At 38.4% G+C, this 288,358-nt stretch overlaps 1 protein-coding gene across 2 annotated transcripts; it reads right to left on the reverse strand.

The window, feature by feature from the left end:
* Positions 1-11,614: 11,614 nt before the first annotated feature.
* On the reverse strand, positions 11,615-156,469 carry TUSC3 (tumor suppressor candidate 3). 2 transcript variants are annotated; one of them, XM_040966221.1, is made up of 10 exons: positions 156,116-156,469; positions 107,678-107,847; positions 80,465-80,582; positions 77,940-78,080; positions 74,474-74,614; positions 64,607-64,696; positions 35,289-35,352; positions 30,124-30,198; positions 27,507-27,597; positions 11,615-11,885 (listed from the first exon to the last, which is right to left on the reverse strand). In XM_040966221.1, the coding sequence occupies exons 1-10, from the start codon at positions 156,251-156,253 to the stop codon at positions 11,870-11,872; spliced, it is 1,044 nt and encodes a 347-aa protein (XP_040822155.1). In that variant the 5' UTR covers positions 156,254-156,469; the 3' UTR covers positions 11,615-11,869. The 2 variants fall into 2 exon arrangements, with proteins under 2 accessions (XP_040822155.1, XP_040822154.1); XM_040966220.1 differs by lacking the exon at positions 11,615-11,885 and adding an exon at positions 19,489-19,507.
* Positions 156,470-288,358: the final 131,889 nt, after the last annotated feature.

A 288,358-nucleotide genomic window follows, 5' to 3' on the forward strand; every position in this document is an offset into this window, starting at 1 on the left:
TGGGTTCCCGGGGGCCCAAGAACTTGAAGGATCCTCTGCTGCTTAACAGACTACTGAGCAATGAGTTAGATCAGTAGAAAAACAGCCACAACTTAAAGCAATACTCTAACAGGCCATGAGGCTGTCATGTGAGAGGTACCTTAAGCCACTGTGAAACAGTAACATCCCCTGGATTATTACTACACTGTTTTTTTTAATAAAGCACAAAATATAACTTAAAATGTTTATAGAAAGACAGGTGCATCCATAAGACATACTTTCAGTTTACATTTTAATGATAGCATTCAGTAACTTACTACCTCATTGAGATATTGTCACATGATCTGAGTCATTGTTTGCAACTTCTATCAAAGCACAGATTACATGTTATGAAGATGTGAGCTTTAAAAAAAATTTTTTTTATTAGAAAAAAGATTTATAGCTAAGGAGAGAAAGATCGTGAATCTACTGATTCACTCACCAAATGTCCACAATGATGAAAGCTGAGCTGCTGCCAAGTCAGCAGCCGGAGTATCCTTTAGGTCTTCGATGAGGGTGCAGGGCGTCCAAAGACTTGGGCCATTCTCTGCCGCTTTCCCAGGCCATAAGCAGGGAGCTGGATGGGAAGTTGATCATCCAGGGATAGAACCAGTGACCACATAGACTGCCAGTGGTTTAGGGTAGAGGATTAGCTTGGTAAGCCACCAGGTCTAACAGAGATTTAATTTTCTTTTAATATATAAAACTATAAAATTTAATCAGTTTATTGTGAATAAAGTTAGATTTGGTGTCCTATGCACACATAAAAATAACCTATTGATTTATTATAAATAGCAAGTGTAATTATATCAATAATTCTATATTAGCATATACATAACATGTAGATGATTTTATAACTATATTAAAGTGCTTTATATACAAATTCATGTACAATTAACATAATTTTCATACATTGAAGATCTGTATTTATTTATTTATTGGAAAGTCAGATATACAGAGAGGAGGAGAGACAGAGAGGAACATCTTCCGTCCGATGATTCACTCCCCGAGTGACCACAACGGCCAGTGCTATGCCGATCCGAAGCCAGGATCCAGGAACCTCTTCCGGATCTCCCACACAGGTGCAGGGTCTCAAGGCTTTGGGCCGTCCTCGACTGCTTTCCCAGGACACAAGCAGGGAGCTGGATGGGAAGTGGAGCTGCTGGGATTAGAACCGGCACCCATATGGGATCCCGGTGCGTTCAAGGTGAGAACTTTAGCCGCTAGGCCAATCTACCCCGCCCTATAAGTTATAAAATTTTAAGACCTCTCAAAATGTAGAAAGTTAAGCCAGATTACATACCTGTGTGGCAAATTTAAATATTTATATCTAACAACTAATAACTTATAAAATCATTCTTTTTGAAGATTTATTTACTTCTACTTGAAAGCCAAAATTACATATAGAAAGATTTTCAATCAAACGGTTCCTTCCCCAAATAACTGTATGAGCCCAATTCGAGCCAATCCAAAGCCAGGAGGCAGGAGCATCTTATGTTCTCCCACATCAATGGAAGGTGCCCAAGCATCTTAGTCATTTTCTGTTGCTTTTCCCCAGGCCGTTTACAGGGAGCTGGAAAGGAAGTGGAGCAGCCAGGATATGAGTAAATGCCCAACGGGATGTTGGCATCACGATCAGCTTAAACCAATATGTCACAACACAGGCCCCACAAAATAATTTTTTAAAAGATTTGTTTTTATAGAAAGGCAGATTTACAAAGAGAGGAGGAGATACAGAGAGAAAGATCTTCTGTTTGCTGGTTCGCTTCTGAAATGGCCACAATGGCTCAAGCTGAGCAGATCTGAAGCCAGGAGCCAGGAGCTTCTTCTAGGTCTCCTGTGCAGGGCCATCTTCCACTGCTTTCCCAGGCCACAAGCAGGAAACTGGATGGGAAGTGGAGCAAGTGAGACATAACGGAAAGCCCACTGGGATCCCTGGCACGCAAAAAATAATTCTTAAAAGGGTAATATAGTATTAATCCATTATATTTTTAAAATTTAATTCTAAGTGACACATTTGCAATTGTATATAATGTACTTATGTGGATTTATTAATTAAGGCTATTTTATCACCTCACATCTTATTTATGGTGATGACATTTAAAATCTACTCTTTGAGCAGATTTTTGAAATATGCAGTTTCTTATTGCATAGCACAGTTTCTAGTGTTAATAATAGATAACCAGAACTTAATCCTCCTAACCAAAACTTGAAACCCTTCTCACCTTCCGTCACCGCCATCTGCCTGCCCCTTGACCTTCATCAATCAAATCATGTTATCTGTGTTCAACTTTTTCCACATAAGTTAGACTCAAAGGTAGATCTGCATGCAGGGGTAATCGCACAGTAATTTTTCTGTGACTGGCTTATTCACTATGATGTCTTATGGGTTTATCCATGTTGTCACAAAGGGATTTTTTTAGACTGAATGGGATTCTCTTTTGCATATGTGGCACATATTCCTGATCCACTCAGTCCTTGATGGGCATTTCAGCTGTTTCTGTATTTTGGTTACTGTGACTCATGCTGCTATGAAGGCTGCAAAGCAGGTACTTCTGTAACATCTATTTGACTTCCTTTGTATATGGATGAGGAAAGCTGCTAGATTATTACAATAATTCTGCTTCCTCACACTTGACTAAAATGGCTGTACTGATTGCTACTCCAGTAACTGAATGAAGCTTTATTTTCTCAACATCCTCATGAAAACTTATCTTTCAGCTTCTATGGCAATAGCCATTTTACCAGGTGTGTGCTGCTCTCTCAATGTGGTTTTATTTATTTATTTTTTTATTTCCCTGCAGGTTGATTAGTAATGGTAAGCATTTTTTTTTCATGAATCTGTTGACCTTTAATGTGCATTATTTTGAGATCCAGCTGTTCTATCCAAGTGCTCTTATTTGGAAACAGGAGGAGTTCCTTGTGGTTAGGTATCTGTGACATGTGTTTTGAGTATTAACCCAGTATATGGTGGGTGATTAGGAGGCTTGGCCACTGCTGTAACTTGCTCCCTCGCTCTGTTGATCGTTTCCTTTGTTGTGCTGGGCCATGTCAGTCCAAGGCCATCGGACTGTCTGCTGCTGTTTTCGTTGCCTGCTTCTGGAGTTCTGTCCAAGAAATCACTGCCCCTGGCAGTGCCAGAGACGCTCTGTCAATACTACCCACTTTTTCTGTTTCATTTAAAGTCTTAACCCAACTTGTGTTGATTCTTGTACTGGGGGTGAAATAAAGATTACACTTCATTCCTTAGTATGTGGATGGACAATTTTTCCAACATTAATTGAAGGAACTGTCCTTTTCTCAGTTGTGCATTCCTGGCACATTTATTGGAAACTGACATTAGGGTGACCTATGGGCTCCTTATCCTCTATTGCTTATCAATATGACTGCTATTTTGTTTTTTAAAAAATGTATTTGGTTTATTTGAAAGGCTAAGAGAGAGAAGGAGAGAGGCTCATTCCTCAGCTGCTGGCGGTATCTAAGGCGGGGCAGGAATGCGGAACCCAGTCTGAGCCTCCCAACCTTTGGAGCCGCTGCGTACTGCCCCTCAAGTGTGCAATAGCAGGAAGCCGCAGCTGGGAGTGGAGTTAGGACTTAAACTCAGGTACTCCAATTTGACATATAGGTGTCCCAGTTGGCCTTGTAACTGCCAGGCCAATGTCCACCTTGGATATCTGTTTGTACCAGTACCATGCTCCTCTGGTGTGGAGTGTCGAAAACGCTGTCCGTCCACAAGCTATGGAATGAAGTATAATCTGTATTTCATCTCCAATACCAGATCAACACAAATTGGGTTAAGACTTTAAATGAAACAGAGAAATCTGATACTATAGCTTTGCAATGTATTTTGTCATCAGTATGGTGTCCCCAGGTTTGCTCCATGCACATTCAATGTTTGTTGGCTATTTGATGTCTTCTGTGGGCTCCATAATTTTTCTATTTATGGGAAAGTGATAGTTTATTTTCTTCTTTTTAAAAATATTTGTTTTTATTGGAAAGTCAGATATACAAAGAGGAAAAAAGACAGAGAGGATGATCTTCCATCCAATGATTCACTCCCAAAGTGGCTGCAATAGCCAGAGCTGAGCCAATTCAAAGCCAGGAACCAGGAGCCTCTTCCGGGTCTCCCACAGGGGTGCAGGGTCCCAAAGCTTTGGGTTGTCTTTGACTGCTTTCCCAGGCCACAAGCAGGAAGTGGATGGGAAGTGGGGCTGCTGGGACATGAACCCATGCGCATATGAGATCCCTGTGCGTTCAAGGAGATGACTTTAACCACTAGGCTACTGCGCTGGGCCCCAAAATATCTGATTTTCAAAGGGATTGATTTGGATATGTATATCAGATTATTTGGGTTGTATAGGTGTTTTAATAAATTTCCAGTCCATGAATACGAGTGATCTTTCCATTTGTGTCATATTTAATTTTGCTGCAATATTTAATAGTTTCAGTATCATTTCTTGTTGATTCCGAAGTGTTATGCTTTCATGATAACAGCAAATTATTTTCTTTTTAAAATATTAGTTACTAGAAAGGCATGGCAAAGAGAAATATAGCTTCTGTCGTTTTCCCTGCCACAGCTAAGGCTGGGCCTGATTAATCGAGTACCAAGGAATTGCATTTGGATTGCCGAGGAGGTGGTAGGCTCCGAAGCACTAAAGCTTTCATCTGCTGCTTCCAGGAGCATCAACCTGAAGCTAGAATGGAGACAGAGCAGCAAGGACTACAGTGTGGCCCAACTCACACCCAAAGGACTGTTTTCTTTTCAAATTGCTCATTGTAACTGTAGAAAGAGGCTCCTGGTTTTTCTTTTCATGTGTTGATTTTTGTACTGTACAACTTTACTGAATTATTTTTGTTAGCACCCACAGTTGGTTTGATAGGTCTGAAGGCTTTCTATCTCTAAGATCAAACCCCAGCGGAAGCATCTTCATCCTTGCCTTCCTGTTTGATGCCTTTGGCTCTTCTTACCTAATAGCTGTAGCTGTACCTCGCAGTGCTGTTCTGAGTAGAGGTTGTGAAAATAGGCACCGCATCTCCTTTCTGGATTTACAGCTGAAATATTCAGCTTTCACTACTGGCTACGATGTTACCTCTGTGGATGCTATCTATGGTTTTTTTTTTTTTTTAAAGATTTATTTATTTTTATTTGGAAAATCAGATACAGAGTGGAGGAGAGACAGAGAGGAAGATCTTCCATCTGATGGTTCACTCCCCAAGCAGCCACAGTGGCTGGAGCTGAGCCTTCCAAAACCAGGAGCCAGGAGTTTCTTCAGGGTGCAGGGTCCCAAAGCTTTGGGCCATTCTCGACTGCTTTCCCAGGCCACAAGCAGGGAGCTGGATGGGAAGCAGGGTGGCCGGGATTGGAACCGGTGACCATATGGAATCCCAGTGCATTCAAGGCAGGGACTTTAACCACTATGCTGTCGCACTGGGCCCAATATCTTGAGAAGAAACCAAACTAAAATGACCAAGTACAAAGCTGGGGAAATCAGGTGGATGGTGTCTGAAATTGTCTCCATTTTTTCCCTGCCTCCTGTCCCTGCAGCCCCTCAAGGCAGGCTAAGGGCCACAGATCTGCAGTACCAGACTGGTGTCAGCACACATGTGCATATACTTATTTAAAGAGCTCAAAAAGCCCCATGCAGTCAGAAATTGTCTGCTTGTCCAGGACCACCAACACCAAGTTCCTGTCCTTGGAAGCAATGGTTCCGGGTCACTGTCTGTTGACTTCTTATGTCTATAGGCAGGTGTGTGTGTGTGTGTGTGTGTACTTAAAAAAACTTTCTGGAAGATAAACTCCTATACATTGAGTTTATGTGATATACACTGAGTTTATGCATAGATTCCTAAAGAGCAAGATCAACATACGTTAAGGTTGAATGCAGTGACTCTATAGGAAGAACAGTTGGCCCGTACACCTGGGCCACAGGGGTTTCCTGTAACATTAGACTTCCACTGTTGGAAGAATCCATGGTAGCTGGAGGTGAATCTGGATATTTGGTCACACGGACAGGAGGAGGACAGAAGAGTTAGCCCATGAATGACCAGTAACCAAGGCAGCACTCTCCAGCATGTGCCTGGCCGGTTCCTATCCCTTTTTTTTAATTATTATTAATTACATTGTATTATGTGATACAGTTTTATAGGCACTGGGATTCCTTCCCCAAACCCTCCCCCCATGGTGGATTCCTCCACCTTGTTGCATTACCAGAGTTCAAGTTCAGTTGAGATTCTTTCCTTGCAAGCATCTACCAAGCATAGAGTCCAGCATCTTATTGTCCAGATAAATTCAACAGCTTCTTGGGGAGACCATCTCTGGTCTGAAGGTAGAGCTGGCAGAGTATCATCCCGATCAATTAAAAGCTCCAACATAACATCATATGCTATTTTTTTTTTAACATTAAGGAATGTTTTATCAATATTGGAGTTTTAAAATGTTTTTTCTGTGTTAATGGAGATGATCGACTGGTGTTTGTCTTTCATCCCGTTAATGTCAGTTACATTTTTTTCAGTCAAATGTATGCAGAGGTGATACTTTGGTAAACCGACGAGCATTTGAGTGTAATTCTGAAATAGAATGAATCTAACTGAGGCTAGCAAACTTCCAAATGGTACATTTGTATTCCTCAATCTATATGTGACAACTCAAGTGGAATGACTTAGACACAGAATTTCTTGGTATAAGTTTTGTTCCAAGATAACATATTATCCTAACAATGTTTATTACTGTTGATGCTTTTTGTCACCAAACATATGGTCTATCCTGCAGAATGTTTCATGTGAGGATGAAAAGGATGTGTCTCATGCACCATTAGATGAAATGTTCCAAAAGTGATTTTTATTCCATTTTGCCCGTGGTATAAATTCTGATGTTGCAACCTTTTTCAGATATAAAATTCGCTACATACAAGTAGTAGTTCAGTATGTATGAGTCTTCAACTGCTATTTCTTCAATTCTCTCCTTACCACATAATGGACCTCACCCCCTTTTTACAGTTTTTCAAATAAAATTCAAGATAGGAGTAAAGCCATTCCTGTTTGTTTTTGATTGCTAGTTGTGTAATACACTATTTCCTTCCCTTCAACTCCTGCCTATGTGTGTATTCACTAGTGAAGTAAGTTTGTTCTAAAGCATATTGTAGGACCTTAGTTTTCATGTTTGATCAGTACATACAGGCGATCTGGAAATGAAATCCATTTATGTTCAAGTTAACAACTGAAGAATAAATCATAAGCCTGTCATTTCACTCCTTTTTTTGTGTATTCCTTCTGCATATCATTCATTAGTTTGTGGTCTGGTGGTTTTGTGCTTAAAGTTTTCATGTTATTTCCTGTGTGGTCCCACAGAAGTTTGTAGTTTTTCAATTTCATGCCATGAGTTACCGTTTTGCTTCTGATGTAGGACTCCCTCAAACATCTCCTACATGGCTAACATGGTAATTAGTTGCCTTAATGTTTCTTGTCATAGAAAGTCTTTTATTTGTCCTTTATTGTTGCAGATAATTAAATGTGTATAGTATTCTTAGTTGCCACTTTTACTTTCATTTCAGAATTTGCCATCATCCCATTCTCTTTTAGCCTGAAAGGTTCTACTGGGAAGTCTGCTGTGAATAAGAGATTCTTACATGTGGATTGATACTCCTGTCTTGAGTTTTGCAGTTCCTTTTGTCTCGTGTTTTGACATTCTTAATAGAACATGAGTAGAGTAAGGTCTCTGGCTGATGAGATCCAGAGCTCTTCGCACTTCCTAGACCAGCTTATCCCTATTTTTCCTAAAATTGGGGAACTTATTCAGTAATTTTTTTTTTGAGTTGTACTTGCTGTTTCACTTCTTTTCTCCTGAAAAGCCATAAAATGGTTTGCTTATTTGGTGCTTTATATATTCCAAAAGGTTTATTGTTTCTCCTTTTGTTTTCTTGTCTGATGAGGTATTTGAATTCAGAATTTGTTCTTATAGTTAGTCTGTTTTATTTAGAGGCTTTCTACTATATGTTTTGTTCAGTTTTTTAGTTCATCAGCTCCTTGGTTTTCTTTTTATTTGTAGTGGGTGATCTTCCCTGAATTTCTTATTCAAACCATAATTTACCTTAATTTCATTAAGCTTTTTCGTTTTTTCATGTTTTTCAAAGTTGAGATTTTGCATTCTTTGACAAATCGACAGATTTCTTTTGGGGTCTATTATTTATTTCAGATGTAAAATGGCTCTTGTATCCAATACTGGTTTTGTTCACCTGGCAGGTCAGTTGCCTTTACCAATCTCATGTTGGCTGCAAAAAGAACTCTGCTGATGCCTTCAAGTGGGCGCTTTCATGCCATCTGTGTAGCTGCTTTATCTGAAATCAGCAATGATTTGTGCAGAAAGTCTATGGTGCAGAATTAGTGGGATTATGTAACTAGGATATAGCTGTCTTAAGTGACTCACTCACTTACTGGTGTAGAGTACTTACTGGTGTTAGTATGGTTAGGGCGGCTGTGGTGGCCTGAGGTGCCTGGTAGAAGTACACTGTGCCTTTCCGTGTGAGAGTATTTCGTGGTGGCAGAGTCACACCTCTAGGAAAGATGAGGCACCTGCAGTTAGCAGAAACCAGAGTGACCTCCCAGGGTTTCATGAAGATAATCTATTCTCAGGGGGCAGTATGTCAATGGGCTTCTTAGAGCCTCAGCAGACCAAACTTCTGAGAATAGACTACTCAATTGAGTGCCTCTTGGATGCTGGATGCTGGATAGTGTCATTAGGCAACTTCCTGGGGGCTACAGCAGGCTGAGCCCATCTAGGAAGGTGGCTTGGCTGCTTCCCAAGATTATTAATAATGTAAAAGTCCACTTGTTCAGTTCTCAAGATCCCCATGGGATGAACTGCTCTGCCCAGGTACTACTGGGAGTTGGGTGGGTGGAGCCCCCCGCTGCAGTGTTGAACCTTTCCCCCTGTACTAGAAAAAATCAAGATTTGACCTCACATAGATTTTCATTGAAGCATAAGAGATACTGCTTCAAGTTTTTAAAATTAATGAGATTTTGGACTCTGAGAAACACTGCTAACAGCCCAATGAATATTTTTCTACGAGGTGTGACAGTTAATGCATATGTCACAAGTAATTCTTACAACATAATGTTATTTATCTCTGAACAGTGTTATGTTATGCCCTGTTTAGAACAGAATAGCTGTTAGCTCGAGGGAGGTTCATCTAGCACAAGGAAGGTTCTCATAATAACAAAGAACGAAATAATTGTCAAACCCTAAAGTTATAGCAAGTTCAAATCTCCCCAAATGATTATGCTTGGGCTGTAATGACAAGTGAGGGATATAAATGTGTATGATACAGTTAGAGTACCTAACACTTTTCTTGTTGTGAATAGCTAACAGGTTATTCAATCTACATTATATTGAAGAATATATTAAAATTCATTTGGATCAAATTTTAAAGTTAGGGTTTTAACTCTTCAAGTGAGTAGAGAACTTTGAGTGTTAAACTAATTCTCATCAATTTTGAATACAATGGAGACCCATCAGCAAGTGAAATTGTAAGAACTGAACAATTGATACTGTCACAAAGTTGAAGAGATCATATTGTGTAAACCTTTTGGGTTTTTTTTTTTTTGCAAGATTAGAATCCATAAGGAAATGATATTTGAGTTACATTTCTTAGGTTTATCTGTGAAATGTACAAGTTCTACTTACCTTGAAAGTTATGTCCCTAAACTGAAGAAGTGTCTGCAGAGAAGCTGCTGGCTTTTAGGTCCTGAAATTCTGGAAGAAATGTGACTATTGAAATTATTTCAGGGTGCAGAGGAAATGACTGAATGTAGACCAGAGAACTTTTCCTCATGTGGGATGCAGAGTATTCTCTGTTGCAGTTTTCAGTGTCTTGAGGATCACCAGGCACTTGTAATCATTAAGTACTATTACATCTTAAAGAGACCAGATATCTTACCAGTGGAATTTCATCAACTGCCTACCTACATTCTAGGGTGTAAAACATAGTTAACAGTGTTATTAACTGTACAATTTGGCTTCAAACTCCATTTGGATTTCCAGAAATAAACATTTTTTTTTTAAACTGAATGAGCAAGTGAGTGAACAAACTTCCTCCACAGATTCATTCCCTACATGGCTGTCACAACCAGGGCTGGGCGCCAGGAGTCAGGAATTTCATCCTTGCCACTGGCATGAGCTCAATCACTTGGGCTGTCCTTTCCTGCCTTCGCAAGTGCATCAACAGGACTGGATTGGAAGCGAGGTACCCAGATTCTGAACTGGCACTCCCATATGAAATACCAGCGTTTCAAGCAGCAGATTAACCTGTGCCAAAATGCCAGGCCCTGTCACTTTCCAATTCCTGAGTAAACCTTAGGGAATGTGAAAATACTTGACAAGTAGAGTGATAATTGGGAATTTTTCTTTAAATGTGGTTTATTGTGACAAATTATTGCGAGATACTGACAGGGCATATGGGATGGAAGGTGCCTGGGAACTTGGATAATCACATTTATAGTTATGTAAATTTAAAACAAAAAATCTAAAGTGACAGGCATTAAAACAAATGGTTGTGCTCACCTACCTAAGGACAAGAATTAGGAAAATTAATGTTATTTTGAATAGACTCAGTTGCAAAGATGGCGTTCAACTTGCTAGCACAGCCGTTACTCTGGAAACTTGATCAACATGCTCCAGCAGGGTTTCCGATTTTCCACTCTGGAGGCTCAGCTTAAGGAAATCCATTGATGGTCACCTGGTTCTTGGTAGAGACTCTACAGGTAGACTTCCCAGTGGGCATAATGCCTGATGATATGTTACTCGGTTCTCAATGAAAACTAAATAGTAACCCTTTGAACAATGTGTTGAACTAAAGCCTTCTGAACGCACTTTTTTGTAGCACTATAAAATACCAGTCTGCAGAGTTTGAAAGCCAAGTTAACCTATGTAGTTTCCCTTTTTGTTATACAGCTACCATTATTTCTACAAACGAGATGAAATTACATGTAAATTCATAGGGTTGTGAGATACATGATCATCATGTGTGTGAGAGTGCTTTTTATGCTGAAACAGTAGTCCAATATTTTGGTGGTTTTCAAGAAAGTCTGAATTGTTCATTCAAGGATGACTAATCTTTGGTCTGGATTATGAGAATGAGGCTTTGAATTTAATTTCTTCCATAAAACTTAACGTGTCCATTATGTGTTGGTTGGTTTTAGTAACATGGATGCCTGGGGTCACACTGCTATGCATGAGAGGATTTGAATTTGCTTTTGTTTCCACTCCCTACTTTCTTCATCAATAAATCTCATGGATATCTTACAATCTGAGGAAAAAAGCTCCCAGGCATAGGTTCAGAAACTAAGCTGCAGATACTATTCATTCAGATTCTTGTCCTATACAGCTTCATGTAATTCTGATGAATAATAACAAAACACTATTTTGTAACAGTGCACGTCCTTTATAACTGAAACCGCAATAAGTATAATTTTCAACAGCACATCTCATGCAGAGGCTTTATCCGCTCACAATACTCAAAATTCTTAAACACATATTGCATAAGTTTCCTTTAACAGTGTGGTTCCTTTACTAATGAGTGAGCAGTTCTAAAACATGAATTCGTAGTTACATTGTCATTTATTTCCATCTGTGGCATACACTGAATTTAGTATGCTAAAAAACACTTAAAAATGTTGCTATTCATTACTATAAATTAAACATACCAAAAAAACCCCACAGTTTAAAAAAAACAATATACAAGAATAAGCTAACTTATCACAATCAACAATACATGAAATCATGAATTCAAAATAGTATAAGGTCAGGAACAGTTTATCTTCATGGTAAACATTCACTTTACTCAAATCCCACTTGGTTTCACTTAATTAAAAAGCTGAAAAAGAAAGAAAGAAAATCTGCTAAACATGAAGAAATGCAAAGTGCTTTTGTAATTCCATTCTAAATACATGTAAACATAAAAGTTTCATTAATTCATACAATTCTAGTTTAGATTTCAGGGCAATACATCTAACGTGTTTCCAAGAATAAGGAAAGGCTAAGTGAGAACAGGGTGCAGGGGGAGAAAAGTTTATAAGGTGAATCTGTGGTGTTTAAATGTACAGAAATGCCTTTTCCTTTGTGGGCTACCAAGAACAACATTTCAATCGGCATTTAAAATAATGCAGTAGATATAAAGGAAAATGAATGATGAATATTAAAGCTGAGTCACTTGAACATCACAAAATTTTTCTGAATAGTGAATCTCTAATTGACCTATTTATATAAAAGTGTCAAACACTTGGTCTAAGATTCTATAATTTGTTTCTTAAATAACCAAAAGAAGCAGATGTATGACTCCTAAGAAAATCTGTATTAAATTCTGATTAAACACTACAGATGGTTCTATAAACAGAAACATGAAAGGTGTTAAAATAGTTTATGGAAAATGCATATTGTGAAAATCTACCTGTTTTTCGAATGTGGCACCAAATAAAATTCACATTTAGATTTTCTTACAATTTAAGTCCACCTAAAAGAACATTTAACTTTTTAAAACTTTCTGACAGACTAAATTTGTAAGTTTATCTTCGAAAAGCACTATTTTTAATGCTTGCTGGGCTTTTAATAACTGTAGCTTTCAGTTAATATGTTGTAAGTGTTTGTGATTCCTGATTGCATATGGGAGATGAACTATATTTTTTTGAAATATTGCAACAAACATGGCATTAGTGGTTAAGTACAGATGAAAAAATCATGTTGTGGAAAAATTGTTCAAAATAGCAGATTTACTATTTTGTTTATAATAGCATGAACACTTAGTGCTTTGTTATTCTGCACTGTGGTTTAATCACCAGGGAACAATAAGACTAGATTTGAATGATCTCCAAAGTTCTCTCCAGTGTTACTACTGCATTCTCAGGATTCTATGTTTTAAGTAAATAATTGCTGAAATGTTTTAGTAAACTTTTAACATAAACTTCAATTAGTAAAATTGCGAGTTTGAAACTGAGGGTTCATATATATATTTTTTATGTCAAGTGGATGCTTGGCAAATTCCCAAATTTTAGTTTTAGTGGTTTAGAGTGATAAAGGTTATCTAATTGTAAAAAAAAAAAACCCCTCATGAAAATATATTATTCTACCCCTAGAAGATAATTTTATATTCCTATCTATATTTTGTTAAATTTCCTAGGAATAAAAAGCTCTTAAATATTTTCTGAATTAAAAAAAACTAATTTTGCTTTTTATTAACTCTAGGGCTTTTCTAAATGGAGGCAGTTAATTACTTTAAAATGTGTAATAGCAGTCACGTTATATCATTATATATACATATCATGAACTGAATAAATCAACTACATGAAATGATGAATAGGTGCATTTATTATCCTGTTCTTTTATGTTTAAAATGATTTTTCATGTATTTAACATGTATTGGACAGGAGAAAAGTATAAAAGTGTAGTTGTGCCAGTTAAAAGATTTGTAGAAAATTATGGATGGTTATTCTCTAGGTAATCATTCAGTATATCAACTTGACTTTTACTGATTATATAAATAACAAATGCTCCAAGTATGTTTCAATATGAATGTTTCATGTTGGTATCATAACTCAAGGGATTAGTGATTTATTTTTATAATTCAAGATGTGACATATATATTTTTACATCTCCTTATCTAATACTGTTGTATTACAATCTACCAGTGTTACAGATTCGAGTTTCTAAAAGTTCCTGGATATTATTTTTCCTAATAATGATCCAAAGGAATTCATAAATGTTCTAAATCACACTCAAACAATAAAACCCGTCACATATTAAAAGCTGAATCTATTCCCCTAATCTGTGCTTTCAGTGTAATTCTGTTTCCTTAGTAAGATGCTGTCCTGGGTTTTGTCATCAGCTTATGTTTGGACAATATTAGTCTGTACAGTGAAAATCAGACTGTAGTTGATAGTAATCTGTGCTTAACACTTCATAGTCTGAGCAGCTTATTCTGAACTGAATACATACATGCTTCAATGTAGGAAGCAGTGTAAGATGCAATCGGCTGGGCAAGGCTGGTGAAGTGCATACAAAGAGCTCAGAGAGTCCAGCAGAAACACCACAAATACGCCCAGAAGCTCCCCTCTGTAGTCAAACAATGACTTCGTTATAGTATCTAACTTAATCACTGCTTGGAGTATAGCAGGGATGCATATATGAGGGGTTCTTTATACAAAGAGGCAAAAAAAGACTGACTGTGTTTATTTTTCTCATTAAGGCCAAATTCTTCTACTAACTCCATCATCTTAGTAAATGGGTAGGGATTAGATTTTTTTTTTTTTAATTTAAGGTGAAAAAATTTCATGTATTTCACAATACAGAATTAGGAGCATAATGATACTTGGCACTCCACTCTCTTCTGTTTCCACCTGCTCTTAGACTACTTAGGTTTGACTGTAAAATGAAAGATCCATTAAGATTTCTGAATGACTGCTATTCTAACTGGAGTGAGGTGAACCTCAATATAGTTGTTACTTGCATTTCCAATCATAACTGGAATTTTTCATGTGCCTGTTGGCCATTTGAATTTCATCCTTTGAACAACGCATGTTCATGGCTTTGACTCCTTTTTAACTGGGTTGTTTTCTTGTTGAGCCTCTGGAGCTCTTCACAGAATCTGGATAGTAACCCTTTATCATTTCCTTAGCCTGCAAATATTTTCCCCATTCTGCTGGTTGCCTCTCAGTGTGTTGAGGGTTTCCTTTGTAGTGCAGAATCTTCTTAGCTTCATGTAATCCCATTTGTTTTCGCCGTAGGTACCCGTGTCCCGGGTGTATATGCCGTTATATTACAGACTTTCCCCGTGCTGCTTTCTTCTAGTGCTAGGTTACGAGGTTGGAGACTAGGGTTCCTCACAGACTTTCAGTTGATTTTTGGATAGGGTGTAAGTTAGGCATCTTGTTTTACATTTCTGCATGTGGAGATCTAAATTTCACAGGACCATTTCCTGACTGTCCTCCCTCCAGAGACCAGGGCTGGCTGTGTTGGTTATTTCTGCGCTCAGTCATGTCCTAAAAGTAGGAATTGTGATCTCTATAGCTTTAATCACACTTTTTTGCTTTAACTTTTACTGCTGTTACCCTATGGATCATGGCATTTTTTTTTAAAGCTCTGAAGATTGTTGATATTTTGATTGGGATCACACTGAATATGTACACTGTGAATAGTTTCCCTCCTAACGCTGCATTCTCTGTATCAGATTTTGCTATGCTGTACTGTCATCTTTGTCATTCGCAAGAATGCTTTTATTACATTTATTCACGCTTCATTTTTTCCACTTAGTCTCCATGAACTCCATCCAGTTGACATTTTCTAGTTTCTTATTAATTTGCAGGCTCATTCCAGTTGTGGTCAGGCATAATACATGGTAAGGTTTCAATTTTTCTGAATCTGAACAAATTTGCTTAATGCTCTAGCATATGGTATATCCTAGAAATAGCTTCACTCCAGACACTCAAGACAATGAGGTGTATTCTGCATCTGAGGGATAAAATGTTCTGTAGATGTGATGGTCAGTTGGTCCATAGTATAGATTAGCTCTGTTGTTTCTATCTTGATTTTTTTGTTTATTTGCTAACGAGACTCAGATGTTTAAGTGCTACCTTTATCATTATACTGGAGTGTAGTCTCCCTAGATCAATTACTATCTGTTTAAAATAGCCAGTTAGGTGCCCTGGGCTTAGATGTATATAAATTTACTAAGTCTTCCTATCAAATTAATCTCTTAATCATTATGTAATGCCCTAATATCATTTGACAGTTTGTGTTGAATTCTATTTTGTCTGACTAGGATAGTTTGGACTATCTTCATTCTGTAACTTTCACTGTAAATATATGGGTTCTATTTTTGATCCATTCTGACAATCCTGTAATGAAATATTTTAGATCATTTACCATCATTTATTGCGTTGATAAGAAAACCAAGCCTGCCATTTCTTTCCATAGATGATCGTATCATTTGCTTTTCTTCAGGGTTGCACCAGGGGATTATCTCCATAGTCATTCTTTTGTAATGAAAACTATCACTCAATCTCTGTGTAGCACATCCTTAAACATCACTTAAATTTTTTTTTGGGGGGGGTGTATCTATTTCATCTTCATTTATAAATGAGAGCTTGGCAGGATGCAGTCTTTTAGAATACAGGGTTTATCCTTCCACTCTTATAGTATGCAGGGATTCTCAGGAGAAATCAGCTGTCAGTCTAACTGGGGTTCCTCTGAAGGTAATGTGCAGTTTTTCTTGTGCACAATTTAGATTTGGTGATAAGTTGGATTATTATGCATCATGGTGGAGATCCTTTGTGGTATGTCTGTTAGGATGTCTGTGTTTCCTGTACTTGGATATCCCTTTTTCTCCACATTCGTGAAGTTTACTATTATTTCACTGAACAGGCATTCTACTATTTCTGTGCCTTCCGGAAATCCTAGGACAAGCAATGTTATGTCCTTTGATAGTATGCCTTTGATCTCAAATACTGTTTTTTCTTGTTTCTCTTTTATTTCTAAAATATTTCTGAAGATTTGTCTAACAGCTCAGAGATTATTTCTTCTGTCTCACCAAGTCTGTTGTTAGGCTTTCCACTCTATTACAGTTTGTTTGGAAACCTGAATTTTCCAACATTGCAGTGTGATTTCTATTCAATTTCTCAGGCTCAAGGGAAAATTCTTATCTATTTATAGGTTTTCTGAATCCATACTTTTGCTTCTCATGGTTTTTGAGTAATGTTAGAATCAGGTGTTTCATCAGTCTCTTCATGTTTGCGTTCTAATATTCTAATGACTTCGTATCCCTCTGGTCAGGTAAGTGTTGTCACTGTTTTACTATCTGTGCTTACTTTCAGGCATTTGTGGAACCACTTGTTGGTTTTCATTTCTGACAGCTTTTATTTTTGAAAGATGTCTCTGTGGCTTAATGATGTGCAGCAAAATCCTGAGGTAGTAAAATGGGTAGCATCTTAAGTGCTTTCTTTGATTCAGTTCTTTAGTTTTAGAATGAATATTTCTCAAATGCTGCATTAAGTGTGGCTAAACTAGGAGCCAGCCTCCTGTCTGGGGAAGACCCAGCAGTCACATACTTTGATTCTGTGGACCTAAGACATTGGTTTGCAGCGACTCAAATGAATTACTGCCACGCAAAAGCAGGCCTGACAAGACATTTTAAAAATCTGGTTGTGCTTCAATGAAGAAGTTATACCATAATTTCAATTTTACATAATATTGATATTTCTATATTTGAAAAAATCTGATTATTTAAATGATATAAAACTGGAAACAGGGCCACATTTCTTTTATACATCAAAAACACCTCCTAACAACATATAATTCTTACCTAGACTCACAATAAACAGGCTATCCTATTGGTATTTGATAATCTATGCATTAGGATAAGCAGTTTTATTTTGCCTATATGTGTTGTCAAAGGGACAAGTATTAACGTTTGGCTCCTCTTTATTGCCCACTAATGAAATCTGATAAACATGCAGTATAATTAGTGCATGTCTTAAAATGGTAATGCTGGCATGATTCTAGACTAAGTGATAAATTATAGAGAATAGCAAAGAGATATTCTGAGATAAATTAGGAGGATGAGTAACTGTCTGAAAGACAGATTAATGTGTCAGAGTGACAAAGGCCAAATCAAATAACAAACACAGGATGAGGACGTAAAACACTAAATGACTGCACGGATTTCATCCTGTATGGCTCTGAGAATATTCTCAGGAAAAATGGGTATAAGAGGAGTAAAAACAGGCCTGGAAGCAGGGATGATGTTAAGTTCTGGTTTTCAGTCTCAGGAGAAGTTAATAAGGATGTGATTCGGACATCAAGGGACACAGAAGTACTCCCAAGAAGGACAGATAATGCGAGGAAATATCTGGAATTTGACATTAGAGCCCCAGGATTGATCAACAACATGATTGCTCTTTTTCCTGTCTGAAATAATCTGAATTAGCATCAAGTACTGGTTTGCTGTTTGACTTTATTTGTTCAGAAAATCTAGACTGTATACAGACTTCCCCAAATAATGCATTCTAATACTGACTTGGTTCAATTATTCCTATACAGCTGGACAACATTTTGCATGCTACTCTTACACTGTTTGCAAATTAAGGAGAAGGCAGGGGAGGTTCTATTAATGGTTCTATGCTGGTACTCTATTCCATGAAATCACCAAATTTAAATCCAAATTTAATTTGGGGATCCAGAAATTGTGTAGAAGAAAATAAGGAATTTGCCTCTTTACTAAATAAAGACAGGCCACAGGTTAAACTTCTACCTCTGTTCCATTGGATTATTCATGCATTGCAACTCATTATTTTTTCCTTAGGAATATAAAGGTTTTAAGAAACCATAAATGCTAAATGGAAAATGGTAGAGTGAAGAATGTTACATTTGTTAGCTTGGCATCTTTAGCCAAAAACCTTGCAGCTTTTGTCTTATTAACAGAAGACTACTGAACCTAGAAAAATCTTCAAGGCTGAAATAAACGATCTGTTAAAAGTGCCTAAGGAAATTTAGGTCTTTATGTATGTAGAGTTGGTATAGCAGTTTGAGAGAAAAGAAATCCCTTTGTATTCACACTCAAGCTGCGTAATAGGAATTATGTCTATCTACTTAGTTTCTTACCTGCTGTCTACACACCTCCTGCAGAGAAGCCCAGAAATTTGATGACACAGCTAGTACTTAGTAATGGGCAGAAACGGAGCTACTAGGGCTGAGGAGAGGAGAATAATATAGCTACTGAGTGAGGAAAGGGGTAATACTGGGAAAGGCTGAACAACCCTGGGCAGACCACTGAAGCTTCCGTTTCTCCCTTGTTCTCCAGAGCTGTTCCATGTTGTGGTGTTTCTGTTGAAGTGGGAAAGGATAATTTCCTTTTGACAGGTTGAGAATTCTAGTATGTAATTAAACTGGAATCTATATTTCCTATGAGGAATTACTTTGAATTTGTATAAAATTACCTTATTTATCTTTGATAAAATCTTAAAAATTTTAGGGTGGTAACAGTTGGAAATAATCATTTTGTCAAATCTTGAATCTTAAGATTTATGTTGCTTGTTAACAGCATAAAAAAATTGAACGCACATGCTTCCTAGGCACAAAATATTTCTGCCTATTTTAGTTTGGCTATTCTCCTCTGGAGTTGCAAACAAAAAAATAAAGGTAATATGTATTTGTGTGAAAATTATTGGTAAAAATGTTATGTCATAGGGATAATTCCACATAATTCTAATTGGTAGACATATTCAGCAGAGAACCTGTCTCTGCACCAACTAAAATATAAAAGCGTTAGAATATGGGATCTCAACTATGTGTAACACAGTAATGTACCACAACTCATGTTACATGATAAAAGGTCTTTTATTTGAAAGATGGGCAAACTGAGGTACAGAAAAGGTTAAAGACTTGCCTGAGGTTATAGAGTTTTTAAGTGCCATGGTCCAAATCTCATCTTCTCACTCAAAGTCCAGATCACTTTCCAATACACCACAATGAAATACAATAATATGGAGAAAAGAATCCTTAAGATTGAATTTCTATATGTACAATGTTACAAAATTTAGTACTATATTCTTTATCCAGATAAGACAGGCTATAGACTGGAGTGCCTTTATAATGCTTTCCTTTGAACATTCTTCAAAACCAGGACTGAGTATGAGAAAATCAGAACAAGGCACATTTTTCTTACCAGTAACATACCTGTTTATTAACACATGTATTGCTTACTGTCCTTATTGTTTGTACTATATTTGGCAGCACAAAGTTTGTTTCCAGTAGCACAAATATGAGCAGTGAACTGCAATATGGTATTTTTTTAAAATATATTTTTATTATATATTTTTATTTTGAATTTTGTGGTATAATTTCATATAGGCTGGGATTCCCTCCAGATTCCCCCCATTTTATTACAATGGTGTGGTCCTTCATGAGCAATAATAATTCTACTAGTCTCTTACTTAAGTGTACCCCAACACTGCTGACAATGGGACATTCTTTTCAATGGAGTATATTTTTGGATGCACCCCTGGCATACCTGTGTTGCCTTCCAATTTGTACAGCTCAATACTGTGTTATTTTCTCTACAGATGGAGAACACTGGTTTACATACTGGCATGTTTTTACTTGCTCACTGTCACACCATTCTCCAAACGGGTAAGGGTGCCTATCCTTTCTAGCTGACCTTCCCATATTGAATGTTATTCCAGCATTTGTGTTTCTGCATTTGTACATCATTAATATTATCTTTGTAACATAAATGAAAAACACCTTGAGTCCACTTTTAGCTTACATTTTATTTTTTTGATATGTATGCTAGCCAGTTCAGAATTTGTTTAGGTCTATAGCAACTAGCTGCAGAGTTCAAGTTTCTGTAATAACTGACAACTGTGGAGGTTGTCGTTCTTTGTAAACTGCAGTTTCTATGGCAAAGCAGCATTTTTAACTTGACTGCATTCTATTTTTAATGCCTGCTGTTGGATTTAGAGGGAGGAGTTAGTCAACAAAATATCCAAATAGAAATTCAGTTAATAATTGTGTAATGAGCACCTACTATGTGTACAGCATTTGAGATATAAAATAGGCATTTGCCAAGGACCCTTCCTCAAATACCTTAAAGTCTTCTTGAGAGAAAGGGGCTTAACAGGTAGAATAGCCATACATTAATATGTAATGAAAAGGTAAAGCGGCATAGCACTTCTGAACAATCAGGTACTACCGTGGCTGGGACAACTGAAGAAAGGTAAGTACAGTGACTTTTACTGGGATCTCTCCACATTTATGTGGTCGTAAATTAATTTTATGGACATTGCTTAAATATAATCTTCTAAGGTTGGTATTATGTAGTGGCAAAAATACAAAACAATGAGACTAGCAGCTAAACGTGTACGATTCCCTAACAAAACTATTTCAGAACAGAAAAAGCAATGTAAAAGAAGCTAACTGCAAACTGATAAGTTAGTAAAGAAGAGTGAAGATGATTCAAGATTTATATGCTGAATTTTCTACCTGCAGAGCCAGACATCTGAGCTTACTAAAATCAAAACCTGGACTCAGAACTTTGTCTGTTTAGCGATTTTGCCATCGTTTAACTATGCCAGCTAAAGAGCTTTTAGGACAATTAGAAATTCAATGACAGAATTTTGAATATTCTTTCATTACTACAGCAAAATATGAAATAAGATAGCTACTCCCCAATCTAGTAAAGGCTGTTATGTATTCTTGCTACCCCTTTCCTTTTCTAGGAAATTATGGTTTCTACCGTAGTTTATTTAACAGAAAATAAGTTGAATGCTAAAATGGATGCAATTTCTTCCTCTGAACTCAGATTTTGGTGATAATTAGATGAAACTCGTAACTCTAGCATTCCATGGGACCCTGGAGTCCAATTAAGTTCATGAAAATCTTAGTGAAAATCTGTTTTTCCCTCAACTGAATCACACCACTACAAAACAAAGTAATTTAATAATCAGCGGGAAAAACCTGTATAGAAATGTAGATTAAATCTAAATTTAATAGATTTATCTCAGTTATTGGAAAGCAGTAATTCCTTATTTATTAATTACCTAAACAATGCCATCATGAAGTATTAACACTTATCATGCATTCTCACATAAACAGAATGAGGAATGTAAAATCATTTCTGATTATGAATAAACTCAAGATTTAGCAAAGCTAACAGCCTAAACACACACAACTAGTGACATGCAAAATGGTGATGCAAGTCAAGTAAGTTTGCTAATTTAACATTTAAAGGTTATGTTGGAGAATATAATGTTAATAAATCATGTACATTATTGTTGCAATCAATGTGGGGAAGATAAAGGAAATTAGCCAATCATTTAAGGCAGATTTTTACCTGACTGGGCAGAAATACACATCAACACAGAAAGTACCTATTTTCAAGCTAGTGCTACGTATTGAGCAAATGAAAAGTATTTATGTTTGTAGTTGACTTAAGGTAAAAATGAAATAGCTTTTTATAGTGATTTTTGTGTTTCCTCTAATTATTCAGAGTGAACAGAATGAAAAATCAAGGGAAGAATGAAGAACACAATTATGGACATAGTTCTGTGTATAAAGGTAAGTATGAATGTAGCCAATTTGGGCACAAAAGTTATCATTTAAACAGCAAAGGCTACAAAAATCAGAGATACAGCATCTAAGAACGTACTCTGTGATAGCGGCCCAAGGCAACAAGAGAGTTGTGGAGTGCTCTGCTTAAAACACCTTCTCACTAAGGGGTATAGTCATGTATGGCCTAAAACAGGTAGATATGGGAGAACTCAACAGCCACAATGAAGAAGGGCTTCCAGAACCAATTCATGGAAAACTTATATTATGGAACAGCCAAAGATGGATGTAAGTCAAATTTTCTTGTGCCAAAATAAACTTAGGTATTCACTCCATTTTGCATTAACTTCACAAAGTACCCTCGTATGTACCACCAGCAAAAGCTATGACATTTAAGATTATATAGCTGTGCTTATATCCATAAATGCACATTGCAAGTATTAAATATAATGTTGAAGCTTTTGTGTTAGTTATGCAAATGAAAACTGGCTATCACTTTACGCAATATCCATGTTGTCTAAGGTAACACAACTTAACCACTACTTAAAAGTTTGAGATGTTCTTATTTTTCTTTGCGTAGAATGCCTGCAATAATAATGTTGTATGTGTGTAATTTTCTGCCTCAGTGCTACTACAGAATTTTAAGTCTTTCAGAAAAATTGACTGGGGCAAAAATGCATGTGTGCATATAATATTGCATTAATATGGATAGAATTTTAAGGAAAACAATTCCTGGAGAAATAAAAGGAAATTGCTTAATTTTTATAAATTTTAGGTCCTGTTTTGATTCCTGTAAGATTAATAAACTAGTGTGTTCTCTGAACTTACAAGCTGTATAATTCTGCTACTGAATGAAATTCTTAAAAATATATTCCAATATTCCAGTAATGAAGTAGACATTTTTGTGACCAAAATATTTTTCTTGTTCTATAATTAGTTTGAGCTTGCTCTTAATCACTGTCTTCCATTTGTTCAACATACACAGGAGTACATGAAAAAAGCACCTCGGGAATTGAAATTACAAACATTTTTGGCACAAATACTACATGCATACAATGGATCTTTCAAGGTTCATTGAAAATGAATATTATGAAAAGGAATGCATGAATTTCAACTTCGATTTTCTATCAATTTGCTACAGCATCTTAGATAACCTTCATGCAAGAATCCTGTGACCACTAGGTGAACAAGAAAGTCATCTTGGTCTGCCCCCCGGTAAGTTCAGATTGAGCGGAGGTAACAACTTTTACTAGATACGTAGTAGGAAAGGCAAAATTTGTTATGGCAAAATTAAAGCAAGTATATGTTCATGTTTGCTCCGTAAAGGTTTTGCTTTCATTTAAATGCTTCTCTTTTCATTTAAGTGAGTTATAAAATTGCAGCAAATTTACAGAATGAGTTTCATTAGGTAAACATAGTAGACTAAAAAATCTTTAAAAATATCTGAAAATGCTTTTCCATAAACAAAACAAAAGCAGGAACAATGTCTTCTTAGAATAATCACTTCAGATCTTAAAGTGCGTAAGTTACCTTCTGGTCCCGCGGACAACTGACTGCCAGGAGGCATTTGTTTGCAAAAATGGTAAGAACCAATCTCCTCACAGAGGTCAATTTAAGACAGATAACATAAGCTGTTTATTAAGGAGCCTACAGTATCTAACAAACAGAAATAAGAATTATCAGGCCTGATTCCTCCAATGAGTTAGTATATCATCTCACCTAAAGTTAAAGCTCATCATGCTCTGGGAGATCCCATGAGGGCCATCCCCTCCTGCACTGTGACCTCACAGACTTCATCTTTTTATTTAAGCCTTTGTTCACTCTGTTCTGCAAACAGCTGCCCCCTGTTTCTCAGTCACAACCCTCCTCCTCCTGAGTGTTCTCACCTGCGGCTCTCAGCGCCTACAACATTCATTCTCCAAACAGCTCCATGACTCATCATAGCAACTTTCTTTAGATCTTTACTAAAATGTCTTCTTACCAGTGAATATCTCCCTAGAGATATTATCTACATATTAATCTGTATTTACATTGTTTGTTTTCTGACCATACCCTCTGTTTTACACACTCAGCAGGGAGTGTTAGGAGAAGAGTGGTTTTGGTCTGTTTCATGGTGCTATCCCTATATTCCAGAAATACAGTAACAAGTTGGTCAGTACTGACAAAATAAATGAATAATCTATTTCACATGACCCCAGTTTCATATTTGTTTTCTTAGTTTTAGAATTCAAACTACATAAGATACTAGTTGGCACACTGCAAATAATAGACTTTTCAATGTGTTAATTGTCCTCTGATCAATTTTCATATGTAATCACTAAACCTAAAATACTCATTTCAAGCACTGTTGTTGCTAACAATTTTATGCAAACTAAAAGCATTATTTGGAAACCCTAAGGGTTATAAAACAGACCTTTTCCCCCAAACATGAGTTGAATCACTAAAGCCCTGTTATCTTACGTGGTGCTTTTTTTTTCCCTTAGTATTTTGTAGGTCTCTGTCAACGTCCTGCCTTCCCTTGGATGAGCATTCAGATGAAGTCCCTTTCTTACATTCCGTGAGCGCTCTGAAGATCACTAGCAGCACTGTGTACTTCACACATGTGAACGACACTGGTGAAAAGGAAAAGCACCTGCTGGGAGGAGCAGCTGCCTGTGAGGACCCCCTCCCGAGGCTGGCCCCAAGAAGCAGACTGACACGGCAGTTCTACTTCACTCAGATGCCCTAGAGAAGCCCGGACAAACTGCATCCAAATGAGGCCCCTCTCAGAAAGGTAAGTTCACAAACTACACTGAGAATGAAGTTACTAGCAAGGGTCCAAGCTAAGAAAGAAAAGAGAATAAACAAAACAGCACTAGAAGATTGCACCTTGTCCAACATTCAACATGCAGCTAGGGGCGCAACTAGGTTTTCAGTTGTCCTGCTCCTCCAATCTTTAACAAACTTCTTATTAGCTAAAAGGCCTTCATTTTATCCTGGACATTTAATTGTAAAGTTACCTGAAAGGGTAGTAACAAGCTACTCTGTGTAAATAAATTGGGTAAACAGAAAACAAGTAATAGAGCCCTCTGAAAAGTCCCTGCAGCAGGCACAAGGTGACCTGTCATTTAATACACTGCACTGGCCGCCTCAGCTTCTTTGTTAGGCTCTCTCTGATTGTTTGACCTGTCTTTGAAATACTAAAAGAAAAAAGGAGCTGTCATTTGGGGGAGTTAGGGAAGGAGAGGGCAGACAGCAGCAGAGGGGGGGATGTCCAGAAAGAGAAAAAACCAAAAAGATGGACTTGCAGGGAGACAGGAGGATGCAGAGAGAGGGACAGGAGGATGAAGTGAGCACACTACCAAGGGAATTACAGAGCATGAGGGAGGAAGGAAGGGTAGAGAGAGACATAACATGAGGCAAAACGGTGAGAGGAACAGAGTGAGGTCCAAGACAGAGAAAAGAGAGCTGGGGGGGGGTACAGTGAAGGAGAGAGGAAGGACAAACAGGTTTCACAGAGAAAAAAACAAAGGTGTAGCAGAATGAGCACTAAGGGGAGAGAAACCGAGAGAAAGTGAGAGCCAGAGCAAAAATAAGGAATGGTGGAGTGAGCAAGGAAGGGCAGGCAGAGAGCAAGAGTGAAGTGTGTGTGAGAGAGCGAGCCTGCAGAGAGCGAGAGAGAGATGGGGGCGGGAGGGAGGGCTAAGAGATAGACTGCAGAGACAGGAGGGGCAAATAAAGAGAGGAAAAGAACCAAGAAGGTGAGACCACTAGGGGACAGAGAAAGGCTGTGCAGAGGACACAGGTGCAGAGAGCTGGTCTGGAATGGCTGAAAGAGTTAGGGTTATCAAGACAGTGAGTCGGGAAGAACAGAAACACAGTACTGGCAGTGAGGGAGACAAAGTGCAGAAAGAGGGGGAGAGAGGCGCATCATCCATAGTTTCCTTCACTCCCCAGATGACCAAAAAAGTCAGTGCTGGGCCCAGCACTAGGCAGGAGCTTCATCAGTTCTGCTTTTCCCAGGGGGCTGAGCAGAGCTGAACCTCAAGTGGAACAGTCAGGACTGGAAGCAGTGCCCCAAGGCTGGGCCCCTATAAGCACCTTTAATGAGTTTTTTCCTGAACTTTGCCAAATTTCAACACCACCAACTATTATTGTTTACTACTGTTTCTCTTTAAAATTTAAAACATGTCAAAGCATGTTTTCATAAAGATAGAAATGAACTAAGTATTTTCTTACCCAGTAATATTAAATACTATTTTTTATTTAGTTATGGAATGCACTAATAGAATGTTGTAGCATGGTTTACATGAAAACTGTAGAGTACTGTTACTGTCAATATTGAGGGTGGAATTATCCGAAAATAACCTCACTTCTGTTCGTATTAATTAATCTTACAGTATTATTTAATCTTGCATTTTTAAATTATTTTTCATTTTTGAAACTGGATGCTTTGGCCTGTAGAATACTTGTTCAAAACATAAGCAGAGTTTAGGCAGATTATCCAAAACATCAGCCTATAGTGCATTTCTTCCACCTCCCTCGTACAGCTACTCTCAATGAGAGCGGCACACTCTACCTTGGCGTGGCTCTGAAACGGGCACTGGCACACTTAGGGTCTCTTTAATTCTGTACTCGGACTTCCTTTCACAAGACTATCCTTGTCCCTTGTTCATCTGTGGAAGCCTACTCTCATGCAGGATGCATTTTATATTTTCTACTATAACATTCCTAGCCTTACCACCTCAGGACAAATTCTCCAAAACATGTGCAAGGAAATATATACTTTCCATTTCTTTAACAGGAAGATGGATCACCCTACAAGAAGGACTCTCTGGTACTAAAGACCAAAATATCTAAGTAAGAAAACCTGAGGGATTAATATACTCAGCAAGTGAACATGTGTCTAATTCATAGATTAAACAACTACGATCAGATCCACAAAATGTACTTTGGTGAATTTGCAGCTTCAACAATGGCAGTTTAGCCTGGGAACCCCTTTTCACATCCTCCCGCCACGAGAAAGTGTGACTTCTAATGCCCAGAGCTCCTTTCAACATTTGATGTTTCCTAATTTAAGCCAGCTTTTATTTACAGGATTCAGAATACGCGTTTTATTAGATAAAATACTTTGTGATTGTTCTCATACTAAATATAAATAAATTATATGAATTAGACACATCAAGGGAAGGAGAAAATGATGAAAAATTCAGCTACATACACACATGTATTCTGCCTGAAGGTGACTGCTCTGCCTTCTGCTTTGTATAGTCCATGTTCAACACATGGTAAGTGCTCAAACATTTGCTTAATGGAATTGCAAATCAGTACCTGGGTTAGCTACTTTACAATAATCATTTAATTGATCATTAATTGTACTTGTTTATATTTTAAGAAGATGAAGATACAAGTTTAAAGATATTACCTGTAAGGATAGCCATGGTACTTGGAGCGAAATATTGATAGTAGAAAACTGAAGAAGAAGACAACCAGGCCTAGGCCCACGAGGCAAATTACTAGAAACACAGAGAAGCCATCAGTGCCTGAAACCATGCAAATGACAACCCAAACACATTTCTAGTCCATGGCACATACAGGAATAATAATCCACAATTCTCCATCTTCTCCTCAATGTAAATGTATTAACAAGGGTATGAAAACAATAAAATTGACCGTTTTAACTCTTTTCACAATTTTCCAAAAGCAGCCCAACAACTATTAAAAAGCTCCAGGGGGATAAAAATAAACCATGAACAATATTATCAGCCCCTGAGTAAAAAGTATGTACTCTAGCAGTAATATTTGTAATACATTTGTATTATTAGAATGCTAATTATAATTTTATTCTATTTCAGGTATCTTGGAACACAAAGAAAAATGTAAGTTATACGATAGATTATTGCCTGTCTCAATGCATGTTACCTAGAAACAATATAGTATGTTGGGAATAAAAGATTGGAGAGTAAGAAAATAATCTCAATGAGGGATGACAGGGGGTAAAAACCTTAGCAGCAGATAATAGTCCCAAAGTATCACTCCTGTTTGCTTTGCAAGGAAATAGCATTCTTTGTTTCACAGAATTCTCACATTGGAAGAATAACTCATCAAAGAAATATTCCAATGTTAATGCAGATAAAAAATGTTAAGGCAAAAGTAATCTATATGCTTCCAAAAGGAAAATTTTCACATTTTCCTAGCATATAAATAAAAGTACATTCCACTCTAACTCTAGACATTAATGAACAAATTAAGAATAGCCGCTGGGCCAGTGCGAAAGTTTTCACCCTGAACGTGCCAGGATCCCATATGGGCGCCGGTTCTAATTCCAGCAGCTCCACTTCCCATCCAGCTCCCTGATTGTGGCCTGGAAAAGCAGCTGAGGACAGCCCAAAGCTTTGGCATCCTGCATCCACGTGGGAGACCTGGAGGAAATTCCAGGTTCCTGGCTCCGGATTGGAACAGCACCAGCCGCCGTTGCAGTCACTGGGGAGTGAACCATTGGACAGAAGATCTTCCTCTCTGTCTCTCCTCCTCTGTGTATATCTTTGTAACAAAAATAAATAAATCTTTATATTTTGACAGTGCAATTTTTTTTAGTCTAAATGTTTAATTTCTATCACACAGTTCCAAAAGCTGATTTTTTTTCCCTCTCTCCTACACTGATTTCCTCTATTATAATAGGACAGCCCTTCCAAAAACATTTGTAAATTCATTGTTTTGCTATTTAAGTGTATTCTGACATTGTAAGTAATGGGAAATGGTAGAGTCCAGCATCCTACTGTCAATTCATATTTAACATGTTCAGTGAAATAAGTCAATCTCAAAAGGGCAAATATCATATTCTCTGATACCAGGCCACCTTCATGCAGAAGACAACATCAGTAGATATACAGGTAAGCATGCATGTACATATAGCCATTTACAGGAACTGTCTGAGATTATCATAACGAGATGTGAGAACAGAATATAAATTCCAAATCAAAGATGAATTCCCAATGAAACCATTAGACTTCCAGAGTTGAATGCAACATTTGTACTTAATTCATTCTCAAAACTTAAGAGACGGAAAATACCAGAAGTGTTCATCACTATCCAACTGCAGCCTCTGCAGCTTTTGACTTAGACAACACCCGTGCAATTGAATTTCAAATATTGGTAGATAGAAAGCAAAACTGGATTTCCTAATGTCATGTAATAAAAAAATCCTTTAAAAAATTGTGGAATATACAAGGTTGATCGACACCAGTCACTAGATACATCATATCAACAATTATTTTTGGCTAAATTACTAAAGCATTAATTACATAAATCTGTGTATCTCAATGGAAAAAGAATATACCATCATGCAGACCTGCTGCCTATAGTGCCAGAATACCACATATCAAGTCCCAGCTGCACCACTTCCCATGCAGCTCCCTGTTTAAATGTCAGGGAAGGCAGTGGAAGATGGCCCGAGTGCTTGGGTCCCTACCAGCCACGTGGCAGACCCACATGGAGGTTTTGGCTCTGGCTTACACCTGGCCTGATTTGGATTCTCCAGCCTTCTGGGGAGTCAAACAGCAGATCAAGGTCCTTTTCTGCCTGTCTTCCCTCTCTGTCCTTCTGACTTTCAAGAAAAAAAAAAGTTTAGAGGTAACTGGAAGGTAGTATTTTATTTTAGTATATAAGAATTTTACAAAATCTTTTCTGCCTTAGGCTCTGCATCTATATCTGATACTTTGGTGTAAGAAACACAGTATGTGTCAACAAATTCTCTGAAGAATTGCCCTTCACAAACTCCATCCTGTTAGGCAACATGCACGATGGAATAAAGATTATGGGTTCAACAGAGATGTAGAACTGCACCTGACAGAAAACAATTTCATTTTTAAATACATGTTCAAGTAGATGCATACGTTCAAGACAGTAAGTAAACACAAAACAACCAGGAAATCCCTTCATATGCTTATGTTTACAAAAGGCTTTAATATATTTCTAATTTTATCTGAATAAACATTAAGACTAAAACCAATTATACCAAATATACCATCACAAAGACTTACTCCGCCTCTTTCCCACATCTCCCTTGGAAGTTGCTGCTTCATTTAGCAGAACCATCCCCATGGTAATAGCAGCATCTGCAACAGTTGTTAAGGAAGCAATAGAAAAAGATGCAAAGAAAACCTGATTTATCAGTGTGTGAATACAATATTTGAGAAGAGTTAAGTCACAAATGCATGAAGGATAATGGAAGTGTGATTATATAAGACAAAATTATAATTCTTTGGGTATGTAAATATGCCTTGAATCCTTAAAGTTTCAATTTTAACATTCTAATTCTAAATGCTCTCAAATCCATGACTTTCTCAATGCATATAAATTATGGACCTCCAAAAGATACACAATTTCACATACTGATAAACTATTATTTACAGTCACAGAGGCATATTTCATCAGCATTAAAATAGAGATTTCAGCATTTTTCCATTTACACAGCATGCATATATATACGTGTGTGTGTTATCCTAGGCTCCTAAGTGTGTTATTTCATTGTTCATTATTTTGGAAAAAAATCTTTGTGGAGTTGAATTATGATGTCACTTGGAAATACTTGGGTAATCACAAGCATTACAAAAGTGCAGTATAACACAATTTAATGAGTTAGACAGCTAGCCAGTTTAAGACCGGTTAAATATTCTAAAGACAATGAAATTATTTCTGTGCCTATTATCTGCCTGTAACAGTAAGAATATAGTCATGCTACACTGAGAGATGCCTGTGATTAAGAAATATCGGATCATTGTTTGGTATGAAACTTAAATATTTTCCTTGGGAAGGTTTCAGAACTCACCAATTCCGGCAATGTATGAGGGGGCTTCAGAAGGTTATTAAAAATTTGGATGCTTTAATAGCATTTTCCATGAGCTTTTTGAAGTCACATTTATTATGAATTCTGTCCACATGACTAATGAGCTGCAAAAATCGAAAAGTATAGGCCAGAATTTTTAAAAGTTTGTTTTGAAAATAATTTCCTCATTTTTGCCTTCATCAGACAGCAGGAGATTCCCAAGCGCCTCCTACTCCTAATAGCAAAAGAGGAAAGGGTATTTGGAGGCTTGTCTATAAAATTAAATGGACGTCAGAGACATTGTTCTGAGTAAATATTTCCTTTCTAGACTCTTTTCATTACCATAGCATCACACTGCTTAATATACACAACCTCTGTTTCAGTGTCTTCATGATAAGATTATCCAATTTTATCAATTAGAAAATGTCTGTTTTTGCAGACTTAAATACAAATACCTGTGAAAACTCATGTATAACAAATTGTAACTTTACCTTGGCTGGAAGCTTAATATCTACAAGAGAAAAAGACCTACCCTGGTACAGACACATACTGATACACAGTTTGAAGACCCAGTGAAGCTCCATCACTGAATTCTTGGGTTCAAGTGTGCAGCAATGACCTGAATATTTTTAGGGAGCAACTGTTACTAGTACCAATGTGATAATTCTGTGGACTTGAAAAATTTCCACCTTATCAAACACCTGGGAGAATCTCTGCATATTACTTACCCCACCCCAGTTCATAGTCACAAGACATTGCTAATAAAATGATGGAAACAGAAGTAGAAACCCAAACCACTAAAACTGTTTTCTCAAACAACAGATAATCTACCACAAATAAACGAACACATTACTGTATACACGTAAATACATATATGCTTCACTGACAATTTATAGAGAAGTCTAAATTATTTAGGACAAAACATTTGTATAAATATTCAGAGTATGAGTGGCATTTAAAAACACATGTTGAGGCAGATATGCAAAACAAAACAAAACCTGTTCATTTCATTATTCCATACTGCAGTTTATCCCACTAAGTCATGGTAAAAGTGGTCCTATTTATATTGCTAGGGAAATTAAAGTTTAAAAACTGAAATGTCTAAAAATTGCAAGTTGTATTAAAACATCAATTTTATATAAACTTATAGTATAAAAATATGTAAGCAATTAAAAACATTTACATAGACATGATCTCAGCAAAAAGTGTTACTAGTGGCTTCAGTGTAGCATACCCGTTATTGTACTGTCCATTTTTAATACTTTCTAAATCATTAAACGTTGCAAACTACATGAGCAACTATGTACTTCTCAAACACACAACAAATTCACTTTTTGATGACATTTTGTGACTCTGTATTATGATATTTGCTTCCAAATGTTTTTGCCAATTACAAAAATCCCTGCAAAGATGAAGGTTTTGTATGACTCCCTATGATATGAGCTGTATTTTCTACATGCAGAGGTAGAATCTTTGATACGAGGTATGTGTATTCCTAGTCCATTACTTACAGTCACGTGGATCTCTAAAATGGCCAATGGAAGAGTTTCCGTGTGTCCTGAATTCTACTGACGGAGTACTGCAAACCTGATTTTGTCAAACTGACATGGGGGAGGGAATTGTACACACAGGAACAAATGAAGACAAACAAGATAGCTTGAATATACATGCCAAAATGTTTTAGGTTGAATTAAAATAAAAAAAAATGCCTGTGCCACTTTTGTTTCAAATTTGTTTTGTCCAATCTTAAAGATCTGTCAGGTGGCTAATAATAATATATTTCTGTGGTTTTAATGATTTTGTGACTATTCCTAGAAATATTTCACTCATATAAAACCGGGTGCTTTCTACTGAAAAGGGATCCAAAGCCAAGTGTAAAGAAGCCTCTCAGGGTTAACAATTTCAAATGTACAGAATCGGCCCATCAGCTGCAATGCACCTATGACATTTATGAAGGGCAAGCCTCTTGGCGAGGATTTCATTATCCGGCCTATGGAACTCCCAAGAGTCTGCTCCCAATTTATATGCTTGCCTCTTTTTCTCCACTAAACGACATTTCTTCTCTATTTATTCCTTTATACCAATTATACCTTCCACAGGAAGACCCTTGTCCCCTCAACACTCGTGCCTCTGTGAAACCATTGTAAAACAGCTGAAGAGTTTCCTTGGTCACTGAGCGGCTGCGGGTGCTTCCTCTGCATGAAATCATCACAGTATCCGCCAACTGGGTTATACATATTTTCACTTCTTACAAACACTGAATACTCATGGCGCATCAGGTGTGAATGGACATACACCTGAATAAAAAATGGAAATAAAATCTTACTAGGACAAACACCAAGCATTCCATGTTACTATATAGTATACAGATATGCCATATTTAAATGAAAACTGTAACATTTCTTAGTCCTTACTCAAGATATTTTTCTCCTGTGGGAATTGGAGGGAGGGGAATCCCAGACTGTACCGAATTGTAACATAAAATTCAAAATTTTAAATAAAAATTAAAAAGATTTTTCCCTGAATACGATAATAAAATTCAGACACAGAGAAAACCCTTACCCTTTGTAAATATAAATCTATAACCTGTGACATGAAAAGATTCCATCTGTTTTCTCATAGGTATGCTTTATTGATATATACCAACTGCAACTAATGATCTTACTAAAACAGGACAGGAAAACTAAAAGGAAGCGATATTCTCTAGAGACAAACAACAAATAACCATTTGGTGCTTACTTTTTTGCATTAAAGTAAATAATACACAAGTGAGTTAACCAAAACAAGTGCAGTAAGTCAAAATTATCAGTAGGCACTGTCAAGTGAAAGTAAAATTAGAAATTATAAATTAGTTCCCTTTAAGCTTTTACTGATAATACTCATGATGGTACCACTTAAATTTTTTTCTTTCTCATAGCTTGAGGTATTTCTAAAATTAGAAAAATACTGAAGAAATGAAGCAACATATGATTTCTTCTCATAAATAGAACAAGGACTTTTAATCCTTTATGGATTACTACTGGGATCTGTGTCAAAGGCTCCCTAATGCTTGCAAAATTTCTTTGCATGCTAAATCTCAGCTTGACGTCAACGATCCATGAAATGACACCTTGGAGAATTCCTGCCCTGCAATGGAATGATGGTCTCCTAACAGCTTTCAGTCCTTCTGCAAGGCATTCCTGATATGTTTTAACAGTTTTGTCAACTCAGATAATGTAAAAGCCTGTATTCTACAATATGTATGTGAGAGCTAAAAACTCACCTGCAACAACGTGTTTCTTCCCATTTGACTTCATATTATTATATTTTACAGCATAAATACATTTAAACAAATCTAAAAACAGTAAACATTGTTTTGTCCTTACATTTTAGTAAGAAGATACTCCTCTAAATATATTCACAATGATTTACGCTCCTTACTGTGCGGTATAAACTGGTGACTTTTATTAGAGTCAGCATTCTATAGAACATGTAAATGCTTTTACAATCAACAGACCATGGATGTGAAAACCAAATTAAAATCCCTTTTCCCACTAACTTAAAGCAAGTCAACAAACTTGTCAACTCAAACTTTTCAACCATAATGAGGTTTTGTTGCCTTACCTGAGTTCTGCAAAACGTGAGTTATAAACTACTGGGAAATGTGGTCTAGTTTGCCTCATAATATGATTCTTAACCAGCGTCAGTAAATTTTACAGGCAATACTATCGGCACCCTTTAAATTCCAATACTAATTTGATATGTTCAAGCAACACACTATAAATTTAACTTTCATTTCACAACACACATATACCCACTTACACATTCTCTAAATGTTTTCTGAAACATTAACTTTGCTTATGAATATTCACACTTAGACACTGAAACCTCCTCCCGTTCCTACTCCACTCTCGTTTGCTCTCTTAACTCCAAATTATAATCTTAACCAGAAGATCTGACTCACAATACTAAGTTAGGTCCATTTCATGTTTGGCTCTCTATCCTGAACACTCAATTTTCTGACTTACATATTCAAGAGTAAAATAATTTCATTTTTATGTTTCTATTGATAACTTGGATTTTTTTTTAAGATGCTAGAGAGGAAAAACATATAAATACCACCAAAAATCCAGCCAGACAAGCAAGGCAAGAAAAAAGCAATACTCTGAAATTCAATAGTGAATAGCAAAAAGAAAAATGTACTTTTGTTAATGATTCAAAATAATACACGTGTCTAGTATACTTGGTAAAATTAGCATAGGTATGAGAAAATTAGCAATATGGTGAAGTTTGGATTTTACAATCTTGCAAAATTCTTGACATTTACTGCCAGGGGAAAAATCAATTTGATGGAATGCTCTTTGGTCTGCCCTTTGAAATTCACCAATGTTTAAAGGATACTCAGCACCAGAATGATGTGGGATTCTGCCACAAACTGCGCCTGGCTGCTCCCATGAATGTAACTCTAGAACAGAAGAAAAAGAAACAGAAATTAAAGTCTGGGAAAAAGTCACAATTATTTCACAGCTTTATGTCACGAAGTTACCTAATAGATGTTTTTCATTGTGTTCCAACTTACGATTTTTGAATAATTAGCTCATGGGAAATACATAAAAATATTGGTTGATGGTATTACTGTAAACTATAGACAACAGTTTAATACTAGAAGTAATTACATAACTTGCTAAAAGCAATTACTACACAAAATACATATGCATAACCCTTCTAGGGTTACGACAAAAATATACTGAACAACATATGGTATATCAACATGAGCAAATAATTTTTCCAAATCTTTAGTTTTCAAAATCAAACATGATGAGATATCAAACCAATTTTCAATTTCCTAGTTTCAAAATTATAAGTTAGCTTCATATGTAGTTCCTCAAATCAGTGATTTTATTTTCGAAATAAAGGCACTGAATCTTTTTTATACTGATAAATTTTTCTCTACACTTGGGAAGAGTTGTATGTTCAGGTGACCTTAGTTGATAACAAATTTACACAAATACTCATCTGGAATAGTGTGCTTCTAAATTAATTCCCAAAAATATTTTTCTTCTGTTAATAATGCTTATGAAAATTAGGTGCAATACAGTGTTTTTAAAACAACACTCCCCGTCATACTTTCCATTTATTAAAATTTTTAAAACCTGGATAAATATAATAACAGCTCACAATATTAAATACTGGCTTAAACTCTGGCAGCTCGTGTGGTGCATAATTCTATCATGCATAAGGACTAAAATTCTCTGAATGGTTCTCCTTGTTTTCATTACTGATGAAAGAAATCTTATGGTCAACATTCTCTTTTGTTTCTATTTTTGAAATGTGTATTTCAAAATTGAAAAATTAAGAGTTTTAATGGATAAGAGTACCTAACTAGAAGCAAGAAAATTAGTCCTTTCTGGCTTTCATGTTCCTCCTGTTCAGACATGCCAGCAACTCTTTCATTAGTTCGGTATTTTCACATACGTAAAATTGGAAACTGAGATACATCATTCCTAAGGTCATACTGAGGGGGGAAAAAGTGTGTTTTGCTATCAACCCTGTCTCAGAATTCTTGGTTTGTTGGACTGTCTAATTTCACTGTCAGCCAAAGTATAGTGTTTCATCTGATCATATGTTCACATTCATTCACTAAACAAACTTTTAGAAAACCTAGATAAAACTGTCATTTCTGGTGTATTCACATTATAACTTCTATCTGTCTCCATATAAACAAGCCTAACAACAAATATGCTAATCTAATTGCTATAAAAAAAATCCTAAGAGTTTCTACATTGCTAATGGATGACAATATGAAATCAATGAAAAAAATATGCAGCAAAACAAATGTGGATGTTATAAATTACACTTGACATTGATTCTGATGAGAAAGTAACTGACTAGCTAAGGCTGTATCCTTTGCATAGTTACACTAGCAAGGAGAAAGACAAACACAGCCATAAAAGATGAGCAGCAACCTGAGTAGCTACCAATTATTGAGCACTCGTTTTGTGTAAGGCATTCAAGGTTTCCACTCAGTATCTAATTTATTTCTTAAAATTCTAGTACACATGTATTGATAACTATCATTTCACAGAAACAGTAGGCTTGAGAAGGGAAGCTTGCTGATCAACATTCTCACCTTTCTTCTGTATAAACCCTGGGATTGAACTTGGGTCGATTTGACTTAAATACTGACTTCTTTTTCACTCTCTGTATTTGCAGACCATATGATCAGGAATTCCATCCCTGCTGTCTTCTTGTGTTTGTTTACATGAGGAAAATATTTCATGTATTTCATAGATAAAATGTTAACAAAACAGTACTGCACTCTCCCATTCCTCCATTTTTCCCTTAAGTTTTGCATTAAAATATTTTCAATGTACTTTTTAGCTACAAACTTAATCCTCCACTAAATAAAGAAGAAGTGGAAAGACCACAGTCCCAGAATAGTACAGTCAGGGGCTACTTACAATAATCAAATCTCAAGATGTCTACTTAACTAAACTATGGACTCTATACACGTTAGCTCCAGGCACATATCAGAAAACACACATTTGCCTTTTGTGGATTGGTTTCTTTCACTAAATTTATAAGCAAACAATGTTCCTTTGTGTATATACAAATATTCTTTATAATGTTGCCAGTGGGGAGCCAGGACTAGATGCAATCCTGCCGGGAAGGCTCCAGGAATAGTTGATATGAAAATTTACAGGGAAAGAACTCCCCAGTCCTCAGGTTTGACTAACAGATCAAAAAGAGGTGCTTTCTCCCCCAGGCAGGGGAACAAGAACTAACAGACCTAAGAAAGGCATCTGCTAGAGGAACAAACTGTTTATTGGTATACTCCCTCTTATTGTTGAATCCTTAAGTGACCATCTGGTTGTGGTGTCATCAGTCATACTGGCTAGGCCCCTAGGTCTAAAAAGTACAAGAGTGTGTAAAATCCTACAGGTGGTATCCCAGTGCTAAACACAGATACTTTATTTTCTAGGGTTCTAGCAGACCTATTATACCCATTAAAGCTAAAGTTTAATTCTAAACTATACATATAGTTTATTCAGATTACTAAGAGCAATATGTGATTCTAAACAATTGGTAGCTTTAACACACTTAAGAGAATTCTCAAGTAGCTGTTAAAAGTTGTTTTATTTGTGTTACCTGATATGCATGTACATATCCATAAATGAGAATTGCTAAGCTAAATCCTTTTTGAAAATAACGTATAGATCTCACCAGCCTGCTTGCCGCCAGCATTATTAAGGTCAATGAGACCCGGGTGCCCCCCATGTCAGGGGAAGTTATTCTAAATGGCATTAAACTAGCAGCTCGCATTCAAGGAAGAAAGCTGCGTTATGGCCTTAGGAACCTTGTCGGTCACTGCACTAGTAATTGTGGTGCTTTTCCCGTACCGCAAGCCAAACAGCAGGCCTGGGAGCAAGTCATCATTCGACAAGCCATAATAGCTCTGACTGTGCAAAACCCTAGCGCTCAGGTTTGGCTGAGCATGATGTGTTAATAGGTGACCAGAGATGGGTAAGATCTGAAGGACTGGCGACCAACCTGACAGGGATCCCGCATGGCCAGGGCAGGACTCCCCATGACGGGTAAGGTGCAAGTCGGCTGTCGAACAACCTAAGACAGGTGCCTATTAAAGAATAAAAAAGGGGGAGATGCAGCTCCCGGATCCCCAAGGGTTAACCTCACCAGATACGCCTGTTGCACTAATCTTGCTTTTTCTCATACTGGTTGCGCTTGAGAAACTGCGGGCCAATCAACAGGGCACAACGTCCCCCCGCATGACTGATGGGTTCATGTTGACCTAACTGCAACTCCCTGATACATGCTAGACATACAATGGCCAAGGAGCTGGGAAAAACTCCCCAAGAGGAACTAGGCGGGGAATATTAAGGTAGCCTGAGTTCCCAATAAACAGCATTCTTACACGAATGATCCACTCTGTGAGTGTGATTTTTCTTTCTTTCTTTCTTTATTTTTATTTTAACCCTAGTCCCTCCGCTCGGCTCAGGGTATACCACGATGCAGGTGTTGCCAGCATCATGTCACCAATTGATGGTCATTAGTATTTATTCCATACCTTAAGTTTTTTTAGTTGGGTTGTTAGAGGCATAAGGATACGTATAACTCATCTGCTGATTTCATATTTTTTATGTAAATTCTCTGGAGTGGAATGGTTGATTTTCAGATTTCTGTGGAATCTCCATACTATCTTCCATTCTAACTGGGATGAGATAAAACCATGTGTGTGTGTGTGTGTGTGTATGTTCTGTTAGTCTGTTTTGGATTTTCAGGCAGCTAGTGAACTGAACAAGTTTTAATGCATTTTCGGTCACTTGTATTTTCATTATTTGAAAAAATACTTGTCAGTATCCTTAGTCAATTTCTTAACTGGGTTGCTTATTTTGTTATTGTGGAATGTGTCCAGATACTAATACGTCCTGGATATTAATCTTCATCAGATGTATTTTCTCCCATTGTGTTGGTTGCCTATTCACTCTGTTGAATTTCCTTTGCTGTTCAGTCAGGTTTCTCAGCTTGATTCTTATTTGTATTACTACCTTTGCTTCTAACGTCTCAGAAGCCTCACATTTAGATCCTTGATCACTGGTAGTTAAATTTTAGAAGGTATTAGGAGTATTGCATACCTCTGCATGCACAGAGCTAATTATTCCAACATCAATTATTGAAAGGTCTGTCCTTCCTCCAAGGAGTGATTTCAGCTTGTTCGTCAAACATAAGCTGGTTGTTGATTCATTGATTAATTTCTGGAATGGCTAAATTGTTCCATTGGTCCACATGTCTATTTTTGTTCTATTAATAGTCTGTTTTGATTATAAGTGTTCCCTAATGTGTCTTGAAACCTGGTGTTATGATGCTTTCTGCTTTGTTTTTATTGTTTAAGATCACTTTAGATATTTGGGGTTTCTTATTTTTCCATATAAATGTTAGGGTCTTTTTTCAGATCTGAGAAGAATGTAATTTTATGTTGATTAGGATCTCATTGAGATTAGTAAAATACATTGGGTAGTATGGCATTTTGGTGATATTAAATCTATTTCAGGAAGATGGAAAAATTTACAACTTGGGGTTATTTCTTATTTCTTTTCTCAGTTTTTGTTTGTTTTCACTGCAGAGATCTTTCACATGGTGGGCTAAATTTGTCTCAGAACATTAAAATTTACTTTATTATGAATGGGTATAACAGGCTATGTTCCAGCCATGGATTGTTTTCATATGCAGGTGCTATTATTCCTTGTGTGCTGCTTTTGTATCCTACAACTCTGCCAAAATCTTATGAGTTCCAATGATCTCTAGTGAAGATTATACCCACTTAAACCCAGTGTGCTAACATTAACACTACTTGGCAGCCATACAACTTCTTACTAATAAGGTTATTTTCAAGAATGCTAACACTTTTACATGAAGAAACCCACCAAAGCCTATTCTCACATATAATGGAGTAAATGCATTTTACATATTTCTGCTTGAAAACCCATAGCAAACTGAAATGAAACACAATGGATAAATGTCAACATTCTCCACGCAAACTAATATATCTTTGTCAAACTTCATGCTTCTGTCAATAACACAACCTTTCATCTAATGAGCTATGCCTCATTGTGGAGCTATCTGCCCGCCATCTATCATGAAGCCAGCGTGTACAGCCCGATCTGTGTCTGCTGCCATCCTGGTACTTTGACACAACTCATTCTGTATAAATGTGTATCGCATCAGGCTTGGATTATGGGTCATGAAATCTCTCACTTCCAGTCAAATCTTTAAAACACCATTTCCAGTCACCTCACAGACCTTAAACTGTGCAGAAATAATCTCAAACACCTAAACTCAATCAACAGATGCAATTTCAGTGATTTGATAATGTACTTCGTAAAATCAGAAAATATAAAACATGGCATATATGCCCAGATGAACATGACAAGAGTATATCTGATCACATAAGGCAAAAGAGAATTCACATTTGATGTTAACATTAAAACATGCTAGGAGTTAGCAGACCGAAATCTGAATTTGCAGCTCCTTTATAAGTAGAAATAATAACAATATTCATATTGAAGAATGTTACATAAGTAAAACAATCATATACTACTAAATTTAGCTAATAAATTACTTGGAATTTAATACAGACTATAGTTTTGGCCACAGATTTATAAATGTGTATGTCCAAATGAGTTCAACAACAAAACAATGGAACTAATGTAGGATATATGCAAAGAGAGATGATTTCGGAGATAGTTAATAAACAGCGTAATTAAAGGAAGATTATATTAATATAAAGGAGGGATATTAGAATAGGATTTCCAAAAGATAAATAGTAACAAGGACTTGACTAGAGTGGGGATGGAAAACAATACTTTTTGATTCTTATCAGGAAAGAGTTTGAAGGTATAAGTGACTGAAATTCCAAATTAAGAAGATTGTTTCATGCTTTACTTTTCCTTAGTCATTTTTCCTCAGGATAACTATTTTGCTCTTAAACTATTAGTTTAATCCTGGTTATACCATTTAACTTGTATCTCATCATATGAAGATTTATAATTTATAGCATTATTTGCAGGAATCTCAAATAGGTAAAAAATTATTCCTGTCTTAAGAAAAATGACATATGGTATACACAATAAAGCAGAAAATCTTCATTACTTTAAATATAAACATCAAACATGTAGTTCAATTTGGCATAAAGAATTTTAAAGATAAAACAGTATGCTCAAGCAAAATAAAAACAAAGATTACACTGGCCTTCATATAATATTTAAGTGATTTTTCATTTAATTTGAAGCATCCACTTGCAGCTCCATAGCAATGTTTAACTTCTCAAATAAAACTAATATTGACAAGAAGAATCAGTTAAACCACATTATATAAATCTTAGAAAAGGTGATACTTTATATAACTGATGAATATTTTATGAAATTGGTAAAAAAGATTTTACTCCTCTGAGTAAACAATGGGAATGTTAGAAAGTGATTTTATTTTCAGAGGAAGATTTTTAATTTTGTTGAAATTTCCATTTTTGAACCGACTAGTTCACTGAAACTATTATGCAATCTTCTAAAGTTAGAAGAATAAAGCACATGGCTTCTCCTAGTTTTAATTCAAATTTCTACATTATAATAGACTCTAAACTTTATACAGTAGCTATTCTTAAAACTTAGCAGATCTAAATGAAAACATAGTTGTACTGAACAGTTTCATTAGGAGCCCATCTTTGATTTGGAAGTGGAGATACATACTGTATTGTTTCTTCACATCTCAATATGATAGTCCTATAGATGACTATATGTACACGCATGTTTACCTACGCATCTATTGATCCTGTATTTTGCACAAAGGTTGCCTTGCATCAGAGCATGTGATATTTGTCCTTTGGGGATTGGTTTATTTCATTGAAGATAATGGTCTTTAATTGAGACAATTTTGTTGCAAATGGTAGAATTTCATCCTGCTTTTGACTGCCTAGTAGGATCATTAGGATTGGTCCTATTCCATTATGATGGGAATCTTTCAGAAAATCAGGGCATACACATGCACAGATCACGACCATGTGCAGACACTGGGAGCAGGTGGCCATCTGCAGTTCAAGATAAGGGGCCACTGAAGAAACCAACATTGCTGGCACTGTGATCTAAAACTTCCAGGCTTTTATGAAGAGCTATGCTACAGTCATAACATAGGGGAATTCGGTGGGGAGGTGGACTTGGAGCGGGGGCAAGGGAAATCCCAGGGCCTGTGGAATTGTATCATAAAATGAAGTACAAATAAAATAAAAATAAAACAAAAAAAAAATAAAGAGAGAGAGAGAAAAGAAAAAAAAAAAAACTTCCAGGCTTGAGAAGGGAAAAAAAAAATGTTTACTATTGAAATTACCAAATCAGTAATATTTTAGTATGACAGCACTAAACTAACAAACTAATACACAGTCCGACTAATGTAGATCACCACAATTCTGCTGAATTCTTTGAGCATCAGGATTGATGTCCTTGTTAGCTTCCTTTTGAACATCTAAGCAGCATGATATTTAGACACTCCTTTTACATGTGAAACTAATTTTACATGTGAAAAAATATGCAAAATAATTTGGGAAGATACATAATAAAGCATCATATTGTCTTAATCTGATAAACTGGGAGACTATTCAAAGTAAAGTGTTAAACTCAATCTTTACATCTGAAATGGATGCAGATTACATGTCAATAAACAAGATTTGAAAATATTAAAAACACCCTACCATTGTCATCAACGATTCTAAAATACTCTAGAAAAGTAAGTTTCTTGAAAATGCCAAATTTCCTAATGACCAAATTTTCCTAATGACTAAAAAATATCCACCTGATTAACACAGAGAAACTTGCTGTCCTATAGTGACTGAATTTCAATGTTGGGTGTTGGCAGCCAGGCTGAAGTGCACTGAAGAATACACTGGCAACAATGAAAGTCAAAAGCACAAACCTTATTTACTAGCTTACTTAGGAAATAAGATTAGCTGAAGCTACATTTGGTGCGAAGTACAAAAGTTAGGATGGCTGGATGCTTGTGATAAACTTCAGGAAAACACATTGTGAAGTAGGATGAATCAATGCCTTGTTTCACATTTTTCACAATATTTTCTTAGTAATAGTCTGTTGAGCCTAATAATAATGGGGATCCACGAGGAAGAGACAGTTTAAAAGAATGAGGGTGGAGGTTCTGGAGAAAGAAGAGATTGGTGTCCTTGAGAAATCACGTAAATCCCTTACAAACAGTGACTAGACAGAAAAACAGATGCAAGCAAATGGATAGGAAAATGGTAATCAGAATGATTGAAGACACCCAGGCTGAACATAATGATGTGTTTTTCCAGGTCTGAGATGTCGGTGTTACAGTAAGTTGAAAGTGTTTTGAGTTCTGAAGCAGTCACAAGTGAGAGGATGAGGTGGCATGCATTGGGAGGTGACAGGACTGGAAGATCAAAAGCAATGATGTGAAGTCAGTGTACTACAGGCATCTGTTAGCCAAAGACACACATGCAGGACACCCTCATTTTTCTCAGAACCACACTTCTAATCCTATGAGTGCACTAGACTAGATGGCTATTTGTCAGACACTGTCTGAACTGATAAAGACAAACAGATGCAGACAAAGTATTTAATAAATTCAACACACAACCACTGCGCACCATTGTAAAGACTAGAGGTGACAATCATACAGCTGATACTCTATTGAATGGGGAAAAGTTCAAGTATTTTCCTCTTAGAGCTGGAACAAAACAAGGATGTTCACTTTTGCCACTTACTCAATACAGTATTGGAAGTTTTAGCAAGAACATGGGAGGAAAGAAAAGGACCTTAAAAATAAAAAGAAGTCAAATTATCTACGTTTGCAGATGACATAATGCTGTACATGGAAAAATCTAAAGATTGCACCAGAAAGCTGCTATTGTTGATAAACTGATTCAGTAACATTTCAAGCTACAAAACAAATGTGCAAAGAATGGATTTTCATATGCTAGTGATACATTCATAGAAACAGAGATCCCATTCACAATAGCCCCCCACTCACATATTTAGGAATAAATTCAACCAAAAAAAACCCCCAAATTTTTATCCAGAACACCTGTTAAAGCTATAATAATTAAAACAGCATGATACTGGCCTAATAACAAACATACAAATCAAACAAGCAGAATGTAGAGCCTAGAAATTAATGCACATACATAGAGCCAGCTGATTTTTGATAAAAGTACTCAAAGCATACAGTGGAGAAAGTATAATCACTTCAACAAATGTGTTGGAAAAACTGGTTATGCAGAAGAATGAAATTAGATTCCTACCTCTCACCATATATAAAAGTCAACTCAGGTTGGATCAAATGCCTACATTGAATACCTGATTCTTCATTCAGAAATTCAAGTAACTGGAATAAATATCCTTTTCATTTCACATTTTCTGATAGGAAAAAATAAATCGCCGAATAAAACAACTTTGCTCATTTAATGTCTTAAAGTGTTACAAATCTGTTAAAGGGGTAGGCAGGGACAGAGACAGAGGAGGGGAGGGAAGGAAGGAGAGCAGGGTAGGACAGGGAAATAGGGAGGAAAAGAGAACAAAGATGGATGCAAATTCAGGAGTGATGGAGTTTTCCAAATGCTTTTTTTCAACATTACTTATATAATAATACTGATTTCAAAATCAACAGCTCAATTTCAAGAAAGACACAGTAAAACTGATGGAGAATAACTTAGTTAAAATAGTCCAGAAAAATTATTGGAGTAAAAGAGTTGGAAGGTATAATATGTTTTACCTCTACATAACATTACTAATGAGGCTCAAGTCTCTTGCAGTTAATGGCCATAACTCGCCCCTTGCTATTTCGTCCACAGCACCCGGAATAGGATATCACAAAGGAAGACAGCGACTCATAACTGAAATCAGTAAAGCTATCAGCAGGTCCTCAGCACTGCAGTCTACATTAAACCAAGTGTCACACATTTGTTTTCAGCTTCAAAACCAGTGATCGAGTCAAAGGTCCTTCTCCCCATCTATGAGTTAGTTACTAAAGGAAAAAGCTGGTTAAATAAGAAATCTAAAAGTTGTCTATTCATCCGGAATTCTGCTAATCTCTTTTCTGAAACCCCTACCTCTTGAAGAAGGCTTTCATTCGAGAATAAAACAAGCAGTTTAAATCTGCATAAAAGTAATTCTTCGGACCCGGCGGCATGGCCTAGCAGCTTAAGTCCTCACCTTGAACACGCTCCGGGATCCCACATGGGTGCCAGTTCTAATCCTGGCAGCTCCACTTCCCATCCAGCTCCCTGCTTGTAGCCTGGGAAAGCAGTCGAGGACGGCCCAAAGCCTTGGGACCCTGCACCCGTGTGGGAGACCTGGAAGAAGTTCCTGGATCCTGGCTTCGGACCGGCATAGCACTGGCCGTTGCGCTCACTTGGGGAGTGAATCATAGGATGGAAGATCTTTCTCTCTGTCTTTCCTCCTCTCTGTATATCTGACTTTCCAATAAATAAATAAATCTTTAAAAAAAAGGAATTCTTCACTCCCACATATTCACTACAAAACATTCTTAAGCCTTTTAGACACGAAAGTTAAAGAGTGAACTATTTTTCCAAATTAACGAATGTGAACAATTATCTTCTCAGAATCATAAGCACAAAAAATTTCAACATCACTGCTCTGGAACTGCTACCTCCGCCTCCAACTATGCCTATTACTGGTTAACCACACACGGTGAAGTACTTATCAGAAAAGAAAAAGTTCATTTTGTTTCTCATTTTGTTTTAAATTTGAAATAAGTAAGTCTGGCACCCAGAAAGAAAAAGGAAAGTAGGAAGTCAAGATCATTTCTATTCTGAGCATATCCAAAGAATAGTATTTGCTTTGAACACTACAGTTGCTAAGAAAAACAGTGACAAAAAGAAAGGGAACACAGTTACAGGATGGTGAGGTCTGAAAAGCTATGGGCCTTGAAAACACTTGTAGGTCTGGAATGAAGTGTCTAGAATAAAGAGGACAGTGTCACAATCCACCTCAAGCACTTATTTAGCTGAAATATGAGCCATAAAAGGTTTTTCTTCCGTGAAATGTCCAGGAAAGGGAGAAATTACTAGAAACCATCTAAAAAGTTTTTAACTTAATAGCTTCCCAACAAACAGGTTTCTACAGCTAAAATTGACATTATTACAAGAAGGCAAATCCCTACTTCCCCCAAATTCTTTTTTGTTAAAGATTTACTTATTTTTATTGGAAAGACAGGTTTACAGAGAACAGGAATAAAAGACAGTGAGAAAGATCTTCCATCCACTGGTTCACTTCTTAGCCAGAGCTAGGCTGATTCAAAGCCAGGAGTCAAGTGCCAGGAGCCTCCTCCAGGTCTCCCTCATGGGCGCAGGGTCCCAAAGCTTTGGCCCAGTCTCTTCTGCTTCGCAGGCCACAAGCAGGAAGCTGGATGGGATCCCGGCCCATGCAAGGTAAAGATTTAACCAGTAGGCTCTTGTGCCGGCGCCCATTTCTAAATTCTTTAGGAAAAGCTCAATTACTCTTATGTAACATGGATGTTGTGAAAGTATAGACTATGGTAATTTATAGAGAATTTGCCAACTGTAAGATCAATGCACACTGTAGAAGAATAAATGCCAACATTAAAAAGTCTACAAAAATAAGCACCGACTGCCTTTGAAATCAGAGTAACTTTACCCTTGCACACTAGATTGGTTCCTTACATAATTTTTCTTCCATTCTGATCACATTGCCATTATCTTGGTAGCAGCCTTAATAACCTGAAATTCATCAACAACCTCTTAACTTATCTGTGAGAACTAAGACCAACTGTGTCAACATGACTTAGCACTCTGCCCAAGGAAATCTGCCTGGCAGAGATAAGATTATATGCCAAAGAAACAACCTCATTGTTTACTTCACCAAATGGCTATCTATCAATTTATCAGAGACAACAGTCCAGTCTTCTGGACAAACAGCTTACTTTTAAATTTGTGCTTTGCACTCTCCAGTGAACCTAAAATATTCTGCCACTTGCTCTGCCTCATCCATATCAACTGCCTGCCGTGGAAAGCCTACTTTAAACCGTCTGAGCTCAGATCCCAAAGCTTTGCAAACATTTAAAATCTATTTGTCCCCTGAAAAACAATGCTGATTCTTTTTACGGTAATAGATTCTAAGGCATTTTGTTTTGCTTCACTGGCAGCCTGTCTGAAGACTCTGTGAGGAGTTCAACATCTCTACGCACATAACCATCAGCGATCCCCTCATCTATGAAGGACTGACCGTATCCACTACAGTATTAACTTCCTTTGTAAAGCAATATTTTCAATATATCATGCTATGGTGTACAATTCTGAGTGTGAAAATGCACACTAACAAGACGCCTTCCTCTGTTTTGTGCTGCTGCAATAGGATATATGCAGCTGGGTAACTTCAAAGGAAGTAAACCATTGCCTGTTTGCTTCGCAGTAGTTCTATGAAATAGTATTTATTAATCTTTACTTTTGGTGGATCTGATACCAAAATTCTTTGGCCTTACCAATGTCTTGAAGTGCCTCTTATTCTTTTCATAGCAGTTTCAAAGTTTCAGGTCTTTCATGTAAGTCTTCCATCTCTTTTGGGTCACTCTTTGCACATGCTAAGAGATGGCTTTCTAGTCTTTCTGAATGTGGATATCCAATTTTCCCCAAAACACTGTATTGAAGACCTTCCTATTCCCAATGCATGTTCTTGGGATCCTGTCAAATGTGAGATGACTGTACATACATAAATTATAACCAGGGACTCTACTGCATTTCCGTGCTATTTCTGTTGTACTTATGTTTTTGTGCCGATGCTGTCATTTAACCACATAGTTCTGTAGTATAAAGTCTGCAACTCCTCTGTGCGTCTCTCAAATAAACAAGTAATTGTTTTACGAGGTTGTGTTTATCCTCTCAGATAAGTTCCCAGATGGGACATCCACATTCCACTCAGAGTACCTGAGTTCAATGACTGACCCAGTACATCAATTTAAGTTTGTTCTCACTCTAAGGGTTTGTGGTCATGTCTCAAGGAATTCAGCCCATGTCACCTTTATGGGATTCCTAAACTGAGTACCCAAATGCTGGCCCTGCAAGCAGTTGGGAGCTGAATTAATCAGTGGATGGGCACTCAGTATCTTTCTGAAATAAAAATAATTAAGATACATTTTTAAGTACCATAATAGTGCTTTTAAAAGTTCATGTAGAGTTAGTGGTTGATTTTATTTTGGTACAGAATAATCTTGAAAGCAATGTATGTAAGGGCTTTTAAAAAAATCTCCTGAAATGTAGATAACAACATCTACAAAAATTATTCATTTAAAAATAAATAAAACAGACGTAAAATCTTGTTTATCAAAGTTTGGAAGGACCCTCCTATTGTACTGTTAATTTGTACTGACCCTCCTATTGTAGTGTTAATTTCTACTACACTGAATTAGGTTTTATCAGTGCTTGTATTACTGCCTATCAGAAACTCTATAGTCCTGTAAATTGCAATACCAAGCCACAAGTTATTGCAATGGCTTTACATTCTTATAATACAATTTCCCTATTTTTCCCAATACTTCAAAGAAAAACTGTCATATTCTATGAAGGTCCAAAACTCATTAGAGCTATGAACCATTACTTGAGGAAGCAAGCTGAATTTCTGCATTTTCCTTCTCCTAGAACAAGAATTTTTTAATTCACATAAATCATCTCAGACCACATTACCAGTATTAATATTACATTTTGTAATGAGTTTTGATTTTGATTGCTAACACATAGAGTTTACAAGCATCACTGATTAGTACAATGAGAGAGAAGTATGGAGATTTGCAAGATTCTAGAACAGGAAACAGAAGCAGAAAAAATGAGAAAAAAAAATTACAAAATGAGAATTACTTAGTAATGATGTAATAAGAAATTAAGTATATATGACAACTTACTGAAATTATTATAAATTATTGCCACATTATTTTAATAAGCTTATTATTTAAAATATGTTGCAGATGATTCATACTTTCAGAACATATTGATAACAACTGTTGATAAATAGACTATAGTTATCAGAATTCAAAATATGAAAGACAGAAAACCTTAGGGAGAAAGAATCATCAAAAGAGTAAAATTATTTCCTCTTCATGTAATAATGAGAACTGGAGAACTAACACTCACAATATTAACTATTATAATTGTGAAATATAAATTATTATTCTGAGAGGCAACTATTTCAAACATTTTAGATGTTGCAGAACTTAATGTGCAAATATTTCAGGCCTGGCACAATGGTCTAGTGGTTAAATCCTTGCCTTACACTTACTGGGATCCCATTTGGCTGCCTGTTTATGTCCCAGCTACTCTATTTCCCATCCACCTCCTTGACTGTGGCCTAGGAAAGCAATGGAGGCTGGCCCAAACCCTCAGGACCCTGCACCTGTGCAGGAGACCAGAATGAAGCTCCTGGCTTTGGATTGGCTCCAGCCCTGGCCTTTGCAGCCACTAGGGTAGTGAACCATCTCCTCTTATTTTTATTTATTTATTTATTTATTTATTTATTTATTTATTTATTTATTATAGAGATGGATGAAGTATTTTAAGTCGGAAAACATAAGAAACATACAGAAAGAAGGAGAGACACAGAGAAAAACCTTTCATCCACCGGTTCACTCCTCAAGTGGCTACAATGATCAGAACTGAGCCCATCTGTAACCAGGAGACAGGAGCTTCCAGGTCTCTCACGTAGGTGCATGGGTAATCCCGGGCTGCTTTCCCAGGTCTCATTATTACATGAAGAGGAAATAAATTCCCAGGTGAATGGAAAGTAGAGCAACTGGTCATGTACGATTGTCTAAATGGGGATTCCAGAGCTTGAAGGTGGAGGATTAACCAATTCAGCCATAGCACTGTGTGCAAAATTCAATACTTTTTAAAGTAACAAGTTCATGGATGAAATATTTAAAATTAGAAAACCTAAGTAATATTTAAATTGGGTTTCAACATCTTATGTATAAATCACCTGCCTCAATATACACTTTGTGGTAATCCCAAATTAAGTATTTTGCATAAATTCATAACTTGAAACATTAAATCTCAGCATGTATAGAAATAAAAAAACTTGTAAATCTAAAAATCACAATGTAGATTAAGTAATAATAACTATAAATAACTTTAGTACCAACCTTCACATTGCACTTAGTATTTCCAAAGCTAGTAACTAAAAATAAATCTATAACATTTATGTTTTCAGACTATTCCAAAAATAAAAAACAAGAACTTAATATTTGAGAAATACCTAGGGAAACACCAGCAGCAGTATCAACTGAAAAAATATATATACACTCCATTAAATTGTCAATTCTGTGTGCACTCTCCTTGGCTTAATCATTCAATAAATTTGTACAGCATTATAAATAGGATTTTTAAAATGAGCAAGCTCTGATTTCATGGTCACTACAGTTTCAATTTGCTGGTAAATATGACTATGGTAAACATATACACACCACACATGCACACACATGATAAATGACACATGACCATCCAGAATGGAATTGTATTTACCCAAGGAGATCAAGAAAAGCTTAGTCAAAAAGTGATACCTGGAATAGGGCAAAGGAAAAGCATCTGGAAAGAATAAGGAAAAGTTGGATGTGATACAAGATTATATTTAGAGAGGCTGGTGCAATGGCTCAACAGGCTAATCCTCCACCGCAAATGTCAGCACTCCATATGGGTGCCAATTCATGTCCAGATACTCCACTTCCAATCCAGCTCTCAGCTTATGGCCTTGGAAAATAGTAGAGGATGGCCAAAAGCCTTGGGACTATGCACCTGCTCGAGCCTGGAAGAAGGTCCTGGCTTCAGATTCACTCAGTTCCAGTTATTGTGGGCAATTAGCAAGCCATAGCTTAATGGGTGTCTGTGTCTATATATCCATATATATCTCTTTATAGACACACACACATATATGTTTAAGATTTATTTCTTTTTATTGCAACGTGAGATATACAGAGGAAGAGAGACAGAGAGCAAGATCTTCTGTCTGCTGATTCACCACCCCCCGCCCCAGTGGCACAACAGCTAGAGCTGAATCAATCAAAAGCCAGGAGCCTGATGTCTCTTCCGGGTCTCCCACATGGGTGCAGGGTCGCAAGGCCTTGAGCCGTCTTTGACTGACTTTTCTTATTTTTCATGATACAGTTCCATAGGATCAGAAATATCCCCTTCCATGGTCTCCACTTATTCTCCCTCCAACATCATTTTCCCTTGTTATTACAGCAACAGTCACAAATTCACCATTCTATTTAATGTTTTTCTCCAAAACCTCAAGGCATATAATTAATACATTAACTTTGCTATAATTATTTTAAATTTTAACAGGAGGAGGAGAACAATTATCTGGTTTATAAACACCATCGGGTTCTATTTATTACATTCTTCCAAATATACCAGAAATTTATTTTCCATAATTAGAAAAACTTAACAATGTAAACAGTATGGAGGGTAATTCTTTTCTTCACTTCTGAGTTTTTATATTCTACTCTGAAATCAAATTTATTCTGGTTTCTCCTGACATATTTAACTGAATCTCAAGAACTCTGTCAAACTGAATTATATTATCTTTTGTAGTTCCCTGGTCCTCTATGCTTGTACATTCACAGTTTTAAGCATTTAAAAACTGTAGGATAAAACAATTTTTTTTTCACCATGCAGTCTCTAACAGTCTTAAAACACTGAAAACATAATTTCATGTTCTATACACAAAAATCTACTCATCTATTCAGCTTTTACTTCAGTTATCTATCATGGTGATGCACTTCGTTGGAAGTAAGAATGTAACTCAGTTCATAGTTCCCTTTCATTTGACTGCCAGGTGGCAGATGATGAAAGGGGGTAGTTAGGAGCAGTGTGGACTGCCTTTAAAAGTTGGCAATCAAAACGTAGTCAGGCTTTCGGCCTGCTCATATAGTGGGAGTTGGGCCGGGGAGTACCAGCAGGGACCTGGCTTGCCTGACCTGGGTCCTTTGGCCTGCTTGAGGTGTTGGGCCGGTGAGCTCTAGCAGCACTCTCATGGGGGCTTGAGGGTGCCGGATTGCAAGATATCCGGGGAATGGCACAGGTGGGGGTGTATGGGGACCTGAGGGCTCATGTCCAGGTGAGGGATGACCTCTGAGGAACTTGCATTGGCAAGGCTACTGTTCTTACAGATCTGAGCCTCCTCAGTGGCTTAGAGCAGTGGATGGAATACCCAGACGCACATAGAAGATATAGTAGTCCAATGGGGCCCGCAGAGGACAGATTGCCCAGGGAAGCAGGTGAGAAGATGTGTGGGAGAGAAGACTACTGAGGGAGTATGTTGCAAGTAAGGAATGACTACTAAGGGACTTCCATCAACAAGGCCACTGAACTTGCAGGTACGCAAGGAGGCTGAGGGTTTGGAGGGGTAAATGGAAGACCTTTATGTGTCAGACCGATGTACCCGCCCACGTGGGAGACCTGAGCTTGGCTAGTTAGCATTAACCACCACCGACCACCACTCACTTGGACGTTCTAAAGCTAGGGCTGTAGTCCTACCTGGCAGGGTTAGATCACAGTCAGAGTTGGAACAGGGGATGGATAATGTTAGGCTGGGCCCTGACACTAACCAATACTTGAGAAAATTGTGTTTAGGGGCACATTCCTTGGGAGATAATGTGGATCTATCCCTTTGGAACTGCAATTTCTACTGTTTTACTTAAGATTTAGGTGTGGTGACAGGCTGAGCTAGCCATAACCATGGTCTCCTCCAACACTCATGGGTACTGCAATTGAATGCAGGCTGGGGTGGTCCAGGCTGCAGCACCCACAGGCACTCAAAAGAATAAAGAACTTGGGAAAATCCCCAGGTGGGCCATAGTTACCTCTTATGAGGATTTGATTCATGCCTGGGTGTAGTCAAGCAGGGCAAAGTAGTTGGAAGTGTGTGGGCTGGTTTTGAAAGGGGGCAAATTGGGCAGGATTGGCTTAAACCTTACCACAATGGCATGTGCAGGAGCCAGGCTGGAGTGCAGACCATGATGAGCTAGGCCCTACACCCACCATAGGGGTGGGCTGACACAGTCCATGCCAACAGCAAAGGTCAAAATGGGGAATGGGCTATGCCGAGGTGGGTCAGAGCAACCACTGGCTTAAGATTTGGGACTAGGAACAGGCATGGTTAGGAAGCTAAGGGGGAAGCTCTGACTGGGTTGGGTTTCCTACTGGTGAGAGCCAGGATGCGGGCATCGATCTGGGTGGGACATGGCTGCAGTGTCCTTCAGCATGCCTGTGGACTGGCTTTGGGGTGAGCCAGACTGGACTAGACTCCAGTACCTACTGGTTCTCATGAAAGTAAAAGTAGGTGTAGGATGGGGGTGGACTAGGTCTCGTCTCCCACTGGATCACCCAAGAGTTGTGTCCAGGTGTCAACCAGGTGTAGCTGGGGTGTAACACCCAAGAGTAAAAACCAGAATGAGTGTGGGCCAGTTGGGCAAGGACACCATTCCTACCAGGACAAGAGGTAGATAAAGTTAGCCCAGGCCAAGGACCCACCAATGTGCATGAGATTTGCCACTGGGAAGAGACCTGATAGAGGAGCTTGGATAACTCCTCTGTCATGATGCAGTCCCTACAGGTGAATGCAAGAACCAAGGCAAGGAGCAGCCCAGACTAGGTGAGGTTACAGTACCCACTGGCATATGTGTGGGTCAGGTCTGCAGGCAGGCCAGGCTAGGCCAATTCATAACATCCACTGGCAGATCTGAGAGCCAAGACAGTACAGGACAGTCAGTCCACATTAGGGCCAGGACTGAGGGCTAGCTGGGCCAGGTTAGGCTGTAACACTCACCAACATGAGCTGGAATTAGGTGCAGGCTACAGCACCTGCCAAAAAACGCCTAATGGAGTCAGGCCATGCCAGAGTAGGCTGCAGTACCCACATGTGAGACCTGGGAGGAGCACAAGCCTGGTAGGCGGGGCCATTGCTCTGAATAGTGAATGTGAGAGTTAGGAATGGGAGAATACCAGGGCTGCAACACCTATTGCCCTGAATGTGAATTGGGTTAGCGAGAGAGAGATCCACTGAAACCATTAGTGCATGCATGAGCCAGAGTTAAGTGCCAGCATTAGCTGGCAAGTGCTGGGACCAGGGGCAAATCCTGTCAAGCTAGACTGCAGAACCACCTGCAGAGTACAATATTCAGAATTGGGAACAGGTCCAGTAGGGAAACTGTGGGCACCTCTTTGATGGCCCTAAATCTCACTGGTGAGCATGAGAGCAAGAGCTGAGGAGGGCCTGGCTAGACAGGCTGTGGCACCTTCAGTGACATCAGTGTGAGCTGGATAGTGAGGTTGGTTAGGTTGAATTAGGCTCCAGTGGCCACTGACATGTACAAGAGCTGAGTGGGATATGGGACAGACTGGACCATTCTGTTGCATATACTGTCATGTGTAGGAACTACGGCTAGGGAAGGGCTGTGTGTGGGTTATTGAGGATCACTCCAACTAGGCTGCAGTTTCTCCTGGAGTACAAGAGGGCCAAGTGTGTAGTGGGCTGGGTTTGGCTGGGCCGCTGCATCCATTGGTTTGCATAAGAGGTGGGACTGGAGACAGAACTGACCCAGGAATGGCAATTACCAGTGTGTGCATAGGCTGATGTGGGGGGACAGACTGAGCTGGACACTATACTGGCAAGCACACACAAGGCTCGATTCTGGGATCACCTCAGATGAGCTCTTTTTGGGCATCCCCCATGACTGAAGCACTAGACTCAGAACTCCATCAATGGGAAGGATCACAGGAACAGCAGACTGACTGTAGAGTGCATGTATCAGAACTGGACCACCTCAGTGGCTAACAAAGAATAGTGAACGGCATGTCAGATGCACATGAGGGATATGAAAACCCAGTGGGTCCTCCAGAGGACATCTGGTACCATAGCAGAGGATGCAGGGAAGAACAAATGGGACATCACCACCAGCCAAGGACAGACGCAAATATCTGGGTGAATGGAGAATCTAAAGTGGACTATGTTGACCAGTGGATCTTGGAAGCATTTCTTCATCTTTGGAATGGCAAGTGCCAGAGCATTTCAGAATTATCGAAACCACCTGAGCAGAACCACTGGAACATGCTCTACATCAGGGACCCTGGAATGATAGTTGGGTGGTCATTCCCCACCTCTGGGTGCTGAGCCAGTGGGAGGCTGGTTGCAGCTCCTCCCCTTATCTCTCTCTTTTCTCCCAGATACCGGAGGAAGAATTGGAAAATTTAGAAACAACGGTCTCACCCACTTTCCCCTAATCCTTGATCTTTCCCATCCTAATCAACTACGGAAACATGATAAAACTTTTTTTTTTAGTGCAGTGAGAATATAAGACCAAGAATGAACACAATGTTGACAACAGAAATCATTATCAAGTAAAAAAAAGAGGGAAGAGTAACAGCAAGAAATGACAGGAACACGAAGAGCTTAACCTAACCCAACAAACTCATTAGGAAACAAACAAAAAACAAATGCAATGATAAGGCAAAGTTTCCAAGAAATCAGTGAAAGGTGATCCTAATATGGAGGCAAAAACATTAAAACAACTCCAGTTGCTAAAACCATACACTTCAATGTGGATCCTTAGGTTTTAAAATGAGACTCTGGATGAACTCATATCATACTATCTATCCTTAACAGGCTATGAGCTCCATGATGTTTCTGTACTACAGGGCAAGTATGGTATCCCTACATCTAATAAGCTCCCAAGAAATATTTATTGAATGGAGAAATAAAGAAGAAAATAAATGATAGACTCTAGAATCCCAATTACAAATTCTATCACAAGTTTCCTGGCTGTCATTAGTACGTCAATGACTTTTAATTTTCTCTTTCAAAATCTTCTAGATAATGCTGCATGCATTCTTTTTGATGAGACCATGAGAATACTTAACAACCTCTATAAACATTTCTATTCAAAATTTAATAATTCTATTTAGCTTGAGTAAGTCTACACAATTTTCAACTTGTGACAAACAATGGGATGAAAGAATACTAACAAGTTTTCAAAGATCTAGAATGTGCAAAATCCCTGAGGCATCCATGTTTGGCACACTAGAGACAGGTGTAAGATTACAGATCTTTAGAACACAAAGTTCTTCTTAAAGCTAAGTTCTTGATTAAAGCAGCAGCGTGTCATTTTGAAATAAAATCCCTGGGTAAGTGCATGTTAAACATGGGCACTTAATTTTACTTACAACTGAAATATAATGCAGCCAAGATTTTTGGGTAATACATGGCAAGCTCATAAACCTCCTCAGGCAGCAGCAAATCTCCAAAGCTTGGACAGAAAGGGTAAAAGAATAGTAATTTATGGTAGGAATTACAAGCTAAGTAGAAGCTTTATATCACTGAATGTACTTTGTAAGAGATGATTGTTGCTTTTAACAACACAAAATAGTTTTATGTCCCATGTAACCATATGGTTTTATGGTTCCCCTTAAGCCACACAGTAATGAATGGCATTGTGATGATTTTCATGCTGTTAAGTGGACCATTAGTACTTGACTTGTGCCATTACACAGAATCTTAACAGTAACAAGTAAATAAACTTGCAAATCAGCACAGCATCATGTTCCTTGCACTATTGATTTTCTTGGCTTTCTCTGCATTCATTCACATTTAAGCTCAATTAAATGCAATGTTAATATTTTCAGGTTTTTCTGGACATGCCTTATTTCATAATTCATATAAATGTGAACAGAGACATTAGGCTTAGAAACAAATTTAACCGTTAAAAATAAAAACTGATGATCCAAACATATAAACTAGGTCTTATATTATTTCATTTATTCAGAAATTTTTGTACAAAATAATTTTAAATACCCAAAAGAAAAACTGAAGTAGTTTAAAGAATTCCTATATTTGCCAAACTCTGGCTTCCACATTAACATCTCATATTACTATACTTGTCACCATTAATGAACCGCACCTACGTTCCCCTAGTATTTTATCCAAACTACTTCTTTCTTCTTGACTTCTTCAAGTCTCTAGTAATCAACATTTTGTATTCAGATTGAGGTGTGTGTTAGTGCATTATTTCATATGAGGAAGAATATTTAACATATGTTTGCCTTATTTCACTTAATATGACTGGCACTAGTTGAATTCATACTGTTGCAAATGGCAGAATTCCATTTTTAGTGTTAAATAGCATTCCATCATATGTATGCACCACATTTTCTTTATCCATTCATCTGATGACAGACGTGTTGGTTGATTCTACATCTTCGCAATTTCCATGTTTAAATAATTAAGTGCATTTCACATAAGCTGTCAAAATTGTTGACTGAGTGCACATGACTGAATAAAAATATGAAGAAAATTAAAATTACACCAAAATGTTGAGAGCTACGCGTGCATTTATATTTGTGGCAGCAATACGGACAATACCCACCATGTGGGAATAGCCTATTGTGCCTCAATAGATAAATGGATAAAGACAAATGATACAGGTACAAAATGCAATACAACGTTGGCCATACAAAGGCTGAACCCTATCAGTTGCAATAATGAGTAAAACACACTAGTCATATAAAGAAAGTGCTACCACCTCACTTGCACGTAGATTCTAAAATTTTAATTTCCTAGAAGTTGCCTGAGGAAGTGGCAGCAAACAAGGTCAAATGAAAGAAGGGGGACTAGGCAATACATAGAATACACTTAAGAGGAAACAGTCCTGAAATTCTACGGTACAGCAGAGCGACTGTAAGTAACCGTAATTTATCATGCATTTCAGAACAGCTGGGCTAAGATTTCTAATGTCTCACCACAAAGAAATGACATATACTTGAGGTGATGAATGTGAGAATTACTGTAATTAGGTCAATACAAAATGTATGGATGTGTACTACTGTATTAAAATTTCACAGAATACACAAGTACAATTAAAAACTCCCTAAACATCAAGTCTTTAAAAACAGGGAATAACTCAAATAAATGGATTGTTTAAATGTGAAAAGGAGTTGGCTAAGCAGTTTTCCCAAGTCTTAAAATTGGCTAATGCACATATAAAAGATGCTCAAAATATTGTAGCAGCAACTTTCATCATCTCCTTCACTCGCACAATATAAATATATACTGGTTGATAAGAATGTGGAGAAAAGTAAATCCTTGCACCCATTGGTGAGAATGTAAAACAACCTAAGACAACTAAAACATAAAGCAGAATGAGGACAGCTACAATAACAAATGAAGCTGGTAAAATTGGATAATTATGACACAAGATTCCTACCTTGTACCTTTCACAAAAAATCAACATAAAATGGATCAAGGATCTAAATCTATGACCCAATATCACTAAATTACTAAAGGAAAAACTGAGTAAACTATATGATAATGGCATTAGATGGAAATTTCTCAGAAAACACAAAAGAAGCACAGGAATAAAACCAAATATAGACCAATTTGCTTTCACCAAGCTAAGAAGCTGCTGTACTACAAAGGAAGCATTTAGGAAAGTGAAGGGGAAACTGACAGAATGAGAGAAAGTAATTACAAAATATAAAATGAAAAACAATATCCACAAGGAATAAAGAGTTCCAGGAACTCAACAACAAAACAATCCTGTTAAGAAGCTGGCAAAGGATGTGGGCAGGGTGGAAAATATCACTATGTTCTTTTTCTTTTTAAATATTTATTTCTTTTCATTGGAAAGAGATTTACAGAGGGGAGAGACAGAAAAGATCTCCTATTTGCTAGTGCACTCACACAAATGATTGCAACAGCTGGTGCTGAGCCGATCTGAAGCAAGGAACCAGAAGCCTCTTGAGGGTAAACCACATAGTTGTAGGGTTGCAAGGCTTTGAAGCACCCTCCACTGCTTTCCCAGGCCACAAGCTGGATGCAAGTGGAGCATCCAGGACATGAACCAGTGCCCATATGTGATGCTACTGATTAGCTAACTGATTCTCTGCACTGGCCCCTGACTATGTTCTTACATAGTTGAATACCTGAAATGTGCACACCATATATAAATAAAAACAGCAGGAAGACTCTCAAAAAATTAAAAATAGCAATACCACAAAAATGAAGCAATTGCACTTCTGGGCATCCACCTGAAGTTATAAAGTAAAAGAGACTGGTGGGATAGCCTGGTTGTGAAAGTCCTTGCCATACATGTACCAGGATCCCATGTGGGCACTGGTTTGTGTCCAGCTGCTCCATTTCTATCTGGGCTCTCTGCTTGTGGCCTGGGAAAGCAGCAGAGAATGGCCTACTGCCCTGGAACTGAACACCCGCACGAGAGACCTGGAAGAAACTCCCTGCTGCAGATCGGCTCAGCTCCGGCCATTTCAGTCACTTGGGGAGTGAAGCAGCTGACAGAAGAGCTTTGTCTCTCCTCTCTGCAAATTTAAAAAATTTAAAAAAAATTGCAAATCGAAGAGACACTTAGCAGTTCTATTTACTGCAGCAATATTTAGAATAGATGCAAAAAGCAGAAAAAATATCTACCAATAAGAGCACGGGGAAAATGAAGCGTATATATGAATATGTATGTATATATATATTCAAGTCTTGAAGTCTGCTGTACAATATCCTGCCCAGTGAACACTGAATTGCACAATTAAAAATAGTTAAGATGGCATATCTCACGCCAAAAGTCCTTATTTCATTAAATAAAACAAAAATACAGGAAAATTGGCAATCAATTTCAGTATTAAAAATCTGGCATAAAATTATCCATCACCCTCCAGGATGCTGTTTAGAAACAGACACTCCTACTTTAGATGAAGAAAATAAAAAACTGCTTCTAGGAATCAGACACTTACAGCACCAATGCAAAGTGTTTACAAAGTTTGTTCATTTCAACACTGCAATTATAACTCAATATTGGAATTATTTTTAAATAATGATTTACAAATAATTTTTAAATAATAATAAGCAATAATTATTTAAAACAAGCATTAGATTTCATTCAAGGGCTCAGTGCAACAGTCTAGTGGCTAAAGTCCTCTCCTTGCAAGTGCCAGGATCCCATATTACGCCGGTTCTAATCCTAGTGGCCCAGCTTCCCATTCAGCCTCCTCCTGCTTGTGGCCTGAAAAAGCAGTTGGGGTTTGACCAAAGCCTAGGGACCCTGCACCTTCGTGGGAGACTCAGAAGAGGCTCCAGACTCCTGGCTTTGGATCAGCTCAGCTCCGACCAGTGTGGCTGCTTGGGGGGTGAATCAGCAGATGGAAGCTCTTCCTCTCTGTCTCTCCTCCTCTCTATATATAGCTGACTCAGCAATAAAAATAAACAAGTCTTTTTAAAAAAAAACCCTAATTCAAAACTGGACATAAAATAAATGTATAAAGTTTTTTTTTAATGGAACTAAAATTAGGTTTAATCAGCTGGTATTTGTGTATAAGGTTTTGCTGTAAACACAAGAATGTCAGGCAAGCACAGTGGCACGGTGGATAAAGCAACCACCCGTGTCACTGGCACCCTATACAGGCTGTTAGCAGTCCGGAATGCTCCACATGTCACCCAGATCCCTGCTGATGCGGGAGAGGACAGAGCATTTAAGCACCAGCATCCAAATCAAGCAGGAGGGACTCAATCCACTCTCTGCATCTATGCCAGACACCCTGCTTTTCAAATTATATTTTTGAAACAGAATATTCTATTTTCTTAAATATTTTCTCTGTGCCAATACAGCATCTTTGCCCAAGATTTACGCAGTTTCATCTTGTAAAATATTAATTCCTTCATGCAAAATATCAAGTAGCCAACAGTTAAGTAGGTGAACAAGTATGAACATATGTTCTCATAAACGAATATAATGGAGCCTACATGCTGGGAACTGAAGATATGCTGCACTACCGATCTCTATTACAGCAAAGGCTCCCAATGTAACAGCTAAATACACTATGACAAGATGATACTAATTCACTATCTTGGTTCATACCTACAATGCTATGATGCACTTCAATAGCAGAATGTTAAACCTGTAACTGTTACTAAAAGACTACGCTACTATAATAATAGAGGGGGGTTTGGGAGAGGAAAATGGATGAAAAGAGAGAATCCCCATAGCTACAAAGGCATATAATGGAAAATAATAACAAAAAATTTTAAAAAGTTAAAGATAGTAATATAGAAACATGGAGGAGAATTTCTTTTACATTTTTAAAATCCCAAATATCTCTAAGTCAATAAAAAAATTGTTTCTAATGTGTAACTTAAAAATAAGTATTTGGGCCCAGCGTCGTGATCTAGTGGCTTAAGTCCTCACCTTGAACATGCCGGGATCCCATATGGTTGCCGGTTCTAATCCTGGCAGCTCCACTTCCCATCCAGCTCCCTACTTGTGTCCTGGGAAAACAGTCGAGGACGGCCCAAAGCCTTGGGACCCTGCACCCGTGTGGGAGACCTGGAAGAAGTTCCTGGATCCTGGTTCGGACCGGCATAGCACTGGCAGTTGCGCTCACTTGGGGATGGAAGATCTTCCTCTTTGTCTCTCCTCCTCTCTGTATATCTGACTTTCCAATAAATAAATAAATCTTTAAAAATAAATATTCAAGGGTGGGAGCAGGTTAAGCTGTCTATAGTGCCGAATCCACTACGGGGAACTTCAAATCCCGCTGGTTCCACTTCAGAGCCAGCTTCCTGCTAATGTAATGGCCCAAGTAAAAGGCCAACGCACCGAACATGACCCAAGTGCTTGGGTCCCTGCTACCCACATATTGATTGGATCTTGCCTGTACCAGCTCATGCCAATGAGAACAAAGGTGAGTGAACCAGCAGATGGAAGAACTTTCTGTTTCTTCCTTTTTTTTTTTTTTCCTGCTGAGCAACTATATACAAGCTGTACAAATGAAAAAAAAATTAACAGAAATTTCTTATGTTTAAGAACTCGACTTGGCTCTGGCATGGTAACCTAGTGGCTAAAGTCCTCACCTTACATGCATCATGTTCCCATATGCGCACAGGTTCATATTCCAGCTGCTCCACTTCCCATCCAGCTACCGGATTGTGGCCTGGGAAAACAGTAGAGGACAGCCCAAAGTCTTGGGACCCTACAATGCGTGGGAGACCTGGAAGAAGTTCCTGGATCCTGATCAATTCAGCTCCAGCTGTTGCAGCCACTTGGGGAGTGAACCAGCAAATGGAAGACTTTTGTCTCTGTCTCTCCTCTTTGTAATTCTGACTTTCCAATAAAAGTAAATGAATTTGACACATATAGGAAATAAAGAACACTTAAAAAACCAATACAATGAAAAATCTGTGATACATACATGGATTGATATCATATATTCATAAATATATAAAGAGGATGGAATTCCAGGGCTATTGCAGAGGGATGAATTTCAGCGGGATAGTAGATCACCTGAGTTGAAGTATGGATATGCTTTGACAGAAGTAGATGATATTACAAGAAAGGAGGTAGCAAAATAAAGCTTAGCTATAAGGAATAAGATGGACTACAAACAACCTTAAATCAAGTTTCTTTGTACAGTACCCAACATAGAACATGGAAAACAAATCATTTTGGATTTAAATCTTAACTGGTAATTCAATTCCACATATATTCATATTGTAATACCATATAATCATGGTATCATTTAGAATAAATTTAGTCTCCATAGCGTGATGCCTGACATATTCTCAATGACTGATGGATAGCACTGGTTGTTATTAATAAGACAAAGTCCTTTAGGATTATTCCAATAAAACATGTGCCAGAGGCCAAGATATCATGAATTAGCAAATTGGTGGATGATAGTCAAGAAGTTGGAGATCACAACAATATACTGATCAATTTTTCATGTACTTTAGCAAGCTGCAAATAATGTGAATACAAATATAAGTAATATGTTTTCATATTAATTTTTATATTTTTACATTAACTCAAGAAAACTACTTTGGAAGAAAACATCAGTAATAAAAATAATGTAAAATTTCCTAAACTAACATTTACTAACAGATAGGAGTTTAAATATTAATATTAAATATTACTGGGTTCATGGCAAAAGGGAGACCAAAAAATAGTATCAAATAAGTAAATATACAATAAGCTACAAAGTACTAAGTATTATGGGAGAAATTACAATAGGAAAAAGTATGGGGGGACAGGAAGATGAGTGAGAAGGGCTGCACGTTTCAACAGGACCCTCTAGGGAGTCTCACACAGAAGACTGGATTAGCGTGAGGAGTCCAAGGTAAGGGAACAGAGCATTCCTCTGGAGTAAATTCCAAATCTTTCTGACTGTAAAGTTCCATTTTAAAAAATTGAAGAAAATAGTTTGGAGAATCTATTCTCTCTGGAAACCAAGAGACTTCAGAAACATACAAGCACAGTAAGAAAATGTCAACTGAGTATCCAAAGAGCCTATTGACTCTGTACCTTTTGCATCTATAGAAATCTGAAAATGTTCACAAAACTATGAGAATGAATTTATTAATGAACTAACGAATGTATTAATGAATATAATTGAAAATTTACAATTAGCTCTTCTTATTAGCTTCTTAGTATCTACATATTTTTCAAAACAAAAGGCAAAAACAAAAAAAAGAAACCTTGAAATGTTATTAATCTTCATTAATATCATATAAAGATACAGGGAGCTTTTTCTTATGTCGACCTATCACAATATCCCAGATCCACCAAAATTTTGGAAAGGGAAGATGGGAAACTAAATTAAATGAATTTGGTAGCAATTACTAACATGACCTCAACTACTAATTCAACAATACATCAATTTCATTTTTAATCCTGTGACAAAAACTTGCTAACATTCTAATGTAGTAAAAGCCAGGATTTTTTTTTTAAATCAGGTTTTAATTAATTTCCTCAGAAAACAAATTTACTGCTGGCAGGAGGCTGGCTCTGGATCCAGTGCCTATCTCCTCTAGTCCTATTACATATTGATTGCTAACACAGCCCATAAAGCTAAAGAGTAGTTTATGTAAGTACACTGTACATCACCAACACAGTGAATGAATTTTGTAAAGCTCAACAATAAAGCAACCACAGGCATGCACAGGTTTATGTGCATGTATGTACATGTGTATATGCGTGTTTCCCTTTGTATGTGTGTGTGTGTGCATATGACAGAAGCAGCAAATAACACCAAACACTAAACATAATGTTTGATATATAAATCTCTCATGACCAAAGTTCAGCATATTAATACTGAGAAAGTGCACACTTACCACCTGACCATTGTGCGGGTTCTTATGCGCATATGGAGGACCACGGATATGATTCCACATCTGGCCAGAAGTCATAGCAAAAACTATACACTGAAAAACAAGGTTCAATTTTCAACATATAAGTGAAAGAATACCAGACTTTTACACTTTTAACAGTGTCATCATGAAACTAGAATTAAGAATCATTTATCAGATGATCCACAAGACTTTTCTTTGGCATACTAACTTGGGCTGCACATGTCGCTGATTTTCCCTGAATCTCAGCTTACAATTATATAAAAGCTGGTTACTAATTCAGAAGAAGAGGTACGTTAGCGATGGAAACTGGCTAACTTCCAGTATCTGCATGAGACAGATTAGGTGATACTGTGTTCTACCCTGATCCAGCCAGAAGCAGAGAGGAAAGGCCTGATGTCTTAGTGGAAGTTAGAATCCAAGGGAATTTACTTTCTAGATCCACCTAACTTTGTTCGTGTGTAAGACTGGATCACCAAGAATCAATAGTCACGGTGCATATAGCACTTAGATCTATAGAAGTAGTCAAAGTTTTTCAACAAAGTACATGGCATAATACATTCACAAATTGGAGATGAAAGAAATCACATAAAAACAAGCCAAGCATATTCCAGAGATATTATTTATACTTCTGCTATGCTGCAGCTGTTACAGGGGGAATCCTATATTTGGAAAACTAATTTCTAAGATCTAAGGCATTACAAGGAAGTTAAGGGAGAAAAATGCATGAGACAGAAGTTAGAGTTCAATCATGAGAATATACAAGTAAGCAAGCTTTTCTCCGACAACGTTAATGTTTTCATTTAATGCTTAAAATTCACAATTCCACGTCTTTTGTAAATATAGTTCACAGGTGAGAGATGAAATGCACTTATTCTCATATGAATCTCTACCATTCTTTAAAAAGAATTATTTCTTTTCATTGAAAAGTCAGGTTTAGAGAGGAGGAGGAACAGAAAGATCTTCCACCCTCCAGTTCTCTCTCCAAATGGCTGCAATGGACATAGCTGAGGTGCGCAGGAGTCAGGAGCTTCTTCCTGGTCTCCCACATGGAAGCAGGCTCTTAGATACTTGAGCCATCCTGCATGCAAGCAGGGAGCTGGATGGGAGGTGGAATAGAAGAGACAGAAACTAGCACCCAAATGGGATGCTGGCACTTGGAAATGGAGAATTAGTCACATAAGCCATAGCACTGGACCTTCCATCATTTTTTTTAACACCATGATTACCCCTTAAATCACCTCACTTGACCCAGTTGAACTTACAAGCCTGAGTCTGTCTTAATACAGGTTAATACAATCGCATCATGGGGTTCTTCATGATATTAACACCATGCAGTAATATTTACTTACATTGTAAGAAATATTTGTGCAAGTTCTTCAGCACTGTTCTTCTTCAATGACTGTCCTATTTCCTACCCTTTCACTTTCATTAAAATTTGCTCGTTGACAGCTTCCACTAACCATCAAACAAACTAAAATAGGGGGAGTTTCTAAGAATCTGCCTGGGGTAGAATGAACATTACATTGTTGAATTCCAACTTATTAAATTTGTTACACTCAATATTGTTTAGGCTTTAAAAATGTAATATTTGAGTTTCTGGCACAGGAGTTTTGCATATCTTTTATTAGACTGATTCAGGAGGGCTTTTGATATTCTGACAATGCATGAATGAAATTTCAGTATTTTTTTATTAAAGATTTACTGGTCTATTGGAATAGACACTGATTCACTCCCCAAATGGCCAGAGATCAATGCCAGATCGGAGGTAAGTCAGGAACAACTTCTACTGGGGTGTAGGGGCCCACAGCCTTGGTCCATCTCCCACTGTTTTCCCAAGGAACTTAGCAGGGAGTGGGTCAGAAGTGGAGTAGCTGGGACTTGATACGACTTTCATCACAGACGCAAGAATGCAGGTAGCAATTCAACCTGATTTGCCACAAGACTGACCCCTCAGCTTCTTTCCCATGGTACAGATAAAGAAAATTCATTTGCATAAACATGTTGTTCATTAGCCCTGCTGAATTTGACATTAAATATTTTTTTCATTTACAAAACTAGATCGCCACCTAATGAAAATTTTCATTTTTATAGTGCATTGCCCATAGACTTTACTAAAATGCATCATTTGTAATTTATTTATTTATTTATTTATTTTTATTGCAAAGTCAGATATACAGGAAGGAGGATAGACAGAGAGGAAGATCTTCCATCTGATGATTCACTCCCCAACGGACCACAATGGACAGTCCCGCACTGATCCAAAGCCAGGAGCCAGGAACCTGCTCTTCCAGGTCTCCCACATGGGTGCAGGGTCCCAAGGCTTTGGGCCATGCTTGACTACTTTCCCAGACCACAAGCAGGGAGCTGAATGGGGAGTGGAGCTGCCAGGATTAGAACTGGTGCTCATATGGGATCCCAAGGCATTCAAGGTGAGGACTTTAGCCGCCAGGCCACCGCGCTGCGCCCTCTTTATCTCAAGGATTCCCATTTGGTAACAAATCCAATGTGCAATCAATGCTTATTAAGGAAGCTTCCCATTATTTTTAATTGCCTAGCAGACTCTTAACCTATAAAATACCACATGCATGCATTATGAGATACATCATGAGTGTGAGATATTTTTAGTCCTCTTAACATAGAAACTCTCACATAGAAAAAAATTTTCACATAGAAGATCTTTATTGAAACAAACAGCTAATGTTACCATTTTATTTATCATGAATTTTTACTATATTGGTTATTATAATTCCATCCATAATCATGACAAGGGCTGGCCCATCATGTATCCATTTTCAAATATCCCTGTCAGATTTTTAAAATTATTCATTTATTTGAAAAGCAGACAAAAAAACAGAGTGGATAAACAGAGAAACAGGTACCATCCATTTGCCAGCACACCCCTACTGCCTGAAACTGTTGAGGCAGTGCTGTGCTGAGTCCTAAAGTGAAGAACTTCAGGTCTTCCAGCATGGTGGCACTGACCCCCTGACTAACGCTCACATAGTATGCATTAGCTGGAATCAGAAACAGAGCCACAAGGACACAAACTGAGGACTCTGACATCAATGAGGACATCCCAGGAGGTATATAACTGCCATATCAAATGCTCAACCCTGTCCCTGTTACATTATCAACTGAAAACTAATTTCTCTTCAGAACGTTCACAGCCTTTCTCCTTTTTCCCATTCATGAAGGAGTTTAGATAAAATGAATTGTTCTTCTTTTTATGTTTAGAAGAATCAGTTATTTTCCTACTTTAATACTTAGTAGAATAAGCAGATTTTCTCATTCTTCTGTTAGTTTGGTCAAACAGTGTAGATCTGCCCAATTTCCTTAATGCTAATCACTGCATTAGTGTGAGACCACCTTAATCCAGCAGAAGAATGCACTGTTTCCAGGGCTGCCTTACGACCCCGTCAACCTTCAGTCCACATCTGACTCACCTCAGCCACCGAAGCTTACCAAGGAAAAGCCTGATGGCTATTAAGTTATAACTTTTTTCAAAATGTATTTATTTAGCTCATCAGCTGAAAAGCAGAGTAGAGTGTTGAAGAGGGAAAGAGAGAGGAGTGAGAGAGGAGAGGGAGAAGAGAGAAAGAGGCAGGAGAGAGAGAAGGGAGAGATGAGGGGAGTTTTTCGATATTCTGGTTTTACTGTCCCGGATGGTTACAACGGCCAGGTCTGGGCCAATGAAAAACTAGGAACCAGATACACACAGGTCTCCGATGTAGGTACCACGGCCCTAAGCACTGCCTACCTAGGTATATTAGCACTAACCTGGCACTAAATTGAGATGGTGACATGGCAGGCTGATTTACTAACCAGCAGCATTTGGCCCCCTAAGTTGTAATGCTGAATTCACAAGGTTATAAAACTACTCCATATTGTTTCAGAGCAGCTTTCTAGATAAAGCTATTACCCATTCTTCACCAGCAAAAAGTCTAAATCTCAAGATTAGTAAAGTTTCTAAATCATAAATAACTGCACATACTTCTCTGTTCTGACAAAGAATTTAACATTGTAAGTTCAGATTTTCATATTCTATTAGAAACTGTTTTGTTTTGTTTTTGTTTGCTTTCTTTCTTTTTTTTCTTAAGCATTGGCTTTAGGGCAAAAATGAGACCAAACAGTAGGATGGAGAAAGCCAAGTAAAAATGCCACCAAGACATTGCTGCAATTAAGTCAAAGCATACCTCCAGACAATCTGTTTGGAAAGTATTGGTTCTCACCTGTAGGCAATTCTTTTAAAGTTCTAAAAACAACAAATTTTGCAAATACAGCAGTTTGGATGTATTTTGATCAGACCTTCCTCAGGAGGAAAGTAAGGTCCCCGAGGACAGGATTAACGTCTGAAGTGTTTGCTTGTTCGCTTTTTGTCCTAGTTTTGTAATCTACATGGATCTTCACGGTTCTGAATACACAAGAGGTGTTCACACTCTAAGTGAATGATTAATAAGCATGTGAGTAAAGAAAAACATGAATATACTGAAAAGATGAATAGGCCCAGCCCTGGACTACCCACAACTGATATAACTACCAACCAGTGTTCAAAACATCCTTAAACCTCACATTATTTACAATTTTCACTTGTTCAACAGGTATATATCAAGTGGTTTCTACATTCCAGGAACAATTCTAAACAGTAGGGACTATATGCAAAAGCCAAAACCAAAAACAAATCCAGGGGCCCGGCACAGTGGCCTAGCAGCTAAAGCCTTGAACGCACCAGGATTCCATAGGGGCACCAGTTCTAATCCTGGCAGCTCCACTCCCCATCCAGCTCCCTGCTTGTGGCCTAGGAAAGCAGTTGAGGATGGCCAAAAACCTTGGGACCCTGCACCCATGTGGGAGACCTGGAGGAAAGTTCCTGGCTCCTGGCTTTGGATCAGTGCAGGACTGTCCATTGCGGTCCCTTGGGGAGTGAATCATCAGATGGAAGATCTTCCTCTCTGTCCCTCCTCCACTCTGTATACCTGACTTTGCATTAAAAATAAAGCTTTTTTTAAAAAAAAATCCAGGTTTAAATTCCTACCTCACTGTAGTGTTTTCTACTACATTATCTTTTACAGAAGGAGGTGCTTCAACAATGAACTGAACATAGCAACCTGACTCCAGCTACATGTTTCTATAGTTTCTTGATGAATTAAGAACACCATTGGCCCAAAGTTGTCTTTCTTTCAGGCATCAACTGTCCCTGCTTTTCCGAACTAATCAACAACCCACACTTGGCTTCATGAACAATCAACATACACAAGTAGTGACGAGACTTTTTCTCCTTAGTAAGCAAGTGACCAGGAGGATCTATTTATTAGCTTCCCCCTCAATGCTTTTTGGTTTTTTTTTAAAGGAAAAAAAAAAAAAAACAGAACCAGGAAACTACACAGACCAGTTTTCTATGCTTTATATGCTGCAGATGTTCCCCTTCCCTGTTCTAAAGCAGTATGAGTAACTTTTTATCCAGTCTACACTTTATCATTTTTGTCTTGCCTATGAGTCATATACAACCTAAAGGAACACAACAAGGAAAAACAGAACAATGATCAGCCTTCTTATATTATCTGCATAGAAGTAGATACTTAAAAACCCAGTATTCCTAGGAGAGCACTTTTCAACAGATTCAATGGTAAGGATACAGTTGATAACTACACCTAGATCTTGTTTTTTCACTAAGAAATTAGCATGGAGATAATGCTTCATCAAAAGGCTTATTTTTTCATCAACTACTGTCTCTTCCATATATCTTTTTAGCTTATTTACTTATTTACTTATTACTAAAGAGGTTTGTCTCTATATATAATCCATTACTGTTTTAACTTCTGGGATTTCCTTTTACTGTGCAAAGTCAATGCTTTGAGAGTTTCTGCAAAGCAGATCACAGCATTTTGGCAAATTTATAAACGGATTTTCATTTCTAGAAGAAATATGGTATCAGTTATACTGAAAATATGAGGATCTGAATAACCAGAATAAATTAGAAATGAATAAACCCAGATTTCCAGGTTGTAAACACAGAATCAGTTTTGATGGTGGTAATGGTATTAACGATCATGATGACTTTTTCAGAAAATTCTGAAAAAAATTATTACATATTTGACCTTCATTCCTAAATGACTTAAAGATATCTGTGGGCCATCAACAGACAAGTAAAAGTCACCAGACAATTGTATTTATGTTATTGATGGAAGCTGAGAGCTTAAAATAAAAGTACTTTAATATTTTTTTACTTCAAAGTTTTATCATCACTGCAGAGTTTCAAACACATTGTTTCAAAACATGTCTGCTCTCTGCAGCCTGTTACCAATTCCTAAAAGGCTGCCACTGGGGAGCACTACAGCTGCCAAAATTCCTTTCTCAAGTATATGTTTGAAAATGCTAGAGTATACTGTGCCAGGCCAAGTTAATTAGCTTTCAAGGATTAAAAACAAAGCAAAACAAGAAATCTGCATGATGTAACCATCCAGGTCACAAAACTGATCTTTAAACAGATCTATTTTACTTAATATTTATGCATCCTATTTTCCACTGCATGGATCGGTTACCACAGTGGCTCACTATATCTGGTGGGTTAAACGTCTAACACATCTGATAGATGCCTAGACATAGAAAAGCCTAGTTTTGTGGAAAGATATATAGAAATTGCAGTCGGACAAATGGGATCAAATCCTAGTTCATCATCTGCATCTCCTGAGAAGATCATATTGATTTTACTTTTAAATCTTTTGGTGTTGTGCATCACGTTTATTGACTGGCGAATGTGAAACTATCACTGGTATGCCAGGGATAAATCCCACCTAGTCTGGGTGAATAATCTGCCTGATGTGCTGCTGGATCCTGTTGGCTAGTACTTTCTTGAGGACCTTTGCATCTCTTATCAAGCATATCAGTCTGTAGTATTCTTTTCCTATTGCATCTCTATTTGTCTTTGGTATTAAGGTGATATTAGTTTCATAAAAAGATTCTGGAAGGACTGCCTCCTTTTCTATTGTTTGAAAACACCTTGTGGGCAATTGGGGTAAGATTTTGCAATATTTGGTAGAATTCAGCAGTGAGCCATGTGTTATAAGGCTTACTACAGTTGGGAAAGCTTTAATTACAGATTCAAACTCAGTCCTTAACATATAGGTCTAGTTAGATGATTAACTGCCTCATCATTCAGTTTTGGTAGATTGTATGTGCACGAAAATCTATCCATTTCTTTCAGGTCTTCTGATTTGTGGGCATGTAGTTGCTTGTAATAATTACTAATAATTCTATGTACTTCCAAGGTATCTGCTGTCGTATTTCCCTTTTCCATCACTGATCCTATTGATTCTTATATTCTCCCTCCTTTTTTATATTAGCAGGGCTATTGGGGAATCTATTTTGTTTATTTTCTCAAAGAACCACCTCTTTGATTCATTGATCTTCATGTTGTTCTTTTGGTCTCTATTTGATTTATTTCCTCCTTATTTCAGTTATTTCTTCTTTTCCTCTAATCTTGGAATGCTTTCATGTTGTTTTTCTAGCTCCTTTAAATGTACGATTAGCTCATTTACTTGGTGCTTTTCCAATTTCTTGGTATAAGCACTGACTGAGATGAACTTTCCTATTAACATTGCCTTGATCATGTCCCATAAGTTTTGATATGTTGTGTTGATGCCTTCATTTGTTTCATTTTAATCTTTTTAAACTCTTTTTTATTAGTTTAGACATTTACATAGTTGATCAGAGTGGAAAAGATTTAGGGCTAGGAAAAAGTGGGTGTGATCATTATTTCCAAATTTTTTATTTCTTCTTCCCATTTCTGTATGAGGGGAGAGAAAGGGAGAGGCCATACTCAGCCTCTCAACTATCCCAGTACCCGATGATGGGGAATGACTAGCCAACATTCTCACAGTACCCGTTCCCTTTTCTGACACTCACTGGTGGCTTCCATATACTAGCACATCTAGTAGAGTGGTCTTACCTTGTAAGTTCCTCAGAAGCCATTCCTTACCTGGAAATGAACCTTCAGGTCTCTGCTCATGCCCAACCCCTTCATGCCATCTCCCAGACTCCCAGTAATCCCACATCCCCAAGTCCTCAGATGGTGTGAGAGCTTTGCCTGGCACCATTGACACCTGGGTCAGTCAGACCGTATTTTCAATGCTTCATGGCTGTAGTTGGGGAGTAAAGCACCCAAGCTACTAGTCCAGACTCACCTGAGATCCACCCATAAAATGGGAGATGTAGGTAGAGCAAAAATCTTCAGTCTGAAGCCCAGACCTGCTCAGAATCCACCCACAACATGGTCCAGACTAGCTCACGATCTACTCACCACAGATGTAACTGATGTATTGCTGTCTGCATATACTTTATGCAATGCTTAAATTTCAATTTTATTAACTGCTTTAAACAGTTTAGCATGATAACAATAATAAAAAGAAAATATACTTTTGCATCAACTGAAATAGTATCTGTGTACCAGGGAGATAGATCACACCCACTTTATCTCATAGTCATACTTCCACATTACACATTTCAATTAATTTCCCAGACTAAACAGAATAAACATGTCATTCATCATCCCATGGCTTCCCTGTGCCCAGGCAGAAAACCCATATTCACCAGCATTATGGATGAGACTGCTCCATTCTTTTCACTCCAACTTCATTACTTAATCACTCCTGTCTGGACATCATCATGCTAGCTAGCCATACAGAATTCTAATTCTCACAAAAGCCTAAGCTTTGCAAATTCTGATATGATCCGATTACTGTAGAATTTCATTTACTTTTTTAAAAAAAAGATTTTTTAATTGGAAAGAAAGATATACAGAGAGAAGGAGATACAGAGAAAGATCTTCCTTCCACTGGTTCGCTCCACAAGTGGCTGCAATGGTCAGAGCCAAGCCAATCTGAAGCCAGGAGTTTCCTCTAGGTCTCACATTTAAGTGGAGGTTCCTATGGTTTTGGGCTGTCCTCTCCTGCTTTCCCAGGCCACAAGCAGGAAGCTGGATGGGAAATGGAGCTGCTGGAATACAAACTAACATCAACATGGGACCCTGCTGGTTGCAAGACGAAGATTTTCCCACGAGGCTATTGTACCAGGCCTATAATTTTACTTACTCTTACATATGGTCCAGGAAACATGTAATGATTCCTTTTACATTAGGTCAGGTACCTTTTTTTTTTTTTTTGGTATTCCTCTGGCAATAACTGCTTATTTCCATCATAGCACACTTTACACTTTATGTCTTGATTAATTTGCATCCCTATAAGAAATTCCTTACAGCAAAGTCTAGTGGTGTTCTTATATCTCTACTAGCTATCAAGGTAAAGCATGCTGACCAGAGGTACACAAAATCACCTGATCTGGCTCTGACAAGGCAAGTACAGGTGGACTCAAATTTCAAGAAACTCCAAATCAGTTTAATTTTTAAGTTCATACTTTTGTATGATGTGTAATTATTTTATAATTTTTCATGAGCTATAAATACCCAATCTGAGAAAGAAAAGATGTTCTCCCACTCACAAGGTAAACAAAATCCAAGAAAGTTACAACGGGAAAAAATAAATAAATGAGAATATTTCCAAACCTTTTTAGTTGGAAATTATTCTAATTAACCCCACATATTTCAATACATTCAAAAAATGTCTATGTAGTACTTGTAAATGCCAAATATATCAAGACATTACATTTTAACACTAAAAAGGAGGATAGCATAATTTAGACAAAGTGAACTGAAACTGAATCACCCAAGTCCTACAACATTAATTCTCACTGAAATTTGATTTTCATGAGAGTAATAATATGCTGCATGCTGTTAACACTGGACAAGTTATACTATCTTTCAAAAACATAGGAAATACGTAAAATATGATACTGTACCAGAGATACCATGGCCCAACCAGTCTTGTTATAGATGAACTCCAAGTTGTTCCTTCTCAAATAAAGTAAACCACCAACAAGTGACACCAACAAGGCCAAAGCAATAGTACCAGAGTAGTTGGGTGGTCTAAAAACCCGAATCTGCAAAAAATGCAATGAGAAATTTTAAAGGAAAAGAAAAATACTAATTTTTCCTGTTACACATATTGTCGTTCTGCCAGTCTTCAACAATAACAGCAAAAAACTCAGAAAGTTACATCCTAAAATTACACCTCGCACTAACACGATATTTACACCTTTAAGGAGTCAAAAAACCGTGCTTTAAGATAATGTGACTACGTGAAAAAGATCACTCTCAATTTTATGTGAATACATTCAAGAACATGAAATGTATTTACATAATCTAACCCAATGCTGTTCAGGTTCACCCACAGAACATGCAATCAAACAGCAAACAGAAAGGGTAAGAAGGAATGTAAGATTTATACTATATCAAATGGGAACTTTTAAGAAGCTATTTTCGTGACTTTAATGAGTTAAATCATAACTACTTATAATTTCCCCACTGAAAATACATTGTTTAGTAAACCCAAATATGCCTCCATCATTACTGTCTTAAGAACATTTTAATAACCACAATAGCTCACTTATCCCTCCCAACTTCCATACTTAAGTAACTAGTAACCCATTTTCCCTCTTTAAAGTTACTCCTATTCTGAACTTTAACATAATGTGAGGTGTAGAGCCACTATTTTCTTTCACATAGCTAATATCTTCCACATTCATTCACATAGTAACATATATGGGTAATGCATTCCTTCCGAATAATATTCCCTTTTGTGATCATACCACATTTTATTTATTCATTCTTCAATTGACAAACATTTAAGTTGTTTCCTCTCAATGGTCATTATTGACAATCCTGCTCTTGACATTCTGGTACAAATTATTACACAAATACTTTCACTTCTCTTGTGTAGATACCTAGTAATGGAATGAGGAATTACCAAATTGTACCTAGAATAACTGTGCCATTACACACTCTACTAGCATTGTATGAAGCTTCCAATTCCTCTATTTCCTCAAAATTGTGATATGACTTATAGGGTGTAAACACGATAACAGGTATACTGTGGTCTTACTGTGGTCTCACTGTGGTTTTCATTTAGATTTCATTGATACCTAGCAAGGCTTAGCATTTTCCCATATTTTTATATTTTCCCTGAAGAAGTTTATTCAGCTTCTTTGCCCATTTTATCTTTTTACTATTTAATTGTTAAGGTACTATACACTTCATTAGAATAAATATTTGTGTCTATCATTTGTGTAGGTAAGAAGCTAGGATATCATTAATAAACAGAAACTTTAAAAATATACATGATACAAAACAGCATCTAAGTCCAAGCAATGATAAAGACACAGATATACACGTGGGTGGACAGATATAGATACATACATAGAAAAAGAGAGGGGGAGAAAGAATGTGTGAGCTGACTGTGTTAAGCATCAGTCAGAAATACAAAGAGACAACTATAGCTAAAAATCATCATTTTGCAACAATCATGATCAAAGCTGGAACTGCAAAACAAGATATTTGTCTTGATTTTAGGGCAGCTCCACACAGACCAATTAATTACAAAGAAATGAAAGAAAAAAGTAATTATACAGTGGGACAACAGGAAAAACTTTGGTCAAATGTTCAAAACTAGCATGAGCAACGAAGTACATAAGGACATTATAGAACCACAGACATTAAAAAAAAAAAAAACTGGTAGAAAATACAAAAGCAGAATTCTATCATGAACAAACACCAGGCAGATCAAAGGAATATCACTCCACTAACAAGTAAGTGAGCCAGACTAGAACTACTGGATGGTAGCTCAAGGCTCTTCCTGCAGTGCTGGGATCGCATAGGGCTGTAAGCTGGAGTCCTGCCTGCTCCACTTCTGATCCAGCTCTCTCATAATGTGCCTGGAAGAGCAGGACAAGATGGCCAAAGTGCCTGGGACCCTGCATCCACGTGAGAAGGCAAGAACAAGATCCTAGTTCAAAACCTCTGACTGGCTGAGCTTTGGCTGTTTCAACCACTTGGGAAGTTAAACAGTAGGTGTACTCTCTCTCCCGTCTCTCCTTGTTACACTGTAATCTGACCTTTTATATAAAAACAATTAAAAAAAAAAGGAAGAGGGAAAAGGGATGATCCCATATGCACGTACAGGATCATATTAATGGAAGAAAACACATAATTGTTGCACATAATTATTTTAAAATAATTTAAAAATATACATACTCATTCAATACACTAAAACAAGAGTACACACTACATTCTTCAGGAAAAAGACAGGCTATAAAATATTTCCAATTTTAAAAAGACTTATGAAAGACATGATAACTAAGTGAAATGCCTAACTGTATACTGGATCTCATTCTAAAGATGGGAACGTGTTATAAAAGATACTAAGTCAACAGACAAAACTGCTAAACTGATAATGTAGTATTATCATTAGCACAATGATGCTAAGAAACTACACCATGAGATTCTAGGAAAGCTATTCTCCCTTTTTAGAAGAAAGAATTAAAACCCAGTGAAGGGCACACACAGGTCTACTTGCACTATTTTTATTTTCTAAAAACTTATGTTTAAGTAATTTCTATAAATTTATAAATTTCTATAAAAATTTCTATAAATTTATAAATTTCTATAAATAATCTATTAACATAAATGAGGCACCCAGACAAGTCACAACAACTTATATGCAAATTCACTATTTTTTTTTTATAAATAGTTAAATAGTCCTTGAAATCACCTTTCATGGCTGGTATCAACTACATCAAGTATTGCATAGCAACACAATACTTCAAAAGAAGCAGGAAATGAGCTTGTATTACAAGAACACTATTAAAATCTACATAATTTTATAATGTATTCAAATACATGCTTAAACAGGATTTGGAAGCATACTGGACATACTATTTTTCTACCTTATTTTCAATTTGTATACTCACAAAAAATCTTAAAAATGAAACATAATGCTAGCATAGTCCCAGCAATCTATAGTATCAAGACCAGATGTGTGAGTAGGCATTTCTCCACAAGGCTATAAACCTGGAATTATCTTTTCAATCTATTTGCCAAAAGACAGATGAAAAATCTATCTTTGTTATAAATTATAATTTCTCAGATAATAACTTGAACTTTCAAAATATATTTTTGCCTGTAAAATTAATTTGCGCCCAGCATGCACTTTTTAATGTTTTACAAATTAATTAATCATTAGTAAAACCAGCTGAATTCAACCAGTCAATGACGATTCAGCTTCTTGTGTATGGATGTCAACCATACCTTTCTGTGTGTGAAACGTAATATGCAAAACACATACCACATGTTCATATTGCTGTGTGCATATTACAATAAACAAACCACATTAATCAGAGCACTACTAAAGCTGCAGGGAATAAAACATACATGCACATCTGTTCTGTCTGCAATCCACTTTGCTAGTTGTTCTGCTGCAAATCCAATTCTTTGAAGGTCAAAAGTATCAGCTCTCTTGGGTCTGCCTTTTGGAGGAAAATGCATGAAGGTAGGAGCTGAGTTCATGTTGAGCTGTAAAACATGAGATCAAATATTAAATACACTTCAATATTCTTGTATCACATTGCTGTAAAATTTTACGTTTTTTTCTATAAAGCTATGGAAACATAGTATTCACCAAGATTAATTTATTTTTATTAATTTTAACACAACTATTCTATGAAAAAGAACTTGCAAATCTAAGTTCTGAGTCCTCAAAATAATTAACTTTCAAAACTGTGTCCTGTGCATTTCATCAGTTATTTCATTCTTTTAGTTTCTAGAATTTTGTAACTGAAATAGAGAACTGAATTAAAGCACAACACAGAGATATGGTGATTGAGTCTTGATTTTACCTCTGAAACAATTATCTTAGAAAGCATTGGTTTTGATGAAAAATAAACGCGCAGTGGAATTGTTTCCCTATTAAAAAAAAAAACTCAAGGCCTTTCCTTTCTTTAGTGAAATAAAGATGACTATGCAACAGAAACCAACATTTTGCTTTAAAGTATTTATTATTATCAGAGAAAGAAATCCCCCGAGATAGTTTTACAGATAGTTTTACTGCTAATTTATTAATTATTTTTAAATTGTGATAAGAAATATTTCTCAAAAATAATTTCCATTCGAAACTATACTAGAGAGAATACTCCCATAACATGATTTACAATATAGTATCTAAAAATAACAACTTTGAATTAATTTGCACTTGTGAAGCAAACAACGAAATGTATATTCAATTCTAGTTGTCAATTATAAAAAATGTCTTGAAATGAAAGCCCAGATTTTTGACATATGACTTGCAATATAGGCCAGTACTTCCAAATAACAAGAAAAACAAAAGCAAACAGTATAGCCATTATATCATACCTGACACAATTTAAAAACTGCTTAATTATAGTAACAATTTGCGGTCAAGATCCAAACAATTTCCTCCTGACATGTGACTGTGGAAGTCTAATATTCCAGATGACTCTAAATCAAGTTATAGGGCTTCAGATAGCTTAGCTTAAATGAACTGAGTACCTAAGAGATACATCCTAAACCATTTTTTTCTTTCTGGTATTACACATTTCTACTATTCAACTCCATGTTGCCTACATAAGCACTTTTCAAATAATATGGAAGAGTATGGGTAGAGATTAGTTGACCATGCTTGCTATGGTTTGTGTGTCTGTCCCCTTAAAAACTGATGTTTAAATCTAACTGTAATTGTAACAAAATTAAAGAGTAGGATTTTGAGATCTGTTTTATGAAATATGTGAAATCTGTTCATTTTTATATAAATGAACTGAGTACAAATTAAAAAAAAAAAAAGAGAAGAGTCCTCTAAGTAATGGGTGGGACTGGCACTATAATAGACCAGTTCAGACTCCCCAGTTCTTACATGATCCAGCAAAAAGCACCTTACCATAAGCTAATCCTTGATCTGAAACTGCTCTGCCAGTTCAGGGGCAGCATGACAGTAGCCAAGATTTAGATACTCCTATTCCATTTCATGGTCCCTTACCGTTACCCTACCTTTTCTTGATTCCTACGAAATCAGATTTAGCAGAAAAAATAATGTAGTTTTGAGGCTGCATGCCAATACTTTCGCTAGTGTTCCAGTAGTAACAGTACAACTACTTAATGAACAAAGCAAAGCACAGAGCTAAATATATAAATACACCAGAATCTCATTTTAATCTTTCAACAGTCCTACGGGAAAATACATATTTCATTTCCCCTCTCTCATACATAAGTAGCTAAAGGTTTAAGGTCACATAATTACGAGAAGTCATGTAGCCTTGATACAATGGATCTGTGAACTTAATGTTCTGAGCAAGGCACTTTATTCCTATTGTATATATATATATATACATATACTAGAAGTCTATCTCCCCCCATGTGTTGGGTTGGGGTCTGAACGTTACATACATTTAATATCACTGATTCAATCAAACTAAGAACACAGTTAACAGTTCCTTCCTCCGCTGCAGCTTTCCCACTGAAGACGTACACAATTATTCTCACAGATGTGCGATGGATGGCTAGAACCAACACACAAATGTAAGATGACAGAGAACATGTCCTCTTTCTCATCACTGCATTAATTCAGAAACCACAGACCAAGGTTTAATGCCATAGATTTTCAGACTTAAAAAAAAAAATCAGGCAATCCAAAGCCTTTCTTATACTTAAAGTTTACAAAATCATGCAAAGGTCAAGATGTTATCTAGCATATTAAGATTAAAATTATACAAAGATAAAAATAACATTAGGTGTAATCACTTAATCACACCACAGAATTTATTACAAATATTTCTGGTATGTACTAACCTATTCAATAAATTGTGTTTTTTATATGGCAAATACAGACACATAAACCATAATGATAAATATTACATACTACCAAAATAACAAAAACCTAATTTTACCTGTTGAAAAACATCTGTTCCCTCATCATAGTCCACCATACTGAAGAAGAGTTTGTTACAGAACGCTGATGAGTAGCGCCAGGAGTTAGCCAATATTTGGTATTCTTCATTAGCTTGCCTGGTAAGGATAACGGGGCAAAGCAGAAACATCAATATTCAAATATTAACGAGCTATGACTATAATTACTATGACTATAGTAAATCTACTGCAAGAATTGAAAGGTCTGAGTGCAGACTACAAGCTAAAATACAGTTTTATATTTTCAGACAATTATAAAAAATATTCTAAGGCAGATAAAACTACATGAAGTGTAAATTATACTGCAATCAGTTTCATGAAAATACAGCCATAATAATTAATTTACATATTTCTTAACACTGAGCTAAGATTTGTTACAACAATGCTACAATGTGAGGACAATGTTATGATAGGACATCTCCTACACAGATAAATTTTCTAATATTAAAAGGCACAGGGTAGTTTTGAATATTTGTACTTCATGTCAACAACAAAAAAATCACATTGATTCTAAAGCTATAAAGGGTTATGGTACATCTTTGCATATGTATTTTTAATACATTCACATAAAAGCAAGCAAAAATTCCTCTCAGTAGCTAAAACGGCACAATGAAAGTTTCCTCTAGGGCCATATTTACTCTTCAGATCTATTTTAATTGGGTATTTTGCCAGTTTTTCCAGGTGAGAAAGGTTTATATCTACATAAAGGAAGAAAGTAGAAACAAGAAAATGGTATAACTGGAAGTATATAAGCACAATAATAAAACCAAACAGCAATATATTATAGCTGATCCATTCTATTTGATATTTTATGTATTTCAATTAGAAAGGAAGATATACAGAGAGGAGGAGAGACAAAAAGATATCCTGTCTGCTGGTTCACTCCCCAAGTGCCTGCAATGGCCGGAACTGAGCTGATCCAAAGCCAGGAGCTTCTTCTGAGTCTGTCAAATGGGTGTAAGTTCCCAAGGTTTTGTACCATCCTTCAGATTTCCCAGGCCATAAAAGGAGCTGGATTGGAACTGGAGCAGCTGGACCCTTAACCTGATCCTGGAGCATGTAAGGCAAGGGTTTATCTACCAGGCTGCTGTCCTATATTTTTGAAAACACTCTTCCACAACATTCATTATTCTTACAAGTTCATCTCCTCCTTTTCCAAAAAAGCTTAGAAAAAAAATAAACAATTTCACAGTAACAAATTGTGTCAAAGTGGAATTAGCACATATAAAAGATTCCAAGAAATATCTACAAAATGGAAGGTTGTAGAAAAGTCTTGATGGTACAAGCTACAATTTCCAAGGCAATGCAATGCAACAAGGTAGGGGAATAAACACTCAATCTGTAAGAAACTACGAAATGAAACTAAAAGTGGATGGTCAGGATAAAACAGTATATGGAACAACAGACTGAAACTTGCACCAATCTTTATCTAGTCAGAATGTTAGTTTCACTATTGTTTAATGGCCATAATACATACATACACACACACACAAAGCACACAAAATGTGGGAAAAAAAACTAAAATAATTTAAATCAATGCCCCATACAGGCAAAAAAGTAACTGCTGATAAAAAAAAATTAAAATGAAAGTATAACTTATAAAATTAATAGTATATATGCTTTGTCAAAAAATGTGTAGTGTTTGAGACTTTATAAACTAATATGCGTGCCTCTTATTGTTTCATGGATGCTAAATCAAAGGAGTTCATTTCTTTTGAAATTTTGAGAGGTAAAGAGATAGAGATGGTATTCATCTATTCTATGTCTTATTCAGCAGGACACTTCATTCCTGTGAATAGATCAAATGATGCCAAAAACTTCTGCCTGCCCTCTGATATTTAGTCACATCTACGGAAAGAGATATCCCAAATCACTGGGATGACTCTGCTGGGCAAGGCTGAGTGAAGCAAATGGAGCTAAGCAGCTCATTTCAGCCAGGCAGCCTTGGTGTTTACTTGTCTAAGTCAGCAATGTATTGTCTCAGGACCTTGTAGGTTAAAAAAAGATCCGGTCCCATGATTCTGTGGGTCACAAATGAAACAAAGTACAGGGTTATTTGACTGCTCTGTGTGCTATCGGCCATGTTATGTAGTTAGAGAAAGGTCTCAATGGGAGGCTCCACTCAACCACAATCACATCTAGAGACGTGGGCAACAAGACTTCAACTTCTGATCTCAAAAAACTGGCAATATCAGGGTGTCCAGATACACGGCACTAGGCCTCAAGTCTCTTGAAAAAAGTGTTTAAAGCAAACTGGGTAGAACTTCAAGCATCTATTATGATGTTACAACGGATCTGTTACATCTGTAACATTCTGACCCAATCAAGGTTGGAAAGGAGGCCAGGGGACATACACTAACATCAGCTCCATCAAAGCCTCCAGTTTGAAAGCTGTAACTTTATCCAGCTTTAGTTTCTCCAAAGAAATCCAGTTCAACTAGAGGACTTTTACGAAACTCAGCATATAAGTGGCCCTGAAATTTACCTGGAGGATCTTACACAACCAATTCCCCAAGACAGACCACAAAAGCAACTAAAACCAGAACTTCAACCTTGGCTCTTCAACAACTGAGTATCAGGAGGGAAATTTCATCAAAGTAAGTAAACAAAAACCATCGAGATCAACGGGGAGACTTGTAAGGGCAAGACTATACAGCGAGCTGCACATTTATTTTAATACTTTCCAGAACATACATTACATAATGACGTTCAAATATAACTAGGGGAAAACAGATCCAATTGATTGGAAAGGCAATGCAAATGATGGACTGCAAGATATTTTATAAAGCACAAATTTATCAAAGAAGCGGAATAAAAAAAAACTATAGTACAACTAAGAACCACCACATTCATTTTAAAGAGAAGGACTAAAAATAACTAAAAATAACCAATCTAACACAGCCAAAATATTAAAGTGGGACTTTTTTAAAATGAAGATCATTCATAATCCTGACGCAATACAGAGAAGATTGAAAGAACCTACAATCCTCCCCGGCCAAAAGGTTCATTGGGAGGCAATGAAACAACCACGGCTCCTCCATAAGCCTCCCGCTCATCCATTTAAAACCAGCTTCACCGATCCATGACTCGCCTGTCTGACTCGGGACCTTTCACCAGCCTCTGCATGTTTCCAAAGCCCTCCAGTTCACTGAAGGAGCTCGCCCAACACTGATGACATCTGGAATCCTACAGTTTCACCATGCGACAATCCAACAACCTACACTCCTCCCCGGCCCTGAGGTTCAACGGGAGGCAATGAAACCACCACGGCTCCTCCATAAGCCTCCCGCTCAACCAGTAGATCTTGGCTCCAGCCCACAACTCCTGTTTGACTGGAGGACCCTGTACCAACCATCCTTATCTCCTCCAATGGGCTCCAGTTATTCAGACTCTACTGATACAATCTCGCTTGAGCCATGGAATTCCACTTCCACTGGGGCCCCTGTCATCAGCCCAGGCTCCTCTGTGCGCCTAAAATTCAACTCCAAGAAAATCACCCAAACTGTCACCTCCACAGCCTTCCACTTAAAACCAGCTTGACAGATCCATGAATCGCCTGTCTGACTCGGGACCTTTCACCAGCCTCTGCATGTTTCCAAAGCCCTCCAGTTCACTGAAGGAGCTCGCCCAACACTGATGACATCTGGAATCCTACAGTTTCACCATGCGACAATCCAACAACCTACACTCCTCCCCGGCCCTGAGGTTCAACGGGAGGCAATGAAACCACCACGGCTCCTCCATAAGCCTCCCGCTCAACCAGTAGATCTTGGCTCCAGCCCACAACTCCTGTTTGACTGGAGGACCCTGTACCAACCATCCTTATCTCCTCCAATGGGCTCCAGTTATTCAGACTCTACTGATACAATCTCGCTTGAGCCATGGAATTCCACTTCCACTGGGGCCCCTGTCATCAGCCCAGGCTCCTCTGTGCGCCTAAAATTCAACTCCAAGAAAATCACCCAAACTGTCACCTCCACAGCCTTCCACTTAAAACCAGCTTGACAGATCCATGAATCGCCTGTCTGACTCGGGACCTTTCACCAGCCTCTGCATGTTTCCAAAGCCCTCCAGTTCACTGAAGGAGCTCGCCCAACACTGATGACATCTGGAATCCTACAGTTTCACCATGCGACAATCCAACAACCTACACTCCTCCCCGGCCCTGAGGTTCAACGGGAGGCAATGAAACCACCACGGCTCCTCCATAAGCCTCCCGCTCAACCAGTAGATCTTGGCTCCAGCCCACAACTCCTGTTTGACTGGAGGACCCTGTACCAACCATCCTTATCTCCTCCAATGGGCTCCAGTTATTCAGACTCTACTGATACAATCTCGCTTGAGCCATGGAATTCCACTTCCACTGGGGCCCCTGTCATCAGCCCAGGCTCCTCTGTGCGCCTAAAATTCAACTCCAAGAAAATCACCCAAACTGTCACCTCCACAGCCTTCCACTTAAAACCAGCTTGACAGATCCATGAATCGCCTGTCTGACTCGGGACCTTTCACCAGCCTCTGCATGTTTCCAAAGCCCTCCAGTTCACTGAAGGAGCTCGCCCAACACTGATGACATCTGGAATCCTACAGTTTCACCATGCGACAATCCAACAACCTACACTCCTCCCCGGCCCTGAGGTTCAACGGGAGGCAATGAAACCACCACGGCTCCTCCATAAGCCTCCCGCTCAACCAGTAGATCTTGGCTCCAGCCCACAACTCCTGTTTGACTGGAGGACCCTGTACCAACCATCCTTATCTCCTCCAATGGGCTCCAGTTATTCAGACTCTACTGATACAATCTCGCTTGAGCCATGGAATTCCACTTCCACTGGGGCCCCTGTCATCAGCCCAGGCTCCTCTGTGCGCCTAAAATTCAACTCCAAGAAAATCACCCAAACTGTCACCTCCACAGCCTTCCACTTAAAACCAGCTTGACAGATCCATGAATCGCCTGTCTGACTCGGGACCTTTCACCAGCCTCTGCATGTTTCCAAAGCCCTCCAGTTCACTGAAGGAGCTCGCCCAACACTGATGACATCTGGAATCCTACAGTTTCACCATGCGACAATCCAACAACCTACACTCCTCCCCGGCCCTGAGGTTCAACGGGAGGCAATGAAACCACCACGGCTCCTCCATAAGCCTCCCGCTCAACCAGTAGATCTTGGCTCCAGCCCACAACTCCTGTTTGACTGGAGGACCCTGTACCAACCATCCTTATCTCCTCCAATGGGCTCCAGTTATTCAGACTCTACTGATACAATCTCGCTTGAGCCATGGAATTCCACTTCCACTGGGGCCCCTGTCATCAGCCCAGGCTCCTCTGTGCGCCTAAAATTCAACTCCAAGAAAATCACCCAAACTGTCACCTCCACAGCCTTCCACTTAAAACCAGCTTGACAGATCCATGAATCGCCTGTCTGACTCGGGACCTTTCACCAGCCTCTGCATGTTTCCAAAGCCCTCCAGTTCACTGAAGGAGCTCGCCCAACACTGATGACATCTGGAATCCTACAGTTTCACCATGCGACAATCCAACAACCTACACTCCTCCCCGGCCCTGAGGTTCAACGGGAGGCAATGAAACCACCACGGCTCCTCCATAAGCCTCCCGCTCAACCAGTAGATCTTGGCTCCAGCCCACAACTCCTGTTTGACTGGAGGACCCTGTACCAACCATCCTTATCTCCTCCAATGGGCTCCAGTTATTCAGACTCTACTGATACAATCTCGCTTGAGCCATGGAATTCCACTTCCACTGGGGCCCCTGTCATCAGCCCAGGCTCCTCTGTGCGCCTAAAATTCAACTCCAAGAAAATCACCCAAACTGTCACCTCCACAGCCTTCCACTTAAAACCAGCTTGACAGATCCATGAATCGCCTGTCTGACTCGGGACCTTTCACCAGCCTCTGCATGTTTCCAAAGCCCTCCAGTTCACTGAAGGAGCTCGCCCAACACTGATGACATCTGGAATCCTACAGTTTCACCATGCGACAATCCAACAACCTACACTCCTCCCCGGCCCTGAGGTTCAACGGGAGGCAATGAAACCACCACGGCTCCTCCATAAGCCTCCCGCTCAACCAGTAGATCTTGGCTCCAGCCCACAACTCCTGTTTGACTGGAGGACCCTGTACCAACCATCCTTATCTCCTCCAATGGGCTCCAGTTATTCAGACTCTACTGATACAATCTCGCTTGAGCCATGGAATTCCACTTCCACTGGGGCCCCTGTCATCAGCCCAGGCTCCTCTGTGCGCCTAAAATTCAACTCCAAGAAAATCACCCAAACTGTCACCTCCACAGCCTTCCACTTAAAACCAGCTTGACAGATCCATGAATCGCCTGTCTGACTCGGGACCTTTCACCAGCCTCTGCATGTTTCCAAAGCCCTCCAGTTCACTGAAGGAGCTCGCCCAACACTGATGACATCTGGAATCCTACAGTTTCACCATGCGACAATCCAACAACCTACACTCCTCCCCGGCCCTGAGGTTCAACGGGAGGCAATGAAACCACCACGGCTCCTCCATAAGCCTCCCGCTCAACCAGTAGATCTTGGCTCCAGCCCACAACTCCTGTTTGACTGGAGGACCCTGTACCAACCATCCTTATCTCCTCCAATGGGCTCCAGTTATTCAGACTCTACTGATACAATCTCGCTTGAGCCATGGAATTCCACTTCCACTGGGGCCCCTGTCATCAGCCCAGGCTCCTCTGTGCGCCTAAAATTCAACTCCAAGAAAATCACCCAAACTGTCACCTCCACAGCCTTCCACTTAAAACCAGCTTGACAGATCCATGAATCGCCTGTCTGACTCGGGACCTTTCACCAGCCTCTGCATGTTTCCAAAGCCCTCCAGTTCACTGAAGGAGCTCGCCCAACACTGATGACATCTGGAATCCTACAGTTTCACCATGCGACAATCCAACAACCTACACTCCTCCCCGGCCCTGAGGTTCAACGGGAGGCAATGAAACCACCACGGCTCCTCCATAAGCCTCCCGCTCAACCAGTAGATCTTGGCTCCAGCCCACAACTCCTGTTTGACTGGAGGACCCTGTACCAACCATCCTTATCTCCTCCAATGGGCTCCAGTTATTCAGACTCTACTGATACAATCTCGCTTGAGCCATGGAATTCCACTTCCACTGGGGCCCCTGTCATCAGCCCAGGCTCCTCTGTGCGCCTAAAATTCAACTCCAAGAAAATCACCCAAACTGTCACCTCCACAGCCTTCCACTTAAAACCAGCTTGACAGATCCATGAATCGCCTGTCTGACTCGGGACCTTTCACCAGCCTCTGCATGTTTCCAAAGCCCTCCAGTTCACTGAAGGAGCTCGCCCAACACTGATGACATCTGGAATCCTACAGTTTCACCATGCGACAATCCAACAACCTACACTCCTCCCCGGCCCTGAGGTTCAACGGGAGGCAATGAAACCACCACGGCTCCTCCATAAGCCTCCCGCTCAACCAGTAGATCTTGGCTCCAGCCCACAACTCCTGTTTGACTGGAGGACCCTGTACCAACCATCCTTATCTCCTCCAATGGGCTCCAGTTATTCAGACTCTACTGATACAATCTCGCTTGAGCCATGGAATTCCACTTCCACTGGGGCCCCTGTCATCAGCCCAGGCTCCTCTGTGCGCCTAAAATTCAACTCCAAGAAAATCACCCAAACTGTCACCTCCACAGCCTTCCACTTAAAACCAGCTTGACAGATCCATGAATCGCCTGTCTGACTCGGGACCTTTCACCAGCCTCTGCATGTTTCCAAAGCCCTCCAGTTCACTGAAGGAGCTCGCCCAACACTGATGACATCTGGAATCCTACAGTTTCACCATGCGACAATCCAACAACCTACACTCCTCCCCGGCCCTGAGGTTCAACGGGAGGCAATGAAACCACCACGGCTCCTCCATAAGCCTCCCGCTCAACCAGTAGATCTTGGCTCCAGCCCACAACTCCTGTTTGACTGGAGGACCCTGTACCAACCATCCTTATCTCCTCCAATGGGCTCCAGTTATTCAGACTCTACTGATACAATCTCGCTTGAGCCATGGAATTCCACTTCCACTGGGGCCCCTGTCATCAGCCCAGGCTCCTCTGTGCGCCTAAAATTCAACTCCAAGAAAATCACCCAAACTGTCACCTCCACAGCCTTCCACTTAAAACCAGCTTGACAGATCCATGAATCGCCTGTCTGACTCGGGACCTTTCACCAGCCTCTGCATGTTTCCAAAGCCCTCCAGTTCACTGAAGGAGCTCGCCCAACACTGATGACATCTGGAATCCTACAGTTTCACCATGCGACAATCCAACAACCTACACTCCTCCCCGGCCCTGAGGTTCAACGGGAGGCAATGAAACCACCACGGCTCCTCCATAAGCCTCCCGCTCAACCAGTAGATCTTGGCTCCAGCCCACAACTCCTGTTTGACTGGAGGACCCTGTACCAACCATCCTTATCTCCTCCAATGGGCTCCAGTTATTCAGACTCTACTGATACAATCTCGCTTGAGCCATGGAATTCCACTTCCACTGGGGCCCCTGTCATCAGCCCAGGCTCCTCTGTGCGCCTAAAATTCAACTCCAAGAAAATCACCCAAACTGTCACCTCCACAGCCTTCCACTTAAAACCAGCTTGACAGATCCATGAATCGCCTGTCTGACTCGGGACCTTTCACCAGCCTCTGCATGTTTCCAAAGCCCTCCAGTTCACTGAAGGAGCTCGCCCAACACTGATGACATCTGGAATCCTACAGTTTCACCATGCGACAATCCAACAACCTACACTCCTCCCCGGCCCTGAGGTTCAACGGGAGGCAATGAAACCACCACGGCTCCTCCATAAGCCTCCCGCTCAACCAGTAGATCTTGGCTCCAGCCCACAACTCCTGTTTGACTGGAGGACCCTGTACCAACCATCCTTATCTCCTCCAATGGGCTCCAGTTATTCAGACTCTACTGATACAATCTCGCTTGAGCCATGGAATTCCACTTCCACTGGGGCCCCTGTCATCAGCCCAGGCTCCTCTGTGCGCCTAAAATTCAACTCCAAGAAAATCACCCAAACTGTCACCTCCACAGCCTTCCACTTAAAACCAGCTTGACAGATCCATGAATCGCCTGTCTGACTCGGGACCTTTCACCAGCCTCTGCATGTTTCCAAAGCCCTCCAGTTCACTGAAGGAGCTCGCCCAACACTGATGACATCTGGAATCCTACAGTTTCACCATGCGACAATCCAACAACCTACACTCCTCCCCGGCCCTGAGGTTCAACGGGAGGCAATGAAACCACCACGGCTCCTCCATAAGCCTCCCGCTCAACCAGTAGATCTTGGCTCCAGCCCACAACTCCTGTTTGACTGGAGGACCCTGTACCAACCATCCTTATCTCCTCCAATGGGCTCCAGTTATTCAGACTCTACTGATACAATCTCGCTTGAGCCATGGAATTCCACTTCCACTGGGGCCCCTGTCATCAGCCCAGGCTCCTCTGTGCGCCTAAAATTCAACTCCAAGAAAATCACCCAAACTGTCACCTCCACAGCCTTCCACTTAAAACCAGCTTGACAGATCCATGAATCGCCTGTCTGACTCGGGACCTTTCACCAGCCTCTGCATGTTTCCAAAGCCCTCCAGTTCACTGAAGGAGCTCGCCCAACACTGATGACATCTGGAATCCTACAGTTTCACCATGCGACAATCCAACAACCTACACTCCTCCCCGGCCCTGAGGTTCAACGGGAGGCAATGAAACCACCACGGCTCCTCCATAAGCCTCCCGCTCAACCAGTAGATCTTGGCTCCAGCCCACAACTCCTGTTTGACTGGAGGACCCTGTACCAACCATCCTTATCTCCTCCAATGGGCTCCAGTTATTCAGACTCTACTGATACAATCTCATGTGATCCATAACATTCCACTTCCCCTGGGGCTCCTATCACTAAACCATGCCTCTCAATGGCACTGCAGGGAATCGTCCCAAAATTCACCTTTTCTGTCTCCTTTAAAACTACGTCTATTGACTGTGGAACTCATTTTCCCTGGTTCAGTTCCGGCACAAACCTGCTTTTCGCAGGTGAACATTTTATCAGTATCATCATTTATAACTCCTCCAACCCTGAGTGACCTTTCACAACATTCATGTCAAGCATATCCCTGCTCAAGAACTGTGTGAGAATTCAACAACCTACGCTCCTCCAAGTTCCTGAAATTCAAGTAGCGGCAATTTAGTAATGTCAACTCCTCCCTAGCCTCCTGTAAACTAGTGCATCTTGGTTCGCTGTGATTAGGCATAATAGTGTGGAAATATTTTTAAATAAAACTGCTCATAACTTTAATACCTGCATAATCAATGTTTAATTCCTTGCCATTATTTCAAGATGTAGTTAGTTTACACTTATTAGCAAAGCTAAGCTCATGTCCAAAGGGCTCAACTCTCTTGAAGTGGTGTTTTGTACGAATCCTTGTGTTTAACTAAACATGCAAAAATAAAGAAGTAAATACTGAAAAATATACAGGTTCCGTTATATAAAACAATGAATAATGAATAGTTTGTGTGATTATACAGCCAGCCAAAGCTGTAATCCTGTGTGTGAGATAGAATACTACTAAAAAGGGCACAAACACTTCATTAGCAGGTATAGCTAACAGAGGTCTAAAGAAGTTAATAACTTAATAGCCGGCAAAATGAAGCTGAGATGTAAATGAGCGTATGCTTTCCATTTCCCCAAAGACTCAGAGTATACAGTCTATGCCATCACTTATCAATTTAGAATGTTGTTCTACTCTTTACCTCAAAGCCTGCAAGGGCTTAAACATGAACCCTATGTTCTGACTTGATTTTTGTTAAGCTGTCACCTGCAATACAGCCATGCCATAACACAGTGCTTGCTCCAGTCCCAGCAGTTCCACTTCTGATCCAGCTCTCTGCTAAGGCATCTGGGAAGGAAGCAGAAGATGCATACAGGCCCACACATGTGGGAGACGTAGACGGAGGTCCTAGCTGTTGCAGACCTTTCAAGATCAAACCAGACATAGACAATCTTGTCTCTTGTTCCCCTTTCTTTGTCACACTGCCTTCCAAATAAATCTCTTAACAATGAAAAGAATTAAGAAAGTATATATTTAATAAAATGTCATATTGTATGCCTTATAAAACTCTTTAAATGTTGAAACTTAAATCAAAACTTATGGAAATTACTATTAGCAAGCAACAGCATTCATGTGGTAAGGATATTATATGAAATAAAAAACACTTCAATCTAAAATACAAGCTAGAAAAAAATCAAGTATTAGTGTTTGACATACAGGTGTGTTGTATTTCATGCAATGACTTAAGACAAATACAATGAATTTCTTTTCCTCACGCTGTTAGGACCTAGGCAGACCTAGTACAGTCTATTATATATGCATGTATGCATTCATGAAGTCATTACACCGATTCATGTAAGTGTAGGTAGTATGACAGGTAAGGCTGAATAAACGGAAACTCCCTTTTCTCAAAGAGCTTACACTCAGAAAAAAAGAGCTTTTTATTTATAAACATGGTAACTAAATATCAAATACTGAGAAGAAAAAACATAAAAGTATGATAGAGTATCTTCCTATTCTGTACTGTATATATTTTCCCATTTTTATACAGAATTCATCAATAGCCAACTTGTAGATCTTATTACCTACAATTCTAGTAAGTTTCCTAAAAGCTATTTAAGGAAAACAATTGAAAAATAGAAATCAAATTCTTACATGGCCTAGTCAAACCTTAAGAGAGCTATGTTTCTGTTAACACAGGATAACCAAAATTTTGTGTCCATGTAATGCACAAACACTTCACTTATAATATCCTCTTTATTCAAAAACTTTCAGAAACTATTTCCTGCAGAAGTCAAAATCTCTACCCCTACAATGCTTGTGTACAGATATTTATAAATACATGTGTGTTTTACATGTATTTATATGTGTATCTAATCCTACATTTATAAAAACAGGGTCCAAAAGTTGATAGCTAGTACAGATAAGACATCTAACAATAAGTTGTTGGTGGTGATGAAAAAAATACTATGAATCACTAATCAATGTAGCATAAACATACAAAGAACTAAACTTACCACAGGACAGGTTCTGAATTCTGCAGAGTCTAAGAGCTCACTTAGATTCATAAAAAACTATTGGTACTTGGGGAAATAAACATTTTGTAACTGTATACAGTTTGTATAATTGTATAACTCACAGAGCTATTCATCAAAAAATAGATTCAAAAGGCTATTCTAACTAATTATGTGATATATCTAATGCCAATTTGAAATACTAACATGGAATCCACACTTTAATCAACAGTATTTGTTTTCAGTATTTGACAATGCACTATAGTAACGGAGTTCACTTTAGTCTTTACAAGGTTTGTTGCAAAAGGGAATAGATCATAATTAAACAAGTACTTATTTAAAAACAAAATAGATATTGAGTTCTGTATAACAATTAGAAAATGGGAAGCTGTGAAAACTTAAAACAACAGTTATGTGTTAAAGAACTAAAATGACAACGACAATACCAAGAAAGTTCAGGGAAAAAACAGTAAGGTGTAAAAAAAAAATAGTATGACTATCTAGTATGAAATATATATTTTGTTTTTCTGGATACAGCATTTACTTTTCATGTTACAAAGCAATATGCAGACAAACAGGATTTTTGTTTTATTGTACAAACTCATATTGAAAACTACAGTTTCAAAAACTTCTTGACTGATGCAGGCTACAAAAACACTCATCTATCCCACTGTATCTTGCAAACATGTAATCCTTGGGAGGAGGGGAAGCAAGAGGCTGTAATTCTCAGTGTTACTGTAACAGCCTACCTAGAGAAATACAAATGCCAGGGAAAACTGATAAATGGAGATTTGACAGCTAAGACCCATTACCTATCCCATGAACTCCTTTGAGCAGAACCTGCCAAGGGAGCCTGCAATGATTCGTAAATGATTTCTAGGAGCACCTCCAGGAAGAATAAAACACTCCACAAGAATAAGGCGAACTGCATTTTCTTGAACCAAGCACAATTCTTAAAATGTAATAGTGACGAGGTAGGTGGAGGTCCTCACCCTTCCGTGTAACTCAATGGCACTAGGGGACCTGAAGAAAACTGTGTGTCATTAATATGAACTCAGTGAGCCTAATAAAAATTTCAATATTAATGCCATGTATTCAGAATGCAAGTGATTCACCAGAAAACTGTTGCAACAACTACCCTCTTCTCCACATTATCCAAGTGTGCATTATGTCACCCGGTGTACCAACTCCCTAACGCTTAATGGTAGACAGAGGAAACCCAACACTTGATAATGAAATCCAGAGACTTCGTGCATACAATCATTCAACTTGGATGTATGAAGGTTTTTCTAGATCTTATCAGTACCATTTCAAATTGAAAACTGAAAATCATAAAATGTTCCAAACATTCAGACTTCCTAACTATATTTCACACGATAAAAATATTTAGGTATTGGTACTTCATAGAGATGTAAAAAAAAAAAAATCGAAATATTTAGGGAACACTCTATCCTGAAGAGGGCAGTCAAGTTGCATTGAACAGAGCCAGGAGAGCTTCAACAGTAACTGCAGGGCACTGCTCTGCTAAATCAGTTATATTAAATTTGTTCCATTTTTATTATGTGAACATGAAGAAACATCACTTAATCCATATGTCATTTTATTATAATCCTTTTTAAAGGTTATGTGAAATCAAGAAGCATTAAATCACCTACATTTCTATATATTTAATGTTTCCCATGATGGATGTAATTTTTACTTTTAGTGATCTTGAAGGGATGTTTAAAACTGGTTTGTCTTTCTAATTTTAAATGAAACTGCATAAAACAGTTATATAAAAACCTCAGTGTTTGCATTTAAGTCATTTATCTATGAGAAATAACATACATATAGGTTTTCCGAAGTATGTCTTCATAAAATTACAAATAAGGAATTCCTATACAAAGTAACATACATGGGACTGAAGTGATCTGACTCACCTAGTGTTTAAGGATGTGAAATCACTAACTGAAAAAAAAACACTCAAAAAAAGATTAAACAAAAGCAAAAAAAACCCACAAACTGTTGTGAGTAAATTAAAAAAAGAACTCTGATTTTAAAGGTATACACTTAGAATTAATAATAAGGAAGGAATAAACAGATTATTTGATACTCGATATAATGTTTGGAAGGGTTAAGGCAAGACTTTACCTCAAGGTACATCATTCTACTAGAAATGCATACAAAACAACAAATAAGTACGTCAAAAATAATACAAAGTTTGTACATAATAATACACCTAGCAACTATCAACATATTAATAAAGAATTAGTTGAATAAGTGAATTATTATACTTATTGCCAAAATATTACAAGTCAAAACTCAGAAAAGCATCAAGTCACATTTGAAAGCTGCAGAATTCCCTGTCTTTGTGTTAGTCTCATGGGTTAAAGAACAGAAAACACATATTCTTTAAAGAACAGACACAAAGTTACAGAAACTGACACAGGTCATTGCCATTATGCTTTCTTCTACTCTGCCAAATTTGCACCACCATCATCAGTAACATTTACCAAGGTGCAGCATGTACCCAAAACCATCTATACACATATATTTTAGGAAATTTTCATTTTTAGTAACAGTTTTTAATATATTCTAACACATTATAGTTGTATGCATTTATGAGGTACAAAAGAATGACTTACACAATGTGAAAAATTATATCTAGCTAATTAATATGTCCATCATCTCAACTTATACTACTTTATAACATTAACAGGCAAATATAAATTTGGGAAAAAGTAGAGAGTCACAACTTATTTATATAAATAAGCCTTAGCCACTAATTAATCAGGGAATTTATTACATGTATTATACATACAAATGTGTGTGTGTGTGTGTGTGTGTGTGTGTGTGTGTGTGTGTTTGGAGATTACACACTATCCTGTGAGGCTGAGAAATTCCATTGTGAGAAACATTTTTCTCCAATAAGATTGTTCCAAATGTTTCTACCTTAAAAAAACAATGTTTCTACCATTCATTTAAAAATGCATGGTAGAGTTAAAGAAAGATGGGGAGAGACAGGGAGAATGAGATCTTCCATTTACTGACTGACACCCCAAATGGACACAAGAGCTGGGCAAGACAAAGCCAGGAACTTCACACTCTGGCCCGTGAGCCCATCATTCAGCAGGTCCACTGTCGTCTTCTCAGGAGTGATAGTAGGAAGCCACCTTAGACACAGAGCAGCTGGACTCAAACCAGCCACACACTGCTTACTCTGCTGTGGAAACAACTCCCGATGTTTTACGTTTAGTTTGACCACTACACTACTAGATCATATGTGAACCTTCTGCTTAATATTGAAAACAGATCCTTGGACGTTTTTCCTCAACAACTTAATCGAAATGTAACTGTAGTACAAATAATTAATATAATGAACGCACACATTGATACAATTTCAAGACATGACATTTTCATATACTTGTGTTACCACAAATGACATAATAAACATTTCCATCACTTTCAAAGGTTCCTTGTATATCTTTGCTGTTTTTATTCTGACTAAACATTATGATATGGAAACTATGTTCATTTCCCTTCAAATGACAAATGTAAGACACAGATTAAGCAACTTCTCTATGCTGCCCAACCAAACATTAGTTAAGTGAAGTGGACTCAAATTTCTTAAGATACAGAAAGGTCTACACATATACAAGCAAAAGTACACAAACTCAATTTTCAGTGTTTTCCCCAGTCCACTTACATCAAAACTTCCCTGGCATTATGTTTAAATACAAATACCTTGAACCTGTGTCATGTGAAACTAGTCATACCCTTCTAGGCATGTGTTACAGCAACATAAAATGAAGCATCTGTATACAAGAGTACTTCAAAATACTCACAGAAAAATAAAATTACAAGGTGAAGCCTTGGGCCTGGAACAAAAGCTCAACAGCTAAATCCTTGCTTGCATGCACTGGGATCCCACATGGGTGCAGATTTCTCTCCTGTTTCACTTCCTCCCAATTTCCTGCTATGGCCTTGGGAAGCCTTGGGCTTCTGCACCTGTGTGGATACCAGAAGGAGCTCCCGGAGTTCTTTTATTTGACTCTCTCCCTGTAAATGTGCCTTTCCAATGCATTTTTTTTTTAAGGCAAAATAAAATTTTTGAACCAAGCATATTTTTAAAATTTTATTATTCCATTTTATGACAGAGTTTCATAAGCTCTTGGATTCCCCCAACCCCTCCACAAGCCCTCCCCCCATACTGTTACAGTAGTCATGATTCCTTCATTGTGGGCATGGACCATGCAGAGAATCTAGCATCTTATTGCCTAGATAAATTCAACAGTTTCATTGGGAGACCATCCCTGCTTGTACCTTGGAGTGCAGTCAAGGAGAGCCTGAAGCTTTGGGACCCTGCACCCACATGGGAGACCTAGAAGAGGCTCCAGGCTCCTGGCTTCGGATCGGAACAGCTCCAGCCATTGTGGCCACTTGGAGAGTGAACCATTGGATGAAGGATCTTCCTCTCTGTCTCTCCTCCTCTCTGTATATCTGCCTTTCCAAAAAAAAATATCATTTAAAATACATATTCCTATAAGCTTCACTGTAATCACTACTTAGCTATAAATAATATGCAAGTTATATTCTGCACTATATTTCATTTATAAAGACAATAATTACCACAACAAGAAAATATGTGAAGCCATTTTATTGTTAAAAAATATTGGATTATATTACTCCTCCCCAAGAATCTAGACTACCAAAGAGAAATCACTTAAGGACTAAAGTCTGATACCATAAAAATAATATATCCTACTTAATATATTTAATGACTACAGTATGCCTCCCAGGTGTCCCTAGGGTGGCAATGCCGGCAGGTGGTATGCATTATTAAAGGCAGACCCTCTCCTGGCTTTGCCTTAGCCCAATCATCACTGAGGAGGCCATCTGGGGATGAAACCCTGCAGTTACATAAAATAACTTAAAATACATTACTAAGAGAAGTTATTTAAGATAAATAACTTACTACAAAATGAAATCAAAGTGCAGCCAGTGTTACATCCTTAAGTTGCAGGGAGTTTTTCTTGGAAGGGCTAAGGAAAGGCTCACGGTCCTCCCGAGTTCTCACGAGGGCGATGCTGCACGGAAGCAGACCCAACTACTGAGTCACACCCACACTGTGCGGAGGTCATCTCTCCGTCCTATGTGCACACCTACAGCTCATGGGAGGTCTTCACTAGAGTTGGCCTGAGGATACTACCATGCCCTTCAATATCCACAACTATGAACTAAACAAATTGACTCTATGAGGTATCTTGCTTGAGGCATTTCACCATAGCAGTGAAAAATGGACTATTACAAATAACATCTTAAAAATCATGAACAGTTAGGGCAAAAATATATAAATAACCAATGTTGCTACAATGTATTAACATGAATTTACATACAGTAAATATTTCTAGCTTTAGATTTAAATGGAGAAATCCTGACCTTTACTTTGAATTTTGCAATTAATTACTAATGCTACACTTATAAAAGAAGTATTCCAGTTACAGCTTCTATAAAGTGTTTTCAGATAATAAACCTACTTTATAGCTCCTCTGTAGCCATAACCATGTAATAAGAAAGTTTTTCAGCAATGAGAACATTCTTTCATTTCACCCAGTAACATCCTACTAAGCACATAAATACAATATCCTGAATTTCATATGATCAAGAACTAACATAAAACTTTCATCATAATATTATAATTTGTCCACAAAGAAATTTATTTGTTGTTAAACTGCAAATAGTAAGAACAACAGAATAGTTAGAAAATATATTAGGTTCTGAACTATATCACCAACCTACAAACTTCTAAAACCCACATAGTTGTTTAAGATGCTATACCATAGATGAAATCCAACAGATCTTAAAGACGCAAAAGTGGTGGTGGAGGGCAGGACGTGCAGGAATAGGTAAAGTGGAGACTGCGGAAAAGAAAGGAAGAGGGATCCTAGCAGAAGGAGAATCAGGTATTGGGTGGGACAAGTAATCAACCTGAGAATGAGATCTCAGCTGAGTTGAAAATGGATTACAGAGAAGTATAAGGAAAGGTACTGAAAGATACAAAGGAATAAACATAGCAGTTTTACAAATGTATGATATGGTAGCACAGCACATTAAGCCTCTGCAAACCAGCTGCCCACAAGAGTGCTAGCCAAGGTCCTCTCTGCTCCACTCCAGTCCAGCCCCCTACTAATGCACCTTGGCAAATAGCAAAACCAAACATTTTTTTTTTTAATGTACACATTTGTGTGAATCGGGAGGGAATTCTGAAAATGTAGAATTGTGTTGGCATAAAAAGGAGGGAACAGAAGAGAAAGTTATGGAAATTACACTTCTCTGGGAAAAAGGATCTCAGAATCAGAGCTTGGTGAAGAAGAAAAGGAAGCCTATTTCACTCAACAAACCAGAAAGGATCCTTGCCATCCAAAACCCTAGCCATAATCTCACATATAAGCTGACAAAAAAAAGCTCAAATGCTAAAAACAGAGAAAAAAAAAAAAAACCCTGAAACATGATTCTCCAGTCTGAAGTAGAAAATGTACTTGAAGACACTGAAGAAATCTTAAACCAGGAGCGAGATATGGACTCCTGAAGTGGAAAGATCAATGAACAGGGACAGCACTGGAGCACGGCAGGTGTCCTGCATCCAGTGTGGATGCCTGTACCAACTACTCCACTTCCTATCCAGCTCCAGCTAACAGTCTGGGAGGGCAGCACAGATGGCCCTAGTGTTGAGACCCCTGTGCCACACGGGAGATCTGCATGGGGACAAGCCCCGCTCCTGCCACTGCAGTCATGTGGGGACTGAACCAGCAGGTGGGGGGTCTCTCTAACTCTGCCCTTTAAATAATTATCTAAAACATAACAAAATAATACATATGCTCCAAAAACAACATAGGAGTTAATGAAACAGAGCTGCTGTTTTAAACTGCAAATTCCTAGAAACAAAAGAAAACTTAATTCATATAAAGAGCTTTCTGTATACCTACAAAAGGTGATCCAAAACAATCAATTCTAAGCCAAAATTTGACCTTCTAATTGAAAAAAAAAAAATTCCCTGAGACTACTTGAGCCAATTCAGTATAACTCTTAATTTCTTCAGCAGTCTAAGAAAACGCTCTCTTCAGAATTGATCTAGAAAATGGAGGCCTGATCTCTAATTCAATCGGGTTAACTGTATTTGCAGAAGACAAGTAGTAAATATGGAAAACTCCAGAAGAGCAGTAAAATGAAACATAAATCATAGAAGAATTCAGTAAAGCAACAGACTACAATAGCTTTCACATACATTCACATATAGCTAAAATAATATAGTGGGAAACAAAGTCCCAACATAGTTCAATACAGTGAAATGAAGAAATTTGATTGGCTCTTTTATATTTTACTCATTTCTTCATTTCACATAAAATATAAAAGAGCCAATCAATATTCTTAAAAGACTGGAAGAGAAAAAAAAAGTCCTATTTCTTCTTCAGGTAAACTCAAACCTCAATCAGCTGTCAATTTTCCTCACGTAATACGTGAATTCAGTGTATTCAAAGAAATGTATCAGTACTTTTTGTTCTTGGAATCACATAAATTGGCCCTAAAATTGAAATAGGGAAATAAAAACACAAGACCAAACTTGAAAACCCCAGAAAAAGATAATGAATGGACACTAAACCTAAAGTTATAAAGCTTGTATGATTAAAACAACAGTACGTAAACAATGAAATAAATCAAGTAATTTTAAAAAATTAACCAAAGCAGGGCTGTGCGTGAGTACCAAATAAATTAACAATGTATAATCAAGGCATTCTCTCTGTGGGAAAAGTGTACCTATTAACAAAACTTGCTTAGAACTACTAGTCTGCGGGAAAAAGGGAAGTGAAGATCTTAGTTTCATACCACCTTAAAATCTAAATGCAACAAAAATATACCTGTATCTATAAAATGCACAAAATGCAATTTTACATAGCTGAATAATGCTGCTCTCCTTCAATAAAAAAAAAGTCTGTATATTAAATCCTGCAATGCGTGATGTGTTGTTATGTTACTTCACTTGGTTCAAAAACGAAAAACGTCTCTGCCTATGTCAGTCAGAGGAAGGCGGGACCACACAAGGCTTAGGTCAGAGACAGAGAGACCGAGAGAGGCTGATTAAGATACAAGAGTAGACCAATCAACCAAAACATTACTTCGGTGTAAAATCACAGATGTAATACTTATGAGAACTCTTCTATAACCTAGGTTAGGGAGAGCTGAGAGAAAATCTTCTACCACAGAAAAAAGAACAAATCTACCTAATATACAAACAGCTATTTGTATAAAAGACAGTATTTTAAAGAGGCACAAGACACTGTAAGATATTTCACAAAAAAAAAGCTATCATAGCACTTAAATATATGAACAGCTGTAAAACCCAGAAATAAAATATCATTTCTCATCACAGAAGAAAATTCAGTAACATCACCACCTATTTCAAAGCTATACAAACATAGGCACTGTTTTGTTGTGCTTTTTTAATTAATATTATTATTGGGAGCAAAATCCACATGGCCTTATTGAATGAGAAACTGACCATACTTAGTAAAACTGCACATGCATTTACCCTTTAAGCAGGCAACATCACTTGTAAGAATTTACCCTGAAGATACATATTCAAAAATACAAAACACATGCGCAAAATTATTCATTGTGGCATATTTACACAGGCAAAAAATATTCGTAATAACCCAGGTGCCTGTTTCAGTTCATTTTCTATTTCTATAGCTGAACTCTAGGTGATTTATAAAGAATAAAGGTTTATTTATCTCACTTTCTTCAAGCTCAAGTTTGAGGGGTACATCTGGTGCAGGCCTCGGTGCTCGTAAGGACACCTTTCTATGTCCCAAAGCCGTGCAGGGCATCATGTATCAACAGGGGCACCTACATCAGACAAAGCCAAACTGGCCTTCTAAGAAACCCACTCTGCAGCCAACCGAAGCATCAGTGAAAGATACAGTAACCCAGAGGTTCCACCCTGGCCACACTACCACCTTGTAACAGGAAATCAATTTCAAGATGAGATTTGGTGGTGGCATTCAAACAAGAGCAATTGTCATCTATAACAAATGCATGAAATAATGTAAAATATCAATAGAATGGTTAAACCAGAGGCCAGCACATGCTACCAATATTGAGTGGGCAGAGAGGGGGAATGGGTTACACGACATGCAGAGAATGACCTGTCACTCATGTTTAATCATACATGCATCTGTTACATTTTCACATAATATATGTATATGTTCACATATACATGGAATTTGTATAACTTGATGTACCTTGGGATTGCACACTCAAAAGGTAAAACTAAAAATCAACATTTTAACAAAATAAAGTTAAAACTGAGTAATAACGGAAAAACATGCTCAAAGCCATATATCAAAAGAAAACATAACCAAGGGAATACAGTAAGTTATAAGCACAATATTTTGTACATTCTTTTCTAGTGTAAAAAAAGATTAAATAAAAACTAGGTAGTTTAATTCACAGGTTTTATGTCATAGGCCACATTTGTGTTGTGATTCCAAAACTTCAGTGTACTTGGTAACACAGAGTCAATGAGTATATATTTCTAGAACTCAGCAGTTTTAGAAAATGGAGATAAACATCTGGAAAAGGGAAAAAGCAACTTTACGGTGTTTTTCTAAACCAGATAACAGAGGTAATAATTTTAAAATATGTATATGCAAGGAATGATGTACACACACATACATACTCATCTCCCTCCTGTCTACCCAAACAGCTGAAACCAACACCACCCCAGCAACAAAAGCAACTAGCTCAGCTCTTGCATTAAATACTGTTTTCCATAGATACGTTGTCAGTGCTCCTTGGGAGAAGCACTAATACTACTTCAATGGAAGAGAACATGCAAAGTAACCTTAAAACATCTTATTCCAAGAAGCAGACAAACGTAGACGCATCATGATTCAGGAATTGGTCCACATGACCAAATTTAGGACCATGTAACCATGAAGAATCATCATCACAGCAATGCATTAGTCAACACCAAAGAACCAGGGAACTGAGACGATCCTAGTAACAGGAAAGCAAGGAGAGGCTCTCCTTTATGCCAAATAGTTGATATTCTTTCATAGAAGAAATGACAGGATTTTTAAATCACCATTTTACAATCACCTGCACAATGCCAAATTCAGGCAAGTGTTATCACTGGATAACAATGGATACGACAGCCACTGGGTAAAATTTTCTAAGAAAAAAAAGATAATCATATGTTCATCAAATATCCTCCTAATCCACTTTTCTCTGCAAAATTCTTACTGCAGGGAAACCATACTTCTATTAAGAAGATTTCTGGCAACAAGTGATCATTTAGGTTCAAAAAGTACTATCTGAGGACCCCTTACCCTGAAAGACTAAAAAAGATTAATAGTCTTAGTTGACAAAACAAAAGCAAGATATAAATTATAAATCACACGACAAAGGCACTTAGGAGAGGGACTCAACGATAATCCTTTGTAGTCACAAATCATACCCTGATAGCTATCAGAGCTTAGCAAATTATTAGAGTTTTGAACAAATTAACCTCTTTAACATTCAAAAATGGGGGTCACTGTATTTCAGTCTCAGTGTAATGAAGAATAGATGATTTCGAGTATGTGTGTGTGTGTCTGTGTGTGTCTGTGTGTGTATGGAGATAGACACTTTTATGGAAGATTCTACATATCTAATACATAATAAACAATCTTAATTAGTTGAGAGAAGAAAGACATTAGCGAACATCTAATTTGTCAGTAAGAAATTATTTTCGACCCTCTTCAAAATACTTTTGTAATTTGCTAACGTTTGCAATTATTTGGAATCCAAAAAAATGATCTATCTTCAACACATCCTGAAAAGTTTTGTTACACATACACCTTCCTTTTCTCCACAAATGGCTTCTAATTTTGTTCTATAAGGATTTTTTTTTCTTCACAATTGATCCACCAGCAAAACCTAAAAATTGGATATTGCATTGCTAAATTTTTTGGTAAATTCTGAAGATTATTGACTTCAAGGGACAATACATCTAGAAATTTTACAATTAAGAGGAATACTCCCTATAGTATAATTTGGTAAAGGAAGTTTAGAGTTAACACTTTAATGGAGGTGAGAATTGTATTGAATAGTCTTAATTAACAACTTTATTTGGACAAGAAATTTGATGTTAGCACTCAGGGAAGTGAGAATTGAATTCTGAGATTTGTGAATAACTGACTGTGTGAAGGAAGAATAAATGCTTTTTTAAAAGAACTTATAAGCAAGCCAAAAGCTCATTCACCAGCATTTCAAAGAGAAATAACCAGAGAAACTAAATTGACTCTATGAGACAATTTTGCTTTTTTCTTAATGGAAAACTTTAAGATTTATTTAAAACATAGGGCTGGAGTATTGGTTCAACTGGTTAACCTACACCTCCAAGCACCACGTCCCATACAGGCACCAGTTTCCATCCCAGCAGCTCCACTTCTGATTCACCTCCCTGTAGTCTGGGAAAGCAGCAGAGGACAGACAGCACAAAGCCTTGGGACCCTGAATCCATGTGGGAGACCTGGAAGGAGCTCCTGACCCCTGGCTTCAAATCAGCTCAACTCTAGCCACTGCAGCCATTTGAGGAGTGAACCAGTGGATGGAAGATCTTTGTCTCTCCTCCTTTCAATAAAATCTACCTTTTCAGTAAAAAAAAAAAAAAATATATATATATATATATAAACATATATTAATATATAAATAATCACAAAAATATTTTTAAAACATATATCTCCCATATGTTTTGAGGCCTATTCTATAGTATAGAAATATAATTTCAATACTTTTACTAGGATTATGTTTTTGGAACTCTCTGCTACTCTTTCATCTGGCCATCATCATCTTGTCAAGTTTTTGATTCACTCTGTCCTTTATACATGAGGCACCTGGGATCTGACCTCAGGTTCCATCATAAGCAATCAACAGAGTTCTCCTTTCAAGTTTATATGATGCTAAAATACAAATGTATCAACTCCACTCAGTAAGTATCAAAGCATGCTACCATCAGCTTCAGTCTTTCATTCCAGTTTCAGGATCATCCTGAATAACACAACATACCAAAAACTGTATAATCTAGATAGACAACCCCCTAATCCCACAGCTTCTCAAACTTTTCTATCCCGTAAAAGATTCAGCTTCATCATTTTTGAGCAATTCCCTCATTTACTGGGAATTCTTTTTATGCAAACTTCCTTATTTTTAACTCATCCTGCTTTCTGAGAAAGCTGCTCAGTGGGGACGAATTTGATGGGATCACACTAACCCGTCGCCTCTCTCGAACTCCCACCTCACTGTGAAATCATCAATCTCAAAGACACTCTCTTGGCACTCTAAATCCCCTTAATAGCACAAAGCAAAGAGGGTAATCCCACAGAAGAGTTGTTCTTGCTCATAACTTGCAGAATGTGGGGTCAGAAAATCAATTGGTTTTACACATTCTTCACAAAACAGTCAAGTTTTCTAACCCTATAAAGAATTCCCAAAGCTACACGGCCAGCGATGCAGTTACACGATTCCCTCCCGCTCCTCAGTGAAGATAAAACCAAGGTATAAGTGATGAACTTAGTGATCACTGTAGAATCACTAAGAATACATTAATTTAAGCAGTTAGTCCTTTGGTCTTTTCACACAACATTGATGTACGAATATCTGGGTATAAAGTCCATAAATCTTCCAACATTGTAAATAAACCTCCGCTTGTTCTGTAACAACTCCAATCATACCTTGATTCACAAAAAATTTTCTGATAGCATGAATCTTTTTCTCACGTAACCAAGACACTTCCAAAATTCTACAGCTTATACAAATTCAGCTATAATAATTAAATAAGCAAAAAGCACATATGTTAAGGCCATGACAAGCTAAATACCATTAAAAAATTAAGGATGCATATCGAATAATTCAAAAACCTAAGCTAAGTAAATATGCTACCTGTAGGGTGTGGTGTATCTTTAGGAATATTTTGTTTGTCATCAAACCACCTATAATTATATGTTAACTCTGAAATAAATTGTAAATAAAATGTTCCTAGATTAGTTACAAAAAAGTGTGACTCATGAAGTGTACTTTATAATAACACTAATAGAGAATCAATATTTCCTATTTCAGAAGCCAAAACATAAAATACTACCTATATCTTGTGAAGCCAAGAGCCATTTTTATATTTTTATTCGAAACTGTAATTCTATTCCCAAGTGCCAAATTGATTTTATTTCACCTGAGTAGTGTGTTAGACCATTCCTTAAGGTAGATACATTCTATTCACATGTACTAGCACAATTCGGAAAATAACATTGGTATTTACTTGAGTACAGAGCCTCAGAATTGATAGAAGTGGAACTCAGAAGAATCTGATGGTGTGGTGTTTCAAAATGCTTATTTTGTAGCCATCACCACACATACATTCATTACTATGTTGTGATTAACACGTTGTGGTAAGATCAATCCCAAAATTTTTAGAACACCAAAATTTCCAGTCTACAAGCTTGTCTCAATGAAACAGGTTCTTTTCACTGTCGTAGGCTACTGATAACCTGAAATTCTACTATAGCCCAAAACAATTTAGACGCATAAACTAAATCTTTGAGAAGTCCTGTCGCATGGACCCACAAAATAAAAAGTGCTTCTTCTGGGAAAAACAAATGAAACATGTAACATAAAACTCCCTGGACAAGAAATTCTAATGCCAAATGATTTTGCTGGAAAATTCTAAGAAACATTTAAACAATTAGCACTAATTTTACATAATCTCGTCCAAAAACTAAAAAAGTCTTTTTTATGATATCACAACAAATGAAATCTACCCCAGTACCTATCACGAACTTAAATGCAAAATTCTTCAATAAGATGTCAGAAACAATCCAAAAAATGCATAAATCAATCTAACATAATTAAATAGGATTTATTACAGTATGCAGGATTGATATAACAATCAATAGCAAAAGAAGAAATCCTATCAATTCACATTAAAAAAATGTTAACAAAACCCAAAACTCATACAGAACAAAAACAAAAGGACACTAGGGGGTAGGTGAAGTTTCTCTATTTGATCAAGATCAGCTACAAAAATTAAATTATATGTATATTTTTGTTTCCAGATCTCAAACTATAAAACACAGAAAGCATAAAATTTTCAGGGGAAAAAAAAAAACAATAGGAGAGCCTTGCACAGTGGCATCCGATATGAGTGCCATTTCCAGCCCCGGCTGCTCCACTTCCTACCCAGCTCTCTGCTAATGTACTTGAGGAAGCAGCAGAAGACAGACCAGGTGCTTAGGTCCCTGTACCCAAGTGAGAGACCCAGAGGAAGGTCCAGCAGGTGAAAATCTGTTCATTCATATTCTCTCTCTCTCTCTCTCTCTCGTTTTCTTTCTCTGCCTTTCAAATAAATAAAAATAAATCTTTAATAACAAAAATTGAGACAGTATTTAGTATTCACAGCTGAATCAGTTGTTCTTCAACTTGACTGGTAACTGGTCCTAACAAAAATTAAAACATGCAACAATTCTGTAATGAGGATGCATCACAGATTGGGAGAATATATTTGAAAAGTACATATTTAACAAAGGCCTAATACTTAAAATAATATTGAAAAAAATGTCAAAACTCATGCTACACACAAAAAGCAGAAATGCACAAAAGACATAAACAGACAGCTCATCTGAGAGGACATGAGAAATAAGCAACTAAAAAGCGCCCGTCATCATCAGTTACTAGGTAAGTGCTCAATAAAATCCTAACAAAATGCTACCACATTTCTATCTAAATGCCTAAAAGAAACAGTGACAACATCAAAGTCTGGCAAAGGAAAACAAGCAAACAAAAAAGTGACCTCACTTACTTATACACTGCTATTCGCAATATAAGATAATGCAACCACACTAGAATTATTTTGACAATTTATCTTAAAAAATAACCTATCATAAACCAGCTTTCACATACTTTAATGCTGATTCAAAGAAAAGTTCCTACATATTTATCCTAAAATAATGAGATAACCCCGGGGCAACAGTTTTAAACATTCAAAAACTATCCATACATTACCTGCACACAGAACACTGCCGCTGAGGCTGCAGAGCGGTGAACATAACAATCATAGAATAGTTTCGAGGTGGAGCCTTTATAAATTTTCGGAATTTATCACCATTCATCCGGAAGATGGAACGCCTGGAACTCCATTCCATCAGCTGCTCTACTTTTTCAGCTAGAAGGTTCTGCAAATAAAGACAGGAATTTAAACAGAATTAAAATGCTGAAGTTCAGGGCCCGGCGCGGTGGCGCAGTGGCTAAGGTCCTCACCTTGCACTCCCGGGATCCCATATGGGTGCCGGTTCTAATCCCTGGCAAGCTCCACTTCCCACCCAGCTCCCTGCCTGTGGCCCGGGAAAGCAGGCGAGGACGGCCCAAAGCTTTGGGACCCTGCACCCACGTGGGAGACCCAGAAGAGGCTCCTGGCTTCGGATCTGCATAGCATTGGCTGTTGCGCTCACTTGGGGAGTGAATCATCGGAAGGAAGATCTTCCTCTCTGTTTCTCCTCTCTGTATATCTGCCTTTCCAATAAAAAAATAATAAAAATAAAATCTTTTAAAAAAAATCCTGAAGTTCATGTAAACACCACAAGTCTGTTATCACAGTTGATCATGGCCTGCTTAATTTCAGGACTCACTGGCTAGGGTGCCCCCAGTTGAGGATGGCGTGCCCCTGAGCTGCTCTTCCTGGGTGTCCTTTGGACCTCACACTTCCCAAACTGCTTGCCGGAGAAGCTGTCGATCCAGAAAACCTAGTGAGTGCCTCAACAGAAGTTTGCTCTGCTTAGTCAAGGGGCAGCCAAGTAAGAGAGAACATTTGCTGTAGTACTCCACGCAAACCCCATGGGGAAGAACGAACATTAACCATCATTTCAACCCTTACTAGAAAAGGCTTAATAGAGATCTCACCTGCCAATTGCCCTTAATATTGGTATTTACCAGCAACACCACCAGTGAACCTCAGATACAAAGCTGAAACCATGAGCAAAAAGTGCTATACAAATCTCTTTACACTAAGGTCAGAAACAGAAAAGAAAAATACATATTCTGGTTAAGGACAGGGTTCTCCTGGAACAGAGGGACTGCAGGGGGCCAGGTGCCAGTGACACAGAAGTGAAACCGACATACTAGAGACAGCCTGCTGCTGGGAAGAAAACAGCACACTGGCTTCTGCACAGGCTACTCTCACCTTTAAGTCACTCATTCTGTTGGCAAGTCTAAGAAGGATGACCTTTACAGGTTTTACGTATCCACCAGGAAAATTCCCTGTCTTTGCAAAAGTGAACAAGACTCAGAGGACAGAACAAAGACACTTGAATAGAGCCATTTTAGAACATGTTCCTAAAGCTATTGAGGTAAAATTTTTCAACCATTCCCCTCTCAACTGGAAAAGGGACATGGCACCTCTGAGTCATTCAGAGACACTGGGCCATGTATTGGGTGTGTGTGTGTGTGTGTGTGTGTGTGCATGTGTGTGTCAGTAGAGGCATCCTACCCTGTGCTACAGCAAAGGACCTGAAGTGCTCAGTACCCACCACAGCCAGGCACAAAGGCCAATGTTAAGAAATCAAAAGTGGGGAGGAAAGAAGAACCTGGCCTGCAGCACGATACTTGGATTAATAACACATCAGAGCCCTCAGACACCATACAGCATGGCGACTACATGAAACTATGGCTAATTAAACAAAGGTATTACAAGCTCAAAAACAAGTGGATTAAGTTATAAAAATGCCACATATATACACAACCAATGTACAACGATATTGATTAAACTCAAAGTTAAATAAGGTTTACTTTAGAAGGTAAGGCTCTGCCTGCTTAATACCCCAAAGTGTTGAAAACCATAAAAAAGACCATGTTCTAGCTGTTGCTAGCTTCAATGAGGAATCAAATTAAACATATTTTCCAGATAATTTTCTTATAGAAAAGTGTTACATATTTAATACAAATATAAAACATCAATATAAAAATCTAGCTTTTACACAATCATTCCTGGAAAACAAAGCAAATTATGTAAGACCACATCAAAAAGTCTATGGCAAGCAGAAATTGAGAAGTAAATTTACTTTGGTGTAAAAAAAAAAAATAACTAAAGTCCATGCATGTGAGTTTGCCCCAGATAATATGGAAAATACATTTTAAATATGAAAACAGATAACTCAGTCTGCCTCAATCTGACAGACCACTCTTAGTGGAATAATCTTGCATATTAATGTGTGATTATTATGCATCTATAACAAAAAGAATGCTATCCATCGTATTTCTATAACACTAACTGGTAATGGCTTTAGCATCAACACACAGTTTTATACCTATACCTACCAGTACAGAGTGTGTCCTACTGAATAGAGTGTGTCCTACCTGTATAGAGTGCTTCCCATCTGTGCAGAGTGTGTGGGTAGATGGCTTTGTCTGCTGCTGACTCAAGGATGGAAACCAGAACACTGCTGGCATAAACTGATATCAGAAAAGGAAAAACACCTCTACAATCACAACCTTCTAAGGAGGAATCCTGCCGCAGTTACCTTGAGATAGGTAAGCCCGGCAGGACTCACGGATTAATGAGGTTACTATAAGTGTTCATGCTTCATCTTTTACCTAACGGTTTTTATGAAACAAAACAGTTAGGCAATAGACTATTTATAAACAAACTAGCATAATATTGTATGCCAGTTAAAAATTGAGAAAATTTTTTCTCAATTGGAATTTTTGTCCCAATAACAAGCCATTTCATACCAAAAAAAGAAAGAAATGGCATATTTCATTAAGCAAAACAATCAAATTGTTCATCACAGAATAGAATGTAAAAAGATATCACTAATAATACTTTCATATACAAATTACTGTACAGTTATAATTTAATTATGATCAGATTTATCAAAGCAAAGATGCAGTTTCACATCTTAATCCATATCATAATAAAGACTTTGCACAGGGTGACCCATTCATGTGTCTCTTTGCCATTCATTTTTGTAGTATTTATTATCGTACCTGCTATCAACTGCTATAGCACAACTTGCTTAATAAAGCAAACTGCCAGACGTATACCATGTTGTAATTGGGAGAGAGGCTAGTTTCAGCTTGGAAAGTATTTCGTCTTTAAATACCAGATCCTATATATTAGTAGGACATTCTCAGATCTAAGTAAAATATAGCATAACTACTGCTTCTAGAAATCAAAATATCAAGAGATGAAACACTATACTAAATCAACTACATCACAAACTGATAGTTGAATAAGGACTACTAACAGTAATGAAGCAATAGGAACACCCACATGAGTTACAAAGTAAGACAAGTATTGGTATCAAGGATACAAGTAATAATCCATGTGTACTATAAAGAGGGGGAACCAAAAGTAAGTTTAATCAGCTAAAACACAGAAATTTTGCATTTCTACAGACAACACTATCTACACTCTTACCAGAGACTCAACTGCTGCTGTCACTACATTGCAAGATTGAAAAGAGTAAAAACGCATTAACCAAGTCACAGCGAAATATTCTTAAGAGCTAAAGAATACTGAAATATCCAGACAAAATCCCCCTTTGCGAAGTCCCTAAAGACATTTTTTCTCTAAGTAAAAAAGAAAAAAAAGCGGAATTCGGCCCTGACAGGTCCATCAGCGTCTGCACACTTGCACGGTGTAAGTCTGCCAGCCAGGGCCACCCAGCCCAGTGACATCTGAGCACAGAGAAAAGCTTCCTTGAGAAGACACAGCCACAAATGCCTGCTTTTTTCTCAGAGAGAAACTTTCACATGACAGCATGACAATACTCAATTACATGGACTTTGTCTACAGACTCAGTTAAAAAAAAAGAAAGAAAGAAAGAAAGAAATACTGCCAATAACACTCATTTAATTATGGTTTTGTCAACTGGAACTCCTCAGAAACAGCCCTTCACTTGCGGTGTACCTCAAGACATCCAAAACATGCTGAGCTCCCACAAACCCTGCAACGCTCCGCACAGAGATGCCAGGAGGATAATTTATAAAAAAATTAATAAATCACGGAGGAACTGCTAACTCGGAGATCCTTCAAGCTCTACTACTGAGAATTCTTGCTTTAGTTTCTCTTTGTACTACTCATTCTCTGGTTCTAAAACGAAACACTAAAGGGGCAATTATTTATAAAAACTACACATCTGTCTCATTTATCTATGTGTTTTCCTGTCTATACACATAACTGGTGCGACCATGCAAAAACATGAATTACCATGGCAAAATTTTAAAGTAGTATTTCAAAACACAAATACTATAAGTAATTACATGAAATCTGCTTTATGATGTATCAAATTCATATCTAAGATACTAGGACCTCATTACATGATACAAAAGGAAGTGGTAACCATAATTAATTACATCTTTTTAAATAAGACCTCAAAAATACATGACAAAATCCAAACATAGTTATATGACTGAAAGCAATAAAAATCGGTAGAAATAGGGCCCAGCGCAGTAGCCTAGCGGCTAAAGTTCTCACCTCGCACACTCCAGGATCCCATCTGGGCACCAGTTCTAATCTCAGCAGCCCCACTAGGCCACCAGGCCAGGCCCTCGGCTCTCACTTTCTTCTTGCACTGGCCTGGGACTCTCAAAGCTGTGGACCTGGCTGTTTCACATTTCTCTGAAAGGATCAACTTATTCTTATTTATGTACTACTCTTTCATCAGATATCTCTTTTGTCCTCTCTTGCTAATTGGTAAACTTTACTGTTCTTTTCCAATATGCTAGTAAGATAAAAATTTCAAATAATAGTAAAATTTGAGCCCAGCGCAATAGCCTAGCAAATAGTCTTCACTTTGAATGTGTCAGGATCCCATATGGGCGCCGGTTCTAACCCTGGCAGCCCCGCTTCCCACCCAGCTCCCTGCTGGCGGCCTGGGAAAGCAGTTGAGGACAGCCTTGGGACCCTGCACCTGCTTGGGAGACCCAGGAGAGGCTCTGACCTCCTGGCTTCGCATCAGCACAGCTCCAACCATTGTGGTCACTTGGGCAGTGAACCAGCAGACTGAAGATCTTCCTTTCTGTCTCTCCTCTCTGTATATCTGACTTTCCAACAAAAAAGATCTTTAAAAAATTTTATCAGGCAGGAATAAGTTTACCCCCTAGTCCTCTTCTCTACAACCAAACCTTTAACAATCTGAAGTTTCAGCAGTAGAAATGTTAAGACTTACAGTGAGAACTCACTTTTACCACAAAGATTTGAAAGTAAATTTCATTATAATTTATCACATATAGATGAGCTCATGAGTTTAAATGCTGCTGTGTATTAATTTATTGTAGTTCAAAGAAGATGGGTATATTTTATACTTTTACACTTTACCCTAGTTCCTTTCTTCATCTCTCAATATTTTATAAATTTCTGTAATTATATCACATAAATCTTATTTCTGTTAGAAAGGCAGAGTTAGAGAAGGAGAGACAAAGAAAGATCTTCATGCATCAGTTCATCCCTCAAGTGGCCGCAGTGGAAGCCCATGCAAAGCCAGGAGCTTCTTCCACGTTTGCCAGGCAGGTGCAGGGTCCCAAGGCTTGGGCCTTTTTTCCACTGCCTTCCCGTGCCACAAGTTGGGAACTGGAGGGAAAGTGGTGGTGACTGAGACACGAATGGCTGCCCACGTGGGATGCCAGCGCTTGAACGTGGGGGACTAGCCTGTCGTGTCACAGCGCCAGCCTCAAGGGTCAAAAATCTTAAACAACTATTTCTAACTTACATAGACTATACGTTTTCCCTTTGGGACAGTGCAAGGCGGTGCTGCTAATAACTACATTGGGATTACTTGTAAATACCACAGTGTTTTTTTAAAAATGTTTAAATGTATTTACATTTAAAAATGCTATAGTCAACAGTTCATCTTTTACCAATGTTCTTCAAAACCTGATGTTAAACATGAAAAACCCATTTGAGAAACTCTGGGAAAAGGAAATGTATTAAATATTTCTATAATACTATATTAAAATTCATTTTACAAATGCCTGTCCAGACACATAAAATTGTGATAATAAATTATACATAAGAACCCATAAGAAATACAGTATTATATAAATAATAGGTAATAAAACAAAGCAAATTTCCTGCAACTCCCATATAATACAAATTGTAATGTAAAATAAAATGGCAGTTATTCGTTTCTGTTAATTCTGGAAACTAAAAAAAAATAACAAAAAAAAAAACTGCCGTATAAAAAACACACCATTACAATGAATAAATTCTCATAATGTGTAAATACAAAGAAAATATATACATAAAACTTGGTATAAAAGCCACAAAATATTATAAATGTGTATTACTTTACATATTGTACACAAAACATCATATAAAGGCAAATACTTCAAAGAGAAAAAAGGCTCCAAGAACATGCAATGTAATCAACTGAAGAAATTGGTAGGGCCCGGCAGCGTCGCCTAGCGGCTATAGTCCTCGCCTTGATTGCACCAGGATACCATATGGGTGCTGGTTCTAATCCCGGCAGTCCCTCTTCCCATCAAGCTCCCTGCTTGTGGTCTGGGAAAGCAGTTGAGGACAGCCCAAAGCTTTGGGAACCTGCACCCATGTGGGAGACCTGGAAGAGCTCCTGGCTCCTGGCTTCGGATCAGCACAGCTCCGGCTGTTGCGGTCACTTGGGGAGTGAACCATCAGACAGAGGATCTTCCTCTCTATCTCTCCTCCTCTCTGTATATCTGACTTTGTAATGAAAATAAATAAATCTTTAAAAAAACAAAAGAAATTGGTAGCACTATCTTCACCCATGTTATGAATATGAACATTTCACGTATAATACGCATCAAAATTGAGAAAAACAGAGGCCATGTCCTGGCCGCAGCCAGTCGGGCCCCTGTTTCTGACTCGGACATTTAATGTCAATGTCCAGGTTCCAGGTCCATCTCTGCTCTGGACCTAGCTCCTGGCTAAAGCAGCTGGGAAAACAGTAGATGAAGGCGGCCCTCACACTGGGGCCTCTGCAGCTTGCACAAGAGACCAGGATGGAGTTCCTGGATCTGGCCATGGGTGAGGACATGCACTTGCCACCTGGCAGGCACCCTCCTTAGGCCACAGGGACTGACACTTCAGGCTCTCACAGCTTCTGCCTTCCCGAGAATGAAGAAAGGGGACTCACAGGAGCCAAGCGGTGGCAGGTGGGGCACAGCTCACTCCCCACACCCCAACACCAAAGAGGGCACTGACCTTCAGCAGCAGGAGGGCAACGTATCAGGGAGGGCAGGGGTGCAGACAGAGCGCAGGGCTGTGATGCTTCAGAGGGGTCACACTGGACGGTTTGGACATGCAACGTGAGCACAGAGAACCTACCCTGCACGGGCACTGGGTATTCTCTCCACAGAGAACAGAGGTGCCTACGTGCGGTGATGGTGCTTACTTTGTGGTCTTAGTAACTTATTTGCGAAGACATAGAGATCTGTCCTGTGGTTCAAGGCCCACACTCCTGAAACAGCTCAAGCTAGGCTGGATATGGAAACCAGAAACCAGGAACCCAGGTTTTCCATGTGCGTGACAGATATCCAAGTACTTAGGTCAAGTGCATCACCTGCTAAGTGCATCAGCAGGAAGCTGCAATCAGGAACCAAGCCATGCACCACCCAGATACCCTAATCAGAGATGCCTGCCTCTTAAGCACCAGGTCCAACCAGCGCCCCAGCAATGGAGACTTACTTAGCTTAACTGTGTTGATGGCTTCACAAAGTATGTGTACACCAAATCGCATACATACATATACATATATAATATTTTCTAATACTTAAAAATAAAAAGAAATGCAAAACCATTTAGCATTTTTATTCTGAAATATAAAAGTCATCATTCTAAGGTCTCAAAAGAATATCATTTTAACAGCATTTTTATAATTATTTACATAATATTTTTTACTTCCTTTATAAAATCTTGTAAAATTTACCTTGTTCTCTGTAAAAAATCAATGCCCCCACTACCATGCAAGCATAAATTTTTAAAAGGCAAATGACAGCAATGAATTTCAATTTAAATCATGAAGCAACCGAGACTGTATGTACAATTTTCTTATTCTGATTATTTTTTAAACAACAAGCGAAAACAGCACATTCTCCACAGTGGTTTCCTTTTCCTGAACTAACTGAAGGCAGCATCAGAAGACAGGCTCCCCACCACAGTCCAGCCAGTCTACGCTCCCGGACGGACTGGGTCTCACCCGAGACTCAACAACCATAAGCCCCTGTGTCAGGCACAAAGACCTTCCAATCCAACTGTGATGCACATTTCTAAAAGAACAGCTTGGAAAAAATGTTTTGTTGGAGACAGAACCTGAGGAATGCCTTCTTACACACACTATGAAATACAAATGAGAATTACAAAGTCCTGGTGATTTAAGAACAAAAGTGCAAATACTACTTATTAAAATAATTTTCTGTAACACGGTAAGTCCTCCTCCTCATAAGAATATTTGGGTAACAGACTCACTATTCATGGATATTATGAGAACAAACCCACTGACCTTTACAAAAGCTATGCATACGAGTCCAGTATGGTCACAAAGTGGCCAAAGCTCTCGCCTTGCACAAATCAGGATCCCAGATGGGCACTGGTTCATGTCCCAGCTGCTCCACTTCCCATCCAGCTCCCTGCTAGTGGCCTGGGAAAGCAGTCAAGGGCGGCCCAAAGCCTTGGGACCCTGCACCTGCATGGGAGACTCTAGAAGAAGCTCCTGGCTCCTAGCTTCAGATCAACTCAGCTCCAGATATTGCAGCCACTTGGGGGGTGAATAGCGATGGAAAATCGTTCTGACTCTTTCCAATGAAACACATAAATACAGCTTAAAAAGAAACAAAATTAAGCATATTTTAAACTCAGGGAAGGTAATGGACTAAGCATTCACAATTTTCCTGATTGTGTAGTTCCTATCTACATGGGTGCAGGGAAGATCACTACTCTCAAACTATTTAAGCACATTATCTGCACACTGGCTCTGGATACTTTTAATTGTTAAATTATCAGGTATTTCGGGTTGGTCATTTGCTAAAATTTGTTTTATTTCAAAGTCAGAGTTACAGAAAGAGGGAGGGAGAGAGAGAGAGAAGGATAAAAGAGAGATCTTCCATGGACTAGGTCACTCCCCAAATGATGAAAATGGCCAGGGCTAAGCCAGGGAGAAGTGAAGACAGAAGCTTCCCAGCACTGCGCCATCTGCTGCTGCCTTCCCAGATCAGAAGGAGCACACAGGACTGGAAATGGTTCCCATACAAATCGCTGGAGCCACAGACAGCAGTCTTGCATGCCACAGCACCAACCACCATAGGAGTCACTTCTATTGTGATTCAGCAATTTTCACTGATCCATTCATGTAGCCAATCTACTAGTAACATCCTTTGTGAGCAACACCAACAACGCTCAGACACACACAAATCAGAAGACACCACAGCAATACTGTATCGTTCATTAAGAGGGTTTAGGAACACAGAGACCTCAGCTACTAACTTGTGAAAGCAAGACAAAATCCCCTCTCTCACAAATTCTTCAACATTCATGTGTGTTTCATATCCCGCACATCTCCTCTACAATCCATTAGAGTGTGCAATCCCCTAACAAATTTAACATCTGCCTAACAAACTTAACATTCACTGACAGACTTCATCAAGGAATTTAGTTATGTTTATAGAAAGTTTGTAACTAGCCATTTCTAATTCTCAACACATGAATGCTGTTTTTGTATTTCCTAAGCCTACTCAGGTCTTCATAAAACCAGTCTGGCCTTAAGCATCGGCGTATCTGATGTGCCTTTTTAAACTCAGTTACTGTTCATTTTTTTAATATTTACTCTTATTTATACAGCATTTCGTTTTATCTTCATTATACTTTACTCTGTCGATTACATGGCCTTCCAAGGACTAACTGTGGGATACTGGTAGAAAATGGACTCAGAAAAAAAATTACTTTTACATGTCAACAAATAATTATAAAATATGTTAGAATAAAAGTTTGTAACAATCGTGGAATAATAAAATAAATATTTTTACAAATAGAATACTTATATACTGAATGCATGCTGTGTCAGATGTGACAGGAATGGCCGTCAGTAGCACTACTCTCTCTACTAGATGGTGGGCCCGTGACGTCGCTGGGAACTGGACTCACTTTTGCTTTTCCATAGTAACAGCAATGCAGCATCAACCTCAACCTCTAGTGAGTGTTAACTGTGTTGATAGGGAGGAGGCAGGGAAAGAGAAAAATAGATCCATGTGTGTCTCCCACATACAAACCCTAACAGAGCTTGTAACAAGCATGTATCCTAAAGAACTACCTAAAATACAAACCCTGTGCTGTCAGACGAAAATTACATCATAACAAGAAAAATCATACTACAAGAATGGAAACCACTAATCATTTAACCAACACAGAAAAATCCCGGAAATCATACAACAAAGACTTAATATAAATCAAGAAAATTTAGGATTAATTACACATAGGTAAGAACTGTATTTTAAATGAACAGATTTTGGACCCAGCACGATAGCATAGTGGTTAAAGTCCTTGCCTTGCACATGCCAGGATACCATATGGGTACCTGTTCTAATCCTGGCAGTCCCTCTTCCCATCCAGCTCCCTGCCTGTGGCCCGGGAAAGCAGTCAAGGATGGCCCAAAGCCTTGGGACCATGCACCCATGTGGGAGACCCGGAAGAGCTCCTGGCTCCTGGCTTTGGATTGGCTCAGCTCCAGCTGTTGCGGTCACTTGGGGAGTGAACCATAGGATGGAAGATCTTCCTCTCTGTCTCTCCTCCTCTCTGTATATCTGCCTTTCCAATAAAAGTAAATATATAAATAAATAATAAAATAAATTAAGGGATTTTAAAAAACTTGTTGTTAGCCTATTTTTGCTGTTAGTCTATTTTTAAAGTGTAAAAATGGGATGAAAAATCCTCAGTACCTCTCTTATGTTTCTACATGAACTGCAGTAGAACCTAAAAAGGCAATTTTAATTAACGATGAAATAAAGCAAAACTTAAACAGCTTTATTCCAGCCTCCATATATGCTAACATTTATTTGACCCCATCAAAGTATCAGTAAGAAGACACAGGTATTTCTGCTTTCTGATATTACATGAGAAGAACGGAAGTGGCTACCACAGGCTAACAACAGCAAAAAGGAAAAAAAAAGAAAAGGAAGAGAAAGAGAAAGAAAAGAGGGAGGGAGGGACGAACGGACTGCTAAAAATGCAATGCTTTAATGCGTAAGTAGAGTGTGAGCAGGGCAGAGAAAGTGGACAGAGACAGTGACAGCTGAGCACACCAGCAGCTCACTCACCTGTGCAAACCACCTTGGGAGTCAGTGCCAGCCTCGGAGAATCTGAGCTGTGACTGACAAATCACTGGAGACTCAGCTGGGTAACTCAGAAAATTAAAAACTGCACAAGATTCAGTCACGCACTCCCCAGCCCTAACACACACAGTGCTAAGCCGAACCTGTGAAGGACTGATCCGTTTCTCACAGTAAAAATCAGAGAAAAATCTCATTTTTATGGCAGCAGGAAGGGAACTGGAACAATTTTTGAAATACACCAGAACCTTCTCTCCATTTCAACGGTGTCTGCTATCAAGAGAAACAAATGAACCACAGCCTTATCCGCAGGGATCGGATCAGGGCCTGACTCACCGGGGGAAATGGGAAAACCCCGTTTGATCCCACCAACTATCCCAGCTTCTCTTAAAGAGGAGAAAAATACACAGAAAACCCATAGCAATCACATTCCTAGGCAACAAGCTCAGTGAAATCACAAGATTCAGAATACTACACCCCCACTCACACCAACACCTCATCACCATATCACTAAGGCCGATTTATATCAGTTCTTTCACTATTTTGGCTTTAAAAGAGAAAAAAGGAAAAAGAAGCAGGAAGAAAAAGGATGGAGGGAGGGATAACATTTCAGGATATATAGTAAAAGCAAAAATACAAATTTGATGATATAAAACACATAAAAAAAATAGACATGAGCCCAGCACAGTAGCCTAAGTGGCTAAATCCTAGCCCAGCATGTGCTGGGATCCCATGTGGGTGCCGGTTTGTATCCCAGCTGCTCCACTTCCCATCCAGTTCCCTGCTTGTGGTCTGGGAAATCAATAGAGGACAGTCCAAAGCCTTGGGACCCTGCACCTGCGTGGGAGACCCAGAGGAAATTCCAGGTTCCTGACTGCAGGTTGGTTTAGCTCTGGCCGACACAGCCACTTGGGCAGAGAACCAGTGCACAGAAGATCTCTTTGTTTTCTCCTTCTTTCTGTATATCTGCCTCTCCAATAAAAATGTACAAATCTTAAAAAAAAAAAAAAGACATGATAAAGATGTTGCAACTAACAGACTTACATTTTTAAACTATGACAAACATAAGGTGGTCTTCATTTCATAGAAAATAAACATTACCAAACATCCACAGACTAAAAGGAATTTTGTCATAAGTTTGTTTAATCCCATCATTAAAGAGAATTATAAAATTGAAAATTAATTACCCTAAAGATTGAAATTGAATTACCCTAAAGATCAGACACCAAACCCACAAAACAAGCACAAATATGTCATTTTCAAACTACAGAAAATAAAATAGAATGAAAAACACTGAAAAAAAAAAAAGATAAGACCAGCATCGGGCATAAGGCTTTGCCGGCCACCCCAGTATAACACGCTGGGCACCTGAGAAATAGCAGAAAATGACTCCAGTTCCTCAGCCCCTTCACCCATGTAGAAGACCCAGAAGTAGCCCTGGGCTCCTGGCTTCCACATGGCGCAACATCCTCACCTGTGGTTATTTGAGGAGTGAACCAGTACATGAGAGTCTCAACTTTCTCCTTCTCCACCTTCTCTCTCCCCCACCCTCACCTCCCTCTGCAACTCTGCTCTAACTCCACCTGTCAAAGAAATAACAACAACAACAACAATAATAATAATAATAAGCAGCCTTAAAAAGAAAGGCAGCTAAGTAAAATAAAATCATTATCCCTATGGGTATAAGACTAAGTAGTTCGTCTGAATTCCCCTTAGGCACTATGTAAGAAAATGAAACGTTGAATAAAATATTTCAGGAGAAAGTGAGGAAGATACAGGAGGAATGAGAAATGCTGTGTTCAGCCCTGGATACGCTGCTTTGAAACTGTGCTCTTCTTACCTTTTACTTGTTAAATATTATGGCTAGTGATGCAAGAAGCCAGTGACTCTAGAGATAACTGGAGAGCAACAAAGCTGGGGAACTAACACTAATGATCTCCCAACTCAAAAATTCATTAGAAAGCTACAATAACCATTTTAGCATGATATTAGCAAAAGAATATCAACTGGGTTGATGGAACAGAATAGACAACCAACAAATATTCTGAAGAATGGTCACTTGGATTAATGATGACTCTGCTAGTTAAAACGCGTGTCATATTGCAACAGTTGGCGTTGATCCCAAGCTTTGGGCCCTGGCTCCACCCTTCTAATATGAAGACTCTGGGAAGCTGTGCTGACAGTCTAAGAACTGCTTCCTGCTACCCATGGGGGAGTCCTAGCCTCAGCAGTTTCCAGCTCCTCGCTTCAGTCCAGAATAATCCTGGAAACTCTAAGTATGTTGCCTTCTCTAATAAATTACTAAATTTATAAAATAAAGAAGTTAACATAAATAAAGTCAAATGATAGTTGATAAAAAAAGATAGTGTTCCAACAAATGGCCCATGCCCCAGCTGCTCCACTTCCCATGCAGCTCCGTTTATTGTCTGGAAAAACAGCAGAGGATGGCTCAGCTCCTTTGGCCCCTGAACCAATGGGGTAGATCAGGACCAGCTCCTGATTCCCATCTTCAGATCAGCTCAGCTCCAGGTCTTGGAGCCATTCAGTAAATGACCCAGCAGAAAAAAGACCTTCTCTATCTCTTCTCCTCCCTCCATAAAATCTTCCTTTCAAATAAAAGAAATCTTTTTTAAAAAATGTCAAGAGTAAGAAAAAAAAAGAAACCACAGCTTTGGAGAAAACTTTTGCAAAACACATGTATTAGAAAGAACTATTAGCAAAAAAAAAAAAAAAAAAATCCTAAAACTCATCGCAAAGGTTGGGCATTGTGGCCCAGCACATTAAACCTCGACTTGAACCCCGTAAGTGTGCCTGGCTTAAGTCCTGGCTCCTGTGCTTCCAACCACTTCTATTATTGTTCCTGAGATTCTACAGGTTGTGATCCAAGTATGTGAGCTTTTGCACCAAAATGGGAAAACTGGATAGAATTTCGTGGCTCCTGGGTAATGTCCGGCCCAGCTCTTATTGTTATGTGCACTTCAGGAGTAAACCAAATGACAGAAAATGTCTTTTCTCTGTCTCTCCCCATCACTTTGTCTTAGAAATAAATAAATGAACCTTAAAAGAAATTACAACCTACTGAAAAAAAAAAACCCTTTACTTCAAAAACCCACACACAAAAAGCGCATATACAATTAGACCTTAACAGCGTCGTACTAAAGAATAGATTAAAATGGGAAATAAACATTAAACGATTGTTTAATATAAATTCAGCAGGAAAATACAAAGTCATAAGCTGTGACAAAATCTATCATGACTGACACATTTAACTGCTAATGAAGTCAGTGATGGTATTTTTCAAAATGTGCCAGCAAAAACCAAGCAGAATTTGAAGGTAAAAAACATGCTACCATTTAGATTATCATATATATGATATATATAAATATATATACACACAAATATACATACAGCAATATTCATAAGTTATATCTATATATATATTGCCTCAACAAAAATTAGACTAGGCAGAATTATTTCTTTGCCTGAATATATGTCTTTTCAAATAAATCCATCATATATAAAACAAGAAAAATTTTAAAGGAACAAAGAAAGCCTATTACACTAATGGAAAAAATAAGTGAACAAATTTTATCACTGATACAGAGAAAACAAAACTAAATGGAAGACATAAAAAACATGTTCAATAAAATAATTTTCAAATCTGAGACAACACACAGAGCTTGGAAACTCCAATGACTCCTCTAAGAGATATGACCAAAAATGTATCCAAGGCATATTATGACCCAACAATTAAAAATACAAGACAAAGAATTCTCTACTCGAGAAATAGAAAAGTATCAATTCACATGTCAGGAATCCCCATTAGACTTAAGACAAGAATTCTCAGTAGAAAGCTTACATGCCAAGAGAATACTGGATAATACACTCAAAGTATTAGAAAAGGAAAAATTTGTCAAAATAAGGATATTATACAACCCAAGGTGATCTTTGACAAAAGAAAAAGCCTTCCTAATACAAAACAAACTAGACCTAAAGAAATGCTTAATGGGGTGCTATCTACTCAAAGCAAAAGAATGGTAACTATCACAAAAATTACAAATGCAACAGTAAATATACAAAAAAGAATAAAGCCTTATCAACATAGAAAGACATCAAACAGCAAAGATGCACAAAAGGAAGAACATACAAAGGAGCCGAGAAAAAAATGAAGACGGTCTATATATCAGTAATCTATATTGTACAAGATTAACACCTCCAATTAAACTACTACTCAGGAAGAAAAACAGAAAATTCACAACAGGAAGTTAAATAATATGCTACTGATTGAGCAATGTGTTGCTGAAGAAATAAAAAATCAAAAACGTTCTTGAAGAAAACGATGCTACTATATTCTTATAAGTCAGTGAAAAAATAAGAAAAAAAGGTTTTGATGAAATGAAAATTAAAACAAATATATTAAAACTCATGAGATGAAGTAAGTCTCAATTAGAGGCAAACATGCTTTGCTCCCCCAGCTGCATGGCTGCAGCCAGGGAACTCGGGCCAGGTCAGGCTTGAGGCTGGAGATTCTAGCTCCATCCTCCACCACCACCATGTGGTGGACAGATCTTGAGGTAGTCTGGGCTTTTCTCTGTCCATGGCCACCATGTGGTGGGTGGATCTCAAGGAAGCCTGGGCTGGAGGCTTAGGTGTTTGCACCCCTAGTGCAGCCACGCAGTTGGGGAAATTAAGGCCAGGTAGCCAGGGCACCAATGATGCTGAGCAAAGCCCTTGAGCCACCCAGCGGTACACTCTGGGGACTTGGGGGTGTGGAGTTGCAGTCATCGCGGATGGCACAGGTGGGGCCAAGTAGGGAACTGAGGGTTCACGTACAAGCACCGAATGACTTCTGAGGGACTTCCATGGACAAAACCACTCTACTCAAAGGGCTAGAACATGCAACCCACCAGCAAGTGTCGGAAAATGGAATGGGTGCTGTGAAGCTGGGCCATGAACCTGACAAACACATACAGAATCAGGTCAGGGGGTAGATTCTGCAGGGGAGTATGTGTGCTCACCCATGTGGAACAGCAATCTCTGTTGGCATACACAAGATCTGTGGCTGGGAATAGTTCTGATTGGGGAGCTGAGGGGATGCCCCAGCTGAGTTGTTATACCCACCGGTGAGTGTGAGAGATGGAATGGGGACACTGGGCTGGACTGGACATGGGTGCAGTCTCCCTCAGGATGGGTGTGGATTACGTCTAAGGAGCATCAGACTGGGCTAGACTCCAACATGCACTGGTATTCATGAGTCAGGGGTGGGAGGGGGAAGTGGAACAGGGAGGGACTAAAGAGAGGTGAAGAGAGGAAGTTTTTTTTCTTCCTCCTGTACCTGGGAGAAGGGGGAAAGATAAAGGGAAAAGCCACACCCAGCCTCCCAACCACCTCAGGACCCAGGATTGGGGACTGACCATCTGTTGTCATCCCAGGGTTGCCAATATGGAACACACTCTGAGTGGTTCTGCTCAAGTGGCTCCATCATTCTGAAATGCTGTGCATCTCACCACTTAAGGATGAGGAAATCCTTCCAAGGTCCATTGGCTGATATAGTACACCTTACAGTCTCCATTCACCCAGATATTCATTGTCAGCGTTTGGCTAATGATATTGTGCAATCTGTTCTGCACTGTATCCTCTGCTATCGCACCAGATGCGCTTTGCAGGCCCCAGTGGACTGCCATATCTTCCATGTGCATTTGGCATGCCATTTACTGCTCCGTCTTAACCACTGGTAAGTCCCAGTTCTGACACATGCAGTTCACGATCAGATCACAGATCCTGGTTGGAGTTCTGAGTCCAGCGGTTTAGTGGAGGGGGAGCAGATCCCAAACACACCTCGTCTGAATGATTCCAGACCTGACTCTTGCATTTGCTTGGCAGTAACAGGATCAGGCTCAGTCTGTCACCCACACCAGTCTACGCACATACTAATGGTTGCAGTAACACTGCCTTTCTAAATAAACAATTAAAAATAAAGAACGAAAAATAATGAAAATAAGGCAAGGGTTGAGAAGATTGTGTATCCCCCAGTATGCAGCCGTAGGAGCCAGGGAAGGGACCTGCATGCTAGGAGAGTAAGTTTCTTTCGGTAAGTGCCCTAGGGATGCCTACTGACCAGATACTGCTCTTGCAAGACCAACAATTAACTCCAGCTTTCATTGAGCCTTCCACATCCATGTCCATCTTTTGATTGTGTAAGTGGTGTATTTCTCACAAACACTCAGATTTTTACACTCAAAAAACCTCAAAAGTTTCACCATTAAACAGTAAGAACTAATGAGCAATTCATTAAGGCTACAGGATACGAAATCAACTTACAGTAGGCATTCCAGGCTTTACAACAAGAATGAAATCATTGAGAACCAGAAAAATAATTCTGGGTTCAATAACTAAATAAGAATAAATTTCACAAAGGAAATGAATAATATCTGCAATTAAGATCACAACATATTGATGAAAGAAATAGTAGAATTAAAAATAGAAATGCATCCTATGTTCACTGAGTGGAATAATTCATGTGAATGTAAGACCTAAAAGTAAGAAGCTATTTGGGGGATGAGGAGGGGCAGGGTGCAGAACTTAGAATACTTCAGGACAATAGTCTGGGCTATCTACAGATACAATGCAATGTCTAGGAAACACTTATTATAGTCCCCAAAGAAATAAACACTTCTACAAATGTTTACAAAATTTAAAAGACCTTGAAGAGACAAAGCAATTCTGAGTAAAAAGAATAAAGCTACGGCCCAGCACAATAGCGTAGTAGTTAAAAGTCCTCGCTTTGCAGGCACCAGGATCCCATATGGGTACCAGTTCTGATCCCAGCGACCCCACTTCACATTCAGTTCCCTGCTTGTGACCTGGGAAAGCAGTTGAGGATGGCCCAAAGCCTTGGGACCCTGCACCCGTGTGGGAGACCCGGAAGAGCTCCTGGCTCCTGCTTTGGATTGGCTCAGCTCCAACCGCTGCGGCTTCTTGGGGAGTGAACCATCAGAAGGAAGATCTTCCTCTCTGTTTCTCCTCCTTTCTGTATATCTGCCTTTCTAATAAAAATAAATAAATCTAAAACCAAAGCTTATAAAAAAAAGTAAAGCTAGAGAGATTTCTAACTTATCACATCACAAAAGTCACAGTGGCCAATTCAATACAGATATGGCTTAAAAAATAGATATAGAAACCAATGAAACAACTTAGAAAGCCCAAAATTTATATGCATTTACAGTTAAGGGAGTTTAAGAAATGTAGAAGGAATACATATTGGTGTACATAAATGGTATCAAGAAGATGTGATATCCATTTGCAGAGAAATAAAACTAGATTCCTCCATCTCAGCACAGAAAAACAAAACTCCAGCCTGAATCAAAGCATTGAATGTAAGATTTGAAACTACGAAGCTGTTTGCGGGGCTGGACCCCAGAACACTTCAAATATTTCAGGACAATAGTCTGGGTAATCACCTTATATATGATACCCAAAGTACAGATAACAAAAGGAAAAACTGATAGTGGAGATTTGATGACAATGGGAATTACATCAAACTTTTTCTGTGCAAACATTAAAAATAAAAGAAAACAGAATGAAGACATAGCATACAGAAATACAGAACAGAAAAAAAAAATTATCCAACCAAGGTTTAAAATCCACAATATTTAAAGAAAAAAAATTTAAGAAATTAACAAAAACAGAAAACCACCTAAAAAAAAAAGATATATACAAGTTACCTTACTACTCATGTCTCAAATGAATATACACAAAAGCACAGTAAGTGGGTGAAACAAATGCTACACATCCACTAATCCCTTAGGGAAATGTAAATAAGAAGTATTGTTGTATGCATTCTCACACCATTTAGAATGGTAACTATTAAGGAGACAGTAACAGCTGTTTAAAGGAATCCAGAGAAAGAACTCACTTATCACTCACTTACCGATCTCACAATACTTGTTAATAGGTAGGTAAATTAGGATAGCCCTCAAAGGAAACAGTATAGAGTCTTATAAAAACTAGAAATGGCAGCCGTCTCATGCAACAATCTCATTGCTGGGTATATGTCCAAAGGAATCTGAAGCAGTTACTTCTAAGAAACATCTGCATTTGCATAGGTATGTACATTGCCTGCATGCCTGCAAAAGCAACCAAAATGCTCCAAGGGCTTGGGCTCCAACCCATGTGGGAGATCAGAATGCAATGATAATTCCTTGGCTTCGGCTTGGTACAGCCTTATCTAATGGCACGACATCGGGAGTGAATCAGTGGATGCAAGATCCTTTTCTATTTCTATCTCTCCCCAAATCCTGCCACTTCAGCTGTCAAATACATAAAATAAATCTTCAAAACATTGAATTAGACGTTATTTTTAAAATGCTTAATCAATTGTTTTCCAATAAACCAAATGATATGGGTAAGGTTCTCTTAGCTCAGAGGACCATGAGCCTTCAAAGGCTGTGTACACAAATCTTATGTCAGACTTCAAACCTGTGCATTACCCCCATTGATGTACAGCAATGGCAAAGCTAGCTAAGCTGCCTCCTGGGATGCCAACATCCCACTTGTCTGCCAGTTCACGTTCCAGCTGTTCCACTTCTAATCCTGCATCCCACCCAGGGGACCCAGATGAAGCTTCTGGCTTTTGGCTTTGCCCTCCTGACCAATGCAGCCATTCGGGCAGTAACCCAGCAAGGGAAGATCTCCGTCTCTGTAAATGTATCTTTGAAACAAAAAAATCTACAATTGCCTATTGTTAAGCTCACCCCTCTTCCGTTACGATTCTAATTCTGGTTAAGATCTCACCTCCTCTCAATCACTGCGTCACATAAGTCTTCCCACTGTGCTGCCCTACCTTACAGCTATTAGCAAAAGCAACTCTACCTCCACTGAGCCAACCCAGTTTCTACTAGCCTTCCACAATTGTGATCCATCTTTAAATCAGACTACCTAATGTTCTAGATATTACAAAATGTCACAATTGCAGGTGAGTCTATTCAGTTAAAGAAAGATTTCCTGCTATTTGAAATAATTAAGCAAAGTTAAATTTTCATTTCATGAAACAACCAGAGAGTAATCTACAATAAGACAAAACATAATCCCAGACAAAATGGTATATCATAGTAAAACTACCCACTAATTTCAACAATGTAAATTCTCCCAATAATAGTTAAACCAAATCTCACCTTCAATGGTTCTAAGTCAACAAAATGTTAGATTTTATAGGGATAAGCTATAATATAATTATAGAATGGCAATGTGAGAAATTAGTTAAAACTTGTATCTAGTATTAATTTGTAATTAAAATTACAAGATAGTAACTGAAGGTTAAAATAATTTTAGCAAAAAATAAAGAACATTCTATGAACAGTTAGTCAAATGAAGAAATACTCATTTTAAAAGCCTTATCTCATTTTTACAGATAAATGTATGTGACTATAACAAGGGAAAGAACAGGTTTTTAAATGCTTCATGTAAATTCATTTGGCACATATAAAACATTGCATTACTTTAGACAGAAGATTATAAAATTTGCTAACTACATCCAGGGAATATTGGCCATCCTCTTGAAACTATTTTACACAAAACTTAAGTTTTTAAAACCTAGAGAAATATGTCAAAGATTTACCACTGGGATCTTTATTATTCAATTATTTAAATTAAAGTCACTCATTAAAATAAAAAAACTCCTTATAGCACATCTTCAGCATATTAAGACTGTCATTTTAATTCTTAAAGCCACGATAGCTGACATGCAAAAAGACTATTAAGTCTTATCAAATTTTTGAAACAATTTTCTGAAAATACGAAGCTACCAGAGCACTATAATTATTTTGTGCGGGGCTTAACAATAACTTCTTAAGAATGTTTTAATAACTTTACAATGCTTGTGTAAAAACAACAAACCACAAATTAACTCTACTTCTGGACAAGACATAGCAACAAGGACTGGACTTAAACACCCATGTGAAAGAAACAGAATGAAGTCAACACACACCTAAAATAGCTTTTCAGAACCCTGGATAAAAGGAACTGGAAGATGGTGAAACCTTAGGAGACAGGGAACAAATGTGAGCCCTGTGTTCTAACTTACAGCCTAAAGACAGATTAATGGCTGAGGCATGAGAGGGAAAACAGACCAGCTGACTCCCAACTAGAAAGTTCAAAGTGCAGATAACCAAGTCAACTACAATCATAAGGCAGCACCTTGCAAGACAGAGCCACTCAGAGGACCAGGGATGCTCTCCCCTGCGTTCTGCTCAGTGTGGCTCAAGTGCTTCGGGTAAGTAAACTGCCTGAGATGCAAGAGTGGGGAGGAGGGCAGATTTATCTGAAAGGATGGTGAGAACTGCACGTCAGTTCTCCAAGTGTCCGGATCAACCTAATTCTCAAGACCAATGGTAGAATGCGTTAAGACTAACACCTCGGCTCCTGATATAGGGGAAAACCAGCCAAACTACACCACTCTGCCCCAGTCCCTCTTAGAAACAGTATGTCCTTCATGCGTTAGCACAATGTCACATTGCCCCCGGTGTACAAAACCAAGGGGATTGGGGAGTGCTCCTTTCCAAGGTTTCTCAGTTATGTGCAACTAGGGGATATGCAGTAGAGACCTGCATTTCCCCAGAAAGTTTTCTTGAAACTTGGTAAACAAGCTTCTATTGAACCCTAGGAACAATGTCCCCTGCATGTAACTTGTTGCATACAAATGTGTTTTGTCTCATCAGACTAAGACAAGTTGATGCCAAGTATACAGCAGATCTGCATACCCAAGAACACTACACAGCATTCACAAAGGACCAAAAATAATGCCTGTTCCCAAGACATTGAGAGGAATGTAAAAATAGCTAGCATCCAAATTAAAACTCACATTGTCTGACACTCAATCAAATGCTCCAGGCAGGAATATAAACAGGAAAATGCACTTCATCATATGGAGAAAAGTTAATCAGAACTAACTGAAGTGTGAGCACTTGGTATACTGGTGAGTTGGTTAGACAACTCCAATCCTTATGTCCATGCCTGGGTTCAACGACAGTCTCCAATGACTGTCTCTAGCTTCTAACTCCAACTTTCCACTGGTGCAGACTCCAGAAGGCAGCAGTGATGGTTCAAGGTATTGTATCCCTGCCACTCACATAGGAGGACACTTGAATTGAAGTCCTAATCCCTGACGTCACCCTAGTCATCATACTTGGGGAATGAGTCAGCAGATGGTGGCATGTTTTGCTTGCCTGCTTGCTGAGAAAGCTGACAGATGTTAAAATCAGCAAAGAATATTAAACTTTATTCTACAATGCAATAAACTTCATATAAGGGTGGATGACTGGCATGGAAGTTTGGATATCAGCTGGTATCTCAGTGCATCTGAATTTGATTCCCAGCTCTAGCTCCCAAAACTGACCTCCTTGCCAAGGCAGAACCCAGGAGACAGCAGGCATGTCCAAGATGGTTTGGCCCCTGTCATCTACATGGAGGTTCTGGACTGAAGTCCTTTCCTGGCCTTGGTTCAGCCCAATCTATGGTCATCCTGAGCATTTAGGGCGTGAGCTAGCAGGTGGGAGCTACCTTTAGCTCCCTGCTTCTCAAGTAAATTGTTTCAAAATACACTGTACATAAAATATATGAAATGCAGCCAGGTTGAATCTAGAGATAAAAACTACATTACCTGAAATGAAAAATACAATAATAGGTGGGATGGTTGACAAAAGAAATTAGTAATGTTAGAGATATCCAATAAAAATAATATAAAATGAAAAAGCACAAAACCAGGAAGCAAAAACACAAAATCATACAGAAAACCAATGAACTGTGAAACATCTGTAAGAAAACTAATAAATGTTTAATTATTACACAGAGTAATATACTAATGAAGAAGAAAGAACATACTTTCATGAAACACCTCATTAACACAGGCAAAAATCAGTGATATGGAAAAAGTGAATTAAAGAAGATCAATACTGGTGTAACAGTCACAAACAACTTAATGTAAGATGCAAATGTTTTCAGTAGAACTTCCAATATTGGTAATATTTGGTAGGTGACGAAAAAAATTAAAAGATACAGCAGCAGTTGAAAGACTATAAGAAAGGAAGCCCTGGGTAACAGGAGGAAACAGCACAAAAAGCATCAAGAACAAAATTAAAAAGATCTTAGATACAGAACAGAAAAAAGAGGAAAAACTCAGAGTAATTTTGGTAGAGACTGAGGAAAGACTACAAGAGTTTAAGGTATGGATATGAATTATAACAGTATTATCACACCAATCTTTAGAATGTAAGATGCCAACAATTCAAATGGTTTAAGCTTTAAACAAAATGTTCATGTAACAAGATCAAGGAGCATATGACTTACATATAGAATCAACAATGACTTATTTCAAATTCTATGGAAGCATATAATGCTCTAACACAGCTACTAGCATGATGAAAAGAGTTTAGGTCATTTTGCTAAACGGTATTGCTTAAAAAAAAAAACCCATACACTGAAGATTTTCTATAGGTTACTGAATCCCAAGATGTTCACAACTCCAATTACAATCTTTTAACAAACTCCATTTACATAAGTTAGTTAAGGGCCTGAGATCCAGAGCCAGCAAACCTGAGTTTAAATGCTACCAATACTACTGACGGGCTGACTGGAGTATGCTAATTCTCTTGTTGTTTTTCTCATCTTTAAAATGAAAATTGGGCCCGGCGCGGTGGTGCAGTGGTTAAGGTCCTCGCCTAGCACTCCCGGGATCCCATATGGGCGCCGGTTCTAATCCCGGCAGCCCCGCTTCCCTTCCAGCTCCCTGCCTGTGGCCTGGGAAAGCAGTCGAGGACAGCCCAAAGCTTTGGGAACCTGCACCCTGTGGGAGACCCGGAAGAGGCTCCTGGCTTCGGATCGGCATAGTATCGGCCCGTTGCGCTCACTTGGGGAGTGAATCATGGGACGGAAGATCTTCCTCTCTGTCTCTCTTCTCTGTATATCCGCCTTTCCAATGAAAAAATAATAAAAATAAATCTTTAAAAAAAAATGAAAATTAATGTTAGTAATGACAATGTATTGTTTTGAGCCTTAAGTATGAACACACACACAAGAATGTCGACTATTAACATTCATATAAGTAAGTATCATTTACTACTATTACAACACACAACTGCCTGCCTTAAGAGCTGGAACACGGTCATGTGTAACAGTACTTCAGTTAACAACGAGTCCATGACCTAGCAACAGAGATGAGAAGTTCCCATCACCTCCTGACTTCTCGTCTAAGGCAATACATTACTCATGCATTTGTGGTTCCACTGAGGTAAATGAGCTTACTGTTACTAAACACATGAAAGCATAGCACACAAAATTGTGTCTAGTACATAACATTTGATAAGGATTGCTATTGCTATATGTACCTACTACATTTTACACTTAGTGTATTCCCACTACTTAAAGACAATATAGGACAGAGTTCAAAACAGCCTAATAAAAGTAGCAAGATTAATTCCCCCTCCTCTGCAGAGAAGAATCAAAATGATAGGTGAATAATTTTTCAACCTAAGTGTCCAAGCGAAAACCCTGATTCCATCAAGGAAAGTCTGGGAACCCCAGAAGACACAGATGTGGGCCAGCAGCACTTGAAGGCCAGATTCCAGTCCCAGGCAGGGGAGCAGTGACTGGGCCAGCCCCATCAGACGCCATTCTTGAGGACACTAAGCACAGGTAACTTTAACAACAGGAAGTTTCACAGCAGCATCCAGCATGGACCCTAGGAAGCCATTATCTGCCATATATATGATAGCTTTTCCTTAAAAAGGGAACTCCCATTGTCTACCCAGTAACTCCTGGAGCACAAACTTTGACGCTGTGATGCTATACTAAGAAAGGAGTCACTAGGAATTCTGCCAAACTTAGGAGACAAAAGTTACCACATATTCCCATGTGACATTCCACCATCATAGTGAAAACTACAGCCTCAAAAGCCCAACCAAAACCAACAGCAACAGTCAGCCCATCACTTTAGTCCAACTAACACTCTACAATACATGGGACAGGCGATTCAGCATAGTATGTTAGGCTATACTTCCACAATTTAGAAATCTGGAACCATTGCCTCCACAGATACAGTACTAACGTTTGCATTTCCTATCACCCCATATCAGTACACTCCAGCCACAGGATGGGACCTACCCAGGGCTCACCACAGTATTTTTCCTGAGACTGCCAAGGCTCTGGGGAGCCTATTTGAACATACACACAAGCTACACAGCTCCCTCTCCAGCCAGCTCCAACTCTGGTGAGGACACCGGAATCCAGCCCCAATGCTGCCTGAGCAGACTTCAGCCTTAGGCTCCAGCCTATGGCTGGTGGGCATGCCTTGAGTGGGAGAGGGGAGGTACGACTGGCCACATACACCCTCTCTCAGGCTGTGGAATCCACTCTCTAGTGGACGCAGGCACTTGGCACCTAAGCCTTTTTATACAGTTTAAGCTCAGCTGGCTTTAGACCTGTGAGCATTGTCAGCTCCCTTCTCCAGAGTACCCTGGCTAGGGTGATGGACTCAGATTCCAGCCTTATCACTGCCAGCAGTGCACCATGGCTTTAGGGAGCACATGTGGCGGGACACCGTCACCCCAGACTTTCACAGCCTAGGCCACCATCACAGAGAACCATGCAGCCCTGCTGGCACTGAAAGGAGCCTATTCACCCTGCCGCTACCGCCATCAGGAATACTGTAAGAAATGTAAGACTACACACCAGCATCCAGCCAGAAACAAAGCCATCATCAACCTGTACCAAAGTGACAGATGAAGACATATATTCAGGTAAAAGCATTCAACCAACAAAAGCCAATCTTTGAAAGCATTTGAGACAAATGACCCATCAAATACACAAAAATCAACACTGACATACACGAAGTAATAGGACACCTTAAAAGGCACTCAGTAACACTTCAGTGTCTCCACAGGAGATTAATAAAGAACTCAAAGGAATGAGTGTAAGGCTACTCAAAGAGACAAGGAGCACATCTAAAGTTAAACAAAATCAGGTATCAATGCATGGTATGAATGAGAAACTTAGCAGATACAAATCTTGAAGAAGAATCAAATAGTAATCTTAGGAATAAATGAGGCAGTAAGCTGAATGGAAAATAAAATGCAAAACCTCAAAAATCACACTAAATCAGATAAAACACTTCTTGAAAACATATATTAAAATATCACAAAGATAGGAAAATACAATCTTCAAATGGATGAAATCTGCTTCCTTGATCCTTATGAATTAAGCATTAAAAACGAACTAAATATTTCCAGAATTGGAATTGCTAAGAATAAATACACAGAAAACCTATGAAATTATAAGTCAAAACATCCCCAATCTAAACAAAGACATGGACCACCAAGTACAGGAGAGGCACAGATACAAAATAAACATGATCAGAAAAGATAACCAACATGACATACAATAGTCCAACACTCAAAAGCAAAATGCAGAGAATTTTAAAATTTACAGTGGAAAATCCCAAGTTACTTTTAACAGAATCTGCATTACATGAGCAGCAAATTCTTCAACAGAAACCTCGTAGGCCAAGAAGGAAAGGAGTGATCCAGTATTTTACGTTCTGAAAGAAATACCAACCAACACAGTGAGCTGTCTGTAAAAGAAGGAATTGTTTAAATGAAAACAGAAAGGAAAAGGCGAGAAAGCCTACAGAAAACAAAATTAATATGTAGCACACCCAATTTAATGTGTTCTTTATTACCAAAACCCAGACGCCTAGTAAGCCTTTTACCTTGGAAATTTCTTAGTGATTTTAGTCCTTCAGTATACACCACAGGAGATCCTTCTTACAGAAGTCCTTGTGTCCACACACAAAAATAGAAAGTTGCATGAAGAGGGAAAACACTGGTGTATTTACTGATGAGCCACTTAAAACAATCGCTGTGCAAAAGACATCCATCCTCATACTGCACTGCCATCTGTGCCAACTGAGCATGCCACATGACTGTTCATATTTCAACACAATCTTAAAATGCCAAAGGATTTCCTGGAGTTGTTCTGTTGAAACTAATTAAAAGGAACTGTTTGGATTATAGACAAGCTATTGACAAATGAGAATCTGTCAAAAATATTTCCGTAAACACACAAAAAGATTACAATGATAATATTTAGGTACCTCAGAAAAGAATGTAAATATCTAGGAACTGAACGGCATCCTGAGAAAACAGGTGCAACAAAATTTAATTTTTTGCAGAAATAGCCTCTAACATAATACCCTGGGGTCAGTGCAATAGTATGGCGCACTAAGCTCCCACCTGTAGCACCAGCATTCCAAATGAGTGACAGTTGTGTCCTCGCCGCTCCACTTCTGTTCCAGCTCCTTTCAGCCCTTATCCTTGGTCCCTGCATTCCTATGGGAGACCTGAAGAAGCTCCTGGCTTCAAATTGGCTCAGCTCTGGATGTTTTAGCCATTTGGGGAATGGACCAGTGCCTGGTTCATTCTCCCTCCCTGTCTCTTCTTTTCTCTCTGTACAATGTGCTTTTTAAATAAAAATAAATCTTGAGGGAAAAAAAAGGAATATTGATCCAAAAGCTCATCATCAACTGGAAATATTCTATGTCATATTATATAGTTACCAGCACTTTTTCATTCTTTGCTCATTCCAACAAATTAAAACTACTTACATTTAAAAGCCAAATTACAAGGATCAAATAAATGAATAGGCAATTTTTTATAAATCGGGCTTCTCTTTATAAAGAACCCCAAAATTTGATCTCACTACTACAAACTTTCATCATTTCAACTAGGATCATAAACTAACTACTTTCCAAGTGCTAATTCAGAATGAAGCATGTGTACTTGAGAAACAATTACTGTTTCTCATATTAAATAATTACTCTGTGCAAGAAAATTGGATAGGTTCTACAGGAGATTTGAAGAAACTATAAAGGACCTTATGCAATTATTTAACACATTCTTTGTTTATTATTATTTCTACGACTGCACCCATTTTTGCAAAGTAAAGAAATAGTAAGTTAGGAGAATACCATTTGAAACTGAAAAACAAGTTGTAACTTCAGTGCTCTTTCGAAATAATGTTTTCCTAAATAAATTTCAACTCTTTCATTCATTAGAAGAAATAGGACATAAAAAGTCAAAACCATCTCTGATTTGGCTCAACTCTAAGTTTTCAACTAGCGAAAGTACTGTGATCTGCAAGGTAATACAGCTTAACCAAACTTCAGAGCCTTCAGCACAGAATTGCAATTTGCCATGACATTTGCTTAGCCAAGACCACACTCTACAAGAAGCCTACCCTCCTGCTCATTACTAAGCCAAGATCACTAGAAGGCACAAAACAGACAATTAGGTGGCTTCTGTGAAACAAGGTAACAAAGTACACAACCTACTAGAAGATTGGAGGGAACTTTAACAAGTTCACTTCCCATCCAGCTCCCTGCTTGTGGCCTGGGAAAGCAGTCAAGGATGGCCCAAAGCCTTGGGACTCTGCACCCGTGTGGGAGATCTGTAACATGTTCCTGGCTCCTGGCTTTGGATCGACCAGCCGTTGTGCTCACTTGGGGAGTGACTCATTGGACAGAAGATCTTGCTTTCTGTCTCTCCTCCTCTCTCTATATCTGGCTTTTCAATAAAAGTAAAATAAATCTTTTTAAAAAATTCATAGGAAGTAATTAACATGTATTCATAATCTACTCATAACACACATTTTCTACAAATGTTTTATAGTTTCCACCAAGTGCATGAATTTCTAAACTTTTTGCACTAAAAAAGTCACCTTTTAATTTTATTTCTATTAATGTTTGACATTTCCTTGTGTCTGATGAAAACAATGAACTTACAGACTGACGATCCGTATTTTAGTCCAGCTTTTCTCTCCACCTGTGTTACCTTGGGATGAAAATCTGAACTAAGCTAGGTTCCATCATCTTAAAATGGTGAAACTACTACCTGTTGAAGGTATTCCTACAAGCCAAAAATAAGACTATGTTATGGTTTCAAAGCTATCTTCAAGTCATTAGCCATTAGCCATTGAAAATGACTCTGGAGTACCAGACATTATTTTAATTCTGCTTACAAGAATACATTTAACTAGTAATAAAACTAAGACATCCCTCCTGAGAGGCTTATGCTGTGTGATGAATAGCTATTGAATTCTGTGTTTTCATCAACACATTGTAAAATGTGAATGATGTGAGCACATTTCTCTAAACAGTACTTCACTCTGATAACATCCACAAACAGCACTGAGAATGCACAGCAACATCACGGGAGAGTTGAGAGTAATTTTTTTTCTTAACAAATGATCCTTTCTGCCTATATCCATAGACACAAATACAAGGAAAGGGTACTGTTTGAAATGAGATGTGTTTATGCACAAAGAAATGGGATTTCTGTTAGTGACTGCTTTTCAGTAAATGATTTCTGTTGGTAAGAATGAAAGGGGTTGGTGGTAAGTATTACAGTAAAAGACACTGAGATATTATTAGTGTCTTGTTCCCCAAACCAGTGCAGGAGCACCAGCCAGAGAGCAGGTTCTGCTCTCCACCCGGTTCTCCGTACCCAGGCTGACAGCTTCTTTGCCATGTGAAGAAGGCAAGGGGTCTGGGGCCCTCTTCACAGAACCAACTCAACCATGCAGAAAAAGCATGAGGAAAGTGAAGGGTTAAGCCTACACAAGCATTTTGCTAGCAAACCAACGATTCCCAAACCACAGCAGGAGAGGAGAAAGAACACAAAGCAAGCACCTGCCAACCATTTCAGCCTGCGCTGACAAAGCTGGTAGGCTCAAGAACTCACCCAAAGGTCTTGAATTTCTTGAAGGCCTCCACCAAGTAACGTGGTCTGCAATGGAGTAGTGGAGGGTTAGCTAAACAGAACTCCCTGAAGACATGTGCATTCCAATTCTCAGAGAGGTTTAGTATGCTATCTCACTGGTAAAAGGACTTGTACTGATGGGGTTAAGTAGCAGATCTGAAGCAGGGAGACTGTGCTACATCCACCTCTGAGTCAACTATAAGTAAGAGGATCTCTGCAAAAACAAAGCAGGAAGCTCAGTCAGGCACACTGGGGATGCAAGCCAGAGCTCTGCGAGTGGCCAAGGGAAGAACACAGGCAACAACTGAGGCTGAACATAACTACACATTCTCTGCGCAGAGCTTCCAGAAGGAATGGAGATGGACATGCTTACTTTCACCAAGAGACAGATTTTGGATATCTTACCTCCAAAACTTCTGGATTACTCAGCCAGGAAATTGTTGAAATCAACAAATAGACATACTGGACCTTGTCTAACAATGTTTCCAATCTTTCATCTGGCCACGGAGTCTACCTACACCCTTACTGAGCAGCAGTGGTTTCTGCCCTCTGCCTTCCCCGTCAGTGGCACACTGTCCCAGCTCTTCAGGAAGCTCGTGCACGAGGACAGAGGAGCCATGAGAACAGCGGGCCAGGGCAGTCACGCACCTGCCAACCTTACAGGCCAGCCAAGAGAGGAGACAGAGTACTTCACGCTCACCTGCTTGGAATCCTTACAAGACCCTGGCTGAACTCGAAGATTTAGGACAGTACAACACAAGACAGGAAGATTGGGAAATAGCACTTAGCTTGTGCGTATCAAGAGGCAAAAAGTATACGGTAAATTATCTGAGAAATCATCAAATGATTTACCAGAGGAATGTAGTAATAAAATATGACAACCAGTAAGAAAGCCAAAACAGAAAAAATAACACACACACACAAAATGAACTTTCTTGCAGACCAGCACAATAGCTCAGCAGGATAATCCTCAGCCTACAAGTACAAGCATGCAATATGGGTGCTGGTTCAAGTCCCGGCTGCTCCATTTCCCATCCACCTCCTTGTTTATGGTTTGGGAAAGCAGTAGAAGATGGCCCAAATCCTGGGAACCTGCACCCACATGGGAGACCTGGAAGAAGCTCCTGACTCCTGGTTTTGGATCAGCTCAGATCCAGCCATTGCAGCCATATGGGGAGTGAACCAACAGATGGAAAAGCTCTATCTTTCCTTCTCTCTGTAAACTTACCATTCCAAAAAAATAAATAAATCTTTAAGGAAAGAAAAGTAGCTTTCTTAAGGTTGCAGTCACAGTATATATACAAATAAAGGTGACTATTAAAATATCTCTGTGTGTTTCAAAATAGTGGCAAATAGCATATAAACTATCAGTTTTAACCCAGACTTAGTATTAAGAATATAGACAGTGAATTCCACAATTTATATTTTTGTACTACAAATCTACTGGCAGCTGAATGAAGGTTAGATACTTGTATAAATACTTCAATGACACAGATCACCTTATCAGTATTTATTTTAGTTGGTAGAGAAATGTTAACAATAACATTGCTTCAACCTACATATTTACTATCCTCCATAATATTTATAACACATTTAATTCAGAAATGCAACATCCATTGTTGCAGACATAAAACTATATACAGTATTAGCCATAACTTTTTTAAAATAATCTCATTTGCAATAAATACTCTGCTCTTTTGAAACTTCAGGTAAATATCACATAAAAATAATGGCTCATTTTATAATGGGCACGAAGCAGGAAGCAACTCTACAAAGCTTTTAATCTAGAGAAATATATGTTAAAAGCATGTCCCACCAGATAACTGTTTAACACAATAAAATGTTTTTATTGTCCATTTCCCCTGCAGGAAAAATATGCCCATTATTTTTCCAAACTTCTGGATTAGTCTAATGGGTAGCCTGCCATTGCAAAAGAAGTGAACTGCTAAATGTAATTGCTAAGACTGTTTTAAATTAGTCTTTTTTGAAAACAGCTAACTTCTCAGGACTGTACAATCTGAAGCTTTATGGTCATCTGTGACTGTTTCCAGGCCACCCACACAGGTCTCTTCCCCACCACAAGGGCATTTTTCTAGCCTCAGCACGCAAATAATTCTACCATTGCATCAGGTCAAGTCTGTAATATATCCAGGCAGACAGATACACATCTTATCATTCTCAGACTAAACCCTGATATTCATGGTATTATCACTTTACAGTCATTGCAAAATGTCTTGTATTAAATAATGCTCTCCTATTTATTATCATGCTTGTTTGTGTTGCTTTTACTGTCATCACTCAGAATTACACAAAAAAATCTAAAAGCACAGATTGTCAATTTTGGCAGTATTTTGAAGTAATTTCCAATGAGCCTCTACTTTTTATATGGTTCCAGTTCAGTGTGCACAAGACCTGTAACAGAATAGATAGCAGTGCCCAAATTATGTTATCTTACACGGCAATCATTTGCAGGTAAGAATCAATGAATTTCCAGTTATTTAAAATGGAATGGATCTAGGGCTCTAGCGCAATGGCCCAGTGGCTAAAGCCCTCGCCTTTCATCCTCTAAGATCCTAGATGGACACCAGTTAGTCTCCCAGCTGCTCCACTTTCCTTCCAGCTCCCTGCTTGGGCCTGGGAACACAGGAGAGGACCCTGCACCTACATGGGAGACCCAGAAGGAGCTCCTGACTCCTGGGTTCAGATCAGCTCAGCTCAGCTCAGCTCTTGCCATTGTAGTCACTTGGGGAGTGAACCAGCAGATGGAAGGTCTTAGTCTCTCCTTCTCTTTGTAAATCTGCCTTTCCAATAAAATAAACCTTTAAAAAAAAGGAAGTGATCTAATCAGTGAGCATTTTAAAAGAAGGTGAAATGTCAAACAGTCATCCCAATGACCAGAAGAAAAACCACCAGCCCCTGTGTAAACTGCCTGGAGAATGGGTGACCTGGCTGGAGTCTGCACTAGCCTCTAAAGACTGAGTGTACCTCGCGAGCCTGAAAACTGATCCCCGAGTCCTAAAGCTACAAGAAAATGAACACTGCCAATAACGATACGAGATGTTAAGACTCAGAGATCTTCATGAGAATGCAACACAGCTTAGCTTCATCCTCCTGAAAAATGACAAAGGAAATCTAGCTATACCCTGCTCAGACCTCTGACAACTAGAAACTGTAAGACTGGAAAGAGATTGTTTTTAAAGCACTAAATGTTAGATATTAATATAAAAAATATCCACAAACCATCCTTATACAATACCTTCTTTCTTTATGCTCTTTGGAGATTATTCATTTTAAGAGGAGATAAGAGTGATGGAAAGATAAACCGCAGTTTTATTAGTCACACCACACTATTTTAGAACAAGAATTTATATACAGTCTGCCTATGATAACATCTCAGAAGAAAACCACAAGACGATAGTCTGTAAATCACTGCCCTACTCTACCGCAAGAAGCAATTCTGTGGTAAGCACAGCAGTTATAAGAAAACACTAAAAAAAGTTTTACCTTCCCTATGTCTGAAGCCAGATACACCTGCATGGCTATTCCTGCTATTTTTTCCATTTCCTATGCATAAAGGCTTATTGAAAAACAGAACTCACATTACTTACCCAGAAATCATATATCAATATAGATTTATTAAAGAGCTACAAATTATTACAATATTGGTCAGAAACTAGCACACCACTGAATGGGTCTAAAGATACAGCTAAGGTTGACAATTCTAAACAAAAGTTTTCTTAGAACAAATGTTCAAATGTTACCAAAGTTCCGTATGATCATTTTAACAGAAGCATTCCCCATACAACTATGGAATATTGCAAACCTGAAAAAGTCCATCTGATTCACAAAAGTATGGTAACATCAGGGAATTAGCTTGAGACCCTACAAGTAAGCTATGAGACAAATGAAGGTTATCATTACATGCCTAACAATTTCTCCTTCTAAGACTACAATATTGCCACCTAATCAATGAAAATGCTTACACAGAATTTTCAAAATCAGAAAAAAATGCCTACGTTTTCTATAACTATAACATGCATGTTCTTAATCTGCTGGAACCCAAAACTTAAACGGTTCTTCAGGCGGAGTATAATGATAGACGTTGCATTGTTTTCTGAGTTTAATGTCTGTTCTCATATTTGGTTTCACATTTAATTACATTTAAAGAGAGACCAACGGTGCTTACACAATCCAACAGCTTAGACAGAAGGCCCTAACAGTGCCAAATCTCAGTATTAAAACTATCAAAGCTGTATTCTTGCATCACGGACTCCTCTCTATGTAGTCACTCAGGAATCCAGGTTACTAACGCACCCTCAAACACTCAGTCACAAAAAAGTGGGGAGGAAGAGTTAGGAAAACCTTGAATGATGCTTTAAACTTCTGCTGAGAAGTGACAACACAGCTGCTCACACTTCACCAAAGTCAATCATGTGGTACTGTCAAGTTCAACGGGGCAGAGAAGCACAATTCTATCTTCTAGGTCTCTACATCCCTGCCCCCTACTAACCTGTATGCTGACACTTACTAACCAAAGTAATGGAATTAAGAGGCAGGGTTTAAAGTTGACTAAAGCATAAAGGTAGAGTATTTCTGACTTATAAAATAGGGCTGAAGGAGCTTGTTTCTGCCTTCCACCATGTGACAGAAAAAAAAAGGCACCCTCTCCGGTTCAATGGGCTTCATCAGACACCAACTCTTGACAACACTCTTATCTTGAAGTTTACAGACCAGAACTATGAGAAATAAATTTCTGGTGTTTATAATCAACCCAGCTTATGGCGTTTAACAAACTGATTACACAATAGCACCATACAAAAGAAACGCAAATTCCTGTCAACAGCTCTAACTACCACCTTTCCAATGATGGAAGTGTAATCTCACCAATGCTTCTCTTTTTCATTTCAGCCTCTGCTGCAGCTACCATCTATCTACCATAATCACCTCCTGGCCACAGGAAAATTGACCAGAGTGCTGGCTAGCTCTACTTTCTCACAACCCAGTCTTTCGTTAATCCACCTCTACATTCTAGTTCCCATCCTAACACCGCAGAGGCATTTTCTTGCTAATCCAAGGGACTTTGTATATGGTTATTATTTATCATCAATCCAAAATCAGGCAGGATTTCTTTCTAGCCCTCCAGTAGTGTCAAACTGCTACCCTTTCAAGTGCGGGTAGCACAGGAAAATATTGCTATTCTTGAGGAGTTTGCATCAGCACTGTCCATACTCCGTGCCACAGTTTTGGCAATGGCTTGATGTGTGTCTCTCACTGTCTCATGTGTTAAAATTTAATTTCCGGTTTGAAGAGTTAAGAGGCTAGAAATGTCATGTGAGTGGTTGTTACAGGTGAGGTCTTTAGGATGTGTATAAGAGTAGATGAGTCTTTTCGGTGGAGCTCCCATTAACACATTATGGTGTCTTTATAAGAGGGAAAAAGATGAGAAGAGACAAATGAGCTCTCCACCTCTTACTATGAGATTTCCCTTACCACCTCTGAACTCTGCCAACCCCGAGGCCTTCCATTTTGCACATCTAAATAACTTCCTTTCTTCACAATTTGTCCAATCAGATAGGTTACTGCAACAGGAAACAAACAAATGTCCACACACCTGAGCTGGGTGGTTTTATCCACTCTCAAAAATTCCACTCCCATGCTAATGTCTCCATCTTATTATCCTCAGTCCAACACTCCAATTCTGCATCTTCTACTGCTTCTCCAAATACATTCAGCCATCCCACAAGCACTCACACATTCTCTAGAGCTGAAATGCTCATCATCCCAAAAGCGCTCCCTTCTACTGTCTCCCACCTCATTAAAAAGGACTGCCCTTTCACCAAGGAGTGTAATCATTATTCTTGCCCTTTACCTTCACCCTACAATTGCCAAGTACTCTCTAGGTGGCTCCTCAAAGGCTGTGAAATCAGCTACTTCTCATTGTACAGCTACAATCAATCTGAAGTCCCTGTTACACCTCACCTTGATTTCCACAGTAGCCTCTTCAGCAGACTGTGGCCCTTGCTCCAATCTTCCAAACTACACAGCACAGCCAGAACAATTCTTGTAAATACAAACCTCATCTTGTCCCCTTCAAGATAAAAGCCTTCTATTTACCCACTGATTTCAAGATCAAGATGTTTAAAATGGCTTAGGAAGTTCTTTATGATTTGACTCTGGCTTCCATTCTAGCCTCAACACTCCTCCAAACTGGTCTTATTTTAATAACCGCTCTACTCAGAATGAACTTCTTTAAGTTCTTTGGATTTGTTTTCCCTTATTGGACTTCTGGACCTGTACTACTTTCCTCTGTCCAGAGTACTCTCACCCTTTGTTGGGTAACTTTCTATGGGCACTTTTTAAATTTTCTGAATACAACACTGGTACCCAAGGAACCCAAAAGTTTGTAGTTTATGTACTTTTGTATTGTAACTGTCTGCTTTCTGTCTCAATCCCCCGTTGTGCTATGATCTGTAAGAAATAATGAACATAGAGATGTTCTATTCATCACTCCAACTCAAAATTCCAGCACAATGTCTAATATGTAGCATCACTAATAAATATTTATTGGACAAAGGACATAAAAATCTCATTTCAGACAAACTTCATAAACAAACTACTAAACTTTAGTAACACAAGAACATATTTTCAGGACATGACACTTATATATTTATTTTTACTGATTATTTCAACCATATTATTTCTGCTTAGAATCATTTTTAAAGACATGACATAAAAATCATTCACAAACACATAACAACTCCACAGAGTAGCAGTCATAAAACTCTCATCTACACTGAGCTTCCACCATGATTATGATGGTTCAGTCATCAAAAAGTCATCCTAGTCAGGGTTTGCATGTAACAGATGAGCAAAACATAGTATAAAGCTTTCTAGAAGACCCTGCTTGTGTGTGACATAGGAAAGCCCTGTAAAAAAACAAAAAGACTAATATATACAGAGAAATTACACAGACCTAAACCAACTTCACAGTTGACACAGCAAGGAAGAAGAGCTACAGAGAGAAGAAATAGCAGAGGAACTCCACCCTCCCAATCCCTTCATGGAAAGTACACTATTCTACAACACACCCTGAAAACGAGACCAACAGTAAGACTTGCTTAAAAAAATTACAACTTCTGCAAGTTTTCATGACTATTGAGTAACTGAGGTTATGACACCTACAAAGTTACATCAGTGTACAAATAGTTTCTTTCATTTTTGTGCCATTACAGATTAGATATTTGAACCAAACAAGAGCAGTGAGAGTAAAAATTTAATTGCTACTTTATAATCAAAGAACATATATAACTCAACCAACATTAATTATTACCTACAAATCATATTACTCAATTAAACTGTTGAAAATTAATGCTCTATAGGCTTCTTTGTGATAAGGAAGTTGCAATTAAATCAAAACAGAAATATTATTATGGCTAACTTCTAAGACACAATTAGCTTTGGTATGAAGACTAACATAAATCACTCTATTATCATAGTATGTTATTTTTTTTTAAATACATTGCATTATGTGACACAGTTGTAGGTACTGGGATTCCCCCCACTCCTCCCCATAGTATGTAATTTTAAACCTAAAAAATATAAGCAAAGGTCTCCTCCAGTTTTTTCAACCTTTGGAAAGCCTCATCTTATATGGTTATATGCATGCCAGCCACAATGCATTTCTGCCACAAATGAAAAATGTATGTCACTTCAAAAACACAGCAGAAATAACAATTAGTTATTTTTATCTGGTTCACAAATCCTGATATTGCTCAACCTCTTCATTTTACATCCGAGGAACACTAATGTCTCCAATGACTAAGTGATTTACGCCAAAACAAAGCAGTTATTACAATTATAAAAACCCAGAGCATGTTCTAAATTAGCACTTCATTTTCTTCTTCATCACATAGTCCAAACAATATATGCATAGTTTATAAAGGAGGAAACCATAGTCTAAATTAATAGACTAATTGTCAAAAATAAACAGAATGGAAGGCTTCATATTACCTGCTTTTCTCACTTTAATTCTGTAACACTAAACAATAATTAAAGAATACAAATGACATCAAAAGGGAAGAAAGGACAACCAAACTTACAGCATCAAGGTCTTCAATTAAAAAATTTCTGAAAAGGAATGAGTCAACAGTAAACACAATAAACAATGTTATTCTAAGCACATCATTACAGACAAGAGTTCAGATAGGAGAACAACATCAAATATCGTGAGAGAAATCCAACAGGAAAGGTACCCGTTTGGCTTGCACTGAGGAAGTCAATGGTGATCATCTCAAGAATCAGCTCGCTACAAAATTTGTCAGATACGAAATTAAATATATCATTTAAAAAAATAAAGTACATTTAAAGCCATATTTGTTTTGACATTTTTCACTTTTAAATACCAACATTTGCTACTAAAAAATAACTTTCAAGGGCTGGTGTTGAGGCACAGTGGGTGAAGTTGTTGCCTAAACCAGCAGAAGGAATAGCTTTGTCTCTCTAACTCTGCCTTTTGAATAAACACATAAATTTTGTTAAGAATTAGAAAATAACGGGCCCGGCGCGGTGGCGCAAGTGGTTAAGTCCTCGCCTAGCACGCCCGGGATCCCATATGGGCGCCGGTTCTGGTCCCGGCAGCCCCGCTTCCCTTCCAGCTCCCTGCCTGTGGCCCGGGAAAGCAGTCGAGGACGGCCCAAGGCTTTGGGACCCTGCACCTGCGTGGGAGACCCGGAAGAGGCTCCTGGCTTCGGATCGGCATAGTATCGGCCCGTTGCGCTCACTTGGGGAGTGAATCACCGGATGGAAGATCTTCCTCTCTGTCTCTCCTCTCTGTATATCCGCCTTTCCAATGAGAAAATAATAAAAATAAATCTTTAAAAAAAAAAAAAAATATAAAAAAAAAAAAAAAAAAAGAATTAGAAAATAACTTAGAAAAAATAACTCACACCATAACTGTGGATTTATCACTATCTGCACCAGAACAAACATGCAGGATTTATTACCTCCTAGGCACTATGGTAAGCAGCCTCTGTGATTATCTCATTCAATGCTCACAGCTCTATAGTCAGGACTAACAAACCATCCAGACACCACAGATGACTAGATTCCCAGAAATGAAATAATCTGACCAATGCAACTACTAAGCATTTAACAAGGTGCAAGGCATCCTGCTGGAGGCACACACACCTAATGAATATTAATGGAAAAAAACAAAAAAGCAACCCTCCTCCTCCATGAACTTTCAGAATAAGCAGAAAGACAGGCAGGAGACCACATTTCACATAAATTCTCTCACGAGGTAAGTACCCAGATCCACCTCTGAGCAGAGAGGAGTAGCTCATCAGAAACAGGAAAGATCAAGTAACGGTTGCAGGGAATAACGGAAGAAAACATTTAAGACTGTCCAGAAATCAAACAGGAGAGGTAGACAAAAAATTCACCCAGGAGAAGGCCACTATTGCAGGGAAAGAAGCTAGGATTATATCCTACAGGCCAATCACATCCAAACAATATTTCTCGAACACTCAAGAAGTCTCCGAAGACAACTCTGGCTACAGGGAGGAAAAGCGAGTGGCTAAAGTCTTCACCTTGCATGCACCAGGATCCCATATGGGCACCAGCTCTAATCTCAGCAACCCTGCTTCCCTTCCTGCTCCCTGCCTGTGGCCTGGGAAAGCAGTCAAGGATGGCCCAAGGCTTTGGTACCCTGCACCCGTGTGGGAGACCTGGAGGAGGCTCCTGGCTCCTGGCTTCGGATTGGCACAACACTGGCCGTTGTGTTCACTTGGAGAGTGAATCATTGGTTGGAAGATCTTCCTCTCTGTCTCTCCTCCTCTCTGTATATCTGACTTTCTAATAAAAAGAAATAAATCTTTAAAAAAATGGTTACAAGAGAGTAAAAGGTTAAAACTGGGTGAAACAGGCCTGAATACTTGCTTTGGCAAACAGATGTGTGAATGTTTTACAGCGTCAGGGACTGTCAGGAAAGATGTAACAGATCCTTCACCCCACACTTCGCATGCACATTACAGAGTTCAGATGTCACTGCTACTGCAGGTTTACCTTAGCTGTGCGTCATTTATTTAAACACTATGATAAGGAAACAGAATGCCTAAATTTACAAATTATACTATCAAATCAAGTCAAGAGTAATCAGTAGAATGAATTTATATCTGACAAATCTTTAATAATTTTTGATTCTTAAAAACTATGGCAGATAAAGGATTAGCTATGAAAAGACAGAACAATGACAGCAATAAGGTACTATGAACATGGGAAAGAGAAAAAGACACTGACAGCATAAACACTCAATGGCTGAGCATGGGAAATGGGAAGACAAACTCTAGTGTCATTTCTAACTCCACATTTGCTATCTAACCTTAAACTGGATCTCCCTGCTGTAGCATTCCAGAATATAAAAACATCACACTCTGGAGTTATGATTCCTTTATGATTTGCACTATGCCCCTACATCAAAGCATGTGGCTCAAGGCCATCAACCGGAAATGTTGAAATACAGTATCTCACCACTCTTCCTCCAACTCAAGGCTTGAGGACTTGAGGAAAAACGAATAAGAAAAACAAACATGACAAGACACAATCACCCTACTTCCCTAAGCATGAGAAAAATCCCTTTTACCATAAGAACCACTGGCTTAACAGCACAGGTTCAGCCACCACATGCAACAATGGCATCCCATATGGAGCATGGCTCAAGTTCAGACAACTAGGTTTCTGACCAAGCTCCTCGCTAATGAGCCTGGGAAGGCTTTGAGAGATGAACCCAGACCTTTGAAATCCTGCCACCCAGATTTAGTTGCCACTCCTGGCTTCAGCACGATCCAGCCCTGACTGCTGTGGTCATGCGGGGAGTGAATCAGTGAACAGAGCTGCCCATCTCTTTGTTTCTCCTTCCCCCCATCAGTCCACTTTTCAAAGAAATCCTTAAAACATATATGGACCAATTAGCATGCCAACTTCTAAAAGAGAGGTCTAAATTTTTCTGAATACTAACTCAAATGTTAACCAATAGAACATTAGTAAAATATCACTTAAAAACAAAAGTAATCCCCTCTACTATATTTGGTATGCTTTTAAAATAAAATTGTGTTAGTCTAAAAGCATTCACAAAGAAAACACATAACAGCAGTACTTATATCTGAAGCATAAATTGTCCTTTCACTCTTAAGTTAACAGCTTTTAAGGCATTATTAGCTTCATGTCCAGTGTTCTTCCTAATATCTTATGGTCCATCCAGTACTTAAATAATTAAAGTAACAATAAAAATTTATTTCAATAACCAAAATAAATGAAAAATGAACTTCTAAAGACACATGAACAAATATCTTCTGATATCACCAGTGAGAATCAAGGATCAGAATGGGATTTTATATCTCAAAATAATCATCTATTGATATTTAATACCTAGTTCATAAATAGGGATATATAGCAAAACACACAAGTTGTAGAATCATAAGCAAAACCTATCCACCTGATAAAAACTAACTCAACAGAGACCTTTTAGGTATAAAAACTTCACGACTTTGGTTAGCAAAATCCTAACAGCGCCCAGCACAATGGCCTAGTGGCTAAATCCTCACCTTGCAAGCACCAGGATCTCACATGGGTGCTAGTTCTTGTCCTGGCGCCAGTTCTAATCCCAGCAGTCCAGCTTCCCATCCAGCTCCCTGCTGGAGGCCTGGGAAAGCACTAGAGGTTGGCCCAAAGACTTGCAACTTTGCAAGCACATGGGAGACCCAGACTCCTGGCTCCAGGCTTTAGATTGGATTGGCTAAGCTCCGGCTGTTGCTGCCACTTGGGGAGTGGAATAACAGAAAACCTTTTTCTCCATTTCTCCTCTCTGTAAATTTGCATTTCCAATAAAAATAAATAAAATCCTTTTAAAAAGCAAGAAAAATCCAAATAATAGGTATTAAGTCACATAAGAAGTACAAAATTAGGACAATTGCAAAACTAGTGAAGTCATGTCATGAGGTACTCACGCTCTTGCCATTTTATATTCTAGTTTTGTCCTCAGACTAGAACTTTCATGTTATAAGATAGTTTCAGCAACTCAATCATCACATTCTTATATACACATCCCCTAACAGGGAAAAGTTCCCTTCCTGCATCCTTTATCAAAGCCTCACAATACTGTACATGCTTGCTGAACCCTAAAAAACACACCAAGATGTTACAGTCACTCTGATGACATTTGTCTAGTAAAAACTAGGGGAAATTTCCTATAGTCTCAGCTTCTGGGGTTGGCACTGTACAATAACAAAGAGATAAGCCACAGCCTGCAGTGCCAGTACGCCGTTATTAAAACACAGGTTCAAGTCCTGGCTGTTCTGCTTCTGCTGCACATCATGGATAAGGCACCTGCAAGGGCAGCAGCAGATAGTCTAAGCACTGGGGTCAGCTGCATCAACAGGAGAGAATCACATGGAGATTCACATGGCTCCTGACTTAAATCTGGCCCAGTTCTAGGCAGTGAAGCCACTTGGGAAGAAAAACAGTCGATGAGAGATGACTTTTTCAGTTTCCTCCATTTCTCTCTGCCACTCTGCCTTCAAATCTATAAACAAATACATATCTTAACTTCCTCTAACACTTAAACCAAGTCAAGTTGATCTGAGCAAAAGCAAATGTTAGAGAAATTGTCTGCCACAATTATCATGCAACAATGCATGATAATGGTATTATGAGGATACTGCATATAGTTCATATAAAAATTTTGATAAAAACATTTACAGTTCTGAGATCCTTACACTGATCTTTCGTTGTAATTCCCATAAGCCTGTGAAGCCATTCCACTTCCCCAAACTTTTTAAAGTACTCCCATCGAATTGTGTTAGTTTGGACTGCTATAACAAATTTCCTTTAACTATGAGGTTTAATATATAAATGTACATTTCTAGAGGTCTCACATCAGGGTGGGAGCATGGTCAACTTCTGCTGAAGATTTTTTTGAGTGACAACAGAATCTTGTCACTATAATCTCAACATGTAAAAAGGCAGTTTTAGAAAGGAAAATCCAGTCCACTGCAAACACCAAGCTGAAACATCTAGCATTCTGCCTGGTCATTGCTATTTCATTCCAACTTTCTTTCCATAAAGGTAGAGAGTGATAAAGAGGAAGGGCTAGAGGGGTTTTCTATCTGCTGGTTTGCTTCCCAAGTGGCCACAATGGCCAGGGCTAAGTAGAAACCAGGTGCTAGGTTTTTCATGTTTGTGCCAATAGCACAAGCACTTGGACCAAGTGCTGCTGCTTTTTCTAAGCCATATACAGGGAGATAGACTGGAAATGGAGCAGGCATTCGAAGCAATGACATTAAGACACAGTGTTAGCCCCTATTTTTGTTTTCTTAGTATGATTAACATCTCATTGTCAACTACCAAGCATGAAAAATTTAAACTATTATGTGAACAGTAAGAAAATGCCATAATTTGTAATGAACTTTGTTTTAAATTTTACCATAAAACTTATGTGAATTGTAAAGTGTTCTGCTTCTAAACAGACAAGACTGTACCTCAATGTTTCTAAGATCATCCTACAGCAATCTATAACTTTAAAATATACTTAAAATAAAAAAAAAACCTCACACTTTGTTTAGCTCCTTCCACTAAAAGTACCTGATTTCTCACGGTGATATGAAAAAGAAAATGCCCTTTCTACTTGCAAATGTCAATCTTGGTAGGTAACTTTATATGAACAACTATAATTTTAGTAACAATAAAATAGGCACATAAAAATACCTTCCTTTTCTTCTGAACTTTTTTCCAAGTATACCAATACCTTCAGTATAATATTCTGGGACTTTCATTAGATTCTGAAACACACTAAAACTTCTGATTGACCTTTTATTACCAGGGTTAATTAAAAACAGACACAGGGAGGCAGGTAGAGGGAATATATATATATATATATATATATATACACACATACATACATACATATATATACATACACACACACTATTATTCTGAAAAGCAGTTTTGAAGTTTTAACATTCAAATAATCCAAATAGAATTGCCCAAGAAATTGAGTGGAGTCAATCTGTCTGCCTATTATCTGCAAAATACAGGTGAGACCTATAAACACATGATTAAAGCTTATTTCCCATAAAACAGCATAAAACCAGTATTGGCAATGAGAAAACAGATGGATCAGATGGGCAGACAAAAAGATTAAGAGTTCACTTTTATATGTGCCCAACTTGAGAATCCTTAGAAATTTTTCCTAATGGAAATAAAAATTGCACAGAGTTAAACAGAAATACACACATGTATGCATGCACAGAGTTCTATAAAAGTATAAAAGTATACACATTTGTTTATCATCGAAATGATAAACAAGAAATCATGTCATTCCTACACCCAAGTGTAAATTGCCCATTTTGAAAAATTAGCATGCTGGTTCAGGATTGGTCTTTAGGGCAATAAGCAACCATAATGGCCTGATATGCTAAATAAACCCACTGAAGTAACCAACATCAGAACCAAGCAAGGCAGATTACACCCACATCCAAAATCCCTGGTGATCTAGGACTAATGAGAACGAAAAAAATAAATATGGGTAAAGGTCCAGAGTGGTTTGGATTTCATGCTCCAACTCCTTCCCTTTCTCTGTCTCTGACACACTGCACCCAGTATACAAACAGCGCTGAATACACCAGTGATGTGTGTAATGTGCAGAAAAATGAGTTGAAAATGTCTTTTTTGACAACTTGTCTCTTAGGGAGACAAACTCCCCGCGAGTTTCCACACAAACCGCAGGTGGGAGTACTGTCCAACTCTGTCCTGGCTTTATTTTCAAAGAAGTTCCTGTAGCACCTCACTGGAAGCCTTCCTCGGGGAGGGCGGGGAAGCTTTCCACTCCTCCCCAAGTTTAGTACAGATAATGTCTCATGTCTCCGCTCCAGCACACAGGTTAAACAGACTGTCCATCTTAAAAGGTTTGAGTTCCGTAAGCTACTTATCCCTCTCCTGCAGTGGAACACATCACCTGGCATTCTCCATACACTCTGTGATGATCCAAACTCAAGAAACCAGTGCAAGTACACGGAGTCTCCTGCATGTGAGTAATACAATCACACGCACGAGAAGCAGCGGATGCTGAGCCGGTGCATTTATCTCGTGCCATTAAAAACAGCTACATATCCATGCAAAATTACTTGGGAATACTGATGACACACAGAGGTATGTCAAAGGCACTTCAAATATCTTCATTTGAGCAAACCTTCTATTTTTCTTAGAAAGCAGTTGTGAGCTACTCAGTTTTTCACAGTGCATATTCCTAGCTACTTACATAGCATAGCCTAAGAAATAACCACATTATTTGCAGACAAATTATTGTAAGAGTAGTTTTTGATGATGGTCAAGTTGATAAGCCTACTAGAAATCATTAGGGAATTTGAATTCTTTCTACATGAAAAGAGGCCATTATACATTAAAAGGTGCTGATTAACTGATCTGTGCTAGTGATTAAATAAATGAAAGCTACACTAGATGTACAAATGATATATTATGAAAAAGCAAGTTTCCCACAAAGTCACATCACTTTGCATGAATGAAGAATCCAATACTAGTTTTCAATGACCATATGCAATGTAGTCACAGAAAAGTTACTAGAATTTTTTTTTTGCCTAACCACTTATTTCTCTTGAGCATGTTCTTAAAGAAATTAACAATTTATTTACATGAGTAACGATGCTTTCATGAGGAAGCACACACCCACATGCAGGTATCATACACACACACACGAACACACACACCATCAACTGTAAGCAATTCCTCCTGTCCAGAAAGACCCGTCCAAGGAGGGTATCATACAATGCACAAGATTTGGAATGTTCGCTATTTCATAACAACAGGTCATGTATTCCAGAGACCATATAGAACATACTAGAAAGTTTATTTAGAAGAAAAATTCAAATAAAAAAAAATTGTATTTCAGAATCTCAGCATGCTGCGCAATGCTTTCATTTAAGTGGACATTTGATAATTGCTACCACTTACTGACCGTGTAGTATGTGTTAGCAATGCACTGAACACCATATTTAATTCTAACAATCCTGACTTGTTAAATGGCTTGGCTTGTGTCACTAATTTAAAATATGGGCTGGGGTTGTAACTGGAACACCATTTGTCTGATTTGGATATCCATGATCGGGGAGTGGGTGGCAGTTAGGTAAGCAGTTAGGATGCCGCCCAAAACCCCACTGGAGTTTGGATACCCAATTCAGGCTTCTGATTACAGCTTCCTGCCCGTGCCGATCTAGGAGGCAGCAGGAATGGCTCAAGTCCCTGGTTCCCTATCACTGCCATTGCAGAACTCCAACAGCATTCTCAGCAACAGGTGCTTACAAGCTTAGCACCGTGACCCGGGAGACAGGAGCACACTCTTGCAATAGCTTTCTCTCTTCTCACGTGTTCTCTCTGCCTCTCAAATATGCAAACAGACAGACTAAAGTGTCAACACTTGCTGCCAGAATTACCACCTCCTAACAGGCAGCTAATGTCCCTTCAATTCAACTGCAGGCTCCAATTTGCCTTGTCCAGAAAGAAGTCATGCCAAGTCAACTATTATGACGTATGTCCTCAACGTTTACTCCAGTAAAGAAAAATAATAACAATGAACTCAATTTGCTACACTTTCTGGTGAAGTGTTGTCAAAACCTATTCTAGACCTCAGGTTCTGAAGTTAGCAAGGATGAAACCACTTCTGATCAAACCTGTTCAGATACCCCTTTAAACGTACACCACACTGATGACTAACCACTTCTCTATTCACCCTAGGAGGCTTATCTCCCAGTACAAGAGAGCCCGGCTTGTGAACTGAGTTCCAGGACTCGCCAACATTCCAGACACAGACGTACTCATAGTTTCAAGAGCTCACTTCTTTGATATTTTCTCTTCCTGTCACACAGGTGAACACTGAAATGTCACTATGTATTAGCATTAAAACTCTTGTTCATGAAAAAAAAAGTTTTCAAAATCATTCTTCAATCCGTGACGATGTTTTCTTCAGTTTTTTCATTGCTAAATGCCCTTCTCACACAAAAAAAATGCTCTTCAAATTTAATTATGCTGTTGTCAAGTGTTTTCACATTAGTCAAGCCACTGGAGCTGGTAACGTGCTACAAATATGTTTAGATTTTTTTTTTTAAAACCTTCATTTCAAAGTTAGTGTAGTAATAACCTTCCTAATTCCTTACTTCTCTTTGCCCTCTACTCTGGTAATTTTCCCACACGAAGTTTACCCTTGACTCTCCTAACTTTATATGAACAACTATCAAGACTAAAACTGTTGGATTATGGCATAGAAAGAAACAAACAAACAAAATCACTGAAAAGGTATTTTTAATCTGAAAACATAAAATTTAATGGTGGCTCCTCTCAAATCTCTTTTCAGAACATTACCAAGAATTTTTAGGGCCTATTTGCACCTTAAGATTTAAAAAAGAATTAAAGGGAAAACAGCTCATAATGAATTCAGCTGTTCAAGAAGTAGGGCTACACTTTTTCACCTGAGGCTGTTTTTTTTCATTCTAAGCTATTAGAAGAGCTTGCAACTATCTTCAACCTACTCACACTCACTTGCAGTCATGTGTGGGAGTGTAACTCCATCTGAAAAGCCATTTAGAAATTACACAACCAGGAGACACCTACCAGAATGGCCTGCTGTTCAAAACCGCAATTACACTCCCCAATAAGTTTTTTTTCTAAAAGCTGCCTTATCAGCTACTGATAAGTACAATTCCTAAACACTTTCACAATTACATTAAACACAATCGCTTCACATCTCGCCTTCCACAGTTCCTGATGGGCTAAGCAGGAAATCAAATGAGCTGAACCTCTGAAATAAATTTTCATAATGAGGTGATGCTCAGAATTGCAGAATTCAAGGCAAAGCTTTAAGCCATATTGAGAAACAAGCACAAAAGAATGAAAGAAACCAATACAGCACGCCTTCAGTACTTTCTGCTGCTGCTTGAACAGTAAGAAAACAATTTCCTAATGTTTGCCAGGAATTACACAGCGTGCGTTCACTACCAACACGCCCCCCTATTCGCCACGCGCCTCTGAGGCTCGGCCTCGGGATGAGGACCAATGAGCCTCACGTCTGCAACGCCAGGTGTCCAGAAGCGACCACGCAAAGGCCTGGCTGGACCGGCGCCTGGCCTCGAGGCCACGACCCGCGGCCGGCCACGTCGCGCGGCCTCCCACCCCCGCGGCCGCCATCGCCCACGCCCTGTCCTCCCGCTGCCTAGCAACGCGGCGGCGCTGCCTGGCAACGCGGCCCGCCCCATCCACGCGGGAAAGCCAGCGGGGGTCACGCTACCTCCTTTTTCTTCTGTCCTCCCCCGAGCTGGATGCAGAGCAGCAGCAGCAGCAGGAGAAAGGGAAAGCTGCCCGTGGGCAGGTACCGCAGCCGCCGCCCCGCCTGTCTCCGGCGTGAAGGAGCGCCCCGGGCACCCATGGCCGCAGGGCAGTGCCTCCTCCACGCGCGGTAACCGTGCGCGCCCAGCTCCTACCGCGCCTCACGCTCGCCAAGCCGGTCGCCGGGAGCCCCCAGGGTGGGCCCTCGGGGGCGGCAGCGGCTTCGCGAGGGACCGGGCTGGCGGCCGAGGACGGGGAGGAGGAGACTGACAGAGCATCCGGTTCACCGGGAGAGGGACCTGGAAAGGAGCGGGATGGGGCAGGAAGTGGGCGTGGCGACGCAGCGAGGCTCCGCGCGTGCGGCGGGCAATGGGCGCTGCACCTGCGCGGGGGGACAGGTGCTTCTCGCAGACCAGAGCTGGAGGCTGTGCGCTGCTGAACCGATCCCTGGCCCGGCCAGATCCCTGCTACCCCGACACTGAAGCCTCGGACACAGAGCTCCTGGGATGATGGAAAAGAGCTTTTGTGGAATAAATAACCTGTTCCATCCAACCATCAGCTGTCTTCAATCCCCCAGGGGCATTTAGTAGGGACAAACCCGGGTTTCCACCTATGGAGGTGCCGGAGATGGCAATCTCGCCTCCTCCACTTGGTTCTGTTCACAAGTTTGCTGCATTGCCATGGTGCAGAGTACTGCAGACATGGAGAGCACTTGATGTGACTCCTGTTCTCTAGGATACTTGGAGGACAATAGCAGTCAACCACTCACTGAGCAGATATAAAAGAGGTCTTTTAAGGAAAGATTTATCTCATTTGAAAGTTGAGTTGGAGAAATCGAGAACTTCCTTCATCGGGAGGCTCAGTCCCCATGTGTTCTTGGCAGAACCACACCACCAATGTGCATGGCAGGGACCCAAACACTTAACGCCATCTTACCCTGCCTTTCAGCCAGGTAGGTGGTGGAGCAACGTTGCCCCAATGGGGTACCTGCACAGGAACTGTAGTAATCCACTCTGCGGCACTGTGGTCCCAGAGTACTGTTCTAACATATCCTGGCTTGTATTGCCCTACCTCGACATGGCTTCCCTGGTGCGGGGACCTCTCCCGTCATTTAATGAAGCTCTACATCCTGGGGTCAAAACAGCATATTTAAATACATAAAAAATGAATATATAAGATTACCAAGGAACTAGTCAGAGTAAAGTAAAAGAGTGTTATCAAAATTAAACCAATTAACCTTATATGTACGGCAACAAATGCTTATATTTGGGAAGATATTAGAAATAAACATTTAGCCTTGGGAGCCTGCAGCTGTGTGAGAGACCTGAAACAGCTTCCGGGCTTCTGGGTTCTGGTTGGCTCAGCTCCAACTGTTGTGGCCACTTGGGGAGTGAATCAACAGATGGAAGATCTTCCTCTCTGTCTCTCCTCCTCTCTGTATTTCTGACTTTCAAAAAAAAAAAACTGAAATTAAACATTTTTTTAAAAAAAGTGAGAAACTTTTAGAGCCTAGTGGCTAAAGTCCTTGCCTTGCATGCTCCGAGATCCCAAGTGGGTGTCAGTTCTTGTCCCTGCTGTTCCACTTCCTTTCCAGTTCCCTGCCTGTGGCCTGGGAAAGCGGTAGAGGGTGGCCCAATCCCTTGGGATCTTGCACACACATGGGAGACCTGAACGACTCCTGGCTCCTAACTTCAGATCAGCTCAGCTCTGGCTATTGGCTGCTTGGAGAGTGAATCAGCAGACAGAGGATTTTTCTGTTCCCCCTCCTCTCTGTATATCTGACTTTCCAATAAAAATAAATACATCTAAAAATAAAAATAAATAAACATTTAGACTTCACAGTGTGAATGACCAAGCTGTTCAGAATTTTCCAGATGCTGGCCAGCTATGTGGGATAAGGGATGCAAATAAATTCTTGCCATTACATGCAATCTAGTAGGAATTCTAAAAATGTGGGAGTCTTGAATTAGGGCTGATTGCAGTATTTCAAAATATCTTCACAATTCTACTGTGATACGAAAAATCTAACTTGTATGGGAAACAGGTTCTGCTAAAACTTCTTAAAGTGGCTTGTTAACTGTCTTTATTACATGCAAGAGACTTCAGCATTTTGTGAGCTCCTGATAGTTAGAATTTAAATTTCCATTACTCCAGATGAAGACACTTACTCCACAACAACCCTCTCAGATACCTAATACTGTCTAATGCAGACATGTTCAGATTAAAAAAAAAAAAACTCAAGGCCAGAAGAACAATGGTATCCGGGCTCTGTAAGGCATAACTGTGCTCCATGAGCATTTTGAAAGAAATTTGTGAATCAATGTCTCTTACCTCAGGCTTTTGATTTGCCATGACTGTATATGCACTTTCCTATGTTATTACTTAAACCAACTTTAAATGAGTTAAACTTACCAATTCATCTGAGCACAGACGAATGAGTGAACTTGGCAGCAATCAGGAGGAGAAGAACTTCAGAAAACCAGTTCTAATAATAAGCACAGCAGTTCTGCAGGGGCTGAACGTGGAGGACAAGAAGTTATTTAATTGGCTACAGCTGGGCTTTTGTCTTGAGCATGGTCTGGTGGGTAGGCCCTTCTGTTATAGCCAGGTAGCTACTTGGTTGTGATGGGCTTTTTCCCCCATTTTTCAAATCCCAAGAAAAATTTCCAAGTATAGGTGTCTCCAACTATAGAAACAACCTTAGACGTATGGCCTGCTTGTTTTGCTTTAAGCCTACAAAGGGACAGTTCCTTGCTTTCCCTTGAAATGTATGAATAGAGGCTCTTTGGGACCTTTTTTTAAAAAAGTAAGTTTCTGATTTATATCAGTTAAATATTAGATTTGCTCAACACGACAAAATCCTTCATCTTCCCCTTTCTCTCTGATGTGTTTCAATTTCTGTGTTGATACCACCATGCTACTCTTAGCCATTTGCAGCACCTCTGAGCCACCTTCCCTGTTCTCTCCCTGGAACCTTGCTGCTGAGGTCCATATTGTTTCCAGGCTGCTTCTCTCCTCCCCACAGTGCCTTAAGAATGTGTTTTCCCTTTCCCAATCTAGAATTTATTAGAATGAATTAGATATAGTTAGTTATTCCTCCTATATCTGCTTAAAAAATATTAGTATCCTCCTGCACTACCATAATCCAAGACTACTTAGCCCTGACATCCTACGTTCTATTCTTGGTAGAGCAGCCAGAGTAATCCTTCTAATCCACAAGTCAGTTCATAGTATTTTCCGTGTCCTCGTCTGTAACAGCAGTCATCCATCCCCTCAACCTTTGATTACCTTTCACCTGAGTACCTTCCCAATTACATTTCCTGTCTTTCTTTTCCTACTTTATCACTATGCTCTACCTGTGCCACCTGTCTTGTTTTGCTTAAATATGCCACGCACACCTGCTCTAAAGCTTTCATTTTTGTTATTTCCTTATATTGTAGGCATGTTCACCTACAGAGATGTTTACTTGGTATACCTCATCACTTTATTTAGATCAACTCTCAGATCTCCTAAAATCCAAGCTTCTGCTCTTTGAAAGTAACCGATCTAAAATATAAATTCCCTACCCTTAAAACACACACACACACACACACCCCTTAGCTTTTTATAGGATCAACCCCTCCACTACCTGACATTATGCTCTTGTATTCTGTGTTTCCAGTTCCCCTCAATTACATGTAAATTTTTAAAAGATTTATTCAATTTCTATTGCAAAGTTAGGTTTACAGAGAGAAGAAAAGGCAGAGAGAAAGATCTTCCTTTCACTGGTTTACTCCCCAGCTGGTTGCAATGGCCAGAGGTGAGCTGATACAAAGCTAAGAGCCTCCCCTTGGCCTCCCATGCAGATGTAGGGTCTCAAGGCTTTGGGTCATCCTCTACTGCTTTCCCAAGCCACAAACAGGGAGCTGGAAAGAAAGTGGAGCAGATGGGATATGAACCAGCACCAGCACCCATACTAGATCCCGGAGCATGCAAGGAGATGACTTTAGGCTACCACGCTGGGCCCCTTAAGATTTATTTTCAACTGGGCCCTACCTGGTTGCCTAGAGGCTAGTCTCATCTTGCATGCTTCAGGTTCCCATAAGGGGCCAGTTCCTACCCGAGTGGTCCCGCTTCACATCCAGCTCTCTGCTTGTGGCCTGGGAAAGCAGTTGAGAATGGTCCAAAGCCTTGGGACCCTGCACCCAAGTGGGAGACCCAGAAGAAACTCTGGACTCCTGGCTTTGGATCGGCTCAGCTCCAGCCATTGCAGCCACATGGAGTGTGAAACAGTGGATGTAAGATCTTCCTCCCTCTCTTCCTCTTTGTATATCTGACTTTCTAATAAAAATCAAATAAATCTTAAAAAATAAGATTTGTTTTAAATCTTCCTGTGGTCTATGGAAAGGAACAAAGACTGATACCATATCTGTCTATAATCTAATTTATGGTTGAGGCCATGGTTGAGGCCCACTACTCAGAAGTAGTAGAGGCCTTTCAAAATATTGCTGCACATTGACAATGCACTTAATCACTCAATAAGCATCATGGAACTATACAACAGCATTGGTGTTCTTCTCATGCCTGCGAACACAGTATCCATTCTGCAAACCATGGATTATAGAATACTATGTTACAGCCTTATTACTTAAGATATACATTTTATAATGGACCTAGACAATAAATTAAAAACCTTCCAGGAAAGATGCACCATGCTAAATATCATTATGAACATTTGTAACTCATAGAGGAGCAAAATAACATTAATATGAGTTTGAAAAAAGTTGGTTCCAAATCTCATGGATAATTTTTGGAGTATAAAACAAGTAGAGGGAATAATTATAGATACGGGATCAAATAAGAAATTAGAAGTAGAGCCTAAGTATGTGATTGAATTACTGCAATGTCATGCTAAAACTTTGAAGAGCTTCTTACAAAATAACAAAGCTTCTGGTTTCTTGAGATTGAGTCTATTCTTGTAGACAGCTGGATAATCATTACTGAAATGACAAAAAGCATCTGTAATATTACATAACCTTAATTGACAGGGTTTAAAAGGTTGAATCAAATTGTGAAAGTTATTCTACTTTTGTGTAAAATGCTACCAGAAAAATGTGATCTTCTCTGTTTTAAGAGATCCCCACGGCACACCCCATATTCAACCACCAATACCATGATCAGTCAACAGACATCAGAAGCAGAGATACTCTGCTAGCAAAACGATGAGAATTCGCTGAAGGCTCACTCAATCAACAGCATTTTTGCAATATATTTAATTAAAACGCAAACTGGTTTTGGGGGGTAATGTTATTGCACAGTTAGTAAACTAAATTGCAGCATAAACATAACTTCTTTAAGCACTGGAAAACAAAATTTATATCATGATATATTGCAATGTTTGCTTTTTTGCAGTGATCTGGAAATGAAGATTTAATATCTCCAATATGTATCTGTAGCTGCTGTGAGCTCCCATAGATTTGCCAAAAGGACTCATCCCATCTGTAACCTGACTGCTATCTACACCAGGCCATGTCCCCAAAGTGATCCCAAAACCCATTCAAAATAGTTGCTCAAAAAATGTATGTAACATGACAAAATGTATATTGTCCCAATCCATATTGCAAAACTATTTTCAATAATTTTCCATTTATCCCCTTCTCTAATGTTCTGTTTCATTATTACCCTGATAGCCTTTTGTTGTTGTTGTTATCCTCCTTTAGCTCTCTTCTTGTTCCCTCCCTGTTGTCTTACAAGCCTGTTACCTTTGTCTGACTTAGAGCAGAACTCAACTCACATTGGAGTGCCTCCCTTACTGCTCTAGTTTGCATGCTCTAGTTTCTTAACATCTATAATGTGCATTTAATGTCGTTATTCTTTGACACTCATAAATCTAGAGATATCATATGTGAACCTTACTCTGTTAATCAATGTTAATTCTTACTTGTACCTAATGTAATAAGAACCTGTGATATAATTCATTAATTAACCATCCACAAGAGGTGGATTGTTTATAACCACCTGAGATAGTCAACATCCACATATAACTGTTATTGGTATGGCCCATAAACAACGAAGTCCTAATCCTCACTGTACCTACATTAGGGCCCCAGGATACAAGAATTAACCTACAACAAAAAGTTATTCTGCATGGCTGGGAGACACTCCAATGGATGTATAATGGACTTGGGAAAATTCACGATGGACAACATTATGAACCTAGAGGGGAGAACGGAGGTGGTGGGGAGGGAACTTAGGGCAGGGGGAAGGGAGAGTCCACCACCAACTAAACTGTATCAAAAAACAATAAAAAACAAAACAAAATAAAAAACAAAATACAACCTGTCTGTGGCCAGTCTGGATGGACACATATTCTACAAATGTATATAACAGCTTTGTTCATAAAAGCACAAATCTAGAAAGAACACAGCCATCAGCAACAGAATCGATAAATCATTTGATATAAGCCTATTGCACATCAATTACAATGTATTAACATTTACATAACAATGTAACTGAAAGTTACAACATAGGATCAAGACATGAAGTTAATGTAAGAGGTTAGAGGTCAGGAAACTGGTTACCCTTGACCTAAGAGAGCAGTGGCTGGAAGACAGTCTGAGAAACTGCCAGAAATATCTTACGATCTGTTTCTTCATCTGAATGCTGGTTATCCCATTAACATGTATTCTTTATAAAAATGTATCAAGCAGTAAATGTGTGATTTATTTAGATATGTTATATTCTAATATAAATTTTTTCTACTAAATAATTTTATATAAAGTATGATATAAGGGTTGGTGTTTTGACACAATGCATTAAGCTTCCACATACCATTCCCACATTCAGTGTTATTAGAGTTTCAGGTATAAGATATATACATGCATAAATAATATTTATAATTACAAAATGTGTACATCATATATATATATATGCACCTCATGGACATAATGGAATGTGTAAGGAAATAAATAGGTTATATAAAGCATCTAACAGTTAAGAAGCTTTCCTTGTTCAATAGTTTCTTTATTGATGCATGTTGCTGGCTTTTCATTTCTACTCCTTTGGAAACTGTTAAAAGAATTTTGTGACAGCTTTACTTGTAAAATATTAATATTTACAACTCACTGGAAATTGGAATGTTTGCAAATATTGAAAATCATGGTGAATAGTGGTCATTGTTTTCTTTAAAATTTACAAAGGGATATTTAGTTTTCCATGTTCTCAGAGGGATATACTCACAGGTTTTGAAGAAACTTGAGCTGCCATATGCCACATACATATTCCTGCCTCCATTACTGTAGCATCATTCTAGATGACATTGTCTGCATTCTCTGTGCAACAAAATCTTACCCATCCTTAAATAACAACCCACATACTACCTTCTTTGTGACTGCTGACTCCTGGCCAACAGTAAAGTCACTTCTTTGATTGCTGTATATTCATTTTTAAACTGTCAACTTAGAAACACATCTGGTATCTACCATATTTGTCAAAGAATGCAAGACATAAGTCATAATTATTTAAAGGCAAAAAATATTTACAGGCAATACTGTCAAAACATACTTAGCTTTTGTTTTAAAATAAGCAATCTGTTTAAAACATGAAAGGATACAGAAATAATGTGTGCTAATATATGCTTCTGTAAGTTCATACCTCTTTTTTTGCAATGGTGGGAAAAGGGTACATGGGAAAATAACCACTTATCCACAGTGGCCTCAGCTGCTTGTCTGAACATATTGATGATGGTAGCTGTTTACCATGAAGTTACAGATAACACAATTTTGGACATCTACCCATGCAGCCAGGCTTGTTGATTACCATGACAGCAGGAGTTATAGCGGTACAGAGATAAGGGGGCAAGGGCATAAAAGCATGGGAACTTGGTTCTTTGCCTTATCTTCCACCACTTAGGATCTGCACATTCATTATCTTTTTGAAATGTTACTGTGTGAGGAGCACACAAGGATCTAGAAACACTGCACCCAAAGGCCACAACAACAATGCAAATTACAGCAACAATTTGCAAACAAGCATGCAATACTGAATGTAATCACTGTCTATTAGGGATATTCACCAAAGCAAAGGGATCCTCAGTCAGCTATTCAATGTGCAATGTTTGTCAGATTAGAACTGCCAAGGCTTACTTATGTTACACCATGATGATCATCAGAGACTTATGGACAACAGTCTTTAGCATGGTGCACACACCAAATTGGGCTGCTGTAATGATATCTAATTCTATGTGATTTTTGTTGCTTATTGCAGTTTCTTATCCAAGAGGCCCAATGCCTTGCATTAAAATCTGGGGCTGTATGCAGGGACGAATGTATAACCTCGGCTACAGTGACAGTAGTAGCCACACACGGAGAGAACAAAGCAAGTAGGTAATACCTCCATGCCATACATCTTTCTTAGTGCTATGTCTTGGAGACATTCCAGTTGGAAGGTAACTAGGGGAGTGTGGGGGCTCCATTATCTGGGTAGAAAAGGGCATCTAAACATACAGCATCCCCTACCGAGCCATAAGGCAATTGATACTCTATGCAGGATCCACAAGGCAACTGAAAGCATAGGATAGGAACTCGCAAGAGTGCTGGGATTTCCCTTTCCTACCTGTTAGTTTTAGCCACGTGCTGTGCAGTTACATGCTAAGATACCAAGAGCCCATCCCATTTGGGACTCATTTCCTGTTCCACATTGTGGCACATGTGAAGCAAGTGATACATGCCTCATCATAGAGTCAGCCTACACAAATCCACAAAGAACACCCACTCTATCTGGGTTCTACTGTGCTTCTCCTGGACTGAAGTCTTTGCATAAATCCAAGTGTTCCATAATGGATCAGAAGAACCCCAACTAGGTCCAGTTTTGGTAAAAGGCTACATTCTCTTCCAAGGCAACCAGTAGAGCTGAGTGAATAGGTAACTTAGTGTACATCCAATAAGCCAATTTGTTGTTCACTATTGTAAAGGGGTTTGCACAGTTTGCTAAAAGTGATGACAAAAAAAGCTTATGGCACTACCAACAGCAAATCCCCACTGTCTTGGGGAGGGAAAAAGAGAGTAGGGGAAAATTCCCCACCATCTGGTAAAGCAAGAGATATACACTGAGATACTCCAGAATTGTTAAGAGGAGCTGCCTTGACTTTTACAGCTGGGAAAAAAAAAGTTTTCCAGACTTATTGTATAAAACTCTATTTATAGGGACAGTAGAAAAGCCAACATTGATCACAAGGCTGAAACAAATGTACACTTGAGCAACTTAGTGACCCCTTTCTTGTGTGAGGAATTCCTCTGGACCAAAGGAAGCCAGCTCTGTCCTGCCCTCCGGGACCTATAAAATGGTTCCTGTGGCCATCCATACATAGTGCATTGTCTCTAGAGCATGCAGTACCACTCAGTGGTCAGGTTTCCCAGCAGTAACTGCAAAAAGCACTCCTGCAGCAATGTGCATGCAAGTCATGACATACCAGCCTGAGTCAAATCAGGCAAAGGCCTACAGAAGTCCATTTCTCACCTCTCAAAGACCTTGTCATAGTTTCAGTGGCCACTAGCCTCAACAGAGATATTGTTGGAAGCCAACAGTACAGTTTTTACAAGCTGATAGATTACAGGAAACTTCCAGACCACTGTGGCTCACGTCATCTTTTGTCCTGAATAGAGCATATGCCAATATAAACACCAAGCAATATCATTTGGGGATGGGGTTCCAAACAGTATATTTTAGCAAGAATATCTGGATAGAAAAGAGGTATGTGTGATCCATCACATGAACCAAGGTGATTTTCTCATGGTTATCTCATCTTTTACAATTCTTGCCACGCCATTTGGCCCAACAAAGGCTGATATATAACCACAGTTCTATGTGCGCCATGTTTCAATCCAAACAGGCTCCAACTGACAGCTCAACTGTTGATATAAATTGCTATAGCTGAGGGCTTATTGACAGTGACCAGCCAAACTATCCATAATTTGGCCTTCTGACTACTTCATGATTACCTGATTCCCACCAACTCCTCTCAGTGGAAGGCTGGGAGGCCACAGAGCTCACAGCATGAGATGTCCTCTGCTGGATCCAACCATGTAATAGACCTCTACTGGAGTCTGTGGAGCCCCGACCTGAAATAGATACTGAGTCCATATCACATAGGGCCTATGGAGCGTATTGTCAGTCTCATAAGTCACAAGTATCCAATCCTTTGTAATTCAGCTCACAATGGATTAGTATTAAAACTCTCCATTGTTGCAAGTAGACACCTCATTTCACTAACATCAACAATTTTTCAGTACCACATTTTGCCCAGTCTCATGTCTAACCTGGCATTGGGTATAAGGTGTGTACAGTAAATGGAATCATGCCAATCGTGCTTTCAGTGGCCACCAAAGCTGCATACACTCTGGTGAACTCTTCTCAGTTGAGGAGTATTGAATATCTGCTCCTTTCCATAAATGGAACCAAAGCACAATATGATATCTCAGCCTTTTCTTCTGTTGTCAAATGTCCCAACCAGAAGTTTCTGTAGTAACACACACATCGACGTCTGATTGGTAGGTTGAATCAAACACATTGAAGGTTGTGCAACTTGTGTATCTGGCTCAGCTGTTGTGTGAAAGTCATTTAATATTGCTCACTCCATTCCCTCCTGATCCCTGTCTTGACCAAATAGCTCAAGGGCCTCAGAACTTGTGTGAAATATAGGACAAACACTACAATGTCCCCAAGAATTCTATATATTTCCAGAACTGGTTTATAGTTGTTGGTTGGGAAAAGCCCTGGATACTATTTATCATTGTTTCAGGGATGATATTGCTTTTACATGACCAGACAATTACCAAACATTGGACAGAGACAGGGTTCCTGCATTTTGGACTTATTACTCACCCAGTAACATGACTTTAGATGACTCAGCAAAGTAGCAATATGTGTTTACATATCTGCAAGAGAGTCACAGGTGATCATCATAACATCTGTGTAATGACACATCTACATGACCATACCCACAGGCCACTGCACCAAGTCTGCTGCTACCAGCCCATGACCAAAGCTGGAACTGTGTAGAGTGGTGTGGAAAAGTGGTGAGGTTCCACTGTTGTCCATTCCAAGTGAAGCCAAAATGGCCTTGACTCTCAGGAGATATGTCAATATAGATGATATATCAATGAAGGATCAACTAGGCATATAACAAAATGGCATGTTCCAAGCTCATGAGTGAGGCAATCCTTGTCAGTCATTGAAGGAACTGCTGCATAGAGGGGAGGAATAGCTATGCTAAAATTCCTATAATTTACCATTATTTCCCATTTCCCATCTGTTTTTGTCACAAACCACACTGATAAGCTAAACAGGCACTGTGCAGGCCTATTCATCTTCTTCAGTTGCAAGATGGTTCTGGCTATTTTCTCACAATCCTCTGGTAAGTTCTACTGCTTACCATTTAGCATCCATCTGGGCTTAGGTATCTGCAATAGAGAGTGGGCAGCATGCCCTCTCAGTTCTGCTTTAACCACACACTTGCAGGCGGAATTTACTGCTATAGTTTTCAGCCATCAAACCTGCAGAGCATCAGTGCCCAGAATGTACTCATGTATGGGGGATGCATTTACTACATATTCCCAGGGTGGCAGCTGTCTTTTACCCAAAGGCAAGCTTAGTGGCTTCATTTCTATAAAGTGTTCTCCACAGCAATCTATGCCTGCAGGAATCCAAGAAACTGCTTGGGTTGCCATGCAGCCATGTACATTCATTCTCTGTATCAATCGGTGCCAGCACACTCTGAAAATCGGAGGGTGACCAGCAGGGTGGCTTGGCTCCCATCTGCTCCAGCCAGGCAAGTACATTTGTCCATCCCCTAATCAAATGTAAGTGCCTCATTTTCATGAATGGCCATGTCAGATAGCTCAGAGTCCCTCAAAAAATGTCAGAACCGCATTGCTCAAACCCTTGGTGTTCATCTGGGTGTTTTGCTTCGTTCAGCTTAAGCTTCTAAAGGGACCAGAACTGCTGATTGAGTTCCAACTGCAGTCAATATTCCAGCAGTACCTTGTTAGCCTGTCCTTCTAATTTGTCACTGACTGCCTTTGCTGCCAGAAGGTTGACCCACACATCTGAGTTCAAGTGCTCTTTGTTGGGTTTTTCCTTTCTCTTTCAAGTCATATTTGGCATCTCCTCTGTACACACAGTGTTAGCCTCTTCCAAGTCAGCCACAGTACAGGTAATCACACTGTTGGCTTGTCCCACATGCAGAACTAGTACTTGCCACCAAAGAACCAAAGTCAAAGGAACAGTCAGAAGCACCACATGCCACATGTCTGTGATGACAACTTCTTCATCTGGCCAACTTTGCAGATAGCATTATGCTTACACAGCTCCCACAACACTTTCTGTAATTCATCCTATATCTGTCCCTTTTAATGGTCACAGGCAAACCACAGCCTTAGGTTTGTGTTGCTCAAGGGAGCAACATCCTTAAGACAATCCAAAAGGAGTGAACATCTGCTGTATGAGGTGCAATCTAGAATCTCTGACACCAGACTCAGCGCACACTCAGAGGTGCCAGCTTGTTTATCTCTGACTCGACAAACAAAATTCCATCTACCTCTATGTCCCAAAACCAGAACCAAACAAGCTGTGAGAAATTCAGACATCTTCTCCTGAAATTCCCTCCCAGATCCACTAGCTGTTTATGAGTCTACAGGTGAAACATTGAAATCTTACTAACTAGAGGAAGATTGTGTGACTATCCAAGAGGCGCCTCAATGTCTGGGTCATAAACTTGTGGGTTATCAGCAGATGGGCATTGAACTACACAGGATGCTCAAGGTTGTCCAAGGCTATTCAAAGTTAAACCCTGAAAGATATGCCCATCACAAGCAGTGAGTCTCCTCCAGCATCAGAGTCAACGCAGACAGCAACAGCCCTTCCCTTCTGGCCACTGATAGCATCTCTTCTCACCTTTTGATTCTTTCTATTCCACGTTAAGATGAGTGGCAGCCCTGCCTCCCACAGTTCCCAAGACCCACCTGCCATCTATCATTTTCTGCTCATAAAGCCATCAGAAAGAGCCATCCCAGAGTTCCAGCCACCATCCAAGCATCTCAGTTATCAGTAGTTTCTCCAAGGATATGTAATGCCTGTGTCACATTAGTAGGCTGCCCCCTACTCCTACATATTCTCGGAGAGGCACCCAGGCTGACAAAGCCTTAAGCACTGGGTGTTACATATTTGTGACAAGCCATCCCTGAATCTCACTCTCCAAAGGGGAAACAGTTTCATAAGTTTGGCCTGAGTCAAACCCTGCCAACTATGCCAAATGTGATTTCCAAAGTTTGACCCCTGGTGAGATGAGGTCTGGATTTAGACAGGCCAAAGAAATACTTAGGAATCTTATGCAAATTCATGCCTCTTTATTCACAGCAGTGGACAAAAATGCACCCAGGAAAATAAATGCCTGTCCAAGGCAGCTGATTGGACTGTAAGGAAGTATCTACACCCAGCCATGGCCCCTGATTCATTTTGTGATCTTACAACTAAAAGTGAATCATTGCCAAATAGTTACATAACAAAGTTGTGGGCAGCTATCCTAGAGGGTGGATCTGTTGGTTACCATGACATCAGTTGCCTTAGAGTCAGAGTTAAAGGAGCGTGGAAGTAAAGCCACAGGAACTTGATTATTTTTACAACTTGGTCTGATATTCACAAATATCATATATATAGCTATATATATATATGCATTGTTCATACAAATATATGCACACATAATTAAAATATAACTTATCAGTACTCTAAATGATTTATATGTCACAATAAATGTACCAGATTGATAAACTCTAATATTTTACTTAATGAAATTATACGCCTTATGTTGCTCACATATTTGAATGTCTCAATTATCACAGAGCCTGGCCACTGTTTCCGATATTGAGTACACAAACTTGCTTGCTGCAACTGAGGAACTGAATATTCAAATACCACATTAATGTAAAGTAAATTGCTACTGGGCTAAATAGTGTGAAGGTCAAGTTAAGAACTTGAAATGTAGTCTTAGCTAAAATAGTATGTCTTCATGACTAGCAGTGTTATAAGAGTCTTACAAAACTAAGCCTTGGGGCTGGCATGGAAGTATATTGGGCTAATCCTCTGTCTGCAGTGCCAGTATCCCATAGAGGCAACTGGTTCATGTCCTGGTTGCTCCAAATCTTCTGATCCAACTTCCTGCTTATGGCAGCAGGATGGCTCAAGTCCTTGAGTTCCTAAGCCCATCTAGGACATCTGGAAGTAGCTGGTGGCCCGGGATTTGGATCAGCTTAGCTCTGGCTGCTGCAGCCATTTGGGGAGTAAATGGCAGATTAAATATCTTTTTCTATAAAAATCTGTCTTTCAAATAAAAACAAAATGTGAAAAAAACCCTGTAACTTATAAAGTCATTTCTATTATGATTTCATTTATTTTAAAAGTATATTTTTAAGGTTATGGAATAGTGATGATCTACTCACAAAATCAACTTAGGAAACTCAAGTCATAATAAACTTAACCCTGATGTTCTATTAAAGCTAAACATTGTGCTGCTATTACTTTTCATTTAAAGTAAATTCTATACCTTTTAATAGTTGCAGTTTCATTTTGGATTATGGTCTTTATTTTTCATTAAAATTTATAGCAATAAAGTTTGCTATGTAAATACAATTTTTAGCATTCATGATCTTCAAGTAAGTGAAAATAAGAATTCTCTTTTTAAAGTAAATCTCATGTTTACACTAGGCAGTCCCAGAATGCACACATAACAGGGAAATTATTTTTCTAATCTTTCATTCTTGAAAATTTCCCAAGAACAGGAAAAATAGCAGAAAGATCAAATGGGGAAAAATAAGACAGAGCCACATTTGAACAAATATTATATCACCACTGTAAGGTGCCGCTTTCCACCCCTCATCTTCAGGGAGAGAAGAAGAAGCCGAGATGCAGTTTAACATTCACACGTGCAACAGAGGGATTCCTAGAAAAATTTATCAAGTTGTATCAAAAAAAAAAAAAAACCCTCAGGAATTATGGAACAAGGAACCAACACTGAAGTCTTACCTTCCATATAATCCCTTTTACAGAAAATAAAGTATTCTCTTCATGAGTGTTTCTTCTCATTTTGCTTGAAGGCAATTATGAACTCTTTCTAGAACTCAAGTTCCCTAGGTAGTCATGACAACTCCATATTACCTCTGGGAAATCTCACTTCTCAGAGAAAGAGTGAATGCTCTATTCAGACAACATAGAGGATGTCGCTGTTTGGTCTGGAGGAGTCACCATTTCAGATTGAGACAGCATGGGACAACTCCGGTGGTCCATAATGTTAATGCTTGGGTAAACTGGAGCTTCTGGAACCTTCCCAAAGGCTCATTGGTACTAGTGAAAGGCCAGACAAAAACTCCAGACTCTTTGCAGTTAAGACTAAATAGTGTGGGCCCGAGCGCGGTGGCGCAAGTGGTTAAGGTCCTCGCCATGCACGCCCGGGATCCCATATGGGCGCCGGTTCTATCCCAGCAGCCCCGCTTCCCTTCCAGCTCCCTGCCTGTGGCCCGGGAAGGCAGTTGAGGACAGCCCAAAGCTTTGGGACCCTGCATCCATGTGGGAGACCCAGAAGAGGCTCCTGGCTTCAGATTGGCATAGTATCGGCCCGTTGCGCTCACTTGGGGAGTGACTCATCGGACGGAAGATCTTCCTCTCTGTCTCTCTTCTCTGTATATCCGCCTTTCCAATAAAATAAATAATAAAATAATAAATAAATCTTTAAAAAAAAAAAAAGACTAAATAGTGTTCACCTGAAGGGACTGTGTCTTGCCAGAGGACTTGCCCAGGCTACTCCATCAGAACCTCTCCCAATGTCAGATCTCGTGCATGTAGGTGGGTCCATGAGTCACAGCCCTACTTAGTCCACCTCCTGTCCTAGCTGCAACAGTGGCCCTTCCTGACTGGCTTTCAACCCACTATGGTTCTTACTGTTGGATAACTTAGCCCAGCAAAGCCTTGTCCATACCCAGACACGGCTCACACATGGCTCAATAGGGGCAGAGACCTAGCTTAGTTTGTCCTACATCTACCCTGGTCTTCCAGAGCACCAGATGGTGCTGGTGTCTTTCCCAGCTAGGTGTATTCATCCCCAGTCTACGCTTGTACCAGGGTAGACTGCAGCCATATCCAGACCAGAACGCAGCCTCCACTCCAGCCCCCACAGTCACCAGTGGGAACCCCAACCCAGCAAGGGTGTACTCTCATAGCTCCTCAATTAGACCTGTTCCAAGCTACAGATCATGGGCATGCCAGTGGCTGCTCTGATCCAGTTCACTTAGCCCCTCAACTGTCTCAGCCTTTGCCTTAGATGCTGTGGCCTAGCATCCCTGGCTCATGCAGACAAGTAGGTGTAAGAGCCTAGCTCGACATAATCCGTGCTCCATCCTGATTTCAATTCTAGTTTGTGAGCTAAGGTTTGCTTGGCCCTGCCCAGTGAACCCCCTTCCATAACCAGCCCACACATTAGACAGTCATTGGAGCTACTTTGCCCAGTTTGTCCGACCTGAGGGCCTGAACCATGTGATCATCAGTGAGTTGTAACCCACTAGGGAAGTTTCTCAAGTTCCCCCCTCACCCGCTTGACCCACTCCCAGACCCAGTTCTCATTCATGCCAGTGGGAGTTAAGCCAGTGCCAAGCAGTCTGGCCTTCCATTTGGTGTTGTATGGAACACCACTCCCACTGGAAAGCATGAGTTGGGATGGGGTCAGACCAGACTGGATAAGGCTACAACACTTGTGGGCCACATGTGAGCCAGATCAGGGAAGAGCCAGGCATGATTGACTGTCCCTACTGGTACAAGTGTAAGTCAGAGTGGGTGAGGGTGGTTTGAGCTTTGCTATAGCATCAGCTGGCAGAAGCTGGCACCGGGGGCTAATTCTGTTAAGTTAAACTGCAGAACCACCTGGAAAGTACATCATCCAGGAGTGGGCCCAGGAGGGAAATAGTGGGCACCTCCCTCTTGGGTTATCACTCCCAATGGAGAGCATGAAAATGAGGACTGGGACAGACCTGGCTGGACCGAACAGCACCCACCAGCTTGTGCATGGGCTGGTTAGTGGGCCTGGTACTGAATGGCATGTGGGACAGACTGGACCCGTCTGTACTTACTATACATACTGGAAAGCACAGGAATAAGGGCAGAGGGCAGGCTTGCTGGGAGTTATTGCAGGTTACTCAAACTAGGCTGCAACTCCCACTGATTTGTGTGAGGGTTGAGTATGAAGTGGGCATGATTGGGCTGGACTGCAACACCCATTGGTTCGTGTGGAAGACAGGGCTAGAAACAGAACTGACCCGACAATTGTAACCACCAGCTGATAGGGGTGATGGACAGTGCCCAGCCCTGTTCTTGCAAGCACACACCAGAATCAGGTCTGGGATCACCTCAGACAAATTTTCTTCTGGGATCCCCCAATCGAACTACAAGACTCAGAATCCCAACTATGAACGGAAGTGCAGGTTCCATGGTCTGCCATAAAGTGCAAATGTCAAAGCTGAGCCTGCTCAGAGGTTCAAATGGAGCAGTGACGGCATACCCAAGTGCACATGGAGGATATGGCAGTCCATCAGAATCTGCAGAGAACACCTTGTACCACAACAGAGGACAGATGACAGAACAAATCAATCAACTGTCCCAGCCATATGTTGGTAGTAAAAATCTGGGCAAACAGAGACTCTAAGGTGGACTATGTCAGCCAGTGGATTCAGGAAAGATTCCATCATGCTTGGAATGGTGAGATTGGCAGCAATTAAGAACTGCTGAATTGTAAAAACCACTTGAGCAGGACCCTCAGACCATGCCCCACATCAGGAACCTGAAATGAGTGGGAGGCTGGGTGGGGTTTATCCCTTTATCTTCCCCTTTGCCCCAGATACAGAAAAAAAAAGCAATAAGGTGGAAACAATAGTTTTACCCACTTTTTCATAGCCCTTCACCCTTGTGCCCTAATCAACTATGTAAAGATTGTCAAAATAAAGCAATTTCAAAAACAAAACAAATAGCTCTATGAGCTCTATAATGGAACATAATAATAACACTAAAAAAGGAAATAGCTTATTGGGAAATAAGGGCAGGAGACTTTTGAAACACTCACCCTAGGTATTGTTTATCCAGAAGTAAAGGTGTCTCCTGAACTCCTTCCTCAGCAGTGACTGCAGAGTAGAATTAGCTGACATCCATACTTTTGCTTTTTAAGGACAAATTCTCATTTAGGCAAGATACCAAAAAAAGTAGACCATAGAGGTAATACTTCCAGGTCAGAAAATAATTTTACCAAGAAATAATATAAATCTGATCAGATAATGAAAAATCCTTAAGAGAACACATGTCTTAGTAAGCAAAGAAAAAAACTTAAATTGAACCTATAACAACATGGATTTCAGACATGCAGTGTTTTTGACAATCTGGGGGAAAAAAAAGGCAGATGAACCACACAACTTAAAAATGTTGGGCAAAAATGAAAAGAAAGATATGTCCTGTGTGCATAAAACATACATCAATAACAGCCTATTTTATCTCTTATTACCATAACATTTTCACAAATGTATTTGAAAATCTTAATATTTAAAAAACTCAAAGGTTAACAGACTTTCTCTTGTGCTGTTCAAAGTCAAGAGAAATGCAAAAAAAATGTAGTTTCAAATCACAACTTTACAAAATTAACTGTTGCATATGCTGCACCAATGTAGGACTTTCAGAAGCTCTTGCTATTGCAGTGAGCAAGGATCAATGCAATAGGTATTAATAGCACTCACTTTCTCTATGGAGGGTGTCTTCCCTCTAGTGTGGTTCAAATGGTAGAGAGAAGCAAATTAGGCATGCCTCTACTTCTTTTCCATCATATATAACATCACACACACATACACACACACGCACGCACACATACCCTTTGCTAGCTAATGTTACAAGTATGGATTCTGGATGTCAGCAAACTAGCACTAGCTTAAATTTGGGAGAGTTAAAAGTTATATTCATGGTGCAGTAATAAAGAACCAGAAAGACCTGAGCAGCCCACAGACACAGGCCTAGCGACCATCACAGCTGGGAGCAGCTGTTGAGGAAGTCAACTCCATGCAACCTCAACTGTAGCCAGAAGCCTCCAGGGAAGTCAACGTCAAGCAGAGAGCACGGAAAGTTGATGCCCATCACGAGGGCCAGTGGAATAAGAAATTACCCATGCTCATTTGTTACATCGTTTGTCTTGAATGTACAATGCTGACAAAACTGGATGCATGGATGTAGAAAATTGGTGCGATCTGTGCCTCTCACCATAATAGAAAGATCAACTGAAGATGGATCAAAAACCAAAATTTAAGTCCTGAGACAATAAAATTGCTAGAAGAAAATGTTGGAGAAACCTAACAAATACTTGCACAAGTACCCCAAACCACAAGCAACAAAAGCAAAACTAAATAGGATTATATGAAATGCACAAACTTCTGCATAGTAAACAGAATCCTTGATGGAGTGAAGACATTTCCCATATAACAGGAAAAAAATACTTATAAGCTACCTATCCAACAAAAGATTAATATAAGAATATATCAGTAATTTATCAACCAATAGCCCTAAGTAATCCAGTTAAAAAACAGGCAATGGACTTCGTTAGACAGTTCTCATAAGAAGACTTAAAAATGACCAATTGATAGCTGAAAAAATTCTCAACATCACAACTCATTAGGATAATGCAAATTAAAACCAGAAGGTTCTATCACCTCATTCCTGTTAGACTGGCTAAAATGCAAAGGATGGGGAGAAACAATGGCTGGCATGGATGTGCAGAAAGAGGAATTTTGTTGGTGGCAATGTAAATTACTGCAGGCCTGTGGAAAACAGTATGGTGATTTCTTAAAAAAAAAACAACAAAAAAAATAGACTTGCCATAGGATCCAGCAATCCCACTGCTGGGTATATACCCAGACACGAACATTTTGTAACAGAGAGATGCACCAAGATTATATATAGCAGCCCTGCTCACAACAGACAAATTGTCCATGAAGAGATGTAGAAGAAAGAAAAGGTGGTAATAAACAAAGTGGAATATTATTCAGCCATAAAAAAGAATAAAACCGACCACTTGCATAAAAACGGATGCAATTGGAGAACACAGTGTTAGGTGACATAAGATGGACACAGAAAGAGAAATACCGCATGTTCTCCTTTATATGTGAATAGTAACATTCTAAAACAAGAAAAAAGACCATAAAACATAGACAAACAAAAACGTTATATAGGACACCTGGTGTCTCCCTAATCCTGGGACCTGCTCCAACCCGAAGTGGGAGAAAGGTTGTACAGACAACAGTGCAGCCTCAGCATGGTATCACAGGAGGTGGAGAGTGGTGAGCCAGGAGTTGGGGCTATGAGACCATAGTGGAAATCTAACATAAGAACCCAGACCTGGAACTCACTGGAGGGAGTGGCACAATTGGCTGCAAGCAAAGAGTTGTGTACCAACTGCAATAAGTAAAATCAAACTGTAGATCTGTGGGTGACAGAGCTTAGAAACCTGCCCCAAGGAGAAGACCCTGCTAACCACAAGCACAATGATCAAGAGCAAGAGACAAAGGCACAATGAATATTCCTGAAGACTCCCCTGCAAAGGAGCAAAACCGTATGCCAGTGTCACAGTTAAGTGAGAAAGACATCGTTCATTTGCTTTTAAAGACATTTTTGTTTATTGGAAAGGCAGATGTACAGAGAGAATGAGAGATGGAGAGGAAGATCTTGCATTACATGATTCACTCCTCAAGTGACTGTATCAGAAGGAACTGAGCTGATCTGAAGCCAGAAACCCAGAGCCTCTTCTGAGTCTCCCATTCGTGTACAGAGTCCCAAGGCTTTGGGCCGTCCTCGACTGCTTTCCCAGTTCATATATAGGGAGTTTGATGGGAAGCAGGGCTGCCAGGATTAGAACCAGTGCCCATATGGGATGCTGGTCCAAGCAAGGCAAGGACTTCAGCTGCTAGGCTACTGTGCCAGGCCTGACAGCATAGTTTTGTGAAACTTTGCTTTATATCTTTGTCAAATCAATGGTTAAGGACATTATACTACTATCCATTTAATAATCTTGTGCGTAAGATTTACTGTATGAGTGAAATAGCAAATTATTCAATTACTATTTATACACATTGCCTATATTTCCATGAAACTAGTGTCCATTTCATACTTATAATAAAGTACATTATTTGATACACAGATATCATTTCCTTCAGATACAGACCCAGAAGTGTGATAGCTAGAGACCAATTTTCAGTTGTCTTAGCACTCTCCATACTGACACGCATAATGGTTTTACTAGCCTGAACTCCCACCAACAGTGAAGGTGAGAAGGTGAAATCCCTGAGCCTATGGAATAAAAGATAAGGAGTCTATGGCCCCAGCGCAGTAGCCTAGTGGCTAAAGCCCTTGCCTTGTATGCGCCGGAATCCCATGTGGGTACCATTTCGTATCCCAGTGGCCCCACTTCCCTTCCAGCTCCCTGCTTGTAGTTTGGGAAAGCAGTCAAGGACGGCCCAAAGCCTTGGGACTCTGTACCTGTGTGGGAAACTCAGAAGAGGCTCCTGGATCCTGGCTTCAGCTCAGCTCAGCTCCAGCCATCGCAGTCGTTTAGGGAGTGAATCATCTAATGGAAAATCTTCCTCTCTGTCTTTCCTCCTCTCTATATATCTGACGCTCCAATAAAAATAAATCTAAAAAAAAAAAACAAAAAGTTTTAAAAAAATACATATTATCTCAAAAACTAAAGAAGAAAGGGAGGAATGAAAGGGAAGAAAGAATATAATTTTATTCTTAGAGTTGATATCTATGAACTATATTTAATCTTTTAAAAATGAATTAAAAGTTAAAAACACAGCAAAGAAAAAAAATTGGGGGGGAGGGGGAATGAAGGCACCAAAGATTTGGGGAACATAAATGCATGAGGGCTTGTGGACAGGAAGGACACCGAGCAAGTATCTGCACCAAAACCTCATCAAGAGAACAATTCAAATCAGCCTTGCATAGGAGCTGTCTGTTACTGTTGGGATTTGTTTCCTCCAAATTTTTATCATATGAAAGCTAATATGAATTAATATTTAGAGCATAATACTAAGGAAAATTCCAGTAAAATATTTATCCCATGGAATTCTATCACTACAGAACAAGCACCAATGCAATTGGATTTTATAACTGGTGTTGTGCTTAGGATGTTTCCAGAAACAAGCCTCAGCTAGGATTTGGTTACGTTGAGTATTTGGTTATCTCAACAAACAGTTTCTCCCTTATTTCTTCAGCGTGTTCCTGTATCTGGAGAGGCCAGAGAAACACATGGCAGGCCTAAGACATATAATTTCAAAGACCTCTTCATTGGTATTAGCAGGTGGAGAGGGGGAGGTCATTGGAAACAGGAAAGAGGAAAGAATTATGTTTTTAAATTCTTTTGTATCAGATGCTTTGAGATCAGAGTGCCAAGTTTAGCTGCTTTTTGGCAGAATTTTCCGAGACTCACTAAGAAAATCCACTTTATCTTAATGAAAGTGTACAAAGAAGGGAGCGAGACAAATGACTGAAACTATTTAATTCAAGCAATCTGTAGCACTTTTTTAAAAGCAGAAAAGAATGCAAGAGGGTCAGAGGAATGGATAAAGGGTATGTCTAAGATTCTGGAAATAATTGAGGAAATGTTTGACAATGCCAGGAAAACACTGAAAAGAAAATGATGAAGCCAGGTGAGCCGAAGAGATAAATTTGCTGTCTTCTTTATGCCAAACAGACTGTCTGGACTTAGATAGCTGTATTTGCTGCAGAATACTTAACACAGTATTTTGATGTGTGGTTCCCATGGCCTAAAAATGTTGTAATTTGTTAGTATACAAATGATCAATTCAGCTTCTTTTGACTTAGCTTGAATTAACATTTTTTAAAATTACATATTAAAGTTTGAACTGCATTTGGAAAATTTATGAATGGACTCACACTGAGTCTCCAGTGGCACATCTTTCTTACCAATTTATATCCTAAATGCATCAAATGAGATAATAACATATAAAGCAATAATTTTATTTCACTGAATACATGTATATTTTAAATTTGTCATTTTCAAGGAATGAAGTGATGGAATACATGTATATTTAAAATTTGTCATTTTCAAGGAATAAAATGATGGATAGTTTTACAAAAAAAAAACAACACATGCTGAGTGTGACTTTTTGTATTAGTCTAATTAAGCATTTAATTGAAACTATAATCAGTCATTAATTTTCATGATAGGCTATTATAACAAATCATTTGATTTTCAGCAAGAGTTCATCATCTGTTTCAGAAACTAAATCCATTTTGAAGAAATATGCTGAAGTCTGTTTCTCTGCACTGAACTCAGTACTTATCAAGGAACTCAAATTTTAAATTGACCAAATTATTATTTAATAGGATTCAACCTGCAATAATTTTATTTTAGTCCTGGCCATTGCAGCAGCTATTTGGGGAAATGAACTGGTAGACAGCACATGTTTTCTCGGACTCTCTCTGCCACTGTATCTTTCAAATAAATAAAGCAAATCTTAAAAATAAAAGATTTGGGGGCCTGATAGACAATGACTCAATTGGCTAATTGTCCCCCTGCAGATGCTGGGATCCCATATGGACACTGATTGCTGTCTCGCTGCTCTACTTCCCATCCAGCTGCCTGTTTGTAGCCTGGGAAAACAGGATGGTCTAAAGTCTTGGGACCCTACACCCCTATGGGAGACCCAGAGGAAATTCCTGGCTTTTGGCTTCAGATCAGCTCAGCTCCAATTATTGTGGCCATTTGGGTAGGGAACCAGCAGATGATCCTTCTCTTTGTTTCTCTTCTTCATAAATCTGCCTTTACAATAAAAATAAATAAATATAAAAAAATAAATTCAGAACTAACATTTTCATTGAGGGCTTTATTTTGCCCATTGATTTTACAGCTGTTTCTCAGTAATAGTGCTTAGTTAGCACTTACAACGGAGAATAAAGTAGTACCAAGTACTATCAAGAAGTATCATTACTATAAAGCTTCACAGAGGCCCTGGTCAAGTGTGAAGTACCCTCTTTAAATCAGAATGAACTATAATTTTTTTTATGATAGATGAGATAACTCAATAGAGTATGCCAGTGTAAAAATCATAGTAAATTTTTGCTTACCTGGCATGACTGAAAATGGAGCATTCTAATTAATCAATTATCTGCATTTTAGTTTTCATACACTCTATCAACCCAAGCAATTAACAATTTTGATGTGATAAAATAATCTGGATATATAAATTATGCCACATTTTATTTTATGCTATTGATCCAGCTGCCTTTTCTTTCTTTTTTTTTTTTTTCAGGTACCTTTTCAATTTCAAATAGTGATTGATCTTCAGTGTGGGTATTTTGCCTTTTCTTATATTCCCAGGGTAGGGCTCTATTTAATCTTAAAGCTACCCCAGGTATTGAAGCATTTGAGTTTCAAACTTTGAAACACTAGTGTTGGATTTATCATGTCATGCATGAACTCCTATAGCAAAACTTCCACTAATTTCCTTAATCCAGTCCACTACCAAGATGAATTTTCCTAAAGGATTAATTACACTTACATTACCATCTGCTGGAAAGCCCAGTGGCTCCCTGCAGCCAATATTATTAAATTTAAGCCTTCCGGTCTTTGTCTTTCCAATGGTCTCATGGGATTGTTCTACATGTGTTGCTGCAATTTCCTTGTTACAACCAAACTGACTCCACCACTCTGCCAACACACTATTTTGCACATGTTACTTTGTCTTTTTGGCTTTCCTAGATAGATGTTGCTTACAACTCTTAATTCCCTTATCATTAAACATCACTACAAGTCTCACTTCAACAGCTCCTCACCATTAGGTATCTTCTTTCTGAATTCTTTAGGACCTCCAATCAATTAATGATATATATTGAAGCTGTTGCCAAGCATTTTGGCTTCAGAGCCTAGATGCTTTAACATTATTGAGGATTCAGTGATTATTTATGTGGGTAATATCTACAAATATTTGGCATGTCATAAATGAAAACAGAACATTTTAAATTAATTTAAATCATGATGAACATACTTCTTGCTAACATATTCTTACATATCTTATTTTAAAAATACTGGATTGGTTGTTAGAGCAGAGATCAAGACCTTTCTTGCATTCCATATCAGAATGAAGTCCTAGCTCACCACTTCCTTTTGCTTTTCAACTAATGTGCAGCCTGGGAAGCAGCTGCTGATGGCTTAGGTGATCAAGTCCCAGACAGCCATGTGGGAGATTTGGATGAGGCTCTTTTGACTTGACATTGGCCTGTTCTATTCTGGTTGCTGCTGACATTTACAAAATGGACTGATACATACGATCTCTCTTTCACCACTTCTCTTGACCTTTCAAAGAAATAAATATTTTCTAAAAATAGTGAGAATGATGGTCTTGTTTTACATTTTTGGTCAATCTTTCTTAAAAATAGGTGTTAAGGTTCTTTTAAAAATATTTTATTTGGTTATTTATTTATGTAAGGGCAGACTTACAGAGCAAGAGAAGAAGAACGAAAGAGAGAAAGAGAGAGTGAAAGACAAGAGGGGAGAGAAGATCTTTTATCCACTGGTTCACTCCCCAGTGCCCAGGTTGAAACCAGGAGCCAGGAGATTCTTCCAGGTCTCACACATGGGTGCAAAGCCCCAAGCATTTGGATCATTCTTTGTTATTTTCCCAGGCACATAAACAGGGAGCTGGAACAGAAGTGGCACAGCAGGGACTCAAACCAGCACGCATATGGGATGCTGGCTCATTTTGTTCTCAAGGCTTGCTACGGGACATATTATGTAGTATGGGATACTCCTGGGGGTGCAAGGGACTAATGCAATGGTATAATACGTGGCCACTGACAGATGAAAGGCAATGGGAAAGTGCTTCTCTGAGTCCTCCTGCCACTTGCAGCTGTGAGTGCTTCCTATGTGCAAATAAACATTAGTTCATACAGGATTGAGCACCAGTCTGCTATGTTAATAGCTTACTTATTCTGCTTTATGTTGGCTTCCAACCCTTCTCTTTCATTCTCAGAGCCCTTCTCCTGTGATACCTGAAATCACTTCTCAAATAAACTATGTGCACTTAAAATCTTGAAATAGCACATTTTTGTGAATAATCTTGAGAATCTGAACCCATTAGAATCTTTGAGGTTGGCAGAGGTAAATTCGTTACTTGAGAAAAAAGCTGCCCCTTGCTTAGAGATATCATGAAACCTTGAAAGAGACCAGAGCTTCACAAGATTATGCTGTTCTTCCTTACTGTCTTTTGCTCTTTATCATAGATCAGAATTCCACACAGCTCAAAGAAAAGGTCCCTTCTGCAGAAGGAAAATGGCTTACCCACCAAAGTAGTCACTTCTAGTCAGTAGTTGGCACATATCGGTGGAATATGTGGGAGAGTATGTTTGGATATGCTGGCCTCAGATGACTAGAAGAAATGGCAGGATGGCAGAGTGCTGAATTAGGAGTATTTACCCATGATGTGGAATCCAGCATTCTGGTAAAGTAAACTGAAGCTGGTATGAAAACTAACTAAACTATTCTTTAACATGTGGGAACACCAGTGGTCTACAGTAAAATGTCAAGATTTCAGAAGTGTTTTAACATAGCTTTAAGGAAGGGATCAGAGACTAGGAAGCTGGGATGTTAGATCTTCTAGTTAAAATGTTATTCTAATTCCAACAACAGTAGCTTGTATTACCTGAAGGATCAGATGTCTACTCAGCCACACATCAACTGAACCTGCACAGGTGTTGAAGCCCTGGGGGGTCAAGCAATGGGAAAGGGCCACTGAGGAGTGAAGACATAGGGCCTGAAGAAGGTAATGGTTCTGAGGCACATTGCACGGTTTATCTCATGAGGTCCAGGGGGCTGATGTGCCAGGCCACTCACTGAGACCTGGTTAGTACAACCTTATGAAGGAAATCCTCCTCTCCCATTTCATTCCCACTGCCCCTACTTCTTCCTTGTAATCACCTCGCAAAGAAAAGACCTGCACGCAGCCTTTGTTTCAGGCCCTGTTTTGGCTATCACACTCATCGGTTTTGAGAGATGATTTACATTTTCCTCAATGCCAACAGACTGTAAGGACAGGAACTCCAACTTAATTATTTTTACATCTCCTGGAACTGACACACAGAAAAACCTTAGTTATTTTCATTAAATAATCGACAGACTTGGTGGCAATTTTTGTGGGTAGGAATAATAACAAGCTGAAGGTTTGAACAGGACAGGAGGAGAAAATATGAATGTATGAGGAAAATCATGGAGGAGTGACATTTATGAATCTCCTATATCATTTCTATGTCTATAATCATGCAATTTTTTGTTTATTATCTTGCAGTGCAGAAGTTTACTACAACACAGAAGCAGGAATGTTTTGTGACATTCCAAGGTACTGGTGATTTCATAGAAATATAGATTGACACCACTTAAATAACAGTAGCTATTAACAAAGTCCAACAATGTTTTACAAATGTACGAAGCATTGGACTAAATGCTTCACATAAATGACTTCATTTGCAAATGAAATGAGGGCTCTCAGAGGTTTAATATCTTACTCAAAGTCACATTGTTGCTAAGTGGTACAGCTGGAAGGAAAAGTCAATACTCTTGTAGAACTCATCTGTCTTGATGATTTAAAAGATACTTAAACGTGTCCATACATTCACAGAATCAGCAATCCCTGCTATTTTTGTTTTCTCTTCCCGAGTGTTTTCACAATGCCTAGAACAGGGAGTGCTTGCTGAATCTAAATTCGCCTAAGACATGAATGACAAAGACAACATGTAACTTAGAGGAATTAGGGAATGAAAAGCTGGCAGGATGGAGAGATGAACTGGAAAGATAAAATCTCAAATCCACAGTCTGATTTCATTTAGGTACACTTTAGGGGGTTACCAGAATAGCATTAGTCAAGTGGCAGTTATTATGAGCCACCAGGGGTAATAGAGAATCCTAACGCTTTCATCCACAGCTACTACAGTTTCTCCATCTAGACACATTGGGAGTTATAGTAGACATGACTAGAATTCTAAAAATAATGTTTCATATTGAATAGGCCTTTCAAAGAGCTGGGAAATTTTTGTGAACAAAAACATGCTAAAAATATAACAGGCCTAAACTTATCTTCGATGGTAGATACAGACTTTTTTTATAAAGGCATGATCTCTTGCCTATTATAGCTTTAAATTTATGAAAAGTAAACCAGTTCAATGCCTAGATAGCTATAACAAATGCAATATAATTTTTGGGCTAATATCAAGAGATACTAATGCCCTTCTACTACTTAGTAAATTTCACCTAGGATTTATTTCTCCAAAAAGTTCTAAAAGTATCCTAAAATTAGTCAAATAAGGGAATAAAATCCAATTATTACTCTCACACTCATGACTACTCCACCATGCCTCAACAATTTAATTAAAAGATGGGTAATAAATCTTATGTCAGCAGATGTGTATATCAGAGGGAACAGAGTCGGATCAATGAGCCAAAATACAAGACCACATGACGTGATTGTAATGTTTTTGTTGTATAAGCAAATGCTGTTCTGTGATTTACTTGCATAAAGAGAGTTCATTTATCGATTCAATTTTAGTATAGACTTCTAGTATCATGAGCATGGTTCAATAAGCATTTTCAGAGAAGAGAGAACAATATAACTTAGATTGATTCTACTTTTAATGAAATTATAGTTTCTCATTTAAATGCAAATTTGAGCATAAAACTGGTTTAATTTTATAAAAGATAACTTACTGTTTGCTTTGCTAACTTTAAATACTCTTTTAAGCACATAGGGGAAGTACCCCTACATAAATCTTCACTTTCAAACTCTCAAACTTGACCATTTGCTATTAAAGCTGATAGCCATTTCTACAAATGGGTAGCTTATTTAGTGGCATTCTATACTTCTATGAAAAATAGAAGAGGACATACACATTATGGGAATAGCAGTATTCATAAGGAAAAGTGCTTTAATGATATCCTGAACTAATCTAGCTAATTTTTTTCTTATATATTGTTCTACAGTTCTATGTATATTTCTCCCATTATATTTACGTTTATGTCTTCTATTATAGAGAATAAGTGTAGATCTGAGAAAAAGAGTTAGATACCATTTCTGTTCATCTTCATATTTTGTATTAAGATCTTGCTTCTTTTTCTCAATATTGCATACTGTAAGACTAAAACTGGGCCTGAAATGATGGTTCAGTGGCTAAATCCTCACGTTGCATGTGCCAGGGTTTCACATGGGTTCCCTTTCATATACCAGCTGTTCCACTTCCTACCTGGTCCCCTACTGTGGCCTGGGAAAGCAGTAGAGTACAGCCCAAAGCCTTGGGACCCTGCACTTGTGTAAGAGACCTGGAGTAGACTCCTGGCTTCTGGCTTTGGATAGCTCAGCTCACTTGGGGAGTGAACCAGCAGATGGAAGATTTTTCTCTCTGTATCTATGTAAAATCAACTTTCCAATAAATATTAAATATGAAAATTTTTTTAAAAGACTAAAACTACAATAATATAGAATCTCATGTGGAGTAAAAGACACAGGAAATTAAAACATTTGATATTATGATTTAAAGAAATTTTCTTTTAAGTGATAAGAGGCAATAATGATGAAAATACTACACAAAACATAATGTTAGCCATGGGGATTTCCAAGACATAAACATGAACGTTATACTAAGTGAAAAAATTCAGATACAAATATATATATTTATATAGATAGATAGCATGTGTCTTTGAGTTTGTGTACATGTATTTCTGTTTATACAAAACAGATAATTAAATATGAGAAGACTGATGGTGGAATAGTGATTGTTGCAGGCAATGGCAAATGTTTTGGAATTAGATGAGAGGTGATGGTAACAAAGTTTGCTGACAAAATGCAGGAAAGACAACAGACTTTGATGCTTTATAAAGTAATTGAATGGTATATGAATTGTATTTCAATAAATTTTAAAATTCTATTATTCTTTTAATTCAAGAAAGCAGAGATTCATTCTGTAGGCCAATATTGTTCTATAAGATTCTATTTCTCAAGAAAGAAAACAAGTAATCACAAAATCTAGAAATAGATAATTAAAGATGAGAAATGACTATCTTCTGTAAATTGGATATCATGCCAAAAACATTGTTTTCTTCCAATTCCAGCAACCTACTAATGCACAGTAGGTAATGCTTAAGGTAGTTCCGGGCCTCCACATGGGAGACTCAACTCAAGTTTCTACCTGCTGACTTCCATGTGGCTCAGCTCCAGCTTTCTAGACATTTGGGGAGCAAACCAACAGAAGGCAGAGCTCTGTCTGTAACTCTCCCTTTACGTCTTTCAAAAAACAAATAAGCAAAAATTAAGGCACAGCTTAAAATTAAATTATATACTACTGTTAATCAGCCAGTGTTGTGGAACAGTGGGTTAAGCTATCATCTAAAATGCAGGCATCCTCTAAGAACCAATCTGAATTCTCACTGCTCTATTTCCAGTCAGCTCACCTGTTAATATGCCTGAGAAGGCCATGGAAGACAGACAAGGTATTTGGGCTCCTGCCATGTGGGAGACCTGGCGTAGGCCTAGCCCAGCCCTGGTTGTTGTCGTCACTGAGGAAGTACCCCAGCTGATGGAATATTGTCTCATTGTTTCAAGTAAATAAATGCACATTTTTTCTTTTTGAAAAAGGCTACAGAGTAATTTATGTACACGTATAAATAAATGGATGAATCTCATCTTCATAATGGGGAAGTCTCATCTTTATAAGTTTTCTGATGGCATATTACTTATCATTTTTGTTGTTTAACACATAGTGAGGGAAGAGTAAATGAACTTTTCTATTTCATAGGACTAATTTATCTAAATATAGCCTGTCTAAATCAGAAACGTTTTTACTCCTGCTTAATGATAGTGTGCGTGTGAGAGAGTAATGAGCGGCAAAACAGAGTTCCAAGGAGGAGCCAGATACTTTCATCTCCAATTTATAAACCTACACACTTTAATTAAGGAAAGTAATCTGTATGGTAATGGAAACCCAAACCTTTTTCAGGGGAATAAAAAGCACCTGCCAGAGCATCAAGAAGTGATGTATGTATCAAGAGAAATACATAGAGCCCAAGGGTAATGTGTTCTAACCGACTAATGCACTGTAGAAGCTCAAGTGAGGAGCTGTCTTTAGCAAAGGAAGCTAATAAACAAAATGATATTGTTGGTAATTATGGTCAGGTGAGAACAGTAGAAATATTTTAATAACTTACTCTAGAAAGCTGAGAGAGAACATGCATTTTATATATTGACTCTGTTTTCATCCCTCTGTAATTACCTTCATACTCAGTATTTGTTGAACAGATCAAGGACAGAATATAGGAAATACATGACAATTTTAAAATCAGTGAAGCTGCTAACACAACAGAAGAGATTGAATCCGATGCTGTTGACTCAACGATGACAGCTGTGAACAAGGAATATAGCTACTATATTAATCTAATACCTATATACATTTTCAAAAGTCACTTAAAACTAGTTCAGAACACATCCACACAAAAGGAAAGTGCTCAAAAATAAAATATTTTTGAGATGAAAATTTTCTGTGTAATTCAATATGTAAATATTTTCTAGCAGAAACACCTGATCAATGCAACTTGTTTACCATTCTATTTTACTCTGATGTTACAAATTTAGTTTCAACCTGAGCAAAATACACATGCAGTTAGTGACTGGAGTCAAGAAGATGCTGAGTAACCTTTCCCATAAGTGAAGAATATGAGTAAAACACACAGCCAAATCATCAGTTTTCCTTAAATGCACCATTCAGAAGCCTAATCTTCATTCCTCGATGCAGCTAGTTGGAAAACACATTTAAGTACATTTAACTTTGATCATATCAATATTTGAGGGTTAGCAGTAGACAAAACTGGATAATCTTTTAAAAAAATTACTGTTTTAAAAGACAGTAATGTAGAAATCTATATGTTCATCCTTCAATACAATTCTAGGAGCCACCAAACAACCAAAATAATGTTGAAAAAGAAAGGAAAGATTCACCATTTCAATTTTCAAGTCCTGGCTCATTTTGTGAATTGCTCCAATAGAACACGTAAGACTAGGTTATTTGTATGGAACACAGATTTACTTTTCACAGTTTTGGAGTTCAAGATCAAGTGGTGCACAGCAAGAGAAGAACTTTATGCAGTACTACTTTTGTGGAAGCAGAAAGGTGAGGGAGCATATATATGTGGTACAGGTAAAGTCAAAAGTCCTCATTTTTCAGGAACCCACTCCTATAATGACAATGTTAGTTCATTCATGAGGGCATTGTTGCACTGAAGATAAGATACTAACACATAAGCTTTGGGAGACACATTCAGACCACAGCAGTGTGGTAATTAAGACAGTAGAATCTTGACAGAGACACATGGATCAATGGAAAGGAACTGAATGTCCAGAAATAACCCTCACACATCTATTATCCATTTATTTTCCAAGCAAAATTAAATAATATTGTTTGGAGAGTTTTCATCTCATGCAATGCTTTAGGTTGACATATTTTCCAAGATTTTTTCAGTCTTAACCACAATTATGCAAAGATAATTTTTATGATACTCATGTTACTGATAAGAAATCTGAGACAGAAATAATTTAAGTCAACCAGCTAGTAAATCAGCAGAATCATCATTTGAACCTAGTTTAGCTTGATGTTTTCCTATTTCCAAAGGAATTGTGAACACTACCCTGGGTGATTACTCTGATTCATCTTCATACAATAAAGTCAAAATCAGACTTTAGATGAAGTAGAGAGAAGCCCCGCTTCCTTCAGCTGCCATTCAACAGGAAAATAACAAAGGAAATGTCATGGTTCCAAGGGTCTGACATAAGTTTTCTATGGGGAAGGAACAAAAGCAATGAAGATGCTGTAAAATAAGAGGAAAAACAGAGACCCGGCTGTAGTTGGCTATGTGGCCCAGCCAACTGCCAGCTGGGACCCATCATTCTGCCAAGTCAAGGGAGGAAGGAAAGGCCATGACTCTGCCCCCTGTGACTTTAATTCAGAGAGACTTTAATTCAGAGAGACTTTAATTCAGAGTCTCTTATTCAGAGACTTTAATTCATGCACTGTCTTATTCTCCAGCTTGGGGAACTGACTAAGATCTGAGCATCTGCCAGGCTTAAAGAAGGGAAGTCATATTGCCTACCACCCATCCTTGACTCTCATGGAGCACCAGAATGGACCTATGAAAAGGCATACCATGTGCCTCTATTCAGCTACCACCAGTGCCAATCAGTCAGAATCAAGGCAACTTGCGAAGCAAAGGACTGATCCTTTGCATCCTGAAACTGTGAAAATTGTAGCACATTGGCGTTAGAGATACACTCGTGCATTCTACATGAGCCAGGCAGGGAGTTCCCTTCAGCGTCTATGAGCCAGCACCAGCAGCTCATAAAAATCTGTTCTCACTCTAAAAATCCAGATAATGATCCTATGGTATCCTGCAACATCAGGATTAAAACAATTCAGTCTAATTTCCTCAATTTCACTGGAATATATCTGATGGGTCAATGGAAGAATATACCAGATTCTATTTCCATAACTCATATTGGCCAGAGAAAAGCTTCCTATAGACCTTGTAGTTACTCTGTAGGACTGGGACAGGGTTCAGTTTACATCTGCTAGTCCTCAGATCACAGGCTGTTCATGTTATAAACACCAATTCATGTTATACTGCACCAGTGCACTCTCTTAGCTGGATCTCAGAAAGGGTCAGTCCATATAAAATAATCCTATGGCCACTGCACTTTGTGCCACAAGCACCAGCTTCAGTCAGCTTTGCCAGTGAGAGGATGGCTGGCTTTGTCTCCCTCAGTACTAAGGAAAAGAATATGAGCATTGCAGTACCCAGAGAATGTCACCAGAACTCTGTGGACAGAGGGTACACACCCTAGGAAGCACACAAGCCTGCATTCCAGATGAACAATAAACTTTTTCCCAATATAACCTACTGCATAAAAAAAAGAACACTGCATAATAAAGGCAAGATTATACAGGATACCAGGGAGAGAGGACACAAAGTCCACAGGGGGAATGTGGCCTCTCCTGCTGGACAACCATTCCCATTGGAAAGTGTGATTTGGGATGGTGTCAGATCAGACCACACAGGGCTACAACACATGTGGGTCTCATGTGAGCTAGATCAGGGAAAAGCCAGGTTGGGCTGTTTGACTGGGTGCAAGCAAAAATTAGAGTGGGTGAGGGTTGCTTGGGCTTTGCCACAGCATCAGCTGGCAGAGGCTGGCACTGGGGGCTAATTCTGTCAATTTAAACTCCAGAACCACCTGGAGAGTGCATAATCTGGGAGTGGGAGTGGCCTAGCAGGGAAATAATGGGCACCTCCCTCTTGGGTTATCACTCCCAATGCAGAGCATGAAAACGAGTACAGGGACAGGGGTGGCTAGACAGAAAGGCATCTGCCAGTATGTGTGTGGGCTGGATAGTGGGCCTGGTTGGGTTGAACTAGGCTTCAATGCCCATTGACAAGTGCGAGAGCTAAATGGGATGTGGGACAGACTGAATAAGTCTGCGGTACATACTCGCATGCATAAGAACCAGGGTAGGGGCAGGCCTGGTGGAGGTTACTGTGGGTTGCTCCAACTAAGCTGCAACTCTCACTGGTTTGTGTGAGGGCCCAGTATGAAGTGGGTAGGATCAGGCTGAAATGAAATAACCATTGGTTTGTGTGGAAGACAGGGCTGGAAACAGAATTGATCAAGCAATTGCAACGACCAGCATATGCATAAGCTGATTGGCGCGACAGACTGTGCTGGACTCTGTACTAGCAAGCACACACAAACATCAGGTCTGGGATCACCTCAGATGAAGTTTCTCTGAAGATCCCTCCAGCTGAACTGCTGATCTCAGAACCCCAACTGCGAAAAGACTATGTTAGCCAGTGGATTCTGAATAGATTTCATCGTGCACGGAACAGCGAGAGATTGGCAGCAATTCAGAATTGTTGAACTATCAAAACTGCTTAAGCAGGACCCTTGGGGCATGCCTCACATTGGGGACTTGTAATGGGTGGGAGCCTGGGTGGGGCTCCCCCCTTTGTTTCTCCCCTGACTCCAGGTACAGGGGGAAAAAAAATAACAGTGTGGAAACAATGGTCTTACCAAATTTCCCATAGCCCTTGACCTTTTGTATCCTAATCAAATATGTAAGATTATTAAAAAAGAAAAGAAAGAAATTTAGAAATAAACTAGAAGAAAAAAAAAAAGAAAAATACAAGCCAAATGGCTATCTCAACAGATGCTAGCAAACTTTGGATAATATTCAATACTTCTTCACGATAAAAACTCTCTGCAACTTAGGTTTTAAAAAAGGAAGACACACATTAAAATTGTAAAGCCAGATGTGACAAACCAAAAGCCAATATCATCTTGAATAGGAGAAAGCTAAAAGAATTCCCCTTCAAACATTGGACATCATGGGGATGTCCACTTTCGCCACTCTTTTTCAATACAAGGCTGGAAGTTTTGGCTAGAGTAATTGTGGAGGAGAAAGAAATAAAAGGCATCAAAATCAGAAAGGAAGAGATTAAAATATTTGTGTTTACAGATGACATATGTGATATGTCATATGAGAAAAAAATTAGCACGACACCAAAAAGATGTCAAAACTGATAAAACAATTCATCAAAGTTGTAGGCTATAAAACAAACACATAAAATTTCAATTTTTTATATGCTAATGGTGAGTTTATTGAAAGAGAAATCAAGAAAGAAATTCACTGGCAATAGCCACAGAAAAATCAAATAATTAGGAATAACCAAGGAAGTAAAAAACTTTACAGTGAAAATGATTATACCTTGATGAAAAATAAGAGCAAGGATACCAAAAAGTGGAAAGATATTGCTTAATTATGGATTGGAAAAATCAATGTCATTAAAATGTCTATATTGGCTAAAGAAATCAACAAATTTAGTACAATTCCAATCAAAATATCAATGAGGGTCTGACATGGTAGCCTAGTGGCTAAAGTCTTATCCTTGCACACTCTGGGATCCCATAAGGGCACTGGTTCTAATCCCAGTGGTCCCATTTCCCATCCAGCTTCCTGCTTGTGGTCTGGGAAAGCAGTCAAGGATGGCCCAAAGCCATGGGACCCTGCACCTATGTGGGTGACCCAAAAGAAGCTCTGATTCCTGGCTTCAGCTCAGCTCAGCTCCAGCTATTGCTGTCAGTTAGGGAGTGAATCAGTGAACAGAAGATTTTCCTCTCTGTCTCTCCTCTTCTCTGTATATCTTACTTTCCAATAAATAAATCTTAAAAAAAAATCAATGCTATTCAGTATAAATTGAAAAAGAAAAAACAATTCATCCCAGGTAGGATGGTTATCACCTGAAAACTGAAAAACAATAAATGTTGGTGAGGATACTGGGAAAATGATAACATAATCTAGTACATTAGTAAAATTGTAAGCTAGTATGATCATTATGGGAGACAGCATGGTGATTACTCAGAGATCTGAATATTGATCTACCATATGATGCAGTTATGCAACTCCTGGGAGATCACCTAAATGAAATGAAATCCGCATACAAGCCATTTAAACATCCATGATTATTGATCTCAATAGCTAAGACATGGAATCAACCCAGATGTTCCACTACATATGACTGAATGTTGTCTATATACAGTATGGGATACTACCCAGCCACCTTAAGAAAACGAATGATATCCTGTCTTTTGCAGAAAAATGAATGCAATTGGAATCCATTATGCTTAGCAAAACAAGCCAGTATCAAAAAGGTAAATATTATCTATATTCTCTAATGGCAGCTAATACAGAAGACATGATGTGCTAGGATCCAATATGGGCATCGGTTCTAATCCCAGCGGTCCTACTTCCTATCCAGCTCCCTGCTTGTGACCTTGGAAAACAGCCTGGGATGGCCCAAAGCCTTGGGACCCCATATCCGCGCAGGAGACCCTGAGTATGCTCTTGGCTCCTGGCTTTGGATTAGCTCAGCTCTGGCTGTTGCGATCACTTGCGATCAGTGATCAGAAGAAGATCTTCCTGTGTGTCTCTTTCCTCCTTTCTGTATATCTGACATTCCAATAAAAATAAAATCTTTAAAACATAAACAAATCGATATAAATAATATTGCATTACACCAACAATGCAAATTAGAAACACCAATCAAAATTGTTTTTCATTGTTAATGGATCTTTGGGAGAGATGGTGCATGGAAGGTAGCCTTTGCAGCCAGAAAGAAACATTTCTAGTGCCGCTAGTATGATGCAAGAGGAACACTGTTCTATGTAAAAGTGTTGGGAAGGGCAGCAGAGAAGAAAAAAGGTGAAAAGGGAGGAAAGGAAGATGAGGAGAAGCTATGAAGCCAGGCAACGGAGGAAGGGATGACAATAGTAGACATGAAGCAAAAGATTGAAAACTTCAGTCATGTGATAAGATGTGGGTGACGGTGATAGCTGAGAGTTTTGCCACCTATTAGAAATCTCTGCATAATCCCAGGAATATAATGAACACTGACACTATCTATGCCATTTCTTTGGACACATAAAATTCCAGAATTTATAAGAAGGTATTTTTTTCTTTTCAAAAAAATATTTATTTTTATTATTTTAAATGATGTTTACATAACTAATCAGAGTGGGAAGGATCTAGGGCTAGACAAAAGTGGGTTTGATCATTGTTTCCAAACTTTATTTCTTCTCCCCATTTCTGAGGGGAGGGCGAGACCAGAGGAGAAGCCATACCCAGCCTCCTAACCATCCCAGTACCTGAGGATGGGTAACGGCCACCTGACATTAACCCAGGATGCCAATGTGACACACACTCCAAGGGTCTGCCCAGCTAGATGCGGTAGTTCTGAAACACTGTCATCTTGCCGTTCTGTGGATGAGGAGTCCCTTCCAATGCCCATTGGCTGACACAGTCAACCATAGACTCTCCATTCAGCCAGATCTTTATTGTCATCATTTGGCTGGGGTAGTTATCCGTATGTTCTGTTTGGACATACAAGCATCCAGAATTTATAAGGAGCCATTTTTCTAAATGTTCTTAAAGCATCTTGAAAGCCATTAATCCTCTTGTTGAGAAGATAATGACTAAATTATCAAATTCTTGAAACATAAAATGACCTGAGTTTGGATCTATTTTCTGTTTCCCTTGATATACAATTTTATAAGAACTCCTTAGAAACCTTATATGTAATTTTTTAGTTTAAATATTTGTCTCTGTCTGTAATACTAGATTTATAGCCAATGGATTAAAATGTGGTTTTATTCCATTGATGGAAAATAAAGAAATAGAAAAATTATTTCCAGCTCTTAACACCAATCTCTCAGTTAATTTTAAAAATTATTTTTTCGGAGTCACTTTTATTTATTCTGATGATTACATTATTACTTATGCTACAACTTTCTTTTTCTAAAATGTGATTATATTATACTTGAGCTATTTAATCTTATATTTATTTGTATTCAATTATGATAATCAACTTCTGCATGTCATGATATACTCATTCATGAGTATTTATTTCATATTTGATTAGCTACATTACTTTTTTTCAAGCAATGTTTTATGGAGGTCCATGACTGTGATAATCATTTTGGTTATTATGATAGTGTATCTGGCAAAAAACAGATCATACATTAATATTCTCCACTAAAGTGTTCACTTAAGTGTAGGATATATGTTAGAATGTGTGTTGGATTGATGCTGAGGCTAAAATGTCTGTGTACAGGGAGAACCTTATTTTCAGGAATTAGTGCACATGATTGCGCAGCCTTTGGGCTCCAGAATCTGTTGTGGTCAGCTGGCACAGTGAGATGCTGTCAGCTGCCAGAGTTCATTCTTGCTTGGATGAGGCTTGTTTCATTAACACAAACTCCAAAGCCCACTGACACTTTGGAGAGCAATTTTGCTCAAAACCAACACTGTTTCAATCTTTTCCACAACGTCTCCTCAGAGAAACACGTGGAACAGTGTTTGATCAGCCTCCGTACACTGTGGCTTGGCCAGCTTGTCTCACACGGCACCACTGCAGGTGACACTTTTTGTCTATCTCCATTGAAACTGAGATCTTCTCTTCCTTTTGGTGTTTCTCCTCACCTTTCATCTTCTTCGTTCTTTCCGCAGGTGCTACTCTTTGCTGGTTTCTCTTTTAAATTTCCTAACGGATTTTCTTTTCTTTATTCTTTTAACACAGTGAAAGTTTTCAAATTCTAAATTTAGGCATTCATGTCAAGGAAACTTTTTATATATTATTTTCAATCATTTTTTTTTGGTTCCATTTTCCAGTTTCTTCCTTCCTTGTCTATCCGCCAAGTGAAATCTCCCATTACATTTGTTATTTTCAAAATATTTTTTACTTTCTCAAACCTATTCTCCATGTGCGTATTTTATACTTGAAAAAGCCTAGAAGGGGTGCATGTGCATGCTATTTTAAATTATGGGCATAAAAATTACATCCCTTACTTATTTTGCTGTCTAGAATGAAATAAAGAAACAGATGAGAGGCCAGGATCAGCTAAATACTAGGCTGTAACAGCCCAGGACTCCAGACTTCATTTGGTTTATTTCTCTTAATCAGAGAAATTATAGAGTTTCAGCTATGTTTGCTGAGAAAAAACACAAATGCTAATTCCTGATGAAATTCCTGAATTCCAAGAGTTAAATTATAAAAAGTTCCAGATAATAGGAACAATTTATTTACTTAGAAAAAAAATGATGGACATTGAAATGCTTATTAATATAATGAAAAACATCTACAAGCTGCAGAAAAAAATACGCCCAGCGCCAAATACTGGCTAGTGTAATTTGCATCTGTCACAAGAAAAGATATCTTCAGATATATCTAGCTTCCTAGATCTTGTATCAAGATCTACCTTATCTGAGAAAAATACTTGAGAAGGAATTATAACCAAATAAGGAAATCAAATCAGATAGGTATGTAAATGGGGAGGGGAAATCATGACATTCACAATGTAATTTTAGTTTAAGTGATTCTAACCGACTTGGGATGTATAAAATAAATACTAAATAAGGTTTGGATTCTGGGTGCTATTTACATAAGGGAAATGTGTTGGGATAGAATTTAATTATCTTAGTGAAACTGTTGTAGGATGACCACTGGTAAGGTTTGGTACGGGGTCTCTGTTGCCAATGATATTCAGTGAGGTGTAGATGGAGGTGAGCAAAGGAGTGAGGCGAATTTAAACCAAAGGAAAAATACATACTCAAGGAAGAAGTTGTTTCTAACTCTGCAATATCATGGAAGTTGTGTTCTCTGCTGCCTGGAGGGGTAAGGTTTAGGCAGGGCACAGAAATGAGGGGCTGACGCTTCAGAGAGGTAGAACCAAGTGATCTTCCTTCTATCTATCTATCTATCTATCTATCTATCTATCTATAGATTTATTTTTAAAGAAACTGGTTCTTGTGATCTGAGGTGTTTAGCAAGTGCATTATATAAAGAGCAGCGTGCCACGTTGTAAATTGAGGCAGCTGTTGATACCACGGTCTTGAGGTAGCACTTATTTTCTGGGAAAACTGCTTGTTTTGTTCTTCAAGTCATTCAACCATCCTACTAAAGCCAGAAGCCAGGAATTCCTTTTGGGTCTTCCTCTTGGGTGGCAAATCCAAGCCTTCACCTTCTTTGCTCCAGGGTGCTCATCGTCAGGAAGCTGGGATGGATACCACAGCAAGGCTCAACCCTAGCCACTTCCATATGGATGCAGACCTCCTGAATAGAGACCAACCTCCACTCCACACTCCATGCTTGATGTTGTCTCTTACTATCAACCTGGAACTCTCCTTTGATTCAGCAGACTTATCTAAGATGGGCAGCCAGCTTCAAGGCAAAAGATTGACAAATTGTAATTACCACTCAAGTAGTAGTCAACCATGAACATACATAAAAGGATGATAGAGGCAAAATAATAAAAACTTTTGAAGATAATATAAAACTGTTTTATGTTTTCTTATAGCTTTCCTGGAATTGAAAAAAATGGGTTTCATTTTCATTTATTCAACTTAATATATACACATACTAAAAATGTTAAATAGTATCAAAAGTGTCTGGTTAAAATAATATAGTTGTTCTGTTTTTTTTCTTTTTCCACCAAGATGGCACTGAAGGCAAAGAAGAAAAGCTCTTACCCCTCCCAAAGCAGAAGGCTCAGGAAGGCTCTGAAGGCAAGAAGGCAGTTTTAAAAGGTGTCCATGGCCACAAGAAATAGATCTGTACATCACCCACCTTCTGTCAACCCAACACGCAGCCCCAAATATCCTCGGAAGAGCAGTTTTACATATATACATATTCATAAAGTGATAATCATAATCGAGCTGGCAAGTGTATCAATCAAATCCAAAAATCACACATGGCCCTTGGAGGTCTATTTCTCCTGATCTTACCCCATTTTCCTCTGTTGTACTGTGCCATTGTGACTTTGTATCAAATTTCACTATTGATTAGCAATCTTAAGCATCTTTTTAAATACTCAGCAAAATTCAATTACCATCATTCATAAAGCATTCAAATCTATCTTATATTTTTTGTCACATTCTCTATTTATTTAGTTTGAAAATTATTTACTTATTCTAGACACAAACATTTTTTACACATGTGTTTTTCTTACAGATTTCTTCTCTAAGTCTGTGATGTTGAATTTTCCCGTCTCCCAAAGAGCAGAGTTTCTTACATTTGATGAAATTCAAATGATTAATGTTGTAGGGATCATACTTTCTGCTTACAGATAAAAAAAGGTAGTCCTACCCAAAATCCTAAAGATTTTACCCTTTTTAAAAATTGTTTTCTAGAAGCTCTAGACTTTTAAAATTTAGGTCTATGATCAATTTGATTTACTTTTTATATATGGTATGAGAAATTAACCAAAGGGTTTTTTTTTAAAAGATGATATATAATTTTCCCATTGTACTTTATTGAATAAACCTAAAATTCTCACTTGAGTTGCCTTTTCATCTTGTCAAAAATCAACGGACTGCGGTCTGGTACAGTGGCTCAACTGGCTAATCCTCAGTCCTACAAGAACCAGCATTCCGTATGAATGCCAATCCTGGCTGCTCTACTTCCCATCCAGCTCCCTGCTTGTAACCAGTTAAAGTAGCAGAAGATGGCTTGAGGCCTTGGGACACTGTACCTGCATGAAACACCCAGATGTAGCACTTGACTCCTGGCTCAACTCAGATCTAGCCATTGTAGACATTTCAGTGAGAATGAGTCAGTGGAAAGATCTACCTCTAAGTCCTTCTGTAAATTTGTCTTTCCAATACAAATAAAATTTAAAAATCAATTGACAATGCATTTTTAATTGTGAAATCTTTTTCATATTTCATTGATCTTGCTATCTTTCTATATAAAATACATTGTCTCAATTATTGTAGCTTTACAGTGTCCTCAGATCACACAGCGCAAGTCTCCCAACATTGTTTTTTTTAAATATATTGGATTTTTAAAATTTTTCATATGAATTTCATAATCAGCCTATCAATTTCTACATAGGAGTTGCTGGCATTTTGATTCAGAATGCATTAAATCTACACATAACTTAAAATCCATCAGTTTCTTAGCAATGTTGCACTAATGACTCACGAACACATCTCTGTTTAGGTTTCCTTAATGTCTCTCAGGAACATCTTGAAGTTTTCAGAAAGACTTTTTTTGTTTTTGTACAAATTTTATCACATTTATGTATAAGTATTTTGGGTTAATGCTATGATAATTTCTATATATCTTCATTTTTGTTTCACCTTAAATTTATTTTGTAAAGATACAGTCAAGCATTGCTCAATGACAGAAATATGTTCTGAGGAAGATATTATTATGCAATCACCTGCTTCTGCAAATATGAAGCATACTTATACAAACACAGCTGGCATAGGTCAGTCCTTTGACAAGGCCTCCTGATGAAATTAGAACACCTCGGAAACACAAGATATAGGAGATTGTTTTATAGATTACTAAATTACAGTAATCTTTTTAAAAATGACTATAAAGAATACCCTCTAAAATAATAATGATAATAATAGGCCCTATAAAATAGGAATATATAAACCTGTAATTTATTCACTTACCACCACTCCTGAGTACTACATACTGCACAGAACAACAGTGGTCAGCTGTTTTCTGGGTTTTTGATGGAGACTTCAAATATCAATATATTTCTCCTGTACCATTTGATCTTGGCAGAAGTGAATATTCCCATTTCTTGCTTGTGGACATACAACTAGATGCAGATACTTTAGAAGTAGCAGAAAGATATGTGGATGGGGTCTCACCATTTATTCATGCAGATTTTCTTTATATATATATATGTATTAAAGATCTATTTATTTTTATTGGAAAGGCAGATATACAGAGAGGAGGAGAGACAGAGAGAAAGATGGTTCACTCCCCAAGTGGCCGCAATGGCCAGTGCTGAGCTGATCCAAAGCCAGGAGCCAGGAGCTTCTTCCTGGTCTCCCACACTGGTACAGGGTCCCATGGCTTTGGACTGTCCTTGACTGCTTTCCCAGGCCACAAGCAGGGAGCAGGATGGGAAGTGGGTCCGCCAGGACTAGAATCAGTGCCCATATGGGATCCCGGCACATCCAAGGCAAGGATTTTAACTACTAGGCTATCGCGCCAGGCCTTATTTATGAGGATTTTCATCACCCAGTATTTACAGGCTAAGTTAGCTTCTCAAAAAGGTTATGTTGAGGGCCCTGCAAGATAGCCTAGTGGCTAAATCCTTGCCCAGAATATAGTGGGATCCCATTTTGGTGTCAGTTCAAATTCCAGCTGCTCCACTTCTGATCCAGTTCCCTGCTTTCAACCAGAGAAAGCAGTCTAGGATGGCCCAAAGCCTTGGGACCCTGCACCCACTTGGGAGACCTGGATAGAGGCTTCTGGCTCCAGGTTTTGGATTAGCTCAGCTCCAGCTGTTGTGGTCACTAGGGGAGTGAATCAGCAGACAGAAGATCTTTTTCTCTGTCACCCCTTCTCTCTGTAAATCTGCCTTTCCAATCAAAATAAATAAATTTTAAAATGAAGAGTTAATGTTGAAATCCTAACAATAGCACCTTAGAATGTTGTCCTACCTGGAAATCGGGTCTTTATAGCTAAAAGCAGATCAAAATTACTCAAAGCCCCATCCATTCTCACTGGTGACTTAGAATACGTGTTTTGAACCCTGACATATATGCACAGAGGTTGGTAGTGTGATACAAAGACATGGACAGGAGACTATGGCCATTTGACCAGACTGACACATCACTAAGCAATGGCACATGTTTCAGTCTGACAACAGGAATCAGTAGACCAAAGAGAAAGTCCTATAGAGCAATTGAGAATAGCATACCCTTGTCCACACTTTCTTGATTTAAGACCTCAAGTTCTGAGAACCACAATACAAAATATTCCTGTTGTCCTAAACCACCTAGCTTTAGTCATTTGGTACAACAGCCTTAGGAAATGAACATGCTCCAAATTTCAAAGTGCTGTGTGATCTGTGCACTCCATCCATCCAACAGCCACCCACAATTCTTTACCATCCAACTCTTCACTCAGTGCTGCCCATTTGATGTCTAATTCTGTCAAGAGAATTATCACCTGGACTCCTTGAAAACGTTTTCTCAGTATTAAAATATGTTGTTACTAAATAACACTTAGATAATTTTATGCAAAAGGAATCACTTATTAGACTTCAAAGAGTCCAGTGCAAAGGAACCTTCCCATGGTCGGTTGATTGCTTTCCCGGTGGTGCTTGCGTCATCATCCTGTTTCCTTCAGCTGCTTTTCTTACAGTTGAACATGCTAAGTATATGTGAAATTAGTGCAATTTACATTCTCAAAAGAGAATTAACTTCCAGCATAGCTAAAATGTTCACTTTAAAATGTAAATTCCAATTCATGAATATGGTTTACATATTAAATCCTTGAGACTGACATTCTCAGAAACTCTGGGAATGTATCTTCATATACATTTGCATAACTAAAAGTGCACTTGTTAAACTGTAGAACCCTCAACAAGAATTGAATAGATGAAGTGCATTATACTCATGTCTTGTAGGGAGGGGGGAAAGTGATATTTAAAGATTAGTGTGGTGCAAAATTTTGAAATCAACACATAATATTTCATGGTACACTTTTCACATCTACTGTTTGACGATAACTCAAACAATGGAAAACCATTCAGCATGATAATTAAACAAATACTGCTCCATACAGCCCCCTTGATCAATCTCAGAAATATATTATGTCAAAGAAGCCTGATGCAGAGTGTACACACACATACACGCACACAGAGTTCATATTCTGTTTATAGAAACTCCTAACACCTGCAGTGTTAGAAGGCAGGACAGTCATTACCTTGGTAGAGAAGGAGGATTAAAAACAGAAAAGGATGGAGTTGCTTCCTATGTATTCCTATGACTTTTACATCTTCTCTTTTCAATCAGAACCATATATTTGGAATGAAAATTCACTTAGATATATGCTTATGGTTTATGTGTACTCCTATAAGTAAAAAGGGCCCATGCTAAAAATTTTCAGTGACTGGATTCAAAGACATAGGGCTAAACTCATTTAGCGTGCACTCAGATTTTGAGTCAAATTTTGAAAAAAAAAAATCACCTGATGAAAATCTCTTTGTAAAAGCAATTATGTTTCTAAGACAGAAAAAAAAGAATCTTATTCTGTTGGTTCGCTCTTCATATGTTTACAAAGATTGTGATTGGGTCAAGGTAAAGTCAGGAGCCAGTAACTCAATCCAGGTCTCTCTGACATGTGACAAGGACCCCAGTAGTTGAGCATCACTTGCTTTCTCTCAGTAACGGGAAGCTAGGTTTGACAATGGAACCTAAATTGGACCCACAGATTCTGATAAGGAACATGGGCCTCTTAAGTATGCTGCAAATGCCCTTCTCTTTGTAAAAACAACCTCCCCACCCCACTCAGTCCCCCTAAACCCAACCTGTACCTTTAGAGAGGCAGTTGGGGAGCTCCAATCTACTGCCTTACTCCCCAAATACCTACCATGGCTGAAGAAGGGCTCTGTTCATGTCAGAATCCTGACATGCAATCCAGGTGCCCCCACGAAGTAGGAGGACCCGAATGTGACATTCACTGCTACTTCCCATGGTTTAGATCAGTTGGAAACTGAGTGGCAGGCTTCAAATACCATTACTTTGATATGTCTAATATAAGATAATGTCCTTTCAACCTAGTTTCCTTTTTCAAAGATTGATATATTTGTATTGGAAAGCCAGATTTGCAGAGAGAAGACACAGAGATAAAAATCTTCCATCAGCTGGTTTAGTCTGCGAGTTGCCACAATAGCCAGAGTTAAGCCAATTTGAAGCCAAGATCCAGAAACCAGGAGCTTCTTTCAGGTCTCCCAGGTGGGTGCAGGATACCAAGTCTTTGGGTCATTCTCTACTGGTTTTCCAGGCCACAAGCAGGGTGCTGGATGGGAAGTAGAGCAGTCAGGATGCTAACTGGTGCCTATGTGGGATCCCTGCACATGCAAAGAGAGAACTTCAGCCATCGGGCTATGGTGTCGGGCCCTCTACCTGGCTTTTTAACTCCAGATCAACTTCCTCCTTTTCTAATATATATTCCTAATAATAAATATTCCTAGTAAGAATATATAATAATAGTAATATATAATTATTAATAATATATGTTCCTAAAATATAGTCCTAATAACATATATTATAACAACATATATTAAGACTAAATATATAGCATATATTAGGAGTATATATACACTACTTATATACTATACATATGCACATATATATAATATACATAATATAATAGGACTATTCACTATTTGACATGTTCGAGCTGGCAAAACTTTCTACAATCTCCTAGTCAACATGTAAAACATAGGGAAATAATAAGAGTGAAGTGTATTTTTATTCACTAATTCACAAGAAAATACTTGCCTCTTGTATGCAACTCATTTTGGTTATCAGGGAAGGGGAACTTCAAAATCATTTGCCATTTAAAGATAAAACAGTGAAGTTCACAGAAGTTAAAAATTACAAGCCAAGTTGGGACTATAATTCTGTGAATATAGAGCTTAAGATTCTATATTATAATCTTAATTTCATACAATATTAAATTTTAACAAGAAAGAAAACTGACACAGGTTTTGATATTAACTTATGATAAGAGAGGACAGTGAAAAAGAAGAAAAGAACAACGTCACTGATTGTTCTCCACTCTGTTCCTCACAAACGGAAGACTCCCAGTCAGACAGTTAAATAGACTTGGACAAACTGATACTAGATTTTCTACTTTTGTTTATACCTGCAGTGCCACGGCACACTTAAAAAGCAGAATGTTCAACTTCTGTTACTATAGGACAAATTATCGTAATAATACGAGGAAAAATGATGGGAGGGGAAATTGGTGAGGAATAAAGGGTTAAGAAAGGCGTGGGAAAGGGGGTAATCCTTATATCTACAAAACTGTATTATGGAAAATAATAAAAATGAAATAAAAAAGCTATTAAAAGAGGAGTGAAAAAATAACCTGTCATTGGAAAGGAATCTTGATCTTTTGCAGAATAAATGACCTCATCCTTACCTGGCCCTCAATGTTCCTCTGATATTCTCTTTTTCTTTCCCCATGGCTCCCACTCAGATTCCTCAAGGCAACTTATTCATGCCCTTCAACTTTTTCCTTTCATTCTGAGCTGATGATATGATCTGGGATTACACTTTTCACCAACAAAACTTCTGTAACCTGAGGCAATTATAGAATTTCTGAACTTTTGAATTCCTATTCAGTAAGATGGAGGCAATAATGCTACCAACCCTTGAAAGAAAAAATTATGGCAATGTATTTAAAGTTCTTAACATAATGAGTGGCATAGTGAGGTCAGTAAACTGTGACTATCGTTGTCTTTATTATTGTCTCTCTTTTCCTATTTATCTTAGAAAAAAAAAGCCCTACATTCCTAAGTTACCTTAAAGTTCTGCCTTTTGAGAGCTAAGTTCTGCTCATTTCCATTATCTTCCAATTGGCCTCACTTCCTGTTAAACAATTCTCCTTTATTCCCTTTGCCTGTTTCTCACCCAACTGTAATTCTTTCTAAATTTTGATCTTTCTCTTCCCACACCAGTAAACTGATGACTCAGAGTACAACAACTTTTATTCATGTACTCTCTAGCACTTTCTAAGTTCTCTATGCTCATGAAATGACTTTTCAGTTAAAATATGGGATGTTACAGAAATCAGTTCCAGTAGAATCTTTCCATTTTTGTCATTATAGATGTATGGGACTGAATTGGGCAGGGGTTCCATAGAGACTTTGTATTCAGGTACAGTCACATGAGACTTAACAGTTGGCATGTGTTCTGAGAAATGTGTCATTAGCTCATGTTTCATCCTTTGGTAGACATCACTATGTAGTTACATAAACCTAGTTGGTATAGGTCAATTATAATATGTGGTTTCTTGTTTCAGTCAAGAAGCATGGTAAACACTCATTTGAGGTTACTTGGCATAACATGGCATACAGCTTTACAATATCCTTTTTTTACAAGTATGAACTCACCATACAATGAGAAAAAGTACTGTACAGCAAATACACAAACCACCAAGCACAACTGAATGTGCTATACTTTTATACCACTGGCAGCACATGTGTTTGTTTACACCAACAATTCCATGTCAGTAATGTGAGTAATGCATTGGGCCAAGATATTAAACATTGAAAACTTCTGTGTCAGAAGGTGATAGGAATTTTTCAATTCCATTAGGCTCTTTTGAGAACACCATCTTATATGTGGTCCATTGTTATCTACATGGTTCTATGTTATGTGACTACACATTTCAATCATTCAATTACTGAAGCATATTATATTCTTTATGTATTGACTGTGAATGCTTTGTTTATTTGAAGGGTTCAGAGCAGAAAGAGAAAAAAAACCCAGAGTTATAATTTCACAAATACAAACTAAAGTTCAAAACAAGAAATTCCAATGGCTAACAGACACATGAAAAAAAATTCAAGTTCCCTGGCTATTAGAGAAATGTAAATGAAAACCACATTGAGTTTCAACCTACCTCCAGTGAGAATGGCCTACATACAGAAATTAACAAGCAACACTTTCTGGTGACAATACAGACAAAAGGTATCCTGGTCCACTGTTTATGGGCACGTAAGCTAGTGCAACCACCATGAAAGTCACCATGGAGTGTGTTCACACAACAGAGAATTGATTTACCATACAACCCAGCCATCCCACGCATGGGAATATATCCAAAGGAAATGAAATACACGTGCCAGACAGAAACCTGCAACCCTACACTTAAGGCAGCTTAATTCACAACAGTAAAGACATAGAAACAACCCAGATACCCATCAACAGATGAACGAATGAAGAAACCATGGTAATTCTACGCTATGTGACATTAATCAGCCATGAAATAAAAAACAAATCTTACCATTTGCAACAAAATGATCCCAAAGATGATTATGCTAAGTGAAATAAGCAGTTTAAAAAGAAAAAAAACATCATATGTTCTTTCTGAAATAAGACGGCCTTTAGGTAAATTACAAAATAAGAAGATATATATAAACCAGTATATAAACAAATCTTCTTACACATGAGCGCTATCATGGAGACTAGCATACTGGGAAGTAAAGTTACATTGCAGTATGCATCTCCACTCCCAAATAAAAGCTGGATTCCCATTTTGAAATATATAAACATACCTGTATAGCACAACACTATATTTTCTACCATATAACACATTATGATACACTTAAACAGCTAAAAATTAATCTTGTAACTATTACTAAGAGACTATACTACAGTGATAATTTGGAGAATAATAGTGGAGGCAGATACAAAAAGGAAAGAGAGAAAGGGGAGAGGGAGGGAAGAATTTCTTATACCTGCAAAACTGTATTGTGGAAAATAATCAATGTATTTAAAAGAAAATTAAAAATAAATAATATTCATAATTGGTCTGATTTTATTATTCATGAGGTAGAAATATAATTTCTCTGGCTACATTTCAGACTTTACATTCTTCACTGGAGAGGTCTGGGTCATTCGAATTTTTATCTGACAATTCTGGGGGTGTAGAAGTTTGAGATATTTGGTGGTAAATGAAGCCCTGAAATCAGAGCATACAACTAGCGTGGTGACAGAGCATGCAGTCAGGAAGTCACCTGAGCTCAGGCTGGAACTCTCACAAAGAGGAAGAATACTGTAGCTAAGATTCTGCAATAATAGTTAACACTCAAATTGACAAGTAAAGAAATAGGCATGCAATATCTGATACAAACGAGTAGACTCGACCATGTGTTATACCAGATAAAAATTAGAACAGCATTTTGTTTTCAGTTATTTATTTTCAAGTATTGACAGAGCAGTTAATTTATTTATACAGAATTTTTGTTTCAAAGAAGTATTTATAATGTATTTTATCACACACAGACACATCAGACACAAGTGCTCTCTCTCTTTCTCTCCTTTCCCCTCTCCTCCCTTCCTCCTTCTTTCTCTTCCTTCTAGTTTTCTCTTTCTTTATTACTCTCTCTGTGTAAATCTGATTTTTAAATAAAAACAAATCAAGCTTAAAAATCCAATGCAAGGGCCCGGTGGCATGGCCTAGTGGCTAAGGTCTTCGCCTTGAACGCTCCAGGATCCCATGTGGGCATCGGTTCTAATCCCGGCAGCTCTGCTTCCCGTCTTGCTCCCTCCTTGAGGCCTGGGAGAGCAGTCGAGGATGGCCCAAAGCTTTGGGATCCCGCACCCATGTGGGATACCCGGAAGAGGTTCCTGGCTCCTGGCTTGGGATGGGTATAGCATCAGCTGTTGCGCTCACTTGGGGAGTGAATCATCGGATGGAAGATCTTCCTCTCTGTCTCTCCTCCTCTCTGTATATCTGACTTTCCAATAAATAAATAAATATTTTTTAAAAATTCAATGCAAATATGTCATTTGATAGTTCTTTCTAGGTTACATCAAGTCATTAGTGGAGCTGGTTCCTTCTACAGGCTTTGTCTTTCAGATCCCAGAGGTTGTCTGCTTGGCCTACCTCCTCAACTTCCATTTTCAACAATTGTAATTATATGGGATTTATATGAATGATTCAGGATCCTTTCTTCATCTCAAGACCCTAAGTTACATTAGTAGGGTCCCTTTTGCCGCAGGAGGCCACATATTTCAGGTTCTAGTTATTACAACGTGGACATATTTACTTAAATATGGGAGAGCATTGCTTAGTCTATCATGACTGAACAGACATATTCAAACCCACAGATCTGTTTATTCACCTTACAGTAGTCACCACAGAAAGGACTGATTTGTATAGGAGGAGACATTGATTGAAAAAATCAACATATTTGAACACTTTCAAAATATAATTATCAGGTGAAAGATCAGTAATCTTGGACCTTTAATAGTAAATGAAGTTGAAAACAAGTAACATAAAAGAATGGCTCTTGACAGAAGATAAATTGCAATAAATATGTAGAGAACTAAAATGGAAGTCCCCTGATTTGCTCGCTTCTGTCAAGATTCTGGTGAGTCTGAAGGGAAGCTAGCTGGCATGGCCTCTTTGCACCTGATAGTTAGCTCTTGGACATCCAATGTGTCCTGGTCTTTAATTTCAGTGCCTCTTCACTTTGGGCAAACTGCAGTTTACTGGCACTAATTTTATTACACTTTAATCATCCTTATTTATGTAGCTTCAACCCAGGCCAATCTTTCATGTCACCCCCTTTCATTTGAACCCTAACCTCCAATTAAATGGTTGTCATCCCTCTTTCATCCTAATCACCAATGCCTCTCCATCTATTGGAGTGCTTCTGGAAATTTCAGGGAAATTCATAATGTGTCACCATGTTTCTTGAATGTTTCTGCCAAACTGTTGCTTTAAATGAATCCTGGGTTTGTCTTAAAATATTTGTTTATCCTATTGCTCTCACAAAGGATTATGTAGTAGCTTCAAACTGGGTCTACTCAACTGAACTGGAGCTGTGTTTTTCAGACTTCTCTTCCCTGTATGGCTCTGGGAAAATTTGGCGACAACAGATATTTACAAGGCATTTGGAAGATGGAAGAAAAGCAACAGCCATTATGTTCTGAATATTGGTATCATGCAAGTGAAATACTATGACACAATTTCCTGGCTCACCCAACATGATTTTGTCAACACACCTCCTTGGTAACAACCATGGGTCAAACACCTGGACCCTTGACCCTGTAAGTTCCTCCCTAATTGCCCCCTGCAGTATCTCTAATTTTTGTGTGAGATGTATGTGTAACTTTCAAAAAGGCTCTAGACACTTCTGTCACTCACCTGTGTTATCAAAGTTGGAAGCAATGAGAGAGGATCAAGGGCATAAAGAGAGTTTATGCAAAGGGAGGAGTATGGTGGCCAGATAACTTACCCTAAGACAGACTGGATAGCAAAATCATTGAAAGAAAGGCATTCAAAATACAAGAAAAATACTATCTACATGAATATTGAGGTTGAAATTACCAAAGGTATTCATATGGTTCCCCTGGAGAAATATGGTGACAGAACCAAGGAGTTATACAGGCAACTATGCTTGGAAAGATATATGAGATCAGAAATTGACTTACATGGTATGGAGGCTGAGAAGTTTCTGGATCTACAGTTGGCAAACTGAAGACATAGGGAAATTGTTATAAATTTTCATCTGAGTCTTACAAAGATTGATGTTCTCAACTTAAAGGCAGGCAGGGAGCACATTTTTTGTTACTCCACCTGTTAGTTCTAGTCAGGCTGTCCAAAGAATGGATGAGGCCCACCCACACTGGGAGGCCAATCTGCTTTGCTCAGTCTACCAATGCAAATTTAAAACTCATCTAGAAACATCCTTACAGAAACACCCAGCATAATGTTTGCAAAAACATGTGCACCCCATGGCCTAATCAAGTTGACAAATAAAATTAATCATTATGACAAAATGGATTTGTTGCTGTAAATTTTGTTGAGCAATGGAAGACAGGCAGAAAGGAGCTTTTCTTTCCCTCGGTTACTGTATTGTATAATTCCATTCATATGAATTCCAAGAACAGGCAAAGAAAATCTATGGTGATAAAATTCAGAAGAGCTGTGACCTTCTTGCTAGAGCTGGGAGGCAGAGGTTGATAAAAATGGAGTAATAAAAAAAATCCACATTGATTTAATGATGTTAATGTGGTGTACACATCTGAGGAAAAATATCCTTTGTCTTGTATAATTTTTATAGATGGTAACTTAATAAAGAATATATTAAAATGCCAGGAAATTGTTTAAATCTTTTAGGAAAGAGAGAGTAGCACTGGAGGAAATGAACTATAAATTATAACATTAAGATAAAAGTGAGACATCTGACTTCATGGGAAAAGTGCTGGTTGGGATGTTCACATTTCATTTCAGAGTACCTGGATTTGAGTTCTAGTTCTGCTCCCAATTCTAGAATTCTGCTTTTGTACACCCTGGGAAACAACATACAATGTCCATAACATCAACTGCTGTGAAGCAAATAATTCCATAGAGGACAGAAAGGCAAACTGGAAGGCAAGAAGACAGATCAGATTCGGCATCATTCTCATTGACTCCAACCTTAACACACCTGATGACTGGCAGGAGACGGAAAAATGTAAAACCTGGGTTTGTTCTAATGCTCCACATAGCCCAAATTAGGATTCATGCAACAAATCAAGACTGGAAAACAGAACCAGAATGAGTGGTTTAATATCAGTACTTAGACTTCAGGACTAGCTCCACTTCTCCAGTGTGATAGAACCAATCATATTGTTTGACCCATTGATCATTAAAGGTGGGTAGTTTGATCTTTGCTGATAAATGATATATTGATGAAAGTGGATCTAATTTTTTCTTTTAAACAGACTCATAGAGAATTGTGTGGTATCCACTCAAATTGAAAATATTCTTCCCCCTCTAAGTGCACTGGCTCTCCAGCCAATGTTCTCCAGAAACATTCTCATAGACATACCTAGAAACAACACTTTTTGCCACCATTCTAAACATTCCTTAATCCAGCCAAGTTGACACCAAAAATAAACCATCTCAACTTCAAATTCATTGCCAGGCATCTCTGGTGGATTCCTTGGCAACCACAGTACAGGTACCTAATCTGCATGCTCTCATTCCCCTAGGCTACAGTCTTACAACAGCTTTTCCCCATTCAACTTGTCACTATCTCTCCTATCTTCGCTTTCAGCCTTTACTTTTGCTTCTTTGCTGAGAAAATTGAGGTAATCCAGAGAGCTTGTACAAACTCACTTTCACATTTATTCATCTTCTCAATTTATATGCTTATGAAATCTTTCCTCTGGAAGCTATACTCATAAGGTTGAATTCTACAATTTCAAGTAATCGCACCCATTTCTACTATTCAAGGGCGTCATTCCAGAAATTTTAAATTCCACCTCCTAAATGATCATTTTTCCTCTTTCATAAATCAGTACCAGTGTGAAAACATACTTTTATCATTCATCTTTAAAATAAAAGCAGCAACATATCTCTTGAATGAAATTCCTTAGCTACTACACAATGTGTCTGTCCTCTGCACAGCAAACCTTCTTGAAAGAATTATCTCCACTCACTCTCTAAATCTTTCTTCCCATTCTATCTACGACTCCTTCAATTAGGCCTTAAACACTATCACTCCAATTATTCCTGCCAAGGTTCCATTTGTGGGGGGACAATCCATAATGATTTATACTGTTACTGTAAGTTTTGTGAGAAGAGGCATTCTCGTTATTTTAGAATATATTTTGAGGATGTGTGTGTGCAGGAACAACCTTGGAAAGTGGCTCCTTCTGGGGTGAGAGTCAAGCAGGCTTTCTGCTCACTAGAAAATGTTTGTGTCTCTTAAGCTTGGGATTTCTCTCCCCTTAACTGATCTAGTGCCATGTACTTATCAACTTTCATTCTTTATGTCATCTTATGGGTCCTGGGGCAAATTTCTGCTAAAATTTCTTAGACATGCTTGCCATGAATCTATAACTTATTTGAAGCAATCACTATCATCCTCTTTACCATGCTCCGATTCTCACCCAGAGAACTTATCATATATTCTGTATTACATAATTCACTTACTGATTATACTTATTTTTATTATATGCCTCCTCCCATCTTTTTAGGGATAGAGTTTTTTTTTTTTTCTGTGTACTTCACTGTGACGAAAATGGAAATTTTCAAAAAAGGATATTACCAAGACATATTCATTGAAAGTATAAATATACATTTTAATATTTCTATATTTCTACTATCAGCTTCTTCTGATTTTGCCAAAAGTTTGTCTTTGTGAGGTGTCATGACTTCTGGTAAATATCAGGGATTTGTGAGTAGAAAGGCAGCCCTAACTGTAAAAATGACCCACCCTCTCTTTGGCTTAGAGACAGTGAAGACGTTCTTTGCTGCATTACAGTATGTCTCTTTCTCAAGATCTGTTTCTTTTTCCTACTGAACTCATGTGTCTGTGTCTGGGCTTAAATCACAGAAAAGCCCAGCTGAGTATGTGCTGAGAATGATGAGGAAAGAAAATACCTTTACCTTAAAAGCCTTGAGACCTTGTCCCCAAGCACCAGCAGAAACAAGGGAAGCATGCATAGGATTCAACTCAGGGGAATTGATCAAGAGGGCTACTCTCCTGAAATATCAGTTGTAACACTCTGGCAAAAAGCCATACTGCAAACTCACTGTTAGGATAGCTCCCCAAAGTGTGAAATAATCCATGGCTTAGACTATGTAAATCAAAGTGCCAGATATTGCTTTGGCAGAGTATAAGTTTCAAGACACAAAGAAGAGAACACGCTGGAAAGGCTATGCTATGAATGGTAAGAAATTGTGCCAGATGACATTGTACCATGAAAAGCCCCACAGTGTGCACAATTTCCCAGGGTGACCAATAATATGCTGGTAAGAAAGGCACCTATGTTACTAATGTTAGTTGTATTGGCTCTCTTCTGTTCAACAGGGTGATATAAATCAAAAGATTCTGGACAGAAGCCACTTGTAATATATCTGTCAGAATTCAAGTGTATGCTAATTTTGTGTTGGCTGACAGATTAGAAGTGGAATCCAGGGACTATACTTTATTAATTTAAAAAAAGTCTGTTACTTTATTTTTCCATCTACTTGGAAGGTGAAGAGAAAGAAAGATTGACTCTCCAAATGCCTGCTATGGGCAAGGCTGGACTTAGCTGATGCCAGGATCCCAGAACTTTAACTCAGTATCCCCTGTTGGTTGTAGGAGCCTAAACATTTGAGCCCATCACCATCTGTTGCTTTCCCAATACACACTGGCAGAAACTGGATTGGAAGCAGAGCTCTAGGGACTTGAGTTGGTGTATTAAAAGCAGCGACTCAGTTCATTGCACTATAATGTCTGACTCAAAGAAGGGCTGTGAATTTAAACATAATACTGTGGGACTGTATGTAAGAGGAGGTATAATGGAAGCCCAGCAGGAATAAACATGTCCATAGGCAGAAAGAGAGAGAAGTATATCACCGTTCTTGCAATACAAGGATGGACTCACAATGAAACAACAGATAAGCCCCTACATTGTTGGGAGACACCTCAATGGCAGTATGATGGACTTCTGAGGGTACCTGGAAGACACCTTGTGAAAGACTGGAGAGGAGAACAATGGGCAGGGGGAGGTAAGATGGGGCAGTGGAAACCCCAATGCCTATTAGACTGTGTCATAAAATAAAGAATTTAAAATATATATATAATACTGTGGGAAATATAAATGAGAAATAGAGGCACTACTCAACTTGTACTACCAAAACAAGCAAACAGCAAAATCTGAATATGAGTGATTTATTGATAGCAGTTTATCTAAGGCAAAGCTTTAGTATCTTTCCTGATTTCTGGTCATTGTGGATCTGTGCTGCTATACGTTATCTTGGTGCAGGTATCTCTGATTCACTGTATTCATGTCATTTGAGTATACATTCCAGTAGTGAGATTGCTGGGTCATCCAGTAAGTCTATTTCTACTTTCTTAAGAAATAGCCATACTGTTTTCCACAGTGGCTGCACTAATTTATTTTGTCACCAATTGTGTATAAGTGTTCTCTTTTCTCCATCCTTGACAAAACTTTTTACTTTCCATGTTTTTGGTTTCAGCTATTACAGCAGAGGTTGTAAGGCCTGTAAAAGATATTATAAATATCTCTATCATTCTTGGCAGAAAAAAAAATTTTCCCCACCTCAGGCATATATGAAATTAGTATAAGCATTAACTGCTGTGTTCATTTTCTTTGGGTTCAATTGTTTGCCACCTTTTAACAGGTAACATCTCTTTCCCATGTGGACAGTTCAATCCCAGAGGGCAAATTGTTTTAATATTCATTTAAAATTTTTATTACACCTTTATAGCATTGTTCCTGCAACAAGTATTCAATAAATATTTGATGATTCATTTTTTTAAACTTACATCTAAAAGTGGAATTCATACAATGTAATGAAATAGTATAGGGTCTGGAATCAGGCTAGAGTAGGACTTTTTATTTTTGTCATTCATTGTGGCTTTTGAAAAATTCCATAACCACTATAATTCTTTTTGTAACAAATACCTTGAAGAATGTTTGTGAGCATTAGAGAATATGTTTTCAGAAAATTAGCACTACACATTAAACATAAGTTTAATAAATGATATCCATTAATTTTTTAAAATTCACAAGAAATTATCAGATTTGGTTAAAAAAGCAAAGCATCATTGTTATATAATCAACTCACTGAGTATCCTGAATATTTTACACACAAGAATAAAATTTCACATCGAACTATTGAATGATAGATTTTAAAATTATATAATTGGCAGCTGAAATCATCTGAGAAATCACAGTTAAATCTCTCACTCTGTGTCGTATTCCTAATGTACAGCTTCTAGTTTCTGTTTGAGCATTTCCAAAAACAGGCTGTCACCACTCCATATTTAGTTTTGGAACAGATCTAAGAATTAGAATATTTAATCTTCAAGGTAAGAATAAATTAAAGGTCCAACGCAATGCCTCACTGACTAATCCCCCTCAGGCAAGGACTGGGATCCCATACAGATCTGTTTTGTGTCCTAGCTTCTCCACTTCCCATCCAGCTCCCTGCTTATGATCTGGGAAAGCAACAGAAGATGGTCCAAATTCTTACAACCCTGAACCCACTGGGGAGACCTCACAAAAGCCAGGAGGGCTTTTGGCTTCAGATTATCTCAACTTCAATCATTTTAGTCATTTGGGAGATAACCAGTGAATGGAAGATCTTTCTTTGACTCTCCTTCTCTCTACAAATCTGCCTTTCCAATAAAAATGAGTAAGTCTAAAAAAATAAATTATAATGCTATGACTTTCCATTCATTGACTTTAATCCTATCTTTAGGGCTATGTAGGAAAACCTGTATTGCACATGCTCCTTAAGTAATAATATGGAAATATGTGAATTCTAAAAGGCTAATGTTGAATGCTGCAATAAAATTATTAGTTTGAGAAGGTGATAAATCAAAAATGACCCGAACGAGCAAGAACATCTTGTGTTGGCATTAAATCCTATGGCCTTTAGAAAAAGGCAGGAAATGGTCAGTGGGGATGCACTTATAACTCACTGGGTGGGACACAAAGATTAGTTACTCCTCTCTGGGGTATTGCAAATTTCTCTGCATAGCCCTACTAAAACTGTTCACCTAAACTGTTGACATATATTTTGTTAGAGTTACAGAGTTAGACTACCCGAAAAACAGCCAGGTTCAGCATAATCATGCTTCAATGCTATAACTGCTAAATACTAAAATTAAAATAGACATGAGACAGCTGAATAGTAATCTATAGCCATTTTAAGTTGTATAGAACCAGGTTGTATATAAACTAATAATTGAAATATCAACGTAAAAGTCACAGGATGTGGTTCAGAACTTGCATTCTTTTTTTTTTTCTCTTTTAACATATTGGTTACTCAATACCATGTAAACTAATTCCATAACTTAATAAATTGTTACTGATGTAATGTCAGGGCTTTTAATTGATCGGGATGATACTCAGTTGGCTCTACCTTCAGACCTACCTTCAGACCAGAGATGGTCTCCCCAAAAAACCATTGAACTTATCTGGACAATAAGATGCTGGACTTTATGCTTGGTAGATGCTTGCAATGAAAAAATCTCAACTGAATTTGAACTGTGGTAATGCAACAAGGTGGAGGAATCCACCGGGGGGGGTGGGGGCAGGTTATGGGGAGGGAAGGGGGGAATCCCAGTGCCTATAAAACTGTGTCACATAATGCAAGGTAATCAATAAAAAAAGAAAATTAAAAAAAATCCTATTGCCTCTCTCATCACTGTACCCAAATAGTGTTAAGCTTCCTCTTCTCTGGATTCCAGGTGCTTGGCACATATTTATAGTCTGATAAACTGCAAGATGATGACAAAACAGATTGCCAGGTGTTAAGCACTCAACAAACATTTTCTAAATAAGTAAGTGAAGAGGGTATATCCAGACAGATTGAGAATAAAAGCATTTGAGGACACAGGTAAAAACCGGGACATGTGAGAATGCATAGAAATTTGTAAAATCTTTTAAGTAGTTAGATGAAATGAGCTCCCTTCTGCTGATTCATTTTCCAAATGTCCAAAATAACCAGATTTCCCATGGCAGAGTGAGAGGAACCCAGTTACTTCAGCAGTCATCATGGCCTCTCAGGATCTGCATTAGAAGCAATTTATGATGAGGGGCTGAGAATCAAATAGTGATAGTTGGTCATGGTGTGGAGACATCTGAATCACTAGTCTAAGCGATGGCTCTGAGAAGTAATCTACTATTTGCATGGCTTATCTGTTTGGGAATAGAATCAATTGTAGTATATTCTACTTGGAATATTTGGGATACTTGAGATACATAACTGACACTGATGGGTCATAAAGTCAAAAATGTTTTCATATTATTCATGGAATGCAAAAGTCTATGTGTATCTCAGTTATCCTAAGGAAAATGGCATTTGGTATATGGCATTTCTATTACCAAGTACCAGACCACTTAGATAATAAATACTTTTTCTCCCCCCTCACATCTTACAGGCTGAAAAGGCTGAGAACAAGGTGCCCTGAAGAGGCTGGCTTACTGGCTTGCAGGCACCACACCTGCATCTAAAATTAAGCACCATACTTCCTTGAAAGCCTATTGGGGATTTGTGTCCTAGCCTATGAATTTTGGAGGTGTACAAACATACTATCACTGCCTCAGCAGTAGAAATATTTTAGACATAAATGTACACCAAGCTTGTAGTGGAGAAAAAGTTGGGTGATTTGAGAAAAGGAAATTAAAACCAGAAGAGAACCGAGTCAAAGAAACAGAGAACTCTCAACTTGAAATCTTCCTTTTCCTTCCCAAATGCACAACATTTTATAAATAATGAACCTGATGCTCAGGAAAACAAAATAAAAGATTTTCAACATCCACATTGCTTGCATCCGAATTAGAATTCAGACCACCTGAATCTCAGATCTGTGGGTTTTCAACAATTCTGCATTGCTCATGTTCTCGTTGGAGTCAGCACATGGAAAATTCCAGTGCAGAAAACAATGAGTGAAGAAGTTTGGACAATAAATTAGTTGTGATTTGTTTTGAAATTTTAAGACAGTGATATAAAAAAGCAATTCTTCAGAAAAATGTAGTAGTCTGATATATATTTTTTTTTCTGGCAAAAACAGATAGAAGGAATTTTCCTCAGGGGAGCATGCTTAATTTATTAAATTGGAATAACAGATTAGTCAATATGGTACTAGACTAACAGAGATGGACTAATAAGATGACAAATCTATTACTGACTCGCATTTTCTGCTACTATGATGCTTCTTCACGTTTAGCACCATAGTAGATAGACATATAAACCTAGCAGGTGAAGGAAGATCTTGAAAAAAAAGGAGAGGAGGGTGAGTAAATTCATTCTTTGTTCACATCACTTGAGGCCTATTCTGGGCAGTATCAGCGACTGTAACTACTAAAAAGGATGCTAGCAAAGAAATCAACAGAGATGAAAAATAATCAGATTTTTAAAATGTTAATAAGTACACTCACTTATGCATGAAAAAGAAGAAACAAATCACAAGACAAATCATTACGTTCTAAAGATATTCAGCTGCTTTGGGAAACAAGAGCATGGTTGGGTAAAGTTAATGTATTCAGGTTAACTGGAAAACATGCAAAGAAATATTAATTAAGTCTGATCATTGGAGGCAGAAAGACATGAAGCAAACTAAGGCCACCAAAACACACAAACTAGAACTCAACAATCAAGTCAGAATACATTCCTCAAATACATTAGACTGTCAAGAAAGAATGGAAACTGTTTTGTTGTTCGGAGAAAGCAAAACATAACATGCACATTTAGTGGTATAAAAACTAAACCTTTAATTTCTACAATTTTGCCCCTTTTATAATGTTATGTGCTAAATTACCAGCTGAATCATGTTCTTTTTTAAATAAAAAATTACAAGAGTTATTAGGCTAACATTTGGAATACCTGGATTTACTGCTATTATTGATTATTCAAACATTTAAGCAATGAAAGATGTATTTGTAGTGCTAACATCTTCGTTTTCTGGAAAATCTAATCAAGATGCAATATTTTTATCTTAGAAAATTGTGGATGAAGGGAGAACATAGTGGCATTATGAATTAAGATACTGCTTTGGATGCCCACATCCTATATTTCAATTTAGACTGGAATTTAAGAACTCTGCTTCTTACTCACTTCCTCATTCATGCTTCCTGAGAGGCAGTAGAAGACAGCTCAAGTGTTTGGGCCCATGTCCCCTATTCATCTGCTGGAGTTCAGGGCTGCTGTTGTCTACAGGAGACACATTTCACCAACAAAAATCAGCGGAAAATATATCTCATGGATTTTGATGTTTTTGTTTTTGTTAGTTTCATCTCTTCAAAATACTTTCTTCTGATTAAATTCTTCAATTACTCATAGATCACCCAGTAACACCATTTTCTTCAAGAAGTTTCTTCTTCATTCTTCAGCTACACATTAGTCATTTGGTAGCATGTTATTTAACTTCATGGTATTGTTAATTTCTTTTTTCTTCCTGTTGTTGATTTTGTTTTGTGGCTTTTTAAAAAGGGGATGTATAGTAGCTGTGTGGTGGAGACTAACATATCCAGATGTGAGGATACAATATAGTATGCATCTCTACTTCCAGGCAAAGATGGACTTATAATGAAATTGTTTAGTATATCTTGATAATAGGATGCTGGACTCTGCCATTGTCCAAATTCATAATGATGGACATATGACTGTGTTTGAAGAACCATACTTTAGTAATGATAGAGAGGAACTAGGTAAGGAGGGATTAGGGAGTAGGTAAGGGAAATCCCATGATCTACGGAACTGTATCATAAAATGATAATAATAATAAATAAAAAAGATTAAAAATAAAAATATTAAAAGCAAGAATTGGCAGTGCTTTCTTTGTATAATCCACATATGCACAAGTTTCACTCACCATATTTTAATTAAGTACTTTATGCCTCCCTGTCTGCCCATTAGGATGGCTCAAGTTTTAGTTACTACTGCTGCACAAAACACAAATTGTTCAGAGCTGGTGTGGTGGTTAGTACAGACGGATCCTCTGTTAGCAGCACCAGCATCCCACATTGGTGCCAGTTTGTGTCCCTGCTCCACTTATGATCCAGTTCCCTGTGATGGCTTGGGAAAGTGGTGGAGGATGATCCAAGGCCTTAGGCTACTGCACCCACATGGGTGACCCAGAAGAAGCTCCTGGATCCCCATTTAAGACTAACTCAGCTCTTGTGATAGTGGCCATTTTGGGAATCTCTCTCTCTCTCTGTGTAACTCTGCCCTGCAACTTTCAAGTAAAATAAATAAATCTCCTTTTTAAATGTTACTTCTAGTTTTTCAGTCTACAAAACACTATGTAGATAACAGATTTGATTATTAATTATGTCTTTCAATATCTATTGATTAATGTGCATGTTTATCTTGTCTATGCAAAGATGTAAGAGCACAAATTGCTTCTGTATCTTGCAACAACAAATCCAAGAGACAGTTCTCAGAAACGATTAACCAAGGGTCTGACATTGTGGTGCAGCATGCCAAGTTGCTAATTGTGACACTATCATCCCCATTAGAGTACCAATATGAGTTATGCTACTCTGCTTCTAGTTCATCTTTCTGCTAATACACCTGGGAAGGCAGTGGGGAATGGCCCAAGTGCTTGGACCTCTGCTACCCATTTGAGAGACTCAAATAGAATCTCAGCTCCCATTTGGGGAGTGAACCAGTGGATGGAAGATTTTATTTACTTTGTCTCTCGTCTTTTTTCACTCTGCCTTTGAAATAAGCAAAATTAATATTTAAAAATGATTAATCAAAGTAGAGATTTTATTTTTGCTGCAGCACAGAAAAAACTGCCAATAAAGGAAATGTGTTCTAAAGATCAGATTGGAGCTATTGGAGAAGTTTATTGGAGAAATAGTTAATGATAGATATATTGGCCTGGTTGTCATTGAAAGATTCCAGATATGCCAGAAGATACTTCAGATTTGCCAGAGGAACTTGGTGGTAGTGACATTCAAAAAGGAATGAGATAAATTCTTAGTGATATATCCTGACACTACAAATGTAGATGGGAAGTAAATGAGTTGATCTCAGTGTTTGAAGTTAAAATGTGCCAAAAACACATTAGCTTTAATTTTCATTTGTAATTTTGTCTATAAATGACAAAAAAACAATAATATAAAAACATATTGTCAGTTTAAATGAACATAAAAAATAGAAGCTGCAGTGTGCGATGCTTTTACATGCTGGAATGAGAGATGTTTTATCTTCAACTTTTTTATGTGTTCCAAAGCTTGTGTGCTGAGTACAAATTAAGTAATGAGTTTTAATTAAATATGCACAACATATGTATATATGTAATTGATATAGTAGTTGAACAGTTGTCATTTTTGCCATTGATGATTGAGATTGTACTCATGGCTTCCACTTATGATCGGTTTTGCTTATATATTGCCATTGTAAGCAAAAACTGAATACTTGAGTCAACTTTTATATATATACCTACGATAATAAGTTTAATACTGAACTATTTTGTGAAGGTCCAGGTCCTACACGGGAATGAGAAAGCGACAGACGTATTGTGCAGATACCATTATACTGAGCACTTAGCTGTCACTCGCAAGAATGACACATATGATGTTCTAGTACATCCTCTGTTGTTCTAGAAGAGGTAGAGAAAGCCGGAGCTTGCTCCAGCACTTTAATGAAGTAATCATAAATCTAAGAAAGTATGAATCAAGCAACTACAAAATAATTTAGCACAAAATAGTATTCATTACTGGGAAGGACAGATTACTGGGATAATGCAGGCTGCCTGAGAGGACTAAATTGACAGCAAAATGGGGTTGATACTAAAATGTGCACTAGACGGATTTCAAAAAATTAAAAAATGTGTAAATATTGGCAGTGTCACTAAAGTAGACATCCCAAGTGTATAACAGACATAATAGAATGGTGGATGAAAAACAATTTAAAATGTATCCATCATCACAACAGCCATAGGGGAGAGTCATCATCAGGTTTATTTTGTTGTTCATCTCAGAGGAGTAATTCAAGGAAACAATAATGTATTTCTGAACAACACTGATCTGAACATTAGGGTTAGTGATGGGTTTTTGGTACAATGACTGAAGGTATCACTTGCGATACCTGCAACCCATGGTGAAGTGCTTGTGTTTGAGTCTGGGTTCCATTTTGATTTCAGTTCCCAGCTAATTCATACCCTGCGAGGCAGCAGCCTTGGCTGACTCAAGTCCTTGAATTTGCAACACCACCATGGGAGATCCAATTTCAGTTTCTGATTTCTGGCTTTGGTTTGGCTTACAGCTTTTGCAACATTTTGAGAATGAACCAGAAAATAGGAGATTTCTGTTTAATGTCTGTCATTATATATGTTATACTACCTTTAAAATATATAAATATTAAAACATTAATAACTCAGAAATATATTCCTATTTGTTCAAGTTACCTTTTCTGTTGTAATATCCAAAATACAGCTTTATAAGATCTAACTTTAGAAAAGCAAGTATGCTTCTGCTATCAAAATCTCCTTTTCAACTCTTTCCACCCTCTTTTCACTGTTCAATAATATGAATATAGAAATTTTTCATACAATGTTTTGCAAATATAACTCCACAAAAAGTGATTTTTAGGTTTTTAATGATTTTGTCAGGCATTTTCCTTGAACTTTGAATTTCTATGGTTTATATAGATTTTATTTCAATTTCCCAAATCTCATTACTTAATTTGTCCTGAGCACAAAAGTCTTACATTACAGCAAAAAGTTCAGAAAGATAAAGCATCACTCATTCCATCATACAAAGACACTGCTGGGTTTTTCATATGCATAGGACTTCTTCTACATAAAAAATTATTATTATACTATATAAATATTTTTGATGCTTTCTTATCCCACAGCATCCACTGCATTCCATGTCACTGCAATCTCTTAGTAAACACCCTTTGATTGCATAACATTTCATTGAGTATATTCATATCATAAATCAGATTAATTACTCTCTTCCAGTTGAAAGGGCAATTGCTCAAATAGCCTTGAATGTTCTCTGATGGTTCATATATTAGATTAAAAGAACTGTGATTGAAATGCCAATATTCAACTTTTCCATTTGCTTTTAAACATAAAACTACCAAAGCTGTAACTTGTTCCTAGATCAAATTTTTAAGATTCCTGGATTTAAACTTCACATTTCAAAATAATTGATTAAGAAAATAATTTAATTTCCTATTTTCAAGGCCAATCTAAATAAAATTATTCTTGGGGTATGAGGGACCACAAAGGAATTGACAACATACTACCTACATATCAGTATGTATGATCAGAATAAGCTGTCTGCTATGATAACAAATAATCCCCCAAATGTCAGTGTCTTGTAGTAATAATGAGAGTCTTGCTCAGCATAGAAATCCATTGGGAGTAGGCTGTGGTTCATCTCTGTTATCTTCAGGAACTCAAACTAAGAAGACTAACACTGCAACACACTGTCCAATGCCTAAAGAAAACAGATAATGCAGGACAGTTAATTTTTAAAAGTTCTCATGTTTCATTGGCCATGCCAAAGATGAAAGAGAAGAAATGTGCTACGATGATTTTTCTGGTAGAGGGGAGGGTGGGGTATGGGAGAAGAGCTACTAGAATGAGAAGAAAATATGATCATGTTTTGGCTGTACTGTGTCTCTCCAAAAATAATTTTCTTGTGCACATTAGGAAATATTCATATTTGGAGACAGAGCTTTTAAATAGGTCATATGTTTCAAAGAGGTTACACAGAGTCACTAATCCAACCTGAGCAGAGTCCTTAGCAGAAGAGAGGTTAGGACACTAAGGTGTCAGCAGGGGAATGTGCAAGTGCACACTGGGCTGACTGAGAGAAAAGGTACCGAAAAGATGGAAACCTGTAAACAAAGGGGCCTCACGAAAGCCCAACCCTACAAAGAATCTTGACCTTGGAGGTTAGATTTGTACTATGGAAAAGCAAAACTACACTGTTCAAATCATCAATCTTGAGAGGATTTCCTTCCAGCAGCACTGCAGGCTAGGAAAAGAAAAACACTGCAGCTTTCCATGAAGAGTTCCATGGGTGTTTCATGCATTTAAGCAGCATAAGTAAGAAACATAGAAATAAATTTTGAAGGCTGATAAACAAAGAAATAATCCTGCCAATATCATATCATCTAGACTTCTTTGTCAATTTATATTAGAAAATTGTTCACATACACAAATCTACTCCTCACTGCATTTCTTTTAAGCTGTCCAATGTGAAAAATGGGGCCAATTTTCTTATTAGTCTTCGACTACAAGTAATTATTTGCAAAATTAAACTATACAATAAAAGTTTGATGTTAGATTGTAGATAAGAAAAAAAATTGATCCTAACACAGAAAACTATTAAGCGAAAGAAACAGGAAGCATTTCTCAATGACCAGGCAGAGTCTTACTTATTTACTCTCATCAGTGGAAATGGAAAATTCTAATTTTTAAATCTGACAGAATAAATTGCTTTGCAGGTCTACATATGACCCTTCTTTTAAACTTAAATATCTGAGGATTTATCAGCTTTGGAGTTACAAACATATTACACTGTATGAAAGTTTTTAATGAAAATAAAAGTTACCTTAACTAACACATAATAAATATAGTAACTGAAATTCAACACATAGTTTTAAGCCCTGAATTACAGAAACATAAAAAGGTTTAATGTAACACAACAAAATCAAATATATTAATAAATAAGACATGCCTGTTGGGCAATTACATCCATTATCTAGAAATTATCATAGATTGAAAGAGTTGTGTTCTATCCAGGGTTCTCACTGAATTCTATATTACCATTGTGTAATATTCTTTATGTGGACATTTTTTTTTTACATAGGAGCACAAAATCTTTGAAAAATGCCATACAGTTCCTAAGTCATTTTGGTGGTCCAGGCTGTACATTGCTGTGCTAAATTCTTTTTTTATTTTTTCAGAAAGAAATGTCTAAGCCAGAGTGAACAAGTACTACAGAAATAATTTTAATGGTATCTTGGAAACATTGATGTACAGGATGCCAGAAAAGAAATCTTATATTCTTGCTAAAATTTCAGAAGTCCTGTTCTATTGAGCTCTAAATGTACAACAAACAGAGTTATCCTTGTTAGAATAATCTAATTAGAAAGAAATATATGCTGGAATCATTTAAATCTATCTGGGGAAAATAATTACTGCAGCTATATCATCTACACTATCAGAGTGCATGCATCCTATTAATGCTAATTACATTTATAAAATGTAAATTAGTTACATCCCTTTACTCTGTGTACTTATGTTAATGTGCACAATCTTACCTAAGGCAAAAACACACTTAAGCTGATAATTTTCACATAAAATGAAAATGACTCATTTATTTAAAAAACAGCTATTATGATGATATGTGTGCCCAAATACTCCAAAGCTCTATTTTTTCAGCTTTTTCATTTAAAATTTTTCCTTTGACTCTGTCAAAATGCAAGTATCTGTACCGAGTTAAAGAGTTTCTGATCTCAAAGTTTATCTAGGGAAATAAAAAAAAAACACCTCTTTTGGAATCTGGATGAGAGGATGATAAATAAACAGAAAATTGACGGGTGGGAAGAATAATCTTGGTACTAATGAACTGAATCAAAAGATGACACTACTTCGAAATTTTCTCCAATGTTGCCTTAATTGTGAGGACCATACACAGGCATGGGGGAACCAGAACAGGAGCTCTACCTCTGAGGATAGATGCCGCTGTTAGCTCTGCCCTTTGCCAGTTTTTTGTTTCTCTTCTCCAGGCTCAACTATGAAACCTATTTACTGCTGGCATACATCTTTTGGTGTTGTCATAAAGACTTGGTAAGTCTTAGCACAATGCATAACAATGTAGTAAAATTGCTCCATATAAGTAGTCATTCTTGTCTGTTGTAGTTTGTCCCCACTGATGGTCCCTAATGCCGCAAAGTTGGCACGTGGTGCAGAGAGGAGGCTGTTTCAGTTGGGAGGGCAGAGACATTACAGAGGGATTTGTGCCTTTCTCAGGATTGACTACTTATGCTCACAGGAGTAATTTAATAAAAAGCAAGGCAGTCCCTGTGGCTTGCCTTTTTTTTGCATTCACCTGCTTAACCTTTCCATTTTCTGCCTTGCAGTGAAACAGTGAGGCTGCCACCAAAAGGTGGATGTCAGTGTCATGCTTTTGGACTCTCTATCCCCAGAACCACGGGCCAGATTGAAGCTCTTTGTTACAAATGACTCAGAAAAGAGTCATTCTATCAAAGCAATAGAACACGTACTAAGACCAAAACCTGGCAGAATTATTATGTTACACACACTGATTGACTGCCCATATCACGCATCATGTCATATGATTATTACTGCTCAATAAAATTGCTCTTTATCATATAGCTGCTGCATGTAAAAAAAAACTTATAAATTCAGTAGTTGGATCATAGCAACTGACTATTATCAAAACATTTAAATAGGAAATAGCAGCAAAAAATAATTGAATTTCTGAATCCGAGATGTTACAGAGAGCCATGGCTTAAAGGTGCATAAAAACCCCTTCACTGTCAAGTGATTTAAGCTCTGTGATCGTGAGGATTGTTGGAAGGTGGCAAGGGATGATAAGGGTTGGGTGAGATGAGATTTGGATGGATAATGTAGGGTACTGAAGCAAGAATGGGAAAAAGTGAGAATATCAGAGAAATACCACATTGTATGACAAACTATTAATGTCAGCTGGTTGTTTTGTTTATTTTTACTGTATCACCTTACTTTTTCGGTACTCGGATTTGTTTTTGTGGTTGTTGCTATAAAAAATACAGGTATTTAAGTATTTCCAAAGTATCATCTCAATCTTTGATAACATCATGTGCTGTCTTTGACTATTGCTAATGATGAAGCTGAATTCCAGAACGCAAGCAGCATCTTCTTCTCAGTTCTTTTGGCTATTCCTAGTGAGTTTCAATTACAGAGATGAAGAATTTAAGACACGTTGCTGAGTAAAATTGGAATTTTTCACTTAATTATGAAGCTATTACTGCAAATCAATACACTGAGGGTCAGTACATTAAACTTCAACTCAAGGAAGCCACATTGTGTTATGCCTGGTAAAGCTGCTGCCTGCAACGTCAGCATCCTATATGTGGGCTGGTTTTCGTTCTGACTGTTCTACTTTTCATCCAGCTCTCTGCTAACATGCCTGGGAAAGCAGGAGAAGATAGGCCAATGGCTTGGGCCCCTGCCATGCAGGTGGAGACATGGATGAAGCTCCTGGCTTCTGGATTGGGACTAGCCTACTGCAGCTATTTGGAGAGTGAACCAGTAGATGGAATAGCTCTCTCTGGACTTGTGTGTATGTGTGTATTCCTCTTGTGTGTGTGTGTGTGTGTGTGTGTGTGTGTGTGTAGTTCTGCCTCTCAAATACATTACATTAATTAATCTTCAATATAAACAAATAAATGTAAAATACCATCAACCACAAATTCAACTGGATGGAAAAATTAAGAGGAAGCAAGCCTTTCCCTCTAGCATTTTCATTTTAGAGTGACAGTTGTTTTACTAGCAGTTACAAGGCATAGGATTCCTTTCAGATGACTTGAGCAGAAATTATTTATATAAAAGTGTTACACACAGTCAGGAAGTGTACCTCTAATACTTTTCATTAAATGTTTTAATCATTTATGGGTCATGTTTATATCTGTAAAATTAATATCTCACAAATATTATTAACTCATTAAAAAGGGATATGATTCAGAGGTAAGTTAATATGTATTTATTGAATGTTTATTGTACTGAGCTTTATTTCTTGGGAAGCAAAAGAATGAGAATATCTAAGATTTTTCATGAAGACAATGGACACTAGACAATGCATAGAGAACTCTAGGTTTGGAACTGATCCGAAGTAGTCTTAGGTTTAAGTCCTACTTCTATCATTTGCTGGTAAGATAACATTGGAAAGGGGTTCTAATCCCACTGAAAGTTTATTTACTGATGTATAAAATGACAAAATTGACCAATTTATTTGAGGAGAGGTGCTGAGATGATTTTGTGAGGTGTCCCAAGTGCTATGGCATATATATATATATAAAACAGGACGGGATCAGGCCAAAGGCAGGAGCTGGAAGAACAGTTCCAGGCCTCTCTTACTTTGTTAAGCTTCCAATTTATTTTTATTTCAGAAGCAGAGAGACAGATATACCTAACGACCCATCAGACTTACAGAGCAATGGAGAGTTCCTAGCCACCGGTTCATTCTCCACACGCCTGGCACAAACGGAGAAAGTAAGGAGTGCAGCAAAGCTGGAAAACAGAACCAAAATTCAGGTTTTGTGTGTGGATGATAGGACCCTTACTAATTGAACCATAACTCCTGTTGCTCACAAATACAGTAACCAGAGCTGCAGTTAAGTCAGAGACAGATTCTTTCATTGCAAGCATATACCTAGCATAAAGTCCAGCATCTTATTGTCCAGATAAGTTCAGTAGCCTCTTGGGGAGACCTTCACTGGTCTGAAGGTAGAGCTAACAGAGTAAAGTTCCAGTCAGTTAAAATCCCCAACAAAACATCAGCATCAAGAACTGAGGTTATGCAGCAAGGTGGAGGAATCCACTATGGGGGGAGGGCTGTGGGAGGGGTGAGGGGAATCCCCAATGCCTATAAAACTGTATCATATAAAATAAATTTAAAAAAAATGGAAAAACTTGAAAAAAAAAGTCAGAGACAGAAATTAAGCCCAAGAACAGCAGTGTAGACATAGGTTATTTACTACTAGGCAAAACATTTGTCTTCTGAAATAAAAATTTTTAAATTAATTATTCTTTGTAAGGGTGAAATGATGGGTTTAGAATGTCACTGCCAAAAGCAAGAGTGATTCCAATACATGCTAATTTTTGTCTTAATTTTAAAATTATTTATAATATTTAACCAAGATAAAATACATGCCATGGTGGTAGTGCAATGGTTTAAGTTACTGTTTGTAACATCAGTTTCCTATATTGGAATGTTAATTCGAGTTCCAAATGTGATGTTTCTAATTCAGCTCCTACAGATGCACCTGACAAGGCAGTGCATGATGCTGATGCAAATATGAGGGTCTGTGTCTACTCAAATGGGAGATCCTGATGGAGATTCAGGCTACTAACTTTGGCTTGGCACAGTCCCAGCCATTATGCCCTTTAGGAGAATGAACCAGATAGGCAATAGTGCTCTCTCTCTCTCTCTGTCTTTTGAATGGATACATCATAAATCTTTGACAAATTATATAGGCAGTATATATGTAAATTACTAAGAATAGTAGTACTATATTGTAATGGTATAAACATTGCAGGACCTATACGCCAAATGAATAAATGTAGAATATTGTTCTTGTTTATACGTAGGTGTTCCTTTCTTAGATTTCCCAGAAATAAAACTCTCCTTGTTATTTTATATTTATAAAAACATCTGATTCCACAAACCAATAAACTACAAATGTATTGATATTCAATGATCTTGAAGAATGGTATTCCAAATATTTGTTGCTGTTATCTTAATAAAATCCCACTCACATATACTTTGCTTCAAATATGACATAAATTATACCCGGTGAATTAATACATTATCCTTGAATATTTGTTTATACAAGACTACATTTGACTTTGTTAGTTAGAAGTAGATATGTGGATGATTAATGTCACATGAGGAAAAGATTCAAAGTTATCCTAATTTTCACTTTACAACTGGAATTCAAATAAACCACCTCTGATATAGGCCTGAGGGAACTATACATATTGTACATATTGAAATGGACCATGCTTCAAAAGATAAAAAAATCAATTCATTTTGATGTCTTACTCTGACCCAAAAGCTTGTTCTTGGCAAATAGTTCAGAAACAGATTGAAATGATGGAAGAGGTTTTAACTACTTTGAACGAGCTTTTACCTCTAATGGAAGGAATGGTTTATTCATGGCAATATCATAAATTACCTAAGAATTATTCAGACTTCAGTTCAGGTTTGCAAATGGAAAAGTTTTAAAAACTTGTTTCATGTTCATTTCTGTGGTCAACTGTTCCTGGTCTAAAAATCTTTCAACATCTTTTAAGCTTTTAAATTTCAGAAACCATTTGAGGTTGCTATTTGGAAGCTCAGCATAAAAAAAGCAAATGTGTCAAGTTTTAGGTATAATTTCTCCTCAGAGCTGGAAAGAAAGTGGTACTAAAACCCATAAGAAAACACTAGAGACTCCTAATAGCTAAAGTAAATTTAAACAACAAAAATGAAGCCAGAGGCATAACAATACCAGATTTCAAGATTTACTACAGGGCAATTGTAACAAAGACGTCCTTGTACTGGCACAAAAATGGACACAAAAATAGAGAAATAGGCTATTGGAACAGAAAAGAAACCCTGGTAATCAGTTCACATATTTACTACCAGATAATTATCGACAAACTCCCCACCCTCTCTCGTAATGACCATCAGGATCGCTTCAGAAACCCCTAAAAACAAACTAACAAATAAACAAATAAACAAATAAACAACAACAACAAAACTAGAAGAGGTAGAGAACAGCAAGGAAAGCTTAGAAACAGGAAACGGGCAGTGGGGATGCACTTATGACTCACTGGGTGGACACAAGATTAGTTACTTCTCACTAGGGTATTGAAGATTTCTCTGCACACCCCTCCTAAAACTGTTCACCTATACTGTTGACATATGTCTTGTGAGAATTATAGAGTTAGACTTCCTGAAAACAGCCAGGTTCAGCATAATCATGCTTCAATGCTATAAACTGCTAAATACTAAAATTGACATGAGACAGCTGAATGGTAATCTATAGCCATTTTAAGGTATATAGAACCCAGTTGTATAGAAACTAATAATTGAAATGTCAATGTAGAAGTCATAGGATGTGGTTCAGAACTTGCACTCTTTTTTTTTTTTTCCTCTCTCTCTCTCTTTTAACATGCTGGTTACACAATACCATGTCAACTAATGCCATAACATAATAAATTGTTACTGATGTAATGTCAGGGCTTTTAATTGACTGGGATGATACTCTGTTGGCTCTACCTTCAGACCAGAGATGGTCTCCCCAAGAAACTGTTGAACTTATCTGGACAATAAGATGCTGGACTCTGTGCTTTGTAGATGCTTGCAAGGAAAGAATCTCAACTGAATTTGAACTGTGGTAATGCAACAAGGTGGAGGAATCCACCGGGGGTGGGGTGGGGGGGAAGTGAGCAGGTTATAGGGAGGGGAGGGTGGAATCCCAGTGCCTATAAAACTGTCACATAATGCAAGGTAATCAATAAAAAGAAAGATATACTACAGGGTAGTTGTAATAAAGAAGTCCTTGTACTGGCACAAAAATGGACACAAAAATAGAAAAATAGGCTATTGGAACAGAAAAGAAGCCCTGGTAATCAGTTCACATATTTACTACCAGATAATTATCGACAAACAAGCTAAAGCATCAATCTCTGGAGAGAGGATAGTCTCTTAAAAAAATGGTCCTGGAGACATTGGATCTCTACATGCAGAAGCAGTTGGAAGATTCCTACTTTTTACACTTTATACCAAAAAAAAAAAAAAAAAAACAAATAACAGGATCAGGATCTGAATTCACCGTCTGACATCAAACTCTGCAAGACATCAGAATAGGCAGACTTCTTGAAAAAGATCCCAGAAATAAAGGCAATACAAGCAAAAACAAACAACCTGGATTACATATAGCCATGAAGCTCCTGAATTCCTCAATGAAGTGAAGAGAGAAGCAAAATAAATAAATAAATATTTTTTTAAAAAAAGGAAATATATTTTCAAATAAACATCTGACAAAAGGTTAATATCAAGAATGTATAAAGAGTGCAGGAACCGCAGAGCTAGCCACACAGGTAAGAAATGGGCAAAGGAAATGTATAGGCCTTTATTAAAGGATGAATGACACATGACCAACAGGCCCATAACAAAAATGCTCGGAATCTCCAGCTCTCAGGAAAAAGCAAATAAAAACCACAGAGAGGGCTAGCATCTACAAACCAAAATAATAAGTGCTGGTGAGAAAGTGGAGAGATACATATCTTAATCCATTGTGGGAGGGAATACAAACTCATTAAACCATCATGGAAGACAGTATGAAGATTCCTCATATATGTGAGAATAGACGACCCGCCATTTCACTCATCTGAATTTCTCCAAATAAGATCTGCAGCTCAATTTACAAGTGAAATATTCCTGTCCTAAAAAGAAATATATTACTTGATTTCTCTGCTACATGATAAACTAGTATAGATTTAAAAATGAATAAGCATGAAACTGACATCTTCTGATTGTTGCTTATAGACTTTATTTATACTCCTGTGACACTGTGGTCTTTCTACGCATTCCTTGTTGAACATTATTCTTACTGGTGTATTCAGCCTACAATTATAAGGAAAATTAGAATTATGTCACTGGAGAAATGTAAAAAAAAAGAAAGATGGAAGGGGGAATTGAAGGACTGAGGGGATTATTTAGTTATCTTCTAAAAAAATGAATCTATGATGTACTTGAAGTCTGTTCCCTTCGTTAACAGAAAATTTTCTGAAAGACTTACTTTGCTACACCCTTACAAAAATGGTATCTGAAATAGAAATCCCAGTTTAGAAAATTTCCCTCAGATATTTAAGAGTGATACCATATATATTTTCTCAAAGCTGGGTTATTTAATATATATCATATGTATTATTTAAATATCAAAAACATTGTTATGGTTTTACCTTGTTAGATAGGATAGATTATTTTAATTAGGTTTTCCTTATGCACATAGCCAGAAGAAACTCATGAACTGCGTTATTTAATTACGTTATAAAATCAGTGAAACTGGAAACAAATACCAGTTGTTAATAAATTGAGCGTACTATAATCCAGGAAATATTTTACGTGAATGGCCACTTTCATCCTAAAAGTTAATATACAATATTTAATTTCATAAATAAAGAAAATCTTTAGTTGGAAAGATATGGGTAGATATTTCCTTCTTCTAATAACAAATATCTCACATTATTAAGAACAATTAAAGGTTTACAGCAAAGTTCAACAGGTATTACAGAGTTCCCTTGACTCCCTATAAGCACAAATATACATCCTCACCCACTGTCAGCATCCTACATCACAGGAGCACATAGTTACAACTAACATACACTCCTTAGCATGGAAAGGCCTTCATTTTTGTTACAGTACCCTCTTTGGTACCCACATTCTATGGATTTCAGCACATGTACAATGATAGGTGTCCACTGGTATGCTCTTAAAGGAAATACTTGTAATGCCCTAAAATCCTCCATATTCTGCCTATTCACATCCTCATCTGGAATATCACATAGTTAGAATTACAGCATTTGTCCTTGTCAGATTTGTTTTTGAATTTTTCAAAAAATTTGTTCTGCGCGTAATATTGCCTAGAAGATTGAAAATGATGGACATTCATGTGGGCCCTCAGCTAGGGTGAAGATCATGTATGAAGGAAGATTGGTAGGACAAATGTTTCCTCTGCCCTTATATTTTCTCCTATGTCCACAAGATGGGAGGGGGGCATTCTTTGCTGTCACACTACATTAGCAATGGGGATAGAGGATGGTCATTTGATGGTGCCTTAAGATCCTGATATGGGAAAGATGGTTCCAAGGGTTTAACTTGAGTGGTTTTGATAGTTCTGATAAGTTGTTGGCTTCATTGCTCCAGGGTTGAGACCAATGTATATTGGTTCACAAAGTCCACCTTAGTGCATCCACAGGCTCAGGAACACGTTGCAAAGCTGACCCAGGAAAATTATCCAATCTGTTATATTTTCCATCCACTGATGGGGAATTTGATGTCCCATGCTGGTCTAGATGAGTTGGCCATCATGTCCCCTGTGTACATATGGGCACACTATCCACTGCACAGGCATCAGTCACTAAGGAGACCAAGTTTCAACATATGCATTCCAAGGTCAGACCATATATCCTGTGATTTTACCCATGGCCGAAGTCTGAGTCCAGTGATCTCAGACTTGACTCTTAATGTGTGCCATGAAGTGCAGGGTCAGATCGGTTCTGTCACCAACCAACAGTTGCCTAGATGAAATTGCCTGATCAGTCCCACCTCAACCTCATCTCTCACATGAACTGATGGGTGCTGCGGCCTTCCTATCCAGGATATCACAGACTCAGTCCTCATGCACACCAGTGGATGCTACAGACTAGCTTAGGGGGACCCACAACAACCTCCATCAGGCCTACCCCAATCTCGGTTTCTGCATATGCCAGCCTCTGCTTTTGCCTAACCCAACCCAGCTTGCATAGCACCTAGCTCTTCTGCAAAACCATGGGTGCTGCAGCATAGCTCAGCCCACCCTGCCTCCAGATCCATCCCTCAGGTATGCCAAAGGAGCCACTGCCTTTTCCAACCTGGGCTGCCCCCAGCCCTGGTTCTGAGGGTCACTATTGGTAGGTACATCACAGCAGGGGAGTGCCCACAGTTCCCCTGCAAGGCATGCTCCCAGCTCTGGATCTTGAACCTGCCAGCCTGACATGAATTGCACCCAGTTCTGTCATTTGCTAGCTGGTATTGTGGCTTAGCCTAGCTTGGCCTGCACCTAGTCCCAACTCTCATGCTCATACATGGAAGCAGCAGCCCAACAGAGAAGTTCCAGAGACTCCCCCACTAGGCCTGCTCCAGCCTTTTGTGTGCCAGTGGGTTCTGCAGCCTAGTCTGAGATGGCCTGCCCCAGTCTTGGCATTCAGCAGCAGGTGTTATAGCCTGCCTCAGCCCAGCCTGGCCACCCTGTCAAGCTCTTACCAGCAGGTACATCATCCTAATGGGAAAGTTCTTTAAATTTCTGTACCAGGCCAGTTCCCAGTCCAGGTCTTGCACATGATGGCAAGTGTTTCAACCCAGCCTGGCATAGTCCACCAGCAGTGTCCTAGTGTACTGTGGTCCATGCTGTCTTGACTTGTACCCAGTCCTCACATTTGTCGGGTCGTGTTTCAGCCTAGCCCAGCTGGCCTTCACCCATTCTGCCCATTCTGGCTTTATTGTACTAGTGGGTGTGGCTGCCTTTCCCAGCCTGATACACCCTCAGCCCTCCTGTGTACTGGCAAATGTATACAGTTGAGGTTCAACCTAGCTTTGCCTGCACCCTTTTCTGGCTCCGCATCATGCTAGTGTGTACTGTGAATTGGCTCAACCCAGTCCGTATCCATTCTCTTCCCTGCCAGACATGGCTTACACAGATGCCAACAGGTGCTACAGTGCAGTCCAATATGGCAAGGCCTGCCCCAGCCCTGGCTCTTGCAATCACCAGTGAGGGATGCAGCTAGCAGAGTTCCCTAAGTTCACCTAAAAATCCCATTCCCAGCCCTGGATCTCACATCCTGCTGGCAGGTGGCCCACCCTGACATGGCTAGTTTCCTGTTCCGGCACTAACTGGTGAATACTGCACCCTAACTTGACTGGCCCTTGCCCATTCTTGTTCTCACTGGAGGATGCTATATCTGGCTCACTCCATGACCCAACACTCATGTGAATCTTCAGGTGCCAGAGCCTAGCCCAGCCTCTCCCATACCATCTGACTTTCATGGATTATAGCAGGTTATGTGGCCTGGCCCACACAAATGCTGATGAGTGTCCTGAAGCCATGCCTGGTCTGGTCTGCTCCAGTGCCAACTCTTGTATCCCCAAGAGGGAACTGTAGCTAACAGAGGAGTTCCCCAAGTTCCCCTACTATGCCTGCTTCCAGTCCTGGATCAAATGTATGCTGGAAGGTGTAGCAACTCTAATTTGGCTTGGTTCACCTTTAGTCCTGGCCTTTGTGCATGCCTGAGGATGCTGCAACGTAGCCCTTCCCAGCCTCCTTCCAGACCCAGCTCCCACTAGTGTCAGAGGGGTTCCTCTCAGGGAAGCTCTGTATCTGAGCCTGTCTCAGCTGTCACCACCTCCAGCTTTCTGCACAAACTTGTGGGTGCTACAGTTCCACAGAGGTGAGCCTACAGAATCTGTCACCAGATCCAGTTCTCCTGCTTCTGGTGGGTGTTGCACTGCAGCCTGATAAAACTCACCCCCTGCTCTGACACTCACAGATGGGTACCATGACCTACCCAGCCAGGTATGCTCCCCTCAGTCCTGCTTGCCTTCCAAACATAGCTTAAACAAACAAGCAAACAAAGACCTCATTCCTTTTTAGTGGTGTGTAAACTTCTATTGTCTGGATATACTACTATTTATTCATTTGCCTGTATCTTAACACATCTATGTTCTTCCAAGATTTTTTCAAATAGGAATTAAAATGCTATAAATCTCTCTCTCTCTCTCTCTCTCTCTCTCTCTCTCTCTCTCTCTGTGTATATGCATATACACACAGATTTTTCTATTGATAGAAGTTTTTGATGCCTTTGAACAAATACTGAGGAGAGCCCACTGATGAATTTTATGGTAGGAGCTGTGCACTTTATAAGGAGCTGCCAAAATTCTTTCAAAGTTGTTGTGCCACTTTATGTTCCCACCAACCATGAGAGAGAATTCTTGCCTGACCTCACTAGGGTTTGTGTTAGTGCCTTGATCTGGATGCGACTGTTTGGATTTTGTACAGGAGAATCTTGACTTAACCTACAATTTCCAGGGGATAGATGATGCTCAATGTATTTTCATATGCTTATTCCCTATCACATGTCTGTTAGAATCATCTGCCCATTTTAAGTTAAGCTGCTCAGTTTCTTACCATTGAATTTAAAGACGTCTTTGCACGTCTTCAGATGATAATACCTCATCCAATGGGTCTTGGGCAAGTATTTTCCCTTTTTGTGTTTTGTTTACTCAGTCTCTTCACAGTGCCTTTCACAGAGTAGATGCTTTAAATATTAATGAAGTCCAGCTTATTTCTTCCCTGAATCACTCTTCGGTAGTTCCAATTGATTCATTATCTCTTGAGAAGCTTATTATCTTCAAAGTGAGATATCTGTTTTATTACTACCTTGTGCTCTTTATTCTCCCTTTTCCCTGTGGGTTCTGGGACTATTTATGTGGCATGCCTTCTCTACCTTCATTAAATAATTTTCTTTAAGGCTCAGATCTCCTATTCATCTGCCTCCCTCATTATTTTTAATTCGCATCCTGCATTTTTCATCTGTATGCCTTCTCTAATGAACACAAATTATTTCCATTTTATTGAGGAGTTTCAAGGAAAATCTTTTAAAGATGCTTTTGGAGTATAATTAAATATTTTATAAATATATCTTAAATTATACATTCATAAGAAATAAATCACTTGAATCTAGAGAAGGCACCCTTTCTACTAATATGAAGGGTGTGTTCATTATACCATTTTCTCTTCTTCATCCTGTTCTAGCACACTCTATGTTGACCAGAGCTTTTACAGTCTGTCAAACATTGAATAAATTATCACCAAGGTGACTTTTACCTCAAACTCAAATATTTCCTACAAGGGCCACCAGAGCTGAATTTAAGGGGAAAACATCTGTACAAAATTTGACTATTTTGAAAGAATGGAATAGATAGTGAACATCTTGCTGTGACTGAGATGTGATCACAAATGAGATGTCCGCATAAGAAGTGATGAGGTCCCTGGGGAAGGACTGTGGTTAGGCTGGTCCAGATTTGCAGTTCACTGCTCAGCCCATCTGTCCCAAAGCTGCTGCACACAGAGATATGAGGCAACAAAGCACTGACCCTTGATTAGTCCATCTTCATTAAACTTCAGAAAAATAATTCCTCTCACATGAAGGATCTGTGGCATTCTGCCATAGCAGCTGTATTCTTCCTTTAAAGCAAAAGCAAAAATAACCAAAAGTCTTCAACTTTACTTTTAGGCATGATTGCATGTGGAACCATTGAAACATTTCTGATCTCCAGCAGGTACATGATGCTCATTGTCATTTCATATGCTAACTGAAATTCTACCTATTCATATGCTATTTTTCTATCCACAATACTCCTTTGTTTAAATCAATTCCGCAAGGCTAGACTTTTAAACTTCTTTCTATCTGATAAAGTCACAAGGTAATTGCATGGATAAGAATGCTTGATATGTTGCTGGATTCTAAATGTGAATGTTGTAGAAGCTGCTGTGCATAGTATGCTCTATGTTAGATACAGATTTTAGAAAGTAAGACATTGTGTTCTGGAGGAAAAATAAGCACAGAGATTAAAAACAAAAACAAAGAGGGAACAATTTAGGATTATGGAGTACAGATCCACAAATTTTAGAGGGTTAATGACTTCAAGAAATGTAAAGCCATAGGGCCATTTGTGAATTTGAATAGTGGAGTTCAACACGAGCTGCAGTTTCTGATGCAAAGCACATGTGTCTAAGGTCCAAATACAAGAAAGACCTGACTCTTTCAAGACTAGTATTATCATCTCTTCAAGCTGGGAAAGGAAGTAAGGTAACTAAGTGCAAACAACTACAACCACAAGGGTTGTTAATAAGAAATTCATGCTAACCTAAAGCAGTTATACTGTAAGACAATATTTATAATTTCAGTTGATGCTGACTAGAGTTTGTTCATCCTGCTCCCTGCAATCTTCCTTTCAAATCTGGCTTGTGACTGAATAACCCAAGAGACAGATGAGCTAGTGAGAGAAGATTAATAAGGAGAAGCAGAGACTCAATCTATTATTAGATTTGGCTAGAAAACATTCCTATTTAAACCTTGAGTGACAGTAGATAAAAGTTAATCCTAAAGAGAATGTCATCATAATGCATGCACTTGTACATTACCCTTAAACAGCCCTATCAATGTCATCTTTTAATCATTCTCTTGTAGATTCATTTTATTGCTTTTTAATCAAATATGTGCTCCTCCCAGGTACCCTTTCCAAGTACATCTATCTCTAAAACTATGTGTCCAAGACTGTATACATATCCTAGTCTGTCCTTTAGTGCAAATAAAGGGAACATTACTTCTCAAATGTCAAAGAAATGACAGGGCTGAATACAGGGCTGAAGTCATGAATTTAAATACTCAAAAACCCATTTCTTTTTAATAAAGGAAAAAATTATTAAGAGTATAAGAGAAGCAAAGTTCCATTACCAATGGCTTTTTCAGGGACAAGTTAAAAGAAACAAGAAGCATATTAGTGTTCTACATCAGGACCTTAACAAGTACATTCCCATATATTCAAGTAGGGCTGGGGAACATTTATTGTTATTATTATTTAAAGATCATTTAAATATGGTTCCCATTATTTGTGGGTCCTACAAAATTGTCAAATTAGTCTTTTCAGAGATAACAAATTTTGTTTCCAACTTGTGGTTGCCTTGGCAGGGCCTGATCAAAAGATTTTATGGAGATTATGTGCCGTGTGGGCCAGACATTTTCTGCCCCTGCAATTAGAAACAGAAAAGTAGTGAGTTTAGGGCCCAGCATGGTAGCCTAGAGGCCAAAGTCCTCGCCTTGCATGCGCTAGGGTCCCATATGGGTCCCGTTTGGTCCCAGCTGCTCCACTTCCCACTTTGTGGCCTGAGAAAGTGGTCAAGGACAGCTCAAAGCCTTGGGATGCTGCACCTGCATGGCAGACCTGGAAGAAGCTTCTGGCTCCTGGCTTCAGTTCAGCTCCATTCTGGTTATTGTTCTAATTGGGGAGTGAATCGGTAGGTGGAAGATCTTTCTCCTCTCTGTAAATCTGACTTTTCAAAAAACCTTAGAGATCAAAAAAGAGATAACTATTACCTTTGTCTCTCATTCAGATAAATGCAAAAGAAGATTCTAAGTTGGAGGACTCGTGTTTAAAAGTAGTTCAAAGTCTTTCAAAGGTTAAGGAGAAAATCTTTTAAGATTCTTAGTGGCACATTTATATATGCATTATTTAAAGTTACTGTAAATAGAAGAACCGTTTTTTTATTTTATATAAGCATTTTCTCTACATTGACTCTAACCTTTGACTATAAAATTGAATTTTTATGTCTAATCAGATTAATTTATGTAAGATGCTAAGGATTAAATAGTCATGCAACTTACTTGAGTATTACGATTTTTTGCAATAAGAAGTCTCAGTTTCAAAGAAATTCACGAGTAAGTTCTTTCTTTAAGAGAATATGCCTTTGAAAATAGTAAAAATTTAATTAGTTTCAGTAAAACTATCATAACACCATATGACTCTTTATAATGTAAAGTGTCTCTTCCAGACAAAAAAAAGAAACATTTATTATGTTTCTAAACTCCAATAGTCCCTCAAATAACATTCTGAATTTCAGGCAGTATACATTAGAGAAACCTTGAGAGCTGTCTATAAAACCTCTAATGTTTTAGAAAACATTTAGATGAAAGTAAAGAAATGTTTATTGGGTGTTTTCTGGAATTCTAAGGGAGGCCCAAGGATCCCAGAGTGCACCTTGATGGGAAATAAGGAAATGTTTGCTGACTGTGAAGACACCTGGAACCCAACATAGACACAAGCAGAAACCAGAAAACTGCAGAAAAATGACTAATTCATGAAGGCTCTTCATGTTTGATCTTTAATTCCAAAATGCAATGGGTTATTTTAAGAATGTCATGATGAAAGATGGGTATAGATGAAGGTTGACTTGCTGATCTGGAAACGGAGCCTTTTTATATATTATTCAATATCAGGAATACTTAAATGCAGTTTTATGTAGAGAAACTTTGATCACACTTTTTATTAAACATAAGGTGTGTTTAAGACATTTTAATGTCTCTTAAATGAGTTTGATTTTATAATCAATAGCATCTTTCAATCATTGTGGGGCTAGACAGACCATTCTAAATCAAAACATGCTTATCTGGTTCACCCTGGTGGCATAAATTCCCAATATGCTGACTTGTGCTTCAGATTCTCAAAGAGCTACTCTTGATCTTTTCCCATTTATATAATGCTAACATTGAGATATACAGCTACTTGTGTTATGTCTTTCAAATGGCAGCTTCATTTTTTTTAATCCTTGCATTAAGTGTATAGCCCTCTTGGTGTCCCACTTCAGACAATTTTGCTTTCATAATGCTTTCCAAGCCTGGTAATTAGATTTCTTACAACTTAATGTAAAACAGAAATGTGCCCTAAAAGTCATCAAGAATTTTTGGATGATCTCGATAATGATTAGATTTCAGAGGGAGAGCTATCAGGTGCCCCATGTGACTAAGTTATTAGAAATTGACTATATGGGCAAGCATTTGGCACAGTGATTAAGAACCCCTTGGAGCTCCCATATTCCATACTCTTCATCAGATTCCACCTTCCTTCCAGTGAGCACTCTAGGAGGCCGCAGGTGATGCTCCAGTGCTTGAGCCCTGCCTTCTGCATGGCAGACATGAACTGAGCTCCTGGCTTCTACCTTTGGCCTGGCAGGGCCCCAGATAGTCTGGGCCTTTGGGAAGTGAACCAGCAGGTGGAAAATGATCTCCCTCCCTCTCTCATTCATTCTCTCTCTCTCTTTCAAATAAAACTAAAAGAAAAAAAAAACCACTTTCTTTGTAAGCAGTAAAAGCTTAGGACAGTGTTATATACTTTGATTAAATATGAACATCTCATATTCAAACTTGAAATGTAGAAATTAATGATAAATTGAGATAAATTAAACCATTGTTTTAAAAAGCATTAACATGTTAATATACTAGTTATTATCGATAATTATATTTGTATAATGTAGTTCTATAAATCAACTAAATTATATTACCTATAATACAATTTAATTACATAATTCATAAGTTAATTTAACTAATCTATATAATATGTAAGTATATAACTTTTATTCATGTAATTAGCATATTTCCATTATATAACTATATAATGTATATATATTATATACAACTAATATAACAATATAATATATATAACCTAATATGTACATAATATATATGTAATAGTTATATATAGTTACATGAATTAATTACATATAATGAGTTATATTAGTTGTATATAGTTATTATATTGGTTAGATATATAATTTTATATAAGTAATATAGCATATAAATATACATTATATATTTCTTAAAGATATATATGTCAAATATATTAAATTCATAATTGTGAATTCAACAGTAAACATTATTTGATCCATGAATTATTTATACTTTAAAAATTATGTGATTGAAAGCATCAAGAAAAGAAAAATCTATTTCATTTCATCATTTCATTATCTATTTCATTTACTGTAGCTCTTAGTGCATAATAGGCAGGCAAAAAAATGCTTGTTTTAATCAATGAACTAATCAGTGGGTAAGGTCACACCCAGTGATGCCTAACTGTTTATACATGTGTCATCTTAGGCTCCCTTCAGATTTACCAATTGTTTCAGGTTAGGACCCCTGTTTGCCTCATTCCTGAAACAATTTAATTAGACTACAAGTCAGTAAGCAGAAACCGCTACTTGCTTGATACTGTTTCCTTGCCTGTCAGCTCTGTTGAGATATACTCTAGTTAAATAAACCCCATTTTTTATCTGGAAGAACTAGTAACCATATTAACCAGTAAACCACTCTGACCAATTTGCCATGCTCCAGTTGGTGATATCCACTTACAGCTTGACTTACTCTAATACTCTTAGAACACAGTTGGATAGATTCTCATTAGACGATATCACATAAGAACTTTAGGAGTCTTTCACAAGCTCAGAAATTCCTTCATCTGAAGGAACAGTAGTCAAGAATGAGGTTAAGGAAATGTACCATAATCACAAAGGCAAGTAGAGCTTAATGGGAAAGAAATAACAGAACTTTATAGGGACGTTTAGAGAACCATATGTTGGCACAGCATGCTGTTGGGTACTCCAAAATGAGAATAAATCACTTAACCACAGTAATATAATTAGCCTGGTTTTAAAGAGCCCTGACACCAGAGAGCAAGCCAAGCAATATGCATTTTCCCTTTATATTATCATTAAGACAGGTGCAGAAAGTAACTTAACTTAATGGTGCTTTGCAGTACTAATTATTTGGTAATCATCAAAGGGCTTCATGATCTGAAAAGGTTGCTTCAGTGCAGCCCATTTAACAACTTGAAGAGCTGTTATTCCATCCTACCACCTTCCCGCCACTCAGGTGTTCATTTGCAAGATGCTTTTAATTAAGAGCATATAAACGAAAATAACACGAATTGCTGAATCATATGAGCTTATCAAGTCCAGTTCTGGTGCCAATAATATCATTTGTTTCATAATCTTTCAAGACAAGAATTGTTTCCTGATCTTCATATTGAGACTATTCTGTCACAATAAACAAATTACTCTGATGTCAGTTTGCAATTTGAGCTATACAGATAAATGAGCCTTCTTAGCTTTAGCTACTATAACAACATATGTTTTAATTATTTTAAAAAGATTTCTTTATTTTATTGGGAAGTCAAATTTATGGAGAGAAGAAAAGTCAGAGAGCAAGATCTTCTATTCACTGGTTCAGTCCACAAATGGTCGCAACAGCTGGAGTTGGGCCAATCTGAAGCCAGGAGCCAGGAGCCAGGAGCTTCCTGCAGACCTCCCATGCAGGTGTAGGCCCCCAAGACTTTGGGCCTCCTCTGCTGCTTTCCTTGGCCGCAACTATGGAGTTGGGTGGGAAGTGGAGCAGCTGAAACATGAACCAGTGCCTCTATGGGATCCTGGCACCTGGAGGTGGATGATGAAGCACTCGAGCCATCATGGGGGGCCCATATCTTTATGATATATAGTTACCAAAATCTGTGTGAAGTAATTTATAATAAATCAATTTTCTGATAGATCTTTAATTCCTTTATTGCTTTGTCAAATACTCATATTTTTATGGATGAAAAGAGAAGTCTTCTTAAATGTCTTTAAATCAGAAAAAGTGAGGTGGTGTGAGCGAAGGAGGACAAAAGCAGAGAGATAATTGAAACTAAGAAATAAAGAAAAGAAGTCATTATTCTTTTTACTTATCCCTTTACCAACTTTGTAAAAATTGAGAAATTGATTTTTGGTTTGTTCCACATTTGTTAGAAAAAAAAAATCAAAGCTAAATCCTCTTTCTTTTGGCTTCTCTCACTGAGGGAGTTAGCGACTCAAAATTGTTGTTAGGAGAATATATCACTTGTGCTCTTTGTTGGAATTCTTTCTGAAACCACGGCTTTAACAGCTTTGTACAGAAGCACAGCAAAGTTGTTAGAGAAATAGATACTATTTCTATGATATGCTGTGTAATAGTTTGAATTTCATAAATTACGTACTTAAAAACCACCTTATCTGTTTTTTCCATGTTGGTACAAAGATTCCATTGGTTTAACCATCATGGCGGCTTCCACCTAAAATACTGCAGTTTGTTTCATCCAGAGATATTTTGATTATTCTGCAGAAAGGTGTTCCTAATGCTAACACTGGATTTAGCAGTGTAAGGGAGATGAATTCACGAGGCAGTCACTGTGCAAAGGTTAGAATCCAGTCTCTTCTGGTTGGAAATCTGGGGACCCATGGGGACAATCTCTTCTGTGTCATAAGCATCTGTCTTCTCATCTGTTAAATAAAATCATTAACTGGTCACTGTATGTATTTTATAGATTTTTCTCAGTGCTTGTGGTTTTTTAAAAATTTTTGACTTGTAATAGTTTTTTGTATATTCTAGATACAAACAATGCAGCAGGTACATAATTTTGCAAGGTTTCCCTGCCTCACAGATTGCTGTGAAGATGAAATAATTTATGGCATGCTGAGTGCTCAGGCTCTGTTCTAGCGTGTAGTGTTCACTAAAAAAACTGTTATTATAACATAGAGTAGATTCTCTTAGCACTCTTAGAGGTTTGTCTTTTAACAACCAGATGGTTTTTATCTATTAAAGAACAGTGGATGTGTCATACATTCCAGGAGTTTAGCACATGATTTTCTCAGAAGTAAAGAAAGAAGACAAATGTCGCTAATGCTATGATGCCTGGTACATCAGCCATAGTTGAACTATCCATATACTTTTGCACCTTCTTCTCTGCTGTAATTGCCAGATAGTTATACTATCTTGACATAAATTTCTATGTATTGAGCTAATTAACGTTAGTTTAAAGTGAGCTCATATTGTTTTATTGTTTCAATTTGAACCTATATCAAATCTGGGTTTTTTGTTGTTGGTGGTGGTGTTTTTGTTTTTCTTTTAATTTGACATGCATACAATGTCAAAATTATTCAGCAATTAACAAAAGAGCTTCTAAAACTCTCAATTGTGCTGGAAGACCGATAGCCATTAATAGAAATTAAGTATGTGAGATAATTACTTAAAAAATAGAGTTGAGGGCCCAGCACTGTGGCCTAGTGGTTAAAGTCCTTGCCCTGAACTCACCAAGATCCCATATGAGCACCGATTCTAATCCCAGCAGCTCCACTTCCCATCCAGCTCCCTGCTTGTGGCTTGGGAAAGCAGTCGAGGATGGCCCAAAGCCTTGGGACCCTGCACCTGTGTAATAGACCTGGAGGAGGTTCCTGGCTCCTGGCTTGGTATGGGCACAGCACCGGGGGTTGCGTTCACTTGGGGAGTGAATCATCAGACGGAAGATCTTCCTCTCTGTCTCTCCTCCTCTATGTATATATGATTTTCCAATAAAAATAAATCTAAAAAAAAAAAAGAGTTGAAAGAGAGAGTGAAAAAGACAGGGAAAATCTTTCTCTAGTTTACTCCTCAGGTGTCCGCAAGAGCCAAGACTGGACCAGGTCAAAGGCAGGAGACGGGAACTTCATCTGGGTCTCCGACGTAGCTGGCAAGGGCCCAAGCACTTGGGTCATCTTCCACTACTTTTCCCAGACCATCTGCAGGGATTGGAAGTGAAGCATCTGAGTCATGTCTGATGCCTGTATGGGATATAGGCAGTGCTTTGCTGACTAAGCCACAGCAATAGCCCTTTATACAATTCCCACAATTGCTTTCAAATAGGGAAAGTTCCAGAACTAGAAAATCACCACATTCCTGGATGCAAACTAACATTGATTAATCCATATACCAATTTGTTGATAGTTTAAAGCTAAGCATGGAGCATATGATACTGATGAAGCTTTTGTGAAGTCAGGGATGTTTACCAGGTTCTTTTAAAAAAAGTGTTGTTTTTGTTTTGTTTTGCTTTTTTTTTTTCTGGAAGACTGGACAATAAGGCCAGGAGGATAGATACTCGAAATTCTTGGGAATGATCAGATCTAGGTTACTTGGGGAGATCATTAAAGGAGATTAGCCAACTCAGGAAGCTTTTAATAACATAAACTTAGTCTACCTGGTGATACAGATTAACACAGTTTGTGTGAGGAAAGGTAAACCTGTAAAACTACTGGAGATACAAAAGCCTTTCCAATGTAGAAGCGCATCACTGTGGATTCAGCTGCCCCACTCCACTGACTCCTTTTCATATAATGTTAATATAACTAAATGCATTCCCAAGACAAAGGTTGTTAAGTGTTAGAGATTTTTAATCAAAGTCTACTTTACGAAGTATACCATGCTATATGCAATAATTATCCATAAATTGGATATTATAATGATAAGTATTGGTTTCCTTTCATGGATGGGTATTTCAGTTGGTTATAGGTGTCTGTTATCATGAGCAGCACAACTATGATCATATTTGTGCGTTTGCTGTAGAGTATGTGTAGTTTCTTTGGGTGCATAAATTAATGTCATAGAGTACAGAAATGTGAATCGGTAAACCTTTAAAAATTTTGACATTAAAGAGCACAAAATACTATTGCACTGCTGTCTGGATTTACATTTTACTGATCACATATCATTAGTCCTGTTTTTCTCTTTGGAAAACCACATTTCTACTTGTGATTTTCCTGATAATTTATAAAGTTCTTTATATATCCTTGATGTTAATCTCTTGCCAGTTTTCTGTTTCAAGAATATCTTCTACCAATTTTGCCTTTCTCTTTTGTGAAAGTATACATTTGTGAATAAATGTTCTTAATCTGTATATTTTAATTTAATCTTTCAACATAATCTTAGTGAATTTTATATACCTTTTTTAAAATTTATTTATTATTATTACAAAGTGAGAAATACAGAGAGGAGGAGAGACAGAGAGGAAGATCTTCCATTTCATGATTCAGTCCCTAAGTAACTGCAACTGCTGAAGCTGTACCCATCCAAAGTCAGGAGCCAGGAGCCTCTTCCAGGCCTCCCACGTGGGTGCAGGGTCCCAAGGCTTTGAGCCATCCTCGACTGCTTTCCCAAGCCACAAGCAGGGAGCTGGATGGGAAGTGGAGCTGCTGGGATTAGAATCGGTGCTCATATGGGATCATGGCACGTTCAGGGCAAGGACTTTAACCACTACGCTAGTGCGCCCAGCCTGAATTTTATATATCTTAAGATACACTTTCCTACCAAATCTAAAAGATTGCAAGTGTTCTTTTTCAGAATTTTAAAGTTGTTGAATTTCTCCCCTTTTCCTCTCCTTTTTTTCCCAATTTATTCTAGTTTTTCAAATGTAGCATAAAACAGGCATGCAATTATCTTTATTCTTACATAGGATAATTTTCCAGTATTATTTTTCTCTTTCCCATCTATGTCTATGCCAAGGTTCTATAACTGAATGACTCTAGCTTTGTATCGTATTAGAGAACTACGGATTTTTCTACCCAGATTCTATTCCTCTGGTAGTATTTTAACTTCATGATAGGTCCTGGAAGTTGATTGGGCAAGTCTTTACCATTTAGTCCTATAGGCCCAGGGAAATAGTTACTCACCCCTCAGCCTAAAGTTTCCAGTTTGGTACTGTATGCTTGGACTTCTAAGTAGAAGTTATTTAGTACTTCTCAGATGGTCCATCCAGTTCCCTGCTTGTGTCTTGGGAAAGCAGTCGAGGACTGCCCAAAGCCTTGGGATCCTGCACCCGCATGGGAGACTGGAAGCAGCTCCTGGCTCTTGGCTTTGGATCAACTAAGCTCTGACTGTTGGGTAGAGAACCAAGAGATGATCTTCCTCTCTGTCTCTCCTTTTCTCTGTAAATCTGCCTTTAAAATAAAAAGAAATAAATCTTAAAAATATTTCGTGAAATCCTTAGAGGAGAAAACTGAGCAGCCAGCCAGAAAAAGTTCTGTTCATGATTACAGAAGCACTTGAAACAAACAGCTACATGAAACTAGTGGCATTGATATCTGTCACAAACCAGGAATAGCAAATATATTCTTTCAGCTAAGTATAACTTATACGTAACTTACAGATCCACACTGGGAATTAATAGTCACCTTACTCCCAGGAACTAGTTTACTGTGCAATTTCACAATGTCCCAAGTGATTACCCTAAATGGAATGTTCTATGAATATATTTAAGTCCTGTTTGTCTATTTCTTGGCTATTCAAGAAATTCATGCATTTATGCATGTGAGGAAATGTGGAAGTAATAGCTAATGAAACTCCAACTGGATGGGAAAAGGAAGTGATTTGTTAAATGCTTCATAGCAGTTGCATCAAGTCAATTTGAACAAGTTGACAAGAGTCAAAAGTCTGATGGAAAATCACCACTTTTTAATGTAAGAAGCTGACAGGGGCAACTTGGCTACTTTAGTGGTGCTTCCAGTATGCAGGCTGTGCTGTTCAGGCTAAATGAGCATTGAATACATACACTTAAAACACTTGCTCAGCTTACTGTTTTAGTGCTTAGGGAAGAGGAGTATATTGACATAGTGGTCTGTGGACGTTAAAACAATTTTTAAAAATTACAATTAGGAATAATCATCACCAGCCTTCTGGAAAGTCTCGTGGACAAACGTTATTCAAAAATACTATCTCAATTGGAAGTTCTTATTTTTTTAAAGATTTATTTATTTTTATTGCAAAGTCAGATATATAGAGAGAGGAGGAGAGACAGGAAGATCTTCCATCCGATGATTCACTTGCCAAGTGGTCACAACGGCCACAGTTTAGCTTATCTGAAGCCAGGAGCCCAGAAATTCTTCTGAGTCTCCCATGTGAGTGCAGGGTCCCAAGGCTTTGGGCTGTCTTCAACGGCTTTCCCAGGCCACAAGCAGGGAACTGGATGGGAAGTGGGGCCACCAGGATTAGAACTGGTGACCATATGGGATCCTGGCAAGTTCAAGGTGGCACCTTTAGCCACTAGGCTATTGTGCCAGTCCCCAATCTGCAGTTCTTGAATGTTCACAATCTGTATGATGTATGTTGGCCTTTACAAAAGGAATATTGGGATATGTGGCTCTGAAGGTCTAGGTACTGAGACCCCCAGCATATCTTAGATTTTCCTACACCTTGGTGCTAGTTTTATAATTATGTGTGTACTATAGAATCCTTACTTCAAAAGGAGTGCTACTGATATGTTCTGTCTTCTCTTCAAATTTGAGAAAGTTGTGGAATTTGTGTACATGTCATCTACATTTAATGTCTCAAAGAGAAAAAGTAATGTCCATAGCACACTTGAGTGAATATACTGATAACCACTTATCATTTGCCTTCAATATGGACCTTTTGATGTTAAATGCTGAAATTCATCCAGATTCCACATTAGGCTTTAAAAAAAATGTGCTATTTTAAACCAAGAACTGAAGACATTATACAGGCTTGAAAAAAGTAGGATGTTAGAAGGAAGTTATAAATGGAAGCATTTCATTATGGACAAATATTTTCTTTCTAGAAATACAGTTTGGGTACATATCATGCTAATGGTGAAGAAACAAGCCTAGGGGTAATCATTTGGTACAGTGGAGGAGATGCTGCTGGAGGGGCCTGTAGACTGTGTCAGAGTGTCTCCTTTCAAGTCCCAGCCATGCTTCCCATGTTTCCTGCTAACGTTATGCCCTGGAAGTCAGCAATTGGTGACATATCTCTGTTATCTTTGTGGGCAACTGAAACTGAATCCCTAGATATTGGCTTCAGCAAGGCCCAAACTAGGTATTTGAAGGCATGTACCGAATCACTTAGGAAGCAGAAATTATTTGTGCATCTCTGTCTCTTTCATTATACATTCCCCATTCCATGAGCACATATAACTTATCTGAATATGCAACAGATAATCCCAGCCTCAGAATTTATCCAGCTTTCCTGGATCCAAAGCCTGTTATCCTTATTAGCTTGTTAGCTCATTGGCCTTAATTAGGAGCTATTATTAAATACAATAGTTAAAACCCTTTAGAAATGATCTTTTACCAATTCAGTACTTGTTGATTCCTTGTTCTTCATGATTCAAGTCACAGGAAACCGTGCTACCCTTGAATTCCTGCAAGAATTGTCTCCAGTGAGGTGTGCAGTTGTTGAGAGGCAGGTAGAAGTGATGATGCTGAGAGCTTTCACTCAACTCTCATAATAAATTATCACCTATCATCCAGAGAGATCGCATAAGAGCTGGAGATATCACTATAGAGGATAAAACACAGTTCTTCCTTTTTTATACCCTCACAAAACTGCTGCTTACCACTGTGTGTGGAGTTTCCTCTTCCCATAAATTATTTTTGCAGCACTGTGCAGACACTGTTTGGATGTCCTATAATTTATCTCAGTTCTGACACCATCCATGTTGAGACAGCATCAGCCCCTATAGGTTAACGGCTTAGTCCCACAAGACTGCACTCAGATGCCAGCTGCATGTCCAAGTTGTCACCTGTGCTTCTGACCAATCAGTTGTGGATCAGAGCCCAGAGGTTCCTGCAGCCTGTACTCAAGTTGGATTGGGTGCTAGAACAGGTCACAGAACTCTGGAAAGCAGTTTGCTTGCTATGATCTGTTTACCAGCAAAGGGCAGGACTCAGGACAAGATAGAGGGAAGAGAGGCACAGGCCGAGACCTGGAAGGAAGGACGGAGCCGGTTCTGCATGCTCTCGTTCTGCAGTTGCACCACTTTTCTGCAATCTTTGCAGCCCTCAGGAATCATCCAATTGCTGCTCTTTGGGTTTTTACTGTAATTACTAGCTTTGGTCATGGTTTCAGGTCTGATAGTGTAGCTAAAAATTAGGTCTCTAATGACAATTCACCATCAACCTGTGCAATGGTGAGACTAACAAGGAGTCCCCACTCAAGAGTCATTCCATTACCATACCAAGCATATTTATTCCATAAGAAATCCCAAGGATTTTAGGAGTGGCTGTCCCCGGAAGCAGGATATATATATAAAATATATATATAATATATATATATATATATAATCTTATGACACACATATAATTATATAATATATGATATATACAATTATATATAGATGTATATAATATATACATGTATATAATATACAATTATATATAGATGTATATAATCTTATGACAATATCACTGCTACATGCATGAGTTTTCATCATGGCTCTGGAACCTGGATGCCAGTCCATAAGCCTGGCGTATGCTGCACTAGGTTTTAAATCAAGAGCGGGTGGTACTGAGGAAGAAGGCTTTCTGAAGACACCTATCTGGCAGTGATTGCTCTCAATCAGGACTCCTGAAGGCACTAGTCCTGGTGTTTGGCTTATTACAGAATGAGTAGGCTTGCTGATTCTGTAGCACAAGGCATAATCTGTGACCCTAGTCTTTTGGGGAAAAGACCAAGTGTCTGCCCAACATGGAGACAGGGGTAAAACCTAAATCTTTTCTGCCAGTGGAGATTCCATAGAAAGTTTTCTGTGGTCAGGAAAGAAGTCTACACAGACAAGGAGGAATTTTAGTGTTGGTTAGTATGAGAAGGATGTGAAGGTCACCGGGGTCCTTGGCAATAAGGAAATCACTGGTAATTGGCCTCAGACACCTGTCTACTAGATTATAATCCATGTTTCAGCAGTTGTCAGCTTTCAGCTACCCTGCTTACCTGATGCTCCTTTGCAATGTCTTTCAATAACACTGACTCTGCTCAGTATTCAGATGAGACTCTGAGATGGGCAATAAACAACTCAGCGAATTTAATGAGGGAATACACCTGACAGGCCAGGGAGACAGCTGGGCAAAACACCGAGCGCCCCCTGAGGCTGGGCCCAGGGCGTGGGAGAAGCTGGTGCCTACTTCCTGAACTCCCGCTCACAGTTCACGGCATGTGCTAGATGCACTAGCTGGGCAAACCAAGATGTTGGAGTTGCCAAGACAACCAAGGCAAAGGGAGGTTCTCTTCTGCTTCTCTGCCCAGACCTAGGAGGAGGATGTTGCAGGCTGTGCTCCCAGAAAACGACAAGAAGGTCACTTGAAGATTCTCATCAAGAGACCTATCAGTCCAGACACTCGGGTCCCCCATCCCCAACCCAATGCTGATGACTGTGAGAAAACAAAGCAACCCTTAAAAAGTCCCAGTTGTTGCCCCTAAAGTCAGGGTCCAGTCCGACACTCCAGTTCCCTACTTCTTCAAAGAGCAGTGCTTTCCTATCGCTTTGCTCTGAAGACAGATTCTGTTAAGCCTGTTCTTGTTTCCTGGCTTTTTATTTTTATACTAAGCTTAGTAGGCAGCACATATTTTCCTGGCATTTTTTTCCCCCTTTCCTGTTCTTCAGAGGACAGACTTGTTAGCATGAGAATTCCTCTCCAGTGGGCTGCTACTGGGCAGTATTCTTGAACATCCATCCAGGCCCAGGGTTTCTGGATTGCGATAGAGGGGCGTGGCCACATCTGCAGTGCTATTACACTGGAAGGTTCCTGTGTGCAGTAACACCCCTACCAGATAACTGAGTTATAAATGTCGAGTTGCTTTCAAAGCATCTAGGTCTCCCATCATTCAACTACTTGAACCTTCTGTGTTTACACACACACACACACACACACACACACACACACACACACGACTCACACCTATCTTCCATTCAGGCAAAACACCAGCCATTAGAATTCTTCTTTTTGCTCAGATTCAGTGCTCACTAAGGTAAACCATTTCATGCCAGATGGGTGGTAATTCCAATATAAAAACAACTTAAAAAATCAGTGATTTAGTAACCTTCCATGGTTGGAACCTCTTAAAGAGCAGGCGTGGGAGAGGAAAATGGGCATAAGGCAAGGATCTTTTGTTTTTCAGGAGTGTCACTAGAACATTTGACAATGTGGGCAATACCCTGGTTTCAGGTTCACTACCAGTGTGGTCAGCTCCAGACAGCTGTTTCCCCCCCCCCCCTTAGGGAGTCTCAGGAATTGCCAGCCCACCTGGGGTTGTGTGGGTCTAACATCCTTTCATTGAATCTTTTCTATGGAAAACATCAGCCAGAGTCAGCTTCTGTTTATATGCAATTAAAACTGCTAACTGTTGAAATTTAACTGAAGCTCCTCCACTACCCATTAATTGCCTTCTTTGAAAAGATCACTTCGAATTAGAAAATAAAAAGAATCAACTCCAAACACTTGGCTCACTAGAGAAGTAGGCACCAACTGTGAATGTCCCTTTTTTAGTGATTCTTTGGAAACCTGTTATGCAAGCACAACCTGGCTATTCCAAAATGCAATAATATGCAATAGAGATAAACAAACATACACACAAACTTTAAAATTTGCTTACCCGAAGTAATGTTCAGATTAGTCATCACAAACTTTTCTAACATGCATGTAAAAATACACAGAATGCTCAAGAATTCCAAACAATTGAGTGGAAATTTATGTTTTGGGTATTGAACTTTTCTTCATATATGTAATATTTGCATATATGTAATGAGGAATCTTATAGATTTGGAACATAAATCTAAACATGAAATTCAATTGTTGGGGCTGATGCAGTGGTTCAGTTGGCTAATCTCACCGGAGCCAGAGCTGGAATCCCAAATGAGCACTCCTTCCTGTTCTGGCTGCTTCAGTTCCCATCCAGCTCCCTGCTCGTGGCCTGGGATAGCAGTAGAGGATGACCTAAAGCCCTGGGACCCTGAATCCTTGGGGGAGACACAGAAGAAACGCCCAGCTTTGGATCAGCTCAGCCCGAGCGGCTGCAGCCATCTGGAGAGTGAACCAGCAGATGGAAGATTGTTCTGTTTCTCCTTTTCTCTGTGAACCTGCCTCCTCAATAAAAATGAATGAATCCTTTTTAAAAAATCACTTGATTCATACATATCTTATATGCGTACATCAATGGTAATATTTCTAATAACTTCATATACAAAACAAAGTTTTAGTGTGTGCAGTTTTCCTAGGACGTCATCTTGAACTTTAAAAGTCTTAACATTTGGAGCATTTTAATTCAGAGACATTCAATTGTGTGTGTGTGTGTGTGTGTGTGTGTGTGTGTGTGTGTGTGTGTATCTTTGTGATTACAAAATTTCAATTTCAGGTTTAAGTTTAAATCAATATTTTAATGTTTGTCTTCTGTCATCTATGCTATGTGTTACAGATGTTACAGAAACAACTGAAATGTTCCTGAAAAAAATATTGTCTTCACTATTGTGATATTGTAAGATGCTATACTGACACTTCTACTTACTCTTATTTTAAAGATGTATTTTATTTTCATTGGAAAGTCAAATATACAGAGAGGAGGAGAGACAGAGAGGAAGATCTTCCGCCCCTTGATTTACTCCCCAAGTGGCCACAACTACACCGATCAGAAGCCAGGAACCCAGAACTTCTTCTGGGTCTCCCATTTGGGTACAGGGTCCCAAGGTTTTGGGTCATCCTGGACAGCTTTTGCAGGCCAGAAGCATGGAACTGGATGGGAAATGGGACCACCAGGATTAGTACAAGTGCCCATATGGGGTCCTGACACATTTAAGGCGAGGACTTTAGCTGCTAGGCTATTATGCTGGCCCTACTTATACTTTCTAAAACATATATTTGTCCTACTATCTTCACAATAGCTGAATGCATGAAAGACTCAGTGGAGGCCCATCTGGGGGAAAGGAAGGTAGTTGTATTTTGTCTCTGCCAAGCATAAATTTACTCCTTACAGTTCGGTGCTTGAGAACTTCTGTTTTGATGGAAATGTTTTATTTCAGAGCAGCCACTATGTAAGGCTCACCAACTCTTGAAATGTTGCCAGCATGACTAAGTAAATCACTTTTAATTTCAATTAACTTTAGCTTAAATGCTCATGTACAAGCAGGAACTCTTACTGAACGATGCGTCTGTGTATTCTTTTATTCTGTTTGGATTATGTATCATGTTTTCTGAATGAGGCAATCTTTGTTTTTATGGTTTTGCATGATACCTCTTAGGATATTTGTAAAGATGTATCTATTTTTATTTAAAAGTCAGATTCACATATAGAAGGAAATACAGAAAAATGCTCTATCTGCTAGGTCATTCATTCACCAAGTGGCCACAGTGGAGCTGAACTGATCTGAAGCCAGGAGTCAGGAGCCTTTTCCAGGTCTCCCATGCGAATGCTAGATACCAAGGCCACAGGCCATTCTTTACAAGCAGGGAACTAGATAGGAATTGGAGCAGCCAGGACATGAACCACTGCCCCTATGGGACCCTGGCACAGGCATAGGCAAGGACTTTGCCACTGGATTACTCCCCTGGTTCTATTGTTTATTTTGTTATGCTTTCCTAGCTTTCATATCTTGTGCATTTAATTTCCTGCAGGAAAGTAGGCAGTAACTTTTACTAAATAACAAAAATAACTGAATAACACAATTACTTTTAAGACTTTCCATAGTAATCACTAACTCATATTTATGAAATATGTTAATACCAGGGATGTCAAGAATAACAGCATCTTTATGACAAATCCATTTTGAACATGGTATTTGGCACATTTTCATTGCTTCATCTCATTGCTCCTTAGCTATCCAATTTTCAGTTTTTGAGTGCTTTAATTTAGAAACATTTTATTTAAAACTTTTTTTCTAGAAAACTTTTTAACATTTACCTTCAGTTTCGTAATGAAGTATAACACTAGAATTTCAATGTGTGCCTTTAATCTCCATTAATGTCATATCTTTCTCATTCCTGTGCTTTCATTTATTTTTAATTTTTGTCTTTGTTTTTCTGACAGCAGAAGTACTAACATGCATATAAATTAATTGAGTTTTAAAGTTTACCTTCAAAACTCCTTAGATCTTGCTCTACTGTCTTCTGGATTTTAAGGTTGCCTTCTTAAAATATGATTGAAGTTGTTTTGAGGTTTTTCTGAAATCTGCTTTTCCCTGAGTGAATATTTGTGAGAATTTGATTTGTACTTTTCCTTAAACTACTTTTAGGAAACTCCTTATACAAATGAGCATTCTATATATCTGCCATCATATTATTATTTTTCAAAATGTTTTCCTGTTTATTTGAAGGGCATGACCACAGAGAAAGGGAGAAACAGAGAAAGAGAAAGAGAATCTATTTGTGGATTCACTTGGCAAATGCCTGCAATTTGGAGCCAGGCATGCCATCTCTCCCCCCATCTGAGGTACAGGTAACTAAGCACACAGGTCGGCACCTGCTGAATCCTCAGGTACATCAGCAGGAGGCTGGACTGGAAGCAGAGGCAAGATTTCATCCCAGGCATCCTGAAGTGTGCGGCTCCCTACCTCCTTACCGTTTTCACCTCATTTTTCCCTGTCGCATTTGGGAAGCAATATTAATACAGTTTTCACATTAATATTAAATTCCTTTCTTTACTGCCCATGAGTGTGAATTCCCACTTTAATCTTGTGTTTTTTTAATCTGAAATCCTTATTGAGTTCATTTTCCCCTTTTGCGTTCTGTTGTGTTACTCACTTGTCCTTTTGTCTTCTTGCACTTTCTCACCTCCTCTCCATCTAAACTTCTGCCTCTTTTTCAAAGAGGTTGTGTCTTCATCCTGCAGAAATTCAAATATTTTCTGTAAGTTTTAAGGCAGATATCACAGGAGGTCAGCGTTACAGGTTTGCTTTTTCCTTGCTGTCTTGGAGAAGATCACATTTTTCCTGCTATTCTGCAAGAATTTGAACAACCTCCACTGAGTTCTTGCATCTCAGGTAACATCAACATTTTTCATAATGGATTTGGAAGGTCATTAGGGAACCCGGTTTGTGTACAGTCCCAGCTGCTGCCTAGGAATGTGAATGTTGATCAGCTTAGTTATTTGGCCATAGGTACCTGGGTTGACCTTGAGGATCAGTCGACAAACAGGGGTTAAGCACCGGGGTTCCTGCCATTCCAAGGGGAGACCTGGATCGAGGAGGCATTAACAGCTCAAGGTGCTCTCAGTACTGGGGAATGAAATAATGGATGGGAGCATTCTGTCTGTCCCTGTCTCCCTGCCTTTCAAATAAAATGAAAATAAAATTTTAAAGGGTGCCTGCAAGCTGTTCTTATTGATTTATTATTTCATTAAAATTAACATTTACTCTGTCACTCACTACTTTAAATACTTCAATTACTTCCCATTGCACTTGAAAAAAAGTCAGTTGTGAGCAATGGCTCCTAGAGTCTCTGCCTGCTACCTGGTGGATGCAGCTTAGAGCTTACCCCCGCCCCCCATGACCTGAGGCACAGCTTCTAGTCTTACACATGGAACGTGGAGCATGACCTCCGACATGACAGGAAAACCAGGAGGCACGTCTTGTAGCCAATTACAGTTTCTTTGGTGGGGGTGTGTGTGCGGGGGGGGGGGGTTCTGCCGGAAGATACCTTCCTGCCCTCCAGTTCCTTGTGCATAATAAAGAGGACATTCCTCAACAGCTTGTCTCCAGTGGTTCCACTGAAGAACACTGCACCCTTATGCCCAGTGACCTCAGGACCTGCTCGCAAATTTAAACTCCAAGAGTCAAAAACGTACAAAGATCCTTAGGATACTGTGCAAATGTTGCATATCCACTTGTACTTATGCAATAACTATGCTCTCATCTAAAGGTACTATTTGTAAACATGCTTAGGTGGGAAAAAATATATTCCTAATAGTGTTAAACGACTGCACCTCAGAACAATCTTTTAATTAATTCCCAGTTGAGCTTACTGTGATTCCCACTTACCCACCAAGAGCAGCTCAAAATCAGGCAAATGCTAGTTTTTTTCAAAGCACTTAGCTTACAGTTATTCATTCTTTAGTGTAATCATTTGATGAAAGTTTATCCCACAAAAACATGAAAGCAGGGATCCTATGTACTTTTATGTAGTTATGCACCTGTTACACAATAGGGCATCACTACCTAGTTGTTAAATGGATAAATAGTAAATGAATGAATCCACTGAACTGGTATCTATTATACTATTTCTAGTAAGCAAAATGATACAGTGATTCAAAGAGAACTCCTTACTGATAACAAAGTAACAAATTGGTCAGAATTATTAGAAATAGATATATTTGATTTGTAGGTTGATAGGAAACTGCAAGTCAGAAATAAAACTATTGTAAAGAGTAAACATGGGAAGAACATTTATAAAATTAGTGATATAACATAGTACAGTTACAAGTAAAAAGAACCCGCAGTCCACAGTACAGAAAGTCTAGTACTCACACTTAGACTGGCAATTCTACTCTAATGCATCTGGCTTAAACATAGTGTAGTAGATCTTTCAGTCTGTTCTTTCCTCATCCACCCTCTGCCCCTGATTTCTGTTCCTCTCCATCCTGTCTTGAATTCAGCTGGTCGATTATTGTAAATAATGTGATTAGACTTCCTTGACCCTTTGTTGCTCTTCAGTCTGGTTTAAACAAGCAATGACAACAAGGCAAAGGAAGATGTGGAAAGGTCAGGCGTGTGCTCTCATGGCTTCATGCTTGCTGAATCTGCATGTATCAGCTGCATTTCTGAGGCAGAGTCATGGCCCAGCCAGGTGTTCCTCTCATTCTGGGCTCCTGCTATTCCACTAACCTGGCTCCTTCAGAACAAGAGAGTACCAAATAGTTCTGCTGATACTCGAATAATAATTCTGAGCACTGTATTATCTTACATGGTTGGCTCTCATAGTAACCACATCACTAAAGTATCCTCATTCAACCTTTCTGTGTTAACAAAATTAGTGTACTATAAGTTTCCTGCTAGGACTCTGAACTTTGTCATGCTTGAAATGGGGATAACATTAGCTGCTGTGTGTGACTCCTGGGATTGTGAGAGGATAGTCACATAAGTTTTGTTGCTACTGTTGTTGTTGTTGAACTACAATTTGAAAACTGAACTGATGGCACTCTTTCTGGATTCAAGAACAGTTATTACATACTGCATGCTCAGCTTACAGGAGGCATTTATTCAATTATTGTATTCAATTCACTCAGTATGTTACTGATGCAAAGTATTTTTGGCTAGCTTAACATGGGGTCTCATCAACAGAATGACTAGAAACATCACTAGGAGCACCCAAAATATGTTACTCACTAACTGAAATTCCTAACATTCCCAACAAACAATAATTTCCAGTTACTAAGGTGGTAGGACCAGATCAGACACTGCTTCGTTATTTAACACTGAATATCTTCTGTAAATACGACTCTAGTGCACAGACGAGGAAATTAATACTCAGAAAAATGTTACCCCTACTGGGAAGAGAGGAAGTGTTTAAAGTATTATCCAGTCCCAAAGTTATAATTCTGTGTACTTTCTTTTTCAAGTTACAATGACCATATATTTCAAATAGGATACATTCAATCAATGCATGAACAGAGGTGAATTTAATAGTTAAGCATTTCAGAGCAGGTGTTCTCTTCCTAGATCTTGAGGACTTAGTAAGAGAAAACGTAAAACCAAATCTGTGGATACTGATTTCCATGAGCATCCTAGATATCTGCCTGCTGGGTCTGTCCCAGTTCTGCGACTAGAAGAATATTGTCACACATTCTTCCTTTTTTTCTTTTGCCTCTTGCCTTTGGCGCTGCACATGCATTTTAATATTTAGGTACAGGATGAGATCTTAATATAAGGTGATTACCCTGATGTGCTTTGTCTGCAGTACATTTTTATAATGCTTTTGGAATCCTAAAATAATACAAAGAAAGTTAAAAATCTGTATCCAATTGAAACCTGAATAGTGAATAAGCACCATGAAAGTCACAAAATAAAATCATGGTCCTTTCTCAGAATGAGATAGTAAAATATTAACAAACACATCAAATGCATTATGGAAAAATGAAAGTTGCTCAAAACAAATAGCTAGTGTTTAGACTGAGCATATTCAAGCTCTCATCCCTTTTTGCTTTTTTTAATGATTTATTTATTTTTATTGGAAAGTCAGATATTCAGAGAGGAGAAGACACAGAGTGGAAGATCTTCTGTCTGATAATTCATTCCATAAGTAACCGCAACTGCTGAAGCTGCACCCATCCGAAGTCAGGAGCCAGGAGCCTCTTCCAAGTTTCTCACACAGGTGCAGGGTCCCAAGGCTTTGGGCCATCCTCAACTGCTTTCCGCCATCCTCAACTGCTTTCCCAGGCCACAAGCAAAGAGCTGGATGGGAAGTGGAGCTGCTGGGATAAGAACCAGCGACCATATGGGATCCTGGCACGTTCAAGGCAAGGACTTTAACTACTATGCTACTGCGCCAGGCACCCTCTTTTATTTTTTTCTGGTAAAATAGTGGTACATGATAAATGCTGGAAAAACGTGTTCTTTAAATTTTGCACCAATCTACTATTCTTTCTTCATGGAATATAGTTAATATACTTATAATGGTCTAATGATTAGTGCAATGCTGCAGGGAAACATGGCATTTCTCAGAATTCTGTAGTTCCAGAAACATTTTAATATTTCATCTCAAAAATTTAATTTAATATATAAGTATGGAAAATCAGATGTTTTTGAAAGTTCTACCATGTTCTGTGTTTTTACTGCTATTTTCAATGAAAAATCGTTTGATATTATTAAAATGTCTAGGGCTGCTTGTGCCATTGCGGATATATTGCTCTCAGGTGTGGCAGTTCTAGTCCCAGCTGCTCCTTGCAGATGTAACTGGGAAAGCATAAGGAGTTGGCCCAAGTCTTAGGTCTCTGCCACCCAGATGGGAGACCTGGGCGAAGCCCTGACTCCTAGCTTTAGCCCGGCCCAGCCAGAGCCCTTGGCATAGACTTTCGGGAGTCAACAGCTAGCAAAAGCCTAAGCAGATAACAAAGAGCTTGAAACACAAATGGGCATAATCTGACTCATTTTAAGTCAAGCAAAATAAGTTCTGTAGACACAAATCAGTATAAGATAATTAAGCAAGTGATTTTCTTTGTATTTATCAATGCTGAAATACTAGCAAACTAAATCCATGTATAAATACATATTGGATACATATATGTGCAATGATAGACCAAATATAAAATACAGTAGAAAAACACTGGCTGAATATTAAAAGAGACAATATTAATTTTTAACATTTTCACTTCTGCTTAAGTTCTTTAAGTAATGGAAATTTTGTTTACATATTCTCTAACTAAAATGATATATATATATATTTATGCATTGCATAGTATTTGGAAATGCATGCACTATGTGGATTAGATAAAGCTAATTAGCAAAATCATTACTTCATCTACTTCTCATATGTTTTGTAGGAAGAACACTTAAAAACTTCCTTAGCAATTTTCAAAAACATAACAATTGAGTATAATTATCATCTGATGAATCTTTTTGACTTAGTCTTACTTACTGAATTTCTTATCTTTCACCCCGTCTCTATTTTCCTCTGAACAAAAAAAAAGGAAAGGAGAAGAAACAGTATGTAAGATTCATTACAAAGTATTAGAAATGAAAATAGTCTGACACTATGTCTAAGGCAAAAAACCAAAATAGAACCATGGAATATAACATCTTAGATAAGAGCAGGATAAACACTGTAAACCAGAAGACTGGGTAAGGAAGTTGTCTATTTAAAGTATCATAAACTCACAAAGAATAACATGAGATGGATGTAGTCAGTATTTAAAGAGCACTTCATCACATTTCAATGATTATTAATTTAAAGAAGAATCCATAGGCAACTCAAGTACCAAGTTTGGCACACAGGAAAGGCAAGATTCAGTGGGTAAAGGTAACATTAGTATACTTCGAGACAAGAAAGGGAAATTAATTTTAATAAGAAAAGTAAATGAGTTCAACATGCATTCAACAAATACTCACTGCACATTTCAGTGTAATAAGAAAAATAAGGCCATCTTAGCTTAAGATAAAGCAGACTTTGTGGTGCTGTAACTTTGAACATGATTATCCTGTGATATTTATGCCCATGATTTATGGTTTCAGATTATGTGTAGACCTCATTTTCTTTCCCTATCCTTCATCTCTGGCTTCTTTCACTGACACCTGGAATGAACAGATTCCCATGATATTGTGTAGATTCCAGGTACTTCTTTTGCTTTCTCATCAGTACAAAAGTGGTAAAACTTCCATGGGACTTTCACTCTAGTTGAGAGATAGACAATGACAAATAAGTAGAATAAGTGATCCAAAGTGGCGGTAGATGGTTGGATAAAGGAGGTCAGAGGAGGTTCTGTTGATAAAGAACTGGGTTCCATGTTTCTATTACTGTGAACTTGGTGAAAACCAGTGATACCGCTAAAAGAGTCATCTAAGTTTGGTGACAATATTTCTTATTGCATTTTAAGAAATTAGTATACTGATTAAATGCCACCCAAACTATCTAATATTTGGCAACCAAAACAAGTCTTAAAGTTTGTATTTGGATGAAATTCTTTGAAATGTATTGTTCTTTAGCAGATGATTTTACTTATATGAAACACTTTGGGAAATTTAATAACATAGATTTATTAAAAAAAAAAAAAACATATATTCAGGCACCAGCCTGGGGCCTTGGGTACCGATTTGGGTCATGGCTACTATACTTGCCATCCAGTTCCCTGCTTATGGCCTGGCAAAGTAGCAGAGCATGGCTCAAGTCCTTGTGTCCCTGCACCAACGTGGGAGAGTCAGAGAAGCTCCAGGCTCCTGCCTTGAGATCATCTCAGCTCTGACCATGGCTGCTATTTGGAGGGTGAGCCAACAGATGAAAGACCTCTCTCTCTCTGTATTTCTGTCTCTGTGTAAATCTTTTACTTCAAAAGTGCATACACTCTGGAAAATTATGCTTTCAGCATGCTGATGGTTCACTACACTAAATTATTTTCTTTCATTGTACCTCCCATAAAATTTCTTTAGAAATGTTTAATAATAACATACATTTTCATATTGCAAATGAGAAAATTACTGCTTATTATATTCAAAAGCAAAATCGTATGAATTTTACAGATACTACATCTTTTGATCACTCTGTTAAATTCTTTGCCTTTAAGTTTACATACACAAAAAAATATGTATTTAAGATATATAGTTTGAAGAACACAACTATGCTTCCTACAATATTCTCCCTCATGCCAGCCGTCCCTTTCCTTGTTCTTGTTTTTCTAATAATTTTTTGCAATCACATATTCTCAGATATATTTTAAACATAAAGCATGAATACCTTCGTTATTTAGTTTTATAGTATTCCACTGAGTTCATTAATCTCCAAACCTATCTGCTTCTAGAGTAGGAATACATTTTCTTTGCCTTTTAACAGATTGATTTATTCCATCTTCTGTTTCCCTTCCCAGATGCCCAAAACTGCCAGGGCTGTGCCAGGGCTGTACCAGAGCAGAGCCAGGAGCTTCATGCTTGGTACAAGCCAAAAACACTTGGGTTGTCTTCTGTTACTTATTTCAGGCCAGTAGCAGGGATTTGGATTGGAAATAGAACAGGCAGAGCATAAATCAGTGCCTGTATGGTATGCCAGCTTCACAGGTGGTAGCTTTACTTAATATGTCACAACGCTGGTCCCTAAGTGGAAGCATTTTAAGACTAAGAATTGTACTGCAATTTTTTTCCCATGTATTCACTACGTTTTCTCTTATAGATATTCTACAAAAAATTCAGTGCATTGATGAATAAACATTTTAAAATATTATGATAGCTATTTCCTCAAATCAACATACTAAAAATCAGGAGACAGATGACTGTAGTAAAAAGATGCAAAACTCAAGCTGTCTCCTAAGATTAGGCAACAGTGAAGACAATGCCTGAGAATCTACCTCCCTCATAATTAAATCTGAGGTGGGATTCATTGTAATACATTCAATGCAAATAGTTAGCATGCGACAGGTACTTTCAATCTCTTTATTCATGAAGAAGAGACAAAATAAAATTTTTTTACATGGAGATGTCAATCACATTATTTAGAGAGAGGAATTTGTACTATCGTTGTGTTATGATGCTCAAATGAAAGTACGTTGCTATATGCTTTTGCTATTTATTCCCTGATATTAATTTAGGTATCAATAAAAGTAGCATTGCAATCCCAGCGTTAGCTTTACTTCAACATCCTACTTACTTTGTACTGTTCCAAATTATTTCTTATTGTCTTTAAAAAAGATTTATTTAGTTTTATTACAAAGTCAGAAATACAGAGAGGAGGAGAGATAGAGAGGAAGAATTTCCGTCCGATGATTCACTCCCCAAGTGAGCCGCAATGGCCAGTGCTGCGCAACCTGAAGCCAGGAACCTCTTCCAAGTCTCCCACGTGGGTGCAGGGTCCCAAGGCTTTGGGCCATCCTCGACTGCTTTCCCAGGCCACAAGCAGGGAGCCGGATGGGAAGTGAAGCTGCTGGGATTAGAACCGGCATCCATATGGGATTGTGGCGCGTTCAAGGAGAGCACTTTAGCTGCTTGGCCACGCCGCCGGGCCCTCTTATTGTCTTTTACAGCAAGTTTTATATTCTTGTTTTAAATTTCTTGGTTTAAAATCTTGCTTTCCTAACTTTTCCCCCTTTCATCTGTTAATAATGTTTCTTGACAGCCCCGTGGGATTAAGGGCAGTTTTGTTAAACAAATACCTCACAAGCGGCAGTTGTTTGAAAAAATATTGTTTGTAAAAACTTAAAACTTTCAGGACTTTTAGCAGATGAAAACACTTTTGTTAGTAAAATTGCATATTCTATGTTGGGAAAAGTTATATACAGAAAAAGAACTTTCTGTTTACAACATGCATACTGCCCAGTATGAATTCAATTATCTTTATAACAGAGGCAACTGGCTCCATGTATTTCACTGATTGGCTACCCTAGGAGTTGGCCAAGAGTCTTAAATGCATATAATGATGGGTTTCATAGAAGGTACTCAATGTCTTTTGATTAGCTGGACTTGAGCTTCTTTGTTGTTGACTCTTGATTTCATTTTTTTCAACATGATTTAACCCATTACTTTCCACTTTTTAAATTTAAGATATTCTCATAATTATCTATCCAATGGAACAGTTACCTGAAGAGTTCATGTTTTTAGCTATTATAAAATATCACAGTTTCCCGGGCACATAGAGTTTTAATAATTGTTCCTGTAATGCTGCTAAGAACTTCCTGTAGCTTATTAGTATTGGTAGGTTTCTACATTTCCCTTCCTTTCCCGGACTTAAGACTGTACCACATTGAGAGTGGAAGAGAAAGGCCACATCCTATTTAGCTGCACAACTATGAAACCATAAGCCAACACAAATGAGGAACAGTAACTGTAAAATATAACTGCCTATTCCTTAGATAACACCTCATAAAATGCATGCATCTTCGGAGACCCAAAAGAGAGCCCTCAGATGATGAGCTCTCAGTTTTTATGTGTAAATGGGTAGAAAAATTCTCCCTATTGCATAAATTTACCCTCATGAATTATTTACAATGTTGCCTGTAATAAATCTTCAAAATTAAAATTAAATTAAAATCCCTCAGTGCCTTGCCATTGTCTGGCTTCCTACATAACTTTGTAGATAGGTGTGGGGACAGTAAGTTCCAGCATCATTTGTTGACATGACCTCATTTAATCCATTTGTCAAATGACTGAACTTCTCACAGTGACATTGAACAACTTGTTACCTTTGCCTATGCTCTTCCCCAAAGTGAATCTAATGGAAACTTACCCCTACAACATTTGGTTAGATGTGGTTAGGTCAGGAGAGTTGAGACCTTGCAAATAAAAAGATGTTTTGCCCCCTATCTTTCTCAGTCTCATGTGTATTTTATTTAATTTTTGTTCTTTTGTCCTCCATTCATGTCATCTTATTAGGATGCAAAGGTTAGCCAGCTGTAGGCTCCTCAATATTGGACTCTCTTGTCTTCAGAATGTCAAGCAATAAATCTGTTTTTTATAAATAATCCAGCCTCCGGTATACTGAACGTAAAACACACCATGTATTCTCTTTCATTTCTACTTGGCTAATTTTTTATCATTTATAGCTCAAATTTTCATGCCCCTGTGAAATTTCTCCTTTTCCTCCAGGAAGAATTAGTCATTGCCCCCCTTTATTCCACCAAGTATATATTCTGTATAATATCACCTGTCAAAATTTTTTTACTTGCTTTTTTTCTATTCATAGGTGGAAATTTTTAAATATGAGCCTGTACTTCATTTAGTCCTACTCTATTCATTGTGTGTGCCTCATGAATAATTTGTAGCGCCATTGCCAATATTCTCAATTGCTATTTTATAAAATGTTCCCCTATTATATCCATATTTACAAGAATTTTTGTTACCTAAAATGTCATAAAATTTTGTATACCCTCTTCTCTTATGCAGGAACTTGAAGTTGACATTTGAGCATTAAAATAAGAGAAAAGATACTGAATAATGATTTATCATGTGACTGTGGACATTACCCACTCAACCTAGTGGTACACTATCTGTAAAATTCATAAAATACTTCAGTTGTTTGAAGAAGTAACATAATATTTCTGATACTTAAGGACAGGTCACAAAAGTCTCCTGATGAACATATACAATGTTTCTTGCTAAATGCAACTTAATTTTGCTTCTAAGTTCATTACTCAAGGGTAATTGATAGCAACCAAATCTCATTAATTACCAAATCAGCAAACCCTACTTAATTTCTTACTAAATGGTCAACACCATAGCACAACATTGAAATCACAAAAATAAGACACTGATTATCTTTTTGCAGTTTCCATTCCTCTACAAAATTGCTTTCTGAAAAATAAGTAATGTATGGATTAAAAATTATTGAGATCTCAATTTGTTCCAGGGTTTGGGCAATAGGCTTGGGTTCTAATAAAAAGATTTGCTTTTAACAACAACAACAACAAAAAAAAAAAAAACCCCAAAAAGCAGAAATATAATCTATCCCTTCTAAAGCCATATATAATTATAAACACTTGCAAAACACTGTCAAATTCTGTTTCAAAAATTGATATTCATCTATTCTTTAGCTTCATTAAATGTAAAAAGCATTAAAGTAGCATTGATTGTCTCATGTGTTAATTACCTATTGCCACAATATTACATTAAAATCATGTATCCAGTTTAGTAGACTCAAGAAGAAATCATCTGTCATTTCTTGTGAATACATGGCAGGGTGCTTACTTATGTATCTGTGATGAGCCATAAATTGGCTGGTTGACTTTGTTGATCCTGATTTGTCTCTCTCAATTATCTAAGGTTCCACAAGGAATAGATAACTGGCTAGACTTTCTTTATTGCGTCTCATCATCCATGAATCCATCTTGAGCATATTGCCATGTTCTTAAGATGAACTCAGAAATGCAAAAATGGAGAAATAGCAAGAATGTACAAGGTTTTGTTTTTTAATTCTTTGCTTAAGGCAGTTTTGCTATACCTGCATTTGTGAAATCCACTGACTAGCCAAAACCAGAAGCAGAGTATATTTTTTTCAGATGGATTAGATTTGTAGACATTGTTTATTGCACTTCCATTATGCTAGTCAAAGATTTAGTTCTTTTGCATCAATATTTGTACTTCCTCCTTAACTCCCTTTTCATGCAACAGTAAGCAATCAGTACCTATATTTTGTGATACTGTGTGTATTATTGACTGGTGGGCAAGATATTGGCTATGACTGCTTTTTATTTCTTTTTTCTGTTAAATTTTTATTTTGAATTTTATGGTCCAATTTTGTAGAGACTAGAATTCCCCCCACCCCAAACTCCAATCCCCCAACAGATTTTCCCCACATTGCTACAATAGTGTGGTCCTGCATAAGGAGTCATGATTCCAGTCTGTTACTGAAGTGTGCCCCGGCATTGCCGGTACAGACAACGTCAGAATCAGAGTATATTCTAAAGGCTGTTAATGTAGAAAGACATGACAATAGTGACCCAACCTGCAATTCTCATGTCATCCCTGTGATGTAGATTCTAAGCTAAGGAATAGGAATTCTTATGTTCAAGGGTTTCAATTCCCAACACCCAAGATGGAAAAGGTAAGGAAGGTAGGGAAAGTTTGTCTAATTCTGATTGACCAAATGATTTGTTGGACATGACCATAGCTCACAAATTACACATGAGCATCCTTGCAACAAATGAGTGAAACTGGAGACTATAGGAATATGAAGTCTCCTCCCTCCTTACTAATGTTTTGTTAAAATTTGTGTGTGAATTACAGCAATAAATACAGACATGTCTCTGTTTAACTGTTTCCTTCTTGTGTCTTTTTGGAAGAGTTCTCTCTCATTACCACACTTAACTTATGGACCATCATGTCGTGGAAGCTTGAGCTATTGATGATGTTCATGTGTCTTAGTTTGGTATGCATAATTGTGAGTCTGCCAAAAGATATGTTGAAGTTTAATAATTAGCACTTCACAATCTCCCATTCTTTGGATAAAAATTGATAATGTAATTAGATAATTTTAGGTCATAATGCAGTAAGGTGGAATCTTCATTCAATATTTCTGGTGCCCTAATAAAAAGGGAGACAGGATAATGTCATGGAAAAGCACAAGGAAACACAAGAAAAAGAATCTAAGATCATGGAGACACAGATTGAAATGATGCAAGTACAAGCCAAAGACTGTCAAGAATTGGTGATAACCACCAGAAACTAAGGCAGTTTACTTGCTAGCATTGAACAGGCTGTCCCATATGGTCATCCAAAAGAACCAAACCAGCAAGCAACAGGATTTCATGCATCTAGCCTCTAGAATTATCAGATAGTAAATTCCTGCCCTTTCATAGTACTGTGATGTGTTTTACAATGGCAACTTTAGAAAAAAATACAGATTTTGTTTCCAGAAATTTGATACTGCCCTGAAAAATATCAAAAAATGTAATAGTGTGCTTCAAATTAGGCAAAAAATAAGGGGATGAAAGAACTTTTAGATGTATTAGAGAAATTTTTTTATTGCCTTGAAGAGTCTCTTGGCAGAAATATGGACATTGAAGACAAAATGATGTGGGCCGAGGAAGAAATGAGGAAAGTTGAAGAGAAAGCTTTTTTCATTTCGTTTTATATTGCATTAAACAAATGTTAGTAAATTATGAGGGGTAAAAAGGCTTTCAGTATAAAGTAGAAGAAACAGGAATATTGTTAAAAAGTGGCAGAGAACTCAGCTGAACTCTGTTCTTTTTTTTTTTTAAAGATTTACTTATTTTTATTGGAAAGGAAGATATACAGAAAGGAGGAGAGACAGAGAGGAAGATCTTCCATCTGATAGTTCACTCCCCAAGCAGCCACAATGGCTGGAGCTGAGCCAATCCAAAGCCAGGAGCCCTTCTGGGTGCAGGGTGCCACGGCTTTGGGCCATCCTCAACTGCTTTCCCAGGCCATAAGCAGGGAGCTAGATGGGAAGTGGAGTTGCTGGAATTAGAACTGGTGCTCATATGGGATCCTGGTGCATTCAAGGCGAGAACTTTATGCACTATGCTATCGAGCCAGGCCCAGCTGAACTGTGTGCTATTGTCCAATGTGGAAAATTAGAATGTGTAATTAACAAAGTCAGTATTAAACTGAGGAGATTTCCAAGCAAATTATAGAAGGTGTAGCCTGTTTTTTTTTTCCTTCCTGATTTAAAAAATGCAAAACACTCAGATAATTAATGAATATATTGTAAAGCACACAGAAAACAGAGATTCATGTCTCAGAAAATTTTTAACCTATCCAAGTAGCTTGTTCTAGAAAGAGTGGCTAGACAACACTTCATTGGTTGGTTGTATAACTGAGCCAAGAATATATTCATTATTAAGAAGAAAATATTATTGATAAACTCCTATACATAACAGTGCGAACTCATAGAGAGTCTGTTGAAGATAAAATGTGGGCAACTTACATATAAACAGTGCCCATCTAGAAGAAAAGGCATGGAGATAGGATGGAATGCTGGAAGAAAGAATCTATGGACAAGACCATAAATGCAGAGGTAAGAACAAATATGGATCCTGGGGAAGGAGTATGGTCTAAAAATTCCAGATGACCAGGCAGCTGACTAGAACTAAGGAATGAGCCTCCTTGGTGATTCCACTAAATGGAAGAACATCATGGCACAGTAACTCGCTCTCAGATATTGGAATTTAGCAGAATTTGCCTTGTTTGTTTGAAAACCCGATTTAAATTAGTAACCTCAGTTTCTTCTCCAATTTTCCCTTGCGGAATGGACATGTCTATCCTATGTCTGCCTTGCCATTTTATTTTGAGAGCAAATAACTTCTTGTTTGATTTCACAGCTACAAAGATAGAGAATTCTTCCCAATGAGGTGGAACATATTTAGAATCTAATTCAACTTCATTTGGATAATGACACTGAGGACTTTTTTATTGATTATATTTAGGGAATATTTAGAGTTGAAATGGATGCTTGTGTTTGGTAAAATTTTGGAGATGTTGGAATGGGAAGAATGTGTTTTGCTTATTGGAAAGAAATAAATTTACAGGACAGAGGGAAAATGGCTGTTTATCCTTTGTGATACATTGAGTTTCCAGACGTTAATACTTCAGAATATGATGTTATATAGAAATAGGTAATTGCAGATGCAATGAGTTAAGATGTCGTTATACTTGAGTATGGTGGATCCTTAATTCAACATAAGTGATGCTATACAATGATTGGTTGCTTCCACCCCCACTATTATGTTCAAATTCTAACTCTCCATGTGATGATATTAACAGGAGTTAGGGGGACTATAGAGAAAGTTAGATCATGAGAGTGGAGCCTTCAGGACTGGGATCAGTGAGCTTTTAAAAAGAGGCATGAGGGCCCGGCACGATGGCTCAGTGGTTAAGGTCCTCGCCTTGCACCCACTGGGATCCCATATGGGCACCAGTTCTAATCCCGGCGGCCCCACTTCCCATCCAGCTCCCTGCCTGTGGCCTGGGAAAGCAGTCGAGGACGGACCAAAGCCTTGGGACCCTGCACCCACGTGGGAGACCCAGAAGAGTCTCCTGGCTTCGGATCGGCATAGCATCAGCTGTTGCACTCATTTGGGGAGTGAATCATCGGATAGAAGATCTTCCTCTCTGTCTCTCCTCTCTGTATATCTGCCTTTCCAATAAAAATAAAATAATAATAATAAAAAGAGGCATGAGAGAACTTGCTTTGTCACGTGAGGAGACAAAGGGAAGCCACGAAGAAGACCTCAATCAAATATGCTGAACCATTATCCAGATTTTAAGCCTCCATAAGTGACAAAAGTAGACTTTTTATTGTTCAATTCAACTGGTTGCTGGACTACACAGAGAAGCACAGGGAGAAGACAACCATATGATGACTGAGGCAGAAATTGGGTCAACGCAGCTACAGGACAACGAATAAGGATTGTAAATCTCTCCCAAAACCTAACGAAGAAGTATGGAGAAGATGCTCCATAACTGCCCTCCAAAGAATCTAGGGACACCTTTATTTTGGATTGTTTTTAGCTTCTAGAACTGAGAAAATAAGTTTCTGCTGTCTTAAGTCTTACTTTTGTGGAAGTGGTTTTGTCATTTGGTAATGGACAGGACTTGCCCCAGAAGAGTATCTGTGTGTGGCAACAGTGTCTAAGCCTCCCAGGACTAGCACTACTAGTGATTCCTCCTTCTCTGTGGGCATCGCTCTATGTATGGCATAGATAGAAAGAGAGGGAGCAAGGGAAGGAGGGAAACAAGGAAAGAGAGAGGTGGAGAGAGAGAGAGAGAGAGAGGGAGAGGAGAGGAGAGGGAGAGAGCCAGAAGAAGAGCAGCATGAAGGAAGAATGGAATAGCATTATGTTCTTAGAACTATAACTGTGAATTATATTCCATTTGTTGTTTGCATTAATATTACATAAATACACTAAAACAAAACACATCATCTTTAGACCATTCTCCCAAGATTAACAAACTATGTACCCTTCACCTCTGCTTCTCAGAGTACACCAACACTGGTGAACCCAAAGTGATAGAGTCACTGGATTTTAAATGTGAATTTTGGGAAATATCTCTGGCTTTAAAATCCTACATTTAATTTCATAGGAGCTTTCGAGTAGGGTCAGTTGCTAAATACTTATCCAATAATTTTACTTTTTGAAGCCTTAAGTAATATCCTCCTCTCCTGAATTCCTTTAAGCATTACAAACTCTATAAATCATGTATGTATCTATGTCCAACCTGTTCTCTAGCTCTTCAGTATTTATTCTACGCTCCCTTAGGAGAACCTGACATCTTGTTCTTTAGTTATCATTGGATTCTTGGATTCTTACTCTATACCCTGTGTAAACTTCTACTTCTTTCATATCCCTAAGGTGCCTCACACCTTATAAAGGACACATTGGTGCTGTTAGAATTCTAATTAATTAATTCTTGATATTTTCATCAAACATGTGCTTAAGAAAAATCCACAAAGAAAATTCTCTGGGTTTTTATTGGAGGTGGTGCTGAGGCAGGGGAGGTGAGTAAAAAGAAGGAAAAGTCCTGAATGGTACAAATAGCCATCTCTGTGATTCAAGTATTCATGGTCTCAGCAATTTATTTAAGAGTCATTATGATTTCCTTTGGAGTTATGACAGCTTTTGAAACACCCAGAATTCTACAAGGTAAATTGAATATCTAAAATATCAGAAAAGTCACACAGAAGGAAGGTTGCCAGTTAAGCACTAATTTATTCTTTCAATTGTGAAACATGGGGTCCAGAAAGAATACAAACTGATAGCGCAAGACTTAGTGAGTAGATAGCATCTAATGAAAAGTAACTCTGTTTGTTTTATAAGGTCACCTAAGCATGACAAGAAGCAATGTGGGTGTTCCCAGTAAGAATTCAGGTGAGTTGGTAGTATGAGAGCAAAATTCAAAGAAGGTGAATGAGATGTGAGAAAATTAATTTGTCCGTATCTCAAGGCTGATCCTTGGAGGGACCAACTGAGCTGTCCACACTTGGAACTGTCTCCTTTCATCCACTGTGGTTCCTACAGTTGTGACAGATGAACAAACACATCTGGCCAAAGCTTTCACAATACAGAAAATCAATGATGAATTCATTTTTTATTATTATATATTTATAGTGCATGGAGACATTTTCATAGAAGTAATTAGAATTATTATCAGCTTTGATTCATCCCTTTGTTGTATTTTGGCTTTAGGTCGACACGAAAACCCCTTATAAAAAGCAAATTTAACAACCACAAATATATATTTGATATTGTAGATGCCTCTAACTTATATTTGGGCTAAGTTTGGTGCCCATTTGTATTCTTTAAAAAAAGCCCTAAACATTATGAATATACTTTGATTTCAAATGATTCTTAAGCAAATCAAAGCATCTTTTACAATGTGAAGCTTTCTATTCAGATGAGTACTTTTTGGAACCAGTGCTTTCTTCATGCTAACTCTGAAGGAAAATTAAATCTTTGAAATAAAAACTAACTTGAATACTAATAATAACTTGAATACTAATACTGCTCACAAGGAAGGTGTCCAGTTATTTCAAGTTTGGGTTGCTCAAAATGGATTCTCCAACTCTTAAAAAATGTTTAGTGTTTGCCTAGATCCATTTGATTTATAGAAAATATAGTAGTTTGAAACAAAACTATCCAACAAAATAGGAAGTCTGAAATTTGATAACTACAGGGAGTTGAGATTCTGCCAGTGAATCATGTTTTCCCCTGTTGATGCTCTCATCCCTAGCAATGACATAAACTGAATTTACTAAGAAACTGGAATACAAACACTGAACAGCTTATTCTTCTATGAATAAGAAGAAGAAATTTTATTTGAAACTATCCATTTAGTTTAGGGTTGCTTTGCTTTTAATCTCTTTAAGGATATAAGTATCAAAATAAAGCACTGATCACCTAGAACATACTTGTGCCTTGTTTTAGTATTAGTGAGGAATGATATAAATTTGTAATAGGCAGACATATTTCTCAGTGACTCCTGCCCCTCTGCTGTTGTTAACCTGCTGATGCTAAATGGGTATGCCATTTCACTTGTAAGGAAGCCAGGCAGCTCACTAGGTAGAAGAATCCCTCCTGGCTATTTTGTAAGCCTAATACAATTCTCTCTGTTTCCTTGACATTTGCTTTTGACACCCCAACCAGTTTCTTGTCTTGTTTCGGATCCCCGTGGAGTCAATCTAAAAGCAGAATGAGAAGAGAAAGGAGTCCAGTTGTTAAGCAGTGACCAAGAAGGATGACCTACATTCCTGCTCCTGTATGTTAGGCTTCTAAACCTGGGGTGGGTCTGCAGCAGTCCTTGCAAGAAGAGCAAGACAAAGAACACTGCAAGAAAGGAATTTTCAGGAGGCTTTGGGAATAGTCTCTTGTACACAAAGAAAGAAGTTATTGGCAAAGGAAAGAAAAAGCTTTAGAAATAAAGCACAGACTCTCTCTTGTACATTTAGATGCTAAAGTCTACAGGTAAACAAGGCAGCAGGGAGCACTTCCACACAGTGTGAGCAGAGAGACAAGCAGAGAGAGACTTCCACTTGTTACAGCACTTGACATTAATTAAACTTGGTGTTAAATAAAGAAGGTGACAGATGAGTTTTCTACTGTATTTAGTATTTACATTAATTATGCTAAATGCTGGAATTGTTTTCTATAACCAAGTCATCTGTACTCTCTTAAAAAGATTCATGCATTTTGGAGACCAGTAGTCCGTTAGCCAGAGTTTCAGGCATGACTTCACTTTCTGCATGTGAAATTAAAATGCCCTGCTGGAGACAGCTAGTTCTTCATTTCCGCATCAGATACTGCTCCTGTTTCTTGCTCCCCTGTGAAATCATTAGTGAGCAAGACTCCTCTATAGCACACTGGGGTAAGGAGACATCTTCACTAGTTTCTCAGCTTGTGGCCTGAAACCTGACCAAGAACTACTTCCTGTTTCTTATTGGCCCTCTGTGACATATTGATTTCCATTGCTTCTAATTATTTGGCTGGTAAGACAGCAAGAGATATCATCCTATAGAATCTTTGCTTCCCAGTGTCTCCTCCATCCAGGCACACGGATGCTTGCACCTGCCTCCTTCCTTCTGCTCTGTATCTCTGCCAGTTGCTTGACCTGAGGAATTCCTCTCTCTCCTCTTTGTTTAATTAGATCTTATTCCGTCTCCATCTTGCTCTATTATTTCTTCCCTCGGTTCTATGATACTTTCTATGCAGGACACAGCACAGTATTAATTACACATTTGTGGATGTAATCGTCTCACTGCAGGGAAAACATATAAATGTATGCAGAATAAATGAGTAGATGAATCAATGAAGCAAATGAATAAGTAAATAAAATCACAACTATTGCATATGTCTTTTGTCTCAAATAGTTTTTCTCATAATGCCTTCTGATTTTTCCATCTTTTGAAAATCTTTCTTCATCTGTGAATAGTCTAGCCCAATGAAGCACTTCTCAACTAGGAAATGTTAATATAATCACTTCTTTATATAGTGTTACACATGGCAGATATACCTTTGAATTTTATTGTACTTTTCTCCTACTAATTAAAACAATTGTTCTGATTAGGTTGTAGGTTATTGGTAACAGAGACACTTCTTACTATGCTCAATTTGACACTTGAAACTCAGAAGTTGCAATACTTCTGAATTTCTTTGAAATCCTATTACAATCTATATGAAACAATCCACAACACCTATTGGGATAATTGTTCCACTATTTTAAAAAATGAATTGTATTAGAAAAAAGAAATTGTATTAGGAAAGGTTAGAAAAAGAGGGATGAGGTTAATGGTATAGGAAGGGGGTGTTTTGGTCTAGATTTTTCCAAGAAAACAGATAGTTTAATAAAGAACTTAAAGCAGGGAATGGATGAAATAAGTATAAGAGTTAAACAGTGTCAAGAAGGCTATGCAGAAGCATGGACCTAGTAAAGCTTGGAGGCAACTATCATTCTTTGGGTTGAAAAATAAATGAAGAGGTTGCAGTCACTAGGAGCTTATACCAGGTGATCCGGGCAGCAAACACTCCAATGTTCTGGGTCCCAGTGAGGCTGCTCTTGGAGGGAGAGAGGAATCTGGTGCTGACTGCTCCAGGAACAATCTACCACTGTGGGGGCAATACTGATCAGAATAGGACCTGGATGGGTCTCTCTCCCTTCACCTGCCTCTTAGTCTTCATACCAGAGGTAGAACAGAAAGTCTCAACGTGAAGATATATAGCTTGAAGAGTTCTCAGACCCAGCACCAACAAGCAGAATATAAATGGATATGTTTAAAGCTGAGAGTTAATAGCATAATAGCTGCCATTGGGGCTAGAGGAAGACTAAAACCACCTGTTAGAATAAACTGCCAAGAATAGCACAGATTTTTGCCAAAATATATGTCACATAGTAACCCTTATTTAAATAATGTAGCATAATATGTCCTTTTATATTAGCTGATTTTATAATAGAACACTCCATTTAATGATTATTTTGGGACTAGTTTATTACTCTTCCTACAGAATCATAATTAGTAAATTATCACAATTTGAAATACTCTGGGGAAGAAAAGTTTCTCATATGTAAAAGAAAAATAACTGCTTTTATTTTAGTCGGAGAAAGGTTATTAGCAGAACACTTCGGGATTATAAATAAATGCTTAAATTAAGATAAGGTAAAATGTAATATTAAACATTAAACCAGTGTAAAGCTCAAGTGCCAATTCTTTGATTGGATATTAGTCCGTGGTGCTAACATTGTTCCCCATGAGTGCCTGAGTGACATGGGTAGGACAGGGAGCACGCCAGTCTCCAGCATTACATTGTTCTGCCCTCCCAGGTCTTCCTGCTTATCCTCTGTTACAGATCTCTTCCTTTTCCCTCCCCTTAACTCCAAGTTTTGCAATGCCTTTCTGCTTTCAGCGGCCCCAGGCATCTCAAGCTTTGTGTTCATACCCTCAGACCCCTTCACAATTCCGCAAAGTTTCTTTCAAGTCTCTGGAATCCCTGGAGTTGGGCTCAGCATCTTATTAAGAACCTGAAGGGCTGTCCTGGAACATCACCTAAATGCCACCCACAAGTTCTGAGCAAATGATTGGGTTTTTTGGTACTTACTTGTGTGTCCTACTAATTCATAATTTTTTGTCAATGGACTGACAGTAGGAAGAACAACTATAGCGTTCCTCACTATAAACCCAGTTAGGATGGTGACATCACACACAGAGTAATTGGTAAGTACCATTTAATGAGGGATTTAAGCCATCCAATAAGAACTTATTATGGTTTTTGTATGTTATATATACTTCTTGACATTGAGTTACTACAGAGGGAGACATGAGCGTTTTTAAATAAAGGAATTATAAGAGAAAATAACTGGCTGCATTTTTTATGAGTTTGATAGGGTAGTCACAGTGATTCTGTCCTCATTAAAAACAGTATTTGATCAAGTTATCTAAAATAAAAGCTTAGCACATTAATGAAGGCAGAGATAGCAAGAACCATAACATCCAGAAGATAAGGCAGACTTTGAGTATTAAAAAAAAAAGTTTGGAGCAGGCCTGTGGCACAGGGGCTGTGGGGCTGTGTCAGATAGCCATGACCCATTTCTGATCCCAACTTCCCGCTTAGACACATACCAGGAGGGAGCAGACCATGGACGAAGCTGAGTTCCTGATTCCCATATTAAGTGGTGGGCTCCTAGTTTCAGCCTGGCCAAATCATGACTGAGTTGAGCATTTGGGGCATAAAACCAGTAGATGGGAGATAACGTCTCTCAAATAAAATTAAGAAACTATTTAAAAAAGAAATTAAGAAAATTATGGTTATTGATTTGAATAAAAATGAGCCTTAAAAAGCAAAGTTCAAGGTACATTGAACATGGATGAAAAATTGATGGGTGCTGAAGAATCTAAAGGAGGCAAGAATTGGAGAAATGTCTTAGAGGAAGCAATGGGCTTATATGCACAGGACAAGAATATCATGGAAGACAAAACTCTAGAGTACCTAGTTTGGAAGACTAATGGATAGAAATTCAGGCACCTGGAGACAAATCACCTGCCCTCAATTTAATTGCGCCCATTTTTCTTTAAATTGGGACACAAAAAAAGTGACTTTACAGTTATATTGGTTATTTTGCCTTAATTTTTGCTTAATTCTTACTTCTAGTTATCCTGTTACAACTCTTCTTTTCAGATGGTAAGTACATCTTGTGTTGCAGACCAAGGAAACAGAAGGAAGACCCAGAATGGAATAAGTGGTCTCCAAGAGAATATGTAAAGTCAAAATGGGGCAACAGAGGAGAGGGAGCAGGCTTGAACACCAGACGCAACAACCAGAAGATCAGGAGCCAAATTTTGTTGGACATTGTGCTGCAAGGTATTACTATTAACCTTTGAGAATCAGTCACCAATTCTTCCATTTCCAGGAATGTTGACTGTTAACTGCTCTCAGTGGAATTCCTCTCCTGACTCACCCATTATATAAGACATACATGGGATAGTTGGGTCAACAAATAGTTTAAGTGCCTATTCTTGATAATCTCAGACTTCATGTACAAACATTCAGGATGGCAAATTGCATAAGCACTCTAATATAAGGAAAAATCATCATTCTAAAATTTCTAGCGTTTTAAACAGAATTTTTTGATGGTGAAAACAGTGAAATCATTTCTAGTTTCATTTTTTAAAAGATGCACTATACAATCACTATCTGTAGTCATATGGCTGTGCAGTAGGATATTAGCACTACTTTCCTTTTTCAAAAATATATTTTTATTGAAAAGGCAGATTTAAAGAGAGAAGGAAAGACAGAGAGAAACATCTTCCTTCTGCTCATTCACTCCCCAAATTGCCAAATGGTTGGAGTTGAGACAATCTGAAGCCAAGTGCCAGGTGCTTTTTCCATACCTCCCATATAAGTGCAGGATGCCAAGGATTTGGACCATCCTTTGCTGCTTTCCCAGGCCATGCGCAGAAAGCTGGATCAAAAGTGGGGCAGCTGGGACACCAGCTACTACCCATATGGGATGCTGGCACTTGTAGGTGGAGGATAAGCCAGTTTATCCATCACCCCCAGCCCTAACTACTTTCTTCTATCTAGTTACAATATAGTGCCTTTTCATCTTTCTCCATTCCTTCTACTCTCTAGATTCAGATAATCACTATTTTCCTTTCAATATCTATGAAATTGAATTTTGGGGGTTCTGCAATTTAGATCATGCACTACTTTTCTTTCTGTGTCTATTTTCACTTAGCCTAATGACCCTTATCTTATGTCCACCATTTTGATGCAAATGGCGAAAGTTCATTCTTTTTTTTTTTTTAAGATTTTTATTTTTGAGAGTCAGATTTACACAGAGAAGGAAAGACAGAGAGAAAGATCCTCTACTCACTGTTTCACTCTCCAAGTGGCTGCAATGGCTGGCTGTAGCTGATCTGACCTAAAGCCAGAAGCCAGGAGTCTTCTTCCGTGTCTCCCACATGGGTGCAGGATATCAAGGATTTGAGCCATCCTCAACTGCTTTCTCAGGCCACAAGCAGGGAGCTGGAAGGGACATGGAGCAGCAGGGACACAAACTGGCACCAGTATGGGATCCTAGCACATGCAAGGCAAGAACCTCAGCCACTTGGCTATTATGCTGGTCCCAGAAGTTCATTCCTTTTATACCTGAATAGTATTCTAGTGCATATGTGCAATACATTTTCCTTTAGCCAATACTGAGTTGATGGACATTTAGGTTATTTATGTTTTGTAACTATTGTGAATAGTGCCAAAACAACCACAGCAGTGCAGATACCTCTGACAAATTTAATTTCCACACACCCAGTAGTAGAACTTCTGGGTCACATGAGAGTTGTATTTATGTTTTTGTCAGAAATAATTCACCCTACTCACACAATTTCTTTACTAATTTATATTCCCACCAATAGTGTGTAAACGTTTTCCTTTCTTCACAGTCTCATTAGCACTGACTATGTTGTCTTTTTGAGAATAACCATCTTAAATGGAGTTAGGTGGTGTCTCACTACGGTTTCATTTGCATTTTTCGGCTGATAGAGAATTTCTTCACACACCTGTTGATCATTTGTGATGTTGTCTTTCGATAAATTTCTGAATTTTTTTTGGCAACTTTTTAGCCAGACTTTCTTATGCTCTTAAGTTTGAATCCATGTGCTTTCTGGTTATTAATCCTAATGAGAAATGTGTTTTGTGCTTGTGCTTAGGCCCCTAATACTGAAGACCCGAATACAGTTCTCAAGGCTGGCTTCTCGAGTCCTTTGGGGTGTGAACCAGCTGCTGGATGAGCTCTCTTCCTCCCTCACACACCCATAATTCTGTATGATCATTAATTTTTAAAGCTAATATAATGCTTTCTTTATTTCTTTTTACTCAATATTGCCTTGGCTATATAGATTTTCTCCCCTCTTTTCATTTGAATTTTAGGATTATTTTCCACTGCTATTTTGAAAGGGATTACATTAAAGTGTATATTGCTGTGGGTTCTATCAATATTTTAACAATGCAGATTCTTCCAAACCATGAACTTCAGATGCGTTTTTATTTCTTTGTGTTTTCTTTAATGTTTCTCATTAACATTTTACATTTTGTCTTGCTAACATTTTTCACCTCTTTGGCTCCATTATTTGTATGGTGTGTGTGTGTGATTGGTTTCTTCTTTTCTATTGCCATGTCCTGTGATTTGAACTAAAAAGTGAATTATTTATTAGTTCTAATAATTTAGGTAGAAATTTGGAGTTTGTCTGTATAGGAGCTAATGCCATCTACTAACAGCAACAACTACAGTACTTTAAAGCTTTTTCAGTTTCTGAGATTTGCAAAAACCAAACCAAACCAGAAAAAAAAACCCTCAATCTCTTTTTATATTATTTAACATCATTACTTAGGGGAAATTCAAGTTCATAAATTGGCTTATTTACCCTTTGAAATCATTGCATATTGACATTTCTCTGATATCTATTTTCTTGACTCATTGGTAGCATTAGTGTTCACTTAATAAGAGCATTTATGCTTTGAATTGAAAAGATTATTATATTCGGGCCCAGCGCGATGGCCTAGCAGCTAAGGTCCTCGCTTTGAATGCTCCGGGATCCCATATGGGTGCCAGTTCTAATCTCGGCAGCCCCACTTCCCATCCAGCTCCCTGCTTGTGGCCTGGGAAAGCAGTGGAGGATGGCCCAGAGCCTTGGGACCCTGTACCCACGTGGGAGAACTGAAGGAAGTTCCTGGCTCCTGGCTTCGGATCAGCATAGCACCGGCCATTGTGGTCACTTGGGGACTGAAGTTATTCCTCTGTCTCTCCTCATCTCTGTATATCTGACTTTGCAATAAAAATAAATCAATCTTTTAAAATGATTATTATATTCAACATTATACGTTAGTTCTAGAAGGAACCTTACAAATCCTCAAAACTGGAACCATCAAAAATACAGTCATGATACTATTATATTTTTTCTAGCTTAGACCTCATTCACTCCATGAGGATATGGATCTTCAAAAATAATCCCTCTCTGAAAACTGATGGTTTCTCCAGGAAGTGTTCTCATGCATTATTTGAAAAAGTCTTCTTGGTCCTGCCATGGCACCAGCAGCTTCTTCTTTTTCATGCTTTTTTTTTTTTTTTTTTTTGAGTTTTAAGTGCTAGCACTGAAGCAATTGTTCTTTACACCAAAGAAGCCTTCCAATGACAAGACTGCTGTTAGCATCATTACAGGTGGTTCTATTACTGCCTCTGCATTGAAAGCTGCCAGGATATCTGATATCTGTACAAAAAATGTCATCTCACAATGCCGGGAAACCTACAAGGCAATTGCTATGGGGAAAACACACACACACACACCATTGTAGTGTCCTTGCTTTGGAATGTCAAGGTAAGAACATTCTGTAGACATTTGCTAAACTGTACTGAAAATACTTATTCTCTTTCATCTTAACTTTTGACAATCAATGTGTCTGGCCTATTATGATAGTCTTTTCACAAAGGAAGCATAACCTGTAATTATGCACAGGGACATTGATGTAAGCTTTTTGTGGTTTTGAAACTTACTTCTGAACCTTAGGTTAGTCACACATTTAAAAAATGTCTCATAGCCTCATTTTCCTCATCGGAGGTGGACATAGTTACAGCAGTGAGTATCAAACGGGATACATATTGTCTTCTAACACCTGCAGATCTAATCTATCACTAGCAGATCTAATGCTACTAGCAGCAGAGCAGGATGAACAACAAAGGTTTGTCAGGAAAGATCTACTGTTACTTAATTTGTATCAGAGAAATTTTATTTAATTACCCAAACATAAAATTTATGGCTTTGCTTACAAAGAAAGAAATCTACAACTTTATACAGCCATTTCTCCTCTGCCAGATGTTTACTTACTTTACTTTATATTATGAAGGCCTATGCTGAATCATATACTTGCTTATTGGAATGACTTTTGGCTGTACCATTACCCCTGATTTTAGTCCCAAGGTACTCTGAACTCCAAGTAGCATAGATCCTGAGGTTGCCATTAACAACACTGACCTTCACACCCAGAACTCTAGGTCTTCCAAATCTGGAGATCAAACTTAAAACAGTAAGGATGAGAACTTAATGATGTCAAGTGCCTTAGATTCTCAAAACCCACATCCTTGTTGCAGGCACTATAGATGGTATATGATTTCATCATCTGTCTTCCCACAGTGGCAGTGATCTAAGGCTCTGTATACTCGAATGAAAAGCAGATCTGGATTTCAGAACTAGATAGAGAAAAAACTTAATTGTGCTGAAGACATAAATCACAGGCGTGTTCTAGATATTGATAATGCATCAATTTACTTTCTAATAAATAAAAATGCTTAGAGGTAATAGAGTGTTTTTCATCTTGAGAGCATTTCATGAACACTGACTAATTTATCATTATTTATAAGTCTATTAATTTTCATTGCCCTAAGGTAGGAATTGTAATTATACTAGGCTGGCAGATGGGGAAAAAAAAAGAAGCTGGAAGAGAATAAAAAAAAGTTGTAAGTTTGATAGTTCTGAATTAAATGGATATTTACTGTTCAATTTAACTAGCATCATATAAAATCTGCCATGGGTATTTTTATAAGACTATTCTAAATACTGCTAGGTTATTTATTTTCTCTCTTTCATCTTCACTTTTCCCTTGACTCATCTATTTATTTATTTATCCAGTTTATCTTTTAATAGAAGTCTGTTGAACATTGACAGGTACAAATATATATATATATATATATATATATATATGAATGTATAATATATTTATTAGCAATTCTTAGAATTATTTCAAAATAAGAGTTGACAGGCTATTGGACTAGTTCTAAATGGCTGAGAAGGAAGAAAGGAAAAAAGATTTTTTTCAAGCTAAATATTAGAAAGGAATATGGAATTAGCTCCAATTTAGAGTAGTGGGTAAGGAGAGTAGACTAAATGTTGTGGGAACAACTGGAATTATTCTGGGAAAGAAGGACATGGAGTTGAATGTGGGAATTCCAGGGACTAGAGACAGTCTAGGAGGGTACTTGATGCTGCCCGACTGGAACTCAGAGGACAGGTTTTCATCCAGCTTAACCCCATGACACTGCTTCAGGGTGAGAAACTGGAGACAGCACCACTGACCACCCAGTGGCCATCTGACTTACGGTTTATCCGAGGGCACTGCTATTTAGAAAAATGGAAAATTTGTACCCTCTTGGTCTTACGACTGAAGCAGGAAGGGTATGTCATATTCATCTAGTATATGTCTGAAACATTTTTGGAGGTGAATCATTTTTTTTTTTTTGTACAGAAAGCCTGTAACTCAAAGCTCTTATTTTTCTTTTGTATTCCATATGCAGCAGTAACTGGCTGTCTTCAAAAAGATCTGTGAGTTTAGATGAGTTCTTCAAGGTAAAAGTTATTCTTAAATCTACAGGGATAAACCTCAAATAATTTCCTGTTTCAAATAAAAGAATAAGTTCAGTGTTATGTAGGTACAGACCTTTTAGGCTATGCTTATATAAGAGTATGAACATGATTTTATCCAGCTTAAATTTCTTAATTTAAAAAAGCTATAATCAGGCCTGGCACAGTGGTCTAGCAGCTAAAATCCTTGCCTTGCACATGTCAGGATCCCATATGGGTGCTGGTTCTAAGCCCGGCAGCCCTACTTCCAATCCTGCTCCCTGTCTGTGGCCTGGGAAAGCAGTTGAGAACGGCCCAGAGCCTTGGGATCCTGCACCCACATGGGAGCCTTGAGGAAGTTCCTGGCTCCTGCCTTTGGATTGCCTCAGCTCCAGCTGGAAGATTTTCCTCTCTTTCTCTCTTCCTCTCTATATACCTGCATTTCCAATAAAAATAAATATATTTTTTTAAAAAGCTAAAGTAATGCTAACACACCCATTCTTCACAGATTGACATGATAAAAATTTGCTGCGAAAATCTCATTATAATTATGAAACTTGGGACAATGGCATGAAAAGATTATTTCATTACTACCTTGTCCACCAGCCAGCCCTAGAAGAAAGACAACAGCATGTTCAAGCCACTAAAATATTCACGATGAAAAGACACAGCAGTGCTTTGGGGTTGCTAGTAATAAAATATACTCCAGTAAATTCCAATTATTCTTTCCAGAATAACACAAATTTCTTCACTGCCTTCATGTTTCCAAAGTGGTTTCCATCTATTTCTTTCATCTTAAATTAGTTCATTTTACCTGAATGTGTTGAGATGCTATCACTTTTGCTATAGCAGATGGCCAAGGGGTACAAATGCTAATATTCTGAATAGTGGATTAAAACAAATCCCTGTGAATTTTAAACTTAGTCATTTTCTCTCTTAGGAATTTCTACAAATCAACCACAAAAGGGCTTTCTAAACACACCAGCTGTGCGTGTGCTACCTGTTTATTCTCTGATGGCACCTCAACTTGACACCAGCAATGGGAAATCTATATAGTAACCAAGACTTATACTTTATTATCCACATTCAGGGGCTTATAAATACTTCACATTCTGTATTATTTCTTGGAGTTCCTCTATGAACCTGTTCCATTTCATGTTTTAAGAATTTTTACATTAAAAAAAATCATGGTGTTATACACTGTTCGTACAAACTTCTAAACTGTTGAGAAAGCAAATGACAAGCGTCTCTCATTTTACATTTCCAATTATCATGCACTCCATGATCACATGCATGATCTCATTTATCCCTTAGCCTGACAGATATCCTCAATAGTATCAGTGCTATACTCATAAGTTCATGCTCCAAGTGCTCTCCACATGCTTCGCTGAAATCTTCACAGGCTGATTACAAATGTGCTCTCTAGCATCAATCATGAGGTCATTAATCTTAATAATTTCGCTCTGTTGTTACTGCATGTCAAACAGATAAAACAATAGTGAAGACCACTTAGCACACATAAATGCTGCCAATGAGGGCTTATAGGCTCTGTCTGACTTCCTCTGTTGGTCATTCCAATTGGAGGGTCCTATGTTTTGTTGTGCTCACTTACAGCTATGTGGCTAACAATCAAACATAATACTTTGTAGATTAGCCAGATATATGAAATAAAATGTACTGAAAATTACCTGGATATTTGTTGATCAGAAACAAAAAAAAATGTTTCATTTTAAAATTCCACGCTTTCCTCAAACGCAGACACACACACACACACACACACACACACACACACACACACACACACACAGAAGAAGGAAGCATAACTGTGAACTCTACCTCTCTGCCAACTCCAACTGGCTCACCCTGGAGAGACAACTTCTCCTTAGATAAGATAACAGAAATGCAGTTCAGGGCCTGGCCCGGTGGTCTAGTAGCTAAAGTCCTTGTCTTGATCGCACCGGAATCCCATGTGGGTGCTGGTTCTAATCCCAGCAGCCCCACTTCCCATCCAGCTCCCTGCTTGTGGCCTGGGAAAGCAGTGAGGATGGCCCAAGGCCTTGGGAACCTGCACCCGCGTCGGAGACTTGAAAGAGCTCCTTGTCCCTGGCTTCGGATTGGCACAGGTCCAGCCGTGGCAGTCACAAGGGGAGTGAATCATTGGACGGAAGGTCTTCCTCTCTGTCTCTCCTCCTCTCTGTATGTATCTGACTTTCCAATAAAAATAAATAAGTCTGAAAACAAAAACAAAAGCAAATCAAATGTAGTTCAGACCTTAAACTTGAAACTCAGTACCAGGATGGCAATGGTGAAACTAAATTAAGATAGCACCTGCAATGTCTTCCGCCAAGTCAGTGTCTGTGGATGAAGTTTTGGGTGCTGGGACCACATTCACCACTTTCTCCCTAACCTCTAGGAGGCAATGGTGCAAGATAATGGAGAACAGGGCAAAAAACGTGAACTTAAGTCATTGTCTTGGTGCCCACAGCCAGGAGTTGGTGAAATTTAGCACCGAATAATCCCCCAAAGACCTCTACCTACAGGCAAACGCTTACAGCCATGGCTTCTGGTTATCCCCTGGCAACTGGTAGAAACCTGCACCCAACTGAATGGATTTGATCAATGATAGCATCATACTGGCCTACAAAGCACAAAAGTCCATTGACAGATTCAGAGGCATCACAGCTTAGCAGCAATCTGGGTTGCCAAAAGACTTCTCCATTATGCCTTCTCCAACTTCCAGTGGATAGCAATATTCTTGCTATTATAAGAATACTGCTTTATAAATACTAATAACTAATTCATAAAAAAATAAAATCAATTATATTAGCCAAAGCTTCCCCCAAAATCAAATCTCAGCATAAATTTATTATTATTATTATTTTCATACTTTTTTCACGGCACAGGGATTGCCCACTGCAAACCACACCCCATTTGCCAAAGTTTGCCTCTTATTATTACAATAGTATGGCCCTTCAGCAATACCTATATATCTATTTATGTTATTTTTACATGAAGGTTGCCTTACATTAGAGAAAACATAGGAAATATGCCCTTTATGGATTGACTTATTTCACTGAGTATAATGGTCTCCACCTAGCAGCATTTTTTGCAAATGGTAGAATTTCATTCTTTTCAATGGCTAAGCATTATTCTATGCTGTAGATGTGCCACAGTATCTTTAATTATATATGTAAAAAAGTCTATGAGGAGGGTTACGCAGCTCTAACAAGAGCAACCAAACAACAAAGAGAAAAAAATTAAATCCATCTTTAAGGCTTTGAAGTATTAATAGAATCAAACTTTTCACATTTCTATGATTTACATATTTGATGCAATCATCAATAAATGCCAATAACATTCTTCAAAGAATTAGACAAAACAGTGCTAAAACTCATTTACAAACACATACAACAATTGTGAAGACAAAAAATAAAATTTGGAGGTAGTCAGCTACCTGATTCCGAGATGCAGTAAATATGATATCAACTACCACAACAGCAATAACAACAACAAACATGGTCCTTTAGACCAACAGGACAGAAAATGATCCAACATTTACAGTCAACTGATCTTGGCAAAGGTGCCAAACTCTGTCTTCTACAAATGCAGCTAGGAAAACTGGACAGCCAAGTGTGGAAAGTTAAATCTTGACTCCTTCCTCAGGAGTACAAAACCAAACTCAAAATAGGTCATGTTTCTAAATGTATGACTTCAAATCATGAAACTACTAGGGAAAACATAAGCCAAATACTTCTATACATTTGCATAGGCAATAATTTTAGATAAGATGAAAAATTCACATGCCACATAAGCCAGAGTAGATAAGTGGGATTCTGCCAAATTAAAATCATCTGCACAGTAATAGAAATGATCAGAAAAAGATGTGACAAAATGAGAGAAAACATTGACAACCGAAACATCAAAGGATATTAATAATCACAACATGGAAGGAGATAAAGCATCTCAGGAACGAAAGACAAAGAATCCAACGATCAAGTAAAGAAATGGGCAAAAGTTCTGAACAAATATTTCCCAGAAGAAACACACATAATGAGTAAATACATGAAAAAACGCTCAGTATCACTAGATGTCAGGGACACACATGTGAAAGCCACAGGGATATAATTCTAACCCAAACCCTTGAGTTGGAGACTCTGTGGGCCCCAGGCTTTTAGCCTTGGTCAGCCTTGTTAGGAGATTTGTGGAATCAATAAGTGGATGGAAGATCTGTGTGCCTCTCTCTGCCTTTAAAGTCAAGCAAGTTTTGGAAGATTACTCTCCAAATAGCCACAAGAGGCAGTATTGGACCAGGCTGAAGCCAGGAACAGGACTTTTATCCAGGATCACAGAGAGCCAAGTACTTGGGCCATCTTATGCTACCTTTCCAGGTATCTTAGCAGATACTGGATGAGAAGAGCAGTCAGAAGTCATACTGCACTGCAGTATAGGATGCAGATGTCCCAAATGATGGCTTAACTCCTGCGTCACAAGACCTGTCACCAAATAAAAATTTTGTTTTTGGAGTCCATGTTGAAAGGTAGCATGTAAGCTATTGCTTCTGACAACAGATGCTGCCCTAGCTGCTCCACCTCTGCTTCAGCCTCCTGCTCATGCCATAGGACAAGCAGCTGAAGACAGCCCAAGCAGTTGGGCCCCCGTCACCCAGGTGGGAATCCTGACTGACACCTTGGATCCTGGCTTTGGCTGGCTGAGTGCTTGTTGTTGTGGACATCTGGAGAGTGAATCAGTAGATGGAAGATTTTTCTCTGCCTCTCGTCTCTCAAATTCAGATAAACAAATCTTTAAAAAATCATTTTAAAAACAAGGTTTCATCTCACTCTGACTCCAATGGCCATTTTCAAAATTAAAAAAAATCACAGAATCAGGTGGAATATGGAGCATGATCATTTACACATTGTTGGTGGGGATGGAAGTTGTTACAGCATTACAAAAAACAATGCACAGATCCCTCAAAAACATTGAAGTAGGTTCATCATATAACCCAGCTATCTCTTTTTAGGTATATTTCTTAAAAATGTAAATTGAAACAGCATTTGAATGATACTTTCCTTCCTTGTTCATTGCAGCATTATTCACAACAGGCAACATATGAAGTTCACCTAAATGTGCACTGACAGTTCAATGAATAAACATGGTATATAAACAAATACATATATTCATCCGCAAAAAAGAATCAACTCCCAGCACTGTGAGCCAAACAGATAGAACTGGAGATCATCATGTTACGTGAAGTGAACTAGAAACAGACAGATTAATACTGCATGTATCCAATGAAAATATATCTAAACATACACAATTTGCATGTTCATAAAAATTGTTGATAAATAGAGTAATTCATAAAATCTACAAGAACATCATCTGTTTAAGCAAACAAAATTGGTTTTATCTTTAGTATTCTCTTAACAGAGTTTATTCACGAATAAAGCATATAAACAGCTTTAAGTTATGGCTGTTGGTCAGTCAGGTGAATTTGCTCTTTACCAAGAAATTTACTTGTAGAAATTATTCTTACAAGATCCAAGGAATTACTCAAATTTTTACCTTAAAAAATATGTATCATATAAGCCACAAAGTTATTGTGCCACATACAATAGTTGAAGTTATTTTTCAAAAAGTTGCATTCAGGAAGATTATAGTCTATTGCAAGTACTAAAATTATGATAAGATTACAACCACCAAATGAGAGTTGATACTGAAATAAGTCTTTTCCTTTGATTTCAAAACTTGCTTTAAAAAATTCTACTTCTAAAATTTTCTTCAAAAGTTTTGAGCAATAATAACCTCAACTACAATAAGCAAGTAGACACTCCTTAG

Source organism: Ochotona curzoniae, unplaced genomic scaffold (assembly GCF_017591425.1).
Source record: "Ochotona curzoniae isolate NIBS_2020 unplaced genomic scaffold, NIBS_Ocur_1.0 scaffold_4505, whole genome shotgun sequence".
Lineage (NCBI taxonomy): Eukaryota > Metazoa > Chordata > Mammalia > Lagomorpha > Ochotonidae > Ochotona > Ochotona curzoniae.

Coding starts and splice junctions, on each gene's coding strand:
- TUSC3 (XM_040966220.1), bottom strand. CDS start 156,253: ATGGGTGCCCGGGGCGCTCCTTCACGCCGGAGACAGGCGGGGCGGCGG. Junction 107,848..156,115: donor GAGGACAGAAGAAAAAGGAG/GTAGCGTGACCC, acceptor CTTTATTTGCAG/AACCTTCTAGCTGAAAAAGT. Junction 64,697..74,473: donor GTTGGGCCATGGTATCTCTG/GTACAGTATCAT, acceptor CTTGTTTTTCAG/TGTATAGTTTTTGCTATGAC.